General features: G+C 42.5%; 7 protein-coding genes across 16 annotated transcripts; 4 read left to right on the forward strand and 3 right to left on the reverse strand.

Moving 5' to 3' along the window:
- Nucleotides 1-497: 497 nt before the first annotated feature.
- LOC128304942 (AF4/FMR2 family member lilli-like) lies at nucleotides 498-63047 on the reverse strand. Its single transcript, XM_053042193.1, has 9 exons — nucleotides 62635-63047; nucleotides 62382-62546; nucleotides 5885-6646; nucleotides 5455-5596; nucleotides 4393-5046; nucleotides 4136-4320; nucleotides 3599-4056; nucleotides 3178-3493; nucleotides 498-1736 (listed from the first exon to the last, which is right to left on the reverse strand). The coding sequence occupies exons 1-9, from the start codon at nucleotides 62863-62865 to the stop codon at nucleotides 1275-1277; spliced, it is 3375 nt and encodes a 1124-aa protein (XP_052898153.1). The 5' UTR covers nucleotides 62866-63047; the 3' UTR covers nucleotides 498-1274.
- A 21326-nt stretch (nucleotides 63048-84373) lies between these two features.
- Nucleotides 84374-173444, forward strand: LOC128304321 (longitudinals lacking protein-like). Of its 4 annotated transcripts, none has more exons than XM_053041497.1 (8): nucleotides 84374-84469; nucleotides 114524-114775; nucleotides 114887-115180; nucleotides 115257-115410; nucleotides 116140-116760; nucleotides 116899-116985; nucleotides 141314-141997; nucleotides 144564-146175. In XM_053041497.1, exons 2-8 carry the CDS (start codon nucleotides 114602-114604, stop codon nucleotides 146054-146056), a joined length of 3507 nt encoding a protein of 1168 aa, XP_052897457.1. In that variant the 5' UTR covers nucleotides 84374-84469; nucleotides 114524-114601; the 3' UTR covers nucleotides 146057-146175. The 4 variants fall into 4 exon arrangements, with proteins under 4 accessions (XP_052897457.1, XP_052897456.1, XP_052897459.1 ...); XM_053041496.1 differs by lacking the exon at nucleotides 84374-84469 and adding an exon at nucleotides 108506-108860; XM_053041499.1 differs by lacking the exons at nucleotides 84374-84469; nucleotides 141314-141997; nucleotides 144564-146175 and adding exons at nucleotides 108506-108860; nucleotides 169644-173444.
- A 29094-nt stretch (nucleotides 173445-202538) lies between these two features.
- On the reverse strand, nucleotides 202539-207412 carry LOC128305141 (antichymotrypsin-2-like). 7 transcript variants are annotated; one of them, XR_008287447.1, is made up of 6 exons: nucleotides 207199-207412; nucleotides 206891-207087; nucleotides 205988-206785; nucleotides 205766-205907; nucleotides 204917-205132; nucleotides 202759-202895 (listed from the first exon to the last, which is right to left on the reverse strand). XR_008287447.1 is itself a non-coding variant. In XM_053042456.1 (5 exons), coding segments are annotated over exons 1-5 (1269 nt in total). In that variant the 5' UTR covers nucleotides 207200-207412; the 3' UTR covers nucleotides 202539-202764. The 7 variants fall into 7 exon arrangements, 5 of the variants coding, with proteins under 5 accessions (XP_052898416.1, XP_052898415.1, XP_052898414.1 ...); XR_008287448.1 differs by lacking the exon at nucleotides 202759-202895 and adding an exon at nucleotides 203132-203273; XM_053042456.1 differs by lacking the exon at nucleotides 204917-205132 and having other exon boundaries at nucleotides 202539-202895.
- A 10783-nt stretch (nucleotides 207413-218195) lies between these two features.
- Nucleotides 218196-223654, forward strand: LOC128303632 (uncharacterized). The gene is made up of 4 exons (XM_053040641.1): nucleotides 218196-218370; nucleotides 222524-222807; nucleotides 222892-223045; nucleotides 223114-223654. The coding sequence occupies exons 2-4, from the start codon at nucleotides 222565-222567 to the stop codon at nucleotides 223212-223214; spliced, it is 498 nt and encodes a 165-aa protein (XP_052896601.1). The 5' UTR covers nucleotides 218196-218370; nucleotides 222524-222564; the 3' UTR covers nucleotides 223215-223654.
- Nucleotides 223655-254745: 31091 nt separating this feature from the next.
- On the forward strand, nucleotides 254746-271171 carry LOC128304603 (GTP-binding protein Di-Ras1). Its single transcript, XM_053041808.1, has 5 exons — nucleotides 254746-254916; nucleotides 255026-255303; nucleotides 270453-270613; nucleotides 270835-270994; nucleotides 271071-271171. Exons 1-5 carry the CDS (start codon nucleotides 254746-254748, stop codon nucleotides 271150-271152), a joined length of 852 nt encoding a protein of 283 aa, XP_052897768.1. The 3' UTR covers nucleotides 271153-271171.
- A 4459-nt stretch (nucleotides 271172-275630) lies between these two features.
- On the reverse strand, nucleotides 275631-278685 carry LOC128302184 (probable RNA-binding protein 19). Its single transcript, XM_053038943.1, has 5 exons — nucleotides 278585-278685; nucleotides 277511-278512; nucleotides 276898-277447; nucleotides 276217-276814; nucleotides 275631-276112 (listed from the first exon to the last, which is right to left on the reverse strand). Exons 1-5 carry the CDS (start codon nucleotides 278618-278620, stop codon nucleotides 275734-275736), a joined length of 2565 nt encoding a protein of 854 aa, XP_052894903.1. The 5' UTR covers nucleotides 278621-278685; the 3' UTR covers nucleotides 275631-275733.
- A 485-nt stretch (nucleotides 278686-279170) lies between these two features.
- LOC128301588 (protein kintoun) lies at nucleotides 279171-282328 on the forward strand. Its single transcript, XM_053038152.1, has 3 exons — nucleotides 279171-281595; nucleotides 281657-281777; nucleotides 281871-282328. Exons 1-3 carry the CDS (start codon nucleotides 279299-279301, stop codon nucleotides 282156-282158), a joined length of 2706 nt encoding a protein of 901 aa, XP_052894112.1. The 5' UTR covers nucleotides 279171-279298; the 3' UTR covers nucleotides 282159-282328.
- The last annotated feature ends 6030 nt before the right edge of the window (nucleotides 282329-288358 follow it).

Consider the following 288358-nt stretch of genomic DNA (forward strand, 5'->3'; position numbering starts at 1 on the left):
GAGGCCCACAAACCCCCGGAAACAAATTTGTTTGAAACGCTGCATCGGCAATCTAATTGTCTAAAGCAACGGGGGGAGAACACAACATTACACCCGCGACGGGAGACCATTTCCATTTTGCAAGGGACATCTGTTTTTTTTTTAATATTATCATTTTAAAACAAACGTTATCTAAAGTGTATCTCTGTGTGTGTGTTCTGTTATTTTATCGTCCTTTAGTCGATATGGAATGCGCAGTCGTGTGTAAGTAACAAAAAAACCTCCATTTCTTTGTGTGGCAATTAAAAACAACAAAACTTCCAATAATGATCAATCCAGCCTGGTGGTGTAACGTGTTCCCATCCTACATCTTCCAATCTCTCTGCTGTTGCTGCTTATCCCTATTATCCGTACGATTCATCTGATCATACGGGGCCATTTTTTGCTTCACCGATCTACCATCCATGACCAATGGGGAAAAGGAGATCATCTGCTCAGATAACCTGGATAAGGTGGTGATAACCTGCACTGTTTTAAGGCGAATAATGGTTCAAAACGTCCAACACATTCCTGCTGCACACTGGACCGACAGTGACGCATCCTTGACACATTGCTTTGCCCGACCCCGCCGCAACTCACACGTGCGCATTGTCTAACACGTTTATTGTTTTCGCTTCCTTCGTTACCTACTTTAATATCAGCCCCACGCAGTATTCGATCGTCTTCTTGTCCCTCTGGAGCTTGTCCACAGACACACACATGTATTGATTACTGTTCTGTACATCCAGTCTCGCAAAACAGGGAACTTAAGCTTTACTTAAGAAGAGGTATAAGAGCATTTTTAGTATTGGATTCACTATCGCTACACAACTCAAAAAAATGCACCTCCTCACCGGTACGCATTCCTTAGTGTGTTTTATAGTGCGCGACGGGATTGCGTCGCGATCTTGTTTCAATTTTGATTTACCATACTCAGACTACTCTCCTTCAGTGTGCAGCTTTTCTCCATGCTGGGACCATGCTAAACGGTTATTAACTTCCTACGATTGTTCTCTCCCTGTTCAGTCGTCGTACAATCATGCGCCATCGTCGTAGTGCATTGGCTGATGGTGGTGCTGTTGCTGCTGTTGATGATACAGCTGCTGATGGTGCAGATTGTGATGATGATGCTGGCGATGTTCGTGATCATCGTGCGTTTGCTGCTGCTGCTGTTGCTGCGGTTGCTGCTGCTGCTGCTGCTGCTGTTGGTGATGCGTGCCGCCATACCGATGATGTTGGCGAGTGCGCCGGTGCTTTCAACTTCTATCATTTTCCTGCTTGATGATGTGATACATCGGATGATACTGGGGCTGCTGCTGGATCGGTTGCAGCGGCTGCTGATAGATGATGTGATGTTGCTGCGGAATGATGTGATGCTGTATTAGCTGTGGCTGATGGTGCAGATGATGGTGCTGCTGCTGCTGCTGATGTTGCGCCACCACCACGTGCTGCGGCTGCGTAAGTTGCTGCTGCTGGTGGTGTAGCTGCTGGTGTGGATGCGTCAGATGATGATGGGCCGCATCGACAATGTGAATGCTGACCGGTAGTACCGATGGAGACTGTTGCACTAAATGGTGGGTAAGCTGCTGCTGCTGCTGCTGTTGTTGCTGCTGTTGTTGCTGCTGTTGCTGTTGTTGCTGCTGCTGCTGCTGCTGCTGCTGGGTCGGTGTGTTACTTGTAGGCGTCGAGGAAGCCGATAGTGCAGGATTGTAATGTTGCTGGAATATCGGGGGGGTTTATGGATTCATAATTCATCATTCACTTTCCGATCATGGTTCATTTGTTTTTTGTTTTTTTTTTTGGTGGATGTTGAATTTTATTTGGTGTGCGCTAATCACTACCCTAATGGATGAATGTAGTTTTGGTATGCACAGGTCTAGATATACATAGTAGGCAGGATAAAGACATTACGATGAATATTACATTTACATATGAAACAGAGCATTGCACGGTATGATTGCTATTTATGGTGTACTCTACTACAAATAACCCTCGATCCGATGGATTTCACACTACCAGGTTGGTTTTATTTCTGTTTTACTGTAACGCTGTGTTACGGTACTAACTAAATTCAGCGGTTAGACTAACATACCGTTCCGTAGTTACTAACCAATGACTGGGTACTTAATCACCTTCTGTACTATTTTATCCGTCCTTGACGACAACATATACGGTGGTGTTGTCGTGAAATGTCCTTTCGTTAAGGCTCTCTTCTTCACTAGGATGACTTCGAATGTTTATATCGTAAAATTGATTCTTGTACAGTATTTCCTTGCCACACAAAAAGTAACAAAATAAAAAAAAAACACCGTCATAGTAGCCATATAGCGCTGATAAACTTCATCAGGCCATTAAATTTTCTTTAGCAGGCAATAAAAAAAACAGAACCCTATACTCCATGCAACTTAATCCATGAAATGTCTATTCACTTAACAAACTTGTTTAGTGCATTAATTATTTAGCACAAAAAGCAAAAAACGAACAATTTAAAGAAAAAAAAACACGATAAATAAATGCAGCAACAATAAAAACATAGACTATACAATTAGATAACATTCCATTGAAAAGGAAAGCTCTCGGGCAGGATCAGATAATACACAAACTAATTAAAGAATATGTATCACACAAGATCGTCTGGAAGCAACTTAAACATTGTAAAAAATAAATAAAAAAACAACACCCTTCGCCACGCCACATCGGTGGCAATTCCCTCCCCTTTGGTTAGTGTGAATAGATTAGTAAAGCAACAAACCCAACAACTGCATAATGCTGCATGCTGCCCTGTTGTTATCTAAGTACCATTACCAAAGTGTTAGTGTGTACAGTGAAGAAAATGAACCGAAAAGGGATGAGCAACAACACCTACACATTGTGGTATTGTGAGATTTGCCATTCGTCGATGTTAGACTAAATTAAGTTAGACTTGCGCACCAAATGAATTCCCTTACTTCAAGCGCTACTCTACCAATTCTAAAATACCTATCAATTTCACCCTCCATATCACCGTTATCTTTACACTATTTGAAAAAAGCCCCAAATCTACCGAAGGTATACGCTTGGACATAATTATATATATATAGACAGATCCGCTCGATTTGTTGTTGATATTTTTTTGGGTTTTGTTTTTTTTTGTTTGTTTTAATAATAACTGTAATTTACCGTGTTCTCTGGACTATGATCGTTATGCTGTGGTTCTATCTTAAACTCCATCTGGGGACTACCGCCAACATTACTGCCACCTGTACCGGCACTGGTGGCGTTGGCGCCACCGTTACTGCCGCCACTGCCCGCGCCACCACCACCACCACCGGTAGCAGCAGCAGCAGCAGCAGCATTAGACGAACTGCCACCGCCGCCGCCGCCGCCGCCTCCCGAGCTGGGCGTATCGTACTTGCCCCGCTTGAACCGACCGTACAGCGAGCTGTACGGTAGATTATAGTGGATGGCGGCTTGATTGATCGACATGTGTCCTTGTCTGTGGGGCGTAGAGTGAATTGGAAGGTAAAACAAACACATTAAAAAGATCGTTCAAAAGCTTGTTAAAGGAAGCTAATTTCACTTTTGGCACTACGGCACTTACTTTACGGACTCCAAGGCCTCCATCATCGCGTCTTCCGACCAGGGCGTCGGATTGGAACGTGACAGTTCGATGCCCTCGCGTTTACAGCGCCCGTACAGCGTACCGGTCGGGATACCGAACTCCGTACTGGCCTTCTGTACCGACGTTTGCCCCGCGCGGATCGCTTCCAAGGCACGGTCCAGATCCTCCGCGGACCAGGTGGTGGGCGCCGCATTGAACGGTGCCGCCAGCCGGATGCCTTCACGGCGCGCGATCTTGTACAGCGTGGACGACGGTATGCCGAACGCTTTCGACGCTTTGTTGGCGGAGATCGTGCCCGTCCGCAGCGCTTCCAGGGCGCTGTTGAGCGAATCTTCGTTCCACGTTTTAGACGGGCCCTCCTTTTTCGGCGTATCAATGCCGAGCCGGTGCGCACGTTGCCACAGCGTCGTCGATGGAATACCGTACGTAGCGGATGCCTAAGGAAGAAGAAAGCGCGTTTAATAGAGCAACGTGCGCCTGTTGATCCGATTTGAAGCAACCCTAACGTGGACATACCTTCGTCAAGCTCATGTTGTGTGAACGTAGCGCTTCTAGCGCCGATTCCATATCTTCCGCAGTCCATGTTTTCGGCCCGGTAGGCGTTTTTGCTTCGTTCGGACTCGTCAGGTTTGTGTACTGTATCGACGACCCATCCAGTATGCCAACCTTCGAATCTTCGCTTGCATCCGACTGATACATATCTGCGTGGACGATAGCGAAACGTACAATTAATGCTGTGTTCGGGTGCACCACCCATGTCCGGCCTTACTTACCGCTCATTTGGCTCTGGTTCATGATGCCCGAAATTTCCGGCGTCACCACCATGCCGTGCATCGACGATTGATCCTGTTCGACCTCCATCGTTTGATGTTGGTCGGCACCGCCATCGCTAAGATTTTCCTGCTTCAGATTCAGTCTCGGCTTCATCTCGTCCCCACTCGCCGGTGGACCACTTCCATTTCCGTTGCTGTTGTTGGTGGCCGGACCCGGTGTTACGGAGCCGGCGGCACCACCGCTACCGGTTACCAAATTCTCCGGATGCTGGCTGGATGACGAGGACGAGACGCTCGATGCCGGACTGTGTGTGGTTGGATGGTGTTGCTGTTGCTGATCGATCAGCATCACGTGCTGCTGCTGTTGCTGCATGTGTGGTGGCGAGTGCCGCTGATCGTTCTGCTGCTGTTGAGCTCCCGCTGGCTGAGGTGTCTGTCTTTGTTGCTGTTGTTGCTGCTGTTGCTGCTGTTGCTGCTGCTGCTGCTGCTGTTGTAGTAAATGCTGTTGCTGCAAAAGCTGCTGCTGTTGTTGCTGATGGTGGAGCTGCTGCTGATGGCTGACAGCGTGATTGTCCAGTTGAACCGCATTGGGAGGATCTAGCGAACGTAACGTTTCGAATTTCACTCGTAAATCACCATCGTTTGGCACAGAATCTGTTCGGAAGCAAGGAATAAACTTCCGATTAGTTTATTCGCAAGTATTCCTTTCTACTTTTCTAAGGGGAGGAGGAAAACACTACGGGATCTACACCGGTTGTCAATGTTTGGTCAATGGACAGAGATTGTTGTAAAGTTTGAGATTGATTGTAAAAAACGGCTAATAATGAGTTGTTAACCTTCTCTCGAAAAATTAACTATACAATATTAAATATATAAAACAAAAATTGTAATGACAATCAAAGTAAATTAAGGAAAAAAATAATATTCTAGGATAAATAAAATGTAAAAACTCGAATCGAATCGAAATTAACTTAAAAGACATCGACAAACCGGCGTACTAAAAACTAAAACGGAGGAACGGGAATCGTACGGGTAGAAATAATAAAGAAAAGAGTTACTAACACTTACTGGACAGATCACGTGTATCGTGGCTACTAGGCGCACAATTAATGTCCACATGTTCTGTCACTGGTGTCGCTGTCGGTGCTGGAGGCTCTGGCGCAAAGTCCAAATAACCCATAGGTACGCCCATAACGGAACCATTCTGGAAAAGGAGATACAAACGAAACGCATAATGATTAGTTAAACTTCCGTGCTTTTTTTTTAGAAGATTGCCAAAGATGTCTGATGGGAATCGATCGTTGACCAGGGTGACAAATGCAGTACATTCCACGCAACTCTTGCGCAGTGAAATGGACCTCATAAAGAACAACGTTCGAGAAAAGCTTGAGCCAGCATCTTTTTGCACAATATGCAATATCCAACCAACATCGGCAATCTTCTTATTTAAAGGGGATTGTTTTCTTTTTCTTGTTGATGATATTTTACTCACTATTCCAACGCCCATCCCTAGGCTGGCCATTTTGCTTCCGAGGGGATGCTGCTGCGAAGGCGGATGATGGGGATGGTGAGGATGATGGTGCTGCTGCTGCTGTTGCTGGTGCTGCGACGAATGATGGTGCTGCTGATAATGTTTGTCCTTCGAACCGGACGTGCTTAGATCGTGCGTTTCGACCACTAACACCGAGGACGGTGATCCATCATCGTCCTCGTCGACAAGATGGCCGCCAGCGGTTCGCGTGTCACCACCGTGATGCAGATGATGCAGGTGCGGATGGTGATGGTGGTGATGGTGGTGCAGCGGGTGATGATGCTGGGAAGGATGAAAAAGGCTACGTCCTGCCCCGGACCCGATTCCTCCTATGATTCCGCCGCCACCTCCGCCGGTACCGCCCTTGCCCGTACTACAGCCCTTGCCGTTCTCACTGTATCCCGTCGATTGGGAGGAAGACGAACTGTTATTGTTACTGCCACCGCTACCACTCCCGTGCGATCCTCCTCCACCTCCTCCTCCTCCTACTGCTCCCGAACCGCCCGATCGGCCACCGCTACTCGTGCCCGATGAGCCGGACGGTGGTGGTGGTGGGGGCGGTGGTTGCTGATGGTGATGGTGCTGATGCCGGTTGTCCGGTGGCGATCGTGACCGGTACGGTTTGTAACGTTTTAACGCTGGCGAGTAATCCTGCTCGTACTGTGGTTCGCCCACCTCACACAGACCCTTAATTTTTAGCTGTTCTGCCGTCCGTAGTAAACTCTACAAAAGACAGAGAAAGAAAGAGAATGGGAAATATGGCTGTTAGTATTAGTTGCATAGTGTGTTAAATAAATTTAATTTATTTAAATATAATATATTCCTTTGAACCACAAATAATACAACACGCTGACAAATGAAGAACGATGCGAATTTTCTACCGATCAATAATTCATGAATCTTTGAAATAGCGATCCAGAATCATTAATTCAAAAATTGGACTAAATAAAACAATTCTTTGGAGCTTCCAGATTAATCTGTCAAGTAGCATTTGCGGAGCTGTCATTTGCTAGCAGCACGGATAAACGGACACCCCGGTTAAAAGGCGCCCAGCTAAATCCATCAGACACGTTGTCCACAGTTTATGCACTTCAAAAGCATTAAAATTGCGGCAAGATTATTCCGGCTTCTTAGCGACATACCAAAAGAAATGACCTTGCATATCTTTAAAGGCCCTCCGCCCACCCCTACCAGCTGGCAAATATTATCGACGATTCCCAACAACAACGGCACCCGGAAAAAAAACCGGAAAAGGGCAAACGCACGTTTCGTACACCTACACAGGACACATAGGAAGCAGAAGCAACAAATACGACAAGAACTTCATGGGCGCGACATGGGGGGCAGGGGCACAGAGCGCACAAAACAAGCAGAACCGTAAAGAACATAAAAATAAACGAGTGCGCATACACGTATATAAATAAACCACCCCAAAAGGAAACCGATTCCACACACACGTGCTTTTTTCCCTATTTTATTTTGCCCTTCGCTCGCGCACTCCCATCCGCCCGACCTTACTTTGGGCTTCACTTCACATATTCCGGCACACGGTCAGAAGACAGACGAATCCCCGGGCGCAGGAGGGGAGAAGGTAAGAACGAGCGGCATGTTTTTACAACACACATTTTATGCCCCATATTTTTACGCCATTCATTCATTCATTCATTTTCATCTTCATTTTAACGCGCATCTCGCGTCCGCTGCTCCCAACCTGCCCCCCCTCTGTCACGCATAAAAGCGCCCAGTGCTCAGACACAACATCATCGCAATCTTCCCCATTTCTCTTTCTAAACACCAACGGACCAACGAGACACCTTCTCTCCCAATGTGACCTTCCCACTCTGTGTGTGTGTGTGTGCCTTTTTCCTCCTCTGTTTCCTCCTGTTCCCTGTTCAGCGCGGTCAGTGTTGCTTTTTTTCCTTAATATTTATTGCATGTTGCGCCTTGTTTACTCTTTATTGCTCCGTTCTGTTTTGATTCCTCAGCATCGTTTGTGGCCTTTAGTTCCATTCCATCGTCTCGTCTCGTCATATGCAATGTTTGCCAACGCGCTGGCAACCTCCAGCGGAGCCGGTCGTTTGTCTAGCGATACGGCGGCAACAGCAGCATCCCGAACGGTGATGGTCTAGAATGCACCACCGTTGGGGCCGTTTTGAAGGTCAGTTTGGCCGTATCTTCCGCTCGATTCTTGGGTGAGTGCGCTGCGTTCTAATTTTGGCATGTCCATGTGATTGACTTTTTTTTTTAAATTTAACACAACAATCAACGATCGTCCGTTCGTGTGCTGCTATCATTTGCATGCACCGTTTCCGTCCCGGCATTTGCTTTCTCTTGTGTTAGCTGATAAGCGAAAAACAAACACGGCCTGTAAGCAGTCATGCTTTTGGGTTTATTTTTCACACAAACACCACAAGTAATCATCGCTGGTAGCCGAAAAGCTGAACAAAGCATTTGTGAGGTTGCGACCTGTTACAGGATTGCGAAAAAAAAACAATTACTATACGTCTGTCTGATTGGGAACAATTTAATATTGATAGTGTAATTTTCCAACAAATGAGGCAATATGCACTTCTCATAGAGTTAAGAGCTACCTAGTGATTGTATATCACTTTGATTGTCGTATTGTCAGTAATAAGGTCTTATTTATCGTATGCTATTTGATTAGTGTTGAGAGAATCTGATTCAAATTCACTGAATCTGAATGAATCTTTTGAATGAATCACTCGATGAATGAATCCGATGAATCCGATCTCGATGAATGAATCTCTACTAAGGTCCTAAGGGATTACATAGAGGATTCACGAGTCGTTTGAGAGTCGATTCCTGATTCGAATGACCTCGTCACGAAAGTAGCATAATAAGATCACTATCTTCTTCAAAGATTCATTAAGCACAACACTAATTTTGCTAAACATTAAGGTCCACAACCTCCGAATGTCTGGGCGTATCATCGAGATGTGTTGTACTCGACATGATATGTTATTTACAATCAGTTATAAAACTATTACATGATAATTTACTGGAAACTCATAAAGAAATGGGATTGTTACAACGGATCAAACATTTCAAGCAGCACGAAACAAATGCTTCAGCTGTTAAATAATGTTTTATAACATAAAACTTGTTGTTACACAATTTATTATACTAACACTAACTTATTCACGAAGTACAGAGGTCAGTTCTTACAAGATCAATGTTATCTTTAAAGCCAAAAAGATATAAGCGAACTTATATCTGAATAAATCCGGAGATACATAATATTGGATCATTTGTTGAGTAGCAAGACTCCCGACATTCAACATCAACCACTTAATATATTAACCGCGTGGATAACCTACGTAAATTTAAATAATTTTGGTACATCAATTTCACCTTTTAACAATTTTACCATGAATGAATCTTAGGAGTTAGGTCTTCTGTTTTCTGAGGATGCTAAGGATTCTATACCAAGTTTGAGAAAAGCGGATGTTTTTTTGAAGTCCAATTAATGAAAATTGGGAATATGGTTTCCCAGTTGGGGCAAGTTAAGGTAGGACATCAAGACCTTAGAGATTGTAATGAGAACGCCGATGTTTATTCTGATCCAGCATTAAACACTGGTAACCACGAGAATAATATACGAAAATTTTGCTTTGCTTTACCACAAACACAAACATGTGGGAATGCATTCGTGTGATGGTATTTTACAAAAAGGACACGCGGCAAAGGCACGGAAAGTAAACCATCCAAAGCATGGTAACAGCAACATAGAAAAAATGGAAGCGCCGGTGGTACACGCTAGAAATGGTGAAAGAAGGCATCAGCACCAACGCACCCCACACCCAAGACGACAAGTGGAAGGGACAGTTAGGGAAAGAATAAGAAAAAGAAGGGATGAAAAAAAAACCAACCGACCACCAACAAAACGAAAGAAGAAAGCCAAAAGGAATATCAGTTGCAACCAAAGACACACGCATACCGAGACACCATTCGCTGGACACAATTGAAACTAGGAAACAAGCCAAAGAAACTATCGAAGAAGATAAAAAGTAAAAAAAGGAGCAGGAGGTAAAAAAAAGTTATTCACAACGCTCGTATGTGTGTGCGTGTATGGAGCACTTTTCATGCTCGGAGGATGCAGCAGCAGGCTGTGCTGCTGCTAACGACGACGGCGACGCCAACCACACAACATAAGGCGATAGTGTGCGCCCGATCAAGAATACGTGGAAGAAGAAGTGTGGCAAGGAAGGGGGTGGTTTGGTAGAGCGATATTTTTATGTTCTTTTCGCTTATTCTTTTCCGCACACACACACACGCATATCTACGGCATGTCTCCCCTTGCTGTGGACGCACAGCACACACCAGGCGAGGCTATGTGTGTGGCGTGTCGTGGTGTGTTTGTAGTGGTATTTGCAAAGAAAAAAAACACAACACAGCCACACGAGAGGGGAAAAAATCAAGAACCTCCTCATCTCGTGGATCATCACGTAAGAAAAAAAAAGCATTGCTACTTCCTACACCACCCCACCACCCCTGCCGTTTCCGTTCTGCACGTACCCCTCCTCCCAGCCACACCAATACACTATTTCATGAGGCGTGTATTTTTCTTCCCATGAGTACGTGTGTGTGTGTGTGTGTGTGTGTGTGGCTGTGTGCATATGTGTGTTTTGCCAATGGTTGCTTTTTTTTTTCTTTCCAACCCCCTTGCTCGAATGAGCAGAGTTCCTTTGCAGCGATGTCTCTCATTCCTGCACATAACTGCTACCCCTGTTCGCGCAGGCTAGTGTGCGTGTGTATATTTGTTCGAATGTCCCGTTCTGGTGTCGCGGGTACGACGAGAAGATGTTGAATGCTTCACCAACGTCATGGTCTGCGGGCTCGCGGCGTCGTCATTCGTCGTTCGTCTTCTGTGGTTCCAACAACCCCAAACCCCTTCCGCCAGCCACCCTTCCGCACTCCCTCCCTTCACGCTCTTCCTTGCGATTCTATCTTTTTACTGGTGCGACTCTGCGCCAAGGGTTTCCCTTTTATGCTCAATCCCCTCCCCCTCCTCCCCCCACCCCATCAAGTCCCTTTCAGTCAGGCGTGAGGATTCCGATGTTGACCGTGGAAGGGAAGGAAAAAATGTTGTGACACACGAATATCGTTGGATTTTTTTCCAATTCTTCTTACTATTCCTATCTCCCTTTGCCGCGCGCGCACGCGATTGAACAATTAAATCGCGTTCCGTTTTTTTTTTCTTCTCAACTCTCGCTCTTTCTCGCTTATGTAGAGGTTCGTGTTTTTTTTTTGTCGTCATCGTCATCATCATCACCATCAGGAACACAATACACAAGCAAAGCTCGCGTTGTGTGTTATTATTCCCGTCTCGAAAGAAAACGTCCTTCTGCATCTCGTGATGTTTCCTTCTCGCTCTGGCACTGGTTTTTTTTTTCTCGTTGCTCTATCATTCACCAAACCCTCCCCCCTGGTGGCTACTCGTGATTTTTATCCCGATTTCATTCGTTTTTTTTTTCGTCTCATCCTGCCCCACACACCCCAACGAGCATATACACGCTCATAGTGGCAAGACGGACGCCAGGAGTCTCTATACCGTTTTGGTGGTAGAAAGTGATGGAGCGCGAAATAAAAAAGAAAGAAAAGAAACGGCCACTCGAAAAAGCTGTCCAAGTGCCCAAAACGTGCCGCGCTATCCTTCAGCATAGCTTGCCTTGCCGTCGATCGTGTGTCTGCCCTTCTTCTTATTCTACACACACTGCATATCTCAACCATATCTCGCCTCGTCCTCTGAGGCGAGGTTGTGCACCGATCTCAGTTAGCACACCGGTCTCTTTCTCTCGTTTCTACCTGCCAGCCAGTATTTGCCCGATATCCTTAACCGCTTCCCTTTTATCCTCTCACCCGCCAACGAAGTCGCTCCGGGGAAGGGAAAAAAATAACACCACCCCTTCCCTTTCCCGATATGCATCGTCCTGCTACCCCCGTACCACATCCTTCCCATACTAAACTCCCTTCACTGCCCAAGAAAAGCGAGAGATATCAGGTTGTGTATTGATTAGTGCCACCCCTTAATTTTTATTTCAACTTTTTACATAACTCTCGCCACCCCAACCGGCCCGCCTCCCACCCCACCGATTCAATTCTTCTAAAGAGACTCGACTTTTTTTTGGTCACACCATCGCCTCCTTTTATACAACATAAAAACGCTATGTGATGATTCCCATCCAAGAAGGCCAGAGCGCAGTAGTCACCGTCGTCATCCGGTACAGGGTGGTTCCACAAGGAGGAAGGCACGGGAAAAAAATTCAACCCAAGAGCAAAGCGAGAGAAAAAAAATGGTTCGAAAGAAATAAAACTTGCTCCAGAAAATGTGCCCGTCCGTCGCAGGAAGTGAAATAAAGAAAAAAAAAAAGCACACACACACACACACACACACACACACCGACCCACAGGAGTCTGAAAATATGCAGGCAAAACTGCTCTATCCTGTCACGTTGTCTCGCTCGCGCACAATTACGAGCGCTGGTTTGACGTTTCGTGCTCTCCGTCTCTCTCTCTCTCTTTTGCTCTGTCAAAGGATATACTACACACGGAGCAGGTAACGGGTGCGTAACGGGAGTGTGTAACGTGACTGTTGTAGAAGCACAAATAACAGGTGACGGAGTAAAGGGCGACAGATAGTTTTTAACGATGTTATTTACCTTTTTGTTCTCTACTTTATGGAAGTTTAAATGTTGTTCAACGATCGACTGTCGGTAAAAGTAGCTTAGCAGGATTTTTAAAATAGAAAAAGCTCACCTTTCAAGCGAGATTATGCAAAATGTAAAGGAAATATGCTTTGAATGTTTGCTTTCATGTTAAGCACTCAGCTCTGGACAACTGAAACCGATTACGCTTACGGAAAGGTCCCCGCATCACCACCTGTGGTCGACGACGGACAAGTACGACGTACGACGACAGTGGACATAACCGTCTTGCACATAACAACATGGATGGCGTATTCCTGGAAGAGAACCAGTTTTTGTTGCTGTTGGGATAAGACTACCAGCATCATGCCACAGACACGATTGTGTGTTGATCATCGACAGGCAATTTTTAATTCGTTCCAAAACGGTTGTGCCCTAGCACTTTCCTGAGGTAGGAGAGGCGCATCGACATGTGTGTATGCGTGTGCTAAAGTGGAACAAGAACGAGTAATGCGTGATTCGTTTTTTCTTGAAAATCGAAAACGAAATTGTTGGATCTTGAAACATGTAGAGTAGGAGATCTTGCGGTGGATCTAGATTACATGATCGTGAGAAAGGATTTGTTGGCGTGTTTTCGACTTCGGAGACTTAAATATCAGGCAGGACTCAAATGGGCTATAACGCACATAATGAAATAAAATCAAAACCGTGTTACACAACACAGGGTGTTCAGCCACCCTACACAAAAACGCCAAATCAAATGAATTTAGGACAGAATGTCCAGTATTTCCAAAGGAAAATATTTTTGACATCGCGTAATTGAAATTACAACCGTCTTTATCGGCACAACAACCTCAAGAGGTTATTTTGTTCTTGTTGCTTGTTGTTTTGCTATTTAATTTTTATGTCAGGATGGGATTTTGGACCGATCCGGTCGTGTGGCCGGGTCGCTCGTAATCATATCATCTGGCGATTCGAAACTCAAAACAATCGAATTGGATTTATTGGGATTATTTTCTGATAATTTTAGTTTCTATAGCATGAAATCTATTATTCAAATTGTTTATGAAGTAGCAAAAAAAAACAACTCCTAAAACTCTTGGTTTAGCGTGATTGACTTTCCGTAAGAACTAACAATAGCATAAAGCGGCAGTAATTCACTGTTAAAACGTTGTAATGAAGTGTAGAAGTCAAAATGTTCCTAGAAGTCGTTAAAGTGTAACATCATCCCTAACAGAGTCGCGTTATGGCTCTTTATCACACTGTTTGGGTTGTGCAAATTGTGGAGGTTGTGCTCGAATGTATTCAAATGGAACACAATTTTAAAATTGATAAAACACAATTCATTCATTTAGTATTTTAATTAATACTTAAAATGGAAAAATGATTAATTTTAAAGCGAAAATCGAAGCAGTCAATGTGCTGCTGGATATTTCAATACGAATATGCCACATTCCTTTGCAACACCAAATCACAGACAGTTTTCTTCCTCTTTTTGGTTCCCTCTTAAACTAACCCAAACCAACAGCACGCACTGTAAACGGCTGGCATATTAAATGGTAGGCAAGAATACCAACCAACACCAACGCACAATGTTCAAGAACGGACCAAAAGCTGACCACGGCCATCACCATCCCCACCATCGCCTTGCCTTCCCTTTATCGACCACTTCAGCACACTCGATCCCAAAAATTCTTGCCAAATCGTGCACTCATACCACTGTCCGGACATCGTCGAAGCGTGCGGGTCAAAAGCCACCAAATCAACAACAAAAAAAAAACATCAAGAATCACAGTGTGCGCGAACCGTTTACATTACAGACTTTTTAATTCTTTTTTTTTAGGAAAGGCGAGAGGAAGGGGTTGAAAAAAAATTACTTCACACATCACGAAGATAAGGTGTGTTAGTGCGAGTGTGTCGCACATTAACGGCGTGGGACGGTATTGATTGTTAGGCTATTGACAAAACTAGAGCACCAAAAAAACCCAGCATTTTTGAGAAAATATGACGAACATGCGGAGTAAACTGAAAAAGTCTGTTGCTTTGAAGAACCTTCAAATTTCACCGAGAAGAGTAGTAATTCTACGCATTTAGCACTACCATCACACACACACACACACACAAACGCCCATCTTGCCAAAATTGATTACGCACATGCCTTTTAAGCTGTACATCCTTAAATTAAAGAATAGAGAGACATTAATCTTCCAATCACACTAAACACCGTTCCATGCGGGCTTGTAACGCTAGGTAACGCCCGCTCACTGCACCTGCTCCAAAGTATTTCTATAATTACAGTTCAACGCAATACAATTTGGACACAATATTTTTTAACTCTCTTTATCCCATCGGATTTTTTTGTGTATTCCTTCAGAAAAGGGTGGATACCACTCACAAGCATATGTGGATATTGTGAATGCAACAAACAGACAAATATTTTCATTACAATTTAATTCCATTTTATCTTGTTGTTCATGAAGAAATTATTTCTTTGCACCCGAAACCTTATCATTCTTCCTTGGTGATTTATTATGAGCACTGCTGCGTACGGCCGGTTCTTGCTGTTTATTTTACCGGACGTGGCATGAAGAGCAGTTCCATGCTCCAGTGACCTTCAAAGCAACTGTCTTGGAAATTGGCAGCAGTGATTTCGATACGAAACTATCACAGAAATGCGTTAACACTATCCTTTCTTGTAACACAATCTCGACCTATTCCACTCCCTCGCTCGCTCTCTCTCTTTCTATCTCTTTCTCTGAACCACACACCCTTCGATCTAGATCATTTTGTTCTGGAGGATCATTCGATCATACACCCTAAACGGTGCATTATTATCGCGAATCGTTAGCTCCGCCGGTGCGAATCGCTAGCAGCTCGCCGTTACTATGGAAGAGATGCGACACAGAGCGTTAGGACACGATCCCTGTGACACACACGTACCTTTTCCACGTCGTTCACGGGTACACACTGTCAGACTGAAGGATCGTTTCGTGCTGCTGCTTTGAACGCGGACTATGCTCCTCCTTCAACCGTGCACAGCACAACTATCCAGGCAAGGCGTTGATCCAATTAAAAAATGCAGCACACACAACGGTGGACCTCACAGGACACTCGCTCTCTATCGCGTATAACCTGAACACGGGGTTGAACAAGTGCCGTTTGCCGGACGAAGCGCGCGCGCCTCCGTCTTTCGACTAATTCCGTATTCCTGTCGATTTTAATTATTTCTTCTTCTTTTCTTCTCTTGCTCCAGATCTCCGCAAGGAAGCCGAGGTGCACAAACACTGCACGCCACCTGCAGTGACATATACACACACACACACTTACACTACTCACACACACACACGGCGCGCGTGCGACACGGTACAAAACGATCCCCGGGAGCACACCGCACAAAACAACAGAATCCAACCACGCACCGAACCGAAGGGCCACAGTCGAAAAACTAAACTGAATTCGCCGAAAAAAAGTTTACGATGCTCCAAACCGTGCGCTCGATCTCTATCCTGCAGCCCACACACACACGGACGGTATCAATCCTGCATTGTGTATGGGTATGGTTGGATGGGTGCGTGTGCGCTCGCATACTTCATCCCCGCGTAACGTGTAACGGCCACATCGAAACGACCGGCCAGCACCGGCTATATTCTGCCCTTCCTACACACCGCTGCTGCTACTGCAGCCCAACATACCACCACGCATACCAACCAGACTGAGCGGGTACACAAACACACGCTCAGCGCGCTAAGCCTTTAGCGGTGCTTTTGCCGAACGCAAGGAGGCTGGGAGCGTGAGGAGAAAGGAAAAAAAAATGTGTGTGTTGGTATTCGATGGTGGAATAAAAAAAAATCCCCATAGGAATAGCATAGCAGCGAACGAAAAAAAAAATTCGCCACATAAACACACACACACACACGCGCGCGCACACAAAGGCGAGCATTTTTTCCTGCTACATACAATTTTTATATTCACAGCTTCTCATGCTATCATGCTCTAGCGTTCATAAAACATGGCGGAAACAAGATGGGGGCGAGCGAAAAAAAATCCCCCAGATAGCTCTCTCACTCTCCCCCTTCACTATCTACCGGATGCGCGCGATACAGCTCGGCGGTCGGCTGTAGTGCGAGCGAGAGCGCTAGACACGACGCGCGAGCGAGACAGCAGGATAGAAGTTAAAAATGTAACCCCTACACACACATACGCGCCCGCGCGTACACGCATTCGTCGCGTACATACGCGCTTATACACGCCGGGCTAGAGGGGGTTGTGTGTGTGTGTGTATGTTTACGTCGCACCGTGCACTTGACACATCCGCTACCACACACCGTTAATACCTGCCGCGACCGAGAAGGGTGGGTTTTGGAATGGTGGTGGTGTTGCGCCCCACTAACACACATCCATTCCAAACATCATCATCGACTTCTTTCCCAACCGGTGCGAAAGCTGGATCAAGACGATTGGGAGGAAGGGTGTGTGAATGGATGATGCGGATAGGGACAGACACAACAATCCATCACACATCCTCCTTACTTCCCACGAGCTACTTACGCATACACACAACCAAACATACACACACACACACACGCACGGTTAAATGCGATTTTTTCTCTCAAAGATGCATGTTTTCTTACCCGTTCGTGTGACTTCGTATCCTTTAACTTGGCCAAAAAAAAGCAGAAAACCCTAACTGCAACATATAATTATTATGCTGCAAGTGCGATCCATCATCATCACATCATCACACCACATGCAAACGGCAAAACACGCACACTAAAACATCGCCGGTTTCGCGGCGTCGTCTTACGGGCAAAACCATTCGCACACACACGCGCTACTGGTTGGGAGCAATCTTTTTTTTTTTTGGTTGCAAAAATTCCAAAAACCACCAACGACGAGGAGATGGGGGTGGTATCTTTAGCAAAAAAAAAAAAAAACATCCCCCCCTCCCATTACACAAACACCCATGAGCGTACGAGTAACGCACTACATCGGGCATCAGGGGGTACGACATATGACGTCGTAACGCATCGCGATACGCATACAGCAAAAGTGGTACCGTAGCCCCACAGCGTATCGTCGTGAAATGCGATCAACGAAAACCGCAAAAAAAAAGAATACTTTTCACCCAAACGTGCGTTCGGGGGTAGTTTTTTTTTCTGTGTGTGTCGGCGGGTATGTAAAAATCTGCAAAATACAAACACAAACACCATCGCATCGCCGCCAGCCAGGGTTGATGCAGAGCGACGCGTTGTAATCGGTAACCATTAAGGGGGTACGAGACGATCATACTTTTTTTCAAAAATGACGTTCGTAATTTTTCTTATTAAATTCAGTTTTTGTTCAAGTCAAGCTTAATTTTAGCTAATTAAACATGTAAAAATCTCACAAAAATGGGGTAAAACTAAAACATAAAAAAATATATTTATAAAAATAATATATTTTAATATAAAACATGTTATAAAATCTCTCTATCACTCTCAGCTCAGATACATATTCGCATTTGTTTAGATTATTCGCAATCAGTAGCACACCATTAGCAATTTCCTAGCAATGTCTACATATTTCCCACAGCAAAACGATAATTCATACACGAAAAACTCCATCGTTTCTTCAATAAATAACTGCCCATACAGCCGCCGGCCGGCCGGCTCATAAACCGAACCCGACTCACTGCAACTGCAAAAAACAAAAAACAAAAACGGTGCGGATGCGCTTTCGTGCACATGTTGCGCACATGTGTTTGCCTTCGATTTGCCTCCTTTTTGTCCCTTCGTTTCCTTACACGCACTGTTCCCATTGTGCGTGCATGATTTAATATTAGCTCTGCCTACTCGGATTGAAGATCGAGAAGAAACAAATCATTAATTTGCACAACCAGCATCCAATCACCCACACACACACACATGCACACACTGGTTGCGAATAGAGACCACAAAATGCATAGCAGGCCAAGATTGTCAAAATTTGCTACGAAATTTCTCTATGCATGGGAGGAAGTAAAAACGCCGACGAAAAGAAAAAAACAACCCCCCCCACAACATCACGCCCCCAAAAAAAGAAGCAACATAAAAACTCCATACGCTTTCACTCCCATACAGGCACAATACGCACCCCCACCCTGTGTCGTACGACACCACGATGTGTGGCACTATGGATATATTATTGTGCCTTGGGCTGTGCACCTTCCGCGATATCGAGCTGCGCGCACACACACGCACACACCGGATTCGCATACAACGCACACACACACACACACGCATCACAGCGGGGTATACTTTTCGACCGGCGAAACGTGCACAATGACCTTGATTTTGGATTTTCTTGTGCGCTTGTGGTTCTCGTTCGGTGTTACGTCGGGGTTTTCTGTTCCTTTATTCCATCTTCTTGAAGGGCAACACACACACGGCATCGATAGGGTGGGTTAGGGCAAATGGACCATTAGGGTGGCAGGCGCAGGGTAGGCCATAACATAACGCATAACGACCGCGGAAGCTTAGAAACGAGTGTGTGCGAGAGAGGAAGAGAGAGAGAGAACAAGCGCGCGCGTAATATTTACGCGGCGGCGACAAATCGCGCCACACTCTTTCGCTAGTACTAGAGCCCCTGGGTGCTGTGCTGGTGCTGCTACTGCATGCAGCCTTGTGTTCTTACGCGTATGATTTGGCCTGGTGGTGCCTGGTGTACCGGTACCGGATGTCTAATGGTTTGGGCTTCCTTCAAGCACCGAAATGGCCTACGGGAGCGAAACGGGGCCCGCGTGAGACGACAAAACGAGTTTAATTATTTGCATATGTTGGACATTCACCTTTTGGCTTGACAAACGTTTCAAACGTTAGGAACACTTCGAGTGGAGTGTTGGCTGTTTTTTTATTGTCGATGGCCATTTTATTAACCGGAGCATGGCAAATTTTATATCTTTCGTTGGTTTAAATCCACTTACACGAATGATTGTTTAAATTTCATCTTTCTGCTCGTCTGTCAATATTGCTTGACAGTTAAATCTGCTATAAAAATACTAAACAATTTAATTTGACTAATTTTATAGCAATTGACAGTACTGCGTAGTGCCATCATAATATAATGAATACATAATTAATACATCAATACATTAATACATTATTATAGCAAATATTAACGAACTTTAATAATAAAGAATAATTTATCGCAAACTACTTCTTCAAAATCCATTCTCAATGCTGGTACCGATTTGTTTCAAATTTAACCGAAACGTCATATAAAATAGCAACACAACGCATGATTGGTGTGGGGCAAATTAAACGCGAAAAAAAAAAACAGATAAATGTTAACCTTGACCGAGGTTAATGATACACCCGGCCGTAGATCTTGGAGCCTCTAGCCCGGGGCACGGCATACACAACCGACACACACGCGCTCGGTGGCATTGGCCTTTTGTAGCTTCTTGTGTGGTGTGTGTCCGCCCGTTCCTAATACATCCCCACCCCAAAAAAGGTGAACCAAAAGGAACGTGTCCAACCGCTCTCCCATCCTACCCTTTGTGTCGTTGCTCCATCCCCCATTAGAAAACTAGCTAAATTTTCACATTCGCCAAAAATGTCTATGGCCAAGATAGAACAAAACTTGCCGAAGGAGAACCATCTAGTCGGCGCGCTCGGGGTGGTGGTTCAGATGTTTATCTTAGCGTTTCCTCTTCCAAATCTGAACGCCACAAGAAGGAGAACAAAACGAATCTTTGGAGGCTTTTGTTGGCTCCGCAGGCTTCGTTTTAACTGAAGGCGTGCTGCTTGTGGGGTGAAGAGAGTTGTAGTGATTGTAATTAATGTTTGTAGACAATTAGTGTGGTCCGATGTGCGATGGATGATAAATTGGGTGGCGTTTATATTGTAAAACCATTACAGGTAGTCCACAAACTACATAATTTCTATTAAAAATTGTATTTAAACTTCGACAGCTCTGTCTGTTGTACAAAATTCTACTAAAAACATAAATAATTCTATGATACTAATAAACAGAAAGTTAAATGCATTGGGAAGAAATAACTGAATCAAGGTTTGAAATTATTAATCATAAATGTTGTTGCACCTGAATTCAAGATACGCTAATCTCAATTGATAAATTTATTTCATAAAGATGCACGGTTTTGTTTGTATTTTTAAAAATTGAGAACGAATGAATTATAGTAACAGTTAAACTTGAACTATTGGTGAACTTTTACCTACCATAAAGAACACAATCATATTAAGAGCAACGAGGGAAGTGTCAACTTTTCTTTGCCCTGAAACTGGACAGAAATTTAGTCTACCCATCAGTTCTGAGCAGGGGCCCGGAGTTGTTAGATTGCTCACAATATTGTAAATAATATAGCCACAGGTAAAAGCACCATCCGAGGGTAAAACATTTTAACTACCAGCTGTTAAAATGTTCGTCCGTCCCGTAAACAGTTATGGTGGGATATTTTGAGCTTTGAGGGTACCATCGATCGGCTGTAAACGGGTAGGTAACAACATATGTATCGCAGGATGAAGGATGGAAAGACCATTCGGACAAAGGTGTCTGGGAATTGATCAGTGTGCTGCTGTGCAAGGACACCGATGTTATGTCCTATTGCAAATCCAATTCTTTTTCAAATAATTAAATGCTTATGTTAGTGAAATAAGTTGCAGGAGTTGTTAAACTAACGACGTTATGGTAGTGCAAAAATAATACTAAACTAGATAAGATATCTAAAGAAGTTATCTAGAGGGATGTAAGTGAACTTTTGTACGATTATTTAAAATAAACGTGGCAGTGAAACGAACAGAAAAATGAATATTTGGTTACAAAACGAACGACACCGAGATTACAAAGGCGAAATTTTCCTTAATATGGAAATTTTATCATTTTGAGTGTTAGATGGAATTTAATCACAATTAACTTAATTTAAAATTCAATTTTTTAAATTTTGTTGTAAATATTTCTATAAAAAAAAACGTTAAATTAAACCATTCTAAAGTAAATGATGTAATGTACAATGCAATTGTTTTTGCCAGCACCATTTGATATAAAATCTCCCGAACAAAACAAAAAGCAGATTTTTCAACCCCCCCTTTCTCCTAGTTTTAATTGCAATTTCTCTAACTTTCTTCCGCACCGTTCCCCGCGGCCCTCACCCGCCGCCCGTGCACGCACTCTCGCACCCACTCGATTCTGCTCCATTTGCACAATTTGTGCTTATTGATTATTCATCCACACATTTACACATTTGGCTGCTGCCTAGCGCGGCGTCCACATCGAATCGATACGCGGATAAGGATGAATAATGGAGCAGCCCTCTCCGCACACAGTGGCAGTGGCGCGCACCAACACCAGACCGCGCGCATCGCGCCATTCGCGCGGGGTGAGGTTTTGTTAGGGCACAACAACGAGACACACAGCGGGAAAAAAGGGAGCAACAACGAACAAAAAATAACTCTAACTTAATTCAATTATACATCCCTATTGATTTTTTGTTATGTTGTTTTTTTTTATAATTCTTTTTTTTTCTGTATTATTCTGTGCCCGATACGATTTCGTAATGCAGAGGCCCGGACAGCGGACCGAACAGCTCCACACAGAAGAAAAAAAATGGAAAAGACCGCCCCGTACTAATGCAGGACACAAGCAAAAAAAATCACAAGCACACCAAATTGTTGCGATTGAATGGAGTAATAAGCGTCCCAGTCCCACACCCCCATCACGCGCCCGGTGGGGAAATTAAAAAAACAAAGCTAAAACAAAAAATGCAAAATACTTTTTAAAAAATAACATAGCTTTCATACATTTTTCACCGCGCTACAGCGAGCGAGCGAGCGGGTGGTTTTGTGTATGCTTTCAGCAAACGAAAAGCGAACAGCCATCATCATCACAGGAGGCGCTGGCGGAGTAAAGCAAGTTGCTCCCCGCTTCACCCGAACCACGGACCACTTGACACATTGCGCGTGCCTGTGTGTGTGTGACGGGCTGCTACTCTATATAATATGCACGATTGAAAGCTGTTCCTTTCGCCATTTTTTTTTTGAGCCGTTGGTACTTGTCGGCTAGTGAAATTAACAAAAAAAAAAAAGCGTCTGAACGGGACACCCGAAGGACACGTTCCGCAGAGCGACCGGGGTAAGGGTAGGAAAAAATGAACCTAAAAAGCTTGGTGCAGAAAAAAAAAGCAAACACATACAACCAGGCGCACCACGCAAAGATAGCATTCCACATCCTAAATAAACGATATCGCAGAGCGCGCGTTCACCAATGAATATGCGCACAGGACGAACAAAATACACACACAGACAGACCCAAAAAAATTATCAGTTAAAATAAATTTTTTTAAACAAAAAACAAATGATTTCGAAACTACAGTAAAGCACCCAAATGAGTGGTAGTTTTTTTTAACGGGGAAGGGGAAAGCCATAGATGCAACCCTGCCAGTGAACGAATAACCGATTGGCAACAGTAGAAGCGAACGAAGCTCATTTTATACAATGTTTTATTCCATTCCTCAATATGCTTCTGCCAGCTGGGCGATGTCCTTTTGTGTCTGACGGTGCAAAACATATAGTGATAATATTTGTTGTTCTTTTCTCCACAAAAAGGACGTACTCGCCCCGCCTCCCCCCTTTTTTGAATCTCATTAACAATGTAATTTCGTTTTTCGTTTGATCTTCAAACTTAAAACAATTTGTAATTTATGTAGTGCAAGAAAAATGGGTAGGTTTTATATTAAATTAAATAGTAGTATCAGGAATGGATGATGTATCAATACGCTTGGTTTTGGATCAAATCTCTCTCTCAAAACAGGCAACTGAATATTTAGCTATGAGTAATTCAGTTAACTGCGTACTGAGAAAGCTGAAGGACTTGTTTCTTTTAGACATTATTAAGTTCGGGAAGTCTGTATCTGCTATGTCTTGGAATTTTTAATCTGAACTGAATAATTAATCTTCGAAAGGAATAGTCTGAACAGGATTTGGTAGCGATACTGTCTTGCCAACACCGATGTCATTAAACCGACGGTCTACTTCAATATTGACCCTTCTCACAACGCCTGTCGTGACGAATGAAGCTGAGGCTATATAGATCTCATATAGTCCCAGTACTCGTATAGGCCTCTGAGGCATGCACTTTGTCCAAAATTGACGAAATCCCTTCTAGCCACATTCGAGACGAAGATGCTCAAAAGGGTTTTTCGAAGAAGTCACTACAATAGACGAACAAACGGTGCGATGGACTCATTGTCACGTCATTAGAATAATTGGTCCCTTTCAGGACCGTATGACAAGAACCATGATTCTACGCCATGTATAAATTCTGAACACTACCCAAATTGTTCAAATTCGCAACAATCTTATTAAGTCTTAAGTTAATTAAGATCATGGCTGAAAACCCTAAGAATGTTAGTTGCACAGCTCGTCTATGTAGGACTAATGTTACACACACCTTTGAAGTCTTCCATAACTTTACTGACAAGATTGCTCTGTTGACAACGAAAGAATTCCTCGGGAATTCAAAGCCTCTTTAAGCCATTAAAACAACAAAGTCCCATGCCTTGTGTAACGAGAATAAGGCTCGTTAGACACAGGGTGGCCTAGTCATGCCATTACCCGAAGACCGCGTTCGTAAAGTCTTTTCAGGTCGTTTTACAGCTGTATACTTCATTAAATCCTTGACAAGTATAACGAACGGAACTCAAATAGAGTTATGAAAACAACAATAGAGATCTTTCGAGATTACTATTATAGGCTGTAATGGATGTATCAATTACAGGGTGTACATCTTCATGAATTTGTTATTATATGATTGACACTAAATAATACAGATGTAAGTAACTAATTTCGGTATTATTGGAAGATTTTTATTATTTACTCTCTAAGAGTTCATCACTTTTCTTGAAGCCGCTCAGTTGCAATTGTGGCTCATGTGCAAAAGAAAGGAGACTCCTTCGTTTGTGGCAACAATTTCCCACATGGGATCTTCCCCAGTTTCCATATTTCCCATACACAGGGTCACCATCAACAAAAAAAAAAAAAACGACTCTCGAATTGTGCACAACAGGCAGCACACAAACAGTTTTTCCACTGTCTTATGTCTTTGCTTAACGACTCATCGCAACCGGACCGCCCTTGGCAGGAGGGCACAACAATGGCCGTGGAAAGCAAGTGACGTTAGCACAGGCGCTCACACACAGTTGCTCTTTTCCGTCCGGGTTTTTCCACCGTGGTTTCCACACCGAAAAACCACACCTCACCCGCAAGCAATCCGTGTGTACGGTCGCCCCCAAAAACGGTTCAAAAACCAATAGCCAAAAAAAAAAACGGAACCACATCCATCCATTGCAATGGTGGCCGACCGACCGCAAAAGCACTGTGCCGGGGGAAAAAAAAGGCAAAATAGCAGCACCAACAATGCAACAGCAACAATAATAAAAAAAGCAATGCTCCCAATCGGAAACATGTGCCTCCGCCGCGTGTCCCCACATACCGGAGAATGTGCAAATGAAACGAAATTTGCATGCCAACCCGGTAACGGTTTGGCGAGAGCTGGAAATTTTTGGGTGGCGCAAAAGAGAAAAGAAAATATTAGCACAAAAATGCATGCAAGTGCTTAATTTCGAGCGAAAAAAAAAAGAATTAATGCCAAATCAATTAAAAACAGCAGAAAACTAAAGGGATACAGAGTATTGAGACAGAGATGTTTTTGTTCGAAAATTGCACAAAACTTGCGTTAATTGCTGCTGTTTAATTGTGTTGTTGTCCCAAGTTGGAAAATTAATCGAAAGTGTTACGATTTCATGTGGAAGTTTTATCCGATGTTCAAGATTTATATTCAATTAGTCTATAGTAGTTCCATACAATCCATATAATAATTAGTTAATTTAATTTAATTTGGTACTTGCTAGAACATGGTTCAACTGTTATACGTTAGTATTCCTTAGGTTCCGAGTGTATTTAGTTGATTTGATATTAAATTTATTTAGAAATTGAGCACTTGCAGGTATTTTTGATTTACTTTTTGAATTAATTATCGCTACTTAAATATTGCTTTATTATTTTTATTATAAAATTATCATAAAACTGACAATAACACCATGCACATGTGCTGCATTTTGGTTTAAACTCTTCGGGGTGATGATTTACTCTGACGTTTGATCATCTCGTTTCTGCCCTGAACTTCATCTGCTAAATGACACCATTCATATGAAGTGTTTGTGTGGAGTGTTCTTCAGACTCCAAATGAAGTGATTTAGTACAGGAGAGAAGAAGAGAAAAAAAACATCTCCCCATCACAACCATATCATCACCGCATCATGCAAAACGGCAGCAATGGTCGGTGAGACTCACTCTTTACGAGTATATTCTTTGCATCTCAGCGCTACACTTAGGGATGTGGGTGCCATCTCCTCCCTGCTCGAGGGAAATGAAACGCAATTCCATTCAAACGCCAAGCATGTAACTTTGCCATTTCCACCCAATGCATCTGGACGCGCTGCGCCGTGCGAAAGGATGTGTCTTCTTCTGCGGCAGTTTTGCTGCTGCCTTTTATATCAACTAATTCTCGCCCAATCGTAACGGGCATTCCTCGTACGCCGGGGGGAGGGTTGAAGGGTTTGAAGATCAGTCAACGTTAAGTCCTCTTTAATGGTGCTTTATCCCTTCTCTTTCTCTCTCTTCCTCCAGTTTTCCAGTTTTCCAGCTCCAACGGATTGCGTTGATGAAAAATGGAATGAAAATCGGACCGAAGGATGCATTGGTTGTGGAAGCTAAAATCAAGCGATCGGCACACTATCGGTGATGTGTATGTATGTGCGCTACAGGAGAAGGTAGTATAGATTACTCCTTCTTCCGCTTCCTTTTCAACTTTGGATCAACCATCAAAAGGAAAATTCAAAAACACGGCAATTCCGTTGGAACGTAAGGTTGGTAAGGTGGGAATTTGTCTTATTTTTGCGCCTCGAGGGCGATTGTCATTATAATTTATTTTCTCGATGACGTAAATACTTTTTGCATACGCATTTGTGTGTGTGTGTTTTTTTTTCTACATAATCTTTCCTTTTTTCTCTGTATATTTATATACATATCTCTCGATCTCGCTCACTCGCGTTGGGTATGATTTCAAACGTATTTCAACTCAATTTTTCACTTCCCAAGTAAAAAATAACCCTTAAGAATGCAATACTGTTGGGTTGTTGTTACTAGGTACTATCATTCAAATAAGCTTTCAATACATTATTATTTGTCCCCTTCATTTTACTATAATATTACCAAAAAAAAATAAATAAATATCAATAACCTTTAGTAAAGTTAATATTACATCATCCGTAGTACATTGTCATCGATATAATAATAATAATAATATTATTTGAATAATTAATATGTAAATTTTAATCACACCCAGATTGTAAAAAATGTAGCATGGTGAATAAAACGTTGTTTATGGATAATATTAGTAAAAATAATGAAAGGATAATCACTCAGATTGTCTTCACTTATTCGAGTTTAGTACGGTATAGTGTAAGCAACGAATTGGTGAAAACTTGGAGAAACTTGGAGATTATCAATTAAGTAATTGAATTTTTTATGTTCGCTCCTTTATCTGGATTAAAGTTAATATGTCAAATCGTGTTTTGAACTGTCATTTCCGTCAGACACGGATAATCCGACACTCTGCTCAAAGAATCCCGATTAAACGGGCATTCTACTGTCATTAGCTTCGAGTGAAAGTGTAAAGTCTAGCCTGTATTGTTACGGAAATTAGTCCTTTGTTTCGTTTTAAACATTAACTACAAACTTAATTATTCAAAATATGACCAAAACATAACTAAAATTATACAAACTCTAATTAGAAAAAAAGGTGTAAGATACATGTCATTAAAGTGATCGTTTCCTAGCTGCCACACACACTTCCCGTCAAGGGTTAATGCAGGACTCCTTCAATTTTTTTTGGTCCTCCAGAAATCTATCGCCGTCCGTTTTTTTTTCTCCTAGCGCTTTCATCCGCTTTTCCCGGAGGGATTTTCTTCCATTCGAACCAGAAGGTGGTTATAATCTCTCTGTCTTGCGATCGATCAATTGATGGAGTGCGATTAATAAGAGGACAAAACGAGAGCAACCACCAGCAAAAGAATGAGAGAGAGAGAGAAGGAAGGATAGAGAGAGAAAGAGAGGGATAGAGGGAAATAAAATCAAGCGATAGAGTGAGCTAACTACTTCGTGCCGCTTTCCCGGATTGGCCGATTTGCATCGAGTGTTTGGACGAATGAAAAAAAAAAACAACAAAAATAAAAACAACCCCCCCACCCCACCCCATCAACCCCACCGGAAGCATATGGCGTGAGCGGTGCAGAGCCGAAGCGAAGAAAAGCAGAAGACTATGCACCCAACATCCCCAGCCGGGAAAGCCGGGAGCCTTGGAATGTTGGAGTAAATACGAGGAGCTAAAGCTGCCACACTTCATCATCTCTGACGGCGATGATTGAAGCAAATAATCGAAGAAATAACCAAATAATCATTGCACACTTTTGCAGTGTTACTGGCGAACTGCGCTAATGAATGACAATTAATAAGTGGCAAGAGTTTTTCGAGTTTTGGTTCGATAACAATTCAAAACCGCGCTGCTATTGATGCCACCCCGAAAGGGACTATTTCCGAACCTCGCTCACCCCTTTCTCCCGTTCGCCAAAATGCCGGAATTGGTACGGAACGGCACGACGGGCATGGCGTTTCCTGTCGAAGGTTCCCCCCCCCTTCTTCTCGCTCGATGCGCAGCAATGTGCCATCGTCCGATGGTCCTGGTGGTGGTCCTTTCTTGTTAATGATGCGAAATGGGCGAAAGAAAAATGTCACCATTTTCCCATCCATCTGGCATCGGGTTCCATATCAAAAGGATTCTTTCGTGCTTTTCTTTCGCCGGGCGTAAGTACTTCCTTGGAAATCCCTCACAAAGGGGACAAAGAGACAATGAGGGAGGGGAGGAGGGATCGGATGTTACCGGATGGTGCCGGAACCCCACCACCAAAAGGTTTCCATCTGCGTGTGCATCTTTGTATACTAATTTGCTCCCAAAGTAATTGCTTTTTTTTCTCTCACCCGCCGTTTTCTCGATGGAGTGTTTTGGGTTGGGCGCGGAACAGGAAACAGGGGCAGAATATTGTCCCTTTTTCTTTTCATCTCCATATTTTCTTTTTTGCTACTGCTGATTGTGCGTCTTCTTTCTCTACGGGTGTATTGTAGAAGGGCTAGTAGAAGTTTAGGACCATTTTTTTTACGTAATCGTAATTTAAGGCCTGCGCAAATAGACATTAAAGCATTAAATATGGTAACCCTCACCCTTTCGATTACTTTAGAAATGTTTAAAAATGTTAAACTCTTATTTAGCAGTATTATAGCCATTTCTAATCGTTTGTAATACGAAGATACTTCAGAAGCTATTTTACCATTTTTTAAAAACGATTTTAAGAGTGACCAATGACCAATGGAGAGCGGCTTTCTTAGTGATAAGCCACCTCGTTAGTTTGCTTCCCATTTTTTGCCACCACACAGCTTCACCATTTGCCGGATTGCTGCTAAACAGGAAAGGTTAAATTTAGCGACTCTCTGCCACGGCCACGGCACTAACTGCTGCACCAAAACACTTCAGCTTGCACACACACACACACACGCACACCACCTCGCCAACAAAGACGATTTTTTTCTTCTTGCTACTGATTAACCTCCCCTGCCTGCGTGTCGCTAAGACAGTGAGATGGGTGCAGATGGTTCTCTTTCACTCGCACGAGTGTCGGTAAGGCTTTTTCCCAGCCGGCCGGAAAAATCTTTTACTGGCCATCGGCCACCCATCAGCGTTCGCCGTCGTCGTCGTCGTTGTAGTTTTCGCGCAGTTTCGTCGTGTGAGTTATGTGTACATAAATCGATAGCATTTATACTTATTTTTCTTTACTTTTTTTTTTGGTGGGAGGAGGAGGTTGTGCTTTCACGCTTGCTCGCTTCCACCTACACACACACACACACGAAGTTTGACGTACTTGCACACCACACACCCTCCCTTAAACCCTGCCAAACTTTTCTCTCCGCCACACTCGCCCAGGCGCGCTGTCAACCGAACAAACGAGAAATAAAACTCATCAGAAAAGTGTGCATTTTTTCTCTGGGTTTTCCCAATCCCTCCACCCCCGAACAGGCAGCCCGAAAAAAAAGAAAAATAACGAAAGGAAAACCTCCAACCACTACCAAGGCAAGCGAGCAAGATAGTGCGTGTTGTATCAAAGCAGGCAGCGGATAGAGACCGAAAGATGCGCCTGCTGCCCTGGCGATGAAATAATAGGCCAAAGACAGTCGAAGGCGAAAGATACTACACGCGCCCGCAACTGCGAATAAAAAAAAGGAAGAACACTCTACAAGATGAGCCAAATCAATAACCTTCCGGACGGACTTTTTTTTTGTTGGTCTCACTCTCTCAATCTCTCTCTCTCTCTCTCGCGAGCGCACATTTTCCTCTTCCTTCCTGCCCCTTAACACACAGTCCCCACCGCGGTAAGCATTTCTCCCAAGTTTTCCGTATTTTTTTTCACCACCCCCCTCTCATTGTGCTCGGTTGGCGATTTTTTTCCTCCCCTTCGCACCGTTAGAGTCACAATTTCCACCACCGGGAGATATTGGGGAGGAAACCCCCCCCTTCACCCACCCTCTTCACTATTTGCTGCCATTTTTTTTTCGCTCGCCCCTTCTCACTGGGAAAACACATATATTATGTAGGTTTTTTTTTCTTTCTCTTCTCCCCATTCACCCTCCTACCCCTCCCCTTCCCCATTTTCCTGCCAACCACCCGCGTGTGAGAGTGTGTTGGTTTCGTGGTGCGTGTTCCCCTACAGTGTGGAAAATGCAAGAGAGTGCGCAAAGGAGCAAAACAGAGTGAGCGACCGAGACAGCGAGAGGGAGGGAGAGTGATGCGAGAAAAAAAAATCACAGTATTTGCTGTTGGTGCGCTTCACTCTTTCTTGCTTTGGGGTGCAGATTTTTTTTCCTTTCTTTCCCTCCACCTCCCCCAGGGGGGGGGGGGGGGTTTCCATCCCCTACAAATACGCTGGCCCAGCTACTGGGTTTTTCCGACCTTTTCGAGGAGGGTGGTGGGATGGGTGGTGGTGCTACGAAACAGTTGAATTTTTTCTCGCTCTCTGCAATACCTCCTCCCATCCTCCCCCTACTTCCCCTTCTGTCCCCTTCCTTGCACTAACCCGCATCGGACCATAACCACCACCCATTTCTCGCCCCGCGGTGATGTGTTGTACGGGGAACTCCAACGACCCCGTTCCATAAAAGCCGAGCCGGCCGAGCGTTTCCGATTCGACGAGTTTTCCCAACCACCCCACCCGCCCCACCCCCCAAACTGAAATGGGATGACCACGGGTGGTTGGACGGGGGATGAAAGAAGGGACCCGGAGGGAATAAAAGTGCTACTTCTCCCTGTCACGGCCTCTTCAACGGCCACCTTTACAAACCGCAGTAGCGAAAAAAGAAATACATACACACAGACACACACACAGCAACACAGAAGGAAAGAAAACTTGGGCCGCAAGTGGTACCGGTGGCGTGGAAAACAGGAAAATCAAAAGGGGAAAAGGAAGCAGAAAAGAGCAATTCCCTGCTTGGGGGGGGGGTTGTGCGGGGGAAGAAAAAAATCTCCACCCACCCTCCCCCAAAAACACACACACACACATAGACAGAGAGAGAGAGAGAGAGAGAGAGAGAGAGAGAGAGAGAGAGAGAGAGAGAGAAGAGAGAGGCAGCAGACACAAACTTTAGCAAACATACTTAGTAAACCATCCTTTCAATACCTACTAGACACGAGTCCGATACCGTCGTTTGTGTGTGTGTGTGTGTGTAACCTCGGTTGGGTGGGAAAAAGGGGGGTTGCTGTGGGGAGCATAAATGGGGGAAAAGCACCCATAAGTAAACTGTCATTTCATTTTTCCGAAATTTTATTTTAACACTCGCGCCGATTTGTCCATATGTCCCGAATTGGTGACCCCCCCCCCCACTCCCCTCGTCGACGAGTGGGGTCCCATATAAACGGGAAGCACCAGCGGCTGCTGAAACAAAAATTGCACTAGCAGCAAGTCAGCCATTTCGGGCCGGGTTCGTGTTACCACACGGTTCACGCATCAGCTGACGCCGGTACGGCGGTTGAGCCCAGTTTTCAATTAACGATTTTGTGCAATAGTTTATTGTTTATACTAATTTCTCACACAATTTCCCGCACAACGAAGCAAACAATAAAAAAGCCCCGATTTAAATCAATAGTTAAAGAAATACACGTTAACAACAGATACTGATTACTGGTTGGGAGGACCGTGCTCATATAACCCGCAGTTTTTGTCCCTTGTTTCCCCTCCCCCCTCCCCCCCTCTCTTCCTGTCCCGTCGGCAGGTCCTTTTAGACAAAAACAAAAACTACTTCCGATGGCCCGCAGCCATTATGTACCCAATGTTTATGTATATGTAGCGGCCATCAGGCAACAAAAAAAAAACGCAGGAAAAAAGGCACATCCCAAACACCACGGACCAACCAAAAAAAAAAAAAAGGCGAGATTGCTTCATGATGGTTTGTGCCTGTAGTAATTATCGATTTTGGTCGCTTCCAGGCAGCAGCAGCAGCAGCGGAATAACACACCATTATACAGAAAACTTTTTTCGTCTAATACTTTTTTCCGTCCCCTGGTGATGGAAAGGGGAAAAGGGAAGGAGGTAGTCCCACCCAAACACCCCCATTTACTTCCCAAGGGGGTGGAAGGGAATGGCATACATAAAACCCGCGCATCTCAGCGCATAATATTTTTTAAAGGCTTGGGTTTTGTGTTTTTTTTTTCTTCTCTTGGTGTTTGGTTTGGGTTTTTGGTTGGTTTCGGAATATATTATTTTAACTTTTTCACAACAGTAGCGCGGCTGATCGACAGCGGCCATCCAAAAAACATCCACAACACCCCCAGCGCCAATTCGTGTTCGGTCGGTCGGGAGGAAAAAAAAAACTACACTGGGCATGGTCAAAGTGACAGTTATATTTTCCACTTTTCATCCTGCACCCCAACGGGCATCCCCCCCCCCACCCCCTCTACTTGAATGTGATAGCGTGTCCTCCATCGTACATGGCTGTGTGATAAAATAAACTACATTTTTGTTTTGTTTTGTTTGTGTCACACCAAACGGTTCGAAAAAAGTATTTAAAATAACAACCCAGATGGCCGAAACGGGGGGGGGGTAGTAGTGTGAGGGTTGAAATGCAATAGCATTATTTATGTAGCACACGTATTTATGCAATGCATCACACCCCCCCTTACCCTCCTCCCCCCATCTCCCCAGTGAAAATTTCAGCTAGTACAAATATGGCGCTGCAGTGATATGTGTTTGAGCATAAACAAGGAGAGGGGTCTGATTATTGTACCTAGCTAATGATAAAATGCTGAATTTTTGAAAAAAAAAAACATCTTCACAGTGCGGCCATTTTATTCTGTATCGCAAAGTGGGCTCAATGGAACTCAATCTTATCGGGAACTTATTATTGTTATTTTTTATTATACTGATAAGTTTGTTGCATTTAGGAAAAGCATCGTCTCGCTTAACCACGAGATAGAACATTCCTACTGTTTTACCTTTCCTTATCATGTCCGATCAGCTGATTATCGGAGCTACAATCAAACTTGTTACGCAATGTTGTAAAAGGAAAGCCCAAATAAAAAATAATAACAATCCCTACACCACAACCGCACACATACATCATGGTGTTTGTGGTGTGTAAAGGCACAGTGCACACACCTAACATTCACCGCACACGTGCAATGTTGCCGCCACGTGGTCGTGGTTCTTCGTTCTTCTTCAAAACACACATTACCACACAACAAACGCCAAAACAAACCGTTTTTCCCTTGCCAAACAAACGCCAAAAAGGGACAGACACACACACAGACACACAGAGGAATGAAATCGAAAGCAGAGCACCCAACACCCAACACTACCTACTAGAGGCGTGTGTGATTGGAGTACAAAGGATGGGAAGAAGCAAAGGGCGTAAACGGTAAAGCGCATAGCATAAGCATCAAAACAGCATAACATAATGCGCGCAACTCCCGCCGTCCACCGTCCCGGGGGGGGGGCTTTAGTTTGACGGTTTGGCGAGAACATGAACGAGAACCGACCGACGAACGGGACGTGTCGGGAGCGAAAGGAACGGGCACACCACCACACGCGGCTCGAAGCGGGAAATGGCAAGAGCCAATAAAGCCAACAAAAACAACAACAACATAAAAGACAGGGCGAAAGAAAAGAAGAAACAAGTGAAAAGTCAGGTCTGTAGGTCAAGGAAAAGGAAGCATAAAAGCTTTGCAAACGCAAAAGAAAGGAAAATCCTCATTTCACATTTTCATTTCTTTTCGCCATCATCACATCATTTCTCCCCCTAAAACACGTTGCCCCAAACATATACAAACATCATAACAAACACACACACACAAAGCACCCCCCCCCCCTCCCCCCCATGATTCTTTGTCGGCTTTTCGCGTCTTCTTTTTCCATCCTTTTCCACTCCATTCCACCAAGCCACCCCCCCATTTGTTGTGCCTGTCTGTCCGTCTGTCTGTCTTTGCCTTCGATTTTATTTTCCCTAACATTCTATACTCCCTTTCGCACGTGTTCGCCCTACAGAAACCATGTATATATAGATATATATTCCACAAACACTCCACACTCGACAACGCATGCTGTGTTATCGGGCCGTCGTCCGCCGTTCGCTACGACGAGGGGGGTAACGTTTTTCCACCTCGCGTGTCGCCTTTGCTTTATTTTGTTTTCCTTTTCGGGTTTTGGATTGCCGTTTTCCGTTGGGTGGTGACGGAGGGGGGGGGGCGTAGTTTGCCTTACTTGCTCATCGTTATTCGTCGTTTTTTTGTCTGCCTTTTTACTACCATTTTGCGGCCATTCTTCCCGTCCCGTCCGTTCTAATCCACCTCGGTTGCTAGATCGGCGGTGGAGTTGCACTAAAACGCACGATACGCGTACGATAAAATGCCGTGTGCCGGAATACGTGGGCGACAGCGTTGTGCGTTGTGCCAAACACCGTGTGGTGCAGGGAAGGTAAAGGGGGGTGAGTAGAAAATATAACAACGCACACGTAAACCGGAACGGAGTCTCGGAAGGCCTCTGCCTCGCCGTTTCAAGGTTAGGAGGTTAGGTTTGGACGTTTGGCTTTATGCACGCAGAATGTGGGCCAGAAGAGAAGATCTGACGCGAAACGAAAGCAGGAATTGACTGTTTTGGCACGTGGTTCCCTTTCCCCGTTTGTCATTCATTCTAAGTTCCTTCAGTTCCTTTCGCCGGCATCAGTGCATTGGCAAGGTGCCAAGCACAAGCGATGAACTAAGGCTGCACCCTTACAGGGAGGGAACAGGGCATTTTATAGAATAATGAATAACATCTGATCTCCACCGGGAGAAAACCAAACAGGTGGAATTATCATTTTTGTATTATCTTTCTTGATCTTCTGTGTTTGTGTGTGATTTTTCAATTATTTGTCATATTTCAATGGTTTCTGTTAAAAAGGCAGATTAAAGTCCTTCATTTTCAAGCTCACGGCAAAATAATGCGAGTGTTCATTTTGCATTCATTTGGGTTCATTTTTGTTTTCGGACTACAACACACTGAATAGTTAAATTTCTTTACATCGTTTTTCGTAAAGACTTTTAGAAGAGTAGCATAAGAATAAAAACAGAAGGAATATTCTATATAACAATTTCATTTGATTTCATTAGGACATTAGGTTGACTTTTCGACAAAACCTTAAGTAAGGTTCATTTTCAACGATTGTAGGATGTTCTCTGGTTAGGACATGGAACAGCATCCCCTAATAACCACAAACACTAAAAGTAGCCACTCGATCGAGGTAGCCAAGAACGTTTTTAAAAAGAAGTAAATGCCCACCAACTTCAGATTAATTACAAAAAAAGGTTGAGTTTTGTATGAAATTGTTCATGAATTCTCATTAAAATGGCAGATGAAACGTTTCAAGTAGACACACGAATGGCAGATTGTCAACAAATCCTTCACGATGCACGCAACTGGTTGGCAACACTGCGCACGCTATTAACTCATAAATATGCCACACTATACAACATATCTAGAATAATTACTTATAATTGAAGCTCAAGTGTGCAGTGTCCCAATAAGTGTTAATGCAACAATAGCGGCTCTATTCATGCTGTTTTCTTTAACTTTTATTTGTTTTAGATTCATGATGATAAAATCTCATTAAAGTATGAAAATTTAATCTAAACTCTTAAAACAGAATAAAACCAAACTGAAAAAATGATGAAATTATCAAACTATGCCGGCTGGTAGTCGCGAAGGAAACAGTCTAAAAATAGACCAATATACCAATCCTTCTAACCAAAACACCGGTGTGTACAGATAACGGAGAACACACGCACGGATCCAAGGGCTAAAGATAGACCATTTAACCTTACACCCACGAGAGAGGGCGCCCGCCGTACGTATGCAAGGAATAAACGTGAGCGTATGCTTGCGTACAGCGTTGCCTGCGTGTACAAAGAGGCAGAAAGAAAAGCAGAATGGAAGGAAATTATTTTTTATTTGCACCGTTCACGGTCGCCGTCGTTGTCGTCGATGTGGCCAAAACAAATAATAAAACATAAACAGCTGTGAGCCACTCACTACTACCCCGCCACACAGCAACACAGTGTACAAGGTAGAGAAGAACCGAAAACCGGGTTAGAAACAAGAATGCGCCACACACCACCGCGAGTAGGCCTCATAAAACCCGTAACCCGCGCCGCCGGTTGGCCACAGCTTCAACCCGGTCGGCAAAATATTGGCAAAACGGTCGCTAAACGGAAGCCTCATGGTTGGGTGTGTGTGTGTGTGTACGGAAGAGAAAACGAAGCTAGGAAAATGGTTTCGGGAAAGCGGAACAGAAAAAGCGCACAGGGAGGAAAATGGTCCCTTGCCATGCTGCCACCCGGTACGGTTTCACGTGTGGGTGCGTGTTTTGGAAAATTAATAGAAATGTGTTGGTGGTGGTTTGAAGCATATGTGTGGGTGCGTGCGTGTGTGTGTGAGAGAGGCGTTTTAAGGGAACTGTCACGTTCCACCATGCTTGGTGAAGGAATCAAAACAGGACAAACATTACTAAGTCTCTTTTAGTGCTTTGACTTTGAGCGTATTATATGTACAATAAACATGTACAATTCGATTTAGAGTATTTTATCATTTTTATATTTTTAAAAATAAATAAGTCTTTAAAACGCTTCGGAAAGGAATATGTTTTCCCCCCAGGGACTCACGAAAAGTCATCTAAATATCAATAAGTCCGAGAACATTTTATTTCAATCATAGACCTTCGAAGAAACAGACGTAAAAAAGTGACCACAACAACCACGTGACACACAACACAAACGCTTGCCGGTGTGGAAAACATCTGTTCGCCAGCGCTAAAAATCATTGTACGCGACGAAACGAAAGAGAGGCTGCCAAACACCCAAACAGCCAACTAGGACCGCATCCTAAAACATGACTACTAGATCACACCACACCGCATGCGAGCGAAGGAACGCGACAAAACAGCGTTCTGAATAGACGCAAACGTTAAAAGATCGAGCAGGCATGTATTTTTTTGGGCGAGGGTTGATTGAGAGGGAGAAATGTAGGAAAAAAGCGTACCAGTTGATACATAAAACGCACATGGAGCGCGACCAATGCAATGTCTTCTTTTTCCAGCGATGCCACTCACCCACACGATCAATAAAGCCATACGCATACGCACGCACCCGATTACGTGGCCGGTGTAAATCGTGTTATCAACCTTTTCGCCACTCTCTCGCCCATATGTTTGCTGGTCGGAGACGCGCGCGCGTGTGTGTGTGTGTGTATTCGGGTAAAATGCTAGAAAAACACGCAAATGCGTACACGCAACGCGAAATGCGTATTGCTACCGTGTCGGGAAGTGTCTTTGTTGTCTTCCCTTTTCCTTCGCAAAAAAAAAATAAAACGCATCGTGCGGGTATTCTAACGGTCCATCCCATTCGTCGTCTCACAAACACCAGGCGCCTCCATCGCCGCTGTGAACTTTAATAGCATTAGCCGCGCACGTGGTACCATACACGTTTAGAAGTCAACCAGCAAAGCCAGAACGTGGGTAAAAAGATCACATTTTTGACGCTGGCCCTTTCAAACAAACGACAACAAAAAAAAACACGGGGAAGTGAAAAGTTGTTCCCGCGACCAGGCGATTTGTGTGAAAATGTGCGTAAATGGGTGAGGGTTTTTTGATGCGTACGCCATCCCGCGGTACCCATACAGCCACGCATTATGCTTTCCATTTCTGTTTCACCTCTTTCACAACAATGATAAGTGCGGCACATGTGTTTTTGGGTTTTTGCATTTCCATATGAATGAAGGAAACCGGTGGAGGTGGGAATGGTTGTGGGAGGACTAACGTTTTGTCGTTTGAATACTGGCGCTATTGGTGGTGGACGGTTTTTGTTACGGTTACACACTCTATTGTACATCGTTATTTTTTTTTTGTTTGCTAACTCTATTGCAGTTTGGCATGCGGTGAGTTATGAAGTTATAATAACATTACACATGCTGGCTTTTGCGAAGTTCAGCAATTTGCAATGAAGTTTCTTTGTGAGTAAATTAATTGATTAAAAATTGATCATCATCGGGTAAAAGCTTTTTCGCTACGGCCAGCCCTTTCTAACGAAAACCAAAAAAAAAGCTTTTATTAAACCCCTTTTTGGACATTATACGAGCACAATCAATCACATTGGACTGAAACACAACGAAACACAATAAAGTATTAATAAAAACAATTAAAATTGTTTTTTTTTATAATTACAAAACACAAAAATGCTTTGATATACCCTGTGGTAAAACCAAGTCTAGTCTAGTTAGTTTCACAAGAATCTGGAGCTCATAGCTATCGAACACATTATTTCATATTAAAAAAGGTGTATTTTTAGCTCCTTATATATCAAAAACTAGTACTATAATTTATACTTCAATATGTGAAAATAGTTGACTGTAACGTTAAAACAAATAATAAAATTAAACAATTTTCAATATACTAACTGAATCACTTTCTTTATAAAACTTTATATCATAGTAACAATGACGTTTAAATTTACCTTGACTGAATATATATGACATGCTCAAACAATGCAATATGCAAAAAAGACTCATTGAGCCATGATACGGTTAACGCCATATTGAATGTTTTCTGTCAGCGGCTAAAGTAATTCCATCGAATTGACACTTAAATTATTTTCAGCTCAAAAATGGATTTTCCATTGATTCATTGCTAATTTTCTCAGTTTGTTTATTAGCGCACGCTGCTGTTCGATAACTTAAATTCTATAATTTTCCTTGTTTTTAATTTTGCATTTGCATTTGATATCGTTAAACAAATCCAATAGAGATCAAATAGAGATGGCGTTACAATCACTTGAGTATGTGTTGGCCTGCTGCAGGAAGCTCAATTTGGATCTACGACTTCCATGCGGAGGACTTAAAAGCACTTTCACGAATACATCTTCATGGCATGCATACAGCATATGTGTGTATGTACCTCAACCTGAGGATGAGAGGAAGAATAGTCCCTCAGCCACATAGCTCTAAGTTGTAAGCCACATAGTAGTATAACAATGTTAGAAAACAAATCAGTTTAAAAGATATATGGCCTGGTCGTTCCCACGCTAATATCGGCTATGTGTCAATGGCTAGTTATTGACTTTTTTCGGTAACTGATGCTGCTCGGTGAACCGGTTATTAATACTTGTTATTCAAGGTGTCGGCAAAATGCCATTGAAACGTTTACCAAGCAATAATATTTTAAGTTTGCTCCCTTTTTTCTTATATTTGGTACTGCAGGTTTCGTACTTCTCAAGTTACTAATGTTGACTGATTGAAATGCATAATAAATCTAATATTATTATACTCTTCTTTTAGGAAATTTGTTTGGCAAAACGAACTTTTTTAATATTTTCTTTTTTATTCGCCCAATAACCAGACCATTTCTTCATGAAAATACATGCTCTTGAGAGGCTAAACACTTTACAGTGTTATAAAACCAAATCTTCCGATTACCGAGAGAGGCTCGGTGAGCAGCAAAACCACACTACCACACAGATCTACACCTTGGGTCCGGCCGTCGTTGCGGTCGATCGGCGCGTAATGAAGCACACAAAATCGATCTCCCTGAAAACCTGAATGGTTTCGGATTAAAGCCCCAAAAATCCCATTTGCTCACATGTACACCTCGATCGATCTCGCGCAGTACGCGCAACATTCCTACGCCCAAAAAAAAAAAACATCTCCCACCACTTCCCCCCACCTCACCACCCGAAAGGGGTGTGCTTGGGAAGATGAAGAAAATGAAAAAGGCGCGTTAACTTCCTTCCAACGTTCGATCGATCGGTACGTTCGATACGTACCAAACCGATTCGGATTGGATTCGATTTGGATTTCAAAAGAGGAGTGTAATCAGCAAAAGGAAGAAACCGTGTAATTCTTACCGTGTGGTGCGTTTCTCGCCCAATCCGGCGAGTCCGTTAAGGTACCGAAACTATCGAAACAAATAACAAGCTTCGATCAACCTACCGGTACCGGACCCGATCGGAGCACACGGAAACCCGTCCGAGGTATAATTTTCAGTTGCCCAAACAAAGCAAACCCCGTCTTTCTGTGGTTGTTTTTAATTCAATAAGAAATAAATTTAGTCGGCGTTACCTTTTTTTAAAAAGCCCAAACCCGATCAACGATCATGCAGTTGTTGTGCTTTAAATTATAAAAGATTAAATCACTATCATTGCTCGCAGATAGTCATTCTACTGCCACCATCATCCGTTGGTTTGAGGGTACACAGGTGTACAACAAAAGGGAGTTTCAGAACCCTAAAGCATTGTGCTGTTGGGATTCTTCCAGCCACACTAGAAGCGGAATTGTTCAAGCGTTAGCTGGCAGCATCGCACAGCATACGCAGACATTCTAGCCGCTTCATCACTCACCAATACACACACGCGAACCGCCGGCCAGGCTTGTTGGGCCGTGGGTTTTCTTCGAGATTTCTCTTTCTTACGCACATTTTTTCCCGCTGTTCTGCCTCTCTCCATTTTTTCTTCGCCACCCCGTTACACCTCCCCCACCCCCCAACTCTGCGGTCATTTCTTGTCCGCGCCGAAGAGTCGTCTCGCTGTGTGAAGTTACCCGTCCAGTTGCCTGGGCACTTCGTTGGATTCGTGCGGAGCCCGGTCATCCCCGGGCGCAGGGCGCAGTGAAGCGCGAAGCCGTTCGGCGGCAGGGCAGGGGGCAGAAAAGAACGCCAGAAGTGGCCGGAGAAACCGGTTTTGTGTGCTTCCGCCGCAGCTATTATTTTCTGTTCTTCGGGTGTTTTTTTTTCCGTTTCGTTGTTGCTGGGATGTAATCTGGTTGACAGAGAGCGCGCGCTCAAGGGTTGATGCGATATTACGGGGTTCGAATGGGGCAAAGTGAGACAGAACAGGAACGGGCAGAGCTCCGGGGGTTGCATGATTGATTAAATACTGATTCCCAGGGCCCCGAAGAATACCGACACACAGACACTCATAAAGCTGCAATCTTTGCGCCTAATCGTCTCCTTCACTCCTTAAGGCCTGGTAGAAGGTAGAAGAAGGGCCTGGCAGTAGCAGAAGGAACAAAAAAAATCAACCCTCCAATCCACTGAATGTGTGTGTCCCTTTTTGATTTATCCTTCCTTTTTGGGCGTCCTGTTTTCCAAGGCGAAGTAGAATTGGTCCGTCTCTGAGGCAGAAATTCAAGAAAAATCGATGAATCTACCAGCATATCCCGATTTTTCGGGATTGTTTGAAGCAAGAATTGACCGCGGATGATACTCCAACGCCACACTTGACACCGTACAATCTTCGTTGAATATTAGAAAAAGTTAGGTTAAAAAGATTGCCTTACTTAAGAACAAGAAAGTATTAGACCAATTTCTAGCCTGTGAAACCTAGACCGGATCGTAAGCGAAAGAGCACACAGTCTGGAAATATAAATCACACAACAGCGCGAAAATTATCGAGCATATGGTAGAACACGTCTCTGCCTCACGTCGTCTCTCTCTCTGTCTCGGCTTTACAATTCAATTACACCAGATTACCAACCTACCGGTTCGACGTTATGGGCAGTAAAAATGACAAGACTTTTCACCATTGCTCTTAAACAGCCACTTTGACTCAGCCACTTACTCTACTTGAGCCCTACTGCTTTTGCGGGATGTTCTTCCCGAGGCGTTGGTTTTCATTGCCACACATTGCCAGGGCCAGCAGTGAGAAATTGCACCAAACCGTTGGTCCATCGTAAACACGGCAGAGATGAAGGTTTTCTTCTGGCGAAGAAGGTTACTGACACATCTTAAAACGATGACCGTTCAATCAACGTGAATTTTGCGTTTTTTTTTCCGGGTGCGGGAATGATGGACACACAGGATGACAGGCTGATTAATTTTGACGGATTCAAGTGTTTGCAGTTTAGATAAACGCGAGCACACTGGGCGAACATCCGGTGGTGGACATTTATTTTTAATAAGATGCTATTCATGAGATCTAGTAGCAGTAGTCTAAAAAATTAACGTCATCAGTAGTCGAATAGACGAAGAATACGCAGTAATGGATCATTTGTTTTTGGCGATAGCACATCATAAAGTCGGGCAACTTTCCGGACATAATGCATATTGTCAGTTAATCTATTGGCACGGATAATCGGACACGCGGGATCTATCGAGCTTTCGGCTCAGAGATGTCTCGTAATAGCCTACTTTGACCTGAACATCTTAGATGTCATTTTGACAGTCAAAAGTCTCTTCATATCCAAACAAGACACAACTCGCAACTTTACCGTTGTTGGATGATTTCAACTCCGGAGCATTGTGGTGTCCGTATTCCACTCTAGAGTACAGAGTCTAGATCTAGAGTGTATTCTAGATCCGACTGTGAATTAGACTCGGGAATTGCCTCAAGATTCAACACCGGAGTAGTTTGGAACCGACACTAAGGTAATCCGGAGCACCTGATCCGGACATCCAATAATTAATTTAAGAATTGAAATCAATACTTGATAGTATTGTTGCATTTGTTTTGGCTAAGCGCGTCAGGGACTCTTGGAATCTCTTGTTCCTCAAGTCCTGTGTTCCAAGGAGCAGTCCCTGGACGAGGTTTTGTATCAGATTTGACGTGAGAAAGACGACTGCGCCCCTAAAACCATATCATTACTCGCGACTCCTACGCCACGGGCTGTAATTAAAGTTACAGCTCACTTACAGCGCACTTACAGGCCAACACGTGTTTTGCACCACTCCTTTATCAACTGATTCGTAAACAAAAATGCTCTGAACACACACCAGCAGTTCAGCAGTTCCTAAAATTTGCCACACACACGCACCTTCTCCCTTTTATCTTTGTCTTGTTTGCTACTCCTTTTTATCATCTCCGTTTGTGTGCTCTTTTTTTTTTTGCTTCCACTCATATGGTGCCGTTGCTATCCGTTTGTATGCCGTTTGTTACTGTTACTTTCATGCGTGTGTGCAAGTCTCTTTGCTGTTACACATTTTTGCTTTCCTGCATTTACACTTTAGCGTTTTGCCGCTGTTCTAGATTGTTTTTCTTCCGTGTTTTAGCCGCGTTCTTGGGTTTTCCTTTCCCGTCCGTCTCTCTCTTTTTTCGTTTGTTGTTGTTGTTTTTTTGTTTGTTTGTCCACACCACATTGGTTCGCGCGCACGTGGGCGAACCATCGAGGGATGAGTGTTTTATATTTGCTTTATCTTCGCTTTTATTTTACGTCCCCTGTTCGCGGGGACCCAGTCCGTGTTGTTACCACACTTTGGATATTTGTTGCGTGCTGTTATATGAGGGGGGGTGGGGACTGGTGCGTGAGTCGTGATGGGTCGGACATGGGGGAGAAGGTTTGGAAGGAACAACAACAAACCCTCCGTTTTTTTTTTACAATTTTCACCTACTTTCCATTTTCCTTCATACACAAAACGCACCAACAAAGAGAAAGAAAGAGAGAAGGAGAGTGAAAGACGTAAAGGACGAAGGATGGCATAGAGACTGAAACATATTAACATCTTACTCTCCCGCGGGTGTGATGAAATTTGTCTCGAGTTTGTGTGTGTTTTTTTTATCATTCTCGTTTATTCTGTCCACCCTCCCACCCTGGCGCTGTCTCTCCCACACGTCTCCGCGCGATACGTCAACGGTTGTGTACAATCGTGTTTTCTGTTTTGATTCCTTTCCTTCCTTGCCCCACACAATCGGATTTCCACAAATGGTACATTCGTACCCGTAGTTCGACTTTATCATCTCCCATGCTTTCTAGGCCCTTGCCTTCGTACGCTGTTTCGTAACACCAAACCGTTGACTTTTCGTTGCTTACAAGTTTGCTCTGTTACGCATGCTCACGCATAAAACATCCTACCACCCCCACATATCCCGGGGTCGTAGGCGAGTGTGTGTGTGTGTGTGCGTGTGTTTGTTTGTTAGGGTGTGTGTTTATATATATGTGGAGAATTTGCTAGTTTTGTTTTTATCGTACCATTCTTAGCGCGTCTCGACGGCAATAAGCTTCAGATCAGCTGTTTTTACAATTCCCTTTTTTAACACTCCGTACATCCACTGTCGTTTTACACTCTTACATCTGTGTTCCGTCACCCATCTGTGGTCAAGTTGTTTTTTTCTCTTCTCTTACGACTAACGAATGTGTTTCGTGAGAAGCTTTCATTTTCACTTTGCATTCCCTCCCTTATACTTGCAATATTTATACTACTTCTGTTTTTTTTTTGGTTAACTTTTTACATTAGTTAACACTGCAAAAGTGAAGCCCGTAATGTATTTAATATTCCCGCTTGTTCGACACTGTTAAATACAGCCAAGCGAACTCATATCCCCCAGGATCGGGACGCATAATTGCATTACGCTTTTGATCCTTGCTTGCTTTTTTGTTGTTTTGTTTTCGCTCGCATTTATTTTTATATTTTTAGCATTTTTATTAATGCAAATTACTTGAAGCATAACGCCCTTATAGTGTTTCGTTTTTTTTTTCTTCTTCTGCTTTTGGGTTGAAATTTTTTGCGCTGCATTTTTTGTTTGTTTCAGCATCCCTACTCTGCAATACTGTGCTGTGCTCTGCTATCATTGGAAAACTTTTGGCGCTTTAGCAGTACCGACCGGGAGGGGGATGATGGGTGGGAAATTAAAATTTTTTCCCTGGTACCGCCGGCGGGCGAAGCATATCCCCGGGTGGGTGGGTGGTGGTGATGGGTATGGAAAATGGCGCATTCATTTCTTTATCCCTTTTTTTTGCATTCCAGGATTTTTTCTGTTGTTGCTTCTTTGCATACTTATTTTTCCTTTCGTTTTTTTTGTGTTGGGGTGGGAGATGGGGATGGGGGGGGGTTGTTAGTTCTTTCTCGCGCGCAGCCAGTTATGCTGTTTGCTGGGCTATCGATCGATGATTTTTTCCCGGGGATTTTTTTTCCGGGCGTCAGCAGAAACAGCTTCAATTTCAACTTTGCTACCGGCTGGACAAAACCCAGTTCCAAACGCAGAGAGGGAAGGATGGTCCACACCCCGTTTGTGGGGGGGGGGGGGGGGGGGCGTTGAATATACCGAATAGTGAAAAAAAAGGACAGAAAAATCTCGGACGACGTACGGGGTGGTATGGAAGGGTGGTGGGGGAGGGTTCCCTCTCCCCCCAATGCCCCCTTTCATCGCCACCACCCAGGTCAGCAGAGAATGGCGGAGGAGCTGTGCGTTAAATGGATGATAACATAAAGCACGCTGGAACGGAAAGGGTGATGTGGTGGTTGGAGGGGTGGTGGGGTGGGTCCGCCAGGATGCTGGGCGGAACCCGAGAACCCGTTGCACATGGGCGTTAGGATAGGAGGGTATAAAAAAAGTTAATTACTATAGGAATAAAAAAAAGGCGAAACGAAAGGATAAAAAAATGGCGATGCTCCGGTTTCGTTGTATCCTTTTTGCTGTGTGTGTGTGTGAGTCCATTTTTTTTGTTTTTAATTTCCTGCTCGTTTCACAATTTAACCAAAAACTTTTTCTACACCCCTTTCACTTCCTCACCTCACCCTTCTGTTTGACCAATACCGTTGCCTTCCTCCTCCCTGGCACTATCCATGTTTTTTATCAGCTTTTCTTTCCTTCTCTCTCGCAACGATCACTGATAGTCGGAACCAGTCCGGATGCAGTCCAGCGTCAGCAGCATGGTATACATATTTCATGCCATCCCTGTACCAACATTCCACCCATCCCACCCCAGTATGCAATGCCCGGAACTCCTTACCAACGGGACCGGTCAAATACCGGACCCGTACATAGCGCTGGAACCTCCCGAAACCCGAATGTCCGGAGGACCTCCTGGAAACTGGACGAGGGTTTTTCCTCCAACTTTTTTTTTTTCGTTCAGCTTATTTCTTATTCTTTTATACTGGTTTAATCGAGTACAGCATCAGTTGGGGGGGGGGGGGGGGGGGAACAAAAAACGAGCTTCAAATGAGAAGACTGAAGACGCTCAGAACAGGGAAAAATTTTGTTCCCCCACCGTGAACAGGGAAGTGTGTGTGTGCGGGCGGCAGGGGGCAAAATTTCAAACGCATTCCACTTAACTGGGTGGAAGAAAAAATGGTCTTTTAAATGGTAAAAAGCAAAAAAAAAGCAGAATGGTCCAACCACCCCCGCACAACCCCCCTCCCTTTCCCCCCCCCCAAAAAAAAGGAAAAATCTTCCACTACTACATCTTCAAGCAAAACTTCAAGCGCGCCGGGAAATGGTTGCGAACAAAAAAAACCCGGGTGAGAAAAGAAAAAAAGGCTAGAAGGAGAAAGTGAGCAAGCAACAGCTACCGATGCCACGGTTGGAAAAATTTTCCACTTCTGGGAGCGAAAAGCGACGGGTGGAAGCAAAAAAAAAGAGGAAAAATGTTGGAAAATGGTTTTAAAAACCAAAACAGAAAGAAACGGTCCGATCGAAGCAGCCCGCCTAGCAGACGGAAGGGAGAGCGAGAGAGAGAGAGCGAGCGAGAAACACAAGTGAGAGAAAAGGATTCCACTCCACACGCCCAATGAGTGGTATTAGATTTTTATTTTCTTCCCACACATACACACACACACACACACACACACACACACACACACACACACACACACTCCTTCGGCAAATGGCGGCTGCCCACTACTAAAGGACGGGGAATGGCCAGCATCCATATAGATTCTTCTTTTTTTTCTGCCCTCTCGTCTTGCAATTTCACCCCTTCACCCACCCCCACGCGCGTCTCTTCCTGGTGCGGTCGGCTGTGGTGGCAGTTGGAGAAGAAAAGTTGAACCCGATCCTTAGATTTCACTTTTTTTCTTCGCCAACCAAACGGCAACGGCAAGAAAAAAAAAAGCCGGAATCATCCTTCTCATCTTTACACACACACGCACAGAAACTCGCGAACTCTTGGGTGGGAATTGGCAGGGAAGGGTGTCTTTTAAATAAATAATCAATAGAATGACGCCCTTTTTCTTGATTTGCATGCTGCTCAGTATGTATTGTTGGAAGCCATTGTGTTTTTTTGTTTTGCTTTAACCTCAAATTCCAGATCGAAATTTTCAAATCATCCCCTACACCCCCTCCTCCTCAACTGATATTGAAGATTAGTGAGGCGAATGTGCTCAACGCTGGTGCTTATCATCACAAGCTCAGAAGCGATAAAAAAAGAAGGGAAGAAAGACACAAAAAAAAACACACTCAACGATTATCACATGGCCAATTGCTGAAAGGATGAAGGTATTTCCTTCTTATATCCCCCGCGGGTGACGGTGTGGCTCAACGTTGGCTGCTTTCTCATCTCTGCAATGTTCCCAACAGTCGATCAGAGACATCAAAAGCAGGGAAATAATACATAAACACCCACACACACACACACACACACACACAGACACCTTTTTATCATTAGTCAAAAAGCAGCGCTCGTGGCATTTTGTTAAGCAAATGGTACGGAAACAAAAAAATTGCGCGAAAATTGCTGCGTCGCACTGTGGCCAACCGGTCCCCCCCCCCTCCCCTCACCCTCACAGAGTTCGTTTGCGAGGAAGACCCCCCTGTTAAGACACAGTGCACGAGTGAAAACGCAAGCGCACACACACACACACACACATCCGGGAAGCAATGGGGAGGAATTAAAAAAATTCAACCTCCCCCCCCCGCCCCCTCCTAATCGGAACCAACCCCTACCCCGCTGCAGACCGCATCCCCGCAGCCATTCACAGATGGGGAAGCAAATAAATGGGACAGAGCGCACACAGGAGAACACTGGAGGCAACCAACTCGACCGGGGGGGGGAAGGCATCACAGCAATAAGACAGTGCTGCACACACCAACAAACGAAACAAAAAAAAAAAAACACCATCAGGACATCATTAGAAACCCGTAACGGAAGGAGATGATCGCGGGTGGCAGAGTACACACCACCGAAAGGGAAGAAATGTTTATGTGCTGATTCCCTCTTTTTTTTTTTTGGTTGTGTCCTCGGTTATGTCCTTTGGTACAATTTATCTCTTGCTCTCGCACCGGTCCGGTGTTTGCGCTCTCGTTCCTCCCCCTCCCTTTCTGGTGGCGAGCTTTCTCCGTTTCGCTCTGGCATTCCTTTAATGATCATCTTCCCCAAAACAAGTCTTTTTGGTCCAACGAGATGGAGCGCGGAAGTACCTTCCTCGGGGTCCCTTCATCATCCCCTTGCCTTCACGGGGTGCGATTAGTTCCTAGCTGTGCATTTTTTTTTCAAAAGGAAAAACTTTTTTTTTCTTACTTCTAAGAGAACTTGTGCGTCAAACAAAAAACAATGAACAAGAGCTACACAGAGAGATAGAGAGAGAGAAAGGTAGAGAGATTGTGGCATTTAAAGGAGAGAGAAGAAAAAAAACCCACTGCCAATGTATTAGAGCCAAACGAGTTGTCATCCTGCCTGAACAAGGCCAGTGTTGGCCATCGCCAATCTGCAATGGTCAGCAAATGGTACGGCGGGGAGGGGGCACCAGCAGCCGCGCACTACACACCAGAGCAGATGGCAAACAAACACAGATGACAAATACTAAACAAAAAAAAAACACACACACACACACCCCCCAGGAGCACATCGGTACAGACATCTCGTCCTCTGTCAGTTCCTTCCGGCGAAGACGGCGCCTTTGTACACGCGGCTGATGATGGATGGTGGTGGTGGTGGGGTGTTGTCGTCGTCGTCGACGTCGTTGGTCATCGCTTTTCAAGAGGCGCAACGGCGTTTTTCTTTGCCCCAACACCAACCTCCCCACCCGGAGTTCAGAGCGCACACAACCATATGTGAAGGATTGCATATGCCAAGGTGGTCGGCTCTGGTACAAGCTCCAGCCGTTGTGAAGTTGGAGGCAAACACCACCCACCCCCATCTAAAACCGATGACGAATCGATCGAGGGAAGAACTTCATCGGTTTCTTTTTGTTTCGTTTTAATGCGCTCCTGTATGTAGGGTTTTTTTTGCGCCATGGTGTGAGACCACTATTGGCCAGAGAGGAGTGTGATTTTGCATCCCAGCTGCTCATCGATTGAGAGGACTCGAATGATGAAGCTCGGATAGGAAAAAAAACCTGAAGATAGCAACGTTAATTAAACGTATTTCAAATTAAAGATGTTCTTAATTAGTAACCTAGAAAGATACTTAACAACATCTGAAAAGAAATTCCAGAAGTTCGAAGGATGTCTCCCTTAAAGTACCTACATTCTTGAAATGCTATCAAAATTTCTAGCACTCATTCTTCTACTAAGTCAAACTGAGGAGACTTACGAAAAGGAAAAACGAAAACGACTTACGAAACGAAAACGAATCTTAGACCACGAAAGGTCAGCTAACTCAACATAAATTAGTTATAATTCTTCACTGTTTCATAGAACGTCCACGTCCATCTGAGACATGTAGTTTATGATTTGAATTGTATACCAATAAAGAGTTTGATGCTGTATTCTACAAACTTCATTATCAATTACATTACTCTCAAATAGGGACGGCTCCATAACCATCAAGTCTTTGTTCAAGATTTGACTAGATCGTAACCTCTGAGAAATGCTCCACCAATCCATCATTATTCCAGCATTGAATGACTTTCATCAGTGGATACAGAGCTAACTCAATACTTCAGGATATCACTGTAGTTTATCAGGGCTCTGTAGGATTTAATCGCGAAGTCAATTCAGTGGACAAGACTAATTAAGATGTAGGATTTATACCAGTGCCAGTACCTATAATCATCAATTTTGAAGTTAATCTGTCAAATCGCATTTGGATCGCATTGTCATAAACACGTGCTTAACATGTACCCGGAAAAAATGCAATGTTGGGCTAGCCTTCCAGATGGATACCAAATAGAAAATTTTTTAAGGAAATAAATAAAATCTAAAAAAGTGAAACATATCAAGTAATCCTCTCCTCAAATTCTTTCAAAATGATAGACTTGGCCTTTAAGGTGTTTGAGTTTTACTAATTTAAAAAACCGAATTAAAATAGCACATTACTAATAGCTACCGCCTTGGGCAAAATCTACCGACAAACTGGTGAACGTTGTTCGCATAGAAGATTTATATCTAAGCGCCTAAGAAGCAGCTGAATGCTTTTGACGAAACGCAAACACAAACACACGCAGACAAACCGCAAGTTTATTGAACCGGAAGATACAACCTGCCATCATTAGGCATGAGTCGTGCTTCCTTCTGTTACGGGCAACGAGTCGCCTGGCCTTTGGGCCAGGCGAATGAACGCGAAAATGAACAGCGAAAACAGCGTTGATGGATGCAAAAACTTAAAACCAACAACAGAGCCGCACGACGGCGCAGTGTGAAATGTAGAGAAGAAGATCACTGGAAGATCTGCCAAAGTGGTGTTGTAAAATGTATGTAACACATAAAACAAGCATTAAATTGACTAGAAAAAAACTCCCATCAATAAACACTGAAGTAAATGAAATAGTTTCACGTCCTCTAAAGCTTAAGTGTCGCCGGAAGTGAATGTCTGCGTCATTCACGTAGCAACGTGTTGCTACGTTGCTACGTGGTACGTCCATCTAGCAGGCAGGTTATTGGGCTGCGCACTTCACACAGCCGAATGACAGATTAGCAAACGAACGCAGCCCCTGACTGTCTTTCTCGGTGTGGCGGAACATGAGAAGCCGTTACAAGTGCGTGCCTAAACGTGGTAGATACAAAGCAGAGAGCAAATTCGTCGCATACTCAATCAGAAGACATATTGGATCACCCAAAAAGCATCCCTCCCCATTTCAAATTAACAATCTCGTGAAGAATGAGAAGGAAATGGAGTAAATAATGGGAAGAGTGAACAATGAACAAAGCAGAAGCAAAGTCTGCAAAACTTAACCACCATCATATATATTGCAGTTGCCCTCCCCTGTTCGAGCGCGGTATCTTGCGCCTTGATCGCGGCGCGCACACACACACACACGATCACACGCCACGGAAACGCACACACACACACAGAGACTCGAATGCGCCGGGAGCCAGACGGCAGCAGCCGTCAAACACGTTTGGCAACGATGGCTTTGAATATTTAGACCTTGAACCTTGTTTGCCGGCAGCGCGCAACAACCTCGCCGGTCGACTGCTGACGCTTCTTTTGTCTGAATCCGATTGGCAGCCATCCGCGCGGGGGCATGCGTGTGAGTGTGATCCACGGTATGCTGGCGATGTGTGCGTCACCGGGTTCCTGCCCGCCGGTAGAGGCGGAACGCGTTCCGGCACCGCGTCGTACCGATCACCCGAGGATCGTAAACTTCAACGGGCAATCTTGCAACTCGCTCGGGGGGCTCGTTTCGATCTGCCAGGTTAAATAAATGTTATTAAGATTAAATCATAAACTAAGGAACTCGCAGAAAATTCAGAGCTATCTTTTATTCTCGGTCGGCCATTCAAACTCCCCTATTAGCATCTTTAACGATAATAAAAGTTTATAATACACACATTATGCCGCACCGAGTCCACGTTCTGGCACAAGATTTCGCCAAGTTCGGACACAGTGGGACCCACCTCGTCGCGCACTCGGGAAAGTGGCAATAAACATAATCATATCTGTATCTTCATGTGCAGTTGGGTTGCATTCCTCCCGCTGTGCACAGTGCACTCACGTCCGCGGACAACAAACCGACCGACGAAAGCGCAATGGAAACGAGAACGAGCTGATAAAAGTGAAATCATCACCCGAGAAGACGCCGCCGCTGCTGCTGCTGCTGCACCAAGAGACGATCCACCCGCTCCCCCATCAACATCTTGGGTGGTGGGTGATTCTTGGCACAGTATAACCAGCAACCAGCAAACGTCTTGAACATATCAACATACTGGGTTCCCCCAATAACCCCCATATAATGGGGGCGCGAGGGTGAGTACACATGAGTGAAAGAATGGCCGGCAAAACATGAAACGTTACTTCGAGAGCAGCAAAAGCAGCAGTGAGAGTGTTACAAATCCCTTTTCCACATCGTGGCCGCTGGTTAAAGGTGTACCTCTATCCCCTGCGAACCTTTTTGTGTTTTCCGTACTGGTTGTCCGCTGTTTTGCGCTTTATTTTATAGATTTCATTCATAACATAGATACAACCGTGCCCGCGCCACGACGTTCCGATTGTGGTGTGGAAACCGAAGGAGTGATAAAAGTAAAGGCACAGCGAAGGGATATGGATAATAAGTGTTACGTAAAGCTTCTGGTGGAGCTAACTGTTTGGGAGATATCGTAACAATAGCTATAATTAATTGCACAAGCAAGCAACATGCATTAATCTATCAATGCACTATTAACAGCATGAAAGTGGAAAGTTTTAAATAAGGTAACTCATTAAATTCGATTAATCTATTGATGAATATTTAAGAGACTCACATGTTCTAGACCGCAATATTCTCTTTTTAGATATTAAGAACTGTTGGAAATGACCAGATCGGAAGCAATTACGTTCTGGACCATATTGAAAAGGCACTAATGAATTAATTATCCTTCACATTGCATTTGTCAATCAAAGAATCAATTTAGACGAAAACAATGTGAGATTTGTTGATTTGGAAACATTCTTCAACATCATCACTTTTCGAATAAAAGAATTTTATCTTAAAATAGGATTAAACGTCATCATTCTTGTTGACATTAATGAAAGTTGTTGAACTGGTCCAGCGCACTCAGTTAAAGTACCGCAGTGACAGTTCTTCTTGGGTAAAATCGGGTAAGACGGATACAGTTCATCAAGTAGGCTGGTCGTGGTTTTAATTGCACTCTGTCAACAATTCTTACATCGACTTCGAACCAATACAACTTTAATATGTAAATCATTTTTCTAGTGAATATTATGTTAGCGATATTCATCCGTAGATAATTAGAATTTCTAATGCATTCTGAAAAATAGCCATTTTGTGGGGGGGGAAAAAGATATAAAAGTACCAAAGGGTCATTAAAAGATCAAAGATTTTTTTCCAAAACACCTAAGCAAATGATTACTATTACAACTATTACAACTAAATACTTGAAACTTATTGAATTATTAATCTTATTTATGATAAAAAACGAAAATATCTTTAAAAGGCGTATTTTGTTATGCTGCCCAAGTTGCTAGAATATCAATTTGATTTTACATCAGAAGCGACATCAAGTTATTGCAAGTTATGCAAGTTACTTTAGGAATATTGTTCAATTTATTATTTATTTATTTTAAATTAGTGTTACTTTTGTTAAATTCCTCACTACATTTTTACTTAATAATGTTCTTTAAAGAAGGAATTTGAAGCAAAAACATTGTTTGTTTTAACGCATCATATTGCCATGTGTCTATTTGTTTCATGTCTGCTATATTCCAATTAACATCAAACTGTTACTGTTATTAAATTTTACCAATTATAACCAGAAAAAAAGCTTTACCCCCTTTTTTTTAACTTTGTTTCTCTCTTTTTGCGCTTTTAGTTGCGAATTTTGTGCTTTACCGCACAATGCGATATCTAAAATACATAAATTTTACACTGTCCGCGTGCACAGTGTAATTCAATTTCAGGAAGAAGTATATTTACTATTCTTCAATTAATATCACCTGTACACAATGGGGTACAGCGATCGAGAGAGAGTGACAGATAAAGCATACAAAAGACGAAATGCATCGAAAATCAACAAATTTCCAATAGTCCATCCAATAAAATCGAATTTCGGTTCAGTTTTCCTTTTTTGTGTTTGTAGTCGAACGCGATTTTACACACCATGGGCTCTCGGCCATGGCTACAGCAAGCGGTGAATCTCACCAACTTTGGGGCGGCCGATTTCCAACCAACTATAGGAGAAGCGACCCGATTTCTGCCGATCGATACAGCAGCAGCAGCAGCAGCTGAAGGAAAACTCAAGTAACACCTGCTCCATTCGTTGGTGCTGTGTGGTGCAGCAGCAGCAGCAGCAAGCCCAGAAAGAAACCTTGATTGGATGATCGATTCGGAAGATGCCGAGCAATCCATGTGTACCATATGCTGCCAGGTTCGGTCCGATGGCTTGGGGAGCAGCAACAACAACAAAAAAAGGCGAAGGCACACAATCAAGACACCTAGACACCTCACACAACTACCCCACACTGTAGCCCAGGTGCCGGCCGGTTTCGACTGCAATAACCAGTCAACCACGGTAGTTACCTTCCCGCCCCGTCCATCCCACATCCCGCTCTGTCCCCTAGCGCCGGTGGGTGCCGCTTTCTTCACAGACCGTCAAACCTTTGGAGGGGCGAACAGTTCCCCCAACGAGGAGTCGCCCAGATGTCCGCGCGGTTGAGCGAAGAAAAGCGCGGAAGAACACCGAATCGAGACGATGAAGACGAACGCACAAGTTGCAGTTACACACAGTTGTGCCCTTCCGAAGAATTGGGCCCCTAAGGTCTCAGGCGATCATGCCGGTGCCTCTTGGACCGCCGTAGTGCGCGTGCAGATTTGCCCAGCGCGCGTGTATGTGCAACGCTCCGTCTGTGTGTTGACACCAAACGCTACCAACGCACACCGTCACCGTCTGCTGAGCCAATGACATGATGGCGGTGCGCACAAGTGTACACGAATCGGAGAAAATAAGGCTCCGGCTTCCTCACAATTCAATCAGCGTGCGGAAATTGCAGAGGCCCTTTTGGAACCAACACACACACCAAGGCATTTTTGAAGATCACAATCGTTTGGTGTTAAAAATCGTTATTCCCAAAAATATCGCCACCTTCACAAACTGGAACAAGCGATTTCGGGACCGAAATGGCCTTCCATTCCGATTGCAGCAGTAACGTCAGCAGGTATTCTGAGGATCACGGGTGACTCTCGTTTGCTACCTGGGCATGGGATTCAAAACTTCACTAAGCTGGTGAAGTCCCTTTCCAAAAAAGTTGTGTTGAGACTGGACCGTAAAAGCCCCTCTCCACAGCACAGACTACCTGTCCAATATCCCAAGGATACCCGATATTCCAGTTCCAGTGCCCAGACACTGGTAGGATCATATGTTCAAAAACGAGAGGTTGAAAGGAATATTAATATTTCTCAAAAACATTCTTCAATTGTACCAATAAAAAGAAGCATTTTTTATTGACTTCTTTGGAAGATATTTCATTAACTCTCATCATGTACAGAAACTCTTTCGCTCGTCGATCCCATTTCAGATCTTAACTCTCAGGAAGAGCTCGAGATTTTTTTGTCCGATCAGAGTTAGATCAGTGATAAAACAGCTACAAAACACCCGGTTCCTATTAGCACTACCCGCATCCGGTAAACTATCCATCAAAGAATTAACACGAGCTCGCGTCCAACAAAGCTAACAGACGCAAAAGCATGATCATGACTACGCGGCAGCTTCCTTCTCCCGGACCACAAACTATACCATCATTACACGCACACACCAGCAAAAAAGAATGTCCAAATACCTCCAAAAAAAAAAAAAACAACAAGCCCACGAGATGTAGGTTTTGGGTTTTCATGGCGCACCGTAACATGTAGTTCTGCCCTCCAAACCATGATCGTGCGCGTTCTGGTTGGCGATCGCCATTTTGATTTTCGTACAAGCGCGGTGACAAGCGCGATCGGGAAGAATGGAGCATTTGTTTGGATCCCACCCCACCAAAACTTGTATCGTTTGCAAACGAAAAGTTAAGCAATTGCAGGAGCAACATTTTCTAACATTCAATATTTTTTAAAACGGTTCTACTACTACAACCTTTTTGTGAGTGTAAGCATATTTACCTGCTTGCAACGGAGAGTGACCGCACGAAAAACGCACCCACTAAGTGTCAAATGTTCGGTTTAGACAGGCTTATTTGTTCACGAAACAGTTCCAGTCTGTGGCACCTTTTCCAAGTTGCTCCAAACACGGTGTTTGTGTGTATTTCCACACCACAAATGATCACACTTTCAAGAACGCACACCTGCTGCTGCCTGGTCCCGAATGTGCAAAATCTGGAGAGTACCACACACACACACACACACACACACAGGGCACAGGTGCGTGCGACCTCCACCGGCAGGCAGTGCTCTTAGTGGCCACGTAGTTAGTCCACGGACAACCCAAACCACGATCACAGGGTTCTCGAGCAGGAATCACGTCACAGGGATGAATAGTCCACTTTCACACACCGGTCCGCGACCCAGTTGACGGAAAGAGTTACTCGCGTCGCACAACAATTTATTCGGTTACCCGTCAGCACGATTTAGAGGACGATGGCCGAGCTTCAAGCGATTTGGCAAAAAAAACAGTAACCAAATTGTTGGTTTATCTCAGATAGTTGGATATGCAAAGATTGACGTACTTACATTCAACAAATGACAAGTATAAACAAGGTTTACTTTATCGTATCTCTCATTCAATGATCGTTTTCTAATAGAAAATCATAAAGTCGTTAATTAACGCGTAAGTCAAAAGTTTGGATATTTTATTTACAAATCGAAATTTGCAAAAAAATTAGCTTTATTATAAAATTTCTTTAAAAACCATAGTAGAATCTAGCTTATTTGCGCGTCTGAAGAGCAAACAAGAAAATTAGGACCAAATTAGACCCTTAAAATTCACTTCCGAACTCTCTGCACACTTGCCAAACGGTTAGGAAACGTTTCCTGTTTTTCCAATAAGAAAATGTATGATCACACCCGTGTTCAAAAAAGCACAACAATTCCGCGCACTGTTATGGTAGTTTGCAGCGAACGCGTTGAAGCCAACAAGGATTGTCGCTTGGGAGAAGCGGTCGGTTTTTTTTTTCTATCCTCGCCCCTAAAATTCACCCCTAAACTGGTACTGTGGTGGTGTGTCTCGGGCCAAATCTCGAGCCTTCCTGCCAAAAGAGACGTTGTGTGTTGTTGTCCGTCAGACCACAAACTCACGAGCACTGGTGCAAAATGAATGAAGAACGAAACACTTTTTCGCACAGCGTCCGAATGATCGATCGCACCATTTAAAACGCACACACAGCGCGCGCGGTCTACCGAATCGGTTTTTTTTTTTCATTCGTTCTCTCCCTTTCTCTCTCTCTCTCTCACACACACTCTCCGTCTCTTTCTCACATACGCAGCCAGTGCACAATGTTGCTGTTGGGGTTGCTTTTCTCTTTCGTTCCTGTGGGACTCTGTGGTGGTCGACTGAACAATGACGATGGGGATGATGATGATGCACCGGCTGCTGCGATGGTATGTTGTATGTTGAGGGGTGCGCTTCGAGAGCACCACAAAACCAAACAGAAGAAAGAAAGAAAAAAAAAACAACTCACCAAAGCCACATGCAGACAAGGAGTTTGCGCTCGACTTTTTTATCTTTCTCACTCTGTCCCTCTGTCTCTCTCACTCTTTCTCGCATACAATTTCATGTTGTACCGGTTGGAGTTTTTTTTTTAATTTCTCGTTGAACTATTTCTCACCCCCCCATTCGGCAAACGATGATGTGTACGACGAGCGGACACATGAAGGAATCCATGAATGGGATGTCAATACTGGCTGCAGGGGGATGCTGATCTCCACACTTTTTAAAAAATCTTTCCACAAACACACACACACAGATGCAAACAAAAGGAGAACGAAGCCGTGAGAGTGCGCGGTTTGCACAAACACACCTAAAGTCACTGTCAAAACCAATAGGATTTTACCGTCAGCAAACAACAGTTCACAAAAATCGGAGTCAGAAAGAAGAGTGAAGCAAAGTGGAGAAAAGATGATAAACAAGGTAGCAAAATAAAACATCGCGTGAACGGGAAAGGAGCATAGACAAAACAGTCTACAGAAGCCGGTATCATAAAAATACGCACACAATAACCTGCCGCATGATTGCGTTGCAAACACACAAATGCTTATTCGCACAACTACATCACTGTTGCTGTGCACAGCACACATACAACAAGCGTGCGAGACCAGGGCAAAAAAGAGAACTGGAATAAATGGATAAAGTTGCTGCTGCTTATAACACACACGACGAGAATCGGACCAGTGCCGGTGGCAATAAATACCGGCACAATGGTGCCGAACGTGGTGTGCATTGGGGATACTATATTTTATTTTTGCCGTTTTTGCTCTCCAAACACAACTACATGCGAAGTAATGTGGATTGCACAAATCCTCCACTGATATGTACACACTATGTGGTTTCTTTTGTTTTTCCTTTTACCTATCTCAGTTACAGATTTTGCCCACATTTGATGATTAGCGTTGTGAAGAAAAACCAGGATCAAGGCAGGCTAGCACCAGCTCCAAAGCTTCGAGAAGTACTCTAAACAGCATCGAAGTAACACTAGAACTAGCGCTTTTGGGAGTTTTTTGTTGGTTTGTTGGCAAAAATATTCTCAGAATTGTCCGAATTCCTCAGATATCCTCAAGAATGGTCCGAGTACCTCAGAGATATTCAGAATTGTGCGAATTCCTTAGATATTCCCAAGAATTGTCCGAATTGCTCCAATATTATCAGAATTGTACGAATTCCTCAGATATTCTTAAAAGTTGTGCGAATACCTGAGATATCTTCAGAATTGTGCGAATTACTCAGATATTATCAAGAATTGTGCGAATACCTCAGATACCCATAGAATTGTCAGAGTTACCTCAGAAATGCTCAGATTTTTTTAAGAATTCCTTGAAAATCAGTAAACCTATATATTTTTGTTAGGTTCTTCTTAAACATTTAACTCGTATTCGTTACACACTTTTGAGTTTTAAATTGAGTTCTCTTTGTTTTATGGGCAAAATAGCGACATTTTCAACTTAAACTATCTGTCACAAATTGAAAACCATCTCAAAATTTACCTCAGCAAGTACCAGAGCTTTATGTATGCTCTTTTAAATAGCTATTGCGAATGTCCAACTTTAAAATTACATCTTCACCTCCAAACGAGAGGTTTTGTTGGCACATTCCGTGACAAAACCGGAAAGAAGTGGAAAGAAGTCCACCTAAAGCTGGAGCTTCCCAAAGCTCCTAGCTCCGGTGTAGTAAATAAAGATGCTCCAGCTAGTGGTACTCCACATTTCAATGTCATCCAGCATACACACACACACACACACACACACACTTGAGGTAGTGAAGAGGGCTCAGAAACGAAAGGCGCAACATTGTTACTAACGATCGATGGTAGCAAAACAGAACGCACGAGCTGCAAAACACTTTTACCATCCTCCTTCGCTGCTGCAATGTTCGTTGCTTTTGCGTAATTCGAGCAGATGATGTGATGGCATGGCTTGAAGATAATAGTGCACGGTGAAGAGAGAGAAACATCTGCTCTGTACCGCATCACGCACGCACTTTTATGATTCTCTCCACTTCTCTCCACTCTGACACACACACACGACTAGAGCTCATGTGTCCGAAAGCTAAGGTGTGAAGCGCGACCAAACCATCTCTACACCCTGTTCTGGACATGGAGAAAAATGTTTGTTTTCCGGCACCGATAAAATGTGGACTTCACGGCCCGGCTGTTTACGCGTGCAAAAGTTAAGACGTTCGCACTCCCGGCTTTCGTCTTCTACGTGCTACGTGCCTTGCTAAGCAGTTTGATATGTGTTTGCGATTCGTCTCGCAAGTCTGTAGCGACGATTGTGTGAGGTGGTGAGCTAGAAGACAATTGGACATATGCTCATTTGCACACTCGACCGCGTTTCACGATGACGGTCGTTGGTGATGAGGTGTTAGCTTTTTTTTTGTGCCCATTGGTTCTTTGGTTCCGATGTCAATGACACTGAGCTGATGGACGTGGGGAACATAGAGAGGCCTGGATGAAGGGCGCTACTAAAGGAGGCCCAGCTCGCTTGCAAAGCGTGCGGAAGTCAACGTTTATCGATCAACAGTGCGGTGTGCAAGACGGTTATATTCAATTGATAAACTTTGGTGATACGATTTAAGGTTTGTTTAAAATTAACACTTGCTTGTTTAAATTCTACACAACCCCCAAATAGTGGAGACAAAAAAAAACAAACGAACAAGAAATGCAATGTAAAAGAACAAACAGGAGAAGCAAAGCACAGCAAAACAGCAAAAGAAAAACAAACAGCACAACCAGGAGAACACGAGCGAACAGCTCAATCGTTCATTACACAATCGGCAATACATTACCACCACGAGTGCAAGGAAGGGTGAGAACAGAGAGGAAACATAAGAAACACTAACTTCCGTTCGAACAGGGACGAACAACAAGCAACAACAAAACGAAAAGATGGCAACGCCAAGAAAGAAGTAAACAGGAAAGCAATGGCTTTCGTTTTCAGTAGTTGCTTCTCTGCGATTCGATTGCCAACATTCAAATATTTCGCTGACCATTTGCTTATTGATTTCAATACGATAATCATTGCGTTCCTTCCAAGTGCTTTGTAACGTACAGAAGGAAACATCTCTGGTAATTGCATATGAAGCAGGGTAATTCAGATAATTTAGGTTATATATTTTAAAATATGCAACAAACAAAAGGAATTACTTTATGCAACTTTCATTCATTTAGAAAATGTATCTATTTCTCCCATTATGCACTAACTTACTGTACGCAATATGCTTCTGTGTCGATTATTGATTTCACCACAGACAGCTCTGCATGTGCTTTCTTATAGTCGAGACCCATTTGTCGATGAAAACGACGAACGAACAAATTCAAACAACGACACTACCGCCATCTAGTGACAACTTTTTCAACCGAGCTTTGACGATGAGCGGAACTTTCCCGTTTGCCAGTTTGGGGTGGTGGTTGAGTGTAGGGGAAAACGGTCACGTTTAAGATTTGAGCGTTCTGTAGCTGATCGTAACCCATCGCTAGCAGAGCATACGGTGTTGTGATAGGGAGGGTCGACTGCATCGTTACAGGTCAGAAGAGTTAAGTCAATCTATATCTTTTAAAATTTTCTCTCGATAGGATTGGAAATCGGGCGACTGGTTTCGTGATCCTGGTTAATTAAGAAAACCAACAACTCACGATGCGAGAGAGAGCGTGCTCTCGACCATTGGAAGGCAAAAAATGCATAGTTACAAGGATGTTGAAAGTTGCCGTGTAACAGTCCTTGTGATCAATACATAGACGTTTCACATATCCTTATTGGTGTACAAATAATTACTGATGAGTAGCGCACCCGCAGCTCGTTCCCAAGCCTCTCCCTATCAGCTATGCTTTGGGTTAAGAAAGAACAGACGATTATAAAAACGCTTGATTCGACTTATTGCTCCTGTTTCTTCATTGCATTAAATGCATTAAAAGTCAGTGCATTCCCGAATGCATGCTTCGTTTCCCAGGGGTAGAATTATACGGGCACACAGCTTTGCCTCTGCGTTAAGCCACATAAGCGCCACCTGGCGGGTGCTTTGGGTGAGCTTTTATGTCATACAACAGTTTGTTGTACCGCATGTAAACAAAAACATTCGTAGGGTTTCGGGGGTTCGGGGGAGTGTGACAGCGTTCTGAGGTCGATCGTTAGACATCACTAGCAGAACATATGTTCCCGAGATGGGGAGGGTCTATAGTTAACCCCATCGAAACCACGGAATCATATTTAAGAATTATTTTGAATATTTTCTCTCGATAGGATTGGAAATCGGGCGACTGATTTCGAGATCCTGCAGAACGTAATAACAAATCTTGTAATAATGGAATGTATAGCAATTCAAGTAATAATTACGATGGGAATGCGTCAAACGTAATTGCACCTGTACCTATTCATATCACTGAAATTGGCTCGAAGTACGGGTACACAGATCCTTCTCATATCTGATGGCATACTCCCATGAAAAAAGGTACGTCCGTAGATGGCAATTTGTTGTCTGTGTTCAAACAATAACCAATTATGTCTATGTCTTCCTCGCTTAAATTATGCTTTAGAAATAATATTTCATTCAGTATTTTGGGGAGCAGCCTATTTCTTCTGTCCGTATAAATTTGCCCTACCTTAGAGAAAATGCGTGCACATGGAACAGAGCAAAAAAAGCAATAAATCACAAAATATCCGCATTCGAAAACAATCACTATCACAATCCCAGATTCCAATCAAGACAGATCCGGATCCGGGATCTGGACTCTTGTTTTGGTTTTCGATCCCGGTTCGACAGACAGATCCGGATCAAAAAGGATTGTTTGGGATTCCAATCCAGACGATCCTGGATTCAGGATCGAATCGGGATTGATCCAATGAAGGACCCAATCCCAGAATAATGACTAGCCCTTAATTCTCTTCATGACTTTTCGATAAATGTAAAACAATACCAGCACGTACCTGTAGCTCTGCCTCGGACACATCGATTTCCCCGCGGTACACAAACTCGATGATGAACTGCAGATCGGAAAAGCAGATATCTGCCGGCAGTATGATGGTCGGATGCTTGCAAGGGTTGTCGAGAAGAATTTTTTGAAAGTATGCCGAACACGCCGACAGCACCACCTGTTGACAGAGGGATGCGCGGATCAAAAAAATTTGATAAGCAAACCACACTACAGTACATTATAGGGTAGGGTCCGGCAGCCCTTACCTTGTGTGCCTTCAGCGAGTTGTATTCACAGGCGAGCGTTACATCGACGAAGGATTGCGATTCGAGCAGCTCGTGAAACACGGATGTCATGTTGGATTGGTAGTTGTTCCATCTTAGACTAAAATACTGATGCGACGACCGGGCTCCCTTCGAGTACGGTGACGTCGCTGGATATGTGGACGAGGGTAAATGCGTCGGGGCGGGTCCCGCTGATGCTGCTTTGGTATCCATCGTGTGTCTGTGTGTGTTTTTTTTATTCCTTGCTTTTCTTTAGCTAGTAGGACTTTCTTTGCGCTGCTATCGTTTGGTGTCAATTGCAAAATCGGGCTTGCTTGCTTTTGTTTTGTTTCGGTGTACTCCTTCTCTTGTTGACTTATATCCGGGTGGATTTCGTGCCTATATGCTTGCTATGCAATTTTTGCTATAAATGTCTTTCAGACTGACTATTATGGTTTACTTTGTATTTGTGTATTTTTGGTTTGACTACGATTTGACTAACTGATTGTTGGTTTACGTGGATTGAATGGCTTCGATTTGACTATCTAGTTAACACAGCATGCACCATCGGTTGCTTGGTGAACTGTTGTTATGGCCTTCGTGTGCTGGAAAGGGAAGATAAAACAGATATTGTAGATTAGTTTCTGGGATTTATGAAATATTTGAAATTTTATTATAAATCGTATTAAACAGAACAGGATGAGTAGTATACAAGCAGTCTCCGAGATACACTATTATAGCGGACCGCTATATCCTGGGAAAAGCGTAAATCAAATATTGGTTCAACTTCGTTTATACTTGAAAGTCACGAACTCGACTTTCTTCTCTGAGCTTAATTTATACAGCGAATCTGACTTTTTTTTTAAAGAATACACTAAAATCGAATAAAAAGAACTATTTTGCTTAGATTTTATGCCTTGAATTAACTCAGCTGTGAAATTTTCAAAAATCGCATATCCGCGTATCTCGGGGACTGCCTGTACATCATTACAGTTTCAAAACTACAGTGCGTAACACAACTATAACGAGCCCTTTTTTTGCAAATTTTAAAGCGTTTATGAGTATGGTAAAAACAATGGTTACCTTTTTGTAAGTTTGATTTATTTGAAGCGTGATTAATTTCTTCAAAAATTAAAAAAAAATAAAAACATAAACATTCAAAAAATTATAAAAATAAAGAATGATTTTAAAAGTTTCGGTTCTAGAGTGGATGGAATAACCGCAAAACATTCGTCTGAATTCCCTTTCGTGCTACCTTCTTTGCGGCCTAGTACGTCATCGGAAAGATAAATAGCAAATGAAATGCTAGCCGATACCGAAGCATACACACTTCAGGTGTGCTTGTGCGGTTACACGTTTGCGGGCAACTGTTGGATGGCTTTACCAATGCCACTGTGTGTACATACACGGTCGTTCGAAGGTGCCAAAGCAAACAACGGTCAAACGGTTCCAGCGGTTCGGATGGAGAGTTATACTATTACTATATGCCACTGAAATTAGTAACGACTCAAAGGACGGCGGATAGCTAGGGAACAGGTTCCGGTGTTCGGGGTTGAGATGGCGAGACATACGCTCGAGCAGAGCAGTATTTGTGTTTGTATTCTAAATACCTCAACAAAGCAAACGGTGCCAAACTCCAACCGGGCCAGCGTTATGAATCGAGCTGATAATATCGCAATGGGAGGAAGCAAGCATAGTAGAACAAAACTATACACAGATCAGAAGGAACCATCCTGATGCGATTCAATGTGTTTTGCAACGCTGGCCAAAAGAAACTTTGAAACATTTTGCTGTACAGTGCGTAACACTTAGGTCATTTGTTTGGGAGTGCCTCGGCTATAATGTCCGCGGATCAGCAGGTTTCCGTTTCAAGGTAAAGAACCCCCACGAATTCAGTGCAGATGGTTCAATTGCTCTTGTTTCATTATTTGATCATTATGTTCTCATTATTTTATTTGTTAATACTTATCTCCCCCATGCCCTTTTTGCTGCAGGTTTAATATTTATTTCCCATCAGTTCCTTTTCTTATCTACCTTTTGCAAGCAAACAAAATTCATAAACACTTATCAGTTAGAAATATTTATTTCACCTTAGGGCACTTCAGTTCTACCGTACACTGCGTACAATTTCCTTTGCGTTACAGTGTTGTTACAAACGTTAGAAAATACAGTATTTTAAAGAAACACACAAAATGATTACCCCGAACAGATAATGAATTAAATAAATCCTTTATCTGCAATCCTTCCATGGAGAATAATTTATTTTTATAGTCCTAAGCATCAACTGTTCAATAATCATAAGGAGTGACTTTCAATTTATGTTTAAAATTATTGTTAAAAGTTATTAAATTAAACAAACTGTAATAAACATCTAAAACCACTACGTTAAATTTAAACGCCGTTCGCCTGTAGCCGAAACGATTTTCCCTTTTTCCCCATTTTATCCATTTACTACAACTGCATATTATTTTGTACCTTTCATTGCTTTCGTTGCCATCTTTTCTTCTTGGTCGGTTCTAGACTTTCCTTCCCTTAAACTAAGGTTCCACACAATCGGTCTGGTGTCTTCGCTTAAAAGACACACACACAGACACAAAATATAGAACACAAAGCGCGCAAAGCGCAACACCCACACCCAACATTCCATCGGCAAACAATTCCTCGCGTTTTTCCTCCATTTCACCCCCTCACAATCCCAAAAACACCCCAAGCAACAGCCACACTCATTTTACTGACAATCGCTTTCCTTCGCGCCCATAAACAACAACAACACCAGGCGCACCCACACGACCAAACCAAGTCGATAAAAACGTCGCGCGGCATTTGCGCTTCCGCCAAACGCGCGAACTTCGCCGTCACACGAAACACACACGGGAAAATAGGCGAAAAAGCGGGACAACCGAATGCCGGCACAAAGAGTCGTCGGGGGTTGCGCCTGTAGGGGATGTGCAGGATGTGTGGTTCGGTGGCCCACGAGGTCGAAAAACAGCATGTTTTTTTCGCTCTTTATTTTTAACCACCGTTCGCCTGTACGGTGCCTGCGTGTGTATTTGTGTGTCTGTCACTTTGGTGTGTATGTATATGTGTGCGAGCGTATTAAATTGGACTGGTTTGTTTTTTAAAATAACATACCCCTTTTCTGTCCACTACTCTCATCGCACATGTATAGACCTGCGTGGAAGAAAACTACGAGTTTCTTTCTCACCCCCCCCCCCCCTCTCTCTCTCTCACTCTCTCTCTCTCTCTCACTCTCTCTCTCTCCTTCTCATTCTTTCTGTCTCCTTTTCACTCTCTCCATCGAAAGAAAAGTCTCCCACAAAAGCGCATTTAAATTTCCCTATTTTTAACTCAAACATTTTCTCTCTTTCTCTCGCGGTGAGTGACGGTGGCGACTGAGTGACCAGCGATTTTCATCGCGCGGTTCTCTTTTTTACTCGCAACATTCTTTCTCACTCTCTATTTTAACCCTTCAAAAGGGGTGGAAAACATCGCATCGTGGAGGTGATTTTGTTTTTCACGTTCCTTCTCGGTGGTTGTCGCAGTCGAAAGTATTGTTGTTGAATGTGGATGGTTTTAAAAGAAAAAAAAAATAAAAAAAAACTCAACGAAAAAAACACATAAAAGCCCACTCAAAGTACAGAATAGTGAAGTACAAATACGAAAGAAAAAGGGAGAAGGAGAGTGGTGTGACGATATGGCAGAGCGCTCGATAAGCATAATTGGGAGGATAATCTAAAAACTACAAACAGAAAACATCAAAACTAATGGCTAGTAAAACAACAACAACTGCCCATTTAAAACAGCGATGCAAAACAGATGCTTACACGCACACACCATTAACTAGCGAGCGCGAGCGAGGCTGTCCGTATCGGTGGCCGTATGTTAAAAAAAATATACGCACACACACACACACACATCGCAAGACAGCACACGGCCACCGATGAAACGCGCTCCGTGAACAGAAGCGAATAAATAAACATGCGAATAAAAACAAAACTGATAATATATTCCAACCCCTGCAACCCATCCGGCGCGCGCGACACACCACACGCCCGACAAGATACTAATTTCTGTGTGTGTGTGTGTGAACACTGCTATCTCTTTCCCTCCTTCGATTGGTGGCGCTCTGTGGTTATGTGCGTGTGTGTGTGTCACACAGTGATTTTCTAGCGCGACAAAGATTTTTGCTTACACTTTTGATTTTTCTGCATTTTTTTTTCTTCCTAGTAGCCTGTGTAGGGGTTGCTCCCCACCTAACACCGTATGTTTCTTGAACTTCTTTTTTTTCGCTCTTTCCCTTTCTCTCTCACTCTCTCATTCTTCGAGACCTTGGTGTATTAACCCATAACTTAATGATTCTAGGCGTTTGTTTGCCTTTTTTATGCTGTTGCAGCACCCCCCACTTTAACTTCGTTAGACTATCACGTCGTAAAGGGTGATTTGTTGTTTTTTTCTGAATTCCTTCCATCAGCAACAAAACGTCAATGATGTTGTTTTGTTTCTGCTGTTGCGTTGCGTATTCTCACACTAGGCCACGCATTTTGAGCGTTTGCTTTTAAAAGTAGGTTACCATTCGTAGTTACCACGGCTCCTATGTTCCGGGGGGGGGGGGGGTGTTGGTGATTGGTGTTGTTTACGCTACGAATGGAGCGTGGAAGAAACGTTTAAATTGTTCTTCCTGTTTCTTCGTGCAACAATCCGGCAAACAATTGAATATGGGATACGAATGAAAAATTACTGGCATTTGGTTATTTATGTACAATAAGTCGGGAGGTCAATGTTAATTTTGGTGAAACGAGATACATAGCCGAATAGTAAAAAAAGGACGATGTCAAGTAGACGGTTCATACAATTGAATTCTGTTTCATAAACATCATAAAAGAATTTTTTTGATCACCTGTTCTGCTTGCTTGAGGAAACTTCGCGCAAACTTCTAGTAGAAATTCTAGCTAGGAAACTTTTCCTAACAACTGTCATGACATGATGTTTGTTTTGACATGTAACACATGACATATGTCAAAAATGAGATTTTTTGGTAAAAATAAAGACCGGAGAAAAATAAAGAGCGCATTCACTCACTCCAATCGTCAGTGTTCATTCTGTGCTACTACACACCAATTCATGGTTTTCCGATAATTGTTGCCATTAATAACGCATATAATGGCTGCAGTAAGACTTTTGACTAAATATGGTATTTTTCCATAGACACTTTGGCATAGTTAATTCCCTTTGAAAATCTTACCATAAATAGTAATAATTTGACCGCAAGGAAAATCACTGTGATTTGATTTATTAGCAGATTAAGTTACCATTAACCGGGGCTGGTGTTTTGGTAGTGGCGCCGGTCTTAAAAATGACAATTTTAGACCTACACCTCTTGAGGTTGTTGTGACGATAAAGAAGAAGGGGTTACCAATAGTTGTGAGCTGTGCGCAATGAACCGTGTTCATTAACTGTCAACAAAAAAAAAAGAGGACTCTATGCTTTCTTTTCTACCTTCCGTGCAGCCTTCTATTCGTTAGTTAACGCTGGAAAAACATAAAACTATCAACTGTGAGTCTATTTTATCCTGTATCAAAGCAATGTTGTGAAAGGCTATGGAATGCACAAAGGTCTTTTTAGGGTCCAAACGTCAAAGCACATACAAATACAGCAACGAAAATGACTAACCCCACCATAGATTCCGTTCCTCGAGCTGAAATGCTTTCTGTCGTTCTGTGCTTATACTATAAAGCCGAGGAAGAATGCAGTGCGCCGTGGAATAGGAAACATTTTTCTTTTAAACGGAAAAGTTGTTTAAAACTTCCATCCCATCCGGATGCCGTGTACAAAAATATAAAAATTATCCTCAAAAAAAAATAAGGAAATCAAAACAATTCTTTGCACTCGTACATTCCTTATTCGTTATTGTATTAAATGCGAAATTTTTTTATTATTTTTTTTGCACAATTTCTTTACGCCCATTGCCATTTTCTAAAATCTCGCCAAGAAGCACACTCATGGGCGAATGATGACGCTGAGGCAAGCACATGCATTTGTGGACCCACCCCTCCCTCCACTTGTTTGCAATTGCAATAACTCTTCGGTTCGGAAAGCTTCACTTTGGCGCGCTGCTCCGATTGCAATATGCGTTATACGGCCCCCGTTATGTGCATGAAAATGAACATTAGAAACATTCTCCATACGATGGTACGCAGCAGCAGGCAGCAGATTCATGTACCAGGCAACCACCAAGTAAGCAAAACACAAAATGCGTTAGAAAGGGAATAAAAAGAGAGAGAGAGAGAACGATGAAGCGAAATGGTAAAACAAAGGAATGGCACAATTGGGGATGGGGGGTGGGTGGGGGTTGGATGCGCCTGTTGAAAATTTTGGAGGAAACGCATGGCCTACACAACACACAACTTTTTGGGAATGGGGTAACACACACACCCGGAAAGGACCGGAGAAAAACCGAAAATTTTCTAGTCTCTCTAGTCGCTGTCCCCTGCGGCGTCCCTCCAACCCAGCGGTTGCACGCCCCCAGGAACTCCCTATTTTCCTTCCTCGCCCAATTTTCCACGGCGATACACACACACACACACACGCGGAAACACACGAAAGCGTCATTTCTTTGCACTTTTGCACACAGGGCCGGCAACACACGACGACGACGACTGTTTTTCAACGCTTTCGGTCGGGTTTTTAAACAACTCTCAGCCACGACGACGAGATCCTTTTTGCTGCGACCGGGTTTGCAGGGGTGGGTGGGTGGGGTGGTCGGCGAGGGGAAGGAGGAGACGGGACTAGACCCCCAATGCGTGAATAGTCTGTGGCTGTGCCGAGTGAACGGTGCAGCAATAGGACCGATGGTTGAAGCAAAATAGATCCCGCACACTGCTGCGCGCTCTTCGTTCACTCGTCCCCGGTTTTCCACATCTTCTAAGTGGAGTCGCTCCAGTTCCACCCCCCCGTCACCGTTTCTATTTTCCTCCTCCTGTCATCCCCCTCAATCCACTCGTTTTCCCATAAAACAAACTGCTGCAGCTCGGCGAAAGAAAGGGACGGAAAGAAGGGAGCGAAAGAGAGTGAGTGAGCTTGCAGTTGATGTTCGATGGGGGAGACCTCCGTACGCATTCTTCTGCATCTTCCTTTCGAGCTCTCGTATTCCTAACCCTCCCCAAAGCGGTGTATACTTACAAAGGTTGAACTATGGAAAATAGAGAGAAAGAAAGAGAGAGAGAGACACACACAGCGAAATAGGCTGGCGACTTAGAATTGAAGCATAAGGGTAGTAAAAGTAGGCGCGAGTGTTGGTCTAGGCGAGGAGCTGTGAGGAGTTTAGTAAAAAGCGGACCTTTCGAGGACTGTCGGAAACAGCAGCGAACACACACACACACACACCGGGAGGATCACCCAGCACGGGAAAACGGGGCAGATGAAACGCGATATAACGCATATTCGAGGGAGGCTGGGGGGGGGGGGATGTAGAATTGGGGTAGTCGTACGGGTCCAAAGAGTGTGTGTTGCATGGTCGCTGCTTACGTGGAACATAATACAGATGGAACGGAACACACGTACGATTCTCGCTCGGGCGGGGTTGGGGATCGCAACGTTGCGTCGCTCACTGCATTTTCACCCGGAGCCACCGAGTATCCACTCTTTACGATACAATGTGTGGGGCCCCACCGCCGCCGATGGGAAAATCTTCGATATTGTATCGTTCCTCCTATCCCTCAACCACACTCAACCGGGCGGCATTTTATTTGTTTGCCATATTTCTTCTTCCTTGGGTTGTGGTTCGAACGGTTTTCGGTACACTATTCTTCTACTACCAACATAAAACAATAATAAAACCCCTCGCCTTAGTAAAAAAAAATGGGAAGGATACACGGCGGGTGGTGGTGTATGTCTTGTACAGGCGGTGAGAATGTTACACGAACGACAAAAGCGGTCTTTGTTGTCACAGAAAATCATGTTTCCTCTAAATTACACTTTTGCGTTTCACTCCTGCGTCACCAAACCTTCGAAAAGTATCGGTACCATTCAGCTGGACGAGCCATTGCGAAATGCCTTTAAACCCTTCATCACCCAAAACGGTCGACTACACAACAAAATGGCCGATAGTAGTGTGTCGGATCGAACTCCGACAAAAATTCCTCAGAGACACTACTGGATCACACTAGACTAGATGGATGAACTGTGATAGGCAAAGCTTCAAGAGTATCACTCCTTTGCAGCAGATATTGCAGTTCGTTTGTCACGATTAGTTATCAGGACGAGTCCATGAGCATTTCTTACAACATTACTAATTGTCTAGCACTATTTTTATGGAGTTTATTACGCTTACTCTAGAACTTCAAAGTTTCAAGGATTTCCTCAAGTTTCCTTCCAAGTTGCCAAGAGATTCGAACGAGTTTTCTAACAGATATGAAGGACTTTCAACGTCACTCGTAGCGTCGTCATAGTTGGAACTCGTTTCCTGATCACTGGAATAAACAACAATATCTTTGTAATATGTGCAAATTTTCAGGAGTTCTTAAAAAACTATCCCCTCGTTCATTGCTGGTCAAAATTAATTCCAGGAGTTAGATCAATCTGAGTCCAACAAAATCAACATTTTTCTCATCACACCTCCAAAGCTAAGTGTTTGACCAGGAAATGAGGGGTTTAGTTTAAGAGCGTTTAATTATTAATATTTTTCAAATTCATTTATATAGTTTGCTATTCTGTTTCATTAATACTAGCTTACCTAAACCTACGAGGCAAGTTTCCTTCCTGTAGCTTTTATCGACTTGGAACAATCCACACGGTGAGCGCTCTCGTGGATTCATGGCAGAGCGCGCAGCCCTATACACCGAGGTTTATGGTTCAAATCTCATGAAAACCACCGGCTTGATGAACCGTCAAATACAAATCGTTAAAAGAACACAGGATCTATATAGAGTTGAATGGATCAATTGAGTCCTTTTCTCGTAAAATATCGTCTGTACAGACGATCAAGGATCGATTCAACGTTCTCATTAAAAACTCATGTTCTACTACAATGATTTTACCCAAACCCCCTTAACAGCTTTACCTATTTATATGTTGATGCCAAACCACAGTAAACAAAACGTTTGAACAAAAGCACAAGCTAGTGCACATTTAAAACGCATTTATTTTCATTACCCACTGTGTCGCAGTTATTTAGGCCAAGCTTTTCCGCCAGCCCCCCCAAACACCATGCAACAGCGCCCAAAGACTAGTTGTTGATTAAAAACGCGCAAAACAAAACCAAAATAACAGGAACGAGGGGGGGGGGGGGGAATATAACAAATAAAGTAAGCACATAAACTGTACTAAAAATGCTTCGACTGCAGGAAAACCACGTCGGACTTGAAGTGTGAGAGCAGGAGGAAACCTCCTTCGACAAAGGAAAGCAAAATTACAACAAAGAGAAACGGAAGGGAACGAAAGGGCTGAAGAAGAGCGATAGAGAAGGACGGGTGACGTGTGTGTGTGTGTGTGTGTGTTAAGATGGCAACACACAACAAAGAGAAATAAAAGGCGAAAGAGACAAACAAAGAAAACCGAGTGGGTGGGTGAATTCGGTATAGCCCGGCCATAAGCAGTTTTAGGGCGTTGGGGTTTGTTCTGAGGGTGGGTGCTGAGGAAATCATCCATATATATATAGCACACATACACCCCGGCGCACACACACACACACACACACACACAAACATATGCATTTTCACGGGCAAAGTACGGGGTGGGCAGCAATGGGGGGGCCAACCATATACGGAAAACACCCGCGAGGGAAAACGAGTGGTGCCGCCTTCCGTTGGGCGCGCACAGCAAGGAAGAAAGTCGTTCGGAGCAGAAAGCGCGAAGTAAACAGTACTAAACGAAAGCAGAAGAACATCGCCAACGGACGGGGTCGGCGGTGGAGCTGCAGTTTGGGTGGAAAACCCAGGGAACGTGTGGAGCACGAACGCGATTCGGATGAAAATTGTGCGCTTACAGTAAATGGGGAAGCCCTCGTCGGGGTCTGGTGGATGGCCCGCAACCAGGGAGGGAGAGGGTAGAGGAATGGGAAGCATACAAACGAAGCATAGAAAAGGACAAGCTGTGAAGATCGATCGAACACGGGCGAACTCGACGAAATGGTATACGGAAAAAAAGGAAACGTTCGGTTGCGAGAAGGAAAACCCGAAGATGGTAGGATTTTCCTGCATTTCTTCGCTTCTCTCATTCCCATTCTTCCGAATGCCACTGCGCGCCCCGGGGGTAGTGAAATGGAAAATGCTAGAAGTCGTGCTGGGGCTTACGAAAATGAAGAGAAAATAAAAAAAAATCCCCTCCTCTATTCGATGGGACAGTCTCAGAAGAAAAATGCAATAAGGTGTGTTTGGATGCCGGAAAAGGGAGTGTGGAGAGGGTGGAGAGAGGTCAGTGTGGAAAATGTGTATATCCTAATTTTCTTTTCCATCTTCTACGGGTGAAACCCCCCCATTCTAAGCTCACACAAACACACAGAGAATGTATGGATAAAGATAGGGAGCAAGAACGTTATTTCTTGCCACGGATGGCACATGACACATGAAGCTTTTGCCGGGTGGAAACACAGGGGACTCTCACAGGGCGGACAGTGCAGCACCCTTCGAGCGGAAGGTACACACATTTGCCGTCTTCCTGTTTTCTTGAGGTAGCTTAAGAAAGTCCGCTTTCCACCATGTCTCCACCATGGCAACAAAGCACAACATGTTTGCTCGGTTGCTTCTACAGTGTGTACCAAATTTTTATCAACCATCAAACAAGCGACATAAAATCTATGTTTAGCCTTAGAATTTCGTTACTTGAAAGCATCGGCTGGATGCGTTCTGGAAAACTGGACTCGGAACATCGAAGTCCTATTGGACGGCCTTACGTCAGCTGTCACTCAAATGTCACTTAAAATATGAATGACATAAATCTTCACTATGACCTCAAAATTATTGGATTAGATCCTATGTTTAAGCAGTGCCGTAACAAAATTCACTCTGTCGCATCTGATTGCCAATGGGAGAGATCGGAAAGATTTCTATTTTACAGAACGTTCAGTCACTCTGGGAGATTCCCGGCAGGTCAGATGCAACTCGATTTACACTTTCACTAAATAACCTTTGCTATCGTCATCTTTAGATTCTCCATTGAACTTCATGGTGTATAGGACACAGGACGACGAGAACAGAGCCCTCCTGGGGAGCAAATCATGTGACATACGACGGTATTGAGGTAATAGAGGAGTTCTACTACTTTGGTACGATCGAATCTTTGGATAACTTCCAAAGGATGAAGAAATCCAGAGGCTCCACAAACTCCTACGATCCAGAAGACTCCAACAAGACACGAAAGGCAGCATATATCGTACGCTGATATGTCCGGTTCTTCTTTGAGTCTCGAGCGATAGGACTGGAACACCTCAACGCTCTCACAATCAATCAGCAATCAAATTACAAAAAAATAAATGTCAAAAATAGTACGTTCATTGTAAAATTGTTAAACGTTCGATTTGTGAGAAATCCCGAGTCAGTTATCGCACAAACTCCAACGAGGAGTTATCGTTCCAGCATCGAAGGAAACTAAAATAGTGCTCAAGATGTTGATTGTATCCAATAATATTGTAGAGAAAGTAAAAAAAGCAGGATCTAACTTACATCTAAATACTTAAAATGTAAAGATTACGCAAAACCAAACAGCTGATGATGGAGAGTCAAAAAAACGTTAATAATAATAACTTTAATTTTTATGTTCTGAGTATTAATATTACATTCCAACAGTATTTTTTTTTCCTAGCCTAATCGCGGGGTAAAGTGTTGAATTTAGAAGTTGTTTTTAAAAACCCACTACTGCAAACAAAACTTTGCAGCGTACTGTACTATTTTATCGTTCCACTTTTTCCCCATTTCCTCACCCAATACCTTCGCGCCTTCCCCCTGACCCTCGCCTACAATAACACATTTTGCTATTTTCGCTCTCAGTAGGCATTTGCTTTCGCTTCTCTAGTGGTTCGCTTCTCGGTTCCAGTTCTTTCTGGCCCAAAACGCCACCGTCCCCCCCCCTCCCCTTTCCTGTTTTTCTGTTTACCTCCCGACACTCCCCCCCACATCACTTTTTACGGCTCATCTCTCGCGCTTTGCGGGACCTTTCTGCCCCGTTCTCGGGGCACACACATGCACCATCGTTGTTTTTCCGTTTTGTTGCGCGTTTGACGCAATTCACCACCATCAACAACGGGAGGAACAGTTTTGCGCGAACGTTTTCCTTCCTTCTTGTTGGAATTTGTTGTTGCTGCTGCTGCTGCTGCTGTTGCTGTTACTGCTTCGTGTTTTGCTTCCTCCAACTCAGTTTTCCTACACTTTCCCTCCTTGTTTCTTTGTTGCCCTGTTTTACGACCACGAAGAATATCGTCTCTATTGTGTACTTTGCGATAAAAGTGAGTAAAAGCGCATTTACTGGCACGAAGCTTCAGCAAAACTAGCTACGGTTGTGTTTTTTTTTTTTTGCGTTTCCGTTCATTCCCTTTCCTTTTTCACTGTGACATTTTCCCGCTTTTCTTCTGCAAATGTCGGAAAGAAGAGGAAGAGACGAAAACACGGGAAAGAAGCAAGTATATACGAATTTTAACAACCCACACATAAAACCTGCCCCAAACACCCGGGGACCCCTCTCTCTTACTCTCTCTCTCTCTCTCTCTCTCTTTTTACCCCCAATTCATCGGGTTCCATCTTTTCCCTGGCCATTCGTGTTCTATATTTTCTTTTTCCGCATCTTTGCTGTGATGCGCCCACCCGACCGGTCCCGGGGTTTTTCGCCCACGCTTGGTTCGTTCGTTGGTTCCGAACCGGTACCTTCACTGGCTCCCTTTTCCCGTTGTTGCTTTTGTTTTCTTTTGCCGCCTCATCTGCCCCGCGAACGATGGGGCACAGGGACACACCACACAGGCATGGCATGACGGGTACATGCACGGAAAACAGTACCGCACACACATATAACAGCGTCCAGCGGCCTCCATGCTTCCATGCAGGGTTCGTCACCGAACACGATAACCGACGACAAACAACAACAACAACAGCAGCAGCAAATGGAAATGAAAATTCACCAGCCAGCAGCAGTCCTTTACCGTCTTTGTGTCGCTTTTCTGCTCCCTTCCCCAAACCCCTTTTCGTGTGGAGCAACCTTCGGAAATTCCATGCCCAAATGCTGTTGGTATGGGGAGGGATGGCCAAGAGAAGAACGTCGTTTCACACACAGCAAAACCTCGTTTCCTTTTTTGCCCGTTGTTTGCCCATAAAATATCGATTTTTAGCTTGTTTTGCTTTTCCTTCGCCGTCGTCACCGCGCGTAAAAGCTTTTCTTCTGCTTTTGCTTCCAGGGTTTTCCGTTCTTTCCTTTCTCGCTACGTCTACTGTGTTTTATGTTCCTTCCTGTATGTCATGCTTCTTCCCACTCGCTCGCACACTTAAAGCTCCACTTTTATCCATTCCGATTCTGCAAACAAAAAAAAAAACCCCCGACAGCCGCACCACTTGTGTATGGCTTATTTTAGAGGATCTTCACAACGCGGCCACTGTTAGACCGGGGTGAGTTTGTGCGAACTCTCCGTTCGAGAGTTGGTCGAGAAAAGCAATCTTCCACTTCACATCAAAACACACACACACACATACATACAACAATACCAGAACTTCCCCCTATCGCATTTTCCCATTCCGTTGAAAATTCTAATCAAAAGTGAGCAGTTTTGTAGTGAAATTAATTTTATCCTTCTTAAAGATGGCTTTTAAGTTAGCTTTTCGATGGGTTTGTTGTTGTTGATCGCTGTTTGTTTGCGCTGCTCTGTCTGTGCAGGGTTGTCTCTAATTGATAGAATTATTACCATTTTCATACTAAAAAGAGACATCTCATTCGAAAGTATGTCCTTTCCCACTCAAAATAAGTATAAAACATAGATAACAACCAAAACCAGAGTCCCCCTATTCATCTATTGCCAGCTAGTTCCAATTTGAGGGAATAAATGCGAATTCTTATCTTAACTATTTGCTAAACAAAAGTTAGTTTCGACCTCAAGAATCTACTTCCCAAGGTCGGCTCAGGTTGTCCACGTACAGTAAACAAATGTTTACTCTGTTTGAAATTGGGAATAGGAATTGACCACCAATCGATGTAGTGCAACGCAAATAGGCCGATCAAGTGTTTCGGGCCGGTGCAAAACACAATCCATAGATATTCTTGGACGCTTGTTTGATCATACGAGTAGCTACTTTGCAAATGTTTCTAGCACAAAAAAACGCTCTCATTCGGCAAGCAGCCAAAGCTCACAAATGGTTCGAATTTTTAGTTCTACGCTGAGCGCTCTATGGAATATAACTGGGAACTATTTTTTACGTCATTGAATATGTTAAGTTCCAACAGCCAAAGGAAGAAGTTAAATAACGATGCAATGGTTCGATCAAACTAAAATGGTTGGTAAAAGATTTGATTTGTACTACTCAGCTTTAGTAAGGAGCTTAAGTAAAGCCAATTCAACATAAAATTTAAGTTAAATTCTTAAAAATCAAGGTTTGGATCCTGACAGTTGTAACACCCCGACTGTCATAACTGTCAAAACATGCTGCGAGAAACCCTGTAATACTGTGTGAATCTGTTTATCCCTTGTAATTATTGTTTTCTACAAAAAAAAACTTTGCAAAAATATTGAAAACTAACACTTTATCATCTTTAAGTAACTGCAGGACGGAATACAACCTCAAAAATAAAGAAATAATGAAAAAATATCGATCTTGTTTTGTTCGCAAAGTATTTAAAACTACCTAATGGTTCCTCATCCCTTTACCGTTTCGCCATTACTCACCTTAATAGTTTTATGTTTCCGTTTTTCCTTATTTTTACATGCAGTAAAACAGTGTGCGGCACACGTTTGCTTTGTTTGCAAAAATGCAAACCCTGCTCCCGGTTTTATCACGCCCCGCTCTAATCAGCAAATCATATGGCAGATGGGTAACACATGGTGAAGTTGTGTTGGTTAGATTCCACTATCAATCATCCCCTTTTCAGGGCACACGCACACACAGATAAAACGCGATACATGCGAACCCGCAAATCACTATGTTGTTGCCTCGCGCACAGGAGAAATATGCGTCTTGCTCACAAAAATACACATTGCAAAACGGAAAACATACACACATTTACAAGCGCGCGCGCGCACACACACACACAATATGCACTGGGCATTTGATTGTTGCACACCACGTGTTACGTCACACACCTTTTCGCGCCAGTTATGATCTTCGCTCGCCTTTTTCCCTCACGCACACGCGCGCGGCACTAGGGCACAATACACAACACTCAGCGAGGGACGCGTGCGCAACACGGTTGCGATGTTTTTCCTCGCTGCGCCATCTAAGTAGCACGCGCACACAGCATCAGAAACCACCCTCTTTCGTACACTGCACAATGGAACGAACCTAGATGGGATGAAGATGAACAGAGAGAGTGAGAGAGATATGAGGATGGGGTGAAGGAGAGAAATGGCCAAATGGAATAAATGGCATCCGCGGATGATAAACTGATGGCACACACTGACCAACGGTGGGGAAATAAAATAGAGGGAGAGAATGGGTGGGAATGGGAAGTGGTCCGCGCACAAACACACACTGCTGCCCTACTTAGCACCGCACCATCTACCCCCACGACCGTACGCTTTGCCACCCCCCACCCCAAACGGACGGACGGACGGACGACGAAAACACAATAATCATTTCCATTTGGCCTTATAGCGGATAAAAACAACACTGCGTGTGTTACACCTATATACACACGCGCATCCACACCAGTCGAGTGCGTTTAGGAGTCGCCATCACCGCCGTGGAATGGAATCAAGTCCGCTTTCAAGGTGAATATTTCTATTTCAATCTAGTTTGCAACGCGCGGCGCTTTGGGTCGAATTATTACTGGCCCAAAAGGTGAGGCAATTCATTTCCGGTGCTGTTTGTTTTTTTTTTTTTGTTTGGCGATCGTCAACCGGCTGAGGTGCAACAATTAAGTCGCCATATCTGTGCGTTATCTTTCGCACAAGTCAGTGAGGGACGCCTGCAGAATCTGACGTTGCTGGTCACAATTGTATTGCACCATATGGTCCCTTGGTTGGTTCGCAGAGTGTTGTTTGGTTATATTTGGTTATTTAAATATATCTGTCAAATAGAATGCTTGTCGAAACTTGTCATATATAGCCTGCTACGATTTAAACGTCAAATCTCATGAAACCAATAGAATACTGACGTTTATTAGTGTTATGTCAAAGATTTATATCATAACAATGTTATTATTATTGAGAGCGGCATATCCACAGATTCTTGCAGGTCTTCGATGGTTGCTTCGATGTCTATCTGTGATGTAGATTGATCCGTGTTAAGCGAAGCAAAGTGTGCAGATTTTCATCGCCAGAATAGGAACGATCTTTCGTTTCATCGAAGAAGGTAAGGCTGATCGTTTACGGGTGACTCCAACAGCTCTTAGGATCGCACTTGAATTTGTTTTCGAGGCTATTGGTGAACGCGAGAGTACTCGCAATTGATTCACAAAGTTTCATTAATCCTCAAAGTTCCTTAAATCCTTGAAGATAACTAACCTCTCAAAGTTCCATGAATCGCTGGGGAGGTTTTTCTATTCCATCACTCCTAAGACTTCAGTTCTCTGGTATCTCTGGAGATGATGTCTAGCCCTCGGTTCAACCATTTCTCATTAAGTTGGACACAGTCCGAAATACAAGACACAAATACAGATCAGCGATCTGTTGCGGGACTCTGATTTAGCCTTACATACTTCTCTGTGGCAAATTCCACTCCTTAACGGTCTTGACATGCTGCAGGAGTCCTCTGAACCATTCATGATTGAGCACCGTCGTCTGCCAATCCGTTATCGCGGCCTTTCTTGCGGACGCATCAACTCCATCACTCCATCTCAATTTGGAGCTACCACGCCTCCTCTGTCCATATGGACGACCTAAAAGAAACTTTACGGGCTGGGTCGTACGGTATCATTCTCATGACGTGACCAGCCCACCGGAGCCTGGAGCCGAGTCTAATTCACTGTACGACAATGAGTTCATCTTACAGCTTGTAGAGTTCGGTATTGTAGTGATTCTTCCATTATCTATTGCTCTCCCCTATTGGCAACACAAAGGGCAAAACATCCTTCTGAGCATCTTCGTCTGGAACGCGGCTAAGAGGGTATCGTCAGTGTTAGTCCATATCTCAGAGGAGTTCGTGAGTGCTGGCAGTATTTAAGTTCTATATAATCACCACTTCGTTCGTCGCGATAAGTGTTTTGAGTAGAGAAGTTTCCTCAGACCAAAGAACGACCTTCGTATCTCAACATCAAAGTTAAGGTCGGTGCTGACCTTTCCAAGATAAGTTGGGACGGGAAAATTTTCGACGACTTCAAAGGTGTGATCACCTCTTTGTACGTCACCCCTGCGTAAATTGTTAGCAGGGCCACTGACGGTGCCACCATCAACCATCACTAATTTTCTGTCAAATAGAACACTTTTTATTTGACACACACAGCCTACTACGTTTTAAGCTTCACCTAACGACGGTATCGCCAAAATAAGCCGAATATAGTATTATCGTACCCAAAATATCGATACAATCTTCAAAGTATTACTAAAACCGAACACGGCCACCGTTCGAATTCCAATGCAGCGAATATTTAAATGCTCTTCACTACCTTCTGAAAGTCCATCATCTTCAAGATCTTTCCGTTTTCTACTGCACGCCACACGATATCCACACATTACACAGCTTCCCTCCCTTCAAAATTCTCTTTGTTCTACCTTCGTCCCACTGTTCACAATTGGTTGTGTTTGATTTGGTTTCGCTTTTCGCTGGACGGTAAGAATGCTCCCCCAAAACCGCGCGTACGCGTTTCGCTATCAAACACGCACTTGGCGAGGGAGAGAGAGATAGGGAGAGATTATACCATCACCGTCGTTTCGCTTTACGGTTTCGGTGGGGTATATCGAAACCATACGCGGTGCGGCTGTGTAGGTGCGCTTCGCTATTCGTTTGTCATTCGACAATTCTTTATTTCGCGGCATTCGCGGTTATTCGTTCGTCCTTTCGCTGACCCCGAAAGGGTGGGGAGAGCCAAAACAGGCCGTGTTTTGCAATGTTTCTTTTTTCGTTTTCGGTATGTGAGTTTTCGCACGTTTTTTTTTTGTATCTGTCAAAGATGCATCATGCAAAGTGCATTTGGTGTGGTTTTTTTTTCTATCTTGAAAAGAATTCCTTTTTAGCACATCTTCGTGTTGTTTGTTGTTGTTTTTTGTTCACACATGTTTTTCCGTACAATCGTGTGCAAATTTAATGCATTGTGTCACGGTTTTAGGGCGAAAGCAACCCCTTATTTCTAGTTTGCGTGATATTTTTTCTACAATGCAACAATCCCTACAATCCTCTTTCGCTCTCTCTTTCTCTCTCTCACTTATGCTGTATTTTTAATCAATGAAAGTATAAAAATCAAGTACGCACAGAGAGGGGGGTGGCGGGATAAAAAAAAACAAACACACACACTCACAGCAACGATAAAGCACCTGTCAAAACTGTTGATCATTGAACAAGTACCGCGAGTTGGCGAGCAGCACAATTGATGTACGGTTGGGAACACAGCACACACACTCGAGATTGTTTGGCCCCGTTTTACGGTTTGACTTTCAAAGGGAAGGGGAGGGGATGGAAGGGCCAGAATAGTGCGCGAGGTGACCGCAGGCGCCGGATTTAGAATGGTTTGGCCGTATAGTAAACCCTTTTTCTTGCACACCAGGTTAACACCGGGCCACCAAGAACACTTGCTCCAGGGGAACCCGACAAACCAAACCGAACCGTGGCCCTTTGCTTTCTGAGCTTGTGCTCGATGCACACTACGCACACACACACACACACTTTGCGGTTATTTTTGCGCAACTTCGGAGCTCCGTTTTGAAATACGTACGGCCTCTATCTACAGGTTTTGCGGCCCTTACGACGTCGGTTGGTTTGGGGCCGCACAAACGCGCGCACGCACGCACAAACAGTACACTTTTCTCGGATGTTGTTTAAAATTTCGCTTTCGCTGCTCTGTGTTGGGCCCCTTTCTGTATGCCCCTGTGCTATGCTCTCGCGCGCGCTACATAGAATCCCGTTTCTTTCCTGCGTGTTGTTCGGTACGCGCTGGTTGCTGGTATACTACTAGCAGACCGGAGCACTAGAGCACATTGCTTAGAGGAGCGCGCGCGCCTAGCTCGAGACCGAAACCTACTCTGAGCGGTGGCCGATAGGCGCTACACAATACACACACACCGCGGTCGAGAGTTGCTGATTAGATGAAATAAATTCGCCTAGAGACTCTTTACCACACTGCCGCATTCCTCGGCTGCCGCCGCCCGGTTTGCACCGCTTCGTATCACTATCTCCCCATTTCCCATTCCTGCTTCTTGCTTCAAACCGTCTTTTGTCTTCTTCTCATCGTACCGGGTGGGGGAGGGTGTTTCTCCCATTCGAACGAAGCAAGCGAATACACACACGGCACGGCGTTTGCGAGCGCGTGCTGCAGAGAGCGAGAACGCACGATAGCAGTAAGAAAAGAGGAGCAAACACGCGGAAAACCGAGAGAGTGAGTGCCCGAATCCACAAGGTGGGTGGTGAAAGGAGCAATGCTGGAAAAGCGGCACACAGCAAGGAAAACAAAAAGAATATTTTCCACCGAGAAAAGTGTGCCAACGTAGGGGCAAGCGAGTGGCCACTTGTATTGCGCTTTCGCTCTAGCGCCTCTAGAACGAACGTCCGAAAAATAAACATCGCAAAACGGATAAAAAGGAGAAAGGGAGAGTGTGTCTTTTCGATGATGTTTTTGCGCCTCCGTTTTGCATGCGGCAACTAATCGGTCTGGGTAATTTTTTGGTATTTCGTTATTTTTGAGAAAATTCTCTGCTGTAAATTACCATACCGCACCCCTTATAAAAGTGAGGAATTGATTACAAGCATTATTAATCCACCCAGAACATGTTACGAACAATGTTGCACCGTATAAACACTTGTGCCAGAAAGAGAGCGTGCACGATTCAAGCAAAAGGTTGAATGTTTATTTTTCGAAGCATTCGATCGGTGTGTATGAACGCATGTATGTGTATAATTCATCGCATGACAGGCCGCGTATACACAACACTGTTCCACACAGTTGAGAGAATTATGCATAGAATAAATCGAGCAATAGTCAGCCAAATAATTTTGGTAAATTGACCCGGAAAACTCATTTAATTTCAAGGAGATTGAACATTCGATAATTTACCCATTTGATCCAGTTTGATTTGCTAAAATAGATGATTACGCAAATGTCAATTTCCCTTAATTTAATTTGTTAATTTTTTTTATTCAATGAGCCTCATACGGCCCCTTTGAAGCTTAGATATAAATATACATTTAACACGTAGTTGATCGCACAGAATGAATACAATTTAAGTATAAGAAACGTATCAAGTCAGGTTCAAAACTATCACCAACAGCGTTAAACCCTTGGCACAGGGATAATAACGAATCAGAGGAACCGACGACTACGACTGCGACGTTCCTAACTTCTTCAGCAGGCCAGTTTACTTAGTGGTAATATCAGCTCAAGCTGGTCGTGAAAGCTCAACTTAGCATCAAGGAGCACTTCAAGGTCCCTGACACAGCTTTGGCGCACAAGGGCAGATCCGTTAATGGCGTATTCGAATAACAGTGGGCTGATACGATCGGTTGCAAAGGTAGGACCGCATCCAGGCTAGCACAGGAAGACCAAGGACTTCAAGCCTAGCGAAACGAATTACATGTGGTACGATGTCAAAAGTTGCTTTGATATCCGTATATACGGCACCTGTTCTACCTGAAGGCCGGCATCAATAGTCCTGTGGCAGAGACTAACGAACTCCAAGCGGTTGGTGGTGGTTGAGCGCTTGGGGACAAATCCATGTTGAGCCTCACTAATGTAATTCGAGGCAGCAGCGAGAAGCGATTCATACATTAGGAGCTCAAATATCTTAGCGCAGGCGCAAAGCGATGTAATGCCACGATAATTGGATGCGTTGGATTTATCACTCTTTTTGTAAATAAGGACCATCCACGAGCTTTTCCAGCAGGAAGGATAAACATCTAGTCGCAACGGTTCACGAAAAATCGCATCCAAAATTGGTGCGACAGCGGTGGCGCAGTGTTTCAAAATAGATGGCGGGATCCCATCAGGTGCAGGAGTATAGGAAGGTTTAAGCTGGTCAATCGCCTTCAAGACCAACGACGCATCAATCGACGGAAGATTGGGGACCATTGCATCCATTGGGATATTAGACAGGGCGTTTGCAGTTTGCTTCTGGTCCACGGCATCAGGAAGCGGCAAAGCGCATGGCGAAAATGTCGCAAACTTCGGTAGCCGTGTTGCCATAGCGTCCATTGTAGCTGACGCAGCTGGGAAAACCAGAAGATTTCCGTTTGGAGTTAATAAAACTCCACAGAGCGAGAGAGTCGATATTGAATTGATGCTACCAGAAGTTTTAATGTCACAAATAGGCAAATATTATTTAACACAATTGCTAAATATTCGGCCATATAACATGTGTGTAAACACGAACGTGTAACGGACACTTTAGCCGCTAGGTCTTGAGGTGTCATCCTCTCATCGTAGAGGGCCAAGAGCGATACCACTGTTCAACACGACCAGTCCGCTTTATCCGTGGCGTGTTGAATACTCGGGACGGTACCAAACCGATCACGGATAAACGAAGGCGTATTGTGTATGTTTGTGATATTCGATGAAGACTGTGCTATTTAAGGTAAGTGCTTGGATTTTTCTTAATTTCCAAATGGTTTTAGCTTGTTTCACGATAAAAGTGAGCCCTAAAGCATAGCGAAATGCAGGTTCAGCGAGGTGTGCAGTGAATCAGTCGAATTAACAAGTGTGCTTTTGTTGGGTGAACGAATCGCTTCCCGAAAAACGAGCATGGCAGACTTTACTGCCGCTAGAATGAATGGCTCGGTGCAGTCGCTGTGCTGTGTAAAGTTTGTTGCATAGTAATTGTTTGAAAGCTATTTTTCTTTACCGCTAAAAAATAAATGCATCTAGGCAAGGGGTTTAGTGTGTTAAAATTGCATCTGCCGCACACGGCCCTGTAGCATGTGTGTGGCATGGAAGCTGTGGAAACGAAATTTAAGACGCAATAATTTCTCAACCACAATCGTGCACACAGGGCCGTGAAGAGCATTATATTGCAAACCCTTTTTCTCGCAACCTCCCATGTTACTACGCCACCATTACAGTCCGACGCGGACCCGGAACATGACGGCTGTCGCTTTATGCTTGGTCATGTTCGATTGCAGTGTAGGAAAATTGGCAGTAAATCATGCAAATTACAATTATATTCTGTTGCTGTAGCCAGAATATTCCCAATCGCTTGACAAAAAGGCATACACACACACACACCCGCTACAAGTGTCCGTCTAATTGACAAATGAAGGAAAAATCGAAATGCAAATATTAATAACACAATCATGAGTGGGTTAATCGGGAAACGGGAAAGTAAGGTTAAAGCACGCACACACCATTTATTTGCTGTATCCCGCAAGACGAAAAAAAAGGCAACAAAATGGTACCGGAGGAAAAATTCTGGAAAATAAGAGTTGTTCCCCCCGCTGCGGACCGCCATTTTGTTTTATGTTGGCTTTGTTCATTTTCGGAAAATCAGCCATCGCAGCAGGCGGCGGCGACATAGAAGTTGTACACCGTGCCTGCGTTCGAGATGTGTGCGTGTGTGTTGGTGCGTATTCTCTCGATGACTGCTGCGGCTGATGGACGCGCGCTAGTGTGTGTTGGTTTTGTAGGTTATCAATTCCACGAGCCCCGTTCCCGGTTGTGTGCGTGCGCCCGTAAATACTATGCTCCTTATGCTGTGCGCCCGTTTGTGTGTATATTGGAGTGCCTCGTTTCGATGTGTGCTTCCTTTTTCTTATTGCTTTTCGCCTTCGCGCACTTACCATACGGTGTGTGTTGTACGCGGACGTTATGAATGTGTGCTTTTTTTAGAGTACACTTTTTTTTGGAATCCATAAAAAGGGGTAAAAAGCGAAGGGGGTTGATGGTAAAGCAAACGGCCGGTGGATCATATTTTTTTCTTGCGCGGCTTCGTTTCATTGTTCCCCGAGGCGCGATGGAAATTGTTCGACGAGGGCGAAGGCGACTAAGTATGCGATGGCATATATTAGTAATGTTGATCCCAAGCACACATACTCGCACGAGTTTGGATCGTTAAAAGCACTGGTTGGCACGTATACCACCACCAAAAACACGAACAATTCTCTGCGCTGCAGCTGTGTGCGAACGCAGCCAACGCGATAGAGGATCGGTCGGAAAACACAAATATCTCAACGCGCGAGTATAAGGCGCATGTGCGAGAGCGAGACGGAACGTGACATTTTACATGCCGCTCATTTTAGTAGACAAGGTTCAAGCTTCCATTTCATGGCTTTTCACGATTGACGCGATTTGACGCCATCATAGCAAGCATTGATCAAAATTTGCTTTTTCTCCCGGAATGGCAAATGTAAAAGCTGTCATCGGCCATTGCAGTGATCAGTGTGGGATGATGGTGGTTAGGTTTTAGGTCGACATTATTCTGAGCAGTGTGTTAAGAAGATACTTAGTGCATTTGTAATAAAACAAGGTATTTATGGTGTGTAATATAAAGAACTCTCCCAACTTTCCATAAAGATCACACACGGAAGGATCGGAATGGCCTGCCCTTTTCGGCTGCCTGTGTGTGTGCGTACACATAGATGTGTGTTCTTGGTACAGAGCGAGCACTGGAGTCCGCGACCTTTTCCTCTCCCTTCTACTTCAGGTTCCCGGTGGGCATAAACGATCAGAAAATAGATAAGCTTTCCCTTTTTTCCTTCCAGGCCTAATTTCCCTGGGATCTCTTCATATTGCATCGCTCGCCAAGAAGGTGAGCCCTATCATCATCCATTCGTTGTTGCCGTGTGCACCCCCCTCGCCACACACAGGGTGTCATCAAAAACGGTTTTTGAAAAGCGAAATGGAGTGCGCATACTCGAGCTGTAGATTCCCCCCTGTGGCATGTGTGTGTGTGTTTAGTGTTCACTGTTCAATCCGCGCAAAGGAGGCAACGCCGCGAATATTCTCGCTCTTTCGCTCACATCACACCGAAGGCTTCCACTACTAGCTACTACTTAGCATAATGGATGACTTTCCCCCCGCCTGACCGGATCGAGCCCTTGAAGCATATACACACACACCCACAGCATGCCACTTCCATCACAATTCTACTCTAATTGGTTATGATGAATGTGTGCGAAAGATCATCGTTAGCTCTTCTGCCCATGTGCGACGAGAGCGCGCGATAGGGAACTGCAGGAGGCTTCACAGCATGCATATTAGTAGTAGTAGTCAATCGATCTTTCCCACATATATGTGTATGCACCATAAGGGCCCACATTCTCGCCAAAGGAAGAAACCTTTCGGGCGAGGTAGCATTAGTGTAGCTCTAGTCCTTCCTACAGAACCTCCACACACAGCGCAAGATCTCGGGGGAAAAACCCTCGAACGAGAATGTTCTTTTTTTAGAAACCATTTTCCACACCCTCTCCAGTGGGGCATCTGCTGCAAGCCTGCTTCAAGATCGGGCACCCGCGGGAGGTTTGTTGGGCGATCCACTTTTTCCCCCCGTCTCGTGGCCACGCCGTGTGTGTGTGCGCCTGCGCCCGATGGAATGTTGAAGCGACGCAATTTCCTGGGCTTTTCTTCTTTTCGTTGGGGTTGGGCCGCCCGGTAACTACTGTACCTTGCCGAGATAAATCACGTACCCCTTGAGGGGGGGGTGGAGGGGGAGGAAGCATATGATGAAAGCATCCCTCTACTTGGTGCCTTCGCCTTGTTCTGCTCCGGGGGGGTCTTTCTCTATCTCTCTCTTTACGGCCGGAGAAAACCCGGCGAGTTGAGTGGATGCTGAAAGTGTATAGGATGGTGGTGTGTGCCACACGATGATGATGATGTCATCTTTTGAGTCAGTTCACAGCGCGCCACCGGCAACATAGCTTCACCACGGAGCCCCACCGGGCGAATCCGGAGAACAAGGGGAAGTACAAGGTGAAGGAATTGAATGATATACCGCGAACGGGAGGGTGAGAGGGCGGTGGAACAGCTTTAGCAAACTCAGTTTTATGTGCGCCATTGAACGACACTACCAATACCCAACAACCCCCCCTCCCACCACCACCCCTGCTGGGTGGATCAGGAGGAGGGCAGACAAGGGCAAATTAAGGAAAAATATGAGTGTGTACTCTTGCATATGTGCGCGCGCGGCTCTTGATGAAACGCACGTCGCAGCGCGCGCGCACACACCCCGAAAAGCTTACGGCGCAGAGCACACACGCCTTACCTTTGTTTTTCAGTTGCTTCTTTGCCCTTCTAAGACGGGCTGTGGGTAGTTTGACTCGTGCGACAAGAGGTGGTGGAGTAGGTGATGATTTTTTTTTTGCTTCTTCATCATTATTATTATTGGTTCTCGTGCTACAAACCGCCTACATAGATGTGGGCTCTCTTGTTAGTGGAGCAGTCAGCGCACGCGCGCACACACACACACACGCACATACGCAAGTTCATGCTGCCCCGCTGCTAACAGTTGCCCTTTTTTCCGGCTTGTGGTTCTCGACAGCATACTTTTTTTTTTGCTGTTTTCTCGCTGCTATATGTGTGTGCGTTTGTGTGAGTAATGTGCGCGTGATCGTATGCGCGCGCACGTACGTCTCAATGGAATTTGCCTGCGTTCGATTAAATATATGGGGTGTGAGAGTGTGGGAGGTTTTACCCCCCTTCCCAACGCCCTTCTCTCTCTCCTGTCCGTCCAGGGGTGGAAGGAAAAAGCCCGCAAAGGTAGGAGGAGAAGGGGGGGGGGGGGGGTGGAGGCACAGGAAGAAGGAACATAAATGGCAGAATGACGACGTCAACTACTAACCGTGGCTGCTGCTCCCTCTCTCTGTTTGCCCGCCATCAGACTTACCTTCCATGCGTCGTCCGAACGCGGGGCAGTTTTATGTTAATAATGTGCGCTACTCCCTAACCCCTCCCGGTTGTGTCCCGGTGTGTTGGGTGCATTTTATGTGTATGTATATATGTGTATGAGTGTGTGGAGTGGTGGTGGGAATGTGCGTTCCCCCAAGAAGGGAGCAGATATATTTGAATAGGGGTTGGTATTGGTGGAGCTTATCGTTTCGTGAGCGCGCGCTCTCTCACTCTCACTGCTTGATTGGTGTTGCTAGTCAACAACAACTTTTAGCCACCCTTGTTTTTTGTTGCGTTCCGTTCTTCCCCATTTTCAGTGAGGAGCCTTCCGAATCGGTTCGTCTTGTTTTTGGTTGTTGTTGTACAGGCACACACTGTAGCTTAGTAGTAGCAACAAACGAACGAGCACAGAGCACCGAGAGCTTCAAATCACTTTTGCTCGCTCCCCATCAGTGTTCGACAGGGTGGTGTGTTGTGGGGTAAGAGGTCGACGGAAAGCATCATCATGCCATCATGCTTGTCGTTCGGTTTTTTGGGTGGGGGGGCGGGATCGGCAAGCATTAACTGACTAAAAAAGCGAACCCCCTATTTCCGCCCTGCCCCATATTGGGCCTCTGTTGCCGCGGGGTCCGCCTTAAGTAGGCCGGTCACTTTAAACGGCTGACTGAGTTTACTTCTCGAATGATTTTTTGTTTGTTTCGCATGTTATGTGTGTGAAGAAAAACAACACCTAACCCCTACAGGAACACGCATACACCCGCGGGGTCAAGCATACTTCTTCCAAACCTTACCAACACAATCTCGCATCTGTGTGTTCCCAACTACCAACCCTCCTCCATACGAATTCGCTGTGTCTACTGCGACTGCCCGTGTGGTTTTCGATCGTTGCGCGCGTCATGCTCTCTGGAATGACGATGTTGAACCTTCCCCTCCACCTTGTCACCTCCTTCTGCTACTGCTGCTCCATCTATTCCCCACATCGATGTTGTTGCGGGTTTCAGTGTTGCGGATGGGCATCATCATCATCATCATTGGGATTGTGGTACGCGGGAAAGACCCACATACACAATTATGGGTCGTTCTTGAATTAGATGAAAACGAAAGAAAAAAAAAAAGGAAAGGAAAAAGCCCACCGAAAGCGTGAGTGCTTTGGTGCTGGTCTGAGTTCCTCCCCCCGATCTCCACATCAATTCTCCTCTGCGCCCCTGTAGTATATGTTGTCTATGTTGGTAGGTCTATGTCGGTGTGAAGGTTTCGCTTGTCCGCTATTTTGATATTGGGACTTGGGGATGATGTGGTGGTTTCTCTTTCTTCCATTCTGGATGCTAAATCACCAGGCGCGCATCGTATGTGCCCATCACTATTGAGCTCTGTTTCGCTTTTTATTTTGTTTTTTTTTGTTGGAGGATTTCTGAAGAATAAGCACAACGACATATTTCGCTTTTCACATTGCTGTTTCATAAGTTGACTCTCTTTGTATGTAAATGGAGAGTGTTATTTCTAACACGACAGGTTAATTACAACATCTGCTGTAATTCTTCGTTGACAAGATGTACACATATATGCGGTATTAGTTTTTTTTTTTCGAATTAATTCCTATATTGTATGATGCTCAGCATCACCATCATCAGACGATCATTGGATTGATCAATCATTACTAGAAGAATTATGTACAGTGAGATCTTTGCTGGCTTACGTCAGCCTTTATTTTTGACGTTTACACATGAATTGATATTTTGAAGATCCTAGAATTGGAATGTTTGGAAATTAGATGTCGAATCGACTTCATGCTTTTATAAAACATGAACACAAACAGATATTTCTAGACGAGACATGTGCTAAATGCATCTCTGAGATTCCAAAATTGAACTTCTAGGGATGGAAGTTGAAAGTCTAATGAGCTTCAAGTTATATGCACTTGTTGCGACGAGATACGGAAGATATTTTCATCTTCCTCAAATTTATGTTGAGGGAAATAGGTGAACTTCTAAGTTGTGAGATCCTCATGGATTGTGGATCATGGATTACATTAAAGAAGAAGAAATCTTCTAAAGTTGAATTAGTTAGAGTTGTTGTTATTGTTAAGAGAGATGACTATTTTCATCGTTGTGTGCTTGGAATTGCTCACGTTTTGTAGTCATTTTTTACCATTTTTGATTTGTGTTGAAGTTTTCCCAATAAATGACTCATATGTTGCTGATGTTGCCTGACGTCACCCGTTCTGTGGATATGCGATGGCTTTCGTCTACTCCTTTTTTATGACAAATTCTGTTTGCAATTCCCTGCTCAATAACATCTTGAAGCTAAAGTGTGATGATAGAACTCAGCTTCAATGTTGTTGCCATTTGTCTAACTTCTAAGTCATCCAAGGGCACATTTTGTCAAATGCCAAACATAATTTTGGTGACAGTTGTGCTACTGTGCGACACACAGTTTGATGGTCGTTCAAGTGTAATATGTTGGTAACATGGTGCTAGAAACAATGCCTGCGCGCGCTCTACATTGCAAATCGATCTCCCACCGCGCGCGATGGTGACCGAGAAGAGGTTCTCCTGCCCGAAATGCCCTCATGCTGAGGGTCTGTGTGGGTATAATTAATTTTTTCGCATAGCAACCTTCGAAAAATCAGTGGCGCTCTTCTCCTTTCAATGTCACAGGCCCCACACCGGCGCTACTATGCCGCCGCGTGCGATGGTGAAGGCTTCAAAGGCACCGTGTGGAGAGCATATAGCAGAAGGTTCGACTCACCAAAAAAAAAAAAATCCCCGAGCATACAACCGACGCGGCTGCACGGCTGCTTTAAAGATTTTAAATAACACACGTCTCGCGCTCTTTTGTGTGTTTTAGCGCACACGTCGAGAGGAGGAGGGCGCCCCTATCTGGGCCGGATTGTATCTTTTGGTTTTCGAAGCACGCTTCTGCTGGTAGCGGTCGTTTCGGTGAATAATAATGCTTCTCGTGCTGAATGTGTGTAGGATGCATAGAAGGCAGAACTAGAATTTGCTTTTGGTGAAAAAAAAAACGCAGTTGCAACATGCTCTGTCGCTCACGATCATTGCAGTGTAATCTCTTTTCATCTTAAAACCACCCCTCACCCCATCTACATTTACTAATGCGTGGGTTTTTGCTGTTGTCTAGCGGCAGGAAGAAGGACATTATTTTTGCTGGAATCTTTTTTTCCCAGAAATGTTAGCCACATTTTAATTGCCCACACACACTACCCCTGCGCCCTCTTCTCGAGATGCGAGAAAGCTTACTAATCAGAAAAACCACACAGCCTTTTATGCTACTACTGTTACACTCGTTTTAAATGCGGCCCGGCAATGTATTTCGCTGGCCAAAGCTCTCCTCGCTAAAGTGTAAGTGTGTGGTATCTTGGCGGCAAAGTAACGTACAGCACGTGGAATGACACCGTTGTGTTGCTGCTTGCGCATACAGTGAAGGCACATGCTCTCGTGAAGCGCGCCACACACAATTCGCCCTTCCCCGCGATTCGTCCACAACACAATCGGCCGTATCGGGGAAGGGGGGGGGGGGCGCATAGTTGTGTAGTGAGCTGCAAAGGAAGTTGACCTTGAAGTGTATAGTTGTTGTGTGTTTGCATGTTATATTTATGATTATTTTACATGTACGTACACTGTGTGCCCTCCCTCCTCCCGCTTCAACGGGTTTTATGTCGTACGGTGGGGGATGGTGGTGATCAAACTGAGGCGCCTTTCCCGTTTGCCACCGCCTCTGGTGGTTGGTGACTTTTTTAACCTGTTTTTCCACCTCGAATGATCTACAATAGCGCAGCGTTCATGCCGTCCGGCTGAGGAGGGGTTTTCAATGTTACTAAGCAGTTTCCCAGTCATCGAGACTGACTAAACATTTAAATATTGCTTATTCTAAATCCAGCATTTTGTCTGTACAAGACTCTGACTATAAACAAGTAGGATTCGTCGCCTCAAAACTAGCAAGTTTGTGCGCGGAACAACTGATGTAAATTTCATGTCAATTTTGAGGTTTTTGAGAATACTGAGGATTTTTGGACAAAATGTTAATTGGGCAGGGACTGCCATTCGGTTCATCGTGCGATCAGCTTAGATCATCGGATTTAATAAGCTCTATTCATCAAGAATTGGACATGATGAACTGAGAATTACTCCTTCTTGTACTATCATCCTTAGAGTTCCTGGAAACTAAAAAGTTTAGGTTCGAGAATTTTCAAGTTCTCACTCAAGTAATGCTGTCTATACTTGAGACAAAGACTCAGACAAAACAAGAACAAATAAGATCTCGTCTCTTACGCTAGCAAGTTGTGTGAAGAACAACTGATGTAAATTTCAAGTCAATTAGGTTTGAGAATTGTGAGGATTTCTGGGCAAAACGATTTTTTTGTAGGAACTTTGTCCAATTTCTTGGTATGTATGTATGAAGCTTCAATGTTTGCCACAAATTTCTTCATGAATTCATAACGAAAAATATTCTATTATAACTGCCATAATGTTAATTCATTAAGACTGATCATCAGAGCAGATCAGATCATCAGAGTATTGAGGTCTGATCTTCAGGAGTTGAAAGTCCTCCTCCCTGTGAATGGTAAATGCCCTAATTTCCTGCACTAAAACAGCGCTAATCTGTCACCCAAGTCCCAGGAGTGGTAATAAATTCCACCAAAGCTCTCCACTGTAAGCAATAACTCTGAAGGTTGCTCTGAGGTATGGACACACAAATGTGTTCCTTCTAGTGCAAAAAAGCTGAGTTCTCTTATCCCTTCCCCCCCACCCGTGTGTATTGCCGCACATTTGCATTAGCGGCAGTGCAAAGCTGATCGTTTTGATACACATGAACAACCACCACCCCGAAACCACCCCCACCATCCCCCTCGACGAGACATGTATGCACCTTTTTCTCGTACCTCGCGTACACAGAGGCTAGAGATCACTCGATCTTTCCGAGTCCGAGTGTATGCTGTTGCTGCTTTTTTTTGCGACCGATGCCTGTGTGATAGGCGTCATAAAAACATCGAAGTACCTGGAGGGGCGGTGGTAGGGGGTTGTTCTATGCTGATGGCACTAATAAACGTTGGCAGAGGGCAGGTTTCACTAGCGCGGGGGGAAGCAAATATTCACGGCGGCGGGAGGAGAGGGAGGGGGGCAAAGGTGTTTGTGGAGAGGTGCATTTTGGCTCACGGCTAAGGCTAAACATGACGTTTTGTGTGCCTGGCTGTGGCGGCGGGGTATTAGTTAGCTTGCCCCCTTCCACCTTCCTCTCCCACCCCCGAACCCTCCAAAAAGGGTGGGAAGAGGACCGGGGGACGACGGGGCGGGCAAGGTAGTATGACCTTCGCCCAGCATTAGCGTGTTATGTTGTTTGGTTAATCGGTAATAGTCGGACCGGTGGTGTGTGTTGTGTGTGTCGAGGGCACAAAACCACACATTAAAAAACAAACCGGGAACCGTCCATAATGTGGTGATTTGAGAGGCTGGAGAGGAACATTTAAGGTTTTTTTTTCCTTTCCTGAGCGCACGCGGTGTTGGAAGGTGGAATTTTATGATTAATTTTTTCCATCACTTCATCCTAAGCAAATTTGTATGACTTGTCGTTCCAACTTGAATGTTCAGCGTGTGCATTTGGCCAAGGGAGGAGCGATCAAGTTGCACTATTAATGGTCTCTAGAAGACGTGAGCACTGTTTGTAAGCGGAGGAGACGCGCCTGTGAGAGAGGTGTGGTGGTGGTGGACAAGACGACGGGACGCGGACTTTGGAAACTTGGCCAGGAAAAACCACACACAACGCGAAACCGGCTCTCTCTCTCCCTCCCTCCCTCCCCCCTGGCTGAACACCACCAAATCGTGTGTGTTTGTGTGTGGAGATGCATTCGGCAGAGGTGTAGTTTTTGGGGTGACGTGTACAGGCGCAGGGGTGAGTGTTTTGTATATTGCGAGGACGCTCATGCACGCGCGCAGCACCATCGCGTCGCCACGCTTTGTTCGGAAGGGTGAGGGCGGCGAGATTAGGAGCTGTACGATGGGGTGAGAGAGCCATGAGGACATCGTTGGCGATCGCAATGAATTACAATTTTTTAGCGGAAAATAACAAACCAACCCCCATCCCCCCCGTCACCGTCGTCGTACTCTACATTCATGAACGGCGATCTTGCTCTCTCTCTCTCGCTCTGTTCTACCCATTCAGCAGTTGGATGCAGTTGTTGATATGTGTGTTTGCTCTGTCTCTGTGTGAATGAAACTTGCATGGCAAAATCGCCCGCTGTCGTGACACATGGCCTTTTTCCGTCTTCTAATAAAGCGGGAGGGCAGGGGGGGCCTTTTTTTCTTGTATATGCTCCCATGCTTTTCTTTGTTCGCAACACTTAATCATGGTGAGTGATGAATGTTAAGGTTGAGAGAGGATTGCGTTTAAGGTAGGGGGGTTTTATGTCGTTCTGTCTACAAATTGCATTTTGCTTATTTTTACAACCTTTGGCAAAGAGATTGGCTATTGGGATTTTATGTATGGGAATAGTGTTTTGGATTTTTCCGAAGAGTCATTAATGGAAATCTTTAGCGAGAAGTAATTGAAAACAGTAATCGATTCTCAAACGATACATAAATGCTTAGAGCAATATGGTGGATTAAGCCCCTTTGGAGTCCCTATGGACCTGGAAGTGGTGGAGGTTTCTTGGGCGGATCACCTCCCTAGAGGCGATTTTTCTTGCGTGATTCATAAATCTCAAATGCATATTGGGAAGCTTGTAGTAACGAAATGGGAAGCTTGAAACAGGAAATGAACACGGATATGGAAAAGTTTAATTTATTTTTTAAAATCTTATATGGGGGGATATTCTCGATGCCTTGAACAATTCTTCTCTTAACTTTCTTAATTAATTGGCAATGAAACTAAATATCTTCCTGGACAAGATTGTTGTAACTTTTGTGAGCTTTTGCAAGCTGAAATCGATGCTGTTTCAAAGCTTTCTCAACTCATAGAATTTCCCATCATTCTGCAGGGACTCTATTCTGCATGGAATGCTTTGAAACGTTGAACGTACATGGAAAATTGAATTATTAAAATGGTAATGTAAATTGAAGAAAATTTAACTAAACCCTCCATTCTGTCTGTTTGTAGGTCTGTATGTAATAAATTGGGGGAAACGTGAAAAATGTCGCCCAGCAAAATGAAATCTTTGTTTCCTTCCCCCCAAGGAAGGGTAAGCAAGCAGCCGCCAGCTGGTTGTTGTTGTGTTCCTGTCCGACGAGTCCTCTGCTTCACCGACATAAGAGCGGATTGCGATCATTTTCATCACGCTCGTTTAAGCGCACCAACCGCGGTCAATGGAAAATCAAGCGATATATCCTGCTGGCTGGCGGGCCTGTGTGGAAAAGCAAACATCTGTTCAACTTTGTGGCCCAAGCACGGATCGGAGCATATGTGCATTTTGTTCAGGACTCTTTCCGCATTATCCTACCCGGGGGTGCCTCTGCTTTTGTACGCCGTTGAGTTGCCCTTCATTCGTTCGTTTTGTTGTGTGCGCAAAGCGTGGAGGGATCATTTCCGCTCTGTGGAGTGCTCTGGAGGTGTACCAAGGGCACACACACACAACGGTCGTGTACCGAGGGACACCCGTGTTCGGCTTCAGGGGTTTCAAATCTCCTCTCTCTCTGCGTTTCGTTGTGTGTGTGAGGATTTTTTTGTCTTAATTTTTCGGTTGTTTGTGGAGCTTTGTTCATAGGCAACTGCTGCACCACCACCGCCACCACGCCACTAAATGCAGCGCACCCTTCTTATAGCGCTATGCTTTTAGTCCTGTGGCGTGGCAGTGATTTTGGACCAACGTTGTATAAATGTGTAAATGGAATGCGTCTCTCCGGCGGTTGGTGCCTATTGCGAAGGATGCGGGGAAAAGGGACACTCACCACCGCACCGCGCACCTCTTCCTCACTGTCACGCCACCAGGACAAGGATGGATCACGTGCAAAAGGGACGTGCTGGCGAATGCATATATGGACCATATATTGTGGAGGGAGAGGATAGACCGAAAAAAAAGGGCAGAAATGTTGGATAGTGCGCAGGCAAACGGTCGCTGTGGAAATCGCTGTGGTGGAGGTCGGAAGGGGTCGTCGTGGAAATGGAATAGAAACGGAAGGGAAAGGAAAATAAAAAGGTACCAGAGGAAGAAGAAGGATACAATGCGATCGGAGGAAGGAACACAAAAAATGCACACAGCTTTAATGCCGCCAACGGCGGCCGCTGCTGTGTATTTCCCTTGGCACCTCTGTGTTCCACGTTTCGGCGTGTTGTGCCTGATCCTGTGTGACAAGGATCGGGGAGAAAAACTATGCTGCGTTGTTCTTATCACGCGTCTCTCGGTCGGGTTTCGCCCCTTTTTTCCCATTCCCTTTGCGCCAGGCGCAGGCACGGGGAACATTTAATGTCCCGTGTTGCACTTTGGAACAACCAAATCATCGAGGTGCGCTTTCCCTGTTTTGGGGTGCATTTTCAATACCAGATTTAGCTACGTTTCTTGTTGCGTTCTTCAAGCAGAGAAGGGAATGGAAAATGAACAAAACGAGGTACAAAATTCAGTGGTGCTTGGTAGTGTGATCCCTCAATCTTCGGAGCCTTGTGTGTGTTTTTTTTTTGGGAAAGGGACCATTACATCTCCTGGGGATATAATGCGCCCGGGATGCGGAGATTTTCTACCTAGCAGCAGCGCTAGATGTGTTTTCTCTGTCCTTCACACCCAAACCCGCCTGGAAAGCGCGTGAGTTTGGATACAATTCTGGGACCGATCCTCTTGGAAATCGTTAATAGAGGGAGCGTGTATGCGTGTTTTTCTGCTGCTGCTGGTCCTTTCGTGTAAATTGTACCAATGCCTGCTGCTGCTGCGGGTCGTCTGCGCGTGCACATGTATAATGTGCCAAGAGGCGGACCCCGGAGGTAATGATATTGGATTCGCAGCTCTCCGGTTTGTGGTGTTGCAGCTTCAGATTTTTGCCCCCGTTTTTGTTGCCCGGTTTTTCGTAGTGAAGCCATTTTTTTCCACATTTCTAATAAAGCTTCCAAAAGACCCTCTCCGGATGATGGCGTGTAGAGGATACACACGAGCGGTACATCATCGTCATTTGGTTGGCCATACGGTTTATGTGTTGGGTTTTATTGGGGATATTTAGTTAAACAGAAAAGAGAACCAAAAGGGAAACCCAGAGAACCCGCTCGGTGGAAAATTTCCTTTGTTTGTTGTTTGGTCCCTGGGGTGTCCCTTTCACCATCGGGGATCACAAAACAAAAACCCAAGCGCAACGGTTAACTTACCATCACAGGAAATGGTAGAGACACACACATGTACGCAAGTCTTTTTTGAATACCTTTTGGATATTGGAGAAAGAATACATGAGACATTGATGGATCTTGTTGGCTCCAGAACTCAGGATCTTTGATGATTTCCGTTAGAAAATTGGATATGTTAAAAGCCGATCTCTATGAAACCATCGAGCAAGGAATTCTTACCAGGCTTTGGAATTGGATGTTTTTTCCCCCACTGCAACTCGTTACATTTTCATTCACATCCCAAAAGGATCTTTCGCTTGAATTAATGTCAGGATCTCTCGTATCAAAGCTCAGAATTTCTTAATTTTCACTAGAACTGCCTCAGAATTCGCAAGCATTGAAGTCATTTGTAAGGAATTGATTCTTTTTGGGTGTTCTGAAAGATTTTATACAATTGGAGATCCAATTTATGTGTAATTTGTACAAATTATGCACTATTTCAAATCTCGTATTATCACACTTCCAAGTGCCTCAGGATCAGTTGTGTAAGAAAATGTGTATCAAACGTAAACGATGTAAATGTTTGTTAAATTGTTAAAGTATTACATCCCCGGACGACTCGTTAGAAGATCTACTGTAGTGTTAGACGACTTCATGCCTGTGGGGAACACGCACACACTGTTAACGCTTGTTCTCTTCGTCACAAGGATGCTTGGATCATGTTGCGCCATACGGGTTTTGTGGTCGATGGCGAAGAACAAAACAAAAAAAAAAACAGGAAAACAGCAAACAATCGAGGCTTCCGACAGATGCGTGTATCCCATCCACTGCTGTCAGCTTTGTCAAGTTCGCTTTTCAGTAGAGGGAAGTGTATTCTGGTTGGTTGAGGTGTTCCCTCTTTTGTCTCATTTGTCCCCTCTGTTCTGGATGGTAATAGGGGAGCATGGCAATTGGGGGGTGGGGTGGAGGGTTTACTTCCCTTTTGTCAGTACTGTACACATCCCGTCTGTAGTGTAAGCACTAGCGACCGCTTACAACGGACCATATGTAGTCCCGTGTGCGGGCGCGCTGCTCAACTCTTATTCCAACGGGTGTTCCAACAGAATCTCCACGAGCTAGGAGGAAAATCCCAGAGCGAGAAGAGAGGGTACAAGCAAAGCAACACAACAACACTAATACACTGCTTGCACACAGTTGTGCTTGTGTGTTTCAATGCGAACATCGTCATCATTATCATCATCATCATGAAGCATTGTAATTGGGAAAAAGGATCCTTGGATCGTTCCATTTGTACTTACCCCCAGACACATACACACACACACTCAAATATCACCCCTCTGTTTTTCCACTTTAGCTTTTTTCCCCCCGCACCCCACCAAGCCGCCTCTCGTCCATTGCCGTTCTGTCGTTCGGCGTGTCCCCTACGTGGTTTGTTTTGTGTGTTGTGTTGGGGTGTGTGTGTGTGAGTGCGTAGCGTCATCGCGCACATGCAATGGAAAATATCAAGGGGGAGATCGTACTCCGTGAAAGTCCGGATCCTTGTGTTTTGCGAATTCGTAACGGGGGGAGATTTTCCAAGTGGCTGTGTGTGTGTGTGTGTGTGTGTGTGTGTGTGTGTGTGTGTGTATGTCTTGTTTTGTTATAGGCTCCGGTCAATGACGCAGATTTAATGTCTCTGTATGCGTGTGTGGATATTGAATATCCTTTGATGACGCATTAATCTTTACTACAACGAAAGATCACAGAACTGTACGATTAGTTACATATTTTCCTTTCCGTTTACATTGTTAAGTAAAGGGAGCGGCCCGGTGGCATGATGGTAGCGGAGCCGGTCTTCACACGAACGGACCGGACCAAATCCCATCCGGACCAATCCCCCGTAGCAAGGACTGACTATCCGGCTACGTGGTAAAATAAGTCGATACGGCCAGGCCGTTCTAACGAAACAAAAAAAAAAAAAAAAAAAAACATTGTTAAGTAAAAGATCGTCAACGGCGAAAGAAATAAGCGTATTGAAATTTTAACATTATCAAACACACACAAAACAACACCACACAGTGAAGAGATGCTTTTTTCCCATCTTGTTGTGTTGTTGCTGGTGCTTGGTGTTTTCCTGCTCTTCCTGGAGCTTTTCTTCTTGCTCTAGTGCATCGTTTTCCCTGTTCTTTTTGCGTGCATCAGGTCACGTATGTATGCAAAGGGAGAGAGGATCTACACACGCATACACACACCAGCAAACAACCCAAACTTCGATTGCAAAATGTGAATGCGCCCAAATGCTCATGCGCGCATACACGCGAGGGCATAACACGGAGGAAACACCGGATGCCCCGATGATGTTGATGATGATATTGCTGCTGATGATGACGATGATGATATTTTTCGCGTTTCACTCGCTCTCTCTCTGTCTTTCTGCTGCAGCACCACCACCAGAATTGAACAAGTCAGGTCGTCGTCGGTGGTGTGCTCTTGGGAAGGTTGGGGGATTAAAATGAAAACGCAGCCATTTTATGCGCAGCAGCATAGACACGAGCATAAACACATCCACAGGATGTAACGGGGCGAATATGATCCTGTAGCGTTGTGGTTATTGAGTGTTGAGGTTTTTGACCAAACTCATATCGTTATGATGATCTGGATTGATCTGTTTTACTGCCAGAAAAGTGTAGTTCCTTCATCCGAGTTGTAATTCTTATGTTCCATTCCATATACTGGAAATAATTTGTGTTATTCCTAGCACCTAACTACCTATTACCTATCACTAAAATTGAAGCTTTTAAAATATGCTTTGGTCAGTTTTCTTCGACCAAATATTCAAAGTCACTTGTGTCTAAGCTCTTTTGAGGTTTAAGATAGTGGATTACTGAGGGAAAACCTAGAGCTAGCAGTTCTCCCAGGCGGCAAGAAGAAGTCATCAGTTTTTGAGTTGATCTCCCGATGAGAAGCTTTCATGCCCGAGTAGGATGATTAGATTACCGGTTAAAAGGGGTCCGTGGGGTTGTAGTTTTTTTTTTGTAAAAAGGAATACATTTATTCATAGAATCCAAGTTGTCCATCGTATGGTAACCAAGATATCCATGTCCAAGGCATCATAGTATGCAATATGTACTCCGGAATTGTATCCTAGATGTCCATGCCCAAGGCATTATAGCATCTGAGAAGTTAATGGCCAAAAATTGGGAGATTAAGTTTACTTGAAAAATATTTACATTTATTCGTGGAATCCAATGTGGCCTCCAGAATAGTATCCAAGATGTTAATGTCCAAAATTGGATATTACGAAATGAAGTTGGATCACCCCATGGATCGTAAGATTATCTATGAAATCTCGTTTTAAACTTGAATTTACGAATAACCAGAATAAATTCTCTAAAGACTAATTTGCAATTTCCTTTTCAGGCAATTGATCAAAGAACCAGGGATTTAAAAGATCACTTAAAAGCAATATCAGGTTTAAAGTTGTATACTTGAACATCCTGGCAAATTTTCTTTGTAATATTAAAATACTACACCACAAACAATAGCTTCAACACAGAGATCACTATGCATCACAACAACTACAATAATAGCAACGGATCAAAATCATCACACAAAACAATAGAACAGACATAACGATTACAACAACGATAGACAAACGATAAACAACATCGAAATACGCCAACAATCAATACAACCGAGTATGCCCGGGATAAGGCAAATTGCAAAGTGGAAATGCCTTATACCATTTGTTATTTACTCTTAACGCAAGCGGTGTTGAAAATACGGCAAAGTCGTCATAATGGAAATTAAAGAAATACTTAAATCTTGCTTTTATTTAAAATAACAACCCATGCAAGTCCCCCGCCGCCGGACACGGCCAGAGACGGCGACGGAGGCGACCATAGATTGATGGATCGATTTCAATTTGCTTTTCTTGTGGTGGTCGGTTTTAGCGGGTGGCATAAGGAAGTGGCAAAAGAGAACCAGATTTTTAAACCCAGGTGTTTTTTTCCCTCTTCGGTTCGTGGTTTTTGGGCGTCTGTTTGTAACTTTTGCAGCTACTCCCCAAGAAAAAAGTAGCACTTGGGTTTTGTGCAAAAGAAGGAATGTGTCTGTGGGGCGGCTGTGACTCTAGTTGTGTGTACGGGGTTTGGTTTGCAGTGTGTTCCTCTGTTTTCTCTTTTAATTTTCAACCCCGCTGGTTTTCGGCAGTTACAAGCGAGTACACACACACACACACACACACACGCACGGAACAGAGCGGAACACCTGCGAGTCTTGTATACCTGCTGCTGCTGTTTGACAAAGCACCTTTTTTTGGCCAACAGCAACTTCTCTTCTGCTGCTGCCACCTTCTACCCGCGGGAATATGCTGTGCCACCCCTATCATCATCCACCGGGATCCCCGAAACAAAAATATTGCGTGGTCAAAAAAGTGTCGTGTCCGGGAACGATGAATAGTAGTTGGTTGGTAGTAGTAGTGTAGTACAGGGAAAAGGGGGTGAAATGGGAAAACACAAGGCACAAGAGAGAAGACGCACACACGGTACAGTCATTTTTCTTCTTCCATCAAGGAGGAGATATGGAGAGGGGGGGAGGGGGGGAGACAACAGCACAGGCACCTTTTTGTCCTTATCCTTCACCTCACCTTCCTTCCCCCTCGTTGTTTCTCCCTTTTCGGTGATCATATATGTCGCTTACAGCAGAGAGAGAGAGAGAGAGAGAGAGAGAGAGAGGAGGTCGCATTAAGAAGGTGGATTGGAGGCTGTGGTACGATCGATCTCTCTTCGAAGAAAAGATCATCAACCCACACACAAATCTCATCGGGTGTGTTGTCTCTGCAGCATAAGAAAAAGCCAAAAAAAAAACCGAGTCCCAAAGTCCCAAATCTCGCACTGGGCCATATCTTCTCCATCCTTACTTTTTGGGTCTCTTGCCCCTTGTGTCTTCCTTGCGTCTCAAATCCACCGTCACCCTTGGTATACCTCTCCCTTGTGCTGTCCTTTTGCACACACCGTCTCCTGTCACTTGGTCGCGTCGACGACGCCCCCTACTACACCACGACCCATGACCCACCCTTGGCGGCTCATGCTGTGTGTATTTGTGTATGTGTGTGTGGGTAGTCGTTTTTCGTGTCCGTCTCTTTGTGTGTTGATTTTGTGTTGGCCCCGACTAAGCTTAACGAGAGCTTAAGCAGTTTTTTTCGCTTCTTTTCACCCCTCGCCGTTCATCTTGCATCTCCCTTTCTGTGTTTTGGTTTTGCTTGCTCTTTCTTCTCTTTTCGGTGCCGCGGGTTTTTCGTACCCAACACCGCGCGGCATACATTTCTCGGGGGTTGTGTGGTGTTTTTTTTTATCTCTTCAAGCCCAAACAACAACCACACAAAAAAACCAACTCCTTTTTCCTTAATCACATTTTTCGGGTCTCCGCTTTGTGTTGTCGCCCTTTTTTCCACCGGAGATCGCGCTTTCTTCTGCTCGCAACGATCGAAACACACCCCGGCACTCTGTACCGCGCTAAGTGGTTTGACGTTTGTTGCGTGTGTGTGTGTGTATCGGGTTTGTTTTCATTTTCTTTTGCCTCTTTTAGTAACATACACCTTCTTTCCTTTTTTTTTGGTGCTGGTGGTCGATTGAAATAGTAGTGTGCGGTTTTTTTTTCGTTCTCCTTCTCCATCTTCGGGGTTGTCGTTTTTTTCTTGAAGCTTTTGGGGTTTTATTTTCCCATTTTTCTTCGGAGCCTTTTTCCACCACCGCATCCGCGTGTGGTTGCTTGTCTTGTTTCCTTTTTTCTACATTTGTGCCTTCTTCTTTAATCGTTTCTATGGAACATGGTGGAAGCGCTTGTTTGGTCGGTGTCGTTTTGGGTCACTGAAGTATCTACAATTGATCGTTGGGGATACACACACTGTTACCAATCACGGAGGTTTATTTTGAAAGTGTAAAGAATTTATACATTTGCAAATATATTTTAAAAAGTACTTTTCACCTTTTTTTAACTTTTCTTGTTCCGATTGTTACCACACCATTTTCAATAAATTAGCAAATTTTCCCCTATAATTGGATGGTAAAGTGAGTGTTTAATACCACATTATGAATTATAATTTCCTTCAGTCACATTTTCTCGTTGCTTTTTCCTCCCTCTCTCTCTTGTGCTCATCTTCTTCCCAACAAATCTTCCTTTACATTATGAACCGTCTTGCTTTTTGTTGGTGTCTTGTTATCTTCCTCGTCTTCCTTTTAACCCAGGCTTAGTGCGGTTTTCCAGTGTGGTGCGCCCAGGAGAGGCGAGCAGCAGTTGTGTTTTGGAGTCTTTCCATGAAAAGCTCGCCTCACATTTATCCGTTTCCTTTTTCCCACTTCTGCTTCGGCCCGTATGTTGGATGTTTTTATGTTGCCGTGTTGGTTTTTTTTGTAGTTATGTTTTGTAAATTTATCTACCTACCTACACGACGACACACATGTAGCGCCAAGAAAAGAAGGCGTACGATGGAAATTTCCTTTCTCTCCTGCTGACGATCGACCACCACACAGATAAAGCAGAGGGTATCTCATAGTGTGTGTGTGTGAGGTGTGAGGAACGTATGCCACAGTATTTGGGTGTGGAGTTTCCTGCTTCATCACATTTTTCGGTGGGACTTTTTTTCTGTTTTTCCTTTCCCATTTTTCACCTCTGCATCCCCCCAAACACATCACGGTGTCGTCGTGGTCGTGCGGGATCGACGGGTGTTTTTTTTGGCGAAAAGTAGTAGCGATAGTGTCGGTCTTGTGGTGAGTAAGAAAGAGCGGGAAAGCATACGTTGTGTACTGCTCTTCTGTCATCTGGGGATCTCCGCGTCTCTTCAAGCCTGTTTTTCTTTTTTCTTCCCTCTCCCTCTCCTGTGGTGGGTACTTTGTGATCTGAAATGTATCGGCCAGTATCAAGTTTCACATTTCCTTTCCCAAACAAACGAACAAAAATTATGCACCACGAATAAAGCTAAAAAGAATAATAATCGAGGAAGAAACAACGGAAAAAGTAGAACAAAAATATCGAAAATATCGAGTAAACGAGAAGGGGCCAACAGCAGCCAGGTAGAAAATGTTGAAGTATCTTTGTGTTCTTTTTTTTGGCTCTCTTAAATTTCCATAAGAAAAGAGGAGTTCCATCGTCAGGATGTTGCTTTTTTGCTTCTTCTACTCGGGATGCATCTTGGGGGAAGGTGATCTTTTTTGATGGAGTTTGGTGATTTATATGGTCGAATCGAGCGGGGATCTCAGTGGTAGTTGTTTTCAAAATTTTTCAACTTCTGCTATTGTATGTGATCGTAAGAGCTCTCCTATTGCAAAACTTTTTGACATTCGCGAAACCCGGTAGCAAAACCATGGCAAATAATTCCGTAAAGAATATGCTTATTGCAAGCATCAGCAAGCAGAGAAAACGATAAGACACGCACGACAGTTGAGTGAAGTGGTAGTAAGTGGTGGCCTACGTGCAAGATCCACAAGCAAAAAAAAAAGCACAATGGCGCGCCGCGTCGTATGTCGTGTGCGAAGTTACTGTACTGCGTCCCCGCAAAGTTGCGTATGGTCACGCACACACATTTATGTTCTGTTCCGAAGGCTTTGCAAACAGTGGGAAAGGGCGAAATGGTCTATTGGTCAGGGGCGGGGTGAGCTAGCGGGGGACGCGGAGACAAGCGAAAACGGGCAAAGGATCGGTCGAAGGATGAATCATGCTGTGACGACGGTGCTGTGTGGCAGAGAAAGAGAGCATGCACTTGCACGGGGGGGTGGAAGCACAAAAAGGAACGACGATGGCAGCCGGTCGTCGTTTCGCGCAGGTATAGCCAACGTGTATAGGTGTGTGAGTGAAGCTAATTCCTTACCCCTGTGCAGCGCGAAAACAGAGTACAAGTGAGGAATGTGATTTTCTTTCCCCTTTTTTCCCCGGGTGTTTTTCGGTGGACAACTCACTATACCGGATTATACACGGGGACGGGAGCAATCCTTCTCGTTGGAAGCTCCAAGAATGATCAAGAATTGAAGAATGCATGTGTTTTCCAATTGTTTGATTTGAAACGCGGTTTGTTTTCTGTGGAATATATCTTGCTACGTATTTGTTGAAGCTTATCGTTTAGAGATGCTGTCCTGATTAAAAAGGTTTTAGTAGTTCTCTCTCGCGTCATGATTGAAGTTATAATCATTTGTGCAATTTTTGGAGACTTATACACCAGAACCAAGTGGTTCAATGAGCAATGCAAAAAAAAAGGTATCATAAAAGATGTTAAAGCGCAATAATGTGCAGTTGATCGAGATAGCTGACACCCTAAAGATGTCTAAGCAACGTGTTGGACATATCGTTTACGAGTATTTGGATATGAGAAAGCTCTGTGCAAAACGGCTACTGCGTGAGCTCACATTTGACCAAAAACAACAACGATTTGATGATTCGGAGCAGTGTTTGGAGATGTTTAAGCGAAATAAATCCGAGTTTTTGCGTCCAACAGACAGCCATCCGAGTGGACTGGGCGCGATGAACCTGCTCCAACTATATCAAGTTATTGGAGCGTTTGAAGTACGAAAACGTCAAAAATTGACGCGCATTTGAAGGAAAAATAAGTTTTATTTGACAATTCCCAGTGAAAATTTCCATTTCTCAAATCGCAAAAATATGTTCGCTGGGTTGAAGAGGTGATCGCCGAAACAAAGGCCTTTTTCGAGGTAAGGGGAAAATACTACTACAAAAATGGTGTCGAAAAATTGAAAGATCCCTATAATCGGTGAAGACTCCCCTCATCGATCAATAGCAGTATATTCGAATTATTGAGCTGCTTTAGCAAACTTTTTGTAGCGTCACTATATTTATTATGGGAAATGAAGTGTTCTTTGTCATTCTTCCCAATTTATGGACTGATCCTTTATGATACGACGCATCATTTGAGGTGAAGTTATTGCAATAGAGTAATGCAAATGTCCTGAATGCTTCATAGATCTGGCTGAATTTCTGGAAAGATTGTTTCTCTAAGCTTACAGTCAAAGGTAACTTATGTAAACTAAAAAGTATGAGTCATCGGAAGCGAATGATTATGTAAAAAAAGATCCTCAAAACTTATTATCGTTGCAAATTGATCTTTGTTTCACACAAACTCACACAGCGATACTGCATTGTTCGATGAAAAAGGACAAACAGATCGCCACCGTGTGTAGAAGTACTAAGAGGTGGTATTGGAGTTCATCGTGGTTGTGTGTGCGTGTGATAATTTTCCACCAGTACACACACAAACACACACACACACACACTCACACAGGCACAGAGTCTCTTATGGTTTGCTGAACACGCAGCCATGATTGAAAAAGGATCTCTGCTGCTGCTCCCCTAGCAAAAGCCAGGTTTTGTGCGTATATGTGGCTCTGGGCGTCCGCGTCGCTCAAAATGGCGTAGTAACATTATTTGAAGCACCATACTACGCGCTTTTCGAAGGGTGGCACTGAAAGCAACTACAATACTTCTGTGGTTGTGTGTTTTGTTACCTTGCGAGTTCACAATTGTATGCGCGCGGACTAGCGATCACCCTTTTTTCCATCACCATCGGGGTCGTCTCTGATTTTATAAGTGTGCTAGGGCCCCGCGAAGGGTGATTCTTTGGGCACATATTTTTTAGGTGGATGGTGGTGTAGTTAAGCAAGGGTAAGGGAAATTTTGAAATTCTCCTCATCAACTCTTGTACCGGGATCCTCCGGGTTTGTGTGTGTGTGTGTGTATGAGTCAGTGTTTGTCAAGCAGAGAGTGCGGGGCAATTCGCACTTTCCTTCTTTTTCCGGCGATTCCCATTAAAAACCTCCGTGCGTGCCTTACCCCGCATTAGTATGCGTGTGTACTTTGTATGACGCACAAACACTACTTGTACCCTAAGGGGGCTTTACAGGCTGCGTTGTTTTTTTTCTCTGCTCATTCTGCGATCACAGTAGGTAAAATTTTCCTCCTTGTTCTCGCAACATATGTGCAGGCGGCGGAGAGATAGAATGATGAGGACCGTCATCATCATCGTCATCAGCGTTTGAGTTTGTCCGGTGTCTTGTGTGCACGTTGTCTCGCAGCGGTCGAGGTCGTCGCGGTGTGTAGAGTTTGTTTCACCCGTAGTGTGCGTTGGTCGCATAAATTGACTCTGCTGTGCGAGGGGGATGGGGGACGAAAAGCCAATTCGTTATTAAAGCCCAAGCATTACCACTAAGTAGGCGTTCGTATGAATGTGTGCGTAAGAATACAAGACTTCGTTTATTTCTCTCTCTCTCTCTCTCTCTCTCTCTCTCTCTCTCTCTCTCTCTCTCAATTTTCGTATGTCGCATTCTCCGTCATTTAGTTTGCTATCCTTGTCACGCCACTGCCATTAAACCGCTTTTGGCTACAGTGTGTGCGTGCTGCACCTCTCTCGCTCATTTTCACGAAGCCTGTGTTTTTTCTCTCTCTCTCTCTCTCCCAGAGAGTGAACGCTCACCCGATGCTGTATTCGGCTCTCGTGGTTCGGCAGGCCTTTTGTATGGTGTTGTCGAGCGGCGGTGTTTAGTTGCCATCGGCGCGTCCATGAAATCGTGTCGCTTGGTTCGTGGTTGCGGCCTCGAAAGCGGCGTGTTCTAGTGCGGCGCACATTTTCTACAGGAAGGGGAAAAGGCAAAGAACGAACGAGAATTAGACAAAGCGAAGAAACAACAAGCGCGCGGCACAACTGGGTAGTGTTGTGCATGTGTATGCGTGTGTGTATTTTCGTGAACGTGCGTGTATGTGCGTGTGTATATGTGTAACTGCAAGCGAGAGCGAGAGTGCCAAAAAGATATTTGTATATTAGCAAAAGCCAAGCAAAGCAGCAGTAGTTCCCCCCCGTGTTTGATGGAAGCGCACGCAGCCGACCAAGCGATCGTATGCGATATTTAACGTGTGAGGTATGAGGTTTTTCACGTTCTGGAAATATTTTTCTGTGTCCCCGCGGGGGTTTGGGTGTATGTTGGTTGGTTGGTTTCTATGTGAAATATGAGGTGCAATGGGTTTTTTTTTCTATTCAGGTTGAGAAGCAAAGGTTGCGTTCTCGTGCCCATTTTATGTGTATTTTTTTTTGGGAGATATAGAGCAGGACGGTGAAATGAGAATTTCGGTTCATTTGTCCCTTGATCGTAAATTTTGAGTGTGTGTACGTGCGTGTTTCGAGTGCGTGTCCAGCCATACTTGTTTCTCAGCGCCCCCTTACGGAATGGAGAAGATCGGAAGGATTTATACCTGTTAAAAGGATTACAAAATGAATATATGTGACACGACAAACAAACACCAATCGGGGCGGCCCGGTGGCATGATGGTAGCGGAGCCGGTCTTCACACGAACGGACCGGACCAAAATCCCATCCGGACCAATCCCCTGTGACTGTGGCTATTAGGATCCGTGGTGAAAACAACAAACACCAATTGCATTTCGAATGAACGATTACGGAAGGATCTAGAACGAAAGTGACATTATATTCCACTCCCTTCTTCTTCTGCTACTTTGGCATCTGTCGAGTCAGCATAAGAGAAAAAGAAAAAGGAGTGTGTGCCGCAAGCGCGCGCAACGACAGTGGTGTGAGATATGATCTTGATGGAAAAGCGAATGTGTGTGTATGTGTGTAGCTTTATAGATGCTTTAGTAAAAGGTCGGAAAATTAGTGATTTACTGGATAGTTTTGTTTATATTAGGTAGTAACAAATGACTTATTCGATTGGATTATTTTCATCAAGAGTCGTTGTCTGCGGAATAGAGCAATTCGCACTTCAATGTTCGTCACCATCCAATGATAGTTCCTCGGGAATAGGAAGGTTATGTTGATTGTGTTCGAGTGTGTGCGTGTCGCTGTGTGTGTGTTCGCATTAACGCTTTTAACCTCGCCGTCGGAAAGTCGGAAAAGTATGGTTTATGAGGAGGTTGATTGTCAAAAGGGGGTAAGGGAGCAATATGACACCCCTCGCGCATTGGCTGTCCGGTCCAACCCTCCTCCATCAGCGCGGTACAACACTCAGCCATCGTATGGGGTGACTGTTTGTTGGTGGTTTGCATGTGTGTGTTTTGTGGCACAAAACGCGCGCGCCTTGACGGGGTGACTATGGAAGAATAGGGCAGAATTAAGAACACTATTGGTCAAAGAGAGAGAGAGGGAGCAGAAGGAGGAAGAGGGATAGAATGAATGTTCGGTGATGATGGTGCGTGTGTTGTGTTGGTGATGATGATGATGATGATGAACGAAGGCGATCACTCCCGCTGTAGGGGTTGAAAATGGGATTTGTGGCTGCGTGTGTGTGCGCGCACATTCTCCCCATCTCTCAACAAGCCTTGTTTATGCGCGCCTTTCCTGCCTGATCTCATATATACTTAAGAGAGTGTGTGATTTTGGTCGCGACGGACGACCACTATGACGACTACGACGGCCCACGTACTTTTCGAAATCTACTGCGGGTGATGTGTAATGTGGGGACCTCAAGTGTGTGTATGTGTTGAACGTGTTTTCTCTCTTGCATTTGTTCTCGTTCTTATTTTCCTGCTTTTGTGTTGTGTTGTTGTGTGTGGCACGCAAAGGAAAAACGGACAGTTGCATCGACCGAGCACAGATGGCGATAGGAGTAAAACAGCAAAGCATAACGCGTGGGGTAAAAGTGTGCCTGAGTTCTGAATAGAATACCGCAAAAATGGGGGTTAAAAGATGGAATTACAACGGGTCAAGAAATTAATCTTTCGCTGCTCTATGTTTGTTTTTAGCCCAAGAGGGAATGTTGGTGGTCATTGGTGGAGTGTCATTGCAACTTCATTGCTTTATGAGTATGCGAAAAGTTGTCTCAGTTGGAAAAGATCCTTTAGCGTTATGTTTTCGTTTCAGAAGCGAAGGAAGAAACATTGTTGTGCAGGGGAAGGTAGTACATTAGAACACTATTCTGGCGAACCGGAATAATCGGGAACTAGATCGGGATATGTCAAATCTGGATACAATATTGTTTATACTTGAATGTTAGAGAGTTGATTTTCTTCACTGCTCACATTTTACGCAACATATTTCGGCGTTTTGTTAGCTAACTTTTAATGTATTTTGTATCACAAAGTGTATAATGTTTTGCTAGAAAGTTTATTCAATTGTCAATTTTCTAAACCCTCGTATTTTGGGTAGACGATGGTGGTGTCACTGTTCTTGATCGGCTAGGCGGTGGTAACCACACGCGAGAAATCGAATTAGTAGCAGATCGAGAAATAATCTCCACATGGCGAACGGTACATATTGATGCCTTCCAGTATCTGTACATTATGCTAAATGTGATAAAACCCTATGCGAGAAACATACACATCGTGTGTGTTGTGCGACAGTGGTGTGCGATCAATCATCATCATCATCATCGTACCTTTTTTCATTAATGATCACATTCTCGTTTTCTTCTTCCTTAACCCCTAACCATAAGCTCTTTGTTGGAGTAACGTTTTTGTTCGGTTTTTCATTTCGCTCTCATCGTCTCCAACTGTTGTGTTCACCGCGAGAATGCATTTTTTTTTGTTGTGTAGCAGCTGAAGAAAAGCGCGTTACTCTCTGTGCACACACTACTAAACACTGTCGAGACAGTAGTGGTAGTGTGGGTAGTGATGTTTTCGTGCGTCGCACTGTGGGTTTTCGGTGTGGGTTTTACGACTGGCGCGGAAAAGCCTGTTCAAGAAGGGGTGTGGAAACGACGCTCCCTTATTCGCTCCTCCGTTTGCCTGGTGTCTGTCATCGTCGTCGTCGTCGTCGTCGTCGTCATGCTTGTATTTTAGGCTTATCGTCTTGCTTCCATTTTTACCCCATTCAATGTGGGTCGCCATTTTCTCTTGTTTCTCTCTCTCGCTCACGCGCTCTCGCTCTCCGGGAAGGGGGTTTTTCATCCCTCTCCCCATGGTCTGGGGGATTCTTTTGCGATCCAAGTCTGCAACACACCACCGATGTTGATGGCTTTCGCGTTCTTTCCGGTAATAAAGGGTGTCGCTGCCGGGCGCGCTCACACACATGGAATAAAATGCACGAGAAAGCGAGCGTTTTGGTTGATGGTGGTGTGGTACGTTTTTCGCACATTCTTTTCACCTTTTGTACGTGTGCACAACTCTCTCACATTGGAAAAGTGATGAACCTCTTGAGGGCATTTTCCCTTTTTCGCTTAAGAATGTTTCTTCTCTGCTCATTGTTCGATCGTTAAAGCGCATTTCGAGCTATGCGTGTGTTAGTTAGGCAGGGATTGACAACAACTAGGGGCTGTCGCGCGCTGTTTGCGCTGCTGCTGCTCGTTTTGTGGCGAATTTATTCATCCTGAATGTATGTGGGAATTGAATGAGTTTGGGGTTTTTCCACTATGTGTTTCCCCTCGTGAAAGCACCGTGAAGATATTGCTGTGTATTGCATGATCTTCAGAATTAAATTCCTACTAAGAGAGGCTCGCTCTCGATCGCTTACCAATATTGAAGGGTGTGCCATATTTTTTCATACTATTTTCATCGTTTCACGGGTGTGTAGCCCTGTAGCCATGAAAAAGCACTTATTTCTTATCGATCAACTTAGTCACCGTTCGTCGTGCTTTTATCGATCGATTACCAATTTAGCTCAGCGCACAATGGCACGCACAAACAGGCAGCTTCGTGTTGTATTTCACAAGAATGTGGAAATAGCAGCCATGGAAGGAAGAGCATATATATGTGTGTGTGTGCGGCGCGCCACCATCATATTGCGACTTTTCGGACACACTTTCATATTATGCCTCTCTGACCGATACACTTCACATCAGCCGCTAAAATGGCTCCCTCGTTTCCCTTGAAGAAAGAAAGTGATCCAAAAATGGTGGAAATTTTTGGTCGATCGTCCCATCCATGCGCGCTTACGTAGATTGGTTGTGAAAGTGTGTGTGTGTACGGGTGTTTGGAGAATGTGTGGAAATCCCGCGTGTTAGGCTTTCATCATCATCATCACCAACGCCCCACGTGATCATTTAGCACTTTTCTTATGTCGGAATGAATTTTCTATTATGAATAGTTTTTCTTAAAATTATGAGTTATGTTTTAGATCCTGTGTGAAAATTTCACAACATAATATTCCTCAAGCTTGTTGCAGGATTGTACTACTATTTGATCCCAGTACTCGTGGGTTGAATCGTGTGGTGTAGAATTTTGACACACAAGAGTCGCGTCATGTCTATTTCTTCCCTTTTCTTTGTTGTGCACATATGGAGATTGCTTCTCGACCACAACAAAAACGCGGTAGCCTACTGCGGTGTGTGCGTCCATGCTAATGAACCCCCTAACACCTCCTCCCCAATTTCGTCGGGGAGAAGGTTTTGTGCGTGTTTTTTTTTTAACCCCCTCATCGGTCGTCTGGTGCTGTGTGTGGGGTTTTGTGTTGGATCAAATACCTTTATGTGGGTCACAAGTAAATATTTTTAAGCTTTCATTTCACGCACACACACACACACGCACGCACGCTCGCTCATGTCGGGCGGGAATGGGTCGGGTATAGAACGTTTTTTTTTGGAGTGAGCGTGAGAGGAAACGATCGAAAGAGATAAATAGAGTGAAACGATTTTCTTCTACTTTGTCGTTCGATCGCGTACGTCATCTTTAATCGAAAAAATACACACTTTTTTCCTTTTCACCCCTAGCAAACGGGTGTGGTGTAAGGCACTGTTTTGTGGGCTTACTTGGATCATATCTATGATTGTGTGTGAGTGCGCGATTAAACGCTGAAAAGCGCAGGATGCTTATCGCGACTACGCGCGACTTTTCCCTTTTAAAACCTTCATTTTTCTGTGTCATATATATTTCATTTACCAAAGAAGAACGCACGCGACGCTCAATATTCGTTTTCCAATGAGCGACGCTTGTCGAAGAAGCTCTTAACAACACAGTGTGTGCGTAAATTTTGCAGACACAAGAAAGGTATCTCCTCAGTTGTGTGTTTGTGTGTGTTTGCAGACATAAGAAAGGAAAGGTGCGTATGATCGTGGAACAGAGGAAAAGGATCACTTACCTTTTTTGTCTCTTCGACCTGTCTGCTTTAAGCATGCTTTCGTACCCGTTAGCAACAAAAAATGGGTATAAGGGTGTGTGCTGTGACTCCAAAACCCCCACAGCTATGTCATCGCTTTCCTTATTTATTAAAGTTTGGTGTGAGAGAGGGTTCTTTTTTTTGCGAACACCTTCTATCCACGCATCTCTCTGATCATTAGCCTCGATTCCCTTTTTTCCTTCGATGGTCGCTGTCGTCCGCGCCTCGCTTAGTGTGTTTTGTTGGAGGTTTTCTTTTTGAGCAACCGTCGTAGTAGGCTGTTACGAGGAATGGGAAACAAAAGCTTCTCGAACGCACGAGACACGACGAGTGACAGATAAATTGCCTCTTTTCCATCGAAAGGTTTCGACTCCGCTGATGCTGCGTTGTGTTGGGGTTCGTTTGGGTGAATTTCGATTGATCATTTAAAGCTTTTTTTAGTTGCCATAATTTGGAAAATAATTTATCATTTATTGCAAACAATATTTTAAAATCGAATTTTAACTTATTTTAATGAATTTTACGTTTCGTTTTTCCTTCCAGAACCGACACGCATAAACAAGACAAACAAAATTAACACAACATAAAACACAGTCCACGGCTGGAAAGAAGGCTCACACCATGGACGATGATCAGCAGTTTTGTCTTCGATGGAACAATCACCAGAGTACGCTCATCTCGGTGTTCGACACACTGCTGGAGAATGGAACACTGGTCGATTGTACATTGGCGGCCGAGGGAAAATTCCTGAAGGCACACAAAGTGGTGCTGTCGGCATGCAGTCCCTACTTTGCGGTAAGTGTATTATGACTTTTTTTTCCATTTTATTGCCTCGGCGTTGTATGTGTGGCAAAAAAAACTTGCAACTAACATCTCGTTTCTTTTCTCGCTTGTGACAATTTTTAGACCCTACTATCCCAACAGTACGACAAACATCCAATCTTCATACTCAAAGATGTGAAATTTCAAGAACTGCGCGCCATGATGGATTACATGTACCGTGGCGAGGTAAACATCTCCCAGGACCAGCTGGCCGCCCTGCTAAAGGCGGCCGAATCGCTGCAGATTAAGGGGCTGTCCGACAACCGTAGCAGCTCATCGTCCGGCACGGGCGGTAGCGGTGTGCATCAGCAGCAACAGCAAAAACAAGGCGATGCACCTGCCGCAAAATCACTTCAGCCTCCCGTACCTGCTAGCAAGGTAGTAAGAGACATAGCTTTAGGTAAAAGTACTCTGTAACTCATGTGGGAAATGTTCTCTTCGAATATCTCTCTAGGCATCATCTGGTCTGACGATTGAGAACAAAAGGAGCTTGAAGTCGGAGTTGCTCGAGTCCGATATGTCCGGTTCGCGGGAAGGATCATCTAGTCCCACGTCGCGAAAGCGTAAAAAAGTTCGCAGACGGAGTGTAGATACGAACAATCTAATAGGTAAGCCTAAGCACCAGAGTCCGCACATCCCGGATTTTCGGTGTGAAATTCCCCTTCGGTCAATTCTCGCAGGGGCATCACTTTTCCAGGCAAATTGCAGCTTAACTTGTGTTGTGGTCTATATCTTATCTTCTCGTCGGAATTCGTGTGAATCAATCACACACGCGCGCGCACGTTGTTTCTTCAACACTTTGAATTGGATGTGATAAATGTTCACATATCATGTTTTTGGTGCGTTTCAACATTATCATGAATGCAGCAGAAGAAGAAGGAAGATTTTTTATTAGCACACGATGTGGCAGTGTGTGGTGCTCGTTATCTGAACGCACTGTCTACCTACAGCTTCTTTGTAGTTGTTCGTAATTGATATGGTTGTGATGACATGTTTCACAAGAAATTTGTATGTAATCGGCTCAATATCAGTACAGGAACCTCAGTGTTTCTCGTAGTTTATGCTGTTTCTTTTGAATTACCGTACAGATCACTATTTGGGCTGATTTTGCATTAATGTTTGAGGTCTTTCTCTTTCAAATATTTTTAAATTGTTAAAATCACGTAATAGTTCTGGTAGTTCTGGTGACCGTAAAGGACGTAAACATGTGCATTCAAGTTTAATATATAGATCTGAGTCTTTTCTAACGAATCCGTTGATGTAAAATTCGTTTCCTTTTTGTTCGAAGCTAAAGTTAATAATATTTCTCTATCTCTGTCCAATCTTCATCGATTTAGATAATCATGACCAGCATTCAAATTCCTCATCACATTCAATGCACACCGGTAGCGGTGCGAATGTGGCTGCGCTAGCAGTCACCGGCACCAACTCCGCAAACGTCGCCGCATCATCTCTGTCCTCGTCCACGGCAGCCGCTGGAAGCAACAGCAGCGCTAACGTGCTGTCGGTTGCCGCCGTGGCCGCTGTCGCCGCACTCAAAAAGACTGAAACCGTTCAACAGGCTGCCGCGGAAACACTGAAACTACAGAAGCAGCAGCAGGCAGCCGCGGCTGCAGCTGCCGCCGCCCAGTCCTCCGACGATGATGAACGATGTGGTGGCCCGGGTAGTGTCGCCACCGGCACGGAACACGACGACGGAAATGACCTTTCGGACAATGAGCATGATGGCGATGGCGGTTCTTCGGTAAAGTCTGGCTCGCGACATCATCACCTGCTAGATGGGAGTCGGCGTGGTAAAACATCCACCTCGTCGATGGGCGAAATGATGATCGAACCGAAAAGTGAATACGAAGATGTGCAGGATGAGAATGTAGAGGATTTGACAATGGACGACGAAGATTTAATGGACGAACTGGACCAGCCCGGACCGAGCCACGGTGGCGATGTATCTAGTCAAGGTAAAGTGTGCGGTGCTCTCTTCAGTAAAGTTGCTTTTTCTATATGAAGCTAATGAAATATTACACTCTTTACTCTATTTTTCGATCATCTCTGGACATAAATTTGGTTCACACATGGATTTTGGGGCAATAACGCAGGGTATGCACAATGGCCGATGGATCGTGAGCAGAACGAATCGTTTATTGCACAGGACGCAGTCGGTGGACAACATCGAGACGCACAAGGTAAGCGAGCGTTTTTAACTCTTCAAATTTGGTCAAGATTTACGATACATAAAACGCGCAACTATCCTATACTAATGAATTGTTTATATGCTTAAATATGCATATAATCGCGCTTTTTTTTTACACATTATCTATTAATGTGTGAGTAAATCAGATCGAGAGATAATAATGTTTATAAAAAAAAAAACAGATCAGATTTTAATCAACATAATTTAATAAAATTAATGAAAGTTTGGCACTTTTGTTGCTTGTTGCACTAAATGACGTAATGCCATTGTTTAGAACTAGTGCATTTTCTAAAGAAATTTGAAAATATTTTAGCAAGAGTAGCTGAAGTAGCTAAAAAAGATTACACTCACTTTGGATCTCTCTCGAAATGCATTTCTCTTCGCGTTATGGGCGCTTTATGTACCGGTGATTAATTTTTCTGGATAGTGTCTTATGGATCGTATGTCTTTCCAAAACGAAAAACCCCGTTCCCCCCAAAAAAAAGACATTGTAAATTTGTTATCTCTTTCTCTATCTCTCATAGTTTGTTTGTTTGGTTTTTGTATTATTATTACTATTACTTGCAAAATTGAACTCTTTACTTTCGTTGTTAAACAAAATATATAATTAAGGTATAATCACAATACAACACAAGCAAAAATAGACAAAAGAGCAATTTCAAACAATTTAATATTTTCCCTTAGTATTAATAGTATTTAGTTTTGGATTACCTTACCCTCTCTTTACTTACCACCACCTTTCATTGCTTATCCATGATTAAAAAACAACAACAAACGATGCAAAACATTAATCCCCTTTCCCAACCAATTAATTACTCTGGAACATTATTCCCATCCGCGCATTCCTGCTGCTGTTTTACACGCAACTTTGTCCTGTTGTGTATGTGTGTTAATGTTAACTAAATTACAAATAAGTAGTAAGCAAGAGAATAACTCATTAGCCTTTATGGTGTGGATGGTTGTGGACAATTACGAGCTTTAATTTATTTTACATCTTGCCGCGGGTGGTTAGCACTTGTAAGGTTTGAGAAATTTTGTCATTATGAAAAATAAGATGTTACCTGGGTCGTAGATTGAGCTGAGCCACAAGAGCCCAATGGTGTACAAGAAGACACCTTTTGCCCAACGAGCAACAAGTGACAGTCGAATATAAATGTCCTCGAATAGGAACGATGGGTTTAAAGTGCATACGCGCAAGCAATTTCTACGTACCAAGAAAATGTACTTCTTTTATGACCAATGGTCCTCTTCTCCGTGTTTCTTTCCCTTTAGTTAGTGTGGGGTGAAATCGGTCTTTCAGTCGATCGTTTCCTCCCATGTTGGGTGTGCACAAAACCGTCTGCTGCGGGTAGGTGGCAGCTTGAATTGATGCTATGGCATGGCAAGTTGGCTGAATGTGCGTCATCGCTCGCACAAAGAAGAACGGTGATGATGATGGTTTCCTTAGCTCCTCGCATGGCCAAAGCCCCCCCTGCATGTTGTATGTTTTGTAAGTCGCGTAATGTACGTGTTTAATGTCCACCCACGGATTTTTCATCGGGTGCAATGCAGCGTTGTGTTGTGCTACTTACAATTGTCCAACGACGACTGCAAGAGATGGCCTTGTTCGAAATGTGTACAGAAAAGTGCAAGAAAGAGAACCCTCGTTGCATTTGGAAAGACAAGATTGAATGTGTGTAGTAGTACGACGGTACGGTTGTGTACATTTTGTTGTTGATTTTTTTGTAAATAGAAGATAAATTTCTGTTTCGCAAGAATGACACAAACTATGCCTAGTTGGGCATGGCGTCAAGACAAAAAAAAATGCTAAACCACATTCCGGTGTTCCCGGTGGTACTGTTGTGGCCATAATAATGTGCTAAAAGTAGAGATGAGAAAAAAAAGAGTTAAACATTATATTTTGCGGATTGTAAGCAGGAAGGACACACAACAAATGCGCGTGTCAGAAGACGATCGTGTCTCGCGCACTGCGATATGTGCGATGCGGAGAAATAAATGATCGGTGTTAATAACCTTCGTCCAAAGTTAAGTTAAAGTCATCACACACACACACACACACGCGATCACGCGCGCATACACTTGCTCAAAAATCCATAAAAATACAGCACGTTGCATTATACTGCACTGTGTTGCAATGAAATATATGAGAAGGAAAAAAAAATCGCGCGTATGACCGGCCCTGACAACAACACCGCGTCCAGCCTTTTTTGGACGATGTGGGGTAGAGCTCTTAAAACATGTGGATTGTGTTTTGTTTTATTTGCCCTCGTACCTCCTCTTTGTCTCTGATCATCCTCCCCCCCCATCCCGCAACACTTGTATTTATGACTCCTCCATCGGTCCAACGCGCGCGCGCGCGTGGGCGAAAGGAGTAAAACACATCACACACGCGCGCGCATGCAATGCAACGCCATTGAGGTGTTGTTGCCCGCCACAATGTGTCCTCTGCACATTTTCCATCGTGTTGTTCGCGGCCTGTAGAATGACATTTACACGGGACACACCATGCAGTTCGCTTGTAATACTCTACTGGCCTTCCTTTTCTTTTCCCAATGCAACGACGCACAGCAGCAGCGTGTGTGTGTGGTGCGCTTGTGGTAGATATTTCACTGCCTTGATGCTGCCTTTTTATTTTGTTCCTTCGCCTTAAATCTTATTGTAAATCCATACACGTCCACCGATGATGATGATGGCCATCATCACTGTGGTCTCACACATCGCTGCGTATGGTTGTGAGCATTTAAGAATGCATCCGATCATCATTATCACAATGCTAACTTTTGTGCATGATGATGCTGTTCTTGAGAAGATGACAAATTAAAATGGAAGTCTCTTCACTCTGCCCTGGGGGTGGTTGTGCAGTTTTTTGTTTGGTGTCACTACCAACTGCCCTTTTTCGCGCAATACTATTTATTGTTATTGCACCAAGAGGTCCCGGTACGTTGGTGGGAATTGGTTTTGAGATGAGCTTTGTGTGGCGCGAGTATATATGTCAGGTTCGGTGTATTCTTGAGAGGTTCTCCAAGGTGTGTGCCATGTCCTTCTATGTTTCTCCTTAAGCGGATCAGCAACACAATCCAACGTTAACCGTAATCTTTGGCCGCGGTTTTGTTCGCTTTGCGCCAACGGTGCACAGGGTGACCGTGATTCCTTTTTGGGAATGTTTTTCGTTCCCGTTTTGCTCTACTACCACACCTTCGCGAACTAAATTTAGGTTGAGAGGTAGAAACACCGTGTTCCAATTCGATCAAGTTTCGTTAAGTATGCCATTTAAAAAAAAAACCTTACGATGAGTTATTTATTTTTATAATAATATACATTTTTTTTATTTAAAATTCTTCTCATCAATTGAAACAAGCAGATTGATATGCATCAATTCTGAATTATACATCAAACAAAGGTCGAGTGCCCCGATAAGAATAGATAAAAGGCGTCCAAACCGTGAAAATGGCAGAGTTATTCGATAGGGTCCACTTGTTGCTCAACGGGACGCGATATTTCCACGAAGAATTTTGTAAATTATAACACTTACCTCCTATTAAGCTAATGATAATGATTCTCTTGCTTCTACTCCATGCGGACTTCATCCTCTCGAAGAAGCCCCCCGCCAAAAACAACACTATAATCAGTAGATCTTAATGAATGTTGTTATTTTTACAACTAAAACAAACATTTGCTCCTCGCATATCTATAATGAAGTATTTATATATCTGCGCATTTGCGTATTATGTACATTTCGTTTTTGTTTTCTTTCAAATGATTTGATTAATGAACTGAAAATTTAGATATATAAATATTTATTTTGGTGGTTGTGTAGTGTTGTGTAACTTATCTCCTTTTTTCGCGTTTGCAAATATCGGTATGCGTAGCACAATTGTGACTAGAAAAGTTGTTTTTTTAGTTCATAAAGTATTGACATAGTTGTTTTAAATGCATTAGTTTGTAAAAGAATAATTGTCATTTGTTAAAGATTTCTCACCCGCCGCCCTTTCCTTCCTTTTCTCATATGTTTATTCCTCCTATTCATGCGATCCTTCGCATCATCCACATACACAACCCATCCTTTAACTCACGTTTACCTCAAGATGCTTTTCGTTTATTTAATTGTTTTGATTTATCTTCTACACACTTCTTTTGTATCCCCTCTAATCCTAATGCACTTTTTACACACTGCCTCGATGAAAGCACACCATATTCGTTTTGTCTGTTGTGATCTCTCACATTAATAGCTTTCTTTTGATTTAATCGAATGTTCTGTATGGCTTTTTTAAGACACAACTCTAAAACCACTTTGTTGCCGTTGCTGTGCCCTCCCTTAGTGTGTAAGCTTTTCGTCAAAAAGCGCAAGCGGGTTTGTTCGCGCCAGGGGGTAGCTGTTGCGGTGTGGCGTGGTGAATGGGAGCTTACTAAAATTCCAATGTTAGCGTTTGTGGTGCATTTATTTAATTTTATTTGTTATTGGGTGATCGTACACATTTCCCCGGATTGCCGATGCAAATTCGTTGGCTTTTGTCACGCGTGTCGTATTCATTATTACAATTTATTGGTGGTGGTGTTTTGCGAATCGAGATGTGTTTTGTACTGAAATCGAAAGACCGGATTGTTGCGTTCCCTTTTAGTATTGCCATTCAATGAATGTTGGCAGGTTGGTTGGATATGTGGTGTGTTCTCTCCTCTCTCGGTAGTTTTGTCTATTTTGGGTTGTTTTTCGCATAAAATATAATCACTGAATAAATCATCAGTGGATGTTGATGATCTAATTAGTTTGGGCAGGGAGAACAATATAAAGCTACATGATGATGGGGTATATGCACACGAGCGCGTTGGTTAATTTCAATTGCTGATCATCTTTTTTTGTGAAAATAATGTTCACACCTTTAGATTCCTGTAACCAAATGGTTATTGCGCTTTCTTATCGAATGTGGAGTAGCAATTAATGTAACTAGAAGATTTTCAATTTAAAATATATACCACTAGACAACATGTAGATGCAAATATCTGAATAGAACAATAATGAATCTTAAGAAGCTTGTAGGAACTGTGCAGTTCAACTGTCGTCTAATTAGATGACACAATCACAGTTCCTTGGTGAAGATGTTTATTTGATGTTTAAATAATATTTCCTTTCTCTGATTCCTTTTCTACTTGATTTTTAATCTCGCCTCTACGCTTCCTTTTTCCCTCCTCTATATACGTTCAACATGATCTGTTTCGCTCTCACATGCCAGTAGTTTAGTTTAGTACTGCTTTTTGTTTAAACTTTATCGAGCAAACGTTTTGTTTTGTTTTAAAATTCAATATTAGTAGCTTATTATTATGAAAGTTTTATTGTTGCATGTATCTTTTTTTTTGTTATATGAAAACTGCAAATCCGTGTGTTATGTTGAATAGTTTTTTTTTGTTTTATTTTATAATTGCACAAAAGCGGGAGGGATTCACAACACGATTACTTGGGTTTCTGTTAAAGTTTTGTTCGAATATAATCCCAATTTCCGCCTGGTTTCATTACAACACACCGCCCAAAAAATGCCTGTTGCCTCACACTGTATTTTCCTCACCACTGTGTCGCTGTGTTTCATCATTTTGCTAAACAATATTTTCCACTTTTCTGTTTTTCTGTTCTGATATATCAAACCTTCTGTTGTGCGCACACACACACTCTATTTCTACCTTTCTGTCATAATTTCCCTATAGCGCAAATTTAATTTGTTAGTTTAATTTGTGTTGTTGTATTTTTTGAAGCATTGTGAGAGCGCCGCTTATTTCTTTGCGGGTCTGCACTGTGTATCTCCTTCTCTTATTCGGTTGTTTCCACCGTTCCATGGTTGTTGTTCTGGTGTTGTTATACTGTTGTTCCCCGTTCGGCGTCGCTCAACTGTTTCCATTTTCTAGATTTGATTTTATATATTTGGTTGGCGATGCTTTGCTCATTTTTTTAAAGCAACGCACAGTGGAAAGGAAACATTTTTAGTGGAACCTCGTTCTACTACTTTAACCCCAGAATTGTAGAAGAGTGTGTCATTGCATTCTTTTTTTTGTATGACATGCGACTTCCTAGAAAGTTGTATAACAATTGTATGACAGTTTTATAACAATTGTACGACAGTTGATTGGCCCCATTTCTAATGGTTGTTTCAGCGTCAAAGAGTAAATCGGGATGTTGATATAATCATAACATATTCGCATGCCTTGGTAGAGATGGGCCTTGTTCCATAGGAAGAAGGCGTGATAACATTAACAAAAAGAAACACAGGGGTGTGCACAATGATGCGTTCAATATGTTCAACGTTTAAGGAGCGTTTAATATATAAATATTTGACAACATATTCTCGTTAGTTCTCCCGTAGTTTTTAATCTTAAGGAGGAGAGGGATATTGCGCCAGTCGTTGCGGGTGTGTTGTCGCGGGTACGATATTTTTCCCCGTCCTCTGTCTCGCTGTTGTTCTTCTCATTGTGTTCTTGATTGTTTCTCTATCTCTGTACGGTCGTGTAGGTAGTTTGGTAGCGTAAGTAATAATGCTCGCTCACACCGGTGTGTTGTGGCGTTGCATGTTCTGTCAAATCTGTCAAAAACGTAAATCTCCAAATCTCCGCCAGTCATCGGATCGTGTTCGAGAATGCGCGTTCATGTCGGTAACCGGTTTTTCCTGTGTTAAGCCGTGCAAAATTATCATGTATCGTTTTTGCGTATAGATTTGTTTTGTTGTATTTTCTTTGGTATATTCGCGAATATACTTATCGTGTACGCTTTTGGGTCGATCATGAAATTCCGCGATCGCGCGCGCACTCCCTTTCTCTCCCCCACGCCTTTTCGCTGTCAAGCTGTCGCGTCCGGGTACCTTCGTTTTGTATTGCGTTCTTTCTGTTTTCCTTGCCACGCCAAAAATCATGCAAATGAGCTTACATCTCATTTTGGGCAGTAACAAACTCTCTTCCGTTTTATGCTGCCCTTGTCCCCGCCCCCCGTGGCGGAACGTCGTGAATCGTGTGTGACGCGCGTCAGTCGTTCTGTCAATAAATTGCAAGTGCGGTTTTGTGTTACGAAGAAAACCAAGTGTTGGCAGTGTGTGGCGGGTGGTGCGCAGACGACCCCTGCAAAGTGATCATGTTGGTGATGGTTTTTTTTGTTGCTGTTCAGTTTCTTTTTCAAAGTGTGCTGTGTGGTGACCGCGGTGGTGTTTTTAGTGGTGTTCTTCTTATTACATATCCGGTGTGTGTTGTGTGACGGTTTTTGAAGGTGAAAATGGAGTTGATTTTCAAGTCCGCGGGCCGCGGTCATTCAACTCCGTCCGGCGGCTGCATCGATCGCATCATCCGCAAGCAGCCCGCAGTCGTGTGCAGCACTCACATCTTGCGGCAATTCATCTCCTCCTGCGGTTATGTTTTTGTAGCTGCAAATCGGGCTCAAACCCGGTTTGCAGTGAGGTAAATGGTAGACGACGGCGTGGATGCGTGTGGGGGTGTATAAAGGTAAGATTTGGGGGTTAAATTGAAGGTGGTGTACGAAGCATTACGGCAAGACGTTTAAGAGGTTTATTCTGATTGTTTTATAAGAAGATGCTCAATGATGCGCAATTTATGTTCATGTCTTCACTAAATTCTTATCTAAATTTATAATAAAAGTTGAGCTTGGGATTGCATCAAGTTCTGTGATTTGAATTTCTCTCTAGGGAACAATTATTCTATACCAAAAATATAAACCTCTATCCTTCTTTCCGTATTACTTAGTTATACGACTTTCTATTTGGCATATGCGTATTGAAATACACCCACCGCAAATCCCACGTTGTAGCCACGCAAAGAAATCTTGTGATAGTGTTTCCTGTTGGAGATTTGGCAGATCAAGAACAAGAAATACAGGGACACGAAATGGCAGGTAAGTACGCTGCCCGATGCAATAGTATCGTTGCAAAGGGGAAAGTAGCAATAGTGTCTTAAGATAGTTAATGATTTACATTTATTACATGAATGTAAACATCCTTTTCCTACCTACCCAAATGTCCTACTTTCCCATCGATATACACAAGAACAAACCTTCCATTCCATTTTTCCTTTCGTTTGACTAGAACTCACTCTACACTGATGGAACTTTATTCAGTACTCTTGAATTCTTGAAGATTATGACAGTTTGATAAACACGGAACACATATTGCTTACTACTGTAGGAACTCTGCACATTACGGGAGGACATTTTCGACTTGACGTAGACAGTGTTGTTAAACCTTATGAATTTTTGTTGTTAATGGAACTCTGTTTCATTATCCTTTGTGGAATGATGCTCTCAAATACATTAAGATGCATAAATATCGTTTCAAGTAAAGATCACACAAACGATCACTGTGTCACCAACCAAACCATTTTTTGTTGCTTTTGTTTGATATTTGAATTGTAATTAAATCAATCGACATTTATTGATTGTTTATCTTGGTAATGGAGCTTTTTTTTTGAATGGCCAACCCCGTTCATGGCTGGTTGGTGGAGCTTTTTATAGACAACATCTTACATACTGACAGGACATCGTGACTGTTGCGTTCCTTCCAAATTCCTTCTCTCGAAAGATTTGTATGACTCCTGTTGCTCTGTTGCTGTTGAAGTGTGTATGTGTGTGTGTGTGTATGTGGGACGAATGAATGTGGTTTGCTTGCAATGCGATACAGCAGTCATCGTTGTCCATGGACGTTTTGTTTTGTTTTCTCAACGTACGGCGTTGTGGAGGATTCCGTTCCGATTTAGTAGAATCGAAAGAATTGGACGACGGTCTTTTGATGTATTGAATAAGGAACAACATATGTAAGTATAATATGATGCACGCACACACACCGATGATGCATGCGGGTACCGAGAGGTGCACCATAAATTGTTGACACATTTTTTTTATAGAATATTTCGAACATCAAATTTTGTTCTGATAAAGAAATAATGTGCAATTGGATGATTTGTGAGGGATTTAGGTTTTTATTGGAACTTTACAAAGCGGGAAGTAAGCGCCTACTAGAAGAAATTTTAACGAAAAACAAGAAGAGCCGACCAGAGTTGCACAAACTATAATGCACAAACTGTTAAATTGTTGACTTTTTTGATGAAAGGTCCTGAATTATTATCTTTCAGTTTGACCGGAAAGTTTAAATCTTATTCAGAGATTTAACACAAAAGTTATATATTGTCAAATTTGAAACTGAATTAAAATGGCAGTAACAGCGCAAAAGGTAAACAACACATACCACCACTGTTGAAGCAAATTTTCCGAGCAAAGAATTAATTTCTATTGCCTATTTCCACAAGCTGCCATTTTGTTTATGTTTATTTCCATATGTCAGATTGATTTATAAAAAGTAGGAGTTTATCAGAAAATCCTGAGGATGATGTTTAAAAAATACGTATTCGTGAGAATCAGATTATACGTAGATGGATTTTAATGCTTAAGGGGCAGTGTTCAACACTAGACCAATCAAGCAGTTTTTCCAGCCATTTTTTAAATTGTATTAGAGATTGTACAATTAAATCCAAATATCGGGATGTTTATTTTTTTTTTCGTTAGAACGGCCGTATGGACTTATTTTAACCACGTAGCCGGATAGTCAGTCCTTGGTGCGGCTGATTGGCCTTTATCTGGATATTATATTATATTACTTAATAACAGATGTGTGAAATTCATGCACTAACTAACATGATACTGTTTAATCTCAGAAATCAGAAGTAATGACACTCTTTGTGGATGGATAGGTTCTTACCGCAGGAAGTTATGAGTATAAATATTCAATTAGGCTTTCTATTATTTTGGAATCGTTTATCCATGGCAAATGTGTGTCACTGCAACAATTTAGTCCAGGATTTTGTGATATTTTAAATAATGCTGAAGAAGCTTTCATGTTGTGTCCAACAGTTGCATAAATCGACGTAAATTTATAGCCATCGCTAGGCAGATGATGTTCATACTGTTTCTTGTCGCAAATTTATTAAGATTGAAATCCGTTTGCATGGTGCAACACACCAGGAGGTTTGTGTGATTTTTAAAACGTGCTCATTATTGCCAGCAATTGTGTCGCGTTAAGTCTAGGCGCGCGCGCAGTTTCATATGCGACATTAGCGGCGCACTGTCTTTCTCTCCATTAGCGCGCTGCCTGTGATCACACCGTATGGTGGTGCCCGCTTCATTGGAATATGAGGACGCGGTAATTGAAAGGATTTTTATTTTGAAAACTATGAATGTTTCGATCGTAAATTGTGTTTCAATTAACGTCATCATCAGGTATGCAAATATGCGTTCGATGCGTAGTGCGCAAAAAAAAAACGAGGGTTGGTGTGTTCCTCCCCCCCTAATGGTGATTGACCCCACCGGATTTAGCGCGCGTGCATTATAGTAACCACCGATGCAGCCCCAACAATAAATAACATACCTGTAACTGTTTACTTTTATTAGAAAATCTTTGTTAGAAAGCATCATCACAGCCCCAAGGGTGTGTTGTGCTGCTTTGGTAATTGGCAACGGGGATCACAGGGACTCGATGTTTGCTGGCTCCTGCGATCATTGCAATTCGCGGACGGAAACTTTAAATTTATTGATCATTATAGAAAAGAAGGCGGAGAATGGCTTAGGCGCTTGCCTTCAGTATCAGGGGACATGTGCGTATAACGATCTTCTCGTATGGTTTTACTGAAGCGATGTGGATAATTTGCATCTCTCTAGCGTTATGCATGTACTTCACATTCCTGGCGCGGTCTCTACACTGGGGTATGATTACCTAAAATCCCATCTATGCAAATGATCAATTTAACGCGTTTTGAAGCGCGCGAAATGTGATGCTGTCTTGTGTGAACTTTTGCCTGTTCATAAAGCATTAGATAGAAAAGTTTATAGCGTCGTTTGCAAGGGACCTCTATCTTGGCAAATCAAATGCTGGTAGATGTCCATCGATGATCATCGTCCAAACAATTCTAACTAAAGCATGATCCTATGTGACGATCGTAAAGCACAAATAGTTTGTGGTTTGATGTTCCAAATATTCTATAACACTCAAACGGTGTCGACATGCGTTTTAGCCAAAAAGTATTTGATATCTTTAAAAAGAAGATGGTCGAAATAAAAAGAGATATTTTTTCAAGCACAAAACTAATGAGCAAACAAAGTTTTTTGAAGCGTTTGTTCAATGGCACACTATGAAGAAGGGTAATATCACATTAAAATGAGATTTTAAGTTGCTTTTAACATTCCGTTGTTCGTTGTAGAGGATAGAGTTCTCTTTCGCCCAATTTGCTGCTATGAGATGAGTTTATTTCTCCACAAAACCCACAATCGGTATGAAAATTGTTCGTTTAAAAACGGTGTCAGGAGTTTTTGTTTCCCCGTGCCGCCTCTTATTATCCTTTATTGCAATTTCTTTTAAAATGTTGTTTGCTTTTTTAATGCCTTGTTTACTGTTTCCATCTACATTATTCGTCCCCTCCCTCGCAGCATATGTTTCGTCACGCGAAAAAGATTCATTATTTTTTCAGAGTTCAGAAAAGCAATTGAAATTAATAACTCTTTAAAGGAAAGCTTTTTGAAAGGTGCAAAAGAAAGCACTGCTCGCTCCTTGTGCGCGTACCATAAATTCATTCTTGGTTTTTGTTTTTTCGTATCAACATTTTCGATTTATATTAAATGGTTTAAAAGTTTATCCGTTTCGTGTTTTTTTGTTGAAGAATTTCACGCATAAAGTGTCTAAAGCTTTTAAATTGTTTTTGTTCGACACAGTTTCGCATCTCCGTTCTCGCACACACACACACACCACCACCAACCCCATGTAATTCCTTTGGTGGAAATTGTTTTCATCACATTTCATTTTTAAATTATTTTATTGCTTTTTCATTGGTTTTTGTACGGTAGACGCAACTTAGTTGTGTGGCAGAGAGGAAAAGGCTATAATTGAGCACTATTTGTCTCCGCGACCACTCAGGTCTTGGTAATTGAAGAGATAGGTACTGAAGGTAACAGGATGAAGGGCACTTAAAATATTCTCTAAAAAAAATGTTTCTATCGGCAGCACATCCTCCTTTGCTAACATCTTTACTCTGCGGTTGTTTTATAGTTTGTGTCTAAATAACTTTCGAAAATCGTATGCGAATAGCTCGTGAAAGATGAAAGCAGCAATATTTGCTCCGTTCCCTTCTGCTCTGCCGTTTGTTATCAGTTCAGGTCTATCATCATTCCGTTCGATCTTTGTGTCGATGGTTCTCTACTTTCAGCGCTGACGCTGATGGCGGCCAAATCAATGAAGCATGCGCCCATCACAACACCCTGCCTTATGTCGCCCGATGTCTGCGGGCTTAGTAGCGTCTGTCCGCGTACGCACACGCGACGACTTCTGGACGCTACACTGCGTGCCGCGGCAGCAGTTGCCGCTGTCGCTGCTTCGACCACGACGACGACGACCACTTCGGGAACCAATTCCATTATTCAGTCCTCCTCACCACCATCATTACATCCACCGGAGGCGATCGCGTGCTGCAACAGTGACGATTCTATCTGTGCCGGAAGTGGTAGTATCTGTGGCGGTGGCGAAGCTATCGATGAGCATGGAAGTTGCGAGACAACCGTGGTTGTGTCGACGGTCGCTGCTGCCGCAGCATCGACCAGCACATCGCCCGCATCGGCCTCGTTTAAATGTCCACGGTGTCCCCGTGCTTACGCACTGTCGTACACGCTCGAGCGGCACATGAAGTATGAGTGCGGTGTGGCCAAGCAGTTCGGTTGCTTCAAATGCGGGAAACGGTTCTCGCGCAAGGACATCCTAAAGGCGCACATATCAAACACGAGGCTACACTGTGCCGCTGCTGTTGCGGCAGCCGCTGCATCTGCCGCTGTTACCGGCAGTGCCGGCGCTCTGCCCGAGGATGGCCGCCTTAGCCCAACACCTACGAATTCTCGTACAGGCGATGAATGATGATGGGACACTCCGCTGGTGCGAATTTGTGATGTAAAATGATGTTGTTGCGAATGACACCTATTTTAAAAGAAGAAAAAAAGAAAGAAGTCGGAACAAACATTCCACTGTTATGCCATTATCCTTTTTTAATGCGTCTGTGTGGCCGTTTAAACGTTGAACTGTTGGTAAACTCAAGGAATGATGGTGGGCGGAAACTTTTGTAATGACTTAAATGAGCAATAAAATGAAGTTACACTAAAACGATGATTTTTTTTGTCTTTCTTATGAAACCCCCCTTCACTTTATGGTCCCTGTCGCCTTGTCCCAACCGATATCCGTTGAGGTATCACGACCAGTCACTTTACGGTGAACTTCTTGTACTTCAACCTCTCTCAACCATAGATTAAATAATAAACCAATAAGTATATGCGGTAAATAGAGAACAAAAATGCAGGTGAAAAGTTATACTTGTGTATGTACAAAGAACGATATATATATAATATAACCAGAAGAGGATAGGGAACTATATAGAGGCCATTTACAAAACAACTACTGTAAAGTAAATCTCTCGTGGTGGTTAATATGCTTAAGAACATCTGTGTAATATCCTGTTTTGCATCTGTCTTTTTTTCTCCTCCCCCTTTGTTTTTAATATTGGAGCGCACTCACAAAACACAATCACACACCCTCTTCCTCTTCTTGTTGGGGGCGGACTGATGGTAAATCATTTTTTGATAACTTATTTCCCATCTTATGTGTCCTTCTTGTGTTTTTTTAATGGCTTTTTTTTTATTACTACTATACATGGAAACGAATCGATGAATATATTTGGTTTCAAATATGCTAATGTTATTCTATTTTCTTACTTTTATTTTAAAATTTGGTGAACTTCTTCTTCTTTCTCATATAATTTGCACACTCGCCTGTTCTCTCACTTGTGTTGGTGTATTTATATTGTTTGTTGATATAATTTTTTTTTTTCAATAAAAAAAAAGGACGTAGTGTGCGCCTTGGGTGTCTGTATTTCTATTTAGAATTGTTGTTATCCTAGTTCCCTCACTACACTTGTTGCCCTTCTTTGGAGTGTCTTGACGTAACTATCTTAATATGGTTATCGAAAAAGGACACATTGTGCAAGCGAACGCGAACACTGAGTGAGAGATAGAGAAAGATAGAGATCATCGAACCCACCAAAGGTTGCATTTATCGAACAACCATTATTGTTTCTTTTTTTTTTTGTTTGAACTACTTCAACGTGCTGAATTCTCCGTTGCTTATTCTCTGGACCCTTTGAAGTATGGGTGTGTTCTTTTTACCCTTTTTGATTTTTCTTCGATAGATGCACTTGCAGGCATGATGCTGTCCGCCTACCATCGCCACCGCGACTCACCAGCATTGCCCGAGGGGCCTATTCCAATGGTCCCCGCCGAGGTGCTGTTGCTTTCGTTGTCCACCTCACCGGTACCGTCCGTAGCACGGCAGGAGCATCAACCGCACCAGCAACAGCATCAACGGCATTCGCTACCACCATCCGGAGGTGTCGATAGTGGTAGTACTGGCGGTAGATTTAGCGTGAGCGCTTCCTCTTCATCGGCTGTCGCCCACGCGGACAGTCGGTGTGGGAAGCAGCAGGGACAGGATTGGGTGTTGTGCGCCACCTCCAAAGCAACCACTGCTGGCCGCGATCGCACCGTGGATCCGCTAAGGATCCGGTCGATCGTGCCCAACCATGGCAAATCCACACTCGCCGGCAGTGTGAGAAACGAATACTCCTCGTCCCTACTGTCCACCAAAAGCGATGAGATTAGTCTGGTGCGGCAACCGTCGGGACGTTCGGCCCGTATCGCTGCCACCGGCAGCAGCAGTGGCAGGATAACGGTTGCCTCTGGCCTACTGCTGCAGGCCGGTCTTCATGCGGCAACCGGTGATTGCAGTACCACTGCTCACGGCAAACGGTTCCGTTGTGATTACTGTCCATTTGCGTGCTCTTGGCGCTACGATTTAAAGCTTCATCTCAAACAAAAGCACGGCATTCACAAGAAGAATGTTTAGGAGAAGCCAAGGTATTTCCAAAACAAAAAATACCTTGTAGTTGTTTTTATTTATGTTCCGTTTTTTTTTAACATAAACACTGTTCCTTAAGTGCTCAATTTAGGAGGAAAAAGACAGGGTGGGAGAGTGTGGCGCCCAGGAAGGCTCTAGAGCGTAGGTTAAAAAGTAGGAAAATTGTTTCCAGTACGCGTTTGTCGCTTTAAAGCTTTAGAGCAAACGAAAAATTGTTTATAAAACACATTGGTGTTACGCGCACCACAACTTGTTTTTGTGAGGTTGGTGTGCAGTAACGCATATTAGCGACATGAAGAATAAGTTAAATAAAACCAAATGGAAAAGCTCAAACAGATGATGGAAAAAAATACCAACTGTAGTAAATCCAACTGAATAATAATGTACAATCACATACATGGGTATAATCTTTCTCACCGCAACTTTCTATTTTCCAAATATTACTTACGTTGATTTTATTCTTTCCTCTCTCTCTCTCTCTTCTCGTCTTTTTCGATTTGTTCTGGTCTCGCAACGTGATAAATGGTCAACCAATATTCGTTTCGGTTTTCTTTTCTCCCGTTTTCGATTGATGAACCGTTACCGTTAAGTTATATTGTATTAGTTACTTTATTGTTTTACTTTCTTATTATTAATTTAATAAGTTTTATTTAGTAGATGTCATTGTTTTCTTTGTCAACCACATGTTGTGCACGCTACCATGCAGCGTAATTATAGAGCGATCGTGTTGCCTAGAATGTTGTCTCGTCCTGTGGAAAGATGAATGTTACATGTATTGCAGACGAGAGAAACTGAATGGAGAATAGGACGTGAAAGTAAGGAGGACGATAGTTTACGTATTTAGTTTAGTTCTCCAGTTTTATGTTTGTTTTTATTATGTTTTAGTTTAGTTTCTTTTTTTTCTTTAAAGTTGTCTTTAGTATGTTGTGGAGAGCCCCCCCCCCCACACCCGTTAGTTTTTTGTTTACCGAAAGAACTATTATTACTCTCCCGCCCTTTCCCCCCTTCCTGTTTTCCCCATCACCCGAAAATGGTTCTGTTGCGATATATAATGGAATGTTTTAGATGTTGCTAGAACATAAAAAAAATTCTAGGTTAGCGCATAAACATATGAGAGATAGTGTCGTCGCGTCAGTGTTTTGTTGTGTTTGGACAGCTCTACCATTTTGTGTACTCCTAGTGTGTGTAGTGTTGGTTAGGGTAGAGAGCGCGCTCGTGCCCGTGTAGAGCAAACAGAGAGATATTACTGGACCAACCACTGGCCAATCATTATGTTTTTTTTTTTATAATTCGTTTACAATTGTTTACAACCACACTCAACACCGTTTCCGGTATCATTTCGTTCTTTTTTCTTCTCTTTTCCTTCTTACGGTGCCTTTCTCTGTTCCGGTTATGTACGCGTGACGCGTGACGCGTGGTTATCATTTCGAACAAACACAAACACGTGAACCACACATATGTTTTCATTATTGTTTCTGCCATTGGTCCAACCACAATGTTCTTCTCATCATCATCGTACGACGTCATCAACATCATCATCAACATCATCATCATCATCATCATCGTTCATCATCGTCCTTACTATAATAACGCTCGTCGTTGGTCGCACTCACGCACGCACGCACACTGTGTGTTCCGGTATGTTGAACCGTAGATTATAAAATGACTAGCCTCCTGTACAGTAACTTTCTAGACATCACGATGCAGCGGTTCCGTTGTGCGGTTTGCGATAAAAGCTACCTGCGCAAGCGGCACCTGCAGCGGCACATGCGCGACGAATGTATCGGCATACCGCCCCGCTTCCATTGCGATCACTGCGAGTCGAAGTTCCGGCGCAAGTACCATCTGGTGCGCCACATGCTTTCCAAGCACGGCATCCAGATGGAACCGGGCCCGATGAAACCGGGCGGTTCCGCGTCGAACGGTGGCGGGTCGGGCAGCGGCACCGAGGGTGGCGGCGGTGAGATTAAGTTTACCAAACGTTCGGCGGCGGATGCCGAACTGACCGATGGCGGCGATGATGGTGGCGATCTGGCAACGATCGCAGCAGTCGCGGCGGCCGCCGCCGCCGCCGCCGCCACTACCGGCAAGGGCAAGGGTAAAGGGAACAACCGGGTCGGCAACGGGACGGCGGACAGTCTCGATGAGAAGTTCGCGGTCGGTGCGCTTATGGTGAAGCAGGAAGAGATCGAACCGGTCAGCACCTCGCAGTCGATGATGTACCAGAACTTTAAGAATCTCTTCTTCGACTATGCGCTCAAGAACGTTCCTGCCCCGATGCAGTAGTTGGTAGAAGAGTAGAAAAGGGAGAGGGGGGGGGGAGGAAACTCTCCCTCCCCCCCCCCCCCCTCCCACGTGTGTGCCATTTGTGTTTATATTAAGGATCTTACTTTCTTCTTCAGTTGTGTTTCTGATCCTCTCGCCCGTTCCATTCTTTGGGTGACGGTGGAGGACCAAACCTCTATGTAATGTATGTATTGTGTGTGTGTACTTCATTTTGTTCAATTCACTTTTGTGCGATCGTTTAGTTTTATTTTCCTTCTTCTTCAATAATTTATAGTGAAGCCAGACACTTTTTTCCACGGCTTACATCACTGACTTGAAGAAAGGGGAGTTTTTTTTGTGGTGAAGAAAGAGACTCCTTCTTTGAGACTTTTTTAAGGTTATGTTTAGCTGTCTTCTTTCAAACGTGTATACCTCAGAATGATGAAAAGCGCGTGTGCAGCTAATGCATTGGAGGAGGTTACGATAATTGTATTTTTTATTTAAAAGAAAAAAGCTTGACACGTCGCTAAAGTGATACGAAACGCAACTACTGCTAATTCCCACGTGCCTATTTCTGCACACACAATAACAAAAAAAGCTTTCCTGTACCTCGATAGTTCCCGGTGGTATTATTGTACTGTATTCGGAAAGCGGTGGACAACACTATGTCCAATTTGTACCAAATGAACAAGAGAAAGCATCATCAGATGTGGAAGGGTGTCCGGTGAAATGATGAAGAAGGGTATTAGCGGAAAGATTGATCTCATCTTGTCTTTATGCCGCTGACGATTGGACGCGGGGGCACCGGTTATTAACAATCTGCACACCAAATTAAACGTAACTATTGCGCCATCTACTTATACTAGAATTACACGACATACACGACAAAGAGTAGCATTAAACGCAACAGCAAAGTTAGGGGTGGGCACAAAACAAAAAAAAAAAAAAACAGCACAAAACAAACGCGCAAGAGTTACGCAGATATAGGTAGATATTGTTAGTTCTAACACACACTTGGAGGCTCAATCGTATTAAGATATTCAGTCAGTCAAGTCAGAGGATATTCAGGAAGGCGGCATAAATACACATGCATAAGAAAAAGCGCATCTCATGACTGTTGTTGGCCATATTTTACTATTACTAGAAGAGGGTAGAAAAGGGCAGAAATTCCCTTGCACACAAGTGATTCGGAAGTATAACTCTCACTTTGAGTGTTTTTCTTTTTAATTTCATTCGGAAAAAGATAGACCTATTCTCGAGCAGGAGAAGAAGTCGATAGAGAACCGTACAGGAGACAAACATTCAGCAAACGGTATATTTAATGTAGATTAGGGGGGAAAAACACCTCCCCTTTACAACCATCGCTTTTATGCATTCTTTTATATTACATAAGGATCTTTTTATTTTTATTTTGATAATTTCATCTCTTATGAGACATACACACCCACTCACGTCATAAGTTTTAAGATCGTTCGTTCTCAAGTTTAGCACAACACTGATCGGGAGCTGATTCGATGATAGTGTTTTAGCATATATACAGTAGCTATTGAGAATGGAGACTAAAGAACGGGAGGTAGTAGGAGACAGGACGCGGAAGTCTTCAATTATGATATATATATATACAAACAGCAGAGCCGCGTGCCGTCTCACATCCACTGCCCTACCCCGCTCCCCAATGTCGTAACTGAGAAAAAAAACCATACCAATAAATATGAGCCAAATTATTTTACGAGATAAATACGTAAATTTACGTGACTAACAGTAAAACCAGCCAAGCGTGCCAGCCGTCGTTTTATTTTAAATTTCCAAAAACAACCCCCCCAACCCCCGTAAAATATTGTCCCTTTTCGCTTTTGTTAGTGGGTTTTTTATTTCGCCAGTTTTCGAGTTTTGTTCGCGGGCTGCTGCGGCCAAATTTAAAAGGAACCGCTCGGGGATGATATTTGGGGTGCAGAGCTGTATGGCTTGCGAGTAGTTTGACTAATGTACCTTTCTTCAGTTTCAGCCAGTGTGTTCGAAAGTTCTGTCGGTTCCAGAATAGATTACCCATAAATCACGATCGTGATCTTCATCACGATCGCGCCACTTATCCGCTCGCTACATCAATACACATCTACCGTAGAGTGGATTAAAAATGCCAAGTTCCTCCTGTGTGTTCTGAAAGCTAACACATAAACCCCCCCAATTCCCTGCGCTCCCCACAGGCCTCCCAAAATGCCTCTAGTGTGCGTGTGTGTTTGTGCCTCTTGTTGGAGGAAGCTGTGAAGCTTTTAAAAGGAGCGCAAGAAGACAAAAAAAAAACCCCCGGTGGAATAATAATAATATTTCAAATCATCACAATATTGTTTGTTTTTTTAGGAACTTAGGGCGCGCATGTGATCTCTTCGTTCGTGCGTTTTTCTGTGTGTGTGTGCTGTGTTTGAGTGTTGTGTTGCGCCATTGTTAGCCCAAGATCACATTTAGGGTGGTGTCCTCCCCCCATTTGTGTTGTATTAGCTCAATCTTCTTCTTCGCAAAGCCCTCTTGATTGATAACAAATAGCTTTTATATATTACTGGAAGGTTTATCATCCTTTAATAGAATTTATACACACAAACACACATTTATTACTTATGATTGGATGCAATAATTGGAAATACACACACACATACACACTTTAAGTCGCTTAGAATTATGTATCCCCTAGTTCCCCAATATGTGTGTGTGGAGTCAATAGAAGATATAGACAAAAGCATTGCTGTTGAGGAGTGATTTTCCGTTTTTTTCTGTTTAATATATGTGTTATATACATAGTATCAAGTTATGAAAAACAAATCACCCCCTCCCTCCCCCCCCCATCCTCCCCCTCTGCCGTTATCCTTCTTGAATGTTTTTCATACATTATTATGTCGCGCGTGTGGAGAGAGATATGATGTTACGTGTTATTTAATTGTTTAAGTAGCGTGCTATTAATGTGTGTGAGTGTGTGTCCCTCCTCTGCGTGTCCAACACATGTGCCACAAATGTGTGTGTGTGTGTGTTTGTTCTTTATAATAGTTCCTTGTGCGTATATTTTTGTGTTTTCGTTCAATCAATCACGATCCCTCCCCCTTGATCCTCGAAAAGAAAGGAAACATAACTCGATCGACAGGGTTCAATACACCCACACACACACACACACACACACAGAAAGAGAACTCATCACCACACAAGAGCTCATACTGAAACGCATATTTTCTTCCACCCCAAACCACCCTCGCCTCCTCCCCGTTTTGTGTTGTGTACGTTCAGTGTTTGCGCAAATTAAAAAAAAAAAAAAACAAGACAGAAAGAGGGTAGTTGTTGAACATGTGTTCCTCCTGGATTCGTTTCTCCCTTCTGTTGCATATGCAGGTGGTGGTTCGGTGGTACCGTCATCTACTACGACCTCATCGTCCTCGTCCTCGCTGGCGGTGGTTGCTGCTGCTGGGACAGGAGGCGGTCGTCGCGGTGGTGGTGGAGGAGGCGCGGGCCCCACCAGTACGGCGCTGTCGGACAGTGGCCGGCGGAGCCTTCTGCAGTTGAACGACTTCCTGTACGATGTAAAGTTTTCCGATCTGTCCAAATATCTGAATGCCGTCGGGCGCTACGAGTGTCCGCGGCGTGATTGTGATAAAAACTACAAAGATGCCAGTTCGCTCCAGCGACACATCAGGTGAGAGCGTTACGCGGGGCAAACTTTGGATAAATGTGTGTTTTTGTGTGTGAGTTGTTGTCACAATATGTGGGACAGATGCAGATCCAGCAGCACGGAATGATATACAAATATGTTTTCTGTCCATTTCCTTCGCTCTCATCATTTATCCGTTCGCAGGTACGAGTGTGGCGGGATGAAGAAATTTCGATGCGTCATGTGCGGGAAAGCGTTCTCGCAGGGATCGCACCTAAAACGTCACCTGGAGTCAGGTGTTTGCATTAAGTACTACTTCTAGCAGCGGCAGCAGCAGCAGCAACAGCAGCAGTATCTGCATCATCAACCCCAACATCTTCGTGCTTCGTCAAGTGATCATTCAGTGGGTTCATTTTAAGTGCCAACAACCAGCAAATGGACAAAGCATGACTGAAAGCGAGAGAAAATGAACAAACAAATTAGGAAAAAAAAATCCAAACCACCTATACTTATACTTCGTTATATATTTTTTTTTGATAATACAGCGGTGGTGAGACCGTTTGCGTATGAATGTGCAAACACATTATTAACATACCCTTGCTCTAGTCGTTTTAGGTTCTAGTTGCCCGGATGCATAGTAAACTTACGATCCAACAGTGACAAAAAAACGAAACAAAATAAGAAAACAAAAAAAAACATACACAAATCGGTTAAGATCGGTGTCACTTAACACACATATCCTTTGATGTGCGCGGATTGACGGCGTGGATGGTGTTCGCGAGCTTATTGTGTTGTGTATGGTCCAAAGAGGGTACCCCACAACCTGTTGTTATTTATTGTTTTAGATCAACATTATGTACTGATAGGAAAGGAAACAGAAGACAGCATATTAGCTAGGGAAATGGTCTCTCATCGGTTTACCCAACTCTGCATGGCCATATTTTACGCACATGAAAGACGCGCGCCGCAGCATTGATGCCGCTCGGTTTATATATCCTCAGTTTCCGCGGTACGATTCATGGGATCGGGTGTGAAACACGGGCCATGTGTATAATATGCTTTGTGACACGCTGATGCGACCGTTAAAAGATATACCTAGTAGAGAAAGTGTGATATATATCAATAGAGAGAGAGAGAGAAAAAACCTCATTAAGTCGTTTTGTCGGTAGAATTTTGTGCCAGACAGTTGTTGTTGTTACGTTTGAATAATGTAGTGTATCAAAAGATAATCATCCGTAAACCAAACAAAAAAAACAAACAAACCAAAAAAATGGTGAGAACACAATTGTGTAGTGGCAAATCGTTTAGAATGATTTGATGCCAAAACCGCGTAACCGTGAAACGTGACGGAAAACGTGAAGAGATGAAGAACATGGAGATGAAGGGCAGCAAGAACAAAATAGTATCATGTCGAATAATTAGTGCCATGGCGGTTTGAGAATTCAAATACAGGAAACAGCTGATGCTGATAAAACAAAGACAAAAGCAAAGCTGTACTTAAACGATTGTTTTTTGTTGTTGTTAAATTGTGTAAGTTTTATGTAGGTAGGACTTATGCGATGTCTTGCAGCGGTGGTGTCGTCGTACCTGTGTAATATTCATCCGGATGGGTTTGTATTGTAATGTGTTTTCTGTAGACACAAACTGTAATTTGTTGTATATTGTATTCCTTCTCATCACATGCTTGGTGATTATATTGCTGATAAATAACATTTTTACTTTCTTTCTTCTCTTTTTCGGTACGGATGTATGTGTGTGAACACCCTCTGGAGGAAAATGCGTCGAACGGAATCATACTCCTTTTCCTAAGAATATGGAAGCATCTCCCATCTAATGAACAGCACAACACTCCGAAAGGAATAGGTGATTGATGCCCTCTTGTGCAATGTTTGTTACGAGGAAGAAAAACAATAATGCAATGCACTATTTACGATTGAACATTAATTACCAAAATGATGTACACTCATTTTGCTAAATTATAATAACATCCGATATGCAACGATGATCAAGGGTTTTGCATTTACCATTAATTAGCATCGAGAGTTAATCAGAGCAGCAATACATATCGTGATGTACTTTCAATTCGTCCTTTAAAGTCAGTCTTTTTCTCTAAATAGTAATAGATATTTTTCCAGTTACCACATTATCAAGTTGCTTGAGAAAGATGGGATAGTAAATTGAAAAGTACCAAATTTTCACATAAGTGAATAAATAAAGCAAATAAAACATATAATTGTTTCTGGGACTTGCTTGTTATGTGTAATGTACATCTGTTGATATAGTTTAAATTTTTGTTTATTCACGAAATTTTAATTTAAACAAATTTTATTACCGCAAATAGCTTCCACTTCATTAGCTTTTAAAATATTGTTTTGCTTTAAATGGGTGTAACACTAATTGTTTTCTCAGAATAATTTTCTCAACATATTCTTTAGCTAAGATGTTGCAATATTACAATGCGCAGTTGTCTAATAGATGTGGTAAATTGTTTTTCTTCTTCTGTAATATAACTTGCAAAACTGGAAAAAAGTAAGACCCGGTAGCTGAGAGTATAAGCTGAACAGCAAACAAGTATCGTTGGGATCGTTGGATAAACAAATACGTGGTGTAATAAAAACTCGTTCTCAAAACCTCTGTTTGGCCGTGTGTTGTTGTGATGTTGTACATAAATGTTCATATTAGCAAGTATTATTCAGTTTTTGTTCTACATTTCAGAGAACGCAATACCTGGTTTATTAGCGGATATGGGCTCTCTCTCTCTCCTCAATGTGATGGATACACGAAAATGTGTCAGCTTAATTTATAACGGGTGTTTGTGTCGTACAATGCTTCTTTGGCCAGACATGTGTTGATTTTTGTTCGTATTTCTTTTTATCTCTCTCTCCCTCTATTCCTTTTTTAAAAATTATCATGTAATTGTGCGTTCCGTGTAACAGATATCGTTCGTTTTAGCTTTGTATTTTGGTTAAATGATAACACACAATTTGAGTTTTTTTTTGTTTCCAAATCCAAATGTTTACTGCACTCTAAAGGGTAAAGAAAATTGTGATTATAAGTTTGCAAATCTCTAATTGAAAAAAAATCCTTATTCACAATAGTTAAAGTTTCGTACCATACCATTAAAGTTCTTCTAAAAAGAAAACAAAACAAACACTTAAATAGATACTATCCATATGCATGTGAAATGCGTGGAAAACATAGAATGAAAATGAAACATTAAAGCAGTATGTGTTTAAAAAAACAAAAACAAAAAAACGTTCATGTAACAGTGAAAAGTAAGATAAAACACATCCGGGTTACACAAACCCCGGAACACATACAAACATCGCACACAAAAGTGAACATAACGTAGAGCAATTGGTGAAAGTAGCTATTTGGGGGATGTGTACAATTGTCGATGGGCGCGTAGAATGCAACAGGTGTACTAACGTCTCCCAACCATCTTTGTTTCGTTGCAGGCAAACGTAAAGTCGTGATACTGTCGTCGAAGAGACAGGCTACCGGCGGTTCATTGAGCGAGGCTGGAAGTATGACCGGTGCGAAAAAGATAAAAACCATCACGGTTACAACAGCGGAACCTGCGCTACTGCTAGACGAGAGCGATATTCCTATCCTTACCCACCATGAAGAGGTGCGGCAGCTACGGCAAACGGACAGGCAGCAGACGAATGATATGCTAGGCAGTAATGTTTTGTGCGACACTACCGGAACGTCCGCCGGTACAACGATGACCATAACGGCGACGTTGGCCGAACCGAACGATGGTGGTGGTGTTGGTGCGGCACCCGCAACACTTATCACACACGCCACCCCGGTCGTACTGAACGATTGTTTGCTGGAGAGCAAAAACATTGTCGTCACAAAGAAGGACAACAACTACATTCTCTTTACGGCCGATCCGGATCCATCACCGGAACCACCGAACAGTGCTAGTGCCACCGGCACGACGGTTATGTTGCCTATGCGTGGTGCGACCTTGGTCGCCACTGGCGGTGGAACAACTGGGGCTGGTAATACCACCACGGCCACCATCATCGACGCTATGCGGATAGAGGATCTGCTCAAGAAGGAAAAGATTATCAAACAGACGGAACTACATCCAGACGGCACGACGGCGACGACGTACATATTCGATGAGTGCGGTAATACAAATCAAAAACACAAACAACCCTCCCACCCACCACACCACATATACTCTCACACAGAAAACTCTTCAAACTTTGCTATATTACTATTCTGATATTCGTTCGTTTTGCACATTAACTCTCATCTGTCGGTTTCTTGTATTGTTTTTTGGCTTAGAATCATTTACATGGTTTTATATACAGGCGGTGTATGGCTACATGATCATACACGGGCAATACAAAGCTCTTCCTGTTTTGTATGAACCATCTGAATTTTTTTATCTTCTCTACTCTACACTACTCTACACATGATCGCGATCGTTGATCGTTAGCCAGCATCTGCCACTATTAAACGATTTTCTGTTTCAAATTATTGCAAGCGACAAACATACGATCGCTAAAGAACAACATACACTGCAGCATACTTCACATCACGTTAATCTTTTGTTTGTATCATTCTCATCTAAATAATTTTATCATGTTATTTCTTACCTTTTCAAGCTATTTGTTTTTTTTTCACTATGTTTCGTTTATTTTAGTAGTTAAATTCCGTAGCTTTTTAATGATGTTCCCTTATTGTGATATTATGATATTGTTATTTGGAGAACAAGTTGCAAGCACTGCAGATTAGTTTTATAATTTCTTAAACAGGGAAATTAATTGTGATGTGATATGTGCTAGAGTACATGTTCTTATATATCTTTTTGTTTAGAATTTTTTTTTTAAATTTTGTTCTGATGTTTCGGATCAAATCTTTACTGCTAGTATACGATAGCCATTCTTTTCCCCACTAACAATAATTGTCTTAAGTAATAGACAGTTTTATTAAACATTGATTGGTGACTGGCGGTTGTGCCGGCGAACGTTATTTCATCATGGTTTAATGATGTTTGGCAACGTCGCACAACTCTCACGCTTTACTAATCAATCAGTAATCGGGCGGGTAAATCATTCTAATTGTGAAGCTCTCTTTATAACACATTCTCTCTTTATGTTAAATAGTTTTTAATAAGAGAATCGGGGAAATATTAATTTCTCCCCATTATTAATACTAATTTTGTGGTGGTTTTCCCCTGTTGTGTCTCTCGTGATTGGTATTTATTTTTCTCTCTGTTATTTCCGAATTCTCGTTCTCTTCTTTTCGGTTTTTCGCACTCGCTGTGATAAGGTGATTTGTTTAATGCATTAATTTCTTTACTACTAGTCGGTGGTGTTCAACTGTGGTCGGGGTTCTCGAATAAAACATTTCATCGGTGGGGTATTCTGTTTGTACTTTATTCTTTTCCACGTTTTTTTTCCTTGCGTTTCTCCCATTATGGTTATCTACGGTTTTTCTTTTCCGATTGGTGTTGTGGTACTTTTATGTATTATCTGCAAATATTTACTGGGTGCAGTTGGGTTCTCGTTTTGGAAGGTTTCTTTTAATGTTTAGTTTGTTGCATTAATATTTATTAGCTGATAAGAGCAACTAGTACATTTAACTAAAAAGTAAACAACAAACTTTATTGTTTGACCATGCAACTGTTGTATGTTGAGATAAAAAAAAAGATTGCTAATAATTATGTTAATGGCGATACTTATGTTGGAATTAATCTTTTCGTGTGGTGTGTGCATATGGTTTGGCTTTCTTTTTCGATTTCTCCGTATTATTGTATCGATGCGCCTGCATAGTTATTAAGAAAACCGTTTTATCTTGTTTTCTTTACTCGTTCTAACAACTTCTGTATTTGTTTTGTTTTTTCTTTAATAACTCTTTTCAATTTTGTTATTACTACCATTATTACTTTTGCTGTGTTTTCTAAAGTATTTGCAGTAACATACTATGACATAAGGCTATCAGTTTTTTGTTTTTTTAAAGGTATGAATTAAGAGTGAATTTTTCTGAACTTTGTTTTCCTATATTCCATATGTTATCGTGTGTTTGGCTTGTGATGCTGTTTTAAATCATCGCGTTTTCACATTTTAATTTGTTGAATTGTACACTTACACCTACTTTTACACACTTAAATCAAACAAAGAACATTTTCCACACGTACAACCATTGTTTCTACCTAGATATAGATAAGTTCTTAGGCAAGACAAAAGCAACAATTTCAGCGCGTTCTTTCTCATAACTCCTTCGGAGAACACCTGGTACAAGAGGTTGTTTGCTTTGCGAAAGGCATCGCTCTGTGCCGCTGTTGCTCTCTCTCTCGAGTTCGAACGGTTAACATTTAATTATGTTAAATATGCTCCTGCCACACAGACACACAAAGTACGGTTGACAGCTGTTTTGTACTTTCTCCAAGTGTGAACTAAACGGTTCTCGACCTTAAGTGTACGATTGTATCACGTGCGTGTATGTGTGTGGCAGTGCATGAAAGTAACAGTGTTTTCTTCAAATCATATTAAATAGGGTTGCAAAATTGTGTTTGTTTCTCAATTTTGAGAAGAGTTGAGAAGCAAAAAACAAAAACCCGAAGCGAAATCATTTAGAACATGTATATTCATGGTCCCTTCTTTTTCTTTCTTTTTTCCTCTCTCATCATTCATTGGCTTCTTGTGTGCCTTGTGGGTTAATGCGGCCATCCTTCGGCTAATATAGATATCTTGCCGATCAAAACAACGACCGGTACTACTATCGCGAAAGGAAACGTTACACTATCACCGGGAACGGTCGCCGGCACGGCGATGGTTGGCAAGCGCGTAACGGCCGGCAATGGTGCGTCTCCGGCGGGCACCGTAGCTGGAACATCAATCGTCAGCGCTGCTGGTACCATTGTCACCACACCGGTTGCCATCCACAAGCTGGACGCGTCCTCTAACGAGCTTATTGTGCCGACCGTGCTGAAGAGTGATGGAGGCGGTGTGCGGAAAGTGGTACCCCACGGTATGCTCAGTGCACCCAGCAAACCGTTAAGCCATCCGCGCATCAAGTATTCGCGTGTAAAGAATCCTTACAGCAGCACACCGGCGGCAATAACGTCCTCCACCATAACGATGCCGATCTTGACGATCCCAACCGTAACGCCATCGCATGCTAACGCCGGCACCAATGCCACGGTACAGCTGCAGGAAGTGCCACAGCAGATCGTTCCGTCAACGACGACCACCACCACCACGGTGGCGGGGACAGAGAGGCAGCTGTTAAATTTTTCCCTCTCGCGGAAACTGCCCCAATCGCAACAGCACGTCACGATCACCGGTGCGGGAACGCCGGGTTTGACGGCGATTAACGCATCCGCCATACAGCAGATCCCAATAGCGGCAATCAGCGCTAGTGCACGCGGCAGTTCTGTCACTACACGGTACACCGTGAATGAGTACGAAACGTCCGGATCGAATACGTCCCAGAGTGCCGATTTTCCGCCGGGCATGATCGACGATCTCGACTATTCGGTGATCGAGGATATTGATCTGTCCGATGGGGTGTCGGCGAATTTCAGCAACGTTGTTGCAGCAGCCGCCGCAGCAGCAGGCACAACCTTGACGTCCTCCGGTCAGCAGCAGCAACAGCAGCAACAACAAACGACACCGTCGACTATCGGGCTCGTTACCGGGGGAGGCAGCAAAATGTCATCGGATGTGGACAACAATGGATCTCAAAGTGATGACGATGATCAGGACATGATGGATGAGGGCGGTGATGATGGTAGCGGTGACGACGATGACGACGAACACATCACAAAGTACAGCACCAAGATGCTGAAGCTGAAGAAGGATAGCGGCCAACCGGGTGGAGCGAAGTTGCTGAACGCTTCGGCAGGTGATAGCAAATTTGCGCTGCTTGCGAATCCGAACATAATGCGTAACTTCGAGTACACGGTGAACGAATCGACGGTGGTAAGTGATACGGACGATGGGGAGGTACGCCAGTACGTGTGCCGGCACTGTGGCAAGCGGTACCGCTGGAAGTCAACATTGCGGCGCCACGAAAACGTCGAGTGCGGTGGCAAGGAAGCGTCCCATCAGTGTCCGTACTGCAGCTACAAGGCTAAGCAGCGCGGCAATCTTGGAGTGCACATACGCAAACATCATGCCGAGATGCCACAGCTCGAAAGCCGCCGCAGATCGAACAAATCGCGCCATTCGATGTAACCGATCAACTACTAATGTTTCCTTTTGCTTCTGCGTTGACGCAACACGGCGGTGTTGCTGTAGCTTACCCTTCCCCTTTTTGTAGGGACATTTTCTGATCTCTATTACCTTACCCTTCGATAAACCCCAGTGAGCTTTTCAGAATGGTGCATCATATGCAGGGTAGCGGTGCGCCTTTGCACCACGCAAACTCTTTAAATATTAGTCTTCTTGCTTGTATTTCACACTGCAACCGTTTGGTGTTATTGATTTGCGGAGTGTCCATTAGGTTATCGTTTAACCGAAAAAGGACTCCTGTGCAAAATCCTCGTACTGATGTGAAGCTTGTCGATTGGAAATTGATCGATCGAGATCTTCGCTGAATGTTTGATCATTTAGCATCCAGACGTGGGACAACAATTTGGAAGATTGAGATCAGTTTTGTTTTTGTTCCAAACGCATGTAATCTCGATGAAAACGAAGGCATAGACAACACCCGGCACTTGATTCGGTTCTGTTCTTCAATCTAATGGCGTGTTATCAGGTCGAGCATTTGCTTTCCATGTCCACGCAATAAATGTGTGGACATGTAATAATGGTTTAGAAATATTGGTTTTAATGTATGTTTTGTTTTTTTTTCATTCGGGTTTTTTTTATCATTATGACTTAATGACTTAACTACCAGCATATTTAACGATAATTCAAAAATTGTAAACAAATAGCATATAGGAGAGGAAGCTATTGAAACATACATGTTCTCGACACGACCTACGTCTCTGTTAATTTTTGTTTGTCTTTTATTTATGTATACTTCCGGTAATGCGTACGCTATCGCCTGCCTGTGTCAGTCTATCATTTACATCTGCTATTAGCCACCTAGGTGTTAAGGAAATTCCTTGACGCGTTTACGTGTAATACTTGAGATTTTGCCATCATTATAACAAAAAAGCGTTTTATACAAACAAAACGACGACGGAGCCAAATTAAGGCGACTGTGTGTGTGTTTCCGAGTGGTTTTTCTATGCTCTCGGATCGCGTGGAAAGTGTTTTGTGTTGCATCTTCCTCAAACGGATGAGAGCATTGCATTTCCGGTCCACACAGTCGTGCTACATTTAAACGCAATGTTTTCTTTACGATTAAGTGAGCACTAGTGATTAAGCCGTAACATAATTTAAGTATTTTACTGATTGCTATTATTCATATGTTTGCTATATACGTATATAAACAAGTGTGTGTATGTGTGAATTTAGTGTGCGCTAAGTACTAATGATGGTGGAACATTATTCAGTTTCCTACTCCAGCGGTGCGGATTTTGCGTCACCATTTCGTTCTGAAACAATGCAATGGGTTGAAGCATCCGCACATCCCGCCCCCACCATGCTGCTCTCACATTTCGCTTTTCAAAGAAGTTCTCTTGCATTAAAAACTTTTACTAAATAGTATGTAATCCATATTGAATTGTAGCCTCCCGCTCTTCTTACCCCGTATATGTACTTTTTGTGTGTTGCATTAGAGAAAAAAAAATCACAAATCGTTTAAATGCATTTGAATTAGTTGCGGTTTTGAGAAGAAGGATAGCGGTCTTAATTATCGTTATACGATATACATATACGCAGCAGGCAGCGATCAGCGACGATCATACCTCGTGGTTGCTGTTATGTGTTTGTGTTATTTAAACTTACAGTGGTGACACTACTGCTAATCATTGCTTGGGGGTCGTACAGTTCAAAGTATGCCTCAGGGTATGCATTTTTTAAAAGTTGGAGCACACACAATTACGTAAACAACAACACTACAGAAAGTTTTGTCCGTTTTCATCCATTAGTATTGCATACAATTGCCATCAGCATTTTGTGTTTCTATGTTTAAGTTGCTTTCTATTTCACAGACGATTATGCATCACTCTTTACAATCTTTACAACCCTTAACCCAAACAATGTTCTTCATTGATTTCATGATTGATTGATGATCGCACACACACAGAATTAAAGCAACCGAGCGACGTACGGTGAATTAGCGTAGCTTTTGTGTGGCAATTCAGCAAAAAGTCAGTCAAAAAAACATTAGACAGCAAACAAGTAATGCATAAAAGTATTTGAGCTATAATTAATGTGGACACATACAAATTAGATGCTAGTGCTGGTAAAGATGCGCAACGGAGCGCGATGTTTAGCGGGATGTTAGAGAACAACTATTTACGAAGTGTACGCGACAGTGTTATATACAAAGAAACAAAACATAAAAAAATCACGAAATTATCATCCTTTATCACACGACGGTAAATGAAAAAAAAAGAACAAAACCACACACATAAAATGTAAAAAAAAACACGATATTTTGGCCGGATGGAAATTATGCATTGAAAAACAAATAAGGGAAGAGGGTGAACAAGAAAAAAACAAAATGCACCAGTTATTAAATTATGAAGGTGAATGCAAAGAGATGTAATAATGGAAGTTTGGAATCAGTTGTTAGTTTTACCACACAAAAAAGGGCATTAATGTTAAGAATTTTATAAAACTCTGTCTCTGGTTTGCTCGTGCCCCATAAGTAACATATAGCTAAACATGTGTGTGCGCGTTAGCAGAAACAGCAGAAACTTATTTTTGTGTGTAAAATAATATTGTCGTGCGTCGTACATACACATTATATATATATAAAACAAAAAACTACACAAACACACACAGAAAACAAACAGCAAAACGAAGCCAAAAATATCGTCCTGTTAGTGGGCCGGCAATGAGATAATATACGGTCCACACGAATAGTGGAGGGATGAAAACCCGTGCAAATAGTTGTAAACAAACGTAAACAAACAAAAAAGATCCCAGAATAGAGCTATTTTAAACCCATAACATGTTAGAAAGGTAATTACATAAATGATAAAAATGAAGAAGAAGAAGAAAACGCCGGAAAAAATGAAAATTAATATTGATCACATACACACAGAAACACACGGAAACACACGAAACATATATAACAGATAAAAAAAACAAAGTTGGTAAAACTACAGAATTCATCATGCAAAACCAGATTAAGCTGGTACATCCAACCACAGCTCGATTGTGAGTACAAAAATGAAGGCAAAAGTAGATGAAAGTAATATAAACACAACACAAGGAAGCAAAAAAAAAACCCTTCTCCTGTGTAGTGAAAACAGTAAAGTAAAAAAAAAACAATATGGAAGAGGAAACGAAAAAGGAACAAATATTTGCGTAAGGCTCCCCAAAAAGAAACACATATATGAAAAACAAAACATAAAAACGGAAAAATGAGTTATCACAAAACGAAAGCCACGCGATGGTGTGTGTGTGTGTTTTCTTTTAGTATTCAGTTTTTCATGTACAATTGCTTTTGCGTAATGGTGTGTTGTGTGTACGGGAGTGTGCGATACGCCTAAGAAACGAGAAATATCACAAGCCCTCTGGTTCCCTTTTCGCTGGTGCGGAAGGTTTTGAGTGCTTGGTGCGTGTCTGAATGGCAGGAGTGAATGTGTGCAGCCTGTGTGAAAGTGGTTAGAGCTCTTAAATCTATAAAAATACGCGGGGAGAACAAAACGAACAGTACGATACATTTTTTTATGAATAGTCAATGTGCTCTTGCTGTTGAATGTGTGCCTCTGACATATTTGTTCGGCTATCATTTATCCATGTGTTGTTTTCATGTACGTCTTGCCTGTGTCGATGGAAAACATCATCATCTCCATATAGTTCCCCCTATTCCAACTTGCATCCCCACTCTCTATACCTTTTCCTTTTTTTGAAAAAAAAAAGTTAGACGAAAATTATGCAAAGCGTTTTGTGCTTGTATTGGTGGGCCATTTAATGTAGGACCTTAGTTAATGTTATTAAACAATTTTACTAACATAAATCTTTTCTCTTCTTTTTCAGGTAAATCCACAAGCATAATAGCGAAAAAGTTGCTGTACGGGAAAAGTCCCAGCATTGAGATGTCCAGTGTGTTTTACAATGCCTATAACATAGCGGCCTTCGAATGTTTATCTCAGCGTTGTGGTGTTTAATGGAATAAACAAACGTAGCCTCGATTCTGATCTAATGCATGATGTATTTTTCTGTTTCTCTCGCATCCTCCTGCTCCTATCCTTCTACCCACATATCTCCACTTCAATATCCACCTTTTAGGACACTTCATAGAACCAACATCCAACGCCGCAATGGCAGCAGCCGCCGTGGCAGCAGCATTGGCAACAGTAGCGAATAAATCCTCGTTTGCATCGAATGCTGCTACTGGGAGCAGCTTAAACGAGGACGAAAATAATCACCCATTGCATCAGCATGCAAACCAACCCTGGTTGGTGTGGAAGTATTTGGAAAACAAATACTCCCACACCTATTCCGGGTGTGGTGGTGGTGGGGTTGGTGGTACTGTTGGCGAAGCAGTAGAAGCTCGAACGGAAGCCACATTCTATAAATGCCGACAGTGTGGCAAGCTGTACCGTACGAAATACACCTGGAAGCGGCACGAGCGCAAAGAGTGTGGCGTTAAGCCTCAGTTCCACTGTGTGCACTGTGATTTTGCCACCAAATACAAGCACAACCTGAAAACGCACAACCGCATTAAGCACGGCGAAGAGGAGTGTCCCCAAACGTATCATCTTGCTTATGATAGCCAGCCGGTATCCTTCGGGTTGGGGAATTTGGTTGGTGACAGCAGCAACATCAACGCCACCGCCAGTTGCGTTAATGTTCGGAGCGACGATGCTCGAAATACTATCGAAAGCGATGCTACGACGGTCCCCATACGCATCAGCAGAGCGGACGATGATAATAACATCTACGCTCATGGTGTTGGTGCTACCGATGAGGTCGTCGCTAGTATTGCCGAAGATAGTAACCAAGCGATCGTTGGTATATGCTCTGAGCATAGTACTGCTGCAACCGTACCGTGTAGGGATAAAAGTAATAATTCCAGCGAGGACATGCTAGAAAGAGCCACGTCGTTGTCTGAAGTAAATGTTAGTGCCTTGTGTGACGTTAGCAGCAACAATAGTTCGAGCAGTAAAAGTTGAATTTCTATAAAGAAACACGGAAAGTTCGCTAATGTTTAGATATTCGATAGCTAGCTCGCTTGCATGACAGATATATTCATGCATTTTTTTCTATTATTATCCACTACAGAGGAGCATTAGTTATTGCAGGCTTTTGATAAAACATACTGTCTAGTACCATTCCTTCAAAGTATTTCTTTAGATTCTGAAAATTGTACCGTATCTAATGTGAGGTTTATTTCTATTCTTTCTATTATCAGTTTTGCTGTATTATGTTGTATATTTTCTTTTCCTGTTAATGCTTTTGAATTCGTTTATTCTATTTTACGATGATTATTAAATTATCTTATTTCTTTCGTTAAATTGTTGTGAATTGTGATAATTTTTTATTTGCCATGTTTGTTTATTACTTAATTTGTATGCAATTATAGTTTTTATAGCACTATTTTGAACGTTTTGAAAAGTTATATAAAAAGCTAGAATTCTAATGAAAAACAAAAACACCAAAAAGGAATAAAATTCGCTACCAGTCAGACTATGGAACATTTGAAAGACCCCGTGTGCCAAATAAGTTTGAATTGTTACCAAAGCTATGAGTCTTACAGATAAGTGATGAAAGCCTAGAAGGGAATTCTACTGATAGAGGATGCTTTTTTTGTACCATTTTGTTTTTGTTTTTGCAACAACTTTAGTCAGTAATGTAAGGGCAGTTCCGTGTGGTTAACCGTAAACCTAGACAAATAATTGTAAGATTAGCGATATATGACCAAGTAAAGCCGTTAGACCAAATATGAATGAAGCAGAAGCCATATTTGTAATTGGAGAGAGGACAGAAACAAAATTAATTGATTGATGGAATAGATACCAAAAACAAAAAAAAACAGAAGGGAAACCCCCCGGAACAGAATTGTGTGCCTATCTTCACATGTTTTTTTCTCCCTTCTACCTAAGAGCCGATAAGCTTCTGGTGCCATTTTAGAAAGTGCTTTCGCCAAACGATACTAATATACCTTTTGCTTACAATTCCAGGTGATGTGTTGTGTAATTTAGATGATTGAATTTGAGCTTTTTTTTATCATATCATAAACCAATTGGTCCCGAAAAGCTGTGCAAAAAACAAACCTGTATATATGGTGTACTTTAAGGGCTTGCAATTACAGATATATAATTCTAATTTCTATTGATAGTGAGTTATAGTGTGGGCTGTTAAGGGGTGAAAACCAGGTACACTTTCGTCAACTAAAGGAAGAAGCTTCTTGCATTTTATCTCGGTTTGCGGTTGTAAGGTGTTCTATGATCAATACTAATACTTTCTTGTGCATTCTGGTTTTTTTTCTCTTTTTTTTATCCAACTGTTATTAATCTTTCTTTTCTCTTGTTGCGAGATGCGAACCATTTATAGAGCGGTTCTCTTTTCTAAATTTTCTTTCCTCATTTTATTGCTCCTTTGAGTTTGTTTGTGTGATTGTGATGTGCTTAAATTGAGTTTGCTTTTTCATTTTTTCGTTTCATTTTCTCTTCTTAATATTTTAGACATAATTTAGCCTAGATTGTTTTTTTCGACCCCCAACCCCCGTTAGTATATATTATCCTATTTTTCTAATTGATGTTTTCTTTTTTTTTCTTTTACTTTTTTTGTACCGTTTTCTGTGTGTGTGCGTGTGTTTGTTTATGATGTCGTTTTGTTTTTTGTTCCTGTGTTTGCGTTTGTGTTTTTGCGTGTGATATGGTACATGTATCGTTGTGTGTTGTGTTACGGTTTGCCGTCGCCAAATTGGAACTGCCGTCTGCCTGTCCTGCCACCTGTTTTTGGAATGCTTTATATTACGCAATTATCACACGGGTGGCGCAACGTCTTGCTGTGGGTCTTTGTGTGTGCGTGCGTGTGTGCAGCGGAAGATTTAAGCATCACAAAGCTTGCTGGTTTGACCTGGGACCAGCTGGACGCGCGTCTGTCCGGAGCACTGTTGACAGCGGCCAGTGGTGGAATGCCGCTCATGACCACACTGCGCGAGGGTATCAACCCGTTGGTATTTCCACCCGATCCGAGCGTCAGTCCGGTCAACGTGAAAAACTTTTCCGCAGTGTCGCCCGCCTCGTCGTCCGGTGGTAACGGCGGTGGTACGAGCAATAACGTTAGCAATAGCGGCATCAGTCTGCTGAACAACAACAATAATACCACGAGCAACAACAACAACAACAACAATGACCGAGGCGGTGGTAATAGTGGGGGCGAAGGTGGTGGTAACAGCAGCAGCAACAACCTGAGCGTATCGGGGCTGCACTGTGCCGAGCTGTGTGCGTTCGCCTGCCCGGACTGTGGCCGAACGTACAAGCTGAAATCGTCGTTGCGCAACCATCAGAAGTGGGAGTGTGGCAAGGAACCGCAGTTCCAGTGTCCGTACTGCATATACCGGGCGAAGCAAAAGATGCACATCGGGCGGCACATGGAGCGGATGCACAAGGAGCGCTACTTCAAGATGGAAGGCGACAAGGTGATAGCGCTGGAGGATCCGGCCAGTGTGAAGCTGGAGCTCAACCACACGGTTTGAGTAGTGATGCGGTCCCGGCGGCGGGCGGATGTGCGACGGTGGGGTCGGGCGGAAAGTTTTCGGGAAGGACCATGTGCGCCTGGTAACGTGCGACATGCGAAAAGGTAGGAAAGCTACCACAATCACAACCACAACACAACCATTAAACATTTAAGTGACAGAGTAATTATTTTCACTCGAAAGCAGAAACAAAACAAAACAATTACCGCTTTGCAGAGTCGGGACGTCGTCGGGACGGGTGAGAAACAGTAGAATGAATGCCATTTAATATGCTTGTGTATTTTTTTCTTCGATTCAGCAGGGAAAAGAAAACCAACCACCATATAAGCAGGAGAAAGTTTGTCAGGGAAGCAAAGAAAAGGTGTGTGTGAGTGGGGAGCGAGGTACGTCGGAAGCGCCATAATAACTTTTCACAAAAAATTTTATTAATCGATTACGGTTAGGACGCAACAAGTATATATAAACATATATATATATACACATATATACATATATATAATAGTAACGACTTAGAACGAATCGTCGATAAACTTCTCGGATGCACATAACAATGTTTGCAAGAGCGAGGAGGGAGAGATATGCTTAGGAGATATTATATGTTGCTATCATTGCCATTTTGGGAATGAACTGACAAAACAAACACACACAACCCTTAGGAATAGTAACTGTCGACGGCCATTCCTAAACATGCAGTACGAAAATGAAAAAAAAGTGAATTCAGGTGAAAAGCAGCAGTTGCATTTAGTCATCGTATTTCGTTTTTTGGTTGATGAACTCTTACTCATACATTAAATTTCCCCCCACGAGATCACGACGCCCCGGCGTGTGTGTGTTTAGTTTTTTTGGAGGGATTTTTGTTGCTGCATGTCGTTATTGCAAAAAGGCATTATAGACACTGCAAGTCGTGCACTCGTCGTGCGCCATTTGTTCGAACGCGAAAAACGCGTCCTTTGGCGAACCAGACGCGCATACATTTGTGAGTTTCTTCTGTGTTTCCTGTGTGTTGAACGGGAGATTGGCTCGAAACAAAAATGCACATTAATCTGTAACATGTATAATACTTTACCAACCAGTCTTCCACAGAGTGCAAAATTGAGACAAGCCGCCGATAACAAATTGCCCCGTAACAAGAGCGGACAACACGGACAAAACAAAACAAAAAGGAAAAGAAAGGACAAAGGACGCAAAGGCATTTTTTTTCAGGCAGGGCAAACATTTCATACATTTGTTGAGTAAATACGGGTTAAGCAGGTTGCAATTAATACTACACAGCTTTTGGGTGTACAATTGTCTACAAGAACTAAACCATTCCAATGAGCAATTTGATTGATAGAAGAAACAAAACGGAACAACGAGGAGAGGTGGATAAAGAAAAATGCGATGCATCAATTTAGTAATTGATCGATAAGCGATCGAATTGCGGGGTGCGTATATTATGTGCAGAACAGTGCACAATACCTTCTCGTATCGTCTGTATCGCGAAGGGCTTCCTGGAAGCGGTCACACTTCTTTCCCACTTCTGCACACAATGCGATATTAACCAACGATTGCGATATTACGACAAAACACCCAAATCCATCATATTCGTACAAACTCTTTAAAGACAACCAATAAAAAAGACACGCAAGTAATGGAGCGCAGACACACAGTCTTAAAGTTTATAAAACTTTACAACTCAAATACATTCCCAATTTTTGTTGTTGTTATTGATCGTGGATGATGATGGTAGCGTGCACAAACGGCACACAAACTTCCATTACCCCATAAATGTCGATATAATATACTTAGTTAACAGACAAAATTTCACCAAGAAAAGACATTTTTTTTTGCAGAGTGGTTAAGCTGAATTTAGGTTGTTTTTGTTTTTTGTTTTGTTGAATTGTGCTCTCGAACGCACTCCAGGTCCTTTAGACGACGACGATATCTTACGAGACAACTTGTCCATGTCCGGAATATTAGATTGGTTTGTTATATATTGAACCCTCCCCCCCCAGTCCCTTCGATGGGGTGGGGTGATAAAGTGAAGCTTTTTTTTTAAACGAAATCTTGTTTACATATGATATCAGTATTTAGCATTCAGTGTAGTTACTTTTAATCTACTATTACTCATATAGTTCCGTAAACAAACACAAAAGAAAGTAAGCGAACGAATCAATCATTTAACTTGTGGTGTTAAACAAAATCAATCAGTTTTGAAGCAAGGCAGAAAAAGGGAAGCTTGTACCAGAATTTATACAGAAGCGATGCATTTACGAAGTTTTTTTTTGTTTAACAGCAAGCAAATCAATTAGTTACGTGTGTTGGTCCCCAAAACACGAAGAGAACTTCAATAACCCATGTGCACATTAGGAGCATTTAAATAGACGAAGGTCTCATTGCTCATTATATATACATAAAATGTGTGGTTCAACATTTCCATTTTCTGTTACAACAACTACCTACAAATGCTATTAACATTGTCAGCTACACGCGCTTCTACTGTAGCTTCGTGCGCGCGCGCTGCACTGTGATAAGCACTTAAATCATATTTAAAATGGATTTTATGAAATCAGAGTCGAAAGACGGAAAGGGAAGGGGAAGACCTAACAAAACAAAACTCACAACTAGTTCAGATAATTATCACCGTTTAGGTTTAGTGGTACGTCGAGGAGGAGTGTAGAGTGATGCAAAAGATGCACACCGGAAAGTTTTGTTGAAAATTTGTTACCGTTTTACACACTCTTTTTATTAATGTTTACATCCTTTTTCCACTAAAACTTTCTCTCTCTCTCACACACTCGGTACGATATAGTGTCAAATTAGCGAAACCTACAAACAAACAAACATTAAAAAAAAACAGGGCGGAGGGAATTATAAACTTACGAACAATTAATTTATAGTGCGATACAAGCTTTGTTAAGAAGGAAGAAAAGAAACAACGTTTTACCTCAACAATTATGTAATGGAGTAGGCTTATTACCTTTTATTAGCTTTTCTTGTTTTTTTTTTGTTTTTGGTTCCACTCTATCAACTCCTTTCTTACACTTCTGCGCTAAACGCTGGCTTATTGTTTCATTTGTACCTTTCCTTTATGCGAATGAGTTTATTATTTTTTTTTTATATCGTGAAGAAAATATTTCTAAACTGCAAGAAACATTAAACAAAATATGACACAAAAAAAACATATTAATCAAAAAAAGAAAAAAAAAACAAAGATAGTGAGAAGCATCAATAGTGAATTGGGAAGATTATTCGATCGTGCCGTGCAGATCCGGTAACAAAACAAAACAAAATGCAACAAAAAAGATTTACAAACGTAAAAAAATGAAAGGTTAGCAGCAAACGTTTAGAAAAGTGTTTAGAAATTCGCAAATCAAGAACAAAACTCTTGAACCACACATTCACAAACACAAGACAACAACAGACACACAAAGCAGATAAAGAGGAACGTAAGAACAAATGCCGTATGAACGAGGTTTGGTGAACGAAGTGTTTTAAAAATGTAAGCGAAACAGTCTATATGTGTGTGTGTATGTGTGTGTGTTTTTGTTGTTGTTGTTGTTGTTGTAAGCCTTTATAGTATACAGATGTTTCCTACCATATGTGCCTTTTTCTTTTATTCGTTATTTGCATTGTATAGGTTTTATTTTTTTTTATAGATATCTAAATGTTAATCTGGATTAAGGGAAAAAAAGGGTTCAAAATCTCTTTGCAAAAAAAAAACAAACAAACAAACAAACAAATAGTTAAAGATAAGAGTAACGTCCCCCCCATCATACATGGTGTCGTTTGGGAACATTATTAGTCTACGCTGTGCCACAAAGGATCACAATATAGACATTCCGGGAGAAGGGAAAACAAAGGCGAAACTATATCAGGTGGAGATTCCATGAGATGTTAATGAGATTCCAGACACCGATTCCCACGTGTAGGACGCGTGTCCAGCTGCGGAAGGAGGGAGGGCGCATAAACACACGAAGGGAAGAAAGTATATACATAAGTAAAGGAAAAGGTGTGAATGTTACGTACGAAAACGTTACGACGCTGTGCGTGTTCCGTTTGTTTGCCATGATATATAGTTGTGTGAATGCGTGTAGTTTAGCCTGGGACATTCGGTTATCTTTCAAGCGCAAAATTACGACCCTTTGTGTATCTCAAAAAAGACAAAACTTTACATTTGTTATTTTACCATTAGAACAACCACCCACCACCACGACGGATGGGGTGGCGTGGGTGGGGTGGTCCAGAACGTAGAACAAAAACATATTTCACTCCAATTTTGTGATGGTGTTCAAAGCTTTTTTTTAATTTCTTCCCCATTCCAGTTGCATTGCACACGCTTTTATCACAATTACCTCTGCGCCAATTATATTCATCACTCAGTGAAATCGAAATAATGTAACTAGTATTAAGATACAGCCGTAGTACACGCCGAGATATCCAAACAAAAACCGCACAAAGGTGTAAAGAAAAACAAAAACGCACAGCAAAAAAAAAAGCAACAAAAAGCAAGAGGAGAGTATAAATGAATGGGAAAGGGAAGTGGAAGAGACAGGATCGTTTTGATGTTAACGTAGTGTTAAGTATTTTTAAGAAGCGTTTTTTTTCTGTCATACTATATCAACGAAAACAATAACCCTCGAAGGGAGCGTCGGAGCAGAGCAACAAAAAAGAAGGGATGTGGTAGGAAGGCAAGCGAGAGCGATAGATGTGCGTGCACTAGTTGAAAGATACCAGTTCGAAGTGAACAACAATTTCAACTCGCACGGTCCCCCCTTTTAAAACGCCCCGTATCAATAGTAATACGCGCTAGACGCGTGTTCTGTTGCAGGTAATGCGTGTGCGGTTTAAATTGCGTTTATATCGTCTTGTGACCAATGTTTTCTTTTGTTTGTTACACCTGTCATGTTGTGGTAAGAATTTTACGATTCGACAAGGAAAGGAACAAAAAAAAATGCGACTAATGTTGTGCGTAAACATGCACACAAGGTGAGGTTGTATGCCATAAATAATTATTTGTTTCATGTAAATAATACGATCAACGAAAAAGACGATAAAGGGAGAGGAGAAAAAAAAGCGTAACAAAAGTCGCCAGCCACAACAAAAAATCAATCAAGGGTTTTTGTTTTACAAATTAGCAGGAAGAGCAATGTCGGCAAACACATTACCATCTCAGGCAGAACGATGTAAAGGAAAATAGGGAGTGGTTGCACACACTGGTGTAAAACAGTTGCAAATGACACTAATGAAGAATTGTTCAATAGGATTTGGTAGTATATTTTTTGTATAACTTTCGATCCCCCGTTTGGGTGCGGGTGTTAGTATTGTCAACAGTTTTTTTTACACGCTTTGGTTGTGTTTAAACTTAGCTTTCTCGTATCACGTTCAGTTTTTTCTCTCCCTTATTGCCATCTGTTGTTGTCTCCTTTAAGGCGATGATATAAATTATTTCATACGCTTTTTTGAATTTACGGGAACACCGAATAATCATGCGTTTCGGAGGAGGTTTCCGTCATAATTTCTGTTTTCTCTCCTCAATTTGGTTTAAGTATTTCTTTTTTTTTATTTCCTAAAGCAAAAACCCTTTTCAACAGTGGTTTCACCCTGCGGGGAACGAAAGCGTCTTGTCTATCTATCTATCTATCAGAAACACCATTAAATATTTAATTTGCTTCTATTTGTGGTAGCCATTTTCAGGACTCTGGTCGACGCTGAATTATGCAAAAAAAAAAGAAGTATAAAAAGGTTTTTGTTTTACGATAATAATAATGACAGCCCGAAACAAAAACATACACATCTGCGTAAACAGTAGAAAAAAAAACAAACAAACATTATTCATAAGAGCGCGAGATCGATGTAAAGCAATATTATATTCATGCCTCGTATCGGGCAGCAGTACAGGTGCCTCTACTTCATATATATTTTCTACCTTACTCTAGTTGGTTGCTTCCAAGGCAATGGTTATCTTTATGAAAAAAAAACAACTCTTATTTACTAATGTTTCATTGTTTTTTAGGTACGCGTATTCTGAATACTCATTAATTTAACTGAAGCAAATAACGAGATCGGTCGAGGCATGAACAATTGAGCAAAAGCAAAAGATAAAAAAAAGCTACATTCATTTAGAAAAAAGGGAGTAAAATTTACAACAAAAAAACCATGTTTCTTTGTGGAGGTTTACTATTTCGCCAGAACAATTCTTCATCACACCATCATCTCCCAACATTAGGGCGATAGGATATACATATATATAAACATATACATTAACAAAAAGAAAAAGACGAGTACATGAAACACCATCAAAACAGAAAAGCATTCGCAAAAAAAGGGTATTTCACACCTATCATTCCATCACAAACAAACAAACAAATAAAAAACAGCGCGCCGTTATAAAAAAAAAAACAAACAAAAGCAAACAACGATTACGTTAAAGGGGCGTAAATAGCCATAGTAGTTAAAGTAGAAACAAACAGTGAAAAAAAAAAGAAACGAACGATCGTAATGTCGACACGATCGTATGTGTTTTTTTTTTATATTAATTGTAATACATCATTACCATTTTTTAGACCGTAAGTTGTTTTATGCATTATAAAAATATAAAAGTAAAATAAAAAAACGACATTCGACGCGATGTGTAATTTTCACATGCACTTTAATAAACTTTCTTTACAGGTTTTCACGGCCCAGGGAATACGAGTTACGAAGCAACAGTGACAAAAGAACAGACAAAAAACCACAACAATTATCCAAACAGAACATTTACAACGATCATAAGACACTTTTCAGGACAAAAGCACCTTCACATATCGTACGAAACTCCCGTGAAAACTCCAATTATAAATCCTTCCTATTATCATCCTCCATCTTCAACCTTCCTTTGAGTCGTCGTGTTCCCTAGTTTGCCCCGGAGCTATAGGCACTGCTCTTAATTCTTTATATTAACATATTTCTTTTCTCTCTTTTCAGGTTCGTGCGAACGGTGGAACAGAAAGGATCGAAAAATGAACACCGAGTTACAACAAAATAATTTAAGGAGACACCCGGGTGGGTGTGCGGTGAAGCCCAACAGTCAGTAACGTTTTCATTACTGCATCCAATTCAATGTCAAGGTTATGAGGATACGATCGGCGGCAGCAACAGTGAAGCGAATAATAAAACTGGGTGATCTCTGGATTCGAAGGAGTGTCCCTGGCAATTCGTTCCACGTCTGTTGACACCGTGCCTCATACACTTTGGTTGCGATGAATTTGCATAATGATGGATGATCACGAGTATCATATCCCGATGGTGTTGTCAGCATCAACTTTTCCTGTTAGTAAACCACAAAAGGCGCAATACCAATCATTCTCTTCTCACTCTGCGAAATGGCGAGCTATTTTACGACGAAGCAGTTCGTTCGGTACGATTGAAGGTAAACAGGAACTCACACGATCCTTGACATGCGAGGAAGAAGGTATCAAGATTGTTAACAACACACAGCTCGAACTGCCTTTCGAATTAACTCAACACTATTACTACTACTACTACTACCACTACTACTACTAGTGACAGTGATGATTTATCTACTATCAGGTGGCTGCGAATTAACACCATGCGTGTCCAGTACAGGACGCCGTAATTGATGCTAACACAATTAGTTGAATAATAAAAAAAAGACAGTCGTAGGGGGTGTCACTGTTCGTTGTTTTGGACCAGCAAGAATCTTGGGAACGTCACGGTTACACTGCTTTCCACTAGTTCGATTCGTTTTACTAACACCGACTCATGTACTGGAATAATAGTGGTTAGGATAACCAACGGAAAATGTTAATATAACTCAAATCTAACGATTGTTGGGAATTGATGAAGAGATGGAACAAATATCTCATTACCATAAAACATTAAAATTCTACAAATCCGGTCGACAACGTTTTTGATCTTTTATGATCGTCTGTTTAGTCAGCTCCATTGAAAAAAAAAACTCCTTATCTGTGGTTGTGTAAATCCAGAATCGTAATTCTCCCTAAATTGCGCCAAATTGCACTTCAGTTTTGCATTAATCGCAACATATTCTACACACCCCCGAGAGAGAGAGTTGTGTCATATACTGTAGCGACAGCAATCTTCTCCAATCTATCGCGTGGTACAGTTTTATCCTCTTCTCATCATATCCATGTTTCATGTTGTGCACATCTGTATGTTTTTGTGTATTGTATTCATTCTACGACAATCAATTGATATGTTTTTGAGTGTGCGATCATTAATTTAATGTTTTTTTTTTCTATGTTTTTGTGTGTGCGTGTGTATGATCAATTTATTACAGAAATGTTTTGTTAATGTTTTTCGTTTGGTAATTTTTTTTTTATCTTACACCAAATTTGGATAACCACTCCTTAGCTTTTGTTTTGTTTCTTGTTTCCCTGTCTTGTTTTGTGCTGAGATTAGACATTTAAGTGAATGCGTGAACTAATTCTATTAATTGTAGCAAAACAACGTTACACATATACATATATATATTTATAGTATTATTGGCACTAACGGCAAACTAACCATAACATTTTCTCTCTTTCTCTGTTTCTCTCTCTCTTTTCTTCTTCATATTTATCTACCGATCCCGTGTGAACATTATCTGCAAATTGTGTATGAAATGATATTAACAACATGATGTGTGTTTGGTGTAATCTACCGTTACGGGTCTATTCGTGCACAACCACCAAACAACCACAACGAATCAACAACAAAACCATCAAAATTAAATAATTTAAAAATCGAAACACAAACACACACACACGCAACTAACCTTGGACTAATCCGCATAATGGTTTTAATTATTATTACGTATACTTATCTACTATTAATATGCACTTACGATACGTTCTATCTGCCCTCATCACTCGATCATATTCCTTCTGAATATTATGGGTGTGTGTGTGTGCGCGCGCGCGCGTGCCTTTGTGTGTATTTGTGCGTATGCATACGGCAGATCCAGAGGACAGTAGCTCGCTTGGTGGTGGCATCACCAAAATCAAGCTGGAAAACTTCTGGCACGATAATGATCTGATCGCGTTTGCGGAACCAGTGCCGAACCATGGTACGGCGGGCACGATCGTGAAGGACGATAGAAAGGAACGAACGATTACCACAACCAACGCAACCACCATCCCGGCCTGGCGCTGCAAGAAATCGACCGGAAAGATCGCACTGGCCCCGATGGTAACTGCGGTCGGTCGCATGATGGTGGCGAAGAAGTCGTCCCCGTCGGGAGGTGGCGGCAGTATGGTAGCGTTCATGAAACCGCTGAAAACAACCGGCAACGGTAACGTGATCCTCACGTCTGCCGGCTCACTGATGGCCACGACCATGTCCGGTGGTTCGATCGGTATCGGCGGCGGGAGCGCCAGCAGCAACGGTAGCGTTAGCTCGATCGGTAGCCGGAAGGAGGACAAGATCATGTTTCAGCACGAGAACGATGCGAAGCCGTGGAAGTGTAAGAGCTGCGGCCGGAACTACAAATGGAAGAACAGCCTGAAGTGTCACATCAAGAACGAGTGTGGCGTGCCGCCGAAGTACTTCTGCGAGCGCATGTGTGGCTACAAGACGCATATACACAGCAACCTGAAACGCCACCTGAACTCGAAGTTCTGCAAGCCCAACTGAGAGCTGGTGCTGGCGGCGACCGCGACGACGACGTCCGGTTCCGGCAGTGTTGCCGTTGCCTCCACATCGTCGTCGACGTCGGCGTCCACTTCGTCCTCCGTCTCCTCGTTCGCTCCTTCCTGTTCCTCCTCCACGGCCACCTTCATCAGTAGTGCCTCCGCCGCCGAGGAGGTTAAGTTTGCCGACCCTTTCGGTGCGTCCGATACGGGAGCTGCTACCATACTTGTTGCGCCCGCTGCCATTACGGAGGTGGAGGTCGAAACGGAAGCTAATGATGAAACGCAACCAAGGACGAGACTGTCGCGCAGGCGCATCCGTCGTGTGGTTGCCGGCACGGGTATTGGCGGTGGACAACGTGCACACATCATTTACTATTGAAACGGCCGTTTCTCGGAAGCGCCCAGGCATACTGTTTCGCTTAACCAGCAAATTTGGCGAAAGGAAGAAGGTCAACAACATGGTCGATTATTACAAATAATCCGTCATGTCCGATAAGAAAATGCAAGGGATAGGTGGGATGTGGTTTATGTTAGACGAGCAAAAACACAATCGAAAGTGTTTATTGAAAAAAAAAGAACAAAAGGCAAACAAACCACAGGAAAACATTCCTTAACTAATTGATTAGCTTCGTTTAAGTCTGTACTGAATTAATTTACTAAACAATCACATCATTTGCGAGCGAAACAAGGGCACGGAGGCGAAAAGGGACATACGGAGTGGGGTTTGGTTAGCATTATTTAGATACGTTTAACTTAGCTCAATATATTTGTTTGTCCCTATTTATTCTACCAGACTTAGTATTTGTAAACGCAGCAAGGGTTTTTTTTGTAGTGCGATGTAAGGTTAATGTACATTGCGGGCGCGAAGAGTAGACGGACAAAACGGAACAATAGAGCAGAGCCAAATGATACCACCACCACCGCGCGCTAGGAGAAGGAAGCGAAAGGCTTTGTTTCTTTGTATGGCATCGATGCGATTTAGTTCGTTTATTTATCTCACATTGGTTTTTCTCTCGTTGATTTACGAAAGGAATGTACAGGAATGTTATTTCTTCTTTTGATCGTAACGCTTCGAGAATAGAACAGAGATAGAGAACGAATTGCTCAATCCGATAGAATTGGATTCGTGTGTGTGTGAGTGTTTTTTTTGTTTTTATTGTTTGTTTAGTTCTTATGGCTCTGGGATAATTTAATCGAAGAAAAACAAGAGTGGTTAGGCTTTAGTTTACCGAAACAAAAAAAAACATTCCCGCTAGAAGAGATGTAGAAGACGAAACAGATGCAGCGATTTCCTTACTGAAAAAGTAACTTTTCGTGTCATAAGCGCTCATTCGCTTGATCGGTGGCATAAACATTCGTATTGTATTGTTTAGAATCATAAGTTATTAGCGGCTCTCGGATATATCAGGATGTGCAATCGGCCATTAACTTGGAAACGGGCAGAGGCAGGGAATCACCAACGTTCCCCCATTTCATCAATTAACGCCATTGAACGGTTTGCCATTACTCGAAGACTTTTACACATTACATTTGCAGTTAATAACGTACGCATATATATATATACAAAGAACAAAACCAAAAGAGGGAAAGCGGAAAAAAGACCTTTACTCCCATTCCCAGCTTTAGTGCCATACACTGGGTGTGTGACTGTAGTCAAAACATGGAAAGCTAATATATGTAGAGCTAATATATGTATAGATTCCTAATATTTGATTGTTTTATCAGCAAGGGGAAAAAATTAAGTTATTAAGTAAAGGCTGACTTGGAGGCTGCTAATTGCAAATGCTAACCTAACAGTTTTATTAACTTATCTAGTCGGATGTACTTAACCTAACGTGTAATTATTAGTTTGTTTTCGTTTTTTTCGTGACTTACAGGGGAGAAGTACGTCGGTTTTATGATTAGTTGTTTTTTTAGTTGTGTATTCTCTTCGCGCCCAGTTTTTATGCTTTACTTTATTATTTTGTTGAACGTCGTCTACACATGTACGAGAATATGAAAGATTCCATCTAACACAAGCAAACAAAACAAAGCTAAAAACATTCCAGTGACAGGAAGAGAGCATTTACCGAATACCAGCAGTGTAAATATCTGCGAGTTAGCAAACGAAACAAAGCGAAAACGAAAGCTGTTGGATGATACATTCACACCAACCATTATTCCATTTCTCACCCCGTGCATGCAGAGTGTGTGGTGTATTCTGTATTATAGAGCATAAGAGTATGATAGTACGATAGTAATGGCAGGCAAAAGCAGCTAGAATGGAAACGACTTCGACCGGACAGAAGGTAAAACAACATGTTGTAGACCAAAAATATGAACAAGTACATGCAGGGGTGGTACTACGGGTGCGAGTAGAAGCCTGCTTGAGTAGCCCACACACACACACACATCGGGATGTGAATAACAAACAATAGTGTTTGCCTAGAAACAAATATGTAACGTGGGTGTGTGTGTGTGTGGGTGGGTCGTGGGTTGTGCGATGAGAACGATAATAAGTTGTGTCTGTGTGTGGGGTCTTAGTGCTGGCTAATGCAAGAAAATGGTATAGAAAAATAGGGTAATTAGACCGCCATTAATATTCCTTTTCCTTTTCATACCATCACGCATAGCGAAATATGCAAGGCAGCGGATTGTTGTTTTCCCGGATTGTTTGAAAAAAAAAAAAAATGAAAGAGATACACCTCTATCGTAGATGAAAACATCATTTCGTGAGTAATACACAGATATAAAACATCCAGCAGCAGCACGGGAAAAGATAGCAGTCACAAATAGCGAAAAACAAGACAAGAGAAAGAGAGTGGGGTAGCTTTAGATATATCAAACATTCCACTGCAAAAAAAAAAAGAAACAAACATTCCGTACACTTGTACATCACACAAACACACACAAACAGACAAACACGGAACACACAAATTGCAAAGTTAATATTAAATGGTAAAAAATACACCTTATATTGTAATAAGAACTCTATTTATCAGCTGCCTGGGATGGAGGAAAAGAAAAGTGGAGATAACCACAGCATAACAAAAAGAAAACAACATGTTGGGGTGGTGAGCAATAGAGTCGCGGCATCGTAGTGTAAAACAGCAACCAAACAAAGAAAAAGGGAAAAATATGTTCAGTTTGCTAAAAGGTTAATGAGATAACAAAAAAGGAAAAAAGATAGAACTGATATAGGTGAACAACAACACAGCTGGTAAACTGGGCGGTGCAAAAATCGCGAACATAAAAATCAAATAAAGTAATGCACAGTGCAGTGTTTGCATTTCATTTTGCGCAAATAAGCAACTGTTTTGTATAATTAAATGTACACACCCTAACCCCCGACAGGTCGATACACCTATATGATGTATAGTACTAACAACAGGCTGGGCAGAAAGTAACGCATTAAATGAGGTAAAATGGTAGTACAACTGCTGTGTGTGTATTGAATCAACAACAAAATGAGCGTGTGTGTTGTGTTTTAGATGTTGTACGAAAGGAGGGCAGCCGAACGCGAAGGGGTTTATTCAAATTTTTATTAACATGTTCTATTTTCATTTTAGGGTCACCGGCCGTAATGGCGCCTGATCGAAAAATGGAAAGGCTGATGTGGGCGCCGCCGCATCCTCCCCCCCCCCGAAAGTGTGTCCTTCCCCATCCCCTCTGGTACATGGAAAACTCTGGACTGTTTGTGTTTTGTTGCAATATATTTAACAACGCATGCTGTTTACACACATCGTATCGGACCTTATAATGCTAATGAACAGAAAAAGAGAGACCAATGAGTGCGAAAGACGCAGCGTGTAGAAAAGAAACTGCCAAACCAATAATTACTGCAGTCGATCAGTCGATCAGTTGTTGTTCACTAGAGTCGAAGATCGAGATCCGTTTTGTATTTTAGCGACTGTCTGTTGTATCGGTGTTTGTTGGTTGATTGTAGAATTTTCCCAATAAAAATACATACGTCTCGTTTTGTTCTTATTTCCTGCACGTCGACGCCGGTCCACACGCGCCGCGCACGCGGTGCAATTTGATTTAGTAATGATTTTTGGTAGTTGTTAGTACACTTACGTAAAAAGAAACAGTTCGGCAAAGCAAATATAGCGCAAACAGTAATAGGTTATCAAGAAAGATGTAATAGAAACAGCGAGATCGACAAGTAGGGATACCATACTACCATACAAAAGTTATTTAGGATAAATCAAACGTAAGGTACTTTCGTTTGGGCCAGGGATTTTGTGGAACGCACTTCGATACCGTTAAACTATACCCCCGTATTTATCAACTGTTCTGCCGTGCGACCCTTGTGTGTACTTTGCGTGGAATGAACGAGCGATTGTGTGGGTGTGTGTGTGAAATTGTTAAATTTCACCACCGGCGCAAAGTTTGTTATTTTTCTTCTTCTTCTTTTCCACTCACTACCTACACTCTGTTAGCTTTATTTGTGGGGGTATGAAACTTGCTGAAATGATTATAAACTTAGAAGGAGAGAAGAATTTGCAACAAATGAAACCCCAATATTGTACCACATTCACCCTGCTATTACTTCATGTTCCAAACACACAACAACCAAAGCGTGCGCACACAAAAAAAAAACACACATACACACACTCACACACATTTTGTCCCCACTTTTATCTATATTATTATATCTCTTAACGTATCTCTATGCAAAAAAAATCATACACATCCCCCTTCTGCTCTCATTTTGCAATTTAAAAGCAGCACACGCACACACGCATACGCAACTTAAAATGGTGGTGGCAAGATGTGGTTATTACGCCTTTATTACTACTTATCAATAACTTTAATTTTGCGCGTACATTTCACTCTTCAACGTTTTTTTTTTTATCTTCGTGCTCTTACTCTCTCTCTCTCTGGCGTACTTCTTTTTTCCATGTATTATGCGATAAGTTTTTTTATGTGTTTCTTTTTGTTTGTTTTTTACTTTATACACAACTCAGTTTTTTGTTTTCTTTATCTCTCTGTTTCTTAAATCTGCTATAAATGTATTTGTTTGTTTGTGTTTTATATAAATATATGTGTATGTGTCTGTATCTGTGTGTGGCGTGTGTGGATGGGAAGGGGGGGGGGGGGGTTTAATAGGCAAGGTGCTAGGAAGGGAGATGGAAGGGAACGCGAGGGAAACTGCAAGAGGTTTCGGAAAATGTTGTTTTTAGTTTTACATAAAATTGTAAAAGAAAACTTTCAAAAACATTCGATCCCTTCTTGGATGCGTTTTAAAACATACCGCCAGGGGGTAGGGCTTTATATGTGTTTAACCAATTTGTTCATTTTGCTATAAGCTCATCGGCTCCTTAGTGACGTTAGTGATGCACCGAAGCTTAACGATCGTATTTCACCTTCATGTGTTGCATTTAGCCACATGATACAACAATGCACAATGCAGAAGGAGGTGTATATATGCACATGGTTACTATCGCGCAGTACATAACTGGATTGCAATCGGACATATAGGATGATATAATATGATAATGTGAGGACATAACAGTTAGGCTACTCGGTGCCCACCAAATACGTTCCATCGTCCCATCACTGTTTGGCAGATTTTCGGATTATTACTATTCTTTTTTCATTGCGTATCAAGCTCAAAATTGAAGAAACAAATTAAACAAATACTTTGTGCATATGTACCTTCACTTTATATGTGTGCTTACTTGTTCTTTCCGTTTTTTTTTGCTAATCACATGTATCTATGGTGTTTTATTAAATAAAAAAAAATGTTAGCTTTAGGCATCATAAACGTGATCTATATCTTTAAGACGCAAATGATCTAAATATGATAAAAAATGGTTTCGTTTAGATCGATTTTTATTTAAATTATTGCTAATCAAAGAAGCAGTTTAAAAAAAAAAAAGAATAGCAAAATAATCACATAATTCACAACGAAATACTAATACTATTAACAACAAATGCAAATTGTTTAAAAGTTCAAAATTTAAGAAGCAAAAAAGAAAGAGTTTATAACAGATTTGTAAAAGTAAACACAAGAAAAAAACAAAATCAAAACAATTAAGAAAGTTACTAATTAAACTATGCAAAGAGTATATAATTGATTGATTGAAACTCATGAACAAAAAAAAAATCAGAAAAGAAATCATTTTAAGGCAAAAAAAGATCATGTGTGTCGCGAAAAATTATCTAAAAATCACAAAAACCCCAAAGTCCAGGCACAGAGATAGAGAACAGAAAATAGAGGAAGAGATAAAATGAAACAATTAACGATTAAAACACAGAAACACATTAAAACCCAAAAAAAGCCATTAATTAATTACCTTTCTTTACGCAATTTGCCAGTCATTTTTGCCCACACTACCACGGGGAAAAGGGGGTTGAACAAAACAAAACAAAACAAACAAAACTGTTAAACTCTGTGTGTGCGGTGAAGAAATGTGTTGAGCCTAAAACCATAACTCTACTTGTTCAGTTTCTGTACCCGTAGGTGATGCCGGCGACACCGATGGAGACCGCCGCCCATTGGCCGGTGGTATTGCAGCAGCCGGCACGGCGGTGGTAGCAGCAGCACCGGAGGAGCTTGATACCGCAAACGAGTCCGGTAGTGATGGAGCGGCTGCGACGGCGGTATTAGCTACCGCGGCGCTGGTCGGGAACGTTGCGGGCGGCAGTAGTGATACCGCGATCACCGTGGCCAACAGTGGCACGGCGGGCAATAGTGTTGATAGCAAGGGTGGTGCAGCGCTGATACAGGGCTGCACCGGCGGCGGTGGCAGCAGTGCGAGTAGTGCGAGTAGTAGTAGCAGCAACAGCAGCACCAGTAGCAGCAACAGTAGCAACAGCTGCACGGGCGTCGGGAGCGTGGTGTCCGCCGGCAATAGTGATGCTGCGGCAGCAATAGCCATGGCGCTGAATCAGCAGCAGCCGACTAACGCCGGGTCGGTCGGATCTTCGGCAGTGGCCGCTGCAGCAGCGGCGGTGGCCGCCTTCGTTAGTGGACCGCTGATGGCGGAATACATCAAGGGCGATGTGGGCGTGACGTTTCCATTAGCTGCTACGCAACCTTCACCACCGATCGGTAGCAGCATCGGCGGCGGTGGTGGTGGTGGTGGTGGCGGCGTGGATGCAGGCGAAGGATCATCCCACAAGCAGCAGCAGCTAGTGGCATCGCTGAAGCTTCAATCTCAAGCCCAACCGCTGGCGCTGCAGCAGGGACAGCAGCCGCCGCACACGGTGGCACTGCCGCTGCTGTCACCGAAATCGCCACCGATCGATGAGCAACCGTGCGATCTGCGCATGCTAACGCCGGCGACCTACCTGCGGGAGTTCACCAGCGGCGTGAAACCCGAATCGTATGTGGCCGCTGCAGCGAACGCGATCAAGCTGGCCGCGACCGCCAACACGGGCAGCGCGAGTACGACCGCCGCACTGCCCATGCCCATGTTTAAGGGCATCAGCATGACGACACCGCCGCCCCAGCCGATGGCGATGCCATCGCCGATCGTTGGCGGTACCTACTCGTGTACGCGGTGCGGCAACTCGTACGCCCGGCCCCACAGCCTTAACCGACACATCCGGTTCGAGTGCGGGGTCGAGCCGAAGTTCGAATGTCCGGTGTGTCACAAGAAGTCGAAACACAAGCACAACCTCGTGCTGCATATGCGCACGCATCAGCATCGATGATTGAGCGTTGTGATGGGCGTTGTGGGGCCGTGCGTGGGTTTTTATTGGAAGATTTTTGCTCGGGAGTGGATGTCACATCGCTCACAGCAGCCTTGCTTTGATGATGAGCTTTTGTTGAAGCTTGATCGTGGTGAGAGAAAGATCGTTCAGAAACCCGTGTTGTGTGCAGCTAATTCGCGATCCTCCGGTCGGCTATTTCCACTGCAACTGTGGAATATGATGGCGAAACGGATGGAATATTGAGATGTGAAACGCTGAATGTGGGGAAGTGCAAGCAATGCGAGAACTGTGGCAAAAAGCCCATAAGATTGTTATAACTGTTATACTTCTTTTTTTTACTTTCCCCCATTTTCCATCCCGATTTTTTTTTCACTTCTCTTTTCTATTACCGCGCAACTGTTGTTACCATTTATCTAACATTGTACATTTTAGTTGCTTTACTATTTTATTTTTCTTTATTTTTTTTTACATAATTATTATTATTATTATTACCAGCTAAATTATCGTTAACATGGAATTGTTTGTAGTCAGAAATAACCAAAACCAAACCCCCACATATCCATATAAACGGTCCGGTGTGTGTGTGTGCGTGGAGGAGGACAACAAGGCGTACTGTTTTGTGGCCACCACCACCACCACCACCACCGACACACCGAGCAGGTGGATATGTGTGCGTCTTCGTGTTTTTATAGTCAGCTGGCCGCGTGTCCGCGGGCCACGAGATGGATTAAAAATCACATTCTAACGAAGTAGTAGTAACACACAATCCTATAGCGGGATGTAAAAAAAAAAAACATAATTGAACTAATCAAATTGGATTTGACAAAGAGTGTTGATGAACGCCGCCGCCATGTGTGGTGGTGCGTGTGTAGAAAGGATACAATTATTAAGGGTTACCGCCGAGTGCTCATGTGCCAAGCAGTTGTGAGCATTATCGTGTAAAGGGGGGATAGCGTGACCACACGATCGCCGCGCATGTTTTTGCGCAAGAGGGAACTGGGAAAGGGATAGTGGTAGTAGTAGTAGTAGTAAAAGTAGTAGTCGTCTATACTGCAGGGCAGTCATATTAAGCAACGGAACAGAGTTGATGTGTGAAGCAAACAATTAATTTGTGCGAAGCGCATGAGTGTGTTGTATAGTCAGGGTTGGTTAAACCGTGTAATGGAACTTGAGTGATTGCGATAACGTCTTCTTTTTTTTTTGTTCACTACTTGGTACTAAGTACACCAAAATTTGCAGGGCTCGCGCATACTTTCATGAACTCCCGGTACAATATTAACGATATGCGAAGACAGAACAGAAACACGTCCCCCCCGTAATGGATGCAAAATCCAAACGAAGAAATACCACAATGAATAGCCGGCACACCACAAACAAGGTTAAAATAATGCTGCGAAAAGGGTTTAACATATATATATAAAAATATTACATTTAGTTTTAGGTGGGTCAGTTACTTAACATTCTTATTTTTATGGATTTTGTTTTTGTTTTTATCTTAAACGGTTGTTCTTATAAAGAGTTTTGCCTGTTTTGCCGCCATATGTATACACAAACACACACACACACCCAGAGAGACGAAAAAGCCTACACCAATAATGCAGTTTAATCATTTCTTATCTTACTAGTTTCGAACGTCACCGTTATTAAAAGTTGTTAAAAGGACCAGCTTCAAGGCAAAGAGAAAATGAAAGAGCGAGGGATGTAATGAATTATCAATGTCTTGCGGTTAGAGAAAGTTTTTTTATTTTGCTCCAAAATTGTATGAAATCATCCTGTTTTTTTTTTTGTTTTGGTTTGTGAACAACATTGAATTTAAAATATACTGGTAATTGTGTACCAATGCGCGCGGCGCACAGCACAGTGATAGAGGATGTGTAATAGCGTGGCCGGCAGGATAACTAAGCTCTAGCCGGTGGCATATAACGAATTCGAGTCATTTCTATATTATTAAGGTTTTTCCGTTCTCCAAAAACACAGTACATCGGTTTACTTTAGCAGAGAAAGTCTCGTCTCACGCACGATCGTTGAAAACGATCGCTCCTAGCTAACTGCGGTTCGAAAATCAAAGCTTTTCTTTCCAGTTTTGTGTACTATTGCATAGCATATATATGAAGGAAAAAAAACGCCTACAGCAACACAACACAGCAAGGGTGAGCCAAGCTCCCGTTTTACCAACAAACGTTTAATTAATTTGTTTCACAGTTTTGTTCATCTCGTTTTTGAACAACACAACAATAACCCCTTGCGAGTAGAATAATCTTCCCCAGCAAGGGTCAGGATGAATAGTTTAAGCGTAAATTGGAACGGGTTAACAATACATTAACATAACCAGGAGGGACACTCCTGAAAGGGATCCTTTCAAAACCGCAAACGTAAAACAAACAAACAAAACGAAAAAAAAAGCTTCCTTCTTCGTTAGAGCACATAACTTGAATGAACGCTTGATGATGATGTGTGGACAGTTTGAGGACCCCCGGGACGTGTTTTTCGCGAGGTGTGTTGTGATACTAGACGTGTATAGACTGTGTTTGTTATATAGTCTGAGCAGCGGTAGTTGAGATGGATAAGGATATTTATTGTATGTACACACACACGAAAGTGCGCGCGGGCGAGCGGGAGATCAATTCGTAATGGGGAGATAACTACCGTGTTCCAAGAACCAAAAAGGAAACCCTCCATTACGAATCGTCCCGTGCTTGTGTGAAACGGACATTGCAGTGCAATAATGGATGTAGGATTTAATTAGGCGAATCAGCGAGCAAAGATATATGTTTCCGTCAATCACACACCCACACACACACACATCAACGGTTGTGCACGGTTTGGTTGATTTGTTTCGCTTCTTTTGTTTTGTTATATTAGCTTCTCATCGTTTAACAAACTTTCCCTTACCACAAGTGTGTGCAATTGCGTATGCCAAACAACTTTATTGTTACAAAACAAAACGCTTTAGTTCAAAATTCAAAATTTCTATAATTTAGTGTCGTACATTAATATGGCCACCGGTGGCAAATTGACTTTTTTCTTTTTGCTCCAAGGGGGGCGCTGTGTCAGTCCGAGGAGAACTTTAAGCACGTGCAGTAAAACAGAAACGTACGGTTACCATTAATTGTTGTTAGCGCTTTTTTATTTGTTTAGTTTTGGGTAGGAAGGAACACACACAAAGCAAATAATGTTGGATTCGAACGGATTCTAAAGTATCGGGAGCGGGTCCTAGCTAAGTGCGCGCCAGAGGGTGGGCGAGAGAGCGTATAAACATAGCGTTGTAAGCGTTGTTGGGTAAAGCATAACGAACGATATGGAATGATAGCTTTATGCATTTATTGAATAAAGCATAGGCCCTTTTTTTTAGTGGTAAATACGCGCATTAACTGCCCCTTGGGTGGGGCACAGTGGTAGCTGTAGTAGTAGTAGGAGTAGTGTGATGGAACAAGCGCGCCCGAATGCTGATGGTCAAGATAATGGGGGATGTAAAAGATGAAGAAAAAAAACTGAAACAATTGGATTGTGATATTTGCAAAAGAGTATAGTCGTTCTTTATTTAATTTTTTTCAAACGAGCGAGAGATATAGAGAGAGAAAGAGAGAGAGTTTGTATGCGATGCGTGGGTATATAAGGTTAACTGCAGTGCACAGTTTGTGTGGGAGAAACACTTTAGGAGAATACGATACACGATAGCTTAGATTTACAAAAACCCGATCGTCAATAATTTAATTGCGCGCCTGTCGATGCAATCGATCAGGTAGAAAGCGAGAGAAAGAGAGAAGGATCTTATTGGTGAGGAGGTATATTAGTTGGGGGATATACATATTATTAACTCGCATAATACTTACTAGAAACGAAAACGAAAACATTGTCGACACTAATCGATGAACGTGTGGGGGTTTAAAAAACGAGCCACTAAACGATCCGCGCACACCCCCACCATTTCGCCTTCATTTTGGGTTTTCTAATGACTTCGATTAGTTTTGTATATAGTGTGGGGCAATCTGCAATCAAGTGTTTTTTTTCCGGCAGCAGCAAAACATGTGAACTCTGCCCCGTTCTGCCAGGTTTCGGAACACGGAAGCTTTGAAAAGCTTTCAGTTCTCTTCTTACCAATCCACACACCAACACCACCACCACCACCACCAGGACCACCCTACTTCACTAGGACAGGATTCTGCTTCCAGGCATAACACATACACACCACCTAAGATGACCCCCAAACATAGATCAAAGATCACCCCATTTCAATCGCGCCCCACTGTGTACAGCCGCCGCACACATGTTTTACGAATGCCAATGCCAATGGTGCAATGCAACAGTTACTTAAAGCACACAGAATGGTTGATGCATTTTTCCTGCGTACCACCCCCCCCCCATTTTGTGCGTGTACATTGGGCGACATTATGCTGTGCTTGCATGATTTTGTGATGATGGACAGTTAGGATTTTGTTAGTTTATTTTTTGTCTTTGTATTCTGGTATTTAAAGAAAAAAAAACAGATCATCATACTAGGGGTTTTACATGCCTTTACTAGACTAGGTAAAGCTTATAAAGCTTTTTTTTTGTTTTAAATTCGATGTTACCGATGCAAACAAAATACAAATAACAAAACTGAATTTACGAAACGATACGCAACAACAGCAACAACAAAAGAAAAATTGAAAACAAAAAAAAACAAATTAAACATACAACATCAAAACAAAATGAACACACAAATGAAAAAAAAACAACCAACAAGAAGAGTAAAAATGATAAAAAATAATGCGCTGTGAATGGAAATATTGATGTGATTTTTTGTGATCGTTATTGTTATTACGAAGAAGATGAAAAACATACATAAAAAAAAACCCTAAAACAAAAAACAAAGCGTGAAAAACCAGCTGCTGCTGCTGTTTGTAGACTCGGAGCGGAAATCATAAGATAAATTATATATATATGTATAGAGAGAACAGGAAAGTGAACAAAAATCATTGAGTAATGCGGTAATGCTGGAACGTTTACACGAATCTGTTAAAAAAGAAGGTGTAAAACACATATACGAAAACGAATATATATATATGTAGATGGAAGTTTATTTTGAGAATGTCGCAAAACAAAACAAAACAAAACGAAAAAAAACAAGCATATCTGAAACCAAAATGGAAGATATTGCACAACAACATAGATAAAGTAAAACACAACAAAAAAAAAACGGAAGTTTCGACAGAGTAGAGCAGGCAAGCAAACGAAACAAAGCTGTTGCGTGAAAAAAGAAGCGAAACGATTATTTAAAACTGTGGTTGCGTTGTGACAGAGTTGCGCTCGCAAATTGCACTTTTCCAGCAACTTGCAGCTTTAGGTTAACCTGATCATGTGTGTTAGTGTGTTTGTGTGTTTTGTTTGTTTTTAGCTGCCTTAGTCACACGACCAGCCCCGATTTCGAATCTTAATCGACACCTGTTGCATTCGGTAAAAGCAGGATGGTTCTTAAGGAAACACAGAATAAAACAAAAACCAACAGGGAAGCATTTTGTGGATGGAAGCGTGGTGTAGAGTAGGTAACGGAGGCGTAAAAAGGATGTGCGCGATCATCATTGGCAAACGATGGTAGTAGTGTGTTAGTGGTAGTAGCAGTCAGAACTGGTGTGTATATGGTGTGCGTTGGAATGGAAACTAATCTTACCAAACGGGGACAGGAAGCAAGCGAAACATTGCAGAGCGCAATTGGGTTGGGTTGGATTGTGTTGGCTGCTTTTTATGGAGCCTTAGTAGAAGCCTGGAAAGCGGAAGGCGCAGCAAGAAGGGTCACGTTTACTTAAATGAGCAGACAGCGTAACACGCCATTGTACACAGGACAAGCAAAGCAAAGCAACAAAAAAAAAACCAACGAATTGGATCTCCTTATTAAAACCCTGTGGTGAGCAAAATGCTATTGGGGGGAAAAAAAGCCCAGGCGTCTGACTCACCTGTTGCGCGTGTGTTTGTCCGTGCGCGCACGCATGACACGCATATAAAAGATAAGCTGCGCACCAGTGGATCTAGGTAGAGAAGGGGGTGGTAGTATAAATAGATTTCATCCAAGTGGATATCTAATAGTGAACGTAAAAGTTACCGAAGGAACGCGAATACGAAAAAAAAACTAACGGCCGAACCTAATATTCATCCTTTTTGTTAAAGTCTGTGTTATCTGTTATCTGTAGCAAACAACAAAAAAAAAAAAAGGATACGTGGAGGGAATAAGTAATAGCAATGCGTGTGCTATCGCCAATTCGGACAGTTACCATATGCAACAGCGGACAATTATGCGCATCCGTTCCAAGTGGTACTTTGCATAAAGTATATCAAACGAACACAAAAGTTACCACACTTATATGTGACGCAAAAGCAGACGAAGCAAAAGGGCCGGGCCATATACGTTTGTTTTGCGGTCAGGACTTTTGGGGTGCCATTCGCCACAAAGTGGATAATGTGCAGATATATATATACATATACATATATACATATACATATATATATTTTTGTGTACGGGGCGAATACATAGGTAAAAAGATAGAGACAAAACTAACCGATCGCGATTCAGATGTGTGCTCACCAAGGGTTCGCGCACACAGCTTAAAACTATCTTTTTCGTCGAAGATAATAACAAACCCCCAATTGGAAAAAAAAACATATGTGTAAGACAACCATTAATCGACACCTCTCCCAAATACTAAGCAACGAGATGTCGTACTCGTGCGGGAAAAATACGTGCCCGCATTGCTTAAAAAGTTAAACGTGTACGTGTGTAAGGTGCGCACCATTAATCAAACGAAACAACACAAAGCGGGCCGATAACAGGGAGTGAAATTGAGGAATTAACGGAAAAAAAAAGAACAACACGCTTTAAAACCTGTGGCAAGTGGAACGCAGAGGTGTGTAGTAGTGAGAGTAGTGTGTACATTTTTATACCAAAACTAATGAAACATTTATTATTTTGTTTATTAACATTTCTACATGCGACTAAAAGAAGATGCAAACGCGCCGAGCGTGTGTGTATGTGTAAACAAAAGCAAAACAACAAAAAAAACGAAAGTCGTACGAAGAAAGAGAGAAAATAATGGAACTAAACGGATAAATCTATTAATTAAAAACAAAAGTGAAACACCTTATATATTATATATATATACATACACACACACACATACACACAAACAGCGAGAAAGTAACAATTGCATACAGCGCGCGATAAACGATCGACCTCTAAACTGGCACTACTAGTCGAAGTCGACCAAAAGGAAGGCAGAAGAAAAGTAACATGTTGTTGTGGAAGGCGAAAAACCTCGATCGCCCGCAGCGATCAAAACAGCGTTCAGGCACAGAGATATATGTATGTATGAAAGGGGGAAAATAATAAAAAAAAACACAACACAAAAAAAAAAAACAAACAAATCGTATATATATACATAGCTATATATTTATATACACATATTAAGCAAAAGAGGAAGAGAATCATTTACGAGCAGAGAAGAAAGGAGGATCATCGAATGCGTGTGCGGAACGTGTAGAAGAAAGAGAGAGAGAAAGCGAGAAAAACAAACACACATATACATAGTTGCTTGTGCGAATCTGAATGTTTGACGGGAGGGAAACATGGAACATTTGTTGAAAAGAGGAAATAATAAATGAGAGAAAACAATCGTTAACGTAAACAAACAACACAATCAAACAAAAACATAAAAAAGAAAAACACCGGAGCAAACAAACATAAGGAAAAATACACACCACAAGCGAGAAAAGAAAAGCCGGAACAACAACGACAAAAACATGTAAAAAAGAACTCGGATATGTGTGTGCGTATGTGTGCGTGGTTTTGAGTTCGGCTCGTGTGTGAATGTGCTGCAATGAAAGCGAGAAAGGAGTGTTGAGAGGCAGAGGGCACTAGATGAAGCTATTGTTTCTCTTCTAGAAAGGATCTTCTCAAACAAAGGATGAAAATTCCCGAGTGTATGTGTACGTGTGTGCGTGTGCGTGTATGTGTGTGAGTGTGGTTTGGTATGTGTCGTGGTTTCCTCGTTCGGAGAGTTTTGATTGAAGACTTTGAATTCTTCGCCAACTTCACAGTACTCGCAACAGCTCTTCTACAGTTCAACAAACACAAAACGCACCTGACCTTTCAATACCTGAACATACACCTCCCCACCTCGCTCCCCAACCCCAAATACCCCCCGTTACTATCCCTATTCCCAGCCAGCCTTATATTATGTTGAGTGTATTTATAATACGTTGACTTTGTGTATTACTAGGCTTTTCCTCTGTTGATACACCGATTCTTCTGTTCTGGGGCTTTAGAATCTCTCTCAAGGCGGAAGAGAACTCTCTGGCCCACCCCCACCCACCCTCTCCCTGCCACCCCAACTATATTGCCATTTTTTACTAACATATTGCTTTTCCTGTTCTTTCTTGCAGACAACACCGCATGTCCCGAGCTGCTGACGTCGGAAATAGTGAAGGAGGAGCATAAGATAATGGGCGCCGTCATTGAGGACGAAGCACTTGGCACCGGTAACGCCGATGATGGCGATGATGATGATGATGCCCTTCCGGACGATGTGGTGGAAACGCTCGAACAACAGCTGGGTGCACATTTGCATCGGTTTGGCGGTACCGGCGCAGCTACTTCCAGCTCTGCTTCGCTCTGTGACGACTCGTTAGGGCTTTCGTTCGATGCGTCCCCCCTCACGGCTATGGGCGGCAGGGGCAATCCACTTCCCGCCCACCATCATCAGCAAAGTAGTAGTAGCGCTGCACTGAACGACGATCTCGCACTGCTGGTGGGCCGTCCGGACGAGCGCGGGTTCTTTCACTGTCCGGCGGATTCCTGTGATCGAAAGTATGAGCGATGGGGATTGTTGATTTTTTAAATGCATCTGTTGCTGCTGCTGCTGCTCCATCTCCCAGAACGGCTCAATTCTCTCTTATTTCCCGCGCGCCGCCCCCATCAGCATCAGAGCTGGTCCAGCCCGGCTGATCCAACCGCTGCATATGGTGGGACGCAATGTGCACTGGTGGACGACATACTGGGCAGGGTGGGAAAACACAAGCATTAATTCTTCCACTCAAAACTCGGACCTAACCCGCACCAGCAGCACACTACACCAATGGGAGCTTTAATGTGCGTCTCTGCCTCTCGCTGCTACACAAGCTGTCCACATGGACCCAACCTTGTTGCGGGAGGCGGAAGTGTGTTACACCTGTGTAGATGTCTGTGTGTGTGTGCCGAATTTGATGAAGAATGTGCCAATTTTCTTAACTGTCCAGTGTCCAAAACCGGTTGCCATCATGCCCCCCAGAGAGGGTTGGAAAATCTGGCCCAGCTCTTCACAAAAGACAGAGTGACGAAAGAGAGAGAGAGAGTTGTTCGGTGGGGCATCCCAGTTTTTTTTTTAAACCCAGTGAAATGTGTAAATGTTTATTTGTGTTTTTTTTCTCTCTCTTCTCTTCTCATCTTTTCTTCTTCTTTCATGCTTGCTTGCTTGCGCATCATCTATACAAACACACACACACGCACTCCCCCCTCTTTGGGTGGGCATTTACATACGCATCTGCTCGCGCACGCATTGATGCGTGTGCTGTGTCGATCTTCCATTATTTACAGGTACAAAATCAAATACTCGCTGCTGCGACATCTGCGCAATGAATGTAATGCTGACCGGCGCCACTCTTGCCCGAAGTGCAATAAGAAATTTTCCTACGCATTCATACTGAACCGGCATCTGCTGAATGTGCACAAGGAAAGCCCCGGCTTTTACTGACCAGCCTGGGCGAGGAAATAGTGCAGGCGGGGGAAGAGGGCGGGACACACGGCAACAGTGTAGCGAGTTAGTTTGTAACTGTTGGATGAAACTTCCCCTACCACTAGCTCTTCTCACGCAGAGGATCGTTCGTGCTAGCCAAAAAATGATTGTGAAAAGGGAGGAGAATATTTTATGTTTTGCTTTGTGTTTTTGTTTAGTCCGGAAATGTTACTGTTACATTCCACATACCAAAAAAAAATAATTTTATGAATAGAACAACAAAAAATGTACATAATATAGCCCCCCGTAACATGCTTTAACGTTGTGATGAGAATTTAGGACTTAAACGAAGTGGTGGTAAATCGCGATCGCTTTCAATTGGCTATTAATCGGCTGATACGACACGGTGAAACTATTGCTAATTCAAAAGCTTTTTGCGCGATCTTCGTCATAACGCATTTTGCCATGTGCATCATTGAAACAGGAGAAAGGAGTAGAGGAAACTATTGTTACTAAAATGTAGGAAAAAAAGAGGGTAAAGGACACACTTTCTTTGTTTCTTTCTGCTGCAAACAGAAATGGGCAAATAGGAAATGAGAAATAAAATTCTAATGATCACACACACACCCACCCACAAGGATTAAAGGATTGAAATTAAATTCATTTCAAATAGTTAAAAAAGTGTGTTAGCTACAAAACAAAATAACAACTGTTCTTGAAGTTCGCTTAAAAAAAAACTATTCCTACAGCAGGCGAGTGGGACAGAGCGCTATTTAGTGAAAGTATTCTGGTGATGGGTGAATGTTAGTGCAATCGGATACGAGTTTCTTTGTTCCATTAGATTCTTCGCAGACGATCGTTTTGTGTGTTTCGCTTTTGCGGAATTAAACAAATTGTTGGTAGTTTTCTTTTAAATGTTTTTCTTTACTATTTTTATTTAAATTATACCATTGTACTGGGGTGATAGCTGTTTTATTAGTGGATTGTTTGTATGTTTTTTCTTTTCCATTCTATTATGCCGTCACATGCTGTTTCCTGTCATTCTCTTCTCACTAGCGAAACACTACGGAAGCTTCTGTCCGAGCACACGGGGATTAGTGTAACGTGTAACGCGCGCCCACACTCAAGTGCGTTACGCGGACCGTTTTTGTGGCATGACAGAGCAGGGCAGGAGGACTCTTATCCTTACAGGGATAGCAACACATTTCTGTTCGCTCTATATAAATGTTCTTGAACGGATCTCTGCTCCTACTTTGTTAAACTGTGTAGCTGCAGCCAGTTTTCTTCTTCTTCTTCTTCTGCTGTGTTAATGAGTTTCTCTTTTTCCATTCCCTTTTCCCTCCTCTGTTGTTTTTTTGTTAGTTCGTTTAAATTTCTTTCCCCTTTCTTTTTCATATTTTTAGCCAGTATTTTCATAATTTTTCATTTCCATTCTTCCCTTGTATGCTGTATTCTGTTTCTTGCTGTTTCTTTTCTTTTTTGTATACTTTTATCCCGTCTTTTGTAGCGCTGTTCTAGCTTTGGTCTCGTTCTAGCTACGAATGTAACTCTTATACTCGGACTTGTAGTCTTGTGCTTCAGTCCGAAGGTAATTATGATTATTGTCGTTTATCTTGTTATGTTTTGTTTTATGTTTCGTTTATTTTTCATTTATTTATTTATTTATTTATCTATTTATTTATTTTACTTATTTAACTTATTTATTTGTTTATTTTGCCCGATTTCCCTTTATCATTATCCCTTCTTCTTTTTCCCCCTTCATTCTTCATTTACTTCTTCTCAACTGATTGGCCTTCTTGTTTTTTTCCCTCTTTTTACTTTCGCAACTATCTGCGCTAGTGTGATCATCCTTCTAATATCCTCCCGTACACCCTGTTCGAACATGATTTCGGTATTAAGTTGTTTTAGCAAGTTATAAAAATTATTGTTTGAGGTACTCTTGTAGATTATGTTTTTGTTTTTCCGTTAAATCAGTTTTGTTTATTTTGTTTACTTCTCTACAATTTCTTCTTCCGTTCAAAATTATGGTTATCTACTTAGCTTTTCATAGCATATCCACCAACAAAACAAACACCACCTAATATGCAAACCGAAGCTAATGTTTTGCAGAAACTAATCATAAATTTTCTTTTTTGTTTTTTTTTCTTTCTCTTCTCTTTTCTCTTTTCTCTCTTTTACGGCTTACCAACTACTGCGGCCTCCTGCCATACATACACATGGGGCTACTTGCACACGTTTGTATGTGCGTGTTTGTGTGTGCGTGTGTGTGCGTGTGTGCATGCCAAATCCGGTTGCATTTTGTGATACATTCCTAGATTACATCGAGTTGCTGGAACCGAAGGTAGTGATCATGGACGATGGCCTAACGCGTTACGTCTGTCCGCAGTGTGGCGTAAAGTACAAAAAGCTAAGCGCACTGCGCGGCCACATGAAGGAGTGTGGCAAGGGTGCGCAGTGTCCGTTCTGTCCGAAGATTGTCACGCAACGGCGCAACCTGCCGAAGCACATGGAGCGCCACCGTCGCGATGGGTTGCTGGAGTTCCATCACTTCATTGACAACTTTCCCAACAACATGAACATAATCATTTGAGCAGTAACAGCAGCGGCCAGAAGATGGAAATCCCGCCAACGGGGCAACGTAATGCGAGCGAAAAACAGCATAAATCGTGAAGATAACACTTTAAACGCGATCATATCATCTTGATTGCATCGTTGTATTTCAAATAATGATAAACATGGCATAACGAAAGGAAAAGAGATAGAAAGAGAGCGAGAAAGGGCAAGAAAGAAGGAGATAAAACGAGAGAGAGAGGAAAAGAAAAAGAATAAGATAGAGAGAAAGAGCGAGATACAGGAAAAGAAAAAGAATAAGGTAGAGAGAAAAAGAGAGAGAGAGAAAGAGAAGATTAAGTGCGTTTTTTTCTTCTTTAAGTTTCATGTTTCATTTCCATGTTTAATTTTTATCTTGTGTCCTGTACTTTGAATGCGTCTCTTCTACCTACTTATAATTGCTTTACATAATTAGATAACACACACTTTTGCTACATTCGTATGTAAGTGTCTTTTATCCACTGATTTTTATGCTAGCATTAGAAGGTAACGTTTCTTCTTTCATTCCAAGTATTAGTACTGTTCTTTTTTTTTTTTAATTTTTTCGACGATAGTTCGCATGCGTCTCCGAATATTTGTGCGACTTGATGAGGGAAAGGCGATTAATTGATTTTAATTTGTTTCGTTCGTATTAGAGGTAATAGAGCATCCGCGCATATCATCATGTAATTCTGAGAAACGAATGAAGCCACAGTTTGCTGCAGCAACAGCTGCAAAACAACATACAAACAAGGCAAACAAAACAAAATGAATGGAAGGAAAATTAAGAAAAAAAGCAACTACCTCCTTTTTGCTAATAGTTTTGCTTTTGTCACACACGAAACATACGGATAAGGTAATCTCTGCCGCGACGAAGGAGTGTCACGCGTGAATTCAAGGGCTACGTTTTAAAGGAAGGATCTTTTGTACAACTTAAGTAAGCACAAAGTAAGAGCAAGAACTGATCTGCGTAAATGAAAACCGAGATAAACCATTATGTTGCGTAGTAGTACGCGCGCGGTTCGCTTCACTAACTACACTGATCGTTAATATGTGTGCGGTAAATTCTCCCTATCAATACGATTGAGCTAGTTTGTTCATCCAGTTCATGTTCCACATCTGATTGTTTAGCAAAGCTGCGAATGATATGGGAGTGCCATTGCAAGCGTAAACCGGTTGTAATCGTGCTCCGTTTTATTGCGGGTTCTCGTAATATTCAATGGCTCGATTGACAAATAGAATCTGATCGATCAAGATCGACGCTTTTAGGAGGGGTTCATTCTTCTCAGAGGATGACTCCGAGGAGATAGCTTTCGGCTTGAAGGCTGTGCTGACAGCTACGCTCGTATACGGCCAGACCGTTCTCACAAAAAAAATAATAATATTTGTGAAATGAATATTAAGGTTCTATGTTTAATTCCTACACGGATTAGATCAAATGGTGGAATTTATACAGCTGGTTCAACCGTTGGCCATCATTATTCTGTGAAGTCAGATTTATGCTTAGCCTTTATTAGTATCAAACACGTGAGAAATAGTTCTATCCATAATCGATAGCTAAACCGTTAAGACAAGATTAAATGCAACTACTGAAAATAGGTAATTGAATAGGTGATCACCACAACCCTAGAGAGTCCGCCAAAATCCCCGTTGGGACGGTGGGGAGAATTTACCGCACTATTATTTTCGTAGAAGAAAAGGCATAATTTCATACTGAAATATATTAACGCCAAAACAGCAGTTTTCAGTTTTCAACCAGTGCCATAAAGCAGGTGATTCTGAGCATTAGCTGTGGTAGCTGAGCAATTGAAATGTCCATTTATGCGTGACACAATTTACTACTTTTCTCCTGCGGAGTAGCTTAATCATCATTTACGATTAATGTACCTTAGGTTGTTATTAAGGAGAAACGAAAACAAGAAAACTTCTGTGTCAGAGGATATGATCTGCAAGGGGGGGGGGGGAACTAGGGAATCCCGGAATCCCTGTATGCGACCGCCCCGTATGTGTATGACTGGGTTATTATAATAATTCAGGAAGGCACACTACACCCTCTGTCTGATTCGTTAATGTAAGTTTACTTTTCCTACTAATACTACCTCATTGTTCATGGTAGTATATGCACGATAATACCGGCAATCATTATTTTAGCGGCTTCTGCACAAGAAGTCGTCATACAATTCACTCTTCTCATTACGCAGATGTTTGATCAAAAGGCCAATTTGGAAAGGAATGGTTTATGAGAGCAAACCATTGTCGAGGTTTAGGAGCAGAAATGGCAGCATGCTTAACACTGTATAGTTTTTAACTATTTCTATACCCGAAGGCTTACACACAAAAATACACCTGCCAACCGTAGCGTGCACCACAGATTACAGCGGACAATATTGTGTTTAGTTCGTAAACTTTAGTTGTTAAGAACAGAAACCTGTGACACTAACCTGTGGGAGAGAGACAAAGAAAAACGAATTGTCCATGTAGGAGAAGCGATAGAAGGAGAAAACAACAACGTAAGCTTACTGTTAATTGCCTAGTTGCTGCTGCTGTTTTAACAAATCAGTTCAGCGCAAGCGTATAAAGTGGTATAAAGAAAAGAAAATGAAACACTTTTAGCACATAAGAAAAACAGAAGGAGGTTGCTAAGAAGAAAATTGTTACGAAAACGTTTAAAGATAAGTTAGCGGTTATACCCAAATGAAGGGACAAACACCACACGAGAACAAATGAGGATAACACGATTGCGCGCTGGAGAAGCAAAACGAAACGGAAAAGGGCAGGACGACACAACACACTGACACACAAACACAATTTGTGCATTTAGTATTACATCAACGTGACGAGGCAAGGACAAGATTCGAGGCGATGAGTGTGAGAAGTGATTTCGATAACAAGAACCGCAAGGTTGTCCGATTGCTAAATTGGTTAATGTCACTTTTCCTTCCCTTATTGTCCCCTTCTTTGTTTAAGTGCGGCATTCGGAACAAAGTTTTGTATACCCTTCAGTTTGCTTATTTGTGGCAGCATTAATTGTGGATTTGCATCGAAGCTGAGGTTGATTTGTTTGTTTGTTTGCTTTGTTCACTACTTACGCACCGCCTCCAGGTGCAAAAAGTTTATGAAGACAGGCTTGTGAATATCATTTTACTCTTTACTTTCTTGAACGTGTGTTTGAGTTTGATAACTTTTTTGTTTGTTTTCCAATTGAGTATATAGTGTACCCCGTGCCAGTGTTGGATTGATGAATGAGGGGTTTTTTTTATCGAAACATCTCGACTGCTTTAAGCAGAAAAGATGATTGTTTGTCTGTTGCCCTACAAAAAAAAAATCACTTAAGAAAGTGAATGTTTGCATTTTTTTCCTACGAAGAATTGATGAATTGATAAGTTGTTAATCAAATACTGTGCCAATCGTTTGTTCAAATAGTAAGGACAATAAAAACAAAACTGCAATTGCAAATAAAAGAAAAAAGAACCGTAACGTGAAAGGAAAAAAACAAAAAATGGAAAAGGAAAAACAACCCGAGCATTATTCGTTCAAAAATATTGTAAAACCATTTTGTGTCCCTGTTCTGTTGTTTATGCGATGAAGCAAAACAAAAAGCCACTAAAAGAAACGTGTAAAAAGCAAAAGTTCGTGTAAGAAAACAAAAGAAAAACAAAATGTAATGTTAAACAGAAACGCACACATGTAAAACGAAGGCAGGCTGTAGAGGAGCACTGTTCGGCAAAAAAGAGAGCCCGTGGTAACAGTGTGGACAAGCAAAGATGAGGAAACAAGCAAGCTTGAAATGCAAAACTGAAGCACATTTCACTCGCGCGCCATTAACCGCTCCGTTGTATTTCCGTTCCCTACCGGTGTTAACAAAAAAAACAAGGTGTTTTTAGCCTTAAAAAAAGGAAAAGACGTTAGAACATAGACATATTACAGATTTTGCGTCATATTTGTGTATAGCATATTGTACAGGCAGAGACACATGCGTGTTCTGAAACACATGCGTGTATGCGTGGCGAAGAAAGCAAAAACAAACAAAACAAAAAAGAAAAACACACACACACACAGTGAAACCGAGAGCAAATATCCTACAGTGCGCGAGCGAGTGAGACGATAATGAAATAGAAGTACTAAGATTTGTAAATGATGTGTTCGCATTTTTGTTATGTTTTTACTCCGCCTGAAACCGATTACGGTTAAGTTTAGTGTAGTGTTTATTGGATGCAATATTGTCCACTCTTGCTTCTGTAGCGTTGTGTAGGTGCGATAATGTTCGACACCCGCGTACCAGAGGTAATGTTTGACACAATACATTTGTATGAATGCTGCCGATGCTGCCCAAAAATATCAAACTATCAAATTTAATTATTAAAGTATGAAGTTCACACCACACTAACATTACTATTTATATTTTCTTACAGGTATATGGTGCAGCAAACTCGAGGGAACGATACGGAAAGAACGCAAGATGGCCGCGATACAGCAACTTTGAACGATGGGAACGATGGTCAACATTGTACGTCGGTATTATTTCTTCAAGAAGTCGCTCACTGTGTGGTTATTTGCCCAGCAAAATTGTTAAAACATTGCCATAATGCAGTAACAGATACAAAAAGTGAACTCTGACTGGCCTGCTAGATCAGTAATGAACCCGTTGCCAACGCACTATGCACGCATAGACAACGAACCCTACGCAGTTGCCATACTGATTTCAAGCTTGTACTTTCACAAAGAAGGCTCTGGAATCGTTGCGATCGTCACATTATGCGCTGCAATCTCTTATGTGTTCATCATTATGTGTTGCTCCACATCGATATAATAAGACGTACACCCCACCAACTGGTCGTTCTTTCGATCCTCTCTTCTTGTCCCTTGTTATCACTGTGCGTGTGTTTCCGTACCCGTCCTGCTGTGCGTGTGTTTGTACGTGTGTGCGTGTGTTTCTAGTTTAAATTGTTTAAGTGTGTGCATATAAAATACATGTTTATATACAAATGAAATAAACCAACCAAAAACGATCAACAAACACACATTCTATCGTTCACGCTTCATGCATTCCGGGTCCCGGGCGCAACTGTCTCGAAATTATGATACGCCCCGGGGGAGTATCAATCTCGTTTGCCATCTTCTTTACGCTAACGGCAAGGGGTGCTCGTAGTGTGTGGATAAAGCAATTTTGTAATTTAAATTATGCATTTTGTTTCATCCCAAATTCGATAGCACATTATTACCGTCAACAAAACCCCGAAGGGTGATTGGGGAGAGGGAGGGGGGTTAAAGAGAAATGTCCACCTTAGTGTGTGTGCGTGAGTGAAACAAATTATGGGGCAATCATCGAATCCGAAGAATTTGTAAAATGGATGTCGGCTGAATATTCAACCTTTTACACAGAACAGCCTTTGTTTTTTTTTGTCAAACAGCCCGCAAATGGCTTTAAGCTTTTTTGTTTGTTTGTTTGTTTACTTGTTTGGCGATAATCCCATACGGTTTCGTTCTTTATTTTCCATTGTTGAATTTTTTAAAACTGCTGTTCCCATTTTCGTTTTTACTTTTAAAAATATGCTCTGCCTCCTGCCTGCGTGTGTGTTTGTTATGTGTGTGTTTGATTTGTTTTATTTCTTTTGTTTGCATCTTTCTCTTCTTTATTTTTCTTTTTTGTACATAAAACACCCAATGTTGACTAACATGCAAAAAACAAAAAAAAAATGCAGATTTAAATAACATTAATGCAATTATTAAATCGATGATTGTTTTGCAACTTTCAACACATTTACAAAAAAAAAAACAAAACAAAACCCCACACTACTAACGATATACAGAATGGTAATAGAACATCGAATGACGATGGAAAATATTTTGTTACATTTCCTTGCCTTGTTCTCGCCTGCAACTCCTCTGTTAATGCATTCATCACGTTTAAAGCTCTTTATCTGTTTTTCTTTAATGTGTTGTTGCTGTGGGTGTACTGTTCAAGTCAATCTCTCATTGATCTTTTTATTTTTATTTGAAAAAACTTTGCAACGAAAATTCCCCGTTCAGCTTCCAAAATTCCTCAACCCAACAAACAACGCCTCCCCGAAAACAAAGCCTCCTTCTCCACAGTTTGCTGCGCTGATCAATGGTTGCTAATGGAAAGAATATTTCTTTTTATTTTCTCTTCCAAAAATTCTATCTTTTTTCTCTTTCTCCCATTTTTTTAACCCCTGCTCTCTGTATCACGATCGTGTTTTCCCGTCGATTATATTAATTGTGTATGATAATGCAAATATAAAATCACACCACACCACCACCCGAAACCCCCCCCACTTTTCGCAATCCGCTTCCCGTGTTGGTGTGCGCGTGCGTCTCTCTTTACGTGTGTGTGTGTGTGCGCGCGTGTGCGTGTGCTGATCGACACCGGCAACGTCGCAGAGCTGTGGAGCGATTATTACAACTTCGGTTCGCTGACCGACGATCTGTACGGTCGGAGTGATCCCGCCCGCCAGCTGAACCAGGCCCGGCTGATGGCGCGCAAGAATGGACAAAACTTTCCCTGCCTCAAGTGCGGCAAATGGTACTCGACGCGCAGCATCATGCTGCGGCACATGAACCATGAGTGTGGCGTCGAGAAGAAGATCCAGTGCAAGTTTTGCTACAAAAAGTTTCGGCGCAAATGGAATCTCGAGCAGCACATCAAGCGGCTACACATGAGCGAAAAGCGCAAACATCATTTACACCACCAGCAGCAGCAACAGCAACAGCAGCAGCAGCAGCAACAGCAACAGCAGCAACAACAGCAGCAGCAACAACAGCAGGCCAGCCAACAACAAGTGTCCAATAGGAATTGACAGGAGTCGTCGGGCTGTACGGCGTTGGTACGGGTAGAGGCGAACGGATCGTCCGAGCAAACCAACAGCAAAACAGTGCCAACGGTCAGCGGCAACGGTTGGGAGCTGTAAAACGGTTGTAACGGCATGATCGAACCCGATCGTCGCCCACGCCGGACCTCCTCACAGACCATCGAGCGCTGGAATGTAATGTGCTGGTGTGGTGTGGGGTGGTTGGCCACTGTTTTTTTGCGCTCGTTCACGCATACGCTTTGGGGTGTATTTATGTTTACGTATTCGCGTATTGTTTTTACGTAGGTTTCTTTGTTTTTTTTTTGTCTAATTTACGATTTTATTTTACAAAGTTTCTATTTATTCTTCCTTCGCGTAAGGATGGTTAGCAAATTTTTCTGTTTTAATCATATTTTCCCTGTAATTTATTTATACCAGTGTAAAACATTGCGCCCGTGCGTGTGTGTGTGTGTGTGTCGTTTCGTGTGGTTAACTCGAAAACATAAGAAAAAGTCATGCGATGTTTCTGTATGTATGAAAAAAAAAAAAAATGAAACAAAAACGATGAAAGTGGTGCTAACCAACAAATGAATCGACCACACTGGAAAACACATACACACACACACGAGGCGCTTTCAGTTACGGGAGCTTCCAAAACGGTTAACCAGTCATATTATTACGGTGCGAATGGATACACTTTTTCGGTGCTCGTGCAAGAGAAAAGCTCTGTTTTGCGGGCCGAGTTTAGGTTTAGAGAAAGAGGCAGTAGGGAGGGGAGTGTCCAGTGGTACGATCACCGATCGCCTCTTATTTGTGCGTAAGTTTCAATTTTATCTCCGCTGTTACGTACTTTAAAACCATTGCGTGTGAGTGTATGTCTGCTTTCTAGCGTGTAAGTGTGCTATTTATGCTATCGTCATTAAGAAGGGTGGTGCATTAGGAGGTAAGCCGAAACATGTCATACACGGTAAAAACAGGAGGCCGTGTGTACGCGGAGGGACAAACGAAAACAAAACAGCAGACAAACAAAGCAACCGTTGGCAAAAACACTTTTGTTCGTGACAGTACGCTAAAATGGCGCCGGTTCAAAGCGTGTCCCTGTCGGCTAACAAAACAAAACCAAAACTAGACTTACTAACCAAAAAGCAACATGATCCTCAGCGGATCATGCCTCGTTAACAGCCTCAGCTCTAAGCACTGCAAAAGGGTAACACACGCGCAGACAGAAGAAAAGAAACTAACCAAATCGAGCACAGGCTCGAACCAACAAATACAACCGAAAGCCAAAGAGTAACACCACATCAATTAACACATAATTAAAACACGTTAACAAGTGGTCGAAAAATAGGAGGAGGGGGAGGGGGGGGGAGAGAGGGTTGAATTTAATGCAAAGCAAAAGTTTTGGCAATCAAAATCATGGCACGTTGCATCTAAGAGATGCCGTTGTCACACGGAAAGGTAGAAAGGTAGACAGGAACAAAAAGAACCCCGTGTTGTGTCATGATACAATAGTTTTATATACATTGCTATTTATACAACACTATACAAGTCTTATGGTCGTACAATGTAACAATATTTTTATACACACGTTTAGTGGGGAAGGGGGAGGGGGGGGGGGGGGGCCCACGTGCAGGCGGATGCGGAAGCTCAGTGTTGCACAGCGCACCCCGACTAGTTGGGAGGATGATATGATTCATTACTGTAGTGTTTTCTTTCTTGGTGTACTATATCAGAAAGGTGCAACTGGAAGAAAATGGAAACCGAGTGCCAAAATCGGGAGGAATAAAATACTCCCCCAAACACACACACACACACACACACCAACAAAACCAACCAAAATTACTAGTGTTGGATGAATGTGATTCATATTCATGAATCGGAATGAATCTTTAAATCCAATGAAATGATTTGATTTTCCATGCTTAAAGGTTGATGAAGTGTTGCAAATTGATATAAGTCTCTAAAGAGTCATGAAACGTTACAGGATTATGAGTCTTGAAAGAGACAACAATGTAAAAAAAACATTAATCTGTAAAGAGTGTTGGAGCTGTAAAGAGTCATTAAACTTAAGAGAGTCGAGGATCTCTAAAAGGTCATGAATCTCTAAAGAGTCGCGAATCTCTAAAGAGTCGCGAATCTCTAAAGAGTCATGGATATCTATAGAGTCTTGAAACTTTAAAGAGTCTTGAATATTCAAAGAATGGTTATTATCTAAAGAGTAATGCATTTTCAAAGAATCATGAATCCCTAAAGAGTCATGCAATTCTAAAGAGTCGTTTAACTATACACAACATAGAAAAAACAAACAAAAAAAAGTGACAAATAAAAAGTTATGAATCTCTAAAGAGTCATGCATCATCAAAGAGTAATTGATCTCGAAAGAGTCATGCAAGAGTTGTGAAACTCTAATAAGAAGAGAATATCTTAAGTGTCATGAAAGTCCTGAATTTATAAAAAGCCATTGGGAGATCCTTCGTACAATCATGACTCTTTAGAGGATTTACCATTTCTAGACAATTCATCAACCTGCCGAAAGTCTTACCAGCAATTCAAAAATGGAACGGTTTTAATTACTCATCAAATGACATTAAAAGCAAAGGGCACAGAACGCTAACGCTAGAGCTAATTCTGAAAAAGGATTCAAATCAAAAGCGAGATCGAAAACAAGTTGAACCATCTCATTAAAAGTAGAAGAACGAACAAAAAAAAAAAAACAACCACACAACAAACCGAATGTGATCGAATGATAAAGTTTTATGTTTTGTTAATTCGTTTATCACTGTTGAAAGGAAGCAATGCAACCACACAAACACAAAACCCGAACTGCCATACGTTATTGGAGGAAAGCCAAGTGTTAAAACAATACGATGCCATAAAGCAACAAAAAGAAAAAAACAAATGGGAGGGAAAAGGTTTATTATGAATGGTCCTTTTCGCGCACGCCTGTCGCAGTGTCGTGTGCTCTGTACACCGTAAGACGTGCGTACTGTAGTAAACTCAAACCATCACCACCTTGTGTGCCATGCAATTAGAAACGTGCCGTACTACAATTCAATTCAGTTCTAAAGGGTTCAAACATACACATACACACACTCATAGTGAAAGGGAAAGTAAGCAAAAGGTTATCCCTTTAAACATTGTTATCATGTTTTTCTTCATTACAATCCGACTGTGATGCAACGAAATGCACAAAAGCGCAACCCGCCTACTACGAAACCACTGTTACAATTGAATTGATGATACAACACACTAGCGATAATAGCGAGCTTAGCCATGGGGTTTGTTTCTTTATAAATATTAATTGGCCGTTCCTCTGCACACAAAACATACGCGAGACATCCAGCAAAGCACAACAGGCTGAAAATGGTAGTAATTTCTTTTGCATTTAACAAAAAAAAAAAAACAAATGGCCAGTTAAAGATACAAAACAAATAGAACAAAAAAAAAACAATGAAAAGGTGCTTCAAAGCGCTGTCAAGCATTTTAACCGTTTTCAAGAGTCACAGCCTGCTGTTTTACCTGTGCAACTCGTGCAACCGGGCACACAGGCATCCTACTAAACTCTCTCACCACTTCCAGTGAATCATTAACAGTACAAAGCTTACAATATACTCAGTATAAATTAAATCGATACACAGGAAGCAAGCGCAACACACTACTGACTGGGGTTGCCATAATTATTTGTCGGAAGAAAATCGCCCGTCATCTTTGTTCACTCTGCTACAAGACGATACTCATGGTTAAAAAGAAGAGAGAGAGAGAGCAAGTTGATGGATTATTGATTGCAAAAAAAAACATAGCACAGAAGCACAGGAACATATTATTTTGCAAAGATGCTTTAGGTGTGTTACGTGTTAGAATATTACTCAGGAACCAAATTGGGGGGGTTTTAAAGCTCTCCCCAACGAAAACAAAACAAAAAAAAACCATACAAACAGGCGCTCTTAAAAAACGAAGCGAAAGAATAGTCTTTTATGAAAAGGCAAATTAAAACACAGAGATACACACACGCGCACAACATTATATTAATCGTTCGTTCTTTGGCAATCAAAATTTATCGGTATATATGAATATAATTACATAAATTAACACACATATAACATTTACGATGCGTTTTAGCGATATCGATGTGCCCCGGGGGGAAGCAGGGCTCATTCACATTAACTGTTAGCGATACTATTTATTTTCCTTTGTTTTGTATATGTAACTCCAGTGTCATTTATTTTCGCTATTATTAACTGTTTCTACTATCTAAGGTGCGCGTAATGTAATGGATATGCATTGCTTTTAGTTTGTTTGTTTTTTTTTTGTCTTTCTAGAAGTAATGCAATTACTAATGTTGCCAAAGCTATAACACAAAGTCATAAACTAATATATTGTGAGGGGATGGATTTAAAAACTATGAACAAAATGTGCACAAAAATGTGCACTTGTGTGGGTGGGGTAGGAAAAACAGCCCCCAACCCACCCCCGCATCAGCCCATACCATACACCGGTATGACAACCGGGAAGGTATTTTTTCTGTTAAAACCCGAAAAAGGCCATCTCGTTTAACGGTCCTTCTCGGCACACATACACACGCGAGCGGGGGAGTTCTAAACCTGTTTTAAAGTGCAAGTTTTCATTGCATAGTAGTAACTCACCAAAAATAGAGAACGGTAATAAATGATCATTAATATTACGGTGTTACGTCACCGCGTACTACTACAAAAGCGCGTACCACAACTGATCTAGTTCATTATGATAAATAGAAGCGTGAGATATACACCGAGACGCACACACAAACACACAAATACCCACTGATAACGCACAATTTTTGGGGTTAGGATGAGATCGTTACAGGCGATTGTGTGTGAGATCGTTACTAAGCACACTGAAAAGTTGAGGTGGCTGTTTTTTCTGTCTGTTTGTTTGTTTGTTTAATTAATAATAGAAAACCATTTTATTGACCGTTGAGAGATATGCAGAGAATACTCTTCACATCACCAACACCACCACATGTGCGTTTTTAATCGTTCAGATACGGTATAACCACATCAGTACGCCCAGTACAATGGACCGAACCGAACGTCTAACTCTCGAACAATCAATCAATCAACGCACAAAAACCTGTTTTACCATGCTACCAAAGTCTATGGCGAGGTGTATTTTCGTTTCGTTTTCTCTGAAACAATACTAATCAAGCTTTTTTAAACTTAAACAAAGAGCTAATAAACCAAATAACCACCATCCCCCGCTCGACACGGTGGGAGCAAACAAAAAAAAACACACACACACAATCAAGCACAATCAGAAAAAATGAAGCGAAATGAAGGATGAAGTTACGAATGTATAAATATATCTAGTATGATGAATGATCATCATTATTTTTTAAGTATGTACAGAAAGGTGTGAACGAAAGTGTTGCAAACGAAAGAAGAAAAGAAAAGCTTCATAAGCTAAACACGACCCGTGAGTTTGTGAGTGTGTGAGTGTGTGTGCAAAAAGAAAAGTAAACGGCATTAAACTATTTAATAAACTTTCTCAATGTTATTTTCCTCCTGCAGAGTGCGGCTGTGGGGTAGAAGAACCGCCAAACTTTACAAAGAAGAGAAACAAAAACTTGCAAAACATCTCAATGCTATAAATTTATATATACTACAGAGGAAATAGAAAACAGAGCAAGTAAAAGATATATAAAAACAAGAAAACAGGAAATTTTTGGCAAAGCTAAAAGAAGGGAACGAGCACATGGGTGATCCCATTTTGTGAATTTGTTATTAACAATTTTTAAATGCTGTTTGTAAGAAACGAGAAAACATATATCAAACCAATTTACAGACAAAAACAAAGAAAAACATATAAAAAACTTGCATTGAAGAAAAAAAAACAAGTAAAAGATTTTATTGTTTTCACAAATATTAAAAACAGTGACACACGAAACAGGAAACACAACACAGATCAGAAAAACCGCAAGACTGTTAGGCAGTGCTCTAAGTATGCAAGCGGTCAGAAGGAGAGTTCAGATGAAAAAAGGAGTCCATATATTTACAGCAAAACAAGCACAAGCTCACACACACATACATACAAACACAAACACACATACACATAAGTGTGTTGGAGCGACAGAACCGTTCCAAAGTACGTATGACGATCTTCCTTCCAACCGCACGTTTTTTTGGATTGATATTATTAAACGAGTTGTGCGGGGGTGGAAGGACACGCCTCGTGTACGTGCGTGATCGGTTGCAAATTTTAGACGATGAGACAGTTTTGTAATGAACGAGATTAAGGAAAGAGCTGCGTGGCGCACCTGCGATGATGGAGGCGCATGGTGGTTTGTGTTTTTTTGGTTTCTTTTGTATCACTTTTACTAATTCGAAATATTCGAAGCGAGTCGGGGGTTGTTTCGGGTACGAAATTTTGTAATCAGCGTGTATAAAAACAACAACCACAACAGAAAGGAAACAAAAAACGATCGTGAGGTGTTTTTTTATTATATTATATTCTGTGTGTGCACAGGAAGAGAATGCAGAAAAAGATTAACGAACAAAAATAAAACTCAACCAAGCCATGAACTGCTGATGTTGTCGTGCACGCTGATGGGAAAGTATTCCCAAGATGAAAATATCACACACAACACGGTGAATACAAGCTCGGGAAAAGGCTTGTGAGAATTGGGGATCAAAAATCGATCTTCGGTAAGCTGTTTTACTTCATGCGATCAACACAATCTGTTTACTGACTGGGACACTGACGATAAACTATTTAATGGAGGATTAATTCCATGTTCTTGTAATAATTACCATGGGCATTGAACACAGCTAGATTGCAGGAGACCAAACTGACCAAAGAACTCTACTGATTGGTTGAAGAGAAAATTTTTGTAAATACGATCAACTATACCGACAGTTTCTAGCAGAAATACGCTATTTCAACCTCATCTTGCTGATAAAGTACGTCCAGTTTTGGGTCCTTCTTGAAGAATTCATCGTCACACATTATTTTTTCAAGCGAATTTTCCGTACCGCTCCTCGAAATACTAAACGAGAAGTTATCGTAAACATAAATTACTTTTTTCACCTTCCCATTACATTGCCACAGCTACATTTGAAAAGAGATTTCGTGGGAAATCACTAGCACAAACCATTGCTAGTTTTGGAACCGTAGAACGGTAGTACAAAAATTTCCATTCGCACGCTTTGCAATGTGCTTGTGGATGCATTGTAATTCCAGGAAAAGTTGTTCCAAACTCATTTACGGCTGTGAACGGTTTTATTTGGTTCAGGTCGGTTGTGTCATGCACGGGTGGTTGAGTGTAGTTGGGTTTTTACCGCGAACACACCCAACAACTAATATTATGCGGAACACACAACATGTCACGGACAGAGGTTGGTGCAATCGAAAGAAGGACAAAAAAGTTAATTAACACTACCGAATCGAGCCGGAATGTTGCAACGTTCTGGGTTAGAATGAATGGGTGTGTGGACCGGCCAGAATCATGGAATGAATTGGAATGTTTGTAGCATTATTAACGCTAGTGTTTTACTAGAAGTTTTATTAACACTGGTTAAGTGGTTTCTCGTTTCAATTCAATTTAACAGTTCGTTTTTCGGTAGAATTACTCCATTTTTCGGTTTTTTCAGGTGTACTTTCATACACCTAGCGTCGTAAAAAGGACGGAAACATATTACTTAATAAAACTTTGCTAAACTAGATAAACTTACTGAAAACTATTTACTGCTGTTCTTATTGTTATTGTTGTTCTTATAAAAAAATAATCTGTCTGTTCATTAACTTCCTATCAGTAGAAAATGGGGAATACTTGGAAAGAAATTCAGTGGAGGATCAATCCCCTTGGAAGCCCAGGGTGGAATTATAAATGGGGCCTCTAATTTAAAAAAAACGATGAATTTGGGGGGGCATTGAGGCCCTTGAAATGAGGCAAAGCTAAAGGCGCAGTAAGAAGGAGCCCCTGAACTCACTTTGAATCATCCCACGGGTAGTTCGCGGTCAAATTTCGCCAGGGCCCTCTTGTGGTACCCTTCAGGGCTCCCTCTAGCATAAAGAGAGAGGGCCTATACACCTATTACTACTACACACATTTTTTTGGGGCCCCCAACACGGCGAGGCCCTAGGCGACCACCTACTCCGGCTACCGTTTGATCCGCCGTTGATCCCTTTTCTCAACTCAACCACGAATCCGAAGATCAAACTATTAAATAAACTTTTAATAAACACACAAAAACACTGTCCACAACATGCTTCATATAAACACTGTCGCACGTAAAAGCGTTTAGCAGAAAGCGTCGCCACCAGCAGACGCTGATCGCGACTTATAATTGCATGCGGTTTTGTACTGAGTATACAGTTTGCATGAATATACCGACGAGCGAAGGACGAGGACACCGGTCAGCATACGACGATACGGATAAAGAGCAGTACAATAGATGTTAATATCACATATCACATATCATATATATCAGCAGATTGACTCGCGGTACTGTTTGCGAAGGACCAGTCCGTTAGCTTCCAGTAACAGTAAGTTGGATTGATTTTTGCTGTTTTGTGAAGGTAATGTAGCGAATTCCCACATGGTTATTCTTCTTCTTGATGACAATCTTTGTTGGGGGACAACAAAGAGCAAAATGGAAAGAATTAATCACCGTTAGTGTTTAGTGCCCAGCTTACAAGAGCTACAGGAGCACACGATCATCTCAGTCGTCATTGCATATTGCTTTCAAGCACTTTTCCTTTCGTCGAAATCTCCGCGCATGATGCGATCGGACACGCCAAAAGCGACCGGTTTTGTGATTTCTGACACCAAGAGAGCATCCACGAAAGGAGATAACATCAGTCTGATCCGCACATGGATCCGCCATGTGTGTACATGATACATCGATAACGCATACTCACGTTATCAGTCACTGTGATGCTATTGAGCAATTAAAGATCTTCTACCATTGGCTATTAGTTACACATACTATCAAACAAGGGAGAGCGATCGATAGAGTAAATAGCTCAGGTGCGGTGGCGAGAATCCTCCGTCTCATTTTATCGATCCAGTTCCTACAGAGCGTGTCATAACTGTACAGCAGGTAAGTTTTTTAATTATTAGCAGTAGGAAACATGGAGTGCCATTATTTTTGAAGACATTATTTAGTGTTTATTGTTCGGTTACTTTTCAATATTTATATCTTTTGTCGTCATGCGATGTCCGAGGGTTTGAAAGGATTCCATACATAAATATATTCCATAAGTATTCCACATTGTTATTTCCATAAAAATAAACTTGTGTACAGTTATGGTACGCACTGTGCTGTTTGTACGGACGGAACGAGATAAAAGATCAGTTGACGGATCAAGCGCTATGATCATTAGAGGGAAGGGTACAGCTAAATGAAATGATACCACGTGGTACAGAAATTTGTGCTATCTCTTCGTTGATCATGCTCTCTTGGTGTCAGAAACCAAAAATTCCATCGTTTCTGAGCGTTTTCGACGGACGCGATCGGCGCAAATACGAAAGAGATGCAGGATCCGTGTTACCTTTTCCCCCACATTCTAATGCGTTTGATAGGAATGTGAAAGGAATGTTCTTTTATATAAACCTTAATTCTCACATTCCGGTCACCAAAGAAATTGAATTTATGGGTATATATGGGTATGTGCCTTGCCTTGTAATCTATTAAAGTGAATAAACGTAAACAACAATGAAAGTAAATAAACGAAAACAAGGTTTGTTGCTGCATGCTATTCAGTGCCAGTGCGAATCTTTTTATCCAAATTGCTGCGCGTACGACGTGTTTACCGGATGCTGTGCGCAGCGTCACTACGCGAACTGTTCCGTCCTTGCCAGGATGTGTCGAAATAATACGTCCCATTGCCCACAAGGAAGGATGCATTTTGGCTTCTTTGACGATCACCGGTTGGTTTTCTTTTAGGGATACTGATCGACCATTGCAATACTCGGCTCGCGCTTGCAATTGCTGTGAGCATTTTGCTGTACGCAAGTGAACCGTGACACCTTTCATGCTTTCTGCCCAAATGTAACAGCAAGCGCGGAATTCGTTAATCACGAAGTGATTCTAGTGAAGAGTGAAACCTTAACCATTCATGCTGTAAGTGCGATGGGAGTTCGCTATCCCAGTCCCATGCCTTTCCATCCTTCTTAAGCGACCATAGTTGCTGCATGAATAGTTTAGCGACGATTATCGTTGGACCCAGCAAGCCGCGAGGGTCGAAGATCTTGGCTATATATGACAAAACTATCCGCTTTATCAAGACCGCTGTTTCAGATGGCAATTCAATTCGAAATCGAAGCATTCTTGGTCGTTTTCCCTCTCATTCCCGATGAGTTCTCGATCGGCGATCGGATGATAGTGGCTCCTGGAACGGTGCTGGAACGTGGTGAGACAGTTCGTGAAGTTGTGTTGAAAGAGAAAGTAACAAAGGGAAGTAAGCTTGCACTGATGCACTGGCTTCTGTGTCGCTTGCAGTTTATCTACCACCATAGGAAGAACGGTATCGACGAGTCGTTGCGAAAGGGCAGTGGCTGGATCCACAACTACCATGAGCTGCAGAATAAGGTGGCCTATTTAATTAAGATGCCCGACAATACGCGCTTTCAGGTGTGTCCATATCATTCGTTTTCTCAACTCAACCACGAATTTGAAGATCAAACTATTTATTGTATTAAATAAACTTTTATCGAACACACAAAAACACTGTCCACAAAATACTTCATATAAACCCACCAGCAGATGCTGATCGCGCCTTATAATTGCATGCGGTTTTGTACTGAATATATATAGTTTGCATGAATGTACCGACGAGCGAAGGACGTGGACACCGATCAGCATACGACGATACGGGTAAAGAGCAGTACAATAGATGTTAATATCACATATCACATATATCATGTTTAATGTCCAGCTTACAAGAGCTAGAAGAGCACACGATCATCTCAGACGACATTGCATATTGTTTTCAAGCACTTTTCCTTTCGTCGAAGTCTCCGCGCATGATGCGATCGGACACGCCAAAAGCGACCGGTTTTGTGATTTCTGACACCAAGAGAGCATCCACGAAAGGAGATAACATCATGGATCTGCCATGTGTGTACATAATACATCGATAACGCTTGCTCACGATATCAGTCACTGTGATGCTATTGAGCAATTAAAGATCTGCTATCATTGGCTATTAGTTACACATACTATCAAACAAGGGCCCTCTCCGGAGAGCGATCGATAGAGTAAATAGCTCAGGTACTGTGGCGAGAATCCTCCCTCTCATTTTATCCATCCAGTTCCTACAGTGCGTGTCATAACTGTCCAGCAGGTAAGTTTTTTAATTATTTAGAGTAGGAAACATGGAGTGCCACTATTTCCGAAGACATTATTCATTGCTTATTGTTCGGTTATTTCGCAATAATTATATCTCTTGTCGTCATGGAATGTCCGAGGGTTTGAAAGGATTCCATACATAAATATATTCCATAAATATTCCACATTGTTATTTCCATAAAAATAAACTTGTGTACAGTTATGGTACGCACTGTGCTGTTTGGACGAACGGAAAGAGATGAAAGATCAGTTGACGGATCAAGCGCTATGATCACTAGAGGGAAGGGTACAGCTAAATGAAATGATACCACGTGGTACGGAAATTTGTGCTATCTCTTCGTTGATCATGCTCTCTTGGTGTTGAAAACCAAAAATTTCACCGTTTCTGAGCGTTTTCGACGGACGCGATCGGCGCAAAATACGAAAGAGATGCAGGATCCGTTTTGCCTTTTCCGCCCCACTCTCGCGTTTGATAGGAAAGTGACACCGACAGGCAGACGTGATTAATGCCATTATGCGAGAAAAAAAAAGCTTTATTAATTGTATGGTGGGAAATTTTACTTCCGGGGTATTTTGTCCCAATTTTAAATTTCGTCAGGGGCCTCTTGTGGTAAGGATATCGTATCTTTTGCAGCGTTAGACCATCATTATCGCAGGCGAATCTGTCTGCAAGGGTGGGATCAATTGGTCATTGTCCCGAGAAAGAGGTGGAAAATAGTGTGTACCGTCGTGGTCGGAATGAATATTTGAGATTAGAAACGAATCACTAAACCACAGCCCTGGTAGAAGGTGGTGTGCCTGGTGGAAGACCTGAATAGGTGTGTTAGAAATGATCGATTCGTTCAATGCTACCAACTGTTGTTCGGGCTACCACTTGGAACGTATGTAAATGAAGTCAGTCTTAGGTGTACACTATCCCCGGGCCGTAACATTAATCACAATTACTGAGTAGGTCACCCTTTTCACTCGTAAAGCCCAAAAATATGCATCAGATGCGTGGGGAATAGAGATTTATTACCCAAAGAGCAGGTTGATTTCGGTGGAATGTCCTGTCCTGTAATCGATTTTTGCTGGAATGGAAATAATTAAGTACTTTAGAATATATAATGCCTAATGAATCGAAGAAGCATATTTTTATATATGAAACGTCTGTTTTGTTGGAAGTCAAGGCAGTGTCATCATGGCAGGAACAGAAGAACGTCTTTCTATCATGTGCAGTATTTGTGTTTATTTGCTTCCATTTGGTGTAAAATACAATGATCACGAATTCAAACAATTATTTCAATACTTTTAAGTACTACACTGGAGGTAGTTTTATCGTGGCTTCGAGCCACTAGACACTAAATTTAAATAGCGCGTTTATGTTAAGGCCACTGCAGTTGGTGCATTTTTAGTGAGTGAGGTTAACATTGTGCTTACGTTTTAAGCTGTTTATGGCATTCGGTTTACACCTGCACCGTTTTACCGATGAACAGAATAGTTCCTTGGGAATCTCGCAACGCGTACAGGAAGGGATGATCTGCCGTAAACGTTACGGGCATGGATATAAACATCGAGCAGGCCATTATTAGCATTGCTGTATGAAGGATAAAAATGGACAACAAAGTGTGTGGTTTGTTAAATTAGTTTAGTTCATGTCACGTGTGGGAATTAATTTCATGTTGGTACAATGTTCAATGTGTATTCAATGTTAATTTCGATTAAACAATTTTCCTCATTATGTGTCAGAGAATGGTTATACACTTCTGTCGCTTGCACTATCATACTCTCGGCTTGACATTAGACTTTGGCTACACTTGTGCGTTTGCAATTAAACTATTTTACAGCATTTTACATGCTTTCCCAAGGAAAAATACGTTCTTTTCGCGTGACATTAGCGCGTAAACAAATGGATGATCCGCGACAAATTTCACTGGTTCGGAGATGATCATACAGAACGTTGCCATAATCATGCCTAAAACGAAAACAAATTGTGAGAAATCATAATCTAATCGTTCGGAACGCATGAAGCAGGCTTGAAAACGCTAAAATGCTAATAAAAAGCGAAAAGTAACAAAAGTTCGAACACAAAACAAAAAGCTCGCGCCTCCATCTACAGCTATGCCTTCTCAAAATTTTCTCCTAGATAGGAAGTTTCGCTTCAAATGTGTTTTAGATTTAGCCAGTTTCCTAGATTTTGGATAGATGGGTGTTATTAATTCATTGAGAAGCGGCAGACCTTCTCTTCCATCCAAGCACCCAACGAAACTATAATCCAACGGTTTTCCAAGGATACCCCCAGAAGCTATGGTTACGTGTTTAAATTTTTTAGATTCGAATTTGAGTTTGTAGAAATTGAACCGATTTTCGGCCTACTTCGAATGATTTTTAGGGTAAGGTAAGACACAAAAACATGAACCTATTTGTTTACCTTGAAAAATGAGACCATTCATGGTACTTAGGGGGAGTACATTATGTTTGCAGCACAAAAGAGCAGTGCATTTTGTTTGTGCCGTTTCGTACAAGGCCATAGCTTGTTTTACTCTCCATACCCCCCCACAAGGAACATAATCGAAATTTTATCAATCAACTTGTGAACTGGTTTGTTGATATTATCACCCGCTTTTTGGGCGACTTGCACAACAACTATGATTTTGATACGTGCATTTTAATTACATGACGCACTTGGTGGAATGTGAATGAAACATCGGCCATGTGTCACAACGCTGATAAAGTTGAAACCATCGGTTTTGCCAGACTGCTGATATCAGTCGGTTGTGTATTCAAAATCGAAACATCGCGTGTGTGTCTCTACCAACGCGCACAACACATGAAACTGAGCGGAATATTGCGCATACAAAGCGGGAAGCAGAGAAGTACGCGCTAAAAATAAAGTAACGGATGTGAGTTCAGGTTGTCTGTGGGAATAAAATTCTCTTAACGGTTGAACAAGCACAAGAGTTATATGTTTACTCAAACGCCAGTTTCAGGTTGTTTAGCCATAACGCTTGCAAAGTGATGTGATGCACCACTCGCAGAAACTCATTATAGGTTTATGTGCTTTTTTATCTCATTGCGGCCAAGACAAGGTGTATGAGATCATCCTGTCGGATTTTGTAACAAAGCGTTGGGAAGGGCAAGAACTTCTAACGTGATAATTTACGCTGAGTGTAGCACAAAAGCGAACGATGACTGAACTTGTACACTGCAAAGTTAGTATCATAAACAAACAACTTATCGATGAATCAACCCAAAGCAGTATCTGAGATTAAGCCACTCGTGTGTGGATTAAAGAACATGCAACGGCAAAGTTGCGCAGAGCGGTTGCGAAATATTGCATTCCTTACTAGGAATTCAATTTGTTTTTGGTCTTCCTTATAGGATATCGGCCGGATTTCAGCCATAAAAGCGGGTAGATAAGCACGAAGCTGCTTTTCCTAAGGGAGGATTATATGCTTATGAGCCAGACTCTAAGTCTGCAAGCGTATCCATTTGCAACATATACGAAAAGAGCAGTTCCGTTTTGAAAAAAAAAAGGTTTACAATCAAGCGTGCCCGACATGCGCACACACCTGATATACTTCATTTATTTGAGATAATGTTTCGATTAATACTAACTGTCTTATCACTTGCTGTTGCTGTTGCTGCGCAGTCGTACGTTCTCTCGAAACAAAACGAGGGAAACCCGTTTGTTCACCGCTTCTCCTTAAGCTTCAACCTTCGCCACGCGTCCCATAAAGTAGACCATCTGCTGATGTCTCAGGACGTAAAGGAACGGATGATCGACCGTGAAGTAGGGATGCATCGGCATGCAGCGCATCATCATGATCATACCTATTTCGACGATGCGACCATGTTGGAGAGAGAGAGAGAGAAAAAAAAAGGGAAAGCGATCAGAAAGACATTCTAACGTACACTCTTCTAGGGGTGCCATTCGTCAGGGTTAGGTTAGTCGGGGAAACGAATACGAGGGGAGAGTTATTCAGCTAAGAACAAGCAGCAGTTTGTAAATTCAGTACTTCATTCCTAAACAGACATGCATTCGATAAGAGCGGGGGGAGTGCCGATAAAATAGCTCATAAAAAGCGGGCCTTACGAAAAGAACAATAAAAAAACCGGGCCGATTGCAGCTTGGTTGCAGATAACACACAACGGGGCCGCCACCAAACGATTTACAATTCATCGCGAGGATTTACTCGCGTGACGTCGGATTGATCGGGTTTCATATGACGGCCGATAAAAGCTGCCTGGCGCGGACTGCCCATCAGCAGCACGTACAAGTACGGATGGTCTAGGCGTACTACTTTGTGCCGACTAATGAGGGATCGCTTGACGCGTACAACGGCCACTACAAAAAGAGAAGGAACACCGAGAGAATGATAGAGTGAGGATGGTCGCGAATTGCCTGGAAGCGGGGCAAGGTTGCGTTGGCGGTTTATGGATGAGGGGATGCAAGAAAATGCTTACCAGTTGCTGCCGCCGCTTCAGTGCCTTCCTCGTTCACCTCGATAAACGCTTTGTGGACGACTTTGGACACCTTGAGCGGGTCGTTTTGCTCCAACAAGTCGGGAAATTCAGCCGAATCACTGAACATCCTGCCCATGCCGAGCTGTGGCGTAAGAAAAGGGATATAAAATGCGTGAAAAGATGGGAAACAGGGTGTTATGTTGTTAATTTTCAAACACTTACCGCCTTCAGATCGTCGTTTAGATCGCGCGTAAATTCGATCTTAAATTTGGGCAGGAATACTTCGACCTCCTGCTTGTGCATTTGGGTGGTCAGTTCGGCCAAATTCAGACTGGGCAGCTTTTCTTCTAGTGCTGCCAATCCGGTCCGTTCGTGTGGGAGCAGTATCAGCATCGTCATGTCGCTGCCGCTGTACGTTAACTCCAGCGCGGCAAAGTTGTGCTGCTCGAAGTTATTGTACGCGAAGTGTTTCTTGATGTTCATCATCGGTACTTGGCGCGATTCCGTTTCGCTCACCCAGAACGGGAACGGACGCGTCAGGCTCGAATCGAACTGGTACGTCCACGTACCCTTGAAGTGTACCGCATTGACCAGCACCATCCGCGTGAGCTCATCCAGCGCATCCGGTGAAATGAGATCCTTTATCTTGTTGTTCGTTTTGCTTTCCACCCAGCCGTTTATCTTTTTGGCAGCAACAGCATTCTCCGCGAAGTTGACCGCCTCCGCCTCCGACTGGAAGCTTTCCGTGGCGATCGCGTTAAATGTGCTCTTGACGTTGTAGTTCTGCATAACGTACACCTTATTCGCCACATTCACCGTACTGTCGGATGCGAGGCGCGTCATCAGGCGGCGATAGTTGTCGGCTACTGTCTCCTTTTCCTTCGGCGTTCCGAACTCTAGCACGGAGTACATTTCTTCCGCGGTAAGACCACCAGCACCCATGGCGGCAAGTGAAAGGCACGCACTGATCGAGAACGGGGAAACGACCACATTTTCTCCCACATTTTGTGCACTTATTTTCTAAAACAAAAAAAAACGGAAACGGAACATTTTATTTCACAAAACACTGCACACAAAATGTTTGCAACAGGGAGGAGCACTTGGAGTACGGAAAATGTGACTCACCTGGTACAGCTTGGTGGCAAAGCTGTTCGACTGTCCAACAAACTGCGCATCAACATTGCTGCTATCGGCCATGGTGTGTAACAAATTGTTGATTATTTCCGGTTGATTTGTGAACTGTGCTTGAATCGATAGCGAACTGGCTAGTAATTGTAGTAACAACACTGGGAGTGGCGAACCGTATCGTCGTAGACCGTACACTGCGAGCGGGTTGAAGGTTATTTTGGGACTGGAATTAAATGCTGCTCAACATAGCCGCTATATACTACGGTGGGATTCGGGTGCGTGCATATATGTGCACACTCACTTACTTGCGTACGATGACTCATCGGTCTGATGTGGTGTTGAAATGGTGTGTATGCCGATGGTTTTGTGATGGGCCGGCAAATTTGGATGCTTTTTTTTTAATATTCGACAACACAATTGACACCAACACTGCTAACCGGGAGTTATGCTCTTGTTGAAAAGGAAAGAAGAAGGGATGATGTTATAAAGCTAACGCACACCAAAAGCTGTGTAATGCCGTATGGCGCGATAAGCAGCAGCTCCGGCGTTTACCGCTGCGGTCGTTTGTTTGTTTTGGTTGTATGCTTTTGACGTTTCGTGAAGGGGATGAAGGTATAACACCGGGTTGGAATCCAACCATTTTGCACAGTGGTCGATCGCACAGAGAATATTACAAAAAACGTGTTTGGCCGTTGTAAGTGTAATTGAGAGCAATTGCATTTACCACAAATTACGAATTATAAAGCAGTATTCCCATTTAAACTATATATTTCGCTTTGAATACTTTGTAAAGGTAACGTTCTGGTTTTAAAAGAAGCTCTTCTAGCGGTTTGGATTAATCAGAGGGTGTACCTGAAGGGACTCACCTCGGAAGGAGTTATGTCCAACCGACTGCATCTACATCGTCCAACTAGACAGGTAAGTCGAGGTTCGTATATCACAAATTTTAACTACTAGAATCACTAGTTTACGGAACCACCTAATCTTCGAAGTCATTCAGGAAGATCCTCTGTGAAATATAAGTTATGAAAATTATATATAAAGTGAGCATAAGCTTTCATCACATGAACTCAAAGTATTTCTTCAACATTGGCTTTTAGGTTTTTACTCTCCTTATGTACAGCATTGTTAATTAACAAATAACAATATTGACATGTATGTTCTATTTTAAACCTATATATATCTCTCTGTGCTTGGCGTAACGACCTACTAGATCATGCCTGTCATTTTTGGCTTTCTAGACTTATTTTACCACGTAGCCTGATAATCAATCCTTGCTACGGGGGATTCATCCAGATGGGATTTTGGTGCGGTCCGTTCGTGTGAAGAGCGGCGCCGCTACCATCATACCAAAGGGTCTGCTAAAGCAACAGCCTTATCATTGGAGTTAAATTCATCGTACTTCGGTGGACTGGTTGAGTCCTATGGAAGATATCGAACGCTCCAATGCGTAAAGTTTTGTTTTTTTTTTTTGCTAGATTTGTCTGATGTTTTTTGAAGTTCATTTTACTCCAGGCATTTCACTCCTGTACAAATATATTTTCCACACACTTTCCATTGGAGTGTGCAAGTACTCCAGTTCCCAGCGCTTATGTCTGTGTGTATTTAAGAAAATCTAGCGCGAGATGCTTCACACGACAAAAAAAAGGAGCGAGAAGAAAAGTTTGTCCAAAAGTTTTAATTTACGTTACAGCAAGTATGGCATCGGGGCAAGAATATAAGCCCGCTATCAAAACAAGCGCTTTTTGCAGTTTCTTAACGACCTTACCTTGTCTGCGCTTACGCTATCCAAGGCAGTAGGCGATGAATCTTCCAGGAGCGTTGTATCGCTTATAACAATGTACGTACGGTTGTAAGAATGTTGTAAATTTAACAAACCGAACCCGAAGTTCGCAACCTAATTGCCAGCAATTGATGTTCACTGCTTCTTTGCGTCCCGTGTCTCGCGTGAGCCAGCAGCAGTTGGAATTGGTTAGGGCGCATGGTCTGGCGTGGTTACCACGGTAACGTGCTGTGATGTCCCGCATCTCCGTGCAAGAATAACGAGGAAAAACAATACCGCCGAGAATGTCAAGCTGCCGGGAGGAGAGAGATTTCACATCACAAACGATGTAAACTGTTTGCGAAAGATCTTTCCGATTCCGTGCCGTGAAAGCGTACACGTACCGCGGTACTGGATTGTTAGATCATCTGGTAAGAAGTGAGATAAAATTAAATGTTTTGCCCAGAGAGTGTGGAGTGCGGCGGCATCTGCTATGCGAAGGCAACGCGATGCCGTGGGCTCGGGAGGAACTTTCTGTCAAAATTTCTTTGTATCGCCGTTCGCTGGGGGTGGATGGGGGGTTGATAAAACTCCTCCACAAGGAGTTGTGGAGAATCGGGTTCCCGTGCTGTCCCCTTTATATCCTAAGACTTGGCTATTCCATTTCCCCCAAGCACGCTTGAACGTATATCGTTGCCGTTGGATGTGCTGTGCAGAAAACTCAGCCGAGGGAAACGAAGTGCGAACGAGCTCACATGATGATTGCGATAATTTGGGAAATAATTGTAAGCCGAAGGGAGTAAAAGCTCTAAATGTTTTGCAGCCGGTGCTATCGAAACGGAAACCTTACCCTGCAAACACTAAGCGATCGGCATTAAAGGGCTTTTACATATTATGGCATCGTGATTCGGGTGCAGTGCTGATAATAAGCGCATGTATCGGGGCACATTCGATGATGGCATTACGATGGCTGTTTTACTCGTTTCTTATTGTTTCGTGTGTAAAAGCTTTACAGCAAACCAATAAAATGTTGTTTGAGTGCTGTGTTTGTAACGATCTTCAAAACCGTTTACGAATTTTTGATTCCACCAATCGTGGAATTTATGACGGCTTAAGTTAGAAAGCCTAATGCTTTAAGGGGGTGGTACACTCAGCAAGCATGGCAATAACTTGTTGGATTTGTTTTATCTTTTAAACATTTTTAAGAACATGTAATATATCATAAACTTAGCCCGTAGTTCATGAGAAATGTCCATTCCAAATGATAGTGATACAATGTCACAGCTAGTGTTGGGTTCTGAGCTCATTTGATTGAACGACCCGCTCGCGCTCAGCAAAAGGAGCGTTGAGCTTAAAGGTAGCTTAAAGCTCAAACGAGCGTTAAGCGATGAAGTGGAAGAACTAACTAAGGATAAAAGAAATTAAAGTTGATATTCATCTTGCTCATTTGTACTACTTTAAATGCGGTTGCAGTGCAATGCTCTACATCTCGGCGTGATCAACCGCTCCGTTTGAGCTGATCGCATTAAGCTCGCTCAGTTAGCTCTCAACATTAGACGCAGCGCACCTAGTCAATGCTCAAAATTTCAAACTCAGTTAGCTACAACGACATGTTTTCAATATTGGCGGACAAAAAAAACAGTGAAAAGCAGTTTTGAATATGGTAAAGGGTTTTCTGTCCTCGTACGTAGCGTGGTTTTTTTTTGTCAAGTACACAGACGTCAGTAAAAAATGCCATGTTGTACCATGTGTAACGTTCATTTCAGGGTTCGAAAATCTGACAGTATTTTTTTCGGTTTATACAATTTTGCAATATGCAATGTTTGTAAAATAAGTTTCCACGTACGATGACAGAAAATTAATTGAAAAATTTACGAAAAAAAATCCCTTTCTGGGGCTCTCCCAGCTCTCAAGCTCTCAGCTCCAAATTGGCTTGATAGAAGTTTGAATCTGCATTTGAGGCACGCACTGTGTTTTACTCAAGTATAGTATATAAAAAAAACATACTTCTGCTCAATCACTTCCTAAACTAGAGACTGGTAAAATGCTTTACGGCACACCACTACCGTTACATATGCACAAAAAAGTGTCGATTCTGAAGCGTACTAGTCGCGAACGATTGGTTTTTGTTCTTGTTGTTGTTATCGCCTATTAATTGTTTGGTGTTCATTGGCATGCAGCACCACTTCAGTGTTTTTTTTTGTATTTTATAGCGCTCACTACAGTGCGTGCAGTGCATCGTATGAAATACTGCCGAAAACTGCCCAAAACTGGCAGTAGGGAAAAAAAAGATGTTGATACGCTTTGCTGAGTGTTGATTTTTATCAGTTCCGCGTGCATGGAACTGTTCCGTGTGTTTGCGACGTGTAGGTATAAAATTCTCGCTCCAGTTGCATCTCCGGCTGCATTGGAATGTCTCTCACTCTGTTTTCACTCGAGTTATTCCATCCAAAATTTCATTTTTTGTTGGATTAGATGTACGCTATTGTTAGCGAATCATTTAGGGTTTTTATTGTTAAATTAACATGAAAAATTTACTACAATTGGAAACAGTATAGCATAACTTGTAGTATTTTTTGTTGTATATTTATATTTTTACTTTTCTTTTTTAGAGTTTTACTATTCAACAATTTCTTCCTAATCGACACAATAACCTAAAGAAGAATAGACTTAATTTACCCCGTAATCGGATACTTGGTCCCGCGTACAGGGTTCATAATGGTCCAGATGGGATTTTGGACTGGTCCTGTCGCGTGAGGATCGGTAACGCTACACCAAATACATCATCACAGCTTAAACATTATTATATCATTAACAGCAACTGTAACTATATAAACATGTAGTACCGCTCAGTTGCAACTCCATTATGCTGTGCGGTAGTTGTCGGTGTGTGACAAATTGGCACTTGCTCCTTTTTAGTATCCTTCCTATCCCTGCCAGATCGGCCAAACATAGTAGCCAATGGGTTTACATAAAATTTGTTGCGTACAGCACACGATAAGCAGGGTTGGTCCAATATTTTGTGATAGGCGTATAGGAGTACCCCGGACCGGCGATGCCGAGATAAAACGATGTTAATGATATTCTTTTATGTTTATGAAATATGGTACGCGTGTGTTTCGTTATCGATTACACTGGAGAGAGAGAGAGAGAGAGAGAGAGCGAGAAAGGGCGGCGAGTCGTTTACGTCCAATGCATAAAGTGCAGCAATAAAGCAATGCACCTTTTAGCGCCCGATCGACCCAATTCCGATACCTTCTTACAAGCGTCGGTCGGCTAGGTTGATCAGTAATTGAGTTTGGCATGGCAATTGATATCGGCGTAAAGGCTGACATGGTGCACCGTAGCGCTTGGGACGGTGAAAGTGAATCTTAACGTTACTTGTAGTAATTCGAATCGAGTAACATGTAGCGCGGTAAGTTACTTACTCATTACGCGAAGGAGGCGGATATATTAAGCTTATATTACATGCCTTTCAACATTTTATTGGCCACTCGAATGAGAACGTGTTATTTAGTTAGTGCGTGTAGTGTTGTGCATGAATTTACATAAAAGTTCACAGTTGAAGGTAGGAAACTATTCGTTCCACCTTCGCCAATAGTTGCCTAGTGCCAATGGTGATGGTTATGGCTAACACGGGCATCATCTTCCGTTTGCTTGTTGCTAAATCTCGCCCGGAACTCGGAACAAGCCAGTCGAAAGCGTTCACGTCCCGTGCAGCAAACGTTCAAACATCGACCATGCCGTTCGAGTTCGGTTTCGATGATTGGTCAAAATTGGCAACTGCAGCTGCTTGGATGCTGCTGCTGCTGCTGCTGCAAAAGACATTGGGTTGGGAACATCTTCAGCGTTGCTAGCGTAGAATGGAAGGTGCGCACCGGAAGTCACCACCGTCGTCGTCGTTAGTTGCAATGGAATGGATTAATAATTTTGCATATAAACACAAGTATGTTGTCTGTGCAGTGGCTCTGCTTCGTTGCATTCAATGCCATCCCAGGAGGCGAGTGGTATGAAAAATCGTTTGATCACCGGTCGGTGTCGTGTGCTGTTCCATAACAAAGCATTGGTACTAATACGATTGCGCTAGCAGCACAAGTGGTGTGAATTGATTAAAAAAACCCGATACAAGACTCTTTGATGCATCCTGCGACTAGTGCATCCCGGCACGGTGCATCTACTACGAAACAGACCAGGTATGGGTGCTATAATAAGCATTTAGGAATGTAACAACGTATGAAGTTATCGAGAGCTTTGCGAGTGTCTTTCCGTATCGTTGGTCTATTGATTTCTCGTATCGTAAAAAATAAGCTTGCTGTAATTTTGCAGCACATCTTACCGTGTTCGTGCACCATCGAGTGTATATCGTGTGGAGTTTGTTCATCTGGAATTGAATAGCTATTTCCTATCCTGATGGTTTTCCGGTGCGTGTGTGTATCTGCCATCAAAATAAAGCAAAAGTATTTTTATTTGCACAGCATCAAAGTCGCTGATGTTAACATTCGGATCTGTTTTTGAATGCTTGCTTTGGAATTTTGATGGCCAAAAATAATGTATTTTAGGGATTTTTCAAACTGTTGATGTTAGACGAGGAACGAGCGTTTAACATCACATCGCATTCATTGCTCGCCTACCCGTTAGGTTCTGGTTCTGAGAATCGTAGAAAGAATTTGTTTTCCTCGAGCTAATCTAAAATTATCGAACAGTTTGGAGCTCAGAGTTTAATTCTTAACAATTTTTGGTGTTGTCTCATCGAATTCCATCAATTCTCATCAGATCAGATGGCAATTTGTCGGAAGGGATATTCGGAGAAAATAGAAGTCTTTTGCACTGCAACGAATATTTCAGGGATTTTGAATAATCATATTATTCTTCACGAGTAGCTCCCGTATTGATCTGGGAAGTCCTTTCAGCATCGTGGTGTTAGCTTGCCCTAGAAGTCTTCTAAACCGCTCCCGGTAGACCAACGTCGTTTGCCAATCGAATAGCTCGGCCTTTCTGGTGGACGCATCTACGTCATCACTCCATTCTACCAATTTACGAGCTGGGTCGTTCGGTGTCATTTTCATGACATGACCAGCCCACCTGGCGAGTCTAAATCGGTGTACGACAGAGAGTTCGCCGTACAGCTGGTAGACTCCTCCATTGTTCATACGGGACACATACGGGACCAAAAATCCTTCTGATCATTTTACTCTGGAAAGCGACTAAGAGAGTTTCCTGATATTAAATCAGGTTATTCTACTTACCTGGTTTCATATTCAAGTTGTCGTAGAATGTCTGTGTGTGGTAGGCAATTTTTCTCGCTAAGGTTAGCTGGCTATCATTTATTAAATTATAATTAATCATTTGGCTGCATACTTGTGGGCTGCATCCGTTCACAACAAATAAGATGAACAAATCGGATAAACGGATCATCCAAAATGCCTCTAAATGGTTTATTGATGAGGGTATTGTAACGACAATCTTTGACAATCAATTATCTATGGGGCATAATAATTGTATAGGAACCTTAGAAATAGGTGCAGGATTCCATGTATCTTTCAATGTTTATTAAATCTTTGCAGTGTTGTAGTTGATCTGACGACCAGAGCTTAGAGATCTCCATAATACACCCATTCTGAGTTTAAATATGAAATTCTTTTCCAAACTGATAAAAATTATATCAAGAATATTAGTACAGGCAGTCCCAGCCGAGCAAGCCCGGGATAAGACTCATAACTGGGAGGAAATGCCCATCGATGATCAATTTCGGCAAATTATGTCGACCATACGGCCGTCATAATGGAAACAAATAAAAATAGATAAATAATACTAGTAATTTAAGGTTGTATAATGTAGTATAAAGCATATTGTACTACCTGCAACAGATGAATCGACTAAAATTTCCTTGAAAATAAAGAATTAGATTGAGTCGGTGGCTAGAAAGATGTGCTGAGGTTACTGATAATTGTTTTTAGTAATATTGAGGATTCTCTTTGTATGGATCATCGGAATACACTAGGGAACACAGACTGATAAAACATGTTAGTTACTATGGTAAGTATTTTATCATTAGTAAAAAATTCTAATCTAAAAAAGCGCTCAGCAAGAAGATATACATTTTAATTGGAATATTACGTACAATCGATCGCATCCAGTAGAAAACATTTCTCAAAATTGTTGGAAAAGTTTGAACTTATTGAACTGTGACGGATTCGTTACTCGTTAGTTCCATTTGCTAAGCATCGGGTACGGATCCTGCTTTCAACCCAGTGCTTTCAAAGTAATAACGATGATCTCGTGTTGCTGCACCACGGATGCTGGAAGCACACATTCCATTCGGGCATCCTCGCCACTCTCGGTCCATGGTATCTCACCGATGCCGTTCGGAGAAAATGCAATCAAATGTTGCCGGTGCGACCGTTTGCAGCAACACAACCGGGACCGTCATTGTCGTTGCTTGTGTGCGTATTAATTAACAATTTACGCTTTGGTGGGTGGAAAATGGATGGATGGATTTGTAAATCCCAATCCCGTACGTGTGCAGCCCCATCCGAAGGCGAGTCGAAGTTTTTACAACCGAACGATTCGGTTGACGACTAATTGTTAATTAGCATGCCTTGCTAGTATCGAGTTCTAGTTCAAGCAAGCAAAGATTGCGTGAGCACAACGGATGGGAGGCGACAAACACATTAGCAGGCCGGTTATGCTTTTGCGAGGTGTTTTGAACCGAAAAATGCATCGAAGCGTTTTGGGTGGTTGTCACCGCCCCAGTTAACGCCCCTGCTTCATGATCATCAGCTATTGTTTGTTGCGATGGTGCGATGACAGTTTGGGGTGCAGCAATGTATCTGCTTGTTGCAACCGAAGCTTGTGGTCTCTTCATCGAGTTGCTTCGGTGCGGGATACGAGATTCAATACAACGCTGACGGAAACTTTTTTCCCACTGTGGGAGAGTTACATTTACCCTTAATAGGGAAAATTTACATCGTTTTAAGGACCTGCTAAGCGGTTAATTAAAACTTTTCCCTCCGATCTCGATCTCGGTGCTATAGTTGGTGTTCTGAATGAGGAATAATGTCACCGTAAAGTTAACATCTAACTATCGCCACTCTCGTACTTTGTAGCAGCAGCGATACATAATGCGCAGCAAAAGGGTGCACAATTATGTATCAATTTGTGTTGCCAATCCTTAGCGGAATTGTAAACCGTGAGCGTAAATTCAAATAGGATCAGTAATGCAGATCGTAACATGCACAAACCGCCAGTCATTCGAAGTTTTTTGTTGTACTTGAAGTTTTAACAAAGAGCCAATTGTTATTTTTTTGTGAATTTATTATCACATAAGAATAGCTTTTTTCAAAATGGTAAAAGCATACAATTTATGGATATTTTGTACTGAAATAATGCTAAAAATATTTGGTTTTTCGTCCGGTTTTTTTCTACATTTGACAATAAAAATGGTTCTACTGCTTCCAATACTTAAAACGTCAGTTTGCTATATCAGCAGTATAACGATAGCAACATATCTTATTGCGCATTGCACACGTACATACATATATTTCTGTACGGTACCGGATACAACATTCGATTCGATGGGCCCAGCATCAGCGCGCATTCCCTTCCGACACATTTGAGCGCACGGTCGTTGTCCGTTTATTGCATCGATGTGATACATGTGGATGGTTTTTGCACAAAAAAAAAACATACAAAACAAAATGGAAATAAAAACCCATCGCCTCATTCGGCATCGAGGGTAGATCCGAGCACGCGGTACGTTAAGTTACTCAAACGTGAGATTGTATGTGACAGGTACAACATAATAGCTTCATAATTAACGTTCCGAGCACCCCTGGACTGGGCTGAGAGTTTTTAAAGTTCATGAAAGGTAAGCAGAAGTAGTTTTATTTCTTGCGAACAAAAAAACAAAAATCCAATATTGACGCACTTGAAGTTGAATTAAAATACAATTGATTTGTAATTAATGGCACACGGACGGACTGGAATGGTTCTCGTGTGTGCTGGATGTAAAATGGTCGTTGCACTTGAGCTGGCTACAGAGGAGGTAATCTCTTTAGCGTTTAAGAATGAAGCCAATATTAGTTCTACTTCATTTGCGCCATATTTTCCAGATGTTACAGCGTTGTGCAGTGCAGTGGGCGAGTAATAGTTCATCAGCATTACGGGAAAGGCATGAATGTGATAACACAGTGCAGTAAAAATAATCTTCGGGGGGAATTAGTGGCTTTCTAACATTTGGTAAACGCAAACAACGTCAAACAATTGCTCATGACTTCATAGACAACTTCTTCATAAGAATAGAAATGCTCCGTGTGGCGAACGATCAGTACTAGTGGTTGTTCCAGAAAAGAAAATCCTGAAGAGAACAGGCATATGGATCATTTATCCCTCCCATTTTAATGTTTAAAATATTAACTTTAATAACCTTTAGCGAGGAGTAAGATCGAGGAATGTTCATGAGGAAGATTGAGTTTAACGTTCCTTTTCTTGTTTTCCTTTTTTTTTCATCAGTTTGAACGCATATATTTCGTTTGATATTGATTATTTTGATCGCTAATTTTCAATTTGTACAATTATCTCTAACAGCTCACAATATATCACGGCTAGCGGATCCCAGCAAATGCGGTACGATCATTGAACTCGGTTGTACCACCAATATATGGAGAATGTACATTATTATTGAGAGTGTTTAAATCACTTGCGATAATCTCTCTTTAGAATTTGAAAATAATAGCACAAATGGAGTGAGTATGGCCAAATGAGCTGCCATCTTCGATCGAGATTTTTCATATTAGTTTTTATCCGGTTTTCTATACAAAATATAATATTTCCTTTTAGTTTTAAGTGGATAACTGTTTTTTTAATAATGAGAAATTTAATTAATTTAATTTTCTTACTGTATTTTCATTAACTTGAACTAAGTAATTTTAATATCAGAATTGTTAAATATCGGTTAAAAGATAATATAATAAGGATAATATTTCATTAAAATAATAACAATAATATAAAATAAAGAAATGTTAAACTAATGAAACTAATAAATATAATCAAAATTAAATAAATTATATTGAATTAAATTAACAATTTAAAGAATATTTACAATTTCAGCTAGCTAGTAGAGTGATTTTGTATGCAACTTGCACGCATCTCACCGATCTGACAAGAATGTAGCCGTGCATGGTGCGAGAAATACACAACTACCCAAATGAATGGTCCTCCCCTATCCGCCATATTTCAGAACACCCCAACGAACAGCTCAGCAGAAAAGAGGGACAGAGAGACCAAAAGACCGAGAGAGAGAGCGCACTGTGAATCATTCATGACACCGAACGCCAATACGTACGCCTATGATGGGGGTGATCACGTTACGCAGCGTTACTATGGTTTTGCCCCATTCATTTCCCAACCAACACAACCAAACCAGTTTGTGGGAAGCATCTGTCGAGTGAGATCTAACCTTTTCGGTAGCGGGGTAGCGGGGTTTGCGGTTAACACGCGCTAACCGCACAGTGACATAAGCTCCGCACGCAAAACCGACGACGGTGCCCCGCATAGACGGCGCGCATCTCGTTCCGTTGACGGTGGCAGTCGCAAACGAGCATTAACGCGGTTTGGATGCTGGCTGGCTGGAACCGTTCGGACGCGTACGTAGCTTAAGCTGTGAAGTGTGCGAGTGTGCGAGTGGTTGTGTTATTTTGCCCTTTTGCAAGCCCGAGTAAGTTGTCACCGCGGAGCAACGGGTGTCCTAGGTTTCGAGAATCATAATTAAACTAGGTCAATCCGCGTCGGCGTTGACGAGATTCAATCAAAGTGTGTCAGACAGTGTGCATCATGTCGCCCCGAGGGTGGCCAACGCCTGCGTAAAAGCAAGAGACGGCAAGAGAAACATAAACGCAACCTGGTTAGCTTTCCGTGGGGCGTGTTGATATGGAATTTACAAACGGTTCAAGTGTTTTGATAAGCGATGTACGAAATCGAATCGAATCTATTGCGTTGATGTTAACTCGGGGGGTGATTCGTGTGTATCACGAACGTGTAGCCCAAAAATGATCGTTCTTTCCGATCATTCTCACTCACTCGCACGATCGCGCTCCCGGGTACCGCCGCACATGGGGTGGTGATCATGTTTTATTTTTAGCCCAAAAGCAATGGAAGCAGTGCGAAACGATGGGGTAAAAAATGCGTTTTTGGGTAATTCTCGCTTCACTAGTCGAGTTTTACGCTCCGATGTTGCAGTACGGCTAGGGTGAGGTTTAAAAATTACACCTTTTGCTAGCAGCCGTTCCATCAGCCGAGACGCCAAGTAGGAATGCATTCATGGTAGCATGGTAGGGCAAGACACCAACACCAACACGAGATTCAAAGCCAAAAAAGCGCAAGCTGCATCGATACGAATGTGCGAGCAACATAAGCAACCAAATAAACCTAAGTTTGTCGCATAAAATACGCATCGCGATAAACATAAAGCAGAATGCCAAAAGAACCACAATGAGTGGTGACGCATCTAGCAGGCCGAGTGTGTTGAGTTTGGAGAAAAAGAAACCGTCGAGTGCGCGCTACAGGTGTTGGTGAATGCCGCCGTGTGCCCCCAAACCCATTGGTGTGCGCGTGGTGGTGAGCGCGACACACCACAAAAACCACCCCCAAAACAGTGGCCGGTCGCGGCTGATCTTGAAATAGTTGTTTATATTTCACCGCGAGAGTGTGGGTTGCGAGCGGATGGGTGAGAGTTTCTGCGGCCATCAGCGGACAAATTAGGTCGGACAGATCGTGGTGGGGTGGAGCTGCTTTTGGAGGCCACAATCCGGAAAAGAGTGCAAAAGCGAAGCCGCATTTCTTTAGAACTTGGTTTTTTGTTGCGTTTGCGTGAGAATGATGATGTTGCTTTCGTTAGGGTAGGGTGGCTTTTTCTTTTTGCTTTGCTTTGATTGCGCAGGGTAATAAAATGAGATGTTTTGAATTGAATGCTTCATTTTGATGTGAAATTGTTTTCCTTCTTCTCGCTTTCTATTAGCAAGTGGTTAATTAGCAATTTTATTTACTCTTATCTTTCACGTTTGATTAGCTTGTTAGCGTTGTGTTCCAGTTGATTCGCAAACAAGTTAGTCAGTAATTGATAACATGCGCGATTAAATTTAATCGCTTGGGAGAATATACACTTGAAAATGTTCTTTTGATGTGCCCTTCTTCTTCATCTTCATTTTCTTCTTCTTCTTCTTCTTCTTCTTCTTCTGCTTCTTCTTTCTTTTATTCTTGGTATAACGACCTACTAGATCATGTTTGTCATTTCTGGCTTACTAGATTTATTTTACCATGCAGTTGGTTAGTCAATTCTCCCATACGGAGGATTGGTCCGCATGGGATTTTAGACCAATCCTGTCGTGTGAAGGTAAAGGTGTCGCACCACTACCACCAATATACCACCACAATCTGAATTTTCCCATTTTTTTTCTTATAAAACCAAACGAATTAAAGCAATAATTCAATTGACCCAAAGCAAAAAAAAGACTCAGAATAATCAGAACCAGCTCCCCAAGGATTTACACAAGATACTCTAAATCATTTGATTGCCACGCTTTTCCATGGTCCCCCATAGCTGGCCATAAAACGTTCATCCAATGTAGCATGCGAGTAAATTAATTATATCACCACTACCACTCACCGGTAATTGCCACGTCCAGCATTCCGGGCCGAGGCTAATTTCCAAACACCCCGTTCCGGAGAAGGAATTGAATTTGCCTGGAATGTAATAAAAACGTTCCAGTCGGATCGATTTACGGTTTTGGACTAAGATTAACCCGGCTAATGCCCGCTGTGATGTCATCGACTTTGAGATTAATCGGTGGAAAAGGAGTAACAAAAGGACAAAGAATTTTTTGTAAAATTTTCTATTAAAGCGGTAGTTTGGCAGTAGAGATGAAGGAATTAATTAACCTATCCTATTTTGAACTGTCAAATGCTGTCAAACTTTAAGTTTGCATCGTGTAGTTTACTCATTTACTGAATAAATTTAGTCACAATTATATTATGCCGCTGAGTTCATAAATTAAACTCAGCTTACAGGTGGAACGACCGATTTGCATCGGTTGTGTCATTGAAAGTTTTTCAAGCCCCTATGATTGTTGTGATAACATAAAAGTTTGCTTCTTGTAAGGAAAGCATAGAAAGCAAATAAAAATAGGAAACAAATAATGAAAGAGATGAAGTACGCAAAAGTTCCATTCTGTGCTGCGTAGCACCTCCGTATGCGCTTGGCGGTTGCCGTACTAATTTAGTCAAGTGCTACTTCATCATTAATATTTGCTGCAATGTGCACGTGTTCTCGACTAAATTACTCGCGGTTATGCGCATTTTTGTGTGATTCCAATATCGTTCTTGTTGGTGCCCGGGGCGTAACTTTTTCGCTCCGGAGACTTTGAAGTATTTGTGTGTTGTTTTTAAGTGTTGTTGGTTGCCTTTCAAGAATCCCCGTGCGGCTACCGTACCGTGGGGCTGCGTTGCCCTTTTGCCGTGCATTGCATGAAGCGCAGCATATTTAATGATGGTAAAGCGTGGTAAAATAGATAAGAGACAACCGGTTCTGTTATGCATTTTGTGGTGCGCGTTGGTTGTTGCGACGTAATTAGCGTATGGGGAAAATTTGTTGCCACGTAGGATTACTGATACGTTTGCTGGAGGAGCGAGTGACATTAGGGGTTAAGACAATAATGACCCATGCATTAGCTGTCCTCCGCTGGAACGTACGTAAAGCTTTGCTGCACTGTGGGCATCGCACTAAGCACGTGTTTTGAGTGCATGTGTGGTTCCTGCATGAAATTTTTATCATTTATTGGGGAACTAATTTCGTCTCCATCTGCGTTTAGTTTAGCGTTTTGGTTACTCGAAACTTTGCAGAACACGTTAGTAAACTAATTAATCGTCGAAGAGACGGAATAAACTTCGAGATATCTATATTCTAGTCTCTATAATATTACAACCAACCATTAACTAATTAAACGTCGTATATTCGCCGTCGTGCTCTCAAGGAAGCTTTAAGAGCTCTTTTAGGCTTTCAGAATACTTCAAAAACAGCTATGTTCTGTGCTTATGTAGAAGAGCTCCTTTTAAGATTGAGGATTTTCTGTCATGAATTTCACGATGTATGATGATATGCAAGCCTTAGTTCTGCCGAACATGTCAATGCCATCTTCAGCACAATTCAATAACTTGCCGAACAAGTCAATTATATGCTCCAACAAAACAACATCTCGCTCAACTTGTCAAGATCGCTATTAGCTTGTCAAGATCAGATATTTTAGGGCTGTAATTAGATTAAAAAAGTGCCAAAAAGGAGGCTTAGTACCTAAAACATATTACTACTTGAAGGTTACAAGAGTAGTCAGTGCTTCCATAAGTTATTATAGTCTAGATACGAATTTTAGGAGGAAACGTCTAGTTAGGTGTTCTATATTTTAGTTGAGATTGACTCTTTGACTTTTGGTGAGTTTTTTTTCGAGAGGAAATGCTACATTCGGATTCCATGGGACGTTAAAGAAGCTAATGAAAAACATTCCTGGGGAGCTTCTCAGTTTTGTCGACAGATTCCTTGAATTCCTTGAATCCTTGAGATTTCCTCGTCTATTTGTTCATTTCTAAGACCGTGTGTTTCAAAAATAATGGTGTTAAAATATTTCATTGTTTTATTTTATTACTGTTTCATCTTCATCTTCATTATCTTCAATTGTGAATATTGAAAACCGTCGTTACACTTAAGAGAAAATCACATTGAAGAACTGCATGCATTTATTGGCATTTTTATATCAATACTTCGTTCCTTAAAACCAAAACTGTATTAAATTCTTATAAAATTTCTATTGTTTTCCTTTCAGCAACTGATTCGTAGCTTGCTGTAATAGCTCAATCATTCACAATGGCACAACCGCTGGTCAATTCCTGCTGCCGGTGCTACTCGCTCCGCAGTGGATCTATCGCGACCGGCATCGTCGGCATACTGCTGTCGATCATCTCCATCATACTGATCTTCACCGTGCGGATCGACTTCAAAACCATCCTGATGGACTGGCTGCCCCAGAACGTGGTGAAAATCATCTACGCGCTGAACCTGGTCATGACCATCTTGATCTCGCTGCTGATGATCATGGGCGTGATGAAGGTGAGTGTGTGATGGCCGTGCTGGCGGCAATGCTGATTGGATTAAGCTGGATGACTCGTGTGTTTCGGGTGTTTTCATTTGCAGAAAAACCATTTCTTCATGATGCCGTGGGTCGTGCTGGGGCTGATGCTTGCGATTGGGCTGCTCATTAGCGTGATTTACAATGCGGTCGTTTACTTCATCGATGGCTACATTTTGGGTGGTTCGCTTTGGCTTGCGATTGGGTTGCTTGCTGTTGGTAAGTTACCGGAGCTGCTCACCCTGCCCTATTCGAATTTTAATATTTCTTTTTGTCCTTCTTTTCAGTTATATACGTGTACCTGTGGATCGTAGTGTATAGTTACTTTGTGTCGTTGAAAAATGAAAACGATCGTGGCCGTTACTCGAAGCAACCGTATCGCCGATAGATGCAACCCAGTTTGTTTGCTGCTGAAACGCATCACAAATCGCCATCCATCTTTTAATCGTTGTACTTGAGTTTTCCCCCCTTTTATTAATGTTTAATCAATAATAGTTTGCTGTAGTAGCACAATCAGATTGTGCACTGTTAGTCATTACTGTACATAATTAGGATGATAGTAGTTCTAAACGAACAAACAAAACAAAAATATAGTAACAAGAAGGAAACTAAATTTGTGAAGCAAAGTGGAACAAAAAGCAAAAACAATGATAGAATGACAAGTGCTTAACCACTACTGCTGTGTTTTTTTAAGCGTGTGCGTTAACGCTGGAGAGAACTAACTTATTTACACTTACACACATTTTTGCTGTTTAAATATTTCTTTTTTTTATTGACTGACAAACTCTCGGTGTACTCATTAAATATGGTTAACAACTGACTTACTGACATACGGCATCGTTCCCTCAGTCCCTCTACAGTGATGACACCACCAGGAAGGATTATGTTTTGGTCGGTGCTGCCCGGTTGAATGGTTGTTTAATTAAATTCAGTACAATCCGCCTCGCTTAATGACACTGGCCGGGTCCTCGGGGTCTTCATCCCTTCTGTCGTGTGTTGTTCGTTGAATAAAAGCGTCACATCCTTCGATGTGTGCAGGTGAAATATTGAAGCCGGCTAAAGTAGTAGGCACTGGCGCGCCGTTCGCTTTGCCTGCTAACGACGTCGCAAACGTCGAAAGAAAGCAGCCGTTGCTGCGATGTTGTTGGTGACGATGTTGAACCAGCGTGGAGATGAAAATAAAAATATAAATCCACATTCAAGAAACGATGAAAGCACTGGGCAGTGTAGCATAAAAGCACAAGGGAAGGGAGAAAAGTTGTACCGGAAGGCTGAAGCCGTGTGTAATCGGTTCGTTATGTTTGTTGTAAAAATATCTTCGTCACGTGGAAAGGGAATGGTGGCCACGGTGAGAGGTGGCGTACCTGAAGGATAGAAACTTGCGATGAGCCTACGGCGGTGGTGTTCATCGCGGTTAGGCCATAGTTGTGCCGTGGGGGAAAGGATCGATAAAGCTCCTGGTATCAAGGGCAAGTTAAGGTAAAGATGGTCCACACACTGGGATGGTGACTGATGGCAAAGGGGAATCCTCGGAGTCCTGTGCGAGACAGCGGCCGGGATGATAGTATGATGAATATTATGTTAGGGGTGGTCCTGATCAGCTCACATAAATGGGGCGGGTAAGGTGTGTGTAATTTATGTGAGCTTGCTGCAGAGTAGATTTTTTTTTCACTCTCTCTCTCCCTCTCTCTCTCTCTCTCTCTCTCTCTCTCTCGCTGTCGCTCTTTTTGCTGGGTGTTTCATTTGTTTGTTTGTTGAAGCATCGAAAGCCAGCGTTAGCCTTTAATGCAAACGTTGCGTCGCAGGGCTCCAAGCGACAAGGCCCTGTCGGTGTCTTCATCTGCAGATCGCTGACATTACTTCAAAGCAAACACGAAAATTGTTTAAATACACCCGTGGACGTGGCACAAACGGGGGGAGGGCCAAGCTGATCTTTGAAGTTTTCGGATGCAAACGAACGAACGCACCCGACGTTCGTTGTATTTTGTACATCTCGTATATCCCCTTTCTTTTGATTTGCCGTGCGACATGAACGATCCTGGATGTAGATGGCTGATGAAGTGCCATTTAGCTTATTAATTCTTATTGATTTCAGTCAAACCAGCTAAACCGAACCAGGACGGGCCTTGGATATCGTTTCCGATTTGCTGTTCTGACAGACGAAGTTCGACAGGCTTCAGGAAGACTGTTTGCACTAAGTTTGTGTGCTACAAGCAGAGGAGTGTTTGACGAAGTGAGTTGAAGTGTTTCAAATTTCATTGTGATTTAGCAAGTCGTCGGGCAAAGCACCAGCAACTGTTGTGGTTAGCAGTTCTTGCGGTCATGTGGCACGAATTTTCCTTTGATCAATCGATGGTGTACCGTGGTCGTGATTGTGCTTTGCCTAAAGAGATGTTGCACTTTAATAGTAGCATTAAGTGTGTCAATTTCCAGTAGATTGCGTCTGTTTTATTTTATTTTTAAATAGTTTTTAAAAAAATTTCTTCAAATATATACAGGAATACGATTGTACTGATTGCGTAAGTTGCAACACCTTGAATGGGAATTGCTGGAAGTGAACTTTGTGGTTTTGGATGTGGCCTTTATGCGGTAAGCGGTAACTTCACGCAAGCATACGGCTCTGTGTGTTATGTAGATGATTGATGGTTTGTCGGCGTCTGATGCTGTTCGAATGTGGGAACTGTGGAGTGCTTCTAGACGAGAAAAATCCTTCCACCCAATGTTGTGGTTCAGTGGTTCACGACTTACTATTGCTACGGATTCTGCTTCTCCGGCCCAGCTTGCCTGTTGTGTTGTAACTGGCTGAACAGCTTGTAACGATTTTGACAACGAAATCGGACGCAAACCCGGTAGCGAATGATTTGGTGGAATAATTCGAACTGACTTTCCTTTAGCATCGTAATCCGTTCGCTGCTTGCTGACTGGAAGGATTGTGAGTTTGGCAGCTGTGGTTTGATTCGTGGCGTACAGTAGTTCATCGTTGGAGGATGCCAAGAAAGGGGTGTGGTATGGCTGTTACACAGGTCAGTTGAGCCTTAGCGGAATTGATTTGTTGCGTGATCGCCATTTTTTGCGTGTTGCTGAATCTGATTTAGAAGGTGGATGTGCTTACAATAATTGCCTATGCTGGAATATCGTGAGCTGTTGGTAGATTTATTGGCAATCGGTGGTAATTATATCACAAAGGGGAAGTACACACAAAAACACGAATTAGGTATAATCAAAACATGCCTAGTATGAAACAACATACTATGATTATTTATATAGTTAATCCGGTCTCAAAGATCTCCATTACAAAGGCCGTCACAAACGCTATATGAAAGCTTATTGAAGAACTAAAACTAATAGACGACCATAACGACATAGATAACGGTAATACTAATGGACAAGCGATTGAAATAAATAATGTACAATATCCGAAGACTTCCTCACAACAAAATAAATTGGGGGAAAATTTTAAAATATGCGGGTATCAAACACCCTTAAGCTGGGAGCCATCATTAAAGTTCTTGATGAAAAGGAATGGATTTGTTCTTCCAAAAAGTAAGTCTAACGACAAGAAAAAATTAGCAATCAATATATTTGAACACTATTTCAGAAGGTAAATACTGTGTAGGACTCTGTGGAAATGATTTAAAAATTGTCCCTCCAGCAGGATGTTAATGACCCACGCAGTCAACCTTCCTTACGCCATTGATTTTCCTCAAATTTAAGAATTCTTGGGTACGATGCCTAACCGTGCAATTAGACGGTGACAATGGTCTCGGAGACTTTTTCTTCGAGACTTTTAAAAGTAGCTCAATCCTGCAAAAAAAAACTACGTTTCTTCGAGACATTTCTGCGCTCATTTTAACTTTTAAATCATTTGTACGGTAATGGAGGAGACTCTTGCAAAAAAAAAATATATAGGAATTTTCTACGGAATTCATTAACTATCGATTCCAATACACACCTGCAAAGGTTCGGAATAATTTCAAACTCATTGCGCGCGAATTTGGTAAAGTACTGGGCGCCTCCATTTAAGAGATTTATTGTTTATTTCAACTGTAGAAGCAACAAATAAAATATGGTAAAACCAAGTTTAATTGTTTAAGTTTTGCAAAAAAAAAAGCTCACGGGATCACGGGAGACACGGGATTCAACCCCGCACTGAGTGAGTGAGACCCGCACTGGTGTTGAAAAATGGAAAAATGTCCATCATGATCTGTCATGAATGAAACATTTTTGTCCATATTAAACTTGAACTTAAAACATTTTAGCACAACTCTGAAAGCTGAGCGCAGTGCATAAAGATAAACAGTAGATGAAACGTTAGTCTTTATTTTTAAATTCCTCCGAAAGGGCCTCCGAATTATTACACTTGATTGAAACTACACTTCCATTGAACCAATTGTACTTTAACAATTGAGTCGATTGGTATGTTGAACATATTGTTTTTATTGGTTGTTGTTATGCAAAACATACAGCTATTCCACTGTGGGTTTGATTGAATTCATACCGGAAATCAGAAACAATGCACACGCGTAATGGCACCCGGTCAATACGTGGAACGCCTAATGTGTACATCAATCAACTTCCCTTCGCAATGGACGCGTTGATGTGGCCGAGCTTTTGATGTTCCACCCCACCCGGTACCACGGTATTACACGCCGGGTGTCAAGATGTCAATCACGGTCAACGGTTGGAATGGTGTTTCCGTTCCGATTGCGCAGCAAAGTTGAACCGTGTATTGTCCAGGAATGGTTGAATTTTCATCGGATTGTCGGATGTCCTGGTTCAAGATGGAGTCACCGGCAGTGCGGAGCGATTCCGGGTTACTTTGATGCTGCTGTTTGATTTGAATCGAACGTTACGTAGGGTAAAGTTTAAACTACGCTCCAGTACAGATAGCTGTAATATTAATTTCACCGAATTGCCAAAGATGATAAGACAACGATGCAAAAGAACGTGTCCCGGGCTGCCTCCGTATCGGGACGCTTTCTTCTACAAAGCGTGGCACTTTGAGAACGGTTCGTGAGGTCTTCTTTTCGCGCTTCGGTGCCCATTATCGGTCAAATGAACTCGTGCCGAATGAAGCCTTAAGATTGACGGTTGCTACGAGTAAAAAAGTGTAGCAAAAGAGTGAAAATCGATCGTTTCGATAAGTTGCTCCAGTTGTACCGGAGGCACTCTTGTTGCGTCCACGTAGAACAAGTATTTTTTGTGTGTACGTTTTCTGGCAACAGCAAAAAGACAAAAACAAAAAAATGGTTGAGAAACAGAAAAAAAGAAACACAAACATAAGATGATGAAAAGCACTTGGCAATATAAGCGCCATTTTTTGAAAGTGTTCAATAGAGGAGAGAAGCGAAAGGATTCGAACTAGGGTAAAGTGAAGTAAGGAATCCTAGCAAATGAAGTAATCGGCATCAATTTCCTTTTTTTCATTAGCCAGCAAATCAATAAATAATTACGGTTGGTATGAAGCTCCCAGTTGTGATGATAGAATACGAATATTATATCGAGGCGAAATGGGTGTAGAATGTTTACCAAAAGTGAAGACTAAATAACGTTTCATTTTGTATGGTACATAACTACTAACAAATGCATTTGAGTAAAACTTGATGAAATCGAAACGAAAAAGATTATTGATTCGAAATTTGGTCCACGGTATTTATTACTCTTCAATAGTTTTCTTGCAACTACCGCTTACAGCACGGTTCGAAACTCTTGCATTGACCGTGCAGGAAATGCATCGCCAAGCGAAAGTAACGATCGCTTCACAAAGCTTACAATTTAAATAACACTCTCAGCACCGCGCTGTAACTGGGACGATGAACATTCTTTTCATCGTCAACGCTGCGTCATAACTTTGCCACCACCCTGCCGCCGGAAGAAGTTGTTGCCCCATTGACGAAGTCCGAGCCGATGAAGCGGGGTTTTGGGCGCAAAGTTATGCAAAGCAAGTATCGCTAAAAGAGGTAACGCTTTGGTGAACTTTATTTACCAGTCGGGATACTGGCACCGGCAAAAGTTTGCGCACAACGTGTGCAGAGATTGGGGGTGGGAGGGTTGCTGTGAGAGGGGGGGGGGGGGGGGGGGGGGCAGCAAGTGTTACACTTGTTACGGAAGTGTTACAGCTCGATAAGTAATTATGTTATGGTACTGATGGTACGTTGTAAAGTTTTGCGTCAGTAAGTAAAGGGGAATGGACTTTACGGGCACACCAATATACCCGTTACCGAATAAAATATTTATAGTGTTATTATTTTGTTAGCTAGTAGCAGTTACAACTGTTGTATCTGTCGTTTTTTTTTAATTACATACTTCAATACTTGTTTGTTATACTGTGCAGTTTAACAGAAGTATCTAACACGACTATACTGCTAGCGCAAAGTATATGGTTTAACGTAATTGAGTTGACTCAGGTGTTGGATAATAGAGCTGAAACTGAAGAAGGCTAAATATAGCATACTTGTACAAACACATTTTGCTATTCTTCTTTTCAGGAATGGTGGTCATGACGACCAATTTGAACTTATGTTTACCATGTAACCGACTGATGAATCGTAGTAGCACTTGTTTGTCTTGAGATGGGATTTTAACTACGACCTTTGGTGTTTGGGAGTTATACGAGTCCGAAAATACAGCAGGTAACACCTGCAGGCTTCTAATAGGCATCGGATGTTGACTTACTTGGTTGGATATCAGATTGTAAGAGAACTTTTGTATTTTCTTCTTATCGCTTCGTACTGCATAAGGTCTAAGTGTTCTAACTCTGGAAATATCCACGCATCTCGAAATTCCGCGTAAGCCGAATCCTGGAGCAATTATACTTCAAAGTCACAGCGTTGACTTTCTTCTATGAATTTAATTTATACCGCAAATCCGGCCATTTTTAGAACGAATACGTTGAAATAAGTTAAAAATAAATGTTTTATACGGCGAAGGAAGGTTTCTTTGTACCAAATTTTCACCTTGTTGCTTAGATTTTGTGACATAAATTAATCTCAGCTGTCAAATTTCGAAAGACTGACTTTGGATATATCGTCCTGAACGGTCGAAACGTCAAAATGCATACCAAAACAAACTGATTTAAGCCATTATAAACTCCAACATTGAGGGGTTTTTTTTCACGAACAAGAAATGACGATAATAATTTATGGAAAACACATAATGCTACCAAATTTTATTAAAAGTTTCACATATCATTGTTTTCATAATTGAATGGATACATTTACCCATGTAGCATTTTCCGTGAATGCGGATTCCAGGTATTATCATTACCAAGCGTGTTGAATACCAATCGCTTGAATGAAAGGTTAATTGATGTTTAATTGAGTTGAACATTTTTTCCCTCATTAAATAAATGTTAATTTTCTGTTACTCAAACTAACTAGTGAATGTTTGGACCAAACAATGGAGCAAAAAGGGTGGAATTTCATCACAGCATGGTGAGGTTTTTTTTTGACAGCGTGACACTTAATAAAAATCCATTTTGCTCTCAATTAAATTAAACCACTTCACAAACATTGAGCTAAGAAGCCAATCGTACTTCGTCCGGTACGTTGAACCCCAATCCGGCAGAGTTCCAGCAAAAGTAAGTGCACATATAGATGGTCCCGGACATGGTTGGTTGTGTTTCCTGTCGGCAAATGTGGACAAATCTCCCGCCGAGTTCGGTGGATACAGCGCAAAGTGATTTTGTAGCGTTAATCGATTGTAGCTGAATGCTTTCTTCGCTGTCGGTGCTTCCAACTGTACTCGAAAGGCATGTCTGTTAAGGCAGCCTCACGCAAGAAGCAGATCAAGAGAGTGATACAAAAAAAGAAAACAAGCAAACCCGTATCCGGTCCCGGGCACGTTGTCTACGGGCATTTCACCAGTACCAGTGGGAGAGAACCCACGGAGCCGGTCGGTGTTAAAGTTGGAAGAAATTGTTTTCCTGGTTAGGTTTCGATTGAAGTGCTTCCGGTGGTGGTGTACGGCCCCGAGGGCAGTCGCATCTTCGCAATGTGAGTCAATTGGGTAGCAGCTTTTCATCGACAAGCAAGCAATCGACGTAAGACGACGACGACCATTTGCCATCAAATTAAGTTCAATACGGCCAGCAGCGGACACGTTCAGGTCGCATTTCAAACGAACGTCCCGGTTCCATGACAACTCCCGGTACAAACTTCATTCCGCACGCTGCCGAGGACCCCACCCGGCCAGGGCTCACCGTGAAAGGGAGTAGATGAATATACAATCTAAAACAGGGGAATGATAGTACGGTGAACGGATTTTTCTGTATGGTTCAGCATTTATTCTGTCCAGCGTACAATTGCTTCGTGTATTGCATTCCATAAAAACGCGGAGAATTTTTGATATCATTCGAAATGAGCGACTGAGACGGAAGGGACCGACACGGGACAGTGGAGCTAAGACGCTTGCCCGGGGTTTTGTGAATATATGCGCGTAAAGTAGAGCGGCTGGGAAGCAGCCTCGGTGGCTGCTCACGGTGTACAATAAAGGGGGCTTTGTTAGGCAGCATCCAGCCTCAACGGGTGTAGCCGACTGAAAAGAAGCCACGCAAGTCATCTTTTACGCTGGAGTGCGCCCTGAACACGGGTAGGGCAAGCAAGCAGCCAGCGGTGGTCGTCGTGGTCTAGTAAGCAGTCATTATCCATGCATTTCGGTCTGCGTCGGTCCTGGCGGTGCGTTGCCTCGTCCATCCCAGGACCGGCCGCTTCACCTCGGCTTGCTGGAGTTCAAAATTCTTTCTTGCCACATGCCGATTCGACACGATACGGCGAAAGCAGCCTGTGCGGAAGTACGGCGGGCTGTGTAGTAATTTGAGCGTATGCCAAGAACAAGCCACGGGAAGCAAAAACAAGCTCCAGACAGCATACGAACGGTATTCCTTTGAACAGGGCTAGTAGTACTCCATTTCCCGGTGCGGCTCCGCAGTTCGAACGATTCGTTTGTGTTCGTTTCATTGCTTTTGGGTGTCGGTCGTAAAATTACAACTCCAGCACAAACAGGCCGTACAAACACGCCCGGAGTAACACGGCGATCCCCAAAACGGTTCCCCGATCCGAATACGGTACGGTGCGGTGGCATGCGGGCCTAGGGTAGTGTGCATTGCGCAAGGATACGTTGCCGGGATGGCTCGGAATTTTCCCCTCCGCACGGTTGTAACGTTAGGTGGGGAATGTTCGGGTGAGCTACGAATCAGGTTACGAGCGGAATTTAGGTTACAACTACACCTGTTACCGTCACTTTTGCCGAAACGTTACCGTTCGTTTATCATTGCTTCTTTTGAACGAATTGTTTTTTTTTTGCAAAATATTTTAAAATTTGGTTGAAAATGGATTTAATTCAATAATGTTTTTATTGAATAAGTTGCCTGTGATGTGGAATAAATGAAGCACAGAAAAAAAGTCGACTCTGTAACATTGAAGTACAAACGAAATTACTCGTGGATTATAGCAATTCGCTATAATAGTGTATCCCTAGCACTAAATGTAATTTTGAAACAGTGATGCTATAAAAATGAACCTGTTAATTATTTATTTTATAGTACAACGAAAATAGACAAAGAAAAACAAGATAGGGCTTAAGGGTGGTTCTCTTTCTATTCATTCAATTAAACGTTCCGTTTATAGTGTTGTATTAACGCGTCACAAACACCTATACGTTTTATAGCGAGGGGGGTGAATTTTGATATTTATCTGCATGTTTTGCGATATACAACTTGACGTACTGTTAATCCTGACGCTGCTGTTTATTCTCCGCTTGATGATAGTTTCTTTCAATAATTTGCTATAATAACATACATTTTATTAGTTATGCTGTAAAATAAAATATTGCTTAGCATATTGTACTGTTGTGAATAACTTTTCTTAATAAAATTCTATTTTATAGCGTAACTTAGCATTTTTAACTGGTTACTCACCGGTTCTGCTAGTTCAACTGTAATATAATTTTAGTGAACGTTTGGTTTATAATATTTAGTTGACGTGTTGTTCATCATCTTTTTCGGATTTTTTCTATAAAATCGTTTGCAATTAATTTAAATGTGAAACTTGGTGTGTGTTGGTTAATTTCTTATTTTCTCTTGCTTATTATTGGAATGCTTATTTAATGAAAATATATTTTATGCAGCATTTATAGTACCTAACCAAACTATACGATAGAAAGCAAATGAAAATTAAATCAACATAAAAATGATGTAAATATTGAAATTCTAACCCCAAAACAAGCTTCAACATTTCAGGCGCGCAGTGTACGTACTGTGTTGATACATCCCTGTCACCCCTGTCGGCCGAACGCGTCATCCGTCGTTACCATGGTGATCGCTTCGGCATTACCGTTTGTAGTAAAGCACGACACGACGAGCCAGGCCGGTGGACACAGCGTGCATTCGGCTAAGTGGTTCGGCAAACCGGGCTTTCCCCCCCACCCGGTTCCGAAAGGACGAACAGACAGAGCGCGCTCGCTCGGGGTAAACCAGCACACCGGATGCGATGGGTTTACAGCGTCCGTGCAGTGGTTCGCCTCGGCAGAGCATCAAACAACATTGCCACGGGCAGTAAGCGATTCGGGCTAGCGCAGTGTGCATGTGTTGCGGTGTAGCGTTGTGCGTCCGCGTCCGGCAGAACCAGTCAGGCCAACCAGGCAAGGCGGGTTAGGTGTGTGTTTTTGTGTCTGTTCGTTTCTGTAGGATCTTCCCCTTTGAACGGTGTTGCTTGCGGCCGTACACTGAACTTTGCAAGAATCGGAAACCCCCCCCCCCCCGTCCACGCCGGGGTAGTTGTTCACCGCAACCCCCCCCCCCCCCCCCCCCCCCCCCCTGTCCCCCTTCGAGGGAGGGACGGTTTCGATCGCTCAGAGACGCCAACGGGAAACAAAGGAACAGCGTGCTCGGTGGGTTTCCTGTTGGATTTTTGTTTTGTGACCAAGGGTTCCCAAGCGCTCCGTCGTGTTGGAATGCTCTGAGAAGGTTTTTGTGCTTCTTGTTGTTGTTGTTATCTTTTCTCTCGCTTTTCGGCATTCAAATCGTCCTCATTTGCAGACGGCCAACCGGACGGGCCCTGTTTCGGGCTCGGTGTTTTTTTTTGGGGGTAAATTACGACGTTCTGCACAGAACTGCAGCGCCTTCAGTGTACTGTACCGCTGTGTGTTGTGTAACGTGTCCATATTTGGGCAGCGCGGACACACATTGCGGACACCTGCGTCGTTGCGTGTGTCTGGAGTCTGTTGGACCAATTTTTGGGCCTGTGTTTGGTGTGTGTTTGTTTTTTTTTTGTTCTTCATCGTTCTCTTACGCGCTGGCAGTGTTTATCGATGCGGTACCGACCCATACACACACGGTAAATTACGACAAAGTGACAAAGTGAGCATTGGCCGGGTGTAGTGTTAGTCGTCATCGTCGTTCGCACACCGCGTGCCCATCGGTCCGAACGGTATTTCGCGGTGCAACACCTTGGTGCAGAACAAAAATCCATGACCCCTTCCCCCCCAGTGCTGGCAGAATGTTGGCAGGCGTAGACGACCGGTGCGATACCGACGTGTGTAGCGGGTGTGTGTTCCGTGGTTTGGTGGTTTAGCTTAGCTATTTGTTTGCTGCTATTTTCTCGTGCATTCATCCATTCCTTCATCTTTCGTGCTTGCGTGTGTGTTGCGTGATCATCAGTGTGGTGTGTGTGTGTGTGTGAGTACTAAATTACAAAAGGGCTGCAAGTGGAATTTAGTCGTACAGCGTGCAACAGCGTGTGATAAAGAGGCAGAGTGGCAACAGCAAAAAAAAAATAGAGGAGTGCCACAGCACTCTAGACAACAAGTGGAGGCCCGTAGATTACAAATAAGACCGCCAGCAAACACGGCACAGCCGTCACCATCAGCGAAGGTGCGTGTTCCAAAGCAGGGGATTGAAGGCAGCGGCGTATGTGTGTGCGTGCGTGTGGCTAGATAGTCCCCCCCCTTTTACGTTGCCATCCTCGGCATGGCGAAGAGTAGCACTCACCACTTCCCGGAATAACTCTTCGCAAACCGTACACACGGGGGAGGAAATTAATCTCGTCGTACAAGGAAAAGCCGCACGAGGCCCGATGTGCTTTAACGAGTTGTGATTGGAAACCAATTAAGGGATGCCGTGGTAGCCGCAGAGGGGGAGGGGGGAGGGGGGAACCGGGTATGGCCGGGTGAATGCCTTGGAGAATCGAGCGCTTAACCACAATTTCATCCGGGTTGCACAGATTTATACACATTCTGTGGGTAGTGCACGGCACGGAACCCGAGTAGGCTGCGGCGATCGGTTGCGGACGTGCCCAGCCAATCGGGATGGGAAGAAGAATCCAGATAGCGATATCGCCGCGAACTGTTCGATGAAATTTATTACGACCCGAACATTGTGGTTGCAGGCAAAGGCACAGAAAGCAACAGCAGCAGCAAAAAACAAAAACGACCCAGGTGGCTTGGGGTTTAATTTTTTGTCATTGCAGTTGAGCTGCCGCGTGTTTGGAGAATATCGACAAGTCGTTTTGGGTGAAGCAAAAAAAAAACAAACCCCACAGAGAGAAAGATGAAATCACAAGAGACACTCTTGTGACGATCGATCGGTGGTGTGGAAACAAAACTCACCAAAAGCAATCTTCAAACTGCTTTTTTCCTGCTTTCGGTCAGCGCCAAATAGGTGGTGGTGGTCGAACGCGGTGGCGTGGGAATTGAAGTACATCTTGAACATTTGATTGAATCCATCAAGACGACAAACACGGGCTGCAAAGCCAAGTGTGACTAAAGCAAGAAGAAGAAAAAAAGAAACGCAAAACTAGCGATTGCGCTAATGCGTTTGCCATTTGGAAAGCAATTTTCATTTCTAATAGACTGTGAACGGTGCGCAGGAATGTGACATTCTATTGACACCGTTGTTATGTCTGCCCCACGGGGACATCGCTAGCGAAGAGTTTTATTTTTTCTGCTGTTGCTGCTGCTGCAAAAGTCCGTCAGTCGTTGAGTGCGACGGTGCACGAACGTTTCCGGGCGACAGTTTGGCTTTTTTTATTTGATGGAGGCGCCTGGTACGTGTTGCCATGCGTTAGGCTGCGTACGTGGCGGTTCATCTTTCCGTTTGGCAGTTTGCCGCAGCCGCATCTATCGAATGGCAAAAACGAAACAAAACGGACCGTAAAAAACTGTGCACGCTACAGACGCTACCACCGCCACTGCGCCCATTATCGTAAGCGATGTTAAGCGGTGTTGTGTGGCGGTAGCTTAAGTGTGGCGGTATCACGCTCTAGATGCTCTCGGGTCAACCGTACCAGCAACGATGCCAGCGGCACCAGCATCTCCCCATTGGTTTTGCCCCCAGCTGTAACATCAATTTGGCTCGTTGCGCGTTAGTTTGGAGCAACCACAGCCAAGGGGTGGCTGAGCGTATAATGCAGACAACAAAGAACATGCGGTTAAGCTTAGCCGAAACGCTGTTGCATTAACGGGATGAAGTTCGGCCCCTCGATGCAGTATTATTTCACGCCAAATAAGTCCCGTTCTGGTTGCTCCCGGGAGGGTATCGGGGGGGGCCAAGTAACAGCGTCGTAGTGCAAAAAGAAGCAAAACCGACCGGGCACACTCCATCCGGCCGGCAAATGTGGGTCATCATTAGACATTCATAGATTGGAATCGATTTGGGTGGGATCATGAATATGGTGGTCTTAGGCGAGCATATCGATGGGGAGGAAGATTTCTTTTTGCCAACGGATTTTCAATACAAGTGCAGGGGGTTCATCCACTTTTTTTTAATGCAAAAAGATTAAGTTAAATGTATTCTAAGAAATATAGTACGATGAACGTGTGGGACCAAATGCGGGGAGCTTTTCCCTGACGTCAGTTCCATATCCCGAGCATCAATGAAATGGCTTATGCCGTATACATAACCAGCAGGATTAACGTTGATAAGATTGTTTATATAGTAGATCTTTTAGGGATGCAAGTATTTTTGGGTTTGCTTAAGCATCGGAAGGGAATAACATTCGTTAAATAAGCATGTGGGGTGCCTTTGGATATACTCCAGTAGGTACTTAACAATGGTGGGTTGTAATGCGCTTAGAGCGATGTAAGGCTTTGTCTTTATAAATTTTTCTCCTAATGAAACCATTTCACGAATGATACGAAATATTTTGTTTCTGTGCAAAAAGATAAAACGATTTTGACGCTGCCATTATTCCAGCCATTACAGTGTATGATACTCGAGCCTAAACCCCCTTACTTATCGCTAAGTAATACATTCCTTAGCTTTGTTTCTTTTTTGTCTAATAAACATTAAACACTTTATATCCACTTAATGAAGGATTTTTTTTTATGCTTGGAACTTGGAAACACTTTTATGCATGGGAACTTCACCACCCGGTGCTGTATTTTTCCGACAAGGAACATCCCTTTCGGCCTATCTTTTCTTGTGAAAGATCGCTTTTTTGCCGTTGTATGGCTGCTGGGAAGGCCTACTAGGGCTGAAAGTTTATATTAGCAAGAAAAGATTCTGTAACTCGTACCGTTTCATTGTAAAGCAAAATCAACATTTACCACACCTTATTAATATGCAATGTAATCAAGTGGATATGAATGAATATGAAATATATTCTGCTTAGGCCGTACTAAAGAAAAACCAGTTCACTAATTCAGTGACTTAATTACATACTAATTAATTTATTTATGTATTTGCGTGTGGGTGTGTGTGTGTGTTTTCCGTGTAACGGAAGGCACTTTAGTGAATGTTGTAGGATGGCAGTCCTACCTGACCTGGCAGTCTATGTGGGTGATCTGCAACGATTTTACAATCTGATTCGTCTAGTGTCATCCTAATGTGTGCTTAATTTGTTGGAAGACAGTGAAGTTAATATTCCGCACATAATGCGTGGTCCGAAATCTTTATGAACCTTGCTTTTGGGTGGTTAAGTGGAGCTATAAACATTCTAAATCATACAACGTTTTCGTTGCAGTAGTTGGGAGAGGATTTGCTTTCGTTAAGGTTATAACCTTCTAGGTTCATAAACCCTTCAGTGAATCTGTTTATCAATGTTGACTCTTGACCCTGGATTGATTGAACGACTTCAAACCTGTGACCATCATCATCATCATCATCATAATCATCACCCCTACGTTTGGTAGTATTGTGTTGGCACCATTTTGGTTTCTGGGTCATTAATCTCCAACTTGCCTAGATATTGAGTGACATACAAAACTCCGGGATCCCTTGAAATGGGAACCACTGTTTTGTGTCCAGCACCTTGAGGACAAATGGTGGCCATCTTTTTTTTAAAGAATCCTCTGCGAGATGGAAGGATTGAGCAATATTATATGACTATTTGATTGGTAAAGAAAAATAGTCGATGTCGGTGTTTTGTTCGTTAACCTGATCGCTTAATAATTTATCGGAGTAATTCTAAACTCTGAAGGAGTTTCGACAATTTGCTTTTTATAAATGATTAACCAAAGTATTAAAAGTTATAAATTCTATTCTCGGCAAATTGTAACTATTACTAAACAAACTTTCTAGGTAAGTCTGTGCTGTATGGAAATAGGAGTTTCAACCTGAGCCTCCCACCTTAACATTGGTGCCATTCATTTTTTCATAGTAATAATACATGGTAGTAGATCAGAAACACTAGACATCAATTGCTAGAAGCGACTGATGCAAGAACACACACAAGTTAATGCATCGTTAGCTTCAACTAAACTTGATCCTCAACGGTTCTAATCATTGATTACTGCTACTGTATTTTGGGTGGGATCAAATCAAGGTTGTTTATTGTGAGTTCTTACGCTGACCTAAATGTTGTGAATTATTGGAATGTTTCAAAAACAAGAGGTTAATATATTATAACGAGAAATGACTAATACTTTGAACCATAAAATTGTTACCCTACTTATAGTCTCAGTTGAAAATTACTGCGTCAAAAGGGCATGAGCTTTTTAAATAAACTTTACAATTTATACACAAAAACAAACATAAACATACGAATCATCGGTTCAGCAAAGAACTATTAGCTATAAAATTACTCTATCAAGACAACATTCAACATCGAACAGCAATCGGTTTAAGACGACTAGCGTGCTCTAACTTTTACATGGGAAACTTCTTTACTTGCTGTGAAGATATCAAATCAACATCATGAAGAAAAAAAATCCGCAGTGTTGCCATCGCATGCATGCACCCCTTTTTTTCTCCAACCAAAGCGATGACAAATTGCTTTCTTTCCCGACTTATCCGATGACTTAAATGTGTTCTGAAAAGTTTTCCGAATGCTTGGGGACATTCGTGAAGCTTTGTTTGCCTTTGTGTCGTGCGACGAATGTACGAAGGGGACGCAGGGACAACAGGCATTCGTTGGTTTGCTTTCGCACCGTTCCACACTCGAATGTTGTGTGGTACAATGATCTCAGGTGTGTAATAAAGAATAACAGCCCAGCATTAAATGGCCGGCCAGTTGCCGTAAGCAGAAGAAGATGTGGGAATGTCTAGATGAAGATAAAGAAACAGGAACGAGAAAGAAGGTACTGTATGGAATAAATTTGCTGCTGCTAAACATTCTGCTTGGCCGGATAATTCTTTGTCAACGAGAATGTTGCAATATGGCAGAAGAATTTCCTGCAAAAAAAAAAAGAAATAAAAATAAAAACCCGTCGGCAAACGGTGGACTGATGAATGTAAATTACTACATCTGTTTTTAACCGACCGGTGGCATGGCGAAGAGGCGCCGTCCGACTGCTACCAAGGACACGAAATTTAATGAACTAGCATGACACCAGCGTTCTCGTACGATGTGGCAGGCTTGCAGTTGTGTCGAGTGGAAACTCATTACCATTTACTAAATAAAAAAATATTACCCTGCCCTAACCGTGCCCGAAATGAATGCACGAGTCGTAGGATAGGGCGTAGGAAAATTTAAATTTTGCATCATGCTGATCGCACAGTAGAAGGCTCGTAATACTAGCCGAGCATTGCAAAAGATGATGGCAGGCGATAGTTACGGTAGCGAAGATGTTGCCTAGCGACGTATCATTTCGAAATGATCTATAAATACAAAGACCCCGATTGCTTTAATGGGGAATCTTTCATTGGAGTTTGACAGAACAACGAAACTGCCGATACATCGCAACGCTGCCTGTGCGTAACGCTTCCGAATAACACAGCCAACTTTCACTAACAACTTTTGGGTGATTTTCTTCCTTCCAAATCTTGCGCAAGATTGCGATTGGTGAAATTAAATTCTCAAATTCTCAAATAAGTTATTTACTTTGAATGCTCAATGTACTCTGGCAGTGTTTTTTTTTAAATATTTGCTTCGATTGTGCCCGCCCACTTAACATCGCGCTTCTCAGTAGGTGGATTACTTGGTGAAGTTTGAAAATATAAAAAAAAAAAACGTTAAAGGGAAGGAAAAAGATTGCCAACGGTAGCCATCATCAAAGTGGTGGAAAAATTGATTAGCAAGAAAGAAACATGGCGCGCACCTATAGCGCAACCAATCCGTCGGCCGGGTTTTAGCTTAACAGGGCGGAAAAACTTTGCTGCCGGAAAATGAAGAACGATTGTGCGCTGATGCTTTTGATGCGCTATGATTACATTGAGTGAGAGCTTACCATGCGAGAAAGTTTGCCCCACCGCTCTCCTCCGTTCGTTTTTGTGTGTCGAGACGCTGCAGGCCAAAAGTTTTGCTTTGCCCGACTGATACACGTCTTGTTGTTTTTAATTTGCACCGCAAAAAGGGTTTTCCGTAGCAATATTAAATAATACCGCCTTTGTGCGGGAGCGTTCGGCCGTGAGTGGCATTTCAACTTTCCCCCTCGGGGGGGTTGATCCGGTAGGGTGGGGTGACGAACGGTGTAATAAAAATAATGAATATTAAAGGACTCCCAACCGTCTGGCGTTTATCGATACGCGCGAGTAAGAGTGGCGTGCGCGGGTTGGCGAGGATCGGATCGGTCGGGTATGTGCACCCGGCTGGGCAGATTAGTTGCGCGTCTTGTGGTGATGGGTTCGCCGTACGGAAAGCTCCTTAAATAGCTTTTAGCATAAATTTGTAGCAAAAATAATTGGATAATGTTTGCACGAACCGGGGCAGCCATCTCGGGGGTACCAGCTCGCACACTGGTGCTTCCACGTTTCGGCGTAAAAGTTTTGCTGAGCAGCGAGCGCTAAAGCGCTTCCCATCCGTGGATGGTAATTGCGCATTCAGTTGTATCGCTTTGTGAGCCGTTGATTCGAATGGAACCTGTTCGGTATCGAACTGGCCAACTGTTCGGTATTCGGGGGAGAGGCCACATGCGGGCTGCCGTACGGCAATGTGTTTCTTACCGATTACACCGATCGGTACGTTTGTCGCTCGCAACGAAACGAAATAATTTCATCCGATTTGCTGATGCTTTCGAAAAATTCAATTACGTTCGATCCTTTTCGGCTGACTACTTGTGGAACGATTGTGTTTTTTTTTTCGATGAACCAGGGAGCTTTATCGCGTACTCACGCGATGCACACGAGATGCTGTGCCACCGATGAATTATTACACCGCACCGCAATGTTGCAAACAATGGCAATCGGCCACACTTCATTGCCCATTCCACGGACGGAGACAGTTGGGCTGCAATAAATTCACGCGATACGCGGTCAACAGCCAGCCCTTTGCAGCAATTGGACACTGTAGCAGATAAATTGGAAAATGGCGTGCGCTGCTTGAAGTGCGAGCTAAAAGTGTAATGAGCGTGTATAAATTAAATTTTATTATTGCCATTGCCCTGGCGCAGATAAGCACCCCGTCCGTTAGTTCGTTCGTGGATAATTGTTGAGATCATTATTCCATTTCCTTCGCACTATGGTCGAAAAGAGGACATACGAACGGGAAGCAAACATTTTAAACGAATGATGGTAATTTACCAAAGAGAAACCCGATATTTAATCCGATCTAATAAGTTGACAGCAATAACCACCTCAATTTGATATAAAAAATAGATTTTACATTTTGATTGAAATTATTAGTATTACTCAAAACGTAATTGATAAGCAGGATTGCAGCAAATACAGGGGTATTACTGTGTTGAAATGTTCCCTTATACTACAACAAGATACTACAATATCGTTTTGTCCCATTCGTAGAAGAGATAGTTGGAAGCAATCAGAAGGGATTCCGACACGAGAAATCAACCAGTGATCAGATCTTCCTAATGCGGCAGATCTTGGAGAAGATGCCGGAACAACAGTTCCACTTTTTCCATCTCTTCAATGTTTCTGTTGTATTTTAGACACTTATACGTTATATTTCAGACACTCTATAAAACACGTAACACGACCATGCAGCCCAAGGAGAAGAGAGCGGGTCGAGCGATCGTTCACACGATCGCTCCCGATCTTGACGCTTTACATCAAATGCTGTCACTTCAGGGTGACAGCATCGAGTATCGTCTACACGGCCTAGCTGCCCACACAACAGTTTCAAAATTAAACTTTTTGAGTTTTTCATGAATTATTTGAACGTTTTATTGATCAATTAATGAATTTTTAAAATAATGACAGGATTCAAAGTTTAAAATGACCACCCATGTGACCCATTTCGGACCACTGTGCACCGAGCATTAAGAAAAGTTCACACTGATTAAAATTCATATCAATGTTTAGCCGTCACCTAACGCTCCGTCCCCTTGAAAATGCCAATGCCCCGTACCGCGGGAAGCAAAACGGCATAAATAAATAACGATTACGCGCGCTAGAACACGCGCGAGATAGATTGTATTTGCCAGCGAAATGCGCGCGCCCGGATTGACGTTTTGCACCACGTCAAAGTGTTTAAATTTTTATCTGCAATTTAACGATTGCAAAACGGCTTCGTTTGATGTGTTTTCCTTGACAGGGTGGTGGGTTTTAGCCCACCATCAGCTTCCGATGAATTATGCAACGTAAATAATTAAAAGCGAATTCTCAGCTTCCCGGTAGTTTTGTTTGAAATTAATTTTCTCGCTTCCGTAGAAGGCTGATGCCACCGCAGCCGCTCGTTTTGAAGCTCGCACAACCAGTTCCCCGGTGGGGAAGCAATTCGGGCAAAAGGGTGCTCGTGCTTGTAAATATTGATATTCGTTTGCCGGGGTGTGCGTTTGGGACAAATTGAATAAAACACTTATAGTTTAACCGTGGCTTCCGTCGCATGGCGTCACGGAAGCGGGCGAGAAAAAAGGGCTGCACTCATTTACTGTCGCTCGTTACTACGGGTGAACTATGGCGGGAGGTCGATGGGATGCGCTTGCCAGTGTGAAGGAATGTACTCGTTACGTTTCATTGGATGTGGCGCTCATAAAGGCAAATGCCGGGCTCGGCTTGTGCGGCACCAAAACCCGGAAGTACGTGGTTCACCGCGCAATGGCGGTGTGTTTTACCTTCCCGGGGGTTTTTTTTGTTTGTCTTCACTTGGTTCCCATGTTTCTTCCACCGGGTCACATCTTTGTGTACGACCCGGAGCTAAATGTAATCTGCTTTTGGGGCCCGGTAAGGACGGAGAAACACACACGCTCCCGTGTTCGGTGCGACCGATAAGCTTACGACCCGAAGTTCGTGTGTGCCCTGCAAGAACATACGCATCCCCAATGCGCAATGCCTTTGAAATCCAGCACACGCAAGAAGAACACAGGGTGGGTAGAGAGAAACAAAACCCAACAAAAAAGCGATTGGTACAATGTTTTATATTTCAGATCGGCACGATGTGATATAGGATATTTTCCATTTTAATGACGGCTGCCTCTGAACTTGTTATGATTCGTGCGCCGTGGACCGAATTGAATCGTCCAAATATCGACTGTCGTAGGATCCGACTGTGTGTGTCGTCGGGATCGCACAGCCGCCTTCGCTTTGGTTTTCGTTTTGATTGAATCACCCACCCAATGAAGGCGAGCAGAAGCATTGAGCCGTCGCAAAAGGCGAAGATCAACTGTCATCAAAGCGTTGAATTAATGCTTGGCCGCAGTCCGGAATCGGGCGGGTCATAGAACACAGCAGAGACAGCTTTATATTTTTTTGTTTGCGTCCGTTTCTTATTCGAAAACCCCTGGCGGGCACCTGCTGGTTTGGGGGTGATATTGCTGAGACATCTACCCATTTCACCGCCAGGCAGGAAGAAGGACTGTCATAAAATCCTCCACGCTTCGATCCAGCCGGCAGCGGAGAGAACCACAGTTTGTCGACGACGAAAGGTAGGATTACTAGCATTTTATTACCCTACACATTCCACATCGATCGATAGGGTAAGAGCGTAGGTTTTGGGGCTTCTTTATGTTATTTAAAAAAAAAACAGCAGCAAACTTTCGCCCGATGTTTATTGATTTTATAAAATAAATCTGTGTAAAATAAAGCTGTGTAATAGGCGCAGTGATGGCAGTGATGGCAGTGTGTATTGCGAAGATGCGATCGAATCGAAACATTATACAGAGTTGAGATATTTCAGATCGTTTCCCGGCACGACTTTTTAAAGCCAAGGAACTATCCAATATGCTTTAAAAGAGGGGTGCAAAATCAAGGTAAAAGAGATGCGCTTAAATGGCAAGCTTATCGTGGAACACCGTCCGTTCCGAATATTAATGAAGCTTCCAAGATTATGATGGAATTAATTTAATTAAGCAGCGGATCGTGGCCAAAGCTGCTTTAGAAGAGCAGCTATTCGAGAGGGATTAATAAATAGACTTGCCGTTGTCGTCCCCCTTCCTCCCAGAAACATAACAGTAATAATTTACTCCGAAGCCAAATCATAAAGCTACGCCACCGACATTTTGAGACATCACTTCTCTAAAGGAGTTTTCCCGTTCAACCTTCAGTCTGGGGCGGGGGGATGTGTGTGTGTGTGTTTCGTGTCGAGGGCATTGCTTAATAGGAGTTGGAAAAAGGGCCGTAACTTTGCATACTGGTCAACTAGGACCCGGTGTGGCGCTAAGGGGGCCGCTCTTTGTCTGCAGCTGTTCTGCTGTAAATGAGCCCATCCTGTGGCGGATTAGGTTAAATCAACGTGCTTTCGACCGTGGATGATTGATTTAATTGATTTACACGAAACGGGACGTCTGTAATCGTACACACGAAGAACGATTTGACTGCTCCCGGCACTACATAGCTCCAATTTCAAATTATAATGGTGGAAAATAATCGGTAGAGTTTTACAATTTGATACCCCCTCGGGAACCTGCTGTCTATTCACGGTCCAATTTGGGCGAACGCTTCATTGTGTAGCCGTCGGAAGACAGCAAACATTTTTGATTCGTGTGAAAAGTGAAAGAAAACTTAAGCTGCTTCCAAGAAACGCCCAACAGGTTATCGCCGGATTACGAACGGCTTTGGTTAAAATGTAACGAAAACCACAATCGATCTCAGGAATTTTGAATCTGCAACGGAGGACATGGCATTCCATGTTGCAGCTTCAATAATCCAAATCTAATCACCAAATCGATCGATGGAATAGATGCTGAGTTTGAGCGAAGCAATACAAGTATCCAATGTGTCAAGCATTGTTTATTGCCCTAAATGCCCGACGTAAATGCTCCAGGGAGTCATCTGAGGATTGAGCAGCTGTTAATCTGTCGCTGTTTTGACAAATCGGGAAGTGCCTTGGGTGTGGTGTCCTACTCTGGGCTCGTCGATTTGGCGGAGTTGTGGGTTATCTGTGAAGATTATCTTCTCTGGAAATCGAAAAATGTCGAGCATTGTCCAGATGGTTGCAGTGGAAATGTGCGTTAGGCGCTGTGTGCTGTGGGAAGGATTTTTTATCTACTTGAAGTTCTTGGAACGACTGGTGAGAATTGCGCCAGTGAGCAACAGAATCATGGTGACGATAATGCCATGATTTGGGAATCGGTCAGTACTCATAGAAAGAATCAAAATGGCGATGGTTTCAAGACATACTAATGCATGCGTGCTGGATACATTTGGATGCCATGAAAAACCAGCATAATATTGCACAACACAACACAACGACTAGAAGAGTCTTCATAGGACACAGTCGGGAGGATTACCGCAGAGACATGTTGAGCTCTTTCAACAGACCTTGACATCATAGAAAATATGGGAGAATGTTTTGTTAGAAAGGACTAGCAAGATGGAAACCTTTAAGGACCTTCAGCAGAGGTCCTTGAAGCTACCCTCGGAGCAGGTTGTAAGACCGGCAATCACACTGTTGTTAACACCTACAACAGAAAAAGGTGCCCAAATGAATTATTACAGCAATTAATGGTAATGAAGGATCACAGCATTACTAAACCATTCCGCTGTCGTCGTGTTAAGCTCATTTCAGGCAGGTATTTCATTTCAAAGCCCTGTTTGTGGCTGATACTTTTGGAAACCATATTTTAAGGATTACATTTAAGAGTTTTTTTGATTAAAAATTATTTATATAATACTTACAAATATCGATTTTCTATTCCGAAGCCATTTATTTATCGTTTCAAAATCCCTTAAAAATGATTAAAAGTCCTTAAAATGACGAATGTACTGTCGAAAATTCTATAAAAGTGCCTTTCAAAACAGTGGAAAACTTAAAAAAAAAAGCGAAACTTCCCGCCATCTTACAACACCATACATAATTAACAAACGATAGCTCTCGCAAAATAGAGCGCCATTAGCTCAGCTCTGGAAAATATTTAATTAACTGACAAAGTTCATGATCTACGGAACAGCTAGTCTAAAAATAAAAAAAGAAATAACCCCAGAATCTGATACCATTCAAAGCTGTAAGTTATTTGAACAGCCATTCAATCAGCCAACCAAAACTTCACCTTATCCCACAACAGCAGCTAACTCACAATCCGCAAACTGGGAGTAGAATTTTGCAAATTAATGTTTATCGATCATCATTTGCTAATCCTTTGGTGCACTGTTTGCTCCACTTTCGCATCGCGAGGTTTCCTCTTATTTACTTACAGCCATGAGGTAAGTGAAACTTTCTCACGCGCCCGGACCGTCTGGGGCGTAAATTGCATCACCTACTTTGACGCTGATGGCTGTGATGAGGATGTTAATGGGCCGATCCGTTTGCGTGGTGCGATACCAGACAGGAAGGCGTTGTAACGACCATCCAGCGTGCCGAAGAAATGTGTTTATGGCCATATAATGGGATGGGTATCAGCCGCGGTAAACGTGTTACCTAACACACACACACACACATACAATCACAAACAAAGAGAGAGAGAGAGAGAGAGAGAGAGAGAGAGGGAGAGAGAGAGAGAGAGAGAGAGAGAGAGAGAGAGAGAGAGAGAGAGAGAGAGAGAGAGTAGAGCAACTATAAATCATTCTTTTTTTTTTGTCCGCCCCAAACCCAAAAGCTCGCCTACTCCGCCAGTGAAGGATATGTTTAATAAAAGGGCGAAAGACACGGTGAAAACACGTGGGCCACTGCGGCCATGTAACAGAAGTTCATAATTGTGGTAAAACAAGCTGTGAGTGCGCGAAATCCCATCCTCCTCTGAAAACCGATCGTTTAGCGAATCGGTGTAAGAATGTTCGCAATGATTTCGACTACTTTGGAATGCGTTCTTTGCTTGCTGGCCCGCCTGCTTCGTTTCGTTTGGTTTGGCGTTACAAGAAAAACCCATCGAAGTGAAATGTTGATTTATGGTTTCATTTTATGTTGCCGTACCCACCCACTGTTCTACCGTCGTGCAACATTGAACGATGTAAATAATGGTGTGTGTGTGTTTTTTTTCCGTTGCTCTCTTATTACACCCCCTCACTATCGCATACAAAGTAATCGTTAAACAAACGCGAAGAAACATAGCGAAACACAGCGAAGTGATTAAAGGAGAAATGAACACTATTGAACCGCTCTGGTCCCGCGGTGGCGATGCGCTCGATCCGATTTGATAAATGCGTTTAATTTGTCTATTCACTGGACTGCGGACTGGAAACGAATGAATGCAATTAACAGTATCGCGAGCAGCGGGTCACTATGTAGATAATTGTTTCATTCGAATGAATGTGTTTTTTTTTGCGGTAAAAGAAATAGAAAAGCAAGCCATAATGGCTGATAGTGGAAGCTTTGCAGAACATTACGCTCTGGTGTGGTTTCTGAGTAAAAAGGGACTTTTGTTAGTGGTTCGTCTCGTTGCATTCGTATCTCGCTGCATTATCAGACGTACAACAGCAAATGTACGGTGTATTAAACAAAAGCTTTCTCTACGGAAGAGTATTTCGTAGAATGCACAGACCGTGGAGGTTAATTTCGTAGTATACAAAACGAAACATTGCAAAAAACAACTATTAAATAATAGTTCGGTGTAAGTTTTACTCATCCGAGTTGTGACATGAACAAAGCATAAATAAGCTTTTTTATAATGCATAAATGTACCACATAATAATTTAAAATTTAGTCACAACAAAATAATTACAAACAATTTTTCTATTTTTGTCAGGTTTTTTTGAATTATTTAATGATAATAATAATTTATTGAAATATACCTATTATATTAATATAGAATGAATAAACCATTACCGTTGATGATAAATTATTTTGTTAATTGCCATAATCATTTCAATAATATTATCTCTAAGTTCTGAAACAAGAAAAATTGTTTATTGCTAAATATTGAATGAAATGAATCGAAGTAACACGTAAAAGAATAATTAAATACGTTTACCAAAGCACTGACACTCGGTCAACAATGACCGGGCGTCTCCATCAACTCCGTGTAAGCAAACCATTATCGGGGGACATTTATTTTCCCTTTCTTTGCTATCCACTACAGGCCACATCAGCATGCTTTGATGCGGAAAGTTTCGTTTGTGGGGTTGTAAACATTTCCGAGAGCTAACTGCAGCAACCAGTGTGCAGCAGAAAAGTGCTGCTAGTGCAGCGGTTTGCTAGCTCCATGGATGAAATGGGGACCCTGTTTATACCGTACTGTAAACATAAACAGCAGTAGCTCAAGGTGCTAGCAGGGTTCTTCGAAAGTCAGTGCAATTAGTCGATGAGTAGTGGAATTGAATAAAATGTTTAATACCTTTGAAATGACCACGTGTAAACATGTTCTAATTGTGTGACAGTTTTATTTGCATTGACTGGCATTTGCTACGATTTCGTACGATTTTTCCAGAGTTAGCGTTTTGAGATTGTGTCACCTTGAAAAGTATGAATAGGAGTCAAAATTGAGTATCTGATACTCTGGAAAGTTGGTTGGAATAATTGCTTTGTCAGCAATGGAAATAGAACTGAATTGGAAATAATTTATAGTTCACAGCTTCGTGGGAATAATATAAATTTTCAAATAGTTTTGAAATGTTTCTAAACAATGATATAAATAAATCTCTTGATATTAGTATAAAAATCATTCAATTTTACAATATAAATTTCCATTTCCTAAACAATTAGGACAAATTTGTCATTAGTTAGACACAAATAGATTTACTGAGCTACAGAACTAGTAAGCTTCTTAGGAAGATTTATGGCGCCGAATATGGTACGTGGTTGTCCTTTGGTTCTGTTGCATTAGCTTACGGCAATTAATTACTGTGTGTGTTATACATTAAAGAGAAACCATCAGTGGAATTATATTGGATGGCCCGTTAGTTAATTAAGATGCCAACGCATCTGCTGACAGATGTTGCTGATCGAAATGTCCCTTCTGCTTTCGCATAAATAGTCGGCAGGGGTTTCTATTAATTACGTGCTGCTTTTGGGAACTTGTCGTGTAATAGCACGCGCGTCCTGTGAGGGATAAGCTTCTCCGCTCCGAAATATGACGCATTTCACGAAGGACCGATTCGGTGCGTTATGGCGGTTTTGGATGCGCATCCGAGATCTTTCTAACCTTTGTGTGACATGATTTCACATTTGTCTCGGGCAAGTTAACGGTGGTTGGTTCGTAGATGCTACGAATTCGATCCTTATCTAACGAGCCTAATCTGTGACACAAGTTCCCGATCGAAACCCAACAACCACCACTACCACCACCACCATCATCAGTGTTTGCCCAGTGCCGAACGACATTCTTGGAATAATTTTCCCATGAGCGCACTTCGGTGAAGCGGAAAATCATTGGTCGATATGCGGTCTGCTGTGGTTGACCCTACGGTATGCCCCAATATATTTGCCTAATGAGAACGACCCTTCGCATCCCGGACGTCGGCATCCCCTTGGTTTGTGTGTCCTTTGTGCCGGCTGCCTGGAGGCATACCCATCCAAACCAGGGCTCGGAAGTTAAATTGGAAAACACGTTAGGGCTACCCGTAAAAGAGCAAATGGGACACTTTGTGACAGGTGAATGTCGATACGAGGTTATGAGTGTGGTAATATGTTGTTGACCACGAAAACACTACCCACACGTGTACAACCGTACCATTAGAGTGTCGTAGGGCTTTCCGGAATGCTTTACTTCCGGCCCATTCGGCTAGGTGTAGCGAAGCACGATGGAGTTGGAAGTTTACCATGGTGGTATTTTAGCCACACAAAGTGTGGTGCTTTGTCGTAAAAAAAACGGAAAATATTATACGTGCAGATTCCCACCAATAACACAGCAACGGATGGGCTGGACCACTAACTCAAAAGCACCGGCAAATCATTAATTTCTATTCGTGATCCGTGGTTTCCGCCCACCGGCAGCAGCAATCGAGGATTGACGATATGCACCTGGACGGCGCTGGACGCCTGGAAGAAGATCTAGAGGATGCTGCGGAAAACTCTAACCGGTCATTAGCAGGTGTACGGTCGTTTGCGTTTTAGTGAATTAAATGGGGTGGCTGATGTTGTTGCCACGTCCGAGGCATGCCATGCGTCCGGGCTTGCTGGCTGACGGATTGGAATGAAAGTCACAGTAATGCTAAACTGTGTCACTAATGAGCTAGGAGATACATTACAAATGAGCACATTCTCTAGTCCGTGATCTATAATTTGGCTCCCCATAATGTGGTAAATAAATAAATTTTATTGCGCAGCCGGCATACTATTCAAACGATCCATTGGGAAGCGCCGGGCGTTGAAGCGATGTTCGCATTCATTAGTATACATGTAGAGGGTGTTTGATTGATTTGATGCCTGCAATAAGTTTGATGCAAACTGGATGCTAACATGTACAGTATGAGAAGGTTTCATGTGTGATGATTATTTGAAATTACTTTTAACATCATTATTTTTTAATGATATCTTGTTTGTTTCAAGGCATAGTACACTGTTGTAATGGAGGCGCCCGGTGGTTTAGTTCAAACGGTGTTCTTCTGTACTTAATAATTAATAGGAAACATAACAGTATGAGAAGGTTTTATGTGTGATAACTATTTGAAATTACTTTTAACATCATTATTTTTTAATGATTTTTTGTTTGTTTTAAGGCACAGTACACTGATGTAATGGAGGCGCCCGGTGGTTTAGTTCAAACGGTGTTCTTCTGTAATTAATATTTAATAGGAAACATAACTGACTTTTTTAATGATATGAAAGAATCATCTTTTTCACTCACGCTTTGTGAAGATCTAATACGATAGAGAAGTAGTAGTAGTAGTAGTAGTTTTCTTTATTGAATAGAGATATCAGTATACATTGAAATTAGTTGATAAGTTTACAATGGGTTCGCCAGCGCTTTCCTCATTATATTGGAATTTTGTATTCTACTAAGCTTTGCTGATCAGATTTTATGTTTTCCTTTAGAGGAGACTGGAATTCGGGTGGGAAAATATTGCAAAACCCACCTCAGGACAAGAGAAAAAAATATATATATATTATTATTTTTAGAAAGACAATAGCTTACAAGAAAGAAGAGAAATAAAAAAGATTGAAACCTAGACCTAATCTTAATAATCTATACAGTGATAAAGGTGGGCTTTGGGATATGATAGAAGTTTGTGGGTAGGGTGGGAGAATGTTGGAGAATTAGTAATATCAGAAGAACATATGGGTTGAGGATGTCAAAAATGTGGTTTTTGGGTTGTTATTAGTTTTTGAAATGTATTTGAAGTTCAAGTTCAATATAAATGTTTCAAGGACTTCAATATTACAAATTTTATGTATCTGAGTAGTTCTACTCCAGGGTGGGTGGTTTAAAAAAGCTTTTAAGAATTTATTTTGGATTCTTTGCACTTTTATTTTGTGAGATTTAGCACACGAGCTCCAAACTGGTGATCCATAGGTTATTACGAGTCGGATTAGGGAAGTATATAAAAGAAGTTTATTTTTTAGGTTTAATTTTGAATTTCTATTTAAAAAACAGTAGAGGCTTCGGTATAGTTTTTCGCATCTTATTATAAGGTTTTCAATATGTGGCTTGAAGGTGAGTCTTTTGTCTATGGTCATACCTAAGTACTTGACTTCGGTGCGCCAGGGTATGTTTATTCCATTTAATTGAAGATTTTTATTGGGTAATTTACGATTACTAGTACAACGAGTGAAAAATATTGCTTCAGACTTATTTGGGTTGATTTTTAATTTCCATTTGTTGCAATATTTCTGGTAGATAAGTAAGGAATTATTTATTGAGTTAACTATTGTTTTCGATAATTTGCTACAAGTGCCGATTGCTAAGTCATCTGCATACTGATATTGTGTACATTTTGTCATTTTGGGTATGTCAGATGTGAAAATGTTGAAAAGTAAGGGAGAAAGTACACTACCCTGTGGTACACCAACCATAGGTGTGTAATTATTGGATATGGAGTTAGTGATGTGTACGGCATTAGTTCTATTTGTTAGGAAACTTTTAATTAAATGGACTATATAGTTTGGATATCCGTGTTTAATTAATTTGTAGGTTAAAGCGTCGTGCCAAAAATACGATAGAGAAAAATGCATTAGGTTGTTTAGATACGTTCTAAAGTTCTTGAATTTCTGCTTCTACAGCTTCCCTTAACACATTCATGTTTAAATTAAATTTTGAAAGCAGGAAAACACCATCAGCTATGGTATAGCACAAAAATGGGTCATATTTTAGCAACTCAAGCCGGAAACTACATCGTTGCACTTCTGCTTGCGTTGTACAAATATTTTGAATTGATTTTATTCCAACTAATTCATTAGCAATTACCACTCAAAGTCGTATTCTGTCGGAAATGTATTTCCATTTCCGGGAACTGAAAGTGCATTTATGTTTTCATTATATATTTCTGAGAGCTGGACTGGTAGTTCCTGTAGCCTTGCTCCTTACAATTAGTACTGCCTTCGAAAAATGAATTACACTCCCAAAAAAACAGGGGTTTTGCGAGGATAGAATAACCCAAGCGCAGCACATGACATTTAACGTTCACCCCCAGCAGACATAATTCAATGCAAGCACATGGTATCATAAAGGCAGCGTAGTGGTGGTAACCAGTACCGCGGTTAAGTACTATCGGAGCAGTATAAACACACTTTGAGAATGATTTTGACAACCAAACGATGTTTGCTTTGATCCGAAGAAATAAGTACTGCATTTATCAAATTAAATATGCTTTATTTCATGAAAAATATAGGAAATGTTACTAACAATCATTGTGAAAATCCATCCTAGGACAAGTTTATACTCCTCGGATCGTACTTTACTTGTACTGTCGTACTGGTATTGCCATGCCCAAAACCCTCAAATACCCTGTAACGATGAAATAATCTCCAACTTGCTCAAAGATTATGTAAATAAAAACTTCTGCTCCTAGATCAACACAGTTTAGTATGTTCTAAGAAAGGTTCTATCAACGTTGTGAAACATGGCTAACATTTCTCGAATAAACAGAATTCTTCGGTTTTTTTGTGCCAATATGCAAAGGATGCATCGATGTCGAAAGGCTGTTCTATCCAAGAGCGTGGTAAAACATTGATTATGGGCATAAGAACACAGTTATTCATATTGGTATAGGTGGACATACACAAACAGTAACATGGAAGGAAGAAAAATTAAAAAAAAAAGCCATTCCGCATCCTGTATCAAAACACAGGAATCTTATGTACCTTATAAATTACTGAGAAATTCCAGTTGTATATTTTGCGTCAGTATTTGTTAAAGACGTAAATAATATAAAATTATATAGCACGTTTTCTGGATTAGCCTACGAAACTCTTCACATCACACCTATGAGATGCAGAGCTTCATAGGAAACTTATGTACGACATTCACCATCATTACATTATTATTAGAATGTACGAGGGAAGTCTCAAGTTGAAAACTTAAGTTGAATCCTACTGCTTGGCTTGGCAACACAGTGTTCAGAAAAAAAAATGCACTCAAGCTTTCACGCTGAGCTGAAAATGAATTCTTGTTAATGAGATGAACACGAGATAACATTTTCTTGGCAACTACTCTTTACAAGATGAAATAAGATTTCACCTTTAGCAGCAAGGTGGCAACAAGCATGGCTGAAGTGATGTAACACACACACACACACACACACACGCACGCATAGAATTTACTTAAAAAAAATTAACGAGTTTCCAAGAAAAATAGTGGCTGCAGCTGCTTTTACATCTCTCTACTACGGCAACCGAGCCATGTTTTGTATCGGAACATTTGCAACGAGGTTCAATTTTTGAATATGCTAACACTGTACGCTTTTTCCTTCATTTATTGCAGATCGAATTTCCGCATATGAACGATGGCGGAACTACAAGCTAGATGAAGAACTACCAGTAGTGCACACTTTATCGCTGCGCATTTCCCTCTGCTGCCATAGTGGCCTCAGCCACAGTCGTCATCGGCACCGAGTAACAGCGGGAGTGAATTCATTCCAGCGTAAAGACATCGTTACCTATTCGTGTGCTGCCTGCCGCGCGTATACAAGAAACGCAAAACGAAGACGGACCGCTGTCAGAGCAGCTGGAGCTTTCCATCTTTGTCTGCATTTTCAATTTATTTTAGTTTGTTTGTTTTTTTTCCTTCTTTTGTTGGTGGAAAAAAGAAACAGAAAAACACAGCGTGGCCAACCCACCCCCCCACCGGTTGGTACCGGCAGGAAACTTCTGTTGCATTCCCGGGAACGACGGCACTGGGGTTAAATGAAAATGTCAGACTTTGAGCGAATAAGGCTAGTGATTTTGGGTGGTGCCGGTGTGGGTAAAAGCTGCATCATAAAGCGATTCCTATTCAAAACGTATTCCGACAAGTATCGGCCAACGGTGGAAGACCTCTACAACCGGGAGTATGACCTCGGTTCGGTCACGCTAAAGGTAAGTAAACATGCTCGAGGCTCGATCGATCGCGGGGTGCGGGTGGGTTTCCAGCGCAGCAGAGGCGCCAGCAGTGAGCATTTTGAAAAGTGGCACAACATCCCAACAGGTTGACATCCTTGATACGTCCGGTGAGATGCAGTTTCCGGCCATGAGACGGCTCTCGATTGCGACCGCCCATGCGTTTCTGCTCGTGTACGCGACCACATCGGAGGCAAGCCTCGGTTGCATCAAGCAGTGCTTCGAGGAGATTCGTGAACAGCGGGCCGACTTCCAGGACATTCCCATGGTAATTGTGGGTAACAAGTACGATCTGACGGCGTCCCACCGGGAGGTACGCATCGAGGACGTCTCCGAGTGGGTTTTCTGCGAGCTGCCCAAGCTTAAGTAAGTACCACATTGGGAAGGGAGGGTTTTTTGAAGGGGGGAACTGTCGGTGTTGCGTTAGAACAGTCGCCGAGAAGTTGCAAACAATTCCTGTCTGAAAATTTCAGTCACCCGTGAGACGTCGGATGAGTGTTTAATTGCAACCATCGCTAGGTTGGTTGTCGTGGAGTGTGGGCACAATTTTCATCGCTTCAGCTGGTTTTCTCAGCTACTCAGCGTCTCTTGGTTAGGCGTCATGGCGCCCTGTGGGGGAACGGCCATATGGGTGGGGGTATCTCTATTGTCTCGCAAAGTTTGAGAACTTCTCGAAGCAATTCAAAGTATTCCCTGGCTGGGGAAACATGCGTTAGAAAAGTTTTGCTGAGAGGTGATACGCATGCATGCTATAATGGGAGGAATGTGACATGATTGCATGTACGACGATGTATAAGGCAGGTTCTAATAGAAGCGTACGATATTCAGGCAGGTGTTGGGTTCTTTAACGTTAAAGATTACCTTGAATATCATGCATACTTATTTGCAATTATTTTACAAACATGGTACTCTGTTTTTTGCAAGTCGTCCAAAATATATTGCTCTTTTTACAGTACGGTACATAATTATAGGGTCATTTATTTTTTTAAAGCAAAAGTAGCATGATGCTTTACGAAGTGGATTTTTTTATCATATTAATTAGACTTTATTAATTATTTAATATTAATTTACTTTTTACAGTTTGCCATTTGATCCATGGTATTGTTATTCTATTTGGAATATTTTTAAAAAGCTATGTCATCCTTTATCCCTGGATGTTGTTTTTACATTGCAAATTGCTTTATTAGCTTTTTGTGCTGGAAAATCGGTCAAACAACGTCTCTGATATGCAGGTTGTGTTAATTTGTTGAGCATTTAGAAATGGATAGAAACCATTGGAACCAACCATGAAAATCATTTAGTTGTAATATATTATTTATTTATTTATTCCATGACGACGGCTCTCGCCGTATTATCATTAGTTGTAATATACACACCTAACTAATTTTATTTTTCTCAAAAAGCCATTTTATGTGGATATATATTTTAATAGATTAGTAATATCTATTGTCGCAGAAGAAAAACAAAAATTTAGATGAAAAATGCGATTAAAAATCGGTTAAATCAAAGTACACGAAGTATGGATTTTTTATAGTATTTGAGGTGCAATAAAAGCATTTTAATTATCAAATCCGATCAAACCGATCAAATTATTCATTAGTTGGACATTTAATAGTTTATGTAAAATTAGCAAACAACAATAACAAACTCGCATTTGTTTATGTTTTTTGTTTTAAAAGTACGTACGATATGTATCGAAAAAAGTGTTGATAGAATTATGTTACGAACTTTGTAATTAAATAATTAATGTTAGTAAAACATTTACCCCCCATAAACACCCAGCAGGGCGTTCTTTACAACCAGGAAAAACGTTTAATTCACATAACACTTGAATGAACATGTTATGCAACAGACAAAAAAGAAGTAAACACAATCATTCCACTGGGGTCAACCGCGAATTTTTCACCACCCAGTTTTCACCGTCCAGTGGGGTTTCTTTGCTTTACAAAAGGTTGGTCCAATTTTTACACCATGATTGAATTACCATACTGCAACAACTTGCCGTCACAGCGGTAGATGAAATATCAATTTGAAATTAATTTGTCCTCACAACAAACAAATATGGCCCACCCGCAGCAGGAGCAATTCCACCATTCGACCTATCGTTAGTAAGGCAACGGCAGTGGCACTTGCTGTCCGAATATTGCATTCGTTCATCGCTTTCATAAAGGCCATGTCGCGAGTGGAACAATCGCTGACATTTTCAGCAATTTCCATTGACACAATCCTTCCTGGCCGGTGGGGATTATATACGTACGAGGTGCGGTGAAAATTCAATTCCAAGCCAATATTTACCCCGCTGAACAATGATCCATACGAGCGGGTCTTGCTGCGTTGCATAATGCCAACGGAATGAATATTTCGTCCAGTTGAAAGTGTTTGAATAAAGCGGGTGTTTGGTGCTGCAAGCGATTGATAGAAATTATTCACTCTCAAACAACCCATCTTCACCCATCCGATCCGGGTGTCCGATCGGCAGCAGCTTAAACCAATGGATGTCGGACAGGCAACTGCATCGTTCGACGTCGCTACCTCGACGAGGGCGATTTGAAAGTTCCTAAAATTTCGATTCACACAGACGCAAACACACACACACACACACACACACACACACATACACCAGCGCCAGTGCTAAATGAACTAGGTTTAATGGGGTGTTCACACGTCAGTTAGGCGTTTGGTTGCAATGGCACCAGCAAACACATGCTCGTGTTCCCACAGGCATAAGCCACACCACTGCACTGCACACCCGGGCGCATAATCCTTCCAACCGATCGCATAATCGAAACGGAATATCGCAAATAGCTGTTGCATTAATTGCACAATTCGTGAAGGTATCGGTTTTGCATCGGCAGAAATTGCTTCCTTTTTCAGTGATGGAAGTTGTTTGATAATGAGTTTCTATGATAATTGTAAACAGTTCCATTCACCACAGGGTTGTAATAGGTTTGAAAAAAAAAGGGATAAATGTGCAGCTGTGTGGCAAACATTTTCAAAGGCCAGATTATGCTTTACGTTCTAACATATGAGCATATTGAACCCGCTTTTTGTTGTTAGTTGATCAGTTCCGTATATTAATGATCAAAACATACAATTTGTTAGCGAACAGATGGAGGCGCCCAGTACTTTACTGATGGCGTAGATCATCAGCTTTGATAAAATGGCAAATAACAATCATTATTACGATTTAAATTCTGTAAACCGTTTAAAAACTGCTTTTATTTAATATGAGCACATTGCAAATGAGTGTTCCAAAGAGAACGGAGTTATCCAACAGATGGAGGCGCCCAGTACTTTACTGATGGCGGAGACCATCAGCTTTGATAAAATGAAAAATAACAATCATTACTACGATTTAAATTCTGTAAACTATTTTAAAAACTGCTTTTATTTAATATGACCACGTGTGTGGTGAGTGTTCCAAAGAGAAACCTCCTTTGAGCTATATTTTCAATTTTGGATACCGCACCTAAATAACGACCATTATGTATGTTTTGGTTGGCCAATGGACAATGGCGATCGTGTTTTACTTATTTAAAACATCATAAATCACACTGGGGAATATGGTAAATGAACTGCATTAACACACTGGTAGTTTACTTATTGCGTCATATACTTATGGCCGCCTCAAGATGAGTGATATTGTGTCTAATAATCGTCCTTCGAGGGAGGATTTATATTTTGTTTTATATAAAGTAAGTCATACGGTATGCTTTGCTTAATAACAATTGGTAAATGGGTACAGAGATGTCCCTTTAAGTGAAGTAATAAGTAATTTCTATAAACTGATTGGACCAGTTCGGTACAAACTATTATGAGTTGTTGAAATTGGACGAAAGCAGTGCTAAGAGTGCTATCGAAATCGTACAATTGAATGATGTTTGTCACTGTTTGCTTGAGATTTAATCATAACTCATACAGCACTCTGCTGGAAAAAAACGACCGGCACAGCATGACAAAGTAATTCCGTAACATAATACACACTCTTGAAGCCAAACCGTGTGGAAAGCTATATGAAAAAGGTGTGATAAGGAATTCTACCCTAACAGCAGTACTTTTTTAGATATTGTACTATCAGAAAGTCATCCATTCCGCTCGATTTCACATGGTCAGAATGACGAGAAACTAAAGTAAGCTAGTTAAGTTTAGTAAGCTTGTTAAGCCATCATATTGGAAGAAACAAATAGGAAATTAAATATTTGCCAGGTAAATAAATAAAAGTGGTAAATAGTTGTGGGCAATCCAACATTTCGAACAAAATAACCAACATTTTAATAAACCATCCACAAAAAAACAAACAATAAACGATGGACGATACTTCACTTCGCACCTAACATTATTTCTAACCGTTAGCAACTTGGGACTGCTCTGTCCTTTAGATAATCATACCCTCTAACAAGATTATGAAAATGGTGTGCGGATAGTAAATTTGCAGCGTAAGATACTCTCCCGTTGTCAGTCAGTATCAGTTACAATTGCCCATGATGTATGGAGCTCCATAACTCGTAACACTTGAATGATGGCTCATGGCCCCGGCAGTCGGAAACACCGATTGGGCTCGTAGATGTCGCGAGGTCACGAATCGAAAACTGATTCGTAACATGACAAATGTACCCGGCTACACGTCCAGCCATGGCAGCGGATCATTTATTACGCCACAGCTCAGCACCACCCGCAAGGCAGTGCGGGAAGAATGTGCCTAATAATCGTCAACATGAACGCGAGCTCCGGGGTTCAATATTATAGTGTTTTACTTCATCACCACAAAATGTTGATCCTTTTCCAATGTGGGGTTTGAATGTGATGGCGTGACTTTTTTCCGATTTTTGCCTGATTTCGGCAAAAAAATCAAACCTTTCCACTACCCGCAAAAAAAAACATCAACCCTAAGGAAGCAAAAAAAAAACAACAAAACGGAACTCCATCAAGATATTCCACATGTGCCCTTCTGCCCTCGGGATGGGCCGGTACGAAAATACGCGAGCAGAAACGTTAGCAGCGTGCGTGTATGTTGAATAAATATACACTCGAGCGAAATCGTGCACTTCACACGCGAGTCAGGGCATGCTTTGTCGGTGGATCTACACGATCCAAACACGGCGACTGGCAACCCAACCACTTGTCATGTCTTTTGTGGCACAGGCGGCTGTCAAGTGGTTGGCGCATCAAACCAAAGCCCGCTGCGGAATGCGGAGCACGAGGGCTTTGCGAGCTGTGACAGAGCGCCAGTGGTAACGTGACTAAAGCCAATTGTGTGGGATAAATCTTAATTCAATCTATTCGTCTGGCGAGATCTTCAAAACACCCGCTGACTGTGAGAGGTTCGGTCGGGGCTGTATACACGTTTGGTTTGTGGATCGTGAATGTTGTTTTAAATCTCTGTTTTTCCTTTTTTACTTCAAATACACAAAATTGGTAGCGTTTACCAAAGGGCATGAAAAGTAAAGTCGTTTTCACAGCCATTCCACTGGGACAATAGATGACTGCCTCGTTTGCGTGTATTTAAATTCGGCACAAAGTTCGGTGCAGCGTAGACCGTTCAAATATTGTTTTATGGCTCATTACCAAAGTGAGGCAACCAGATCTAGCTTGTTTTTCCAACGCTCCCCAATGCAATTAAGCAGCGGAAAACAAATGAAAACATTTTAAGCAACGCTATGTACCAAATAGTTCCCACACGGGTACGCGAGGATTGGGGCTGTATAATTGGCGTTTGGTTTCGTTTTTTCGTTCCCATCGTGAGCCTTTTCATGCAACAAAAGCCCTTCTCGTGCAGAAGCAACTGGTGACCGCTTGTTTAAAGAAGCAATAATTGTAAATGCTGTTTGTTTGGCAATGAGGCACACAGCACACTTTAATAGATAATAATGTTTAAAAAAGACACACACAACAGTGAAACATGACTCGCGTAATGGTAAATGACCCGAAACGAAACGAATTATGCAAACCACAACAGCGAGTGGCCAACGAGCTTTTATGGTTGAGAAATAGGCGGCCAAATCGAGCGGGAAGGACAAACATTAAAATAAACTAGCTAAAGATTCGCTCGATAGCTTTGCTGTACATCGATAGCATTTTTGACCCAATTACGCACAACTTCGTTTGGGTATATTACTTTATTATGCTACAGGTATCTGTTCAGGTTCAGCTAAAATTATAGATAGCTTTCTGGTGTTTGTATTTAATTTTGTTCGGAAATATTTCAGAGAACTGTTTGCAACCCGGTTGAGAAAAATTATAATAAAATTTGAATTATTCATTTATTATTTAAGCATGGCTTAAGAGGTATTGTGTCAGCTTTGGGAAGAGCCCATGACTCAGAGATGCCTCTAGTTATTGAATATGTAACAGATATCTGAATTAGAGGTGGGTCATCGAATTCATTTCAGGACTCAACCAGACAAGAATGTCGGAATCGTTTCCGTCAGAGTAGAAATCGAGTTCGATCCGTGGGTGCAAGGAGTTCGGGCTGGAGTCGAGTCAAAGTAGGTTCAGTGGGTTCAGTAGGTCCAACGTTTCCGGTAGGTGCTAGGTGATAGGAGTTCGAGTGGAATTAGGTTCAACTGGTTCAGTAGGATAAACGACTCCAACCTAAGTTTCGGTCGGAATTGCTACCGGAATCGTTGCACCTACTGAACTGAATCTGTATTGACTTACGGAGGGTAGGAAGATGAACATAGAAAGACGTTGAATAGGACAGAAAGACCAGTTCGTATCCCTGTTACAAATCCTTGGTAGCAACAGAAGAGTCTTGAGAGTTTCACATCGGCCTTTATTTATCGTTGGTATTTGCGTTGGTGGAATCGTGCGTTGGTCTTGATTCGACTTGATTATTCTTGTTATAAAATATATACCTGTTTGAATATCTCATCAAACAGATGAGCAGAGTGAGTGAGGCGCTCAGCTGCTCATTGCCCAACACTATCCGTGATATTTGCTCTACTTAGAACTAGAGTTCCGGACCTAGAGAATATTGGGCAATCCATCCATCAATTATAAATAGAATGTATATGTTTTATAGCAAAGAGTTTTATAGCACGTTTTAAGTCGTAAAATTCCCAATAAGAATAACAATGTCTTGCTCATTTTTCAGCTCAAAAGCAGCTTCCTTGCAGAGTTTCTGGCCTGTAGGCATGCTGTACGGAGGTTTTCAAGTTGTTTTTACTTTTACGTGCAACTTATCATCCCAATCATCCACCCAAAAGCACCTCCACCTCCAGCAAACTTCATACTGATAATGCAGCCAACCGGCTGCCGATGGTACGTTGGTGTGAACATTCAACCTCCGCGCTAATCATTGTGCCAACGTGTAAGGTTTCAATCAATACCGTGCAGATCTCCCTGCTACCGAACTGTTCCTTCCATTGTTTAGTGCTGCGCCTGGCAGGTTCATCAGTGTGTTCTTTGGCTGCAGACCTGAAAGACAGTGAAATATCTCACACAAACACGGCTGTGGGTGGGAATCGTAGCCGTGGAACTGCACGAACGGATAATCGGTTGCTTAACCGGGTGCCCATTGTTTCTTCGTTCCGGGCGAAAGATGGTGCTTCGTACGGTGGAGCCCGTACCCGGAACGGTCTAATCGCATCCGGTTGGGCTTTGTGTTGTTGCCACCACGCTACACTGTTGTAGAAACATGTAGAATATACGGTTAGCCGTTGGGAAGATGGGATTGAAAAGTGGTTGTAGCAATAACCGTGACAGAAGCAAGCAAAAAAAAAGTAACACTCCAACCATGATTTGATGCATCACAACACGGAAAGCATGGTTCGGTGAGATGGGCCACCACCACAACAGAGGTACGAAAAACACTAGCGTAGCATGTAACTGATTCACGAACGGTGGAACTAATCGAATTTTAATTGCACACACACACACACACACGCCCTCAAACGCCAACGGGGGTTGTAAGCATCATCATCATGAAGGGAGGCATCAGGTTCTTGTTTTTGGGAAAATTGAAATCCACCGGCGAAGGTAAGCACCGAATGACATGGTTAGAGCGCATTTTGATCCTCTTTCTTGTGGGTGTCTTGGCTGCGCAACGGCTAGATAGAACAGATAAAATCTGATGCTAGTTTGAGTGGCCTTTTTTCACCGCTCTCACTCTCCCTTTCTCTCTCTTTCTGTCCGTGTTTGTGTCCTGAAGCGTTACGGAATCTCCAATACGAGCGAGAATTCAATTTGAAAGCGTACCAAGGACCAGACCACCACAATGCTTGCCGGGTAATGTATCAAACACACACACACACAAAATGGTTGAAGCTTTGGACGAATGGTTGCACGAAACTTCCCGCAACAATATTGATGGTAAGCGCAACTAAACATAAACCGAAACTTTGAAGAGGGTTTATTGGTGAGGGATTAAATTTTGCCTTCCCCAAACATTCCGAGATGCAATTGTAACACCGAAATGCGGGATTTTTTTTCCCCTGCTGTCCGTGTGTGGTGGTATGATGAACTTCAACTGTTGAGGGGGGCACAAATATTCATAACGCTACTCCTCCTGCCCAGCCGACATCATACAAATTCAACGAGTAATATTCTGCGTTTTTTGTTTTTGCTAAATAGCTCTGTGTTTGGCATATTCATGGCATGGTTCAGTTTGGAACTTCTATCATAAAGTGGAGTGGCTCAAACCTTCCTGCCGGAAAACCCCCCCTAATAGGCCACCGAACATGCATGTTTGCATGTAAGAACGCAATATGTTATTTTGCATTGCGCAACGGTACTGGAAATTAGTGATGTGTACTCCGACTCCGACTGCTGCAAATTCGGATTCAACTCCGGACAAAATCCGGTGCTGAAACCTAAACCGAGTTCGGAATTAACTCCGGACGAATAAAGAGTTGCCTCTGTAGTTGCAGGAGTGATGTACAAATAGGTGTGATTGCTCTGTCGAAGTCGTCTAAAACTTCACCTTTCTTGGGACAAGAGTCATCAACGACAAAGACCATTGATGTTGAGATACTCGCCTGGGTGCTGACTGTCAACCGGTCATCCTACAGTCTGCGGAAACTTGTCTTCCCAAAACACCCGTCTTGACGAACGAAGCTGGGACCATATAGAACTTATATAGTTGCAGTACTCATATACGCCTCTTAGACATAGACTCTGTCCAAAACAGACGAAACCCTCTTAGCCGCGTATGAAGAAGAGAAGATGATCAGGATGAGCTGCTCACTGTCGTACAGGTTGCAGGGGACTCGCCAGGTCTCCGATGGGCTGGTCACGTCATGAGAATGACACCGGACGACCTAGCCCATAAAGTCCTTTTAGATCTTCCACTTCGGCAGAGGAGGTGTGTTACACCCAAATAGAGATGGAGTGATGGCGTTGATGGGTCCGCCGGAACAACCAAGATAATGAATTAGTAGACGAAGGCGTCAAGACCGTGAGCGGTTTAGAGGACTCCTACAGTAGGTCAAGACCGCGAAGCGGTTGTAGCGCCGGATAAGGGAGTAACTTCGGAGATGACTCCGGGTATTACGCTTGATTCAATTCCAGGTTAATCCAGAAGGCCTGATGGTGCCATTTGGTAGCAGCATTCGAACCTATCTCCATCGTACGCAGGACTGACTATCTGGCTACGGGTAAATTAAATTAAAGAAAGGCAGAAATGACACGCCACCCTAGAACTCTTGAAGTTGTTGAGCCGGATCCAACTCCGGATTAATCCTGATTCAACTCCGGAATTGACTTTGGATTCAACTTTCCCGATTCTATTCTGGAGTTGAATCCGGTTTTTAGGCATCGGAAACGGATTGGTTTCATGAATCCACTCCGGATCCCCCGCTCCGCTCGAACCCCCGTACCATAAAGTATTACGGAGTAATTCCGGGGCCAGCCAGAAAAAAATGCATTCTACCCATCACTACTGACAATCGACGAAACGCTACACACAACGAACCAAACAAACATTAGCCACCACGTACCAAAACAAAGCACCCGAAAGTTCGATCGAAAATGAGTATGTTTTTGGAGTGTTGTATTAAAGCGGTTGTGTGTATGCTCCACTCCCGGTTCCTTGAGTCTGTTCCGAGCGTTGCATTAATTACAATTTGTTCCCGGGATAATAACGCCCCCCCTCCCCATCCTAACCTCTGAACCAAAATAAAACGGGGTGGAAGCGTTCTTTCGGATGCAGAAAAACGAAGGCGCACGGGTAGGCCTCCTCACTTTGGGTGCCTCCGGGCGGGTGTAACCGTGGAATTGGTTATTACGATGGTAAACAAACAAACTGCGAACCCGTCCTAACCCGTTGCAGTATCAATTTAAATTGATTATTTTAATCAGCATTTTAAAGCGTGTTGCATAAACTGGTGATGCGGGTTGCGTAATCGGTTTGGAGAACAGCCGTAGGACGCGCACATACGCACGGAACATAAAACCACCAGCGGTCGGTGCGTGTCTTTGTCCTTGCGAGATAGGAGTTGAGGTGGGAAATTTCTCCATATTGCTCTATTTCACCAATCAACCTCCGGTGCCCCATGGGACCACTTCGAGAAAGCGGTTAGGCTCCTAGAGCTCACAACCCGGTGGTCGGTGGTTGAAGGTGATCAGGTGAAAATTGGACCCGTCCCTCCCATGGAGGATGTGCACAATGAGCCACCACCACCGCTTAATGACGGACCAGAGCACAGGAAAAAGGTCAACCGTTTGATTGTGTGATTGAGGTTTGCCGTGGTTCGTGTCTCGAAACCTTGTTGAAGCCCGGTGTGTCTCGACGAGAGCGAAACTAATTGAATATGTTGCGTGCGGTGCTAGGGGTGGACTGTGCACCATTGGGAGCCGTACGGTGCTTGAACATAACCATCTTATCACGGTCGAACTGATTGGCCATCACCATATGTGGGGAACGAAATTTGCTCGCTAGTGTGTGTGCTGGTGGTGGTGGTGATGGGTGAGCCAGATTAGCCACATACCACTGTACTGCATCGATTTATATCGCCACCCACAGGTTCATCTCAGGTGCTCTCTGAGGTACCGGTCGGTTCTTCCGGACTTTTTTTGGATGCATGTTGCTGATTTGTTTTGCTATTTTTTTGTCTTTTCCACATCCATTTTGGACGCGGTAATAAAGCAAATCAAACGCGATCATTTCAAAGCCAATACGAAACATACACAGAGAACGGGGTGTTTTTTTTTTTATAAACTGAGGCGAGTCACTAGCATAAAACTAGCTGACGTAAGCGCGCACCGTTTCCTTTGATCTATTTTTAATCTTATAGCGACCGGGTTTTGTGAACCGCTTGGGTGAAGAACAAACATAACAAAAAGGGAAAGCATAATAGACAAGGTGTTTTGCACACTGCGGTAGATTTCCGTTCCATTCCATGGGTTTCCGCAGTGCTCAAAGTGCATCTGTTTGCGACATTCCCCTACCCAACCCAGGGGGGGAGGGAGGCAAAGTTATGAAAAGTGGTGCTAAAAAAAAGGGACAACGTATTAATAAAGAGGACGAGGAATTAGATGAAGGTGAGAGATGGGAAGCAGTGAGCAAAAGGTGAGTTAGTGAGGTGAGCGTGATATGACTTTAAGGGATGGAATATCTTGTGATTGGAAATTTAAAATCAAAGCATCCAGTTCCATTTTTTTGTTTATTTGGATTTAAAAATTTCGTTTAAAGTTCCAATGATATTAAATATTTTTAAAACATTGAAACGGTTTATGAATTTATGAAGCGGAAAGGTTTATAATGAAAATGTAATATTACTTTGTAATATGTATCACACCTTCATGAAGAATAAAGACACTGTAATCGGAGACATATTTGCGCCCCATCGCTACCCCTCCACACGATTTCCGTTCCGGGTTATCTGCTTCGGAAAAAAGCCTCCACCGCCCCAGCGGAAAGCCACTCGTGGTAATGAACCCGCCATCAAGCGCCACTTTCGATTTAACTCTATCGACTTTGCAGATCGTACGCTGATGATTGGTTCGTAAAGGTCGCCCAAAGTCGGTCACAGCCACCGTCACGAACTGCGTGACATGCTGTGAGATTGAAGAAATCCATAAGGCAGCCACACACTTCCCTTCCATCGGCGGAGATAAGATTTTTACGGCGCGTAATGGCGTAGCCCCTAGCAGGAAGCGTTCGGGGGTTTTGGATCTCTTGCATAATTTGATAGCAGGGCAGGCCGAAAAAGTCTCACAAACAAAAACAAACTGTCAATTTTGATTCTTCACAAAGCCGTTCCCGAAAAAACAAAAAAAAAACTGATCCACTGAGGTTTGGAAACATTCTTTGTGAATTGGTGTAGCGTAGGTAGAAATCACCTTTGCCCGAGTGCCTACGACCACGATGTGCCTGCTGAGTTAAAACCTTTCCAAAAGTTGCGCAACTAGCGTGCCTTTCGTCATATTAATGCAGCATCTTCACTTCGAATACTACTATTTATTTTATTTATTTTTTATTTAAATTCCATTATGACGGCAATGCCGTATTTTCTTCGAATACTACTACTTCCAGGAATAATACAGAGAACGAATAATTGGGAAAGGAACGACATAATAAGGTCTAATATTTTGGACCTTCGAAATTCTACATTCTCTATTAATTTTAGAACAAGAGTTTTGGTTTGTGGAATTGCAAATTCTACATCGTTTACGGTCAACATCATTCAAAGGAATGTGGAAATATTTCTTCCGTGAAGAAACTCTTCTTTACGAAACTCACGTAAGCCGCTAAGCACACACCGTTGGGTTCGATTCTGAGTGAATAATATTTTATCAAGCCTTTTCCATCCTTTAGATGACGTAACCAACGAGATCTCAAAGAACCTCGAATATGAATTCGTTAAAAGAAATTCGGATAAGTTTCGAATTCTTTACTTCGTTTACGTGAAGGTGCAGAGTTTTAGGTTTGGAAGTTAAGGTTGCTCTCATCCTCAATAAATTTTATAATTAAAAGCCCTATCTTCTGATAAATACCGTAAATCTTACAATATAGCTAGCTTTTCTATGTTAGGCGTGGTATAGCGAGTCACTCTTCAATCATAAAAATCAGAAGCATAATTTCTGTGACTACACATCAGGAGTCGTATGATGTGGTAAAGGATGCATTGCATATAAGATGATCGAGGAAGTTAAAGTCTCAGACATGTTCGAAATCGCATGATTTAGAGTGGCTTTTCTACCTCTGTTTTAAGAACGTGATCATCAAAAGACCAGGTTGCTGTTTATGAGACTTCTGAAGCAGGTGTCACGTAGAAGATGTCCTCTCTCTCTCTATTATTACAGCACATGGTTCTTGTCTGATCATTGAGGTATAAGGATATTAGCATACGAAGTAGTAATAAGGCTCTCATTGTCCTTTTACATATGCATAATGACTATGGCGCGCAGATATTAACATATCAACGAGACGAGACGATGAATCAACGTTGCCAGTCGTTCGCTCTCTTTGTTTGACACTCAAAATGACTATGTCGCAGACATTAACATATCAGCGAAACAATTGCATTTGTGGTAAGGTTCTCTTTGTCCTTCACATACAACGCGACGGCGGTGCAGATATTAACCTATCAACGTGACAAAGAATAAGCGGTCGGGATCGTTAAGGTCTTCACAACGTAATAATGGACAAGGGGTGTTGATATTAACACATCAACGAGACAAAGCAGCGTAAGCACAATCAAACTTGAGCATTCTAGAACTAGAATTAGCCGTTGTTGAATTCTCCTCAAACAATGCTCCCAAAAGAGTGTCTCGCTTGCTGCAATCACGCCTGAGCTAAACGTCTGCTAAAGCTCCACCATGAAGCATTCCTCCGAGACATGACACGTTTGAGCAACGGACAACAATTTCAACCATAATGGGGAATATTTTTTAAAAAAGCAATAAAACCAAACCCACCTGAGCCGGGGGTGTTACGCCGCCAGTAGCCGTCAGGCAAGATGCGTCATTAGAAATTCAATTTCCATTCCGTCCAGAAAAAGAAGAAAAAAAAATGGTTGGCGGAAGCTTTTTCTCACAGCCATACAGCATGCCATGAGATGGCCCTTCATAACGACCCTTTGCAGAGTTAAGCCCATGAGTTGTCACCAAACGATGCCATTCTTTCGCTCGGAAAGGTGGCCACACTGTTGAGTAGCTTTGTTTGTGCACTTTTTATTACCCATATAACCCATAATCGAGAACATACGTCGAAAAGGGCTGCGACTGGCCCTACAGAGGGCGGCTTAGCGGTCGTCCAATTTCGCTTCGCGATGATTAGTGTCAAACGAGGCACCTTCTTCGTGGTATTATCACATACAGTACTGATTAAAAACTCTGCTCAGTAATGTTCCCCGGCACACGTTCGTATGAATTAATCAAAAGGTCGCTTCCTGCCGTGGGTCCGTGTTCAATTGGTGAACAGGAAAGGTAGAACAAAAAAAAAAAAGGCTACAGCAATTACTGTGCCGGTGCAGATCAGGGAAGGACAACACGACATACGACCATTTGGCGACAGACAAATTACATCGTCTTTATGAAACACAGAGCCTTCTGCTTTTTTTTATTGGCCAAGGCAAGGTTTCGTTTTGCAGTGCAATCGTCACGGTTGCGCCATGGTGTGTGGCTCGGATCAAATGCGCCGCTGCAGAGTATGGGATAAATTTGAAATTAATTTCATCACGAGCACGGTGTTTCGGGCCGGTTTCGAAGCGTTTTGTGGCATATGTCCTACTGGCTAAGGGTGTAAAGGTTGAGATCGCCTGCCACCTGGCACCCGGGAGTGGTGTCGATGGTGGCGGGTTCGTTTGTCGTGAAATGGGATCATAAAAATCGATCGAGTTCGCCTGTTTTTTTTTTCTCGTCCCCATCACCCCGCGGGGGATATGCCGGAACTCCCTCCTCGCTCCCCCCACCCCGCCCGTCTACCTTTATCCATCCGCAATCATTTAGATTTTTTAGTGTCGCGAGCATTACCTGGCTGCCTGGCTCCCGAACGAAACTTTATGACTCCAAACACGGCCGGGCCACATCCTGGCAAATGGTGCGGAAAACTGTGCCGCGATTAGGGTGACTATCGTTTGTTACCAGCTTCTTTTTTTTATTATCACCACCTGACACTTCCATTCCTCCCTTCGGTGACGCTTACGGCTCATTTGGTTCATGAAGCAATTTTGTGATCAAATGTTTGACCAAACAAAACAAAAAAAAAAGATGGTGGAAGATGGGTGGAAAATTGTTGAGCTGGGCGCAAATAGCCAATGACACAGCGGGACAAAATGGACCGTAAGGTACAGAAACGGCTTGCCGGTGGGAGAAAAAAGGCTGGCTCCTGACAGCACACGGGCTCCTAAGTACGGGAATTAAGAGCTTAGACCGATCGGGTGCCCGATCGATTGGAGGATTTCGACTGCAACAACAGCTCAACAGCCTCCGCCAGGGCATCCGGTAGCGTTTGTTTGTTGCTGTGTTGCCCTCTAATTGCTTTGGACGGGATTTTCCACATCGAACAAGCATATAATTTTACACCTTTCCCTACTCTCTCTCTTTCTCTTTGACCTTTTTTTTTCTATTGCCAGGGTAAAGGTGCTCGAGTGCTCGGCGAAGGATGATTACAATATAATGGAAATATTTCGCACGTTTGTCACGCTGTCCCGCATACTGCCGGTGAACGGTAGCGCCGAGTCCGGTTCCGGCCTGAAACGACGCTCGTCAGCCTACGTCAGTGCCAGCAGTAAAGGTGAGTCCCCTTTTTGGGAAGAGCACAGAAGAAAAAACACAGGTGCCTTAATATGGCATGATTATGAGTCTGACCGCTGCTCATTATATGCACATTATATGCGCTACACCATTCAACTCCAGTATGGCTTAATTAACCGCTGCAACTTTCGCACTCTATTTTCTTCTCCATTGTACACTCTCACACACTCTCACGTCCACAAAAAAAAAACAAATGTGTAGCAAAATCACGAATCGGAAGTCCGTCCATTGGAGGTTGTGAAAAGCCAAAGGATTCTGCGTTCCTGGCGGCATCCACGTCCGAGGGCACTAGTAGCGGCACTAGTGGGCTTGGCGGTGGCGTTGCGGGTGGTGGTGATGTAAAGGCAAAACCTCGCTCCAGGTAGGTTCCAGTAGCGCCATCCGGCTGCACTTTAGCTGATTGAAATTCACCACTGCCGGTCTTTTCTCCCTTCCAGATCGCTCATCCGAAGATCGTCCCGCAAGACGAAGCAACAGATCCAAAATGCATCCGGCGCGGAAGACTGCAACATTCAATGAATGCGCGTAAGGTGTGGTGCTGGGCGGGACGTGTAGGATGAGGTGTATCTGGATCGCCGGAATGCCGTGACCGGCTCTAGCGCTCTTGTTTCTCACACACACACAAAACTTCGCACATCGTTTCTCTTGTTATTGTTGTTGTAGTGGGTGGTCACGTTAGGTAGTAGTTACCACCCTCACCCCACGAGGGCGGGGTGATTGTCCGACCAGAGCCAGAGCCCGAAACCATCCGAGCGGCACAGCATGCATGGGGTAACGTTGGTAAAATTATATTAATTGTGCAGTTCTTGTGCGAGGTGACACCATTGATGAAGGCGCCCTCCAAGAAGTGACCGACTGTGTAGCACCGGTGGTAATAGTAATAGCAGATTAGCCCAGCGTTATATTAGAGGCGGTTTTTTTCTGTTTCTTTGTGGACAATTGTTGACATAGGCTGCGGAAGCCTTCACGGCACATTATTGACGAATTGCACCCGAAAGTTTGAAGAGTTTTGCAGGACTCTAATGGTTCCTTGGAGCAGTGAATAACGCGAAGCTTCGAAGAGGGTCAAATGTTATGGGCACAAAACTACGGTATGACAGTGGAAACGTGTGGAACAAACCGGTGTAGGAATCATCGGGTCAGCAAAAACCAACCCGCCTTTGCAAAAGTGTCGTCGTAGAGTAGTAGTCCGCGGAACTAGGCGCAGAATACGGCCAGCGATAGATCGAGTAACGTCCAAGCGATCGCGTACGTTCGTACCACCATCGTTTCCAAACCTAGCAGCGCTGTGGGCAATGTTTGTAAAAAGCAATAATTTTCACGGTAGTGTACGACACTGGCATGCATCCAGGCGAGTTTGTCGTTTGTTGTACACTTTGGTGGTTACCTTCACGTGTATGACAAAAGCTCAATGTAGTCCCGTAGAAATGAAAAAATCACTTTGATGGAATAAAGTAGGCAAGAGCGAGAATACGCAATTTTCCGGACACTACAAAACAAGAACAGATGCCGGAGAGTGACTCTTTCGCGTGGAACTGAACCGATCCAGTAATTTAGTAATAAATGAATCCAAACAAGAGGAAACAAGAGACCCAACAAAGGGGAAACTCGTTTTTTTGGACCTTTTCGACTAAGAAACAAAATATGATCTCAGCAACCATTCCTATACTTATTTATACCGTAGGGGACAAGTAATGTGTGACAGTTACGTTCGTTTGTTGGTCGTAAACAATTTAACGTTTCTAGTGCTTATTATTTGTACTAGCAACCATCGCTTTCATGACCAAAAGCTTACTGCAAGCAAAGCTTACCCGTATGCGTAGGGTAAGGATAGAATGTAACACTAGTGTCCAACAATGAGCTGAGCTTATCCATTTATAGACATCAAACCTCTAGCAGTATCGAATCACTAAAATTGCGCCATTTGAAACAGTTAATAAAAAGAAAATGAGCGGACTAAGTTCACTGCAGGGTTTCACGCTAAACAAAGGAATGTTGCAAAAGGTTTTTGGGGAATATGGAGAGTATATGAAACGTGTTTCATTTAATTTTGTGTTTTCGAAGTGTCAAGTCTTTTATTTACAATAATTAAGCATTTTTAAACTAATAATTTTATATTTTTAATAATAACCTTTTTTAATACGCCATATTATATGAATGCCCGTTTTTTTTTTGCTAAGTGACTAGCGTTATATATTTACTTGTGACTTTCATTACAGAAAGGTTTTTAAAACGTGTAAAGCGCAATCCGGGATACATGATTTCAACTTTGCATTCTTGAAGAGTATTAGAATCTGAAGAGAAGTTAAAGACTCTATATTCTTAAATTATACTGTATTTAATATTCCTTTGCATGGTTGAAAACCCTGTACTACCATTTATATATTGTTTAGGAGAAAAAGTGTATAGTTGGTTAGCAAACAAACCGCTCAATAGCTAATTAAGTTTATTATTTAATTCTTGTAAAGATTATTACTTATTTCTTTTCTTTGTTTATACTTATCTTTTTAGTTTAGTTTAAAGTGTTTGTTTATCTTAATATTAATCGTAACAAACTGAATTACTTCAACTTTAATATTTACTTAATAACCTTTTTTGTTTATGTATTAGAAAAGCTAAAAATATTAATCTTCTATAAAGTATCATCTCTTAAAACTAAATAACGTTATATTTTCTTCTTAAAAAGAAAGCAGTCCTACACATATGATCGCTCTCGGCCGCTCATCCCATTCGTGCAGCATGCTCTAAATGCTAAACATTAAGCATATAATTTTTCACTACTACTAAAGAGAAAATAAAAACAAACAAAACAACTTCACATTATGCTAGCAAGTAATGTAACACATTTGTAAAAATTAGATGAAACAAATCAAACGGTACCAAAAGTTTGATATTAAATGAGAGACAGAGTGAGAAGCGAAACGCAAACAAAGATTCTAGACGTTTAATGTCTGGCAATGACTGGTCGAGTTGAACGCAGCACAAAAAAGAAAAAATAGCAAACAAGCTGTTCAGTGCAGTGTGCACGGGGAACGATTAGTGAAGAACAAAACAAAAAAAAACTTAAAATTAGGCAATACAATAATATTGTGTAACTTGTGCACAAGCGACAAAGGGGCAAAGAAACCAAACAAAAGGAGGGTTTTAAAAAAAAAACACACACACACACGCGCAAGTTACAGTGTGAGTCACAGTTTTGTGTGGCTTGTATCCGTTACATGTTTAGTGGTTGATAAAGAATGGCGTGTTTCGATCTTTGCAAGTAGCGTATCGGATAGGAAAAGAATTATGGCGATCGGGAGACAGTTTGGTGCCCCCTATCTAAAAGGGGACAATTGACTTTTGTGTTGTGGCGGTTTCGAATAACAATACTCCATTTTGCAAATGACACATTTGGTCACCCCATCACGACGTGTAGTTCTCCATTAAGAAAATGCTCGAGATGAAAAGTCACACCGTGTATGGACATAACATATCGTCGTTACATCAGTTGCTGTTCGTACGTTGGGACAATATTTACCCGTAGGACGTTTTTTCACAATACGATGAGACTGTTGTTTAGTGTGGATTTAGATGAAAGTTACTAACAGTTGCAAAACCTGCATTGAATGTGATTTACAGTGACCGTTCGTTGCACCGATGAGCCCCCCCCGCCCCAGTAGTTTACCAAGCTTCCCAGCGTTTCCGTAACAGTTTCCCAATGTCCGCAACAACAAAAAGAAAAGTGAAACAAATTGCACCATGTGTGTGTGTACCCTTACCACTACTGGCGTCTGTCTTTAGTTACAACCGCGCGTAACCAATGATTTTTCCTTTATCGAACACGTTTTACTACCACTAGGGCTTATGAAATCTACAATATCCGTGAGTTTCATGTCTCCGGCACCGGGTAAATGTCTGAATGTTGTGTCAAAAATATGGTGTAACTGTTTTCCTTTCTGATTTTGTTACATCTTCTGCTCGTCACGGGCATATATCACTACTGTACTGGCCTCTAGCCCAGCGATAAAGGATATTGGCATACATAGGATAGCGTTTTTATAGATTAATTAAAGAGAAAGACAGGTGTAAAGCGACCATTTCGAAAACGCTGAAGCGTTCCACGGATTGTCCGTTTGCTATAGCATCGGTTTGAAGCAATTATTATGAACCACCCTCTGCATCCGTCACACACGATTGTCTGGTAAAGTGATTGATCATTCCATTCTCGATTGATCCATTTGGCTACGATACGTTCTAAAAACAAAAACACAAAAAAAAAAACAGTGAGCTATATTGTGAACGTTTCATTTAGCATTACTTAGAGTACATAAAAGAAATTCCACGTTTCATTCGGCAAGGAACGGAAGTGAAACCCCGACGTGAGGTGTACCAATTTGGAGAATAGCTTACTGTAAGGAAAACCAAACTGTTACTTATGAGATATCAAAATAAGATGAAGAAAAAGGAAGATGTTTACAAAGTAATTGTGAATGTGTCATGCGGGGAAGGTGCGCAGCCAACCAACAATGCATTTGTAATTTAGATAAGAAGGTGAAATATTTCTTACTAATAAACTGTTTCGATTATCCTTTCCTAATACAAATAATGTTATTGCTTTTGGGTGTACAAAATAAAAACGATTCCGTTGACACTTAAAGTGTTCCAAAAATGACAAAAAAGGTAATATTTCAATTTCTGTTACTTACTAGAATATCATTTTTAGCAATGATTCTTTAATTTTGATCTTGGCCTTGCCAGACAGATTTAACATCCCGGGCAAAATGTATACAGGTAGTCCCCGAAATACGCGGATTTTTCCCCGGTAATAGCGGTCCATTATAATAGCGTATTTCGGGGACTGCCTGTATACATTCTGCCCGAGATATTCATGTTGAAAAATTCTCAATTAAAATAAAAGTTCATTCAGTTATGTTGCGCACTGTAGAATCCGTTTGTATTTTTATTTGCGGTTCGCTTAACCATAACTTATTAGATGCAAACCAAAAGCGTCCTTATAAACATTTTATTTGCATGGTTTTAGAAGCTAGTAACAGTATGTGTAAATCTTGTATGATTTAACTCCGAGTATCTAAATTATCTTCAAATTAGAACTTACCATTAGAAACTACTGCCCTTTTCGTACCCTTCATCATATCCATCGTCGTCCTCTTCATCCCTGGCCGACTGCGTGCTGATAAACTCTTCCGTAGACAAAACAGCCTTGCCAGTAGCCGTTCGCTTACCGCCAGCACCACCAGTGTCACTACTAAACTGTTCCGCAGTACGTTTGCGCAATTCTTCCACATCGTTGTCCGGTGCTGCCCATTCCAGCACGAGACGACGACCGTACAAATGCGTACTGCGACCCAGCGTATCGAACGCACGCTTGGCATCAGATTCTTCCACAAACTCCACGAAGCAAAAACCACGATGGCTTTCATCCGCACTGGCTGCCATTTTCTTCGGCAACCGAAGGGATTTGATGTCACCGAAGGGTCTACAAAAACAGAAAATAATGAAGAATGATACCATATAAGCCATATGTACATGTATATATAGAACATAAGCATATTTGATGCGCCATTATAACGCCATACTTACTTGAACAGATCGCGCACCTCCTTCGCGCTAGCCTGGAAGGGAATGTTGCGGACCAGGATTTTACTGCCAGTTTGTTTTGTTGCTTTAGACTTTTTGCGATCGTTTCCGGTTTCTGCCGTACGCAGTGTACGGTCACTGCGAACCAGTTCCACCGTTCGACCATCGAGCTCAACCGATTGCAGGTTCTTTAGCGCATACTCTGCTGCCTGACGACGTTTAAACTGAATAAAACCATAACCACGGCTTTCGTTACGTCCACTGCCGGAAAGATCCTTCGTTCGCACCACCTGTACCGAGTGGATAGCCCCGACCTTTCGAAACCGTTCCCGGATCGCGTCCTCATTGGTGGTAAAGGCAAGATTACGGAGAAACAGTGTCGTGCCATCTTCCGGTTCAGTATCGTCGACGTCTTCCTTTTCAGGATCAGCCGGTGCGGGGCTTTCTGTATCGATACCAGCCTCGGAAGGTACCGGTGGAGCAGATGTAAATGTGTTTATAGGCGCCCATTCCAAGAATAAGGGCAACGACAGAAACATACTGTAGGCTAACTTTTTGAATGCTTTCCTTGCTTCACTGGGATCGAGATATTCAATTACGGCTGTAACGAAATTGTTTAAGGGATTAGCTTTCTATACACTTTTTAACAGCAGCATTTGGATTCTCATCTTCAATACAACGTACCTGTAACGGCACTCGGTGGTAAGACGACACGTCCCAACAGTCCATGCGGTGCGAATAGTTTACGCAGTGCCTCCTTCGTACAACCAGGAGCAAGATTCTTTACCAGTATGACCGTGTTCGAACGTTTCGTCTCTTTCGAGCTGAATGCATCCAGCGAAATGCCATGTTCCTGTAGAAAGGATTGCATTTCCAGCACAAGTTCCGTTTCACCGAGAGCTAACCGAACGGCCGCACTCGTATCACCCTCAGAGGATACAAGTATCTGCTCCTTCGTAGTTCCATACTTCTTGGCCACCGCTTCTGCAACGGCATTCTCGCCCATAAAGAGAGTATTCCAATTGTGGCTTGATTGGGCAGTTTTCTTCAGTGCTTGTTCCTTCTTCTTTCGGTAGTCGTCTGTATTGTCTTCTTCGTCCTTAGAGGCCTTCTCATCCGAAGACACTTTCGCTGGTAAGATGTGAAACATGCGACCTTGCAGGAACGTACCATTCAGCTCATTAAACGCCGTGACGGCGTGCTCCGGAATCATGAACGTTACCGTACCAAAACCCTAAAAAGCAGAGCATAGTTCTCATTACATACATCGAGGCAGTTAGATCATCGTTTAACTCACCTTTAGCTTGCGTGTGTTGGAATCGATCGGTACATCAACCTCCGCCACCGGACCGTACTTTTCAAACAGCGTACGTATGTCATCTTCCTGCACCGAGTAGGCCAAATTTCGAAAAAACAATTTCCCGGACTCACAAATCGTTTCACTGGACGCGTTTGCCTTTTGTCGATCCCACTTTGCCTGCTTGCTATGCTTCGGTTGACCGTTTGCTTCGGAGGCGTGTTGGGCACTGCGCGCGGTAAAATCAAATATTTTCACCTGTTTTCCTCCGAGAAAGCTTTTGTTCATGAGCAGCGCCTTTGCAAGCTCGAATTCCGTTTTAAAGCCCACGTAGGCGAACCCGCTCTGTTTCGGCGGAATTCGTACCGAGTACGGTTTGGCGGTTTTGAAGAATCGTATCAAATCTTGCCGTTTTGTTGATGCCGGTATGTTGTGCACTTTGGCCACAAACAATGAAATCATTGGCTTTTTCGGAGCTTTCGTATCGTCAGATTTCGCTTCGCCCGAAGGTTCAGTATCGCTGGCTGAAACTCTGCTTGCTGGTTTGTCGTCAGATATTTGTTTATCCTTTGTTTCTACATCTTTCTGTTGAAATTGGTTGTCCCATATCGATTTGCCGGCCCGTTTGTGTGCGTCCAGAAACTCCTGGAACTGTGGATCATCCTGATACTTCCCGAGCACATCCTTTGCCGTCTGTGGTTTAGTTTTCTCTTTCACTACTTTTTTGGTCTCCTCCACGACTGGTTCGGCCGGCTTTTGGGCATGTTTGCTCCAGACTTTGAGGGTTTTTGATTCGCTCAGCGCCACACACGGTGCCACCGTTATTTTGGACGTACGGATGAAACTGTTGTTAAAGTGTTTGATTGCTTTTTCCGCATTCTCCTCGTTTTCGAAGCCAATAAAGCCAAAGTTTCGAAATTTACCCTCCGGTGTATACTTTAACTGCACATCTGTGATGATGCCGCACGTGCTGAAGTGGTTGCGAAGTTTTGCCTCATCGAACTGCAATATAGGGTGCAAGAAATTGGGAATCAATGTCGGTTTATATACTCCAAGAGCTTTTTTGCTACTTACTCCACTAGGGATGTTTTTGATAATAACACGAGACATTTTAATTTCGGTAAAAACTGCGCAAAAATGTGCTACGAACGATTCAAAACATTGTGGAGAGAACGTGGTTGATGACGAGGTGACTTCATCGCGAGCAAAGTGACAAATCAGCTGTATCAAAACGTAAACAAACGGTTGACAGTACGGCTCAATTTCTGGCTGCCGTTGTGTTTGTGCAGAGGTCCTTGGATGTTGCGTGTGCATGAGCTTACGGAATGCAGTGGTGTGTGTGTGTGTTTAATTGTTATTTCGTTTTATAAAACATTCTCCTTCAAGATTTAGTTATAAAAGTAAAATTAATTCGTTTTGAGACATACATTCACAAGTTTTCTTCTCTTTACATTACGTATAAAGATAATATAGTGTTTCCATTGTATATTTCGTTGTCTTTTTATGTTATATAAATAAATATGTTATATATTTTCAAACAATTGACAAACCAATTGAAAAGGTATAAATTTTTGTACGCCAACGCGAATGTCCGTCGGGCGTACGCTGTGCGATAGCCTGCACGAAAAATATGTCACAAATAAAAAAAAACTTGCCGGGGTCTTGGCAACGAAACTCCTGCAAATTTATCTTGTTATAAACAAAGTATACTGCGTAATAGTTATTTTCGTTCGTTATCGTTACCGGCCATAAGCAGTCCATATTGTTCGCAACACATCGCATCCAAAGATGTCGACGAAGGATTTTAACATCTCGCGAGACGAGTTCCGAAACATTACACGCTGTTTGGACAATGAGGAGTTCCGTGGCCTGTTCATGGAGTACTGCAACGAGCTGCGGGATAATAAGAAACAGTATGAAGATGAGCTGTCCCAGTTGGAAGCGCAACGAGGATACGACGTGAAGTTCCTGAAGCCGTCGCCGGGTTACGTAATCAAAACAATCGTTGACGGGAAGCAGAAAGGATTCATTAACGTGTGCCAGTGCGATCTGGTGCAGAAACCTACCAGCACTTCCGGCGTGAATGAGGACGGTTCGAAGGGTCTGAAATGGAGCATTCCGTACGCTCAAACTCAGCCGAGAAGAGATTACGACAACAAGCGGGTTGAGTGCACCGTGTACGATGTTATGTTTCATCCGGATTCGTTGCATTTGGCTTCCAAGAATGAGGGTTTCCGCAAGCTGCTCAATGATACATCACTCGATGCTGTTGAGAAGGCATTTAAAGTGAAGCTGGATCGGGCCAATCTCCGCTTTCCGAAGCTACAGTACAAAGGTACTCCAAGCTCCTCGGTAGTGCGAGAGAAGATGCCCCATTGCGATAGTTTGCCGAAGGACGAACTGTTCGACAAACTGCTTCCGCCACTACCAAATGCACCTATTTCCAAGGAGGATTCTAAATTTTCCGAGAACATCATCCCCAAGCAGCATACCGAGCGTACGGGGAAAACAAAAAATAAGGAAAACATCGATCGAACGTCGGTAATAGGTACGGGCAATAATCCGTTTTACGCTACACCAGAGTACAAAATCGTCCAGTGCCGTGATGTGGAGTATGGTGAGATGACAAACGAGCTGGATGCAAAGATCGATGTAACAATTCCCCGCGAGCTCAAAGTGATCATCACGCTGCCATTGCTAAAGTCGGCATCCGAGTGTGCGCTGGATGTAACCAAGACAACGTTGTATTTGGTGAGCGAGAAGCCAGCCAAATACAAGCTAGAGCTGAAGTTGCCCTACGAGGTAAAGGAAAATGATGGAAAGGCTTCCTTCAACATTGATGAACGATCGCTCACGGTAACGCTGCCCGTGCTGCGGAAACGAAACATAACACTGCAGGACATTAATAGTGTCAATGCGTCGACCACCGCGCACCCGAAAGATTCGGGAAAGCTGATCGAAGAAATCAATACCATTCCAGCGGCAAACGTCGATCCCCAAATGGGCAAGGTTACGGCGGTGCCATCTGTGGTGGAATCGTCCAAGAAAACGGTATTCCCCAAATTTTCCGTCAACAAGATGGAGAATCTTCTAGCATTCACGCTCAACGTCCGGAATGTGGATCCGAGCACGATCCAGCTGGACAACCGAACTGATTCGGTGTACTGTCGATTCTCGAACCTAGGTAATGGATACTTTCCCTGCTTTTACGTGTTCTTTGTGCGGTTCCCTAACGCACAGGTAACGGAGGTTCAGCACGAAGAATGGGACAACAATCTGATCATTCAGATCACTCTCAACACGGCGAACGTTTCGTCCTATCATGCTGGTCCGGGTGAACACGAAACCGTGGAGTATTCGATAATGGAAGATATAACAGATAAGATTAATAAATTCGGGAAGGAAATCGAAGACGACAGCCTGTGTATAGCAGTGGTACGTCAGGCAAAAGCTTCCGCGAAGATAAAATCGGACGAACGGATGAGTATCGAGATTACTAAGAGGGAGGAAACCGACCAAACACAGCACGAGGCAATGAATGAGATCGAAACGGAAAAGGAGGAAGAGAAATCTTCCCTGCCCGATGGTTTCTCGGCTACCTCTGCTGAGGAGTGCGACGAGAAGGATGGTTCTGAGGCGGAGAAGGCCAGAACAATGCTGAAGGCGAAGCGAAACTCGCGCAAAAAGAAGAAGCAGCGTTCGTTGTCCGATTCCTTCTGCGATAATTTGAAGGTGATTGTGGAAAATGAAGCCACCACGGGAAGTTTCGAACAGCCGAAGGTTGGTGCGAAGGTGGAAATCCCACAGCCAGCTGCTAAAGTGGGTCCGGACACTCCGGAAACGAAGGCGAGAAAAGCTCGCAGCGTGTCGGAGTGCTGTCCGATTAAGGAATCGGAAGATGAAGTACCGACGCTCACGCGGAAGTATAAGGGCATTCTGAAGCGCAGCTCGTACGATAGGAGCATCAGTGAATGTTCATCGGTGGATGATTTGGGTACATCGGTCGAGATGGCACGATCGATCGGAGAGTCGGAGTGTCGGAAGACGGTACGATTCAACAACTCCATTCGCAAGCAACTGTTCAGGTATGGTCGAGAAGGTTGAGATGCCGTATGTATGGGTTTTATATTTGTTTTACATTTGTAGATCGAACTCTTGCATACTGACCATGAAGAAGAAAGCTCAAAAAAGAAGGGAAGTGAAGCGCCGTGCCGATGCCCGGCGAATGAGCGAAGGGGAAAGCACTGATAACGATGAAAAAGATACGGTATGTACATATCATGCCCTAATAAAAGCGATATGATAACTGTTGTTCGGGTTTGCTGCTTGATCCAACATTAATGCATTTGCTTTTCTGCAGCAACATCCCGACGATGAGCATTGTTCCAGCAGCGATCAGCACGACGAGAAGGATGCGATGGAGGACGATAGCGGTGTTTCGTTCGATTCGGAATCGGGCGATAAGGAAGCGGTAGCCGTTAAGGAGGCTAACCTGAACGGTGGCCGCGGAAAGACGGCTTCAAAGCGGAAAAACAACAACAAGGGCACCAAGTCAGCTGGCTCGAAGTCAAACGGTGGTAAGAAGCATGGTTCCGATGCAAAGAACATTGAATTCAAAAGTGATATGATTTTCGATATCGAAATTTAAAGCTAGGTGGATAGCGAAAGAGGCACCTGGTTTGTGGTCCTCTAGTACACATGATCCCACTTTACTTATTGTGTTATTCTTTAAATTGGCACGTCTCAACGTTGAAGTAGGACTGGTAATACATACTTAGATTAGAATGATTTTCAATAAACAAGCCAATATATTGCACAGTTACAGATGATAAGTCTTCTCATACGAATATCACACGGAGAAGTCAATTGTTTGCAACTATTGCAACTGACTATTGTTTTGTTCCGAAAGATTGTACACACTTCCTCATGCTTTTTGCAGTGGGACTTTGTTATAAGTTATCTGTTTGAACTGCTTATCGTCGCTTTTTTTCATTACAAACCTAGATTTGACTGCCATTTCGGATATTCCTTGATTTTGTTTACCCATGGAGTGATTCAATATTTATTTTTATTTTTAACATTAGTTCCTTTCTTTAACACAATTTGGTTGCGTTACGTTAGGAAATTGTTGGAGGATAATTATGCTGAGGATATTTTTTTTCGGAACCGGGTTAGGGTTGAAACTCTTAAGATTTGAAAGAATCGCCTTTGTACTGCCAGCGGTGCTCCATTTCAGCTAATATAAATATTGCTAACAACGAATGAATGCTTTTATCTCGCGGTTATGAACTGAGTGGGCCCAGCTGAACGAAAATATTGGTTCAATATACGCTTGCAAAAATGTTTATCTTAGGCTGTTGGCCTCATATGCTTTTGTTGATATTTATGTTAAAGAAACAGCCTGGCTTCTTGCGAAGTAAAAGCTCACGTTTCTTATCGGCGTGGAGGTATACTTTCTACAACAGTTTTACAAAGTTTATTAGAGGGAAAAGTTCGTTGCTAATCATTGAAGGTCTGCATAGCTGAAAGTTTCTATACAAATAACAAACAACAACATCACCAAAGGTGTCTCAAGAATTGGAAAAACGTCTTCATTTTCCGTTTGATTTGGCATTTATATATTGGTCCCATATTGTTGTTATATAAGGTTTTATGAAGAACAGCGCTTACTTGTTTGTGAATTGGTCAAATATTAATTTATTACATCGTTGAACAAAATTTGAATTTGGAACCATCAACTCACAATTCAAAGTTGTAGTTAGTTAATGCTCGTGGGTAGTTAGACGACATAAAATGAGATAATTTATTTCTGGGACCTACAAGGTTGATGATTAGGGTTTAAGCTGTAATATATCGCTTGTTGCTGATTATGTCGTCAATAAAGCTCCGCTGGATCTTAATAAGTAATAAAACAGTAGTAATAAAATGGGTGACATATAATTCTAGCTACGGCAGGAACATAATCAGGACAACTCTGCGACTGGAGGGCCGTGTTTCGCAATGGCATTGGTATAATTATTAAGATTTAACGATCTCTTGGAAATGGGTCTTCGGTGTGTTATACTGCTCTGTCATGAGGGTTGCAGGGTGTCGTGCAAAACACTCAAATAGTTAGTTTCAACAGTTCATATCCGACACATTTGCACTATCGTTTGAAACATGTGACAGTCAAAGCAAAGTACATAAAGTGTTTGCCCAAGAGTCGACTGCGTGCGCAATTCAGGATTCGACTACAGAGTAGTCCGGAGTGTCAGATATGACTTCAGAATGCTTTCGAAGTCGAACCCAGTTTTACATTCGAAGTTTTACATTTCAGCCATACATTTAAAGTCCTACATAACTTGTAGATAATTATACCTCTACAGATGAAGCAGTTGACAGGCGTCGGAGTCGGAGGATTTTTTACCGAAGTTCAAGATCGCTCATCGGGGATGACAGTCAGCACCCTGGCGTGGCGAAATTTTGGACCCATCCTTCATCCCTATGCGTATGCCCAGGTTTCCCTGTTAACCGAGTCTCTGCCATTAAGGACTTAGGCATTTGGCTCGATGAAGATCTCACTTTTTCGAGTCGAGTCGATACCTTTGCTTGCAGAGCTTGAAAGACTTTTGGCCTTATCAAGCGCATTGCTAGGGAATTTTTCATCCCCTATCGTTTGAAAGCTCTCTATTGCTCTTTGGTTAGTACATCGTTGGAGTATTGTTCGGTGGTCTGGACCCCTTCGGCGTAGTGCATGAGTGCAGAGGGCTGTCACATTGTAGATGCTCCTACATTGCTCTCCTCTATCCTTTTCTATGTTTCTATGGGTAATGATGTCACACCTGTTGGGGTTGGTTCCATTTCGGGAAATCTGTGGAGTTTTATAAACTTTGTTTTAGAGAAATTGTTGGCCATTAGCAATTCATCTAAATGATAATACCATTGTATCATTTCAAAGTCCTCCCTCCACTGCATTAATTAAAAATATAACATTTAATTCAACAAAATCAATGAAAGCTAATACTCCCCCCCGCACGTCTCACAATCGTTAGAAAGAAGCAGCCGGAATATCAAAAACATTCACCCGTCACGCATTCGGTGGCTAATTAGCGTGGCCAGCGGAAGTTGGTTAAATTATTCATCTTGAGTACCACCAAAAAAAAAAGAAAAAAATGGCGGCAAATCAAAATTCGAGGAAAATCAAATCCTCATCACATCACGCCAGGGCAAGCCCGGCGAAATGTGAGAGCTACTGCGGGGCGCCTGACGAATATCAAAATTGTTCCTTCCTGGATGCATGCCAGGGGTTTTTGTGCGTTTGTGGTACAGCAGTGCGAAAAGCCAAACACGAAAGACCGAACACACCACCCCGCAAGCGAATGCTTTCGGACAGAAATAATAATCACACAAACAAGCGGCGATAAATATGGTGTCGATTTTTCTCACCGTAATTTTCCTCCTTGCTCGCACACTCCCTCCGCCAGGGTGTTTGTTTTTTTTCGCTCTCTCTCTTTCTCCGGTTGCCCATGGAAATGGCACCGACGGGGCAGGACGGGCTGGTTCCGCGACCCGACATAAAAGCCGATCTAATTCATGACTCATTAGCCTCATGGTCGGGATTTGTGTTTCGCCAAAACGGAAGGAAAATTGATGAGCAATCATATATAAAACGGGCTCACCACCCTCTCACCATGGCACCGATTACGGCTGCAGACCGGGTGGTGCGTGGTCGGCGCGAGGGTGCACTGATCGATTGAACAAACGTACCGCGACCGATTGGGGGGGGGAGGGCAATCGAAAGATGCATACCAATCGACTCAAATCGACCGAATTTTAACGCAACAGTCGCAAGTTACGCGCCAACGCCAACGAGCAGGTGAGCAGCAGCAGTGAGCAGTGAGCGCGAGTGAGTCGGAGGTGGGCGCAAGGTGGGCATATTTTTGGAGCATCTATCGCACTTATCAACAGGTGAAAAACAACGGTTTGTGCGGGAAATGTTCGCAACAGCTCGTGGGAAAGGAAACGGGGCAAGGAAAACAGCACGAGCAGCAACCCGACGGTGGAAACGTAATGTATGTTTTATTTCACCCAAAAAAACATTGTTTCGCTACGCGCTCTCACCGGTCACGCATTGACCCCTCCCCAATCGCTGCTGCTCCGTTGTAGGGCAATGGTGGACCAAATTGCTCGATCGTTTTGCCGCGACCTGCACTTGACTTCGGGGCCGTCGGTGCGTAACATTACGGCAGCAATTGATATGTAGTAGTTTTAGTAGAATAAATAAAAATAATAATGCGTTGTTTGTGCACCGAGGGATTCGTTTATTTCGATAGCACGATAAAAAACACTGAAGAAGTCACTTATGCGTGCTGGGAACGCGAAGTTGGTGTGGTAATTTGTAGAGTGTAATGGTTTAATTGGGTTGTTTGATTTGCTCGTTTTTTGAGTAGCAAGTGAATGAAAATAAGCTCGCAGCGCTGATGAAACGAGAGCAAATGGATCCTTATGGTGATTGAATTATGAAATCACACATCCGGGCGTTTATTAAGAATTAAGGAAATAGTTAACTTAAGATGTATAAAATGTATAAAATTGCATCACAAATGTAATAGACATTCTAGCTTAATTATAGTTATTTTTAAGACTCCTTATGGTAAAGCTTATCTGTATAACTTAAAAACATTCCCCTTCAACACGCTGCAGGGAAGCTACTCAACCCTATCTAACCATTAGCAGGGAACTAAAGACTTATCAGGAGCGCATTTACGCGGTCTCTGCCCCGGTGTTGCTCAGTTTACCATGATTTCTATCACTTAAATTGAATAGCGTTTGTGGAAATCTACGATAACGGTTATCGATTGTATCGTGTATTGCTCGTTAAAATAGCGCACTGCACCGTGCCCTTGAGATGGTGGGTTGAGCCATTGATACGGTATATTGCGATATAATGTGAATCACGGATCGATGGAACCAAACCATTAGCATGTTGTATTATCGAATGTCGTATCGCAGCAGAAGTTTCGTAAATTATTTGATATGATACACGTTCTATCGAACTTAAAATCTTTTACGCTCGTTGGTAGTTTATTGTAGAATTAATACAGTAAAACAACAAATATTAAACAATAAACCTGTTAAAAATTAACATAAACATTTAATTATGTGTTATTGTTTGTTCTGCCTAGGTTTTTGGGTTTTAGATATCTTCTCGTTGTATATAAATCAGCTCATAGAATGAGTATAAATCAGCATGAAGAATTTTTATGACTCCTTTAACCACACTTTTGCGTTTATACTCACTCTCACTCTCTGTGCCGACTAGAAACTCACTCAGGAGTGAGAAAAACTGTTTAATCACTCTTTGGATTATAATCACTCTGTAAGAGTGAGTAAAACTGTTTTACTCACTCCTGAGTGAGTTTCTAGTCGGTACAGAGAGTGAGAGGGAGTATAAACGCAAAAGAGTGATGAAAACATTAATGCGTAAACATTAGTGGTGTAATACTTTTTAATGAATCTCAAAAGAGTGAGTAAACCCACTCTTTGATTCTGATTCAAATCATTGAAAAGAGTGCTTATTCTCATCTCTAATGTACAGTATGTATGTAATATACACAGGATACTTATCTGGTATAAGACGGTACAATACTGTAGTATGTGTATATACTATAGTTAATAGAGTAATTATAATTATAGTAATATAGTCAATTTGAAAATTATTTTTTACAAGCTAAAAAAATTTTAAAGGGTTCCGTTAATTGATTAAAGAATTAAAGAAGTAATATTAAACTTTTGCCACCCTTTCGTGGTTTTGCGGCCATCTTGTTCTTGAAAACAGTGTACTAAAAAGTTAAATATATCACTGGCAAATTTTGTGCAACAGTTGCAGCGTTCAATAATAACTTACAGCCGGTAAATTAAAAGTTATGAAATGAAAACAAATCGTTGAAATATCGCTACTGTTAACAACTCATATTATACAATTTCTCCTCAATACATATATTCATAATTTAGCAACAATTCCACACCTTACTTAAACAACTCTTAATAAATGTAATAACAACCAAAACAAAAAAAAACAATCCTGTTAAAGAACACAGTCGGAAATATTTTTCCGCATGCCGCAGACAAATAGTAGTTACCTCGTCGAACTAGAATAGCCTTCTAATGTACTCTTGCCAGGGCGCTCAGGTTTTTGTGCGAACATCGAAGCAAGCATTCATGTTGTTGCAGCTACAAATGATCCCACGATGCCACACACACACACACACGCAGGGTCTGTTTGCTTAGGACCAGAGTCACACATTCTTGCTCTAGTTTCATAATCTGTTCAAATAGTCGCTTTTTCCCAGTGAGCTTTAATTTCTCCCAACGAATTCTTATGTAGTAAAACAGTCAAAAACGAAATGTATTTTTCAAAGTCAACGCTGTTTGTAGAATTAAATATAAATCGGTGTTAATGTACAAAAAAAAAAACTCGCTACGAATGGATAAAATTCAAAAACCTCACGGATTTAGGCGAAAATGGCGTTCCGTTGAAGTCCGGGAAGAATGATAAACTCATCGGTCGTATGTAAAAGCACCAGTGTGTTCCCATTTCCCTATCGGCATTCCACCCCCCGGGCCACCCGTTTTCTTCTTTCTCTTTTTTATTTTTATTCCGACGGGGGAGGAAAGGCTTGCCTTTTTGTTTGTTTGCTTTGGTTAGGTGCTTTTGTTTTGAATTCCAAATGATGAACACCCTCGCCTTCCGCCCGGTGGTGGCAAAATGTTTTAATCGATGGTTCAAATCACTGACTTTTTTTCCTGGGAACTCTTTCACTTTCCCTCTCTTTCTCACCCACACTCTTCTTGTAGTCGCTTCATACT

This window comes from Anopheles moucheti, chromosome 3 (genome assembly GCF_943734755.1).
Source record: "Anopheles moucheti chromosome 3, idAnoMoucSN_F20_07, whole genome shotgun sequence".
NCBI lineage: Eukaryota > Metazoa > Arthropoda > Insecta > Diptera > Culicidae > Anopheles > Anopheles moucheti.

Coding starts and splice junctions, on each gene's coding strand:
- LOC128304942 (XM_053042193.1), bottom strand. CDS start 62,865: ATGGATACCAAAGCAGCATCAGCGGGACCCGCCCCGACGCATTTACCC. Junction 6,647..62,381: donor TGTCCGAGGCAGAGCTACAG/GTACGTGCTGGT, acceptor TGTCTTTTGTAG/AGTTTACTACGGACGGCAGA. Junction 5,047..5,454: donor ACGTGATCTGTCCAGTAAGT/GTTAGTAACTCT, acceptor GCTTCCGAACAG/ATTCTGTGCCAAACGATGGT.
- LOC128304321 (XM_053041497.1), top strand. CDS start 114,602: ATGGACGATGATCAGCAGTTTTGTCTTCGATGGAACAATCACCAGAGT. Junction 115,181..115,256: donor CTCCCGTACCTGCTAGCAAG/GTAGTAAGAGAC, acceptor ATATCTCTCTAG/GCATCATCTGGTCTGACGAT. Junction 116,761..116,898: donor TGGCGATGTATCTAGTCAAG/GTAAAGTGTGCG, acceptor GCAATAACGCAG/GGTATGCACAATGGCCGATG.
- LOC128305141 (XM_053042454.1), bottom strand. Junction 205,908..205,987: donor TAAACGACGATCTGAAGGCG/GTAAGTGTTTGA, acceptor CTTACGCCACAG/CTCGGCATGGGCAGGATGTT. Junction 205,647..205,765: donor TGAAGCGGCGGCAGCAACTG/GTAAGCATTTTC, acceptor CTCTTTTTGTAG/TGGCCGTTGTACGCGTCAAG.
- LOC128303632 (XM_053040641.1), top strand. CDS start 222,565: ATGGCACAACCGCTGGTCAATTCCTGCTGCCGGTGCTACTCGCTCCGC. Junction 222,808..222,891: donor TGATCATGGGCGTGATGAAG/GTGAGTGTGTGA, acceptor TTTCATTTGCAG/AAAAACCATTTCTTCATGAT. Junction 223,046..223,113: donor GATTGGGTTGCTTGCTGTTG/GTAAGTTACCGG, acceptor CCTTCTTTTCAG/TTATATACGTGTACCTGTGG.
- LOC128304603 (XM_053041808.1), top strand. CDS start 254,746: ATGAAAATGTCAGACTTTGAGCGAATAAGGCTAGTGATTTTGGGTGGT. Junction 254,917..255,025: donor TCGGTTCGGTCACGCTAAAG/GTAAGTAAACAT, acceptor ACATCCCAACAG/GTTGACATCCTTGATACGTC. Junction 255,304..270,452: donor TGCGAGCTGCCCAAGCTTAA/GTAAGTACCACA, acceptor TTCTATTGCCAG/GGTAAAGGTGCTCGAGTGCT.
- LOC128302184 (XM_053038943.1), bottom strand. CDS start 278,620: ATGTCTCGTGTTATTATCAAAAACATCCCTAGTGGA. Junction 276,815..276,897: donor ACCACCGAGTGCCGTTACAG/GTACGTTGTATT, acceptor ATTTCGTTACAG/CCGTAATTGAATATCTCGAT. Junction 276,113..276,216: donor GAGGTGCGCGATCTGTTCAA/GTAAGTATGGCG, acceptor CTGTTTTTGTAG/ACCCTTCGGTGACATCAAAT.
- LOC128301588 (XM_053038152.1), top strand. CDS start 279,299: ATGTCGACGAAGGATTTTAACATCTCGCGAGACGAGTTCCGAAACATT. Junction 281,596..281,656: donor ATTCGCAAGCAACTGTTCAG/GTATGGTCGAGA, acceptor TTACATTTGTAG/ATCGAACTCTTGCATACTGA. Junction 281,778..281,870: donor ATAACGATGAAAAAGATACG/GTATGTACATAT, acceptor GCTTTTCTGCAG/CAACATCCCGACGATGAGCA.